General features: G+C 36.2%; 2 protein-coding genes and 1 pseudogene across 9 annotated transcripts; 2 read left to right on the forward strand and 1 right to left on the reverse strand.

Annotated features, from left to right (window-relative positions):
• The first annotated feature begins 94,136 nt into the window (after nt 1–94,136).
• Nucleotides 94,137–94,448, forward strand: LOC130852574 (ATP synthase subunit g, mitochondrial-like). The gene has a single exon (XM_057733688.1). It carries the CDS (start codon nt 94,137–94,139, stop codon nt 94,446–94,448), a length of 312 nt encoding a protein of 103 aa, XP_057589671.1.
• A 32,387-nt stretch (nt 94,449–126,835) lies between these two features.
• Nucleotides 126,836–214,298, reverse strand: ETV1 (ETS variant transcription factor 1). Of its 8 annotated transcripts, XM_057731650.1 has the most exons (14): nt 214,189–214,298; nt 213,894–214,090; nt 213,634–213,765; nt 212,696–212,783; nt 211,261–211,308; nt 201,902–201,955; nt 168,110–168,239; nt 164,805–164,993; nt 160,078–160,325; nt 142,348–142,416; nt 140,686–140,754; nt 137,469–137,638; nt 132,219–132,320; nt 126,836–127,286 (listed from the first exon to the last, which is right to left on the reverse strand). In XM_057731650.1, the coding sequence occupies exons 3-14, from the start codon at nt 213,676–213,678 to the stop codon at nt 127,065–127,067; spliced, it is 1,434 nt and encodes a 477-aa protein (XP_057587633.1). In that variant the 5' UTR covers nt 213,679–213,765; nt 213,894–214,090; nt 214,189–214,298; the 3' UTR covers nt 126,836–127,064. The 8 variants fall into 8 exon arrangements, with proteins under 8 accessions (XP_057587633.1, XP_057587634.1, XP_057587635.1 ...); XM_057731651.1 differs by lacking the exon at nt 213,894–214,090; XM_057731652.1 differs by lacking the exon at nt 211,261–211,308.
• LOC130851403 (60S ribosomal protein L5-like) lies at nt 147,566–148,484 on the forward strand (annotated as a pseudogene).
• Nucleotides 214,299–288,358: the final 74,060 nt, after the last annotated feature.

Consider the following 288,358-nt stretch of genomic DNA (forward strand, 5'->3'; position numbering starts at 1 on the left):
AGTTTTCTCTTATACACCACATAACGTGGCCAGCTGTGTCACCAAAGTTTGCTATTGATCATAAGCGGGATCAGATATGAGGCCAACTGGCCTCAAACGTAAGTTAAAATATATGACCTTCAGTTATGAGCCATTACACATGAAAGCAAACCTGATAACACATCTACAGAAACCCTAATAAAGTCATCAGTTATGAGACAGTCTTTTAAATATGTACCTATTAATTTCCTTTATATGCTTACATAAATAAATCACATTAGCCTTTATAGCAAATAAAAAATAATAATTTTAAAACAAAACACCCTTAAAACTAGCAAGCAGATGCTTAGTTTGGAGTATGTTTTTTTGCTCTTGCTATATAGCTTTGCCTCCCTAAGAATAAAGAATCCTCTTATAAGAAAACCCCATGGTTTATAAACAGGCAACCAGAAATTTAAACTGAGCCATGTTGTAATAAGGAAGACTGACTGCTAGAAAATGTACAAATGTTCTTCAGAATAGCATTCACATGAAATGGGTTTTGATTGTTGCTTTGGTCATAGGGTTAGAAGTGATGAAGGAGGAAATCTTATCCACTACATAAGCTGAGTGTGGAAACCTGCATTAAGCAATCTGAGAAGCCTAAATACAGAACATTAAGACTCTAGAAATGCCTTACACATACAACCGAAATGGCAGAAAACAGAAATCTTTGGCCTTGCATAAATATATTTCCACTTTTCAATTTATGAGAGCATTTACTGTAGGGAAGGATATTTCATGGGGATTAATGACCACCTGAAGGTAATGATTCCTGCCCTCGTGTTAGGCCATCAACTCCCTTCAGAGATGAAACCTAATCAATCCGTCATTATTGAGCTGATGTTATATAGGTACTTTAAAAAAAAAAAAAAACTATCTCATTTGATGCCAATAAACTCCTGAAGATTAAGGAACACAGCCCTCTTTAGCAAGATCATCCTGACTGACTTGGTACCAAAAAGCTGCAGAGAAATGTAAGTCTTATTATAAAGTTAAAATACTTGCCTACAGCCACATTCACAGTAAGTCACTGATTTAACTTAAGAAGCCACAACTTGTCTGTGGCTGTGAGAGTCATCTGTAACATGGATAACAACAGCTTTCATCCACTCAATAAACATTATTTTGGGAGACAATTAAGCAGCAGGCACTGTCATAGCTGCTAGAAATACAACTATGACTAGGGCATAGATAGTTCCTACCCTCAAGGGATTTTTAGTCCACTGGGCAAGAAAGTCAAGTGATAAAGGAATTTCAAAACAGACTGCAAAACTCTATGGCTGGTGTCTGGTACTGGAAGCACATAATTCAGTTCTCCATGGGAGGTGACTGGAAAAGTTTATCCATAAGAAATGACCTTGAAATAGCAAATAATTGGGCTAAAATGTGGATCTCCCAAGTAGAGGTTATAAAACATGCAAATACCTGGAGATGATTAAAGAAAAACAGCACATTCAAGCTCCTGTAAGTTGTCACTGTTTGGTCCAATAATTCAAGGCTGGGTGATGAGAAATGAGACCACAGAACTAAGGGGAGACAAGAGCTTAATAGTCCCTCATAAACAACATTAGTAAGGCTTACGCTGAACGAAATGGCAAAGTCATTTGAGTTTAGAGTGAAGAGCTAATGTGGTCAGATTTTAAAGTTAACTCTGTCCAGAGGGAAGGGTGGATCAGGGTGGAGCTCAGCCTTAGCACTGTTGGCTGGAAAACCAGTCGTGCAATGCAGTCAAGAGATGATAGTGGCTGGAGAGAAAGAGAGACGTTGACATTACCAAAAAATTAATGAGGAAGTAGGAGGTGACATTCCCTAAGAGAAGGTGAAAAGGAAAAATTCAAAGGGGGTACATAAGGGGTTACTTTGGGACCACTGAAGTTTTAGGGGACATCCAAGTAGAAATGTCTATTAAATATGTGGATGCAAAGGCCTCATCCTGAGAAGAAAAAGCTGGGATAGAAATAAAGACTTAGTAAGTATCTGAACACATTTGCTGGTTAAAGTATTCAAAGGGGATCCAATTGGGGTATAGTGAGAAGAGACAAGAAGAGATTTGAACTGAGAAGTCAGCTAAGTATTTGAAACCATATGAGTGATGAGAAGTGACAGAAGGTACATGAAGGCACAATGAAGTATGCAGATGAGATGGGAAAACATTAGAAGAGTGTGTTGTCATAAAGGCAGTGGAATTTGTATATTTTTATTCCCAGCATCCACTCTTCTTATGGGAACTGATTTGGGTAAATTCTTCATTCCATTCTCAGGCATCTTCTTCAAATGAAATAGACTTCCCCCCTAGGATCCAGGAATTGAATAAGTGCAATAAGCAAAACCAGTCAGCCTCTTCCCTTCCTATCTCCAATGACTGGTTCAAGAAGAGGGCAGGGCACACACCTCAAATCAAGTCAATCAGTGTCAATATGATCCAATGACAGCATTCAGAGTTACTTGGGAAACAGACTGTTCTACTGAATGGGTGTTGTGATTCTGTGAGGTTGAATCATATAACTTTTCTCCATAGAGTCTGAGAAGGGAGCCAACCCAAAGGTAAGCAAGGAAGATGGATCCTACTAACATCACAGGAGCTCTTAATCAGAGGTAGGTTACAATTTGAAGTTCATTTTCCCATCTTCCTACCAAGAGTGTCTGTCCCATAGTCCCATGGTTCCTCACTCAAATCTTCCTAGAAACTGCTGCCATATTAACCTTCTCATTTTTGTTATTTTAAACTTTCTCCTGATTATAAAAGAAATATGAAATCATGGGAAAATTGAATACTGAAGAAATCACAACGAAGAGCATAAAAATTAGCGCTAATCACACTACTCAAGGATACCAATGGTTTAAATTCCAACATAAAAGAGGGATTGTATATGATATAGTTAAAGAAACCCTTCTGTCAAAAAGAGAAATAGACCATAAGGAAATGTGTTAAAAATATCAATTTAGGCTATTTTGAATGGCAAGAATGACGATGAACAACTTCTCCCTATCAGAGTTAACATGGCATCTCTACATATTCTCTTCATGTGAAGGAATTTCAGAGATTTTTTTTTTTCCTTCTTCCGAATTTACCATAGCCGGCTCTCCCTACCATGGACTAAGGGATCCAGAAAATCATACAGGCAGCATCTATAATTCTCCCTTTGTCCCTGAAGAGGTAAAAATTCTGTGGTTGAAATTACGAGGACTTCAAGAAGAGGTTGATGTCATAAAAATAACACAAGTACACTATATAGAAAGTAAATGCGCAACTGAACAATTACATGTCATTATCAGCTAGGTGTGTGGGATTTGGAAGTTTAAATGGTAACATACAGAATTACCCGTGTAATCTTGACAAAATTATCCTGGGACAGGAGTTTGCAGCTCTGGGTTTAATCAGGAATCTAACACCAACCAACTTGGGCAAGTCATTTTGTCCACCTTTATGAACTAAGTTTACTTTTCCTGTTGTCAAAAGCAAGGAAAAATTTTTTTTACAAAGCTTAAAATCAGTTTATTCTGTTTCAAGCACTCAATATTTCCAGTGAAAGGAATTTTTTTTATAAATCATATACTATAAAAACAATTTTAAAATTCATAAAAAATTACATTTAAAAAAAGCCCCAGTTCCCTTTCGAGTAAGAAGTTGAACTGCTAAGCAGTGGCATCTTAATTTACATACAACTCTCCACTTGGTTGTCTGGAAGTTAATAATGAAATAACATTTGAGCAATAAATAATATATCAAATGTTTTCTCTTCTGATAGGCCATACTTTAATATAGATTCAATGTGTGCTACCTCTGAAAGTCCAAGTGAGATTTAAGATGACTCCTAGATATTTTAATTCCATGATATAAATTAATGGCTTCAGCAAATATTCTAATGTTACATTTCTCCTTATAAGAGTTCTTTTAACAGTTGATGAGTCCTAACCAGAGCTGATATTAAAATCACGCTCTGGAGAAACATAATTTTAACCTGTCAAGTGGTTCAGACACTTTCCAAGGTAGAACAAGGATTAATTTTATTTAAGGCAATAAAATTTACTGCGTAAACCAAAACTTTGTAGAAATTACACAAGATTCACTCTCTCTCAGGTCAGAGATGCCCTTAGCATAAAGGATCAGTGTACCCTTCCTTTTCCGTCTACTCCAGTCCCTACCCACAATCTAAGGATGGGCTTTCTACTAATTAGATGTCAATATTTTCTCTCCATAATGTGTAATGTGTGTGTTTGCCTCAACAAACGAAGCATTTGTTTTGCATTTTTATGAACAAATGACTAATAATTATTAACTATTATTCAGCATGTATATTGTGATTTCAAAACTCCCCAGTAAAGAATTCACACTGTGTCTTATGCTGCTGTGGATTAGGTCATTTCCAAAAGACGTGCCTCCACTGCTGTAGATATTATTGGGTGAAGTATTGCCTGTGCACTGGTGGAGATTTTTTTGTTTTGTTTTGTTTCGGAAGGGGAGTTGGGGTGGGTGGAGGCAATGAGGGATCCTAGGAAGATGGCTGAGATTTCTTATTTTTATCCTACCTCTTTAAAGCCTCTGGCTATTTCAGTCACATCAGGATTCAAATCATGGTGGGAGGGGGGTGGGGAACAGAGAGGCAAGGGGGATGCATGTGTGTTCCTTTTGCCTTATCAGAGTTATCCCATAACTCTCTCCGGAATTTGATTCCTGTTTGAACTTAGGGAGCAACTAAAATGCAGTCATGCCCAACTCTCAGCCCTAGCCAAATGCTTTACACTTTTCTATTAAAGGAATGTTTGTCTCTGAAGCCAAGATTCCAGTCTCTGTTTGTCCGTAGGCTGGAAAGACTCTTCATTTACCCAGTTGTTTAGATTAAGCAGCGATAGGAGACTGGAGGCCTGACCTCTCACTCACCCTACACAGGAGCCCCTAAAGCACCTCTCTGAAACTTGGGGGCTACATGAAGCACAGAGTGGAAACCACTAGTGTAGAATGCTCTTTCAGAGTCCTTCCAGGTCCCAAATCCTTGGATTCTATATAACCCAAGACAGTTTCTTTGGGTAACATATGTCCTTCCTTATTTAGGATTTTAATATGGTCCCTTATATTCAAGTACATAAGCAGTTACATTAGGGACCAAATTTCCCACACATTCACCACGGTTTGGGCACACAGCTGTGGAGCAGATAGTGACACTGGATCTCTAACCTATCAAAAATGCCAAGATTTTGGTTATCTCCCAAGGGATGGAGTAAAATACTATGATAATAAATGAATATGGGTTAATAACAAAACAGGAACTTTAAAGGCATTGTTGAATACGACAGAATGATAGAAAATTTGTCTGTTGAATATGATAGAAAATGTACATGTTCTTTTTACATCAAGACCAAAATGACCCCCACTGATACCGAGGTCTAGGGTGGAATACTTAACTTTAATCGTGTAACTAGACTCAACATATTTGTCTGGAGCTGATACTGCCCTCTGGCTGCCAATTTGAATTAAATCCTTACAGAAATAGATCTACAGTTCTTCATGAAGACACACCTTCAGTTGAGGAACTGAAATTTTTTGACAGTATTCTCTGAGAGTCCCTCACCTGGGTCACGAAGTCAATACTCTCTTCATACTCTCCTAACAGTACAGCACTTCTAAAGGGCTTCATCGCAGTTCTCTGTTTCAAGTATTTGATATTCCCAAGGAGAGGGAATTTTTTCAAAAAATCACATTCCATAAAAATAAAAATAAACAAACTTCACAGAAAATCACAATGAGACAAATTCTCTAACCAGCATCTCTGGCTTTCACATGTTTTTGCATAATGAAAGGGCTAATATAACATAACAAATCCTAAACTGTTTTCACAAGGAGTGGAAAAAAGATGTGTAAAAGTATGCTCTGTCTTGCTTCCTTCTGTTCACAATGTATCTAAATAAAACAAATGGTGTTCTTGCTCTTTCTGTCTGTTTCCCAATCTGTTTGGATAGTAGCCACCATTCCGCAGCCAACCATAATATCTGACACTTCCTGACATCATGAAAGCCACCATCTGTCTATCACCAAAACCCTGTACTTTTTAAAGACTACTTGGCTTGATCCTTAATGAAGCTTCACGTTGAATGCACAGATCAGTTTAGAAGGGATACAGGGAATAATTGACACAAGGAACCTGTATAAAATCACATTTTCATTAGATTCCGTCTGAAAACACAAAATGAAATATTAAGGCCCCTTTGCAGGCAGAAAAGGGTTGGTTTAGTTTCAATTGTGTTTCATTTCCGATTTGCCTGTGAAAGTTTAGACAGGGTTGGACACCAAGAATAAACCTCAACTAAAACCTAAGCTTTAAATCCAATATTTTCAGTCTTGTAAAATTAAACAGTTAGACATGACTTTGCAGTGTGTATATTTGAGCTATGGAAAAAAGAAGAAGAAAATCCATCAATTACTTTTCCACGGCTTGAGAAAATCATGCCATTTAAACTTGAATCAACTTCTTCTTTAACACCTGAGTGATTATCCAGGAAACAAAAGAAGGCTCTGTATGTCTTCACTTGTAAATGTCACAGGTGAACACAAACAACGGAGTGCTGGCAATCTCAAGTCACTCTTTGTTTTATTAAACTATTGTACCTGTATGTGTGCAAAAAGGGACTCCATTAACAAGGGAGACTGAGGAAGAATATTTTCCTAGGTGATATTTTCTTGCAGAAAAAGTAAAGCTTTCCAGGAAGAAGACAGAATAACAAGTTCCATATACAAATTTCATTACTGCACTCCACTGAGGAGTTGATTTTCCACTAATTCTTTTCTTCCTCTCTTCACCCCAATATTATCCCCATGGTTCCTTTAACAATCTCATAAATTCAAGTTGTGTGAAGTCACAGAATTTCCTCTAGCAATCGATAAAAGGATGTATTATAAAATACACACACAGACTATACTTATATGTATGCATAAGCCTGTAGGGTCTATGTATATAAATATATACAGAGAGCAAGACAGACAAAAAGAGAAAGATATTACATATTTTTATAGTCTTGAGCAGTGCAGTGTAAGTCTGAATCTTAAACTAGGGGAAAGCTACTTATGAAGTGCATATTAAGAGTCCTTGTGGGAGGTGAAGTTTCATTTTTCCAGAAAATACCTTGGTAAAATAAGATTTATTAAGTACTTATTCTACGCCAGCTATAAGCTCAAGCACTTCATACTCGTTATTGTGTTTGACTCTTTGTTGGGCACTGTTATTACCCCATTTTGTTGAAGAGGAAATTGAGGTTTAGAGAAGGTAACTAACATGCCCAAGAGCCCACAGCTAATAAGTGTTGGATCCCAAGTTCAAATCATGAGCTTCTGATTCAAAGACTATGCTCTCTCCCACCACGATCCTACATTATCTCTTGGTTAGACTGTATACCCTGATACATTCTAGCTATGACATTACAAAACTTGGAGCAGCGGTGGGGGGAGGGTAGAAAAATGGACATCAGAATATTTTCATCCACGTGAGTGACAGCCTTCAAAATCAGCACCATGAAAGTCTAAACACTTATTCCTGCAAGGATGCTAATGCTCCGGAAGGGCAAATGACTCCCCACTGGTGCATCCGCCTTAAAAGAAAGGATCTTACTGCATTTTGCCCCACCTTGTATATACAGAAAGAGTCCTGAGTTCATTAAAAATCAGTCTCATTTCTATTCTTTGCCTGTCCAACTCTACATCAGTGTTTTCAAATGGAAAGTGAAGAATGAATTATCCACTTGAAATAATAGTGAGGGAGGCAGAATGATTCACTTGAGTAGCTAGTCTGTCATAACATTAGACTCTTACTCCACTCTAACAGAGACTGAAAACCAACAGATGCTCTGGGAGCTACATTCAACACGTTATCCCAGGTCCTTCCTATACTGTCATGGAAATAGCTATAAAACTTTTTCTGAACAAATTCAGCATAAAGCACATATCTTCACATCACTGAGTCTTCTACTTTTTGCTTGTCACCATACCTATCGGAAAAAAGTTGAAAAGTAAACATATAAAGCCTTGAGCTGAAACATACGCAGAACCAGCAGTTAGTTCTTTGTGTGTGTCCTGAAGAGCAGTCATGTTGGGACTCTTGATGGATATTTAATTTTACCCTTCAGTTTAATAACATTTAATTCCTTCTCATCTGTAACATACAAACACATTTATTTCACGTCACAATTCCCTCTACCAGGGGAATCAGGTTCATCTTTCTCAACCTGGAGATGGGGCACTGTAGTTTTTAGAATAGAAACAATACATGAGAAAAAAAAAGAAATCAGATTGTTTAAATAAAAAAGTGAATAAATTATTCAGACCAGCTGTTTGGATTTGGAAAGAACTTTTCCGTGTTGATTAAAACCTCTTAATTTGTTTTGCGCTACTGTGAAAGAGCAGCATGTAAATAGATCTATGCCTACCACTACTGTGTTTGCTTTTATTCTTAAATCTTATTATAAATATAATTGTGATAAAATGACTTTTTCTTACCAATAAGTCTCTAAGCATAACTATCTTTTCCATGGAACTCTATTAAATATCCCTTGTTAGTTTACCCCCAATAATTCAATAACCTTTTAAGACTACAAAATAAATTACAGAATGTAGTTATGATAGTGGTGATTTTTATGGAATATGATCTGATAATTATAGACTATTATTTAAAACTTCTATTATACCTTAGTTCTTTGGAATTTAATATAGGAACCAGCACACAGTTAAAAAATGATGAAGAATTTAACTCAAATATGGGCAAAGATTGAAATTCATAAATATGTACATGAACATATACAAAGTATCTGAAATTGATTTTTTGCAAATCGTCCATTAAGTAGACTATCAGTGATTTTCAATACATGTATATGCAACAGGTGCTTTGTGTTTTCAATATGTAGCCAGTATTCTTAAAAAGATAAGATTTTTTTACAGTGCTAGAACTCAAAATGCTGAATCTTGCAAAATATACACCAAAACTGTGTCTATAATGTTTTATATTATTTGATTTCATCTTCTTAAACAGTGAAGCATGAGGAGGAACTTCCTCTCCAGATTTTATACCTCCCAGGTTTTTTTCTTCCTCTAATACTGCTTCATTTTACAAAACAAAACAATTGCAATGTGGACATCTGCATGGAGACACCCTCATTTGCAAGAAACTACATTTACAAAAACAAAACACCAGGAAATGTGAGAGGGAAAAGAGCTGCCACCCAGAGTCCTGTAGCTAAGCAACAACAGGATGTCTTCTCTTCGGTAACCAAATTATTCAATGGCCCCCTGGGGGCTGCAGGGCTGTCTAGGATTTCCATCATCTGACTTCAGCTTAAGCCATTTCTGGACTTTTTCACTTCAGGCAATCAACACTATCCTGTCAAGTTTATGGGGTATGGATTTCCATCTCAAAACTCATCACAACAGTCCTCTTAGATGTTCCGTTTTTTAACACACCACCTTATGGAATACTTGGTAGAACTGATAAAAATAACATGAATCACAAATATAGATATCCATGAAAAAGAGCAGCTGCAACAAATGAGGACTGTTTATACAGAAGATGAGGTAATACCTGCTCTAAGTCTCAATTAGATTTTTTCCAATATGTAAATTTCTCAATATCAAACATAAGGATATTTACACCTAAAATTATATAGTTATATATTAGTGATAGAATTGCCTATAGAGGCCCACCAATGAAACTATTCTCTAGGAGAAAACACCCTAAGCTAAGCTCTTCATTTTTTTTTTTTTTAATTCTGGAAAATACCTTTAGAAATGTATACATATGCCAGACACCTAGGACTTTGGAACCTGGCAAACCAATTTTTTTTTTTAGGACCAATGCCATCTTAACAGATGGGTGATAGTGTAGGCATGCCAGGGAATCAAAATGTACATCACATTCCACTACAAGGGGGCACAATCTCATCCAGAAATGCCCGTCTGTGCCACTGGCTAAAGGAATATTCCGTTTCAGCCCCACCTCGGAGCCAGATCACCTAAAACAATAACTTCTAAAGCCACAAAACAGTTTTGGGTTGTGTGTATGTTTTAGGTTTTGGGGTTTTTTGTTTTGTTTTGTTTTTTGGCTTTTGAGTGTAAGAATTCACATTCCACTGGGAAAAGTAGGAGGAGCGACTGTAATAAAATTTTAAGCAGCAAAAATGTTATTATGGCCTATTTCATTTTTTGACTGAATGGCTCACCTCAACAGGTAAACCATTTTGTGGAAGCCAGCATATATTTTTGTTAAATAGAACCCTAGAGATCTTTCTGACTTAATTATTTGGAAGTATTTTTTTCCCCTCCTTGGAACCTACAGAAACCCATCTTCAATTGGGAATGAAGAGTTTCACTAGAGCTGCCCTGCTGAGCAGAGTTGTAGCGACAGCCATAACTGAACATGCTGCGCAGAACTCATCCTTCGTTCAAGGGTGTTCACCAACTGTAGTATTAAGCAGGCTCTTCACAGATTCTCTGGCCTTGACTAGAATGTAAGAGAGATCTTCCCTGAAAGAATGGAAATTTTGAGCCTTTGTTTTCTAGGTTCCTTATATCCCTTAAGTTTATGGCTTCGTAAGGCCTACCAAAGAATTTGTTCACTGATATCAGTAAATCATTCATGTGTAGTGACTTTTAATTCTCATTGTGTGCTGCTGAAACTAAATGTTTTGGTCTTGGGTGTTAATGGAAGATTGGAGCCGATATCCATTGCAGACAGACATTTTCTAAAATTAGGCCTGAAAACAATTTTATTTGAAAGTTTGCACTTCTCATATCTATATCTGCTCCCTCTACTAGCCAAATTATGCCAGCTACTAATATATAAAATGTGACTAGGTATGAAAAGTAACTATTTTCAATAAATTATTTTAAGAGGCCATTAATTAATATATTTCCTAATAATTGTTATTAAGATAAATACAAACCTTTATTTTTATTTAAGCATTTATAGTAAAATGTAAATTAAAACCTTTTAGAAATATGGGATTATAGAATATCAAGGAATACTCTATACCAATTATCACAAGTCATGTAACCTTAAATGTGACTCCTTGCATTTGTGATTTTTTAATTAAACTTCTATAGGATTTTTTATTGTTATTGTTCTTAATGAGAAATAATGTTCCTCATTAAAAATACAGCAACAGAGTTTAGATAAAACGCTTATTAGATGCAGTAATACAGTTCCTTAACTAATGAAAGTTATTAGCAAATACACTTGCTATATGTTATAAAACTACATTTATAAGTTCAAGAGAAAATGAAAGCTAATATTAAGATACATAGAGATTCTCTGATTTTTAAATTAAGAGCAAATCAATGATTGTTGCTGAAACTCACAAAACTAATACCCCCACCAATCAATCTAATTAGTAATTGTATATACTACAGAACTTTGAGAAGTGACATTTAATTAAGTTGTATGAACTATATAAAGGCATAACTCTACTTTTAAATAAAAACATCTCAACTAAATATTTCACAACATGAACCATAAAAATCATCTGGGGGTTAACAGTTGTAAAACAGGACATAATTTTTTCATCATTTCCCAAACTGGTAAACCACTGTGGAGAAAAAAAAAAGGGGGGTGGCTCTCTCAAACACAAAGTTATCATCCATTGGCCAAGAGAATTCTCTAAATGTTACTTTCTTTCATTTGCTCTTCTCATCTGCAAATGTGCCAAGCTGACTAGCCTTTCTATTAAAATAAAGACTACCTTAGCCAAAGAAGAAATTGGACAGATTCTCAGCTTTGTCTGCAAACATGAAGAGGAAAAATACACTAATGGAAGCAGCATGATTCTTCATTATGGACCCCTCCAGGTCTTGAAAATCATCCAAGGAGCTATCTCATCAACAGTTGAACATCTTCCAAGGATCCCTTCACACACACCCTTTTTAAGTGGTGAGTTCCTATCAAAGATTTTCTCCATTCAAAGAGCTGATTGGGGCTTCTGGAATGATTTCCATTTTCTGAATCTTGTCCAAGTTCTATTCAAGCAGTGATAAAGAATTCAATACACCTCATTCAATTTTTAAGGATGGAATACCTCTAAGGGAGAAAGAACCTATCGCCATGATTTCCAAGGACATGTCTTGCCTATCATTTGGTGGTGGAAACTGTCCAGTTGATTCTGCCTTTGCTTTTAAATATATATCTTCCTTCACCCCCAAGGGATGAAAGTATTCCAAGGTCTCTTTTAGTTAAGAATCTTCTCATACTTACACATATATTACAGACATATCCCCTTTTTACTACTGAGAGATTTTCAACTAGAAGCCTTAAAGTTGTGAAAAAGTTTTAACTGAAAACTAATTCCCAATCATATTATTTTCATTTTGAAATAACATTTATGTTTCAAATACTCTAAAGCATTTTAAAATACAGGATTAAAAAATCACATAGCATTTATCCATATATAGCAGAACATCAGTAACAATCCATTGTAATCTCAATATTTTATGTTTGTCTCTAACAGCTTTTACATATTTCTTCCTATTCTAAATAAAATTAATCAAGAAATATACATGTTTCCCCCGATATTCAAAAGCAGAGCATTCCTATGAAACCTTTTCTAAGCTAAAAGGGTGTAAAGCAAAGCAACAATTATCTTAGGATACATCTTGCTAATGGATGCACAAAATAAATTGAGATGAAGCACAGATGCTCACAGAGAGAGTTCAAAGCTATGGGGGCTTGATGCTGAGATGCTGAGTGTAGTTCCCAGGGAAAGAGCTTGGCGGTGCCACTCTCCCTGCTCAGGAAGCACATTGCCTCTATAAGAGCTTGCTTCAAAACAAATGCTGACCACTATTTTCCCTTTTTGCCTATTTTCGTAAAACTGAAAATCCTCTTCAGATTTCTTTCCGTTAGTGAAAACAGATACTAATGTAGGTATTTTGTAAAAGTGAAGTGGCATACAGCAAACTTCAAAAGTGGGGGATACCTCTACCCCCAGAGCAAGAAGTTGAACTTGGGATGGAATCTCTGGATGCAAGAAGTGGAAATTTACAAAGGTCCTGAGCGTGTGGAGCTAGAAGTCAGACTTCAGATAGACCCCGAAGTGTGACTGTTAATAATACTAGAATGAGAAGACTCAAGAAGAGAGCAAAGCCAAGGCTGCTCCCTCAAGGTCACTTCCAGAACCACAGTGTGCTTTCTGATTTGATTGCCCTTTGTTGGCAGCAATATGCACTTTGGGTTCTTAAGCTACAGTGGCACTTTGCATTTGCACAGGTTACTTCTGGGTCCACCTCTTCCTGTGTGAATGTAACCAGGTAATAAATTTTGAAGAGGGCTTTCACAGTATTCAGCTGTGTACAGGTAAAATTAGTCCATTTTGTATGAGGTGAATTTGGAAGCTGAGAATATTTGTAACTGAAACAAATTCAGGACTCAACACTAAAGAATAAGTTACATCCTTAAGATAAAACAATTGCTAAAACTTTTTTAATTGAGATATAAATGAATGTATATTATACTAGTTTCAGGTATGCAATAGTGATTATACATATAGCAAAATGATCACCACATTAACCATACTGTGGTTAACATCATTACCACACAGTTACACTGTTTTTTCTAGAAATGAGAACTTTTAGGATGTACTGTCTTATTTAGTAAGTTTCAAATATATAATACAGTATTGTTAACTATAGTCACCATGCTATAGTTACCATGCTGTACAGTACATCTTCAGCATTTATTTTATATTTGGAAATTTCTACCTTCTGACTACCTTCACCTATTTTGACCACTTCCCCAAACCAAATTTTTTAAAATTGTTTGACAAAAACCTTTTTTTTCATTAGAATTGGGGAAGTCATAGTTAAAAGTACTGCTTCCTTTAACATGGCTTAATTCACATCCCTGGTGGGTAAATTCAGTTATTTAGAGCTGCTCTTTTACCTTCAATGATTATTCAGAGTAAATCTATACAAATTTAGAAAACTGTGACAAAAAGAAAAAGAATGAGTCAGAATCTCATTGTCCCAGGATGATAATTTTGCTGTGTCTGCTTTCATTAACATAATTTTTATTACTGTAATAAGACTGCACAAGTAGTGTTCTTGACTTTTTTTCTACTTAATATCAAAGGCATTTTATATTTAGGTCATTTTTTACAATGAAACTTTTTATTTTTATTTTATTTATTTATTTTTTTTTAATTTTTTTTGGCACACGGGCTTAGTTGCTCCGTGGCGTGTGGGATCTTCCTGGAGCTGGGATCAAACCCGTGACCTCTGCATTGGCAGGCGGATTCTTAACCACTGAGCCACCTAGGAAGCCCACAATGAAACTTTTTAATGACTGCATTATATGCCATTAAGTGAACATGCCACTGAAAATTTAATAATCATTTTCTCTTATTTTTAAACATTTAGCTTGTTTCCAGTTATTAACTTTTAAGGCTATCAGAAGACCAAAAATGGTCTATCAGGTTCATCTATTAGTTTTTGTGTTGTTTAACATGAAGTCAGTTACCACCATTAATTTTTAAGGCCAGTAGCTTTCTGCTCTAAAATCTAATAGTAAAAAGAAACAGACAATATTAATTAAACATTAACAGTACAGATATGTTCCTGTTCAAACTAGAATATCTAAAATGTTACTAAAGAGAATATATTCTAACGATGTGTATATACATTTTAGTGTATGTTTGTGCAGATAGCCAATCTTTCTTGAACTCTAAATATGTGCTCAACTCTCTCCCACATGCTGCAAAAGGAAATATATCCCTAAAAAAGTTGACACTCCTTTCAGAAGCTTAAGAATCCAAAAATCAAGTAAACAATAGTAAATTCATAAAGTGGATATGTAAACATTGTGGCAATGGAGAGCACAGAAAGGACCACACGTTTTCCTGACTCATAATTCTGAGAGGCATTGAAAAGAAAAACTACAGACTAACAAAGTTGTAGGCAAAGTGTCTTGTAGAAAACAAGAAGATTTTTACAGAATTTCTGGCACTGTCTTTGGAGTTACAGCAAGCTACTAATGATCGCCAGTGCTACTGAGGCATTATTATGTGCCAAGAACTGCTGGACAAGTCATTCATTCTCCAAACAAATGGAAGCACACAGCTCCACAAAAACAGCTAATTCAGACTCCCTCTCCAATTACATGAATTGTAGGTCTCAATACAAACCTCTGGATCAGAATGAAACATTGTTTTTGGTGGGCCTCACAAACGTGTTGAACAAAACAACATAATAATAACTAACAGTTACTGAGCATTTAATGCTATTGGAGGCACACTTTTATACACTGTACGTGGATTTACTCACATAACCCTGACAACAACTCTGTGAAGCAAGATCTAGTGTTAGCTCCATGTGAAGCTGAAGAAACTGAGCCCCAGAAAGTCATATCGCTTGTGAAGGGTTGTTAAAGTAGGACGTAGAGAAGCGTGTATTCAAATCCAGGCTGCCTGATACTGCCCCCTGCCCACAAGAGAGGATGAACTGGGAGGCAGGGGGTTCTAGTGGGGAAGCCATAAAGAGAAAGGATTTCAAGTGTTAATCTTTCCTTTTGTTTTTAATGTGTCTTCTAGGCCACTTTAAAAACACTCATGGTTTCAAACTCTGTCCATTTGGTCATAATCAAATTAGTTGCCCCACCCCACCCCCAACACACACACACACACACACACCCCCTGCAGGGCATGTCTCACCACGCAATTTTTCAGTGCCTAGTACAGTGCTAGACACTGCGATGGATCCACAAGGCAGGTAGTTAAAAGCATGATATTATCGCTAGCCCACGATCAGCATAATTCTCCCCAACCTAGAGCAATTATCAGCTTGGCAAATTCTCTCATGATCCAGAAACAAGAGAAGCTTTCATACGAGGCTCTGTTAACAAGGCACTCAGTTCCTGCTCCTGCTCCTCCTCCTCTTCTTCCTCCCCATTGCCCCCATTATGCTAATTTCTTGTGATTTAAATTATGTTTAGTGTATTTCCTACTGAGTATGATTAAGAAATTAAATACATTTTTATAATAACCACTGTTCAAATTTGGCCCAATTTTTATTCTCCTGGCTCCACACTGTTTAGAAAAGTAGAACACATCATGCTTCATGCTATGTAGTCATCATCAGCATTATTAAAGTTCATTGAGAAGGTAAGAGATGTTTTACAGATACTAATATAATCCTCACAATAACCCTTTAGGTAACTAGTATTATTCCATTCTACAGATTGGGTCATAAACTGAGGCACTGAAGCAGAATAAATTGCCCAAGATTACATATCTATTATGAATGTATTGTGGTACCAGGAGTCATCGCAGACACTGTGACTCCAGATTTAAACACATGGAGTTAAACACATCATTATGATTTTACTCAATGTATAATAGAAGCATGTTCCCTACTAATTATATTGATCGTTGAAGCAATTTACAGAAATATAATATGCAAACAAAAAATTATGCACATATTCAAAGTGAAAGAGAACAAATTTTAAAAATAGCGGATGTTGAAATTAGTTTTGATTCAGAACCAATTTTATATTTTTTCAACTACCCCATTGTGTGTGATCATCTAGCATCCCTGTAAAGCAACTACCACAGGTATCGCTGTGAAAGATGTTATTCAAATACTTGAGTGGGTACATAATGTTCTCAGTGTTTACTTAAGTATTTGATTCCATAATTACAATCTCCCCTGTTAATATTTCACCTTTAGTGTTCTTTATAGGGGCACATTTATTGCTTGAGTACTTCTAACGCTAGTTAGAAAAAATATATACTGCACGTAACAAAGTGACTTCCAATGTGCATATTGCTTCAGAAGCATTAAATGCCCGTATATGCTGGTGGGAAACATACCTGGCATTTATTGACAGTTTCATTATGTTCAGGTAACTGCAGTCCTATGTGTGGTGCTTTTGTTGTTGATATACTTTAAGGCTAAAATAAAATCTGTTTACTATTTACAACATGGTTGAATGAATGAATATGATTTGTTGTATTTTCTGAAAGAATCAACCAAGCCATGACAAACTAAAAAAAGACAACAATTGTTTCCAATGTTTGCAATCAGGTTATAAAATACACCACTATTATGAAATAAAGTACAAAGAGAATATAGTTTTATCTCCCATACCTTTGTTGGCTACACCATGACCAAACTAAAATTTCTGAAGAGTTCCAATCTACGTTTAAGAGGTGTTTGCTCTTGGCTTTTTCTTTGCTGTGTTTTGTTTCCAAGTTTCCTAGTAATCTAGAAACAGGCAATACATAGGTGACAGTAAAAGATTTAATAGTGAAAGATAATTACCAGAGCTGAACTACCTAGAATACAGGAGTTGGGTTGATTCCCATACCAGGTCTCTGGAGTCAGGATTGCCACAGAATACATTATCTAAAATAAAAGTCTCTAGAGCACTCTTGATAGTGATAGTTTAACAACGACTTTGATAAACCTTTGAAATTTTTTTTTATTTTGAAAATACACAGGTCTAACAAATTGGGCAAGTTGTCTAATTTGTTAAATTCTCAGGCTTTAAAAAATTGTTTCGTTTTCTCATGTATACAATGGTAGTAAAATTGAAGGGCAGGTATAAGAATTAACTGAGATCATACATGTTAAATACCTAGCACATATCTTAGAAATTGGGAGGTGGGGTATTGCAGTGAAAACCTCAAGCCTTGGCTTTCACCATTTGAGCCCAAATTCTTGCTTCATTCTTCACTAGCTGTGTGACCTGAGGGCTATACAGCACTTACATCGCTCAGCCGACACTCAGCTTCATGACTTCTCCACGTTCTACTCATGATCAACAATTTTATTCCCCTTCTTCTATTCTCTTTTCCCTACCATCTCCCCAACTCTTCCCTTGCTCTCCCTTTCCAGAAAAATAACAAAAATATACAAGCTGATACCTGGGTATTGCCTTATTCCCCTTGAAACAGACCAACCCTGGCAGTTGTGCCTCATCAACAGAAGTTGTGCAATTTTAATGTCTTCCAATTAGTTCTCCTCTAAATAGCCAGATGTTTTATTTGGCGTCACCACTGGACAGATCAACTGAAAACAAAAAATTCAATCCAAATTCAAGGCCTAGGGAACATCATGTGGCTTTCAATTAGGAAACTAGTGCTAACTTATAAAGAAATGGCCAACTGAATACTATTTGACAATCCATTTTTAAAAACAAATCCTTCTAAATCTATCCATTTTAGCTTCAGATTTTATTGCCAAAGACAATATTCTTACAGATAACCTTGAAAAAGAAAAAACTAGCTCTGGTATCTATTTACTCAGAGAAGTGAAATGGTGCATGTAACACCTCTTTACACAGGACCCAACAGTGACTGACGTTAGCCTCTAAATTACATCTGTCGTTCACTCTGACTGCAAAGTGACCTATACTAATTTATGTTAGTTTATATCAGATAACACCCTTCAGTTTTCAGCTAATGCCAAAAAATAAACACATTCTGGCTAAATAAGGAAAACCCAAATTTTCCAAACGTCAAAGCAAGTGTTAGTACACAAACATCCAGCATTACATGAGTTTACAGAGAACAAGACACCAAATGGTAACCTCTAGGTTTCTCCATTACGTGGGCTCCCTTCCCTCATAATTAACAGAAAAAGTATAAGCTTTGATTCAGTTCGTATAAGTACAAATCTCAGCTCTCTTACTTAATATTTGCTTAGTCTTTGGCAAAACAGTAAATCTCTTTGTACCTCAGAGTTCTTCATCTATAAAATGAAAATGGCAATTACAGCCATTTAAGAGAGGATTAAATAAGATGACACGTAACACTCTTTAAAGAATGATTGGGATATAGTAAGTGCTCAAGAGATGTTAGTTATTAATACCCTCAATAATAATAATAGTACTTTAAAAACTTCATGCACTCTACTCACCACAGAAACATCCCCAACGGATAGGAATGAGAGTAATTTATTAAACCACTAGTGTATATCAACAACTTTATTATTAGTATTACTTAACCAAGAGCCAGGTTTTATGTTTATATCCTAAAGTTGCAACAGAGAATCAAGAATTAAATGTGTGGCTCAGAAAGATCCCTCTGGCAATATTTGAACACCAAACTGAAATAAATCCAGATATGGGATTATGCCAAGAGTCAAAAGTTAAAGGTGTTGAAGACCTAAATACAGGCAGTGGCAGCTATTACATAAAGAATGGGAGAGACGTGAGATATATGAGAAAGATGGACGCTATACAAATAGATCACTGATGTAATATGGGTGGTACCAAATAAATTAAGCTCTATCAAGTTTTCTTTTAAAACTTCATAGAGCAGGGATCCATCTTAATTTTCTCCAGTACATACCTCATACAACAAGCATTATTAAGCCAAAATTTATCTCAACTCGTATTTTTTTTAAATAATCATGTCTCATTGTAGAAGAGAGAAAGAATGCTTACAGCTGGTAAAATATGATTAGCTTCATTAATATGTCAGACTAAACTATCCATATGTTAATCAATATATTTACATTAATTGCTAATTTTCATGTCTCGCAACAAAGGTGCAAATTGTGGCATCATCTGACCTTCAAAGAACACATGATACCAGGGATTTTTTTTTTCTTACTAAGTTGTGCAACTGCTAAAATTAATTGCACCCCAGGGCTATTATATTATGCATGAATTGTCACCCAAATGAATGACAATGTTTGAGAGGGAGTGAAAGAATAGGGATTTAGATGTGTTCTCAGTGAACGCTGCCAGCTACATGACAACTGACATGATATCCAATTACAAGATCACTAATTAAGGCTATGAAACAAGCCCGTGCATTTTTGTCCATCACTACGATATTCGATCTCATCCTTTGAATTTTCTATCAGTAAATGGGGAAAAAAACCTCTTCAGGGTAGTTTTTTCTGGCTTTCTGAAACTAAGATTTACCATTTGATATGTCATAAAATCTGGTAATTTTGCGGTGCCCAGTTGTAACATGTAACCAAATAGCAACAATATGGGTTGATGTTATTTTTCTTACCTCAGGACTCAAAAACAGCTCATAAAGTCACGTCTAGGGTTCTCTTCCTAAGACTAAGTAAGGACAGTGAAATCTTAAAAGTTTCATTTCATGGGGAATGCAGGACATGTCATGGAGAAGAGAGCCTTAAAAATATAAAACTCATTATTTTCTTTATTGGAAAGGAATTTAGCCAGTTAAAAGCATAGCTTATATCACTTCTTATATCACTTATTCCTTTATTCAGAAATAAGATGAACATGATGGCTCAAATTTCTCCGTATGTGAAATAGAGCCAACTTTCATTCCACAAGGTAATCAATGAAAGTCTTGATCCTTTCAATGAAATTCTTAGAAATGTGTGTATATGTAGACATATATGATATTGTATTCATTTTATTATGTTATTTATTTTATTATGTATTATTTAATACATATGCTAAAAATGTATGCAGATATATGCATATTGTTTTGTATATATTTAGTGTTTACATGTGTGTCTGTTCAAGGTTTAACCAAAGGGACATAAAAATTTGTTAAATATTACCTTGCATAATAAAAGTTAGCAACAGGCATACTTAATACACGAAGGTGCACACATACTCACACATAGCACCTATTTAACATTTAGAGAGCGATGTCAGCATCATGGGAGCATAAGACATCCCTCCTTTTCTGTCTCCATTTTTTAACAACTAATTTGGCATCCATTCATGAACAAGAGAAGCTCTGTGTGAGTTGTGGGATCCAGTACCATACACCAAGGAAATCAGGAAGAGTCTCAATCACCAATGCAATGAGTAATAGGCAGACAGACACTGGTATTGCTATGGAACCAGCAGGAGCTTGCAAACTGATCACAGCCCCTCTCAACTTCAGTCAGGGAAAACCAAGAGAGTGCTGATTGGGGTAGACACCCACAGATGAGAGAGACTATGTAGAAGTCCAGCCTTCTTAAGGAGAGATTCCAGTACTCCACTTGAGGGAAAAAAAAAAAGAATACATTGGACACACTGGAGAGGGTGAGAGGAACTTTGCCACCACCACACTTTCCCTGAAGCAGCATAGCCCTGGACTGAACAAGCTCGTGGGGAACACACCTGCAGGAAAAAGAGACCAGTGAATGAGTACCTGGCTACCCAAGTTTTGTAGGAAACTGCTGAGGAAGCCCATTTTTACCTGCAGCACCCAAAGTACTAAGGCAGGACCTCCAGGACTGAGGGGAGAGAGATCAAAAAGGAGGCAGATACAAACATCAAAGGGCATTAGAAGCAGACAGTTCCTGCTGACTGCTTTCATGACTCCAGCAGAAATCTCATCCATGAGCCACTAGAAGAACCTCACTGAAGGAACCCCACCCCCACCTGCCACACAGGTACCCCCAATGCTCCAAGTACCAAACTCACACCTCCCCACACTCTGCACCTGGCTCTTGGTGTTCAATTTTGAGCATATCTGCAAGAGCAAGGAGCTTCCAAAAAGTCCCTTCAAAAAGAAGTCCCTTCAAAAAAAAAGGCTGGGAATTATGGGTAAGGGATAAACTACAACCTTTAGCTATAGAACCACTTTCTAGGGGGAAAAAAAAGAGGTTTCCAGTAGAAAGACTGATGAGTTTAAGAAGCAGAGAAGATATAGAAGATAAAGAATTCTGACACAAAAAGGAGTAAAAAGTGTAGAGCAGGTGTATTCACAAGGTTGGAGAAAGTGCTAGATTTAAGCAGAACCAAAGAAGATTATCTCCCACCAGAAATCAACAAGTAAAGATTTGAGGAGGTATCTGCTGCTTCATGTGTAAAAACAGAGATGCAAAGCTTCAAGGAACATGAAGAATCAAGAAAACATGTCACTACCAAAAGATAAAAATAATCCTCCATAAATGAATTCAAAAGCACCCAATTTTGCAATATAGCTAATAAAGAACCCAAAATAGCTCTTTTGAAGAAACTCAATGAGCTACAAGAAAACACAGAAACATAGTTCAATAAAATCAGGAAACTTCATGAACAAATGAGAGATTTAACAAAGAAATAAAAATCTTAAAAAAGAACCAACAGGAATTCTGATCTGAAAGATTCTGTAAAAAAAATGAAAAATGCAGTAGAGTGCAGCTACAACAGAATAGATCAAACAGAAGATAGAATCAATGAGCACAGAATAAATAGGTACTTTGAAAAAACTCAGAGGTGAACGAAAAAAAAGAAAAAGAGCAAAGCCTATGTGATCTAGGGGACATCATCAAATGTGTATCAGCAAATTGGGATTCAAAAAAGAGAAGCAGGGGAAAGGCAGAAAGTTTAAAAAATAATAGCTAAGAATGTATCAAACCTGGGGAAGAGACTAGGACATCTATGTTCACAAAGCGAACTGATCACCCTATCATCTCAACGAAAAAGACCTTCTTCAAGACACTTTAAAATGAAATTATTAAAAATCAAAGACAAATAGATAATCCTAAAAGCAGCAAAATAAAAAAATGTGGTAACCTACAAAGGAACCCTCATTAGTTTATAAGCAAATTTCTCAGCAGAAACTCCACAGGCCAGAAAAGAGTAGAATACACATTCAAATTGTTGAAAAACACTGCCAGTCAAGAATACTCTGACAAAATTATCCTTCAGTTATAAAGGAGAAAGAAAGACCTTCCCAGACAAACAAAAGCTGGATGAGTTTATCACCACTAAACCTGAATTGCAAGAAAACCTGAAAGTAGTTCCTCAAGTAAAAATGATAAGATACTAATTAGTATCATGAAAATATACAAAAAAATACACAAACTGTAAAAGTAAATATACAGTCAGATTTAGAAAACTAATTCTGTAATATAAGGATGAATTAACCAGGTAACTATTTGTTGGTGGAAAAGAGTATTAAAAATAAGTATAGCCACAATAATTTGTTGATGAATACACAATATAAAGAGGTAAACTCTGACAGCAAATACATTAAAGGGATAAAGTAAAAGGGTAGAGCTTTTGTATACAACCAAAGTTAAGTTGCTATCATCACAAAATGGACTACTTTATGTATAAGGTGTTTTATGTAAGTTATGGTAACCACAAAACAAAAACCTATAGCAGATTTCCAAAAGATAAAACAGGGCATATCATCATGAAAAATCACCCACTTACAAAGGTAGGAAAAAAGAGAGGATGGAAGAAACAGGGAAAATGCAAAACAGCCAGAAAGCAATTATACAATGGCATTAGTAATTCCTTATGTATCAATAATTACTCTCAATATAAATGGATCAGATTCACCAATCAAAACATACAGAGTGGCTACACAAACAAAAAACCAAAACCCAACTATATGCTGCCTACAACAGACTCACTTCAGTTTTAAGGGCATACATAGGCTCAAAGTGAAGGGATGGAAAAGATATTCCATGCAAGTGTAAATCATAAAAGCAAGGCTAGCTATGCTTAGACAAAATAAACTTTAAGCCCCAAATAGTAGAGACAAAGAAGGTTATTACACAATGACTAAAGGGTCAATTCATCAAGAAGATACAGCAATCATTAATATACATGTACCCATCATCAAAGAAGTTGAATATATTAAGCAAATACTAACCAATCTCAAGGGAGAAATAAACCATAATACGATAATAGTAGGGGACCTCAATTATCTCACTTTCAACAATGGATAGATAATCCAGACTGCAAATCAATAAGAAAATACTGGACTTAAATTACAATTAGACCAGATGTACTTAACAGAAATTCACAGAAAATTACATCTAAGAGCAGCAGAATACACATTCTTCTCAAGTATACATGAAACATTCTCCAGGAAAGATCATATGTTAGGTCACAAAACACGTCTTGGCAAACTCAAGAAGATTGAAATCACGGCAAATATCATTTCTGACCAAAACGGTAAAAAACTAGAAGTCAACAAGAGGAAGATGGAAAATTTACAAGCATGTAGAAACTAAACAACACATTCCTGAACAACCAATAAGTCAAAGAAGAAATCAAAAGGGAAATCTAAAAATCTCAAAATAAAAATGGAAACATGCAAAAATCTATAGGATGCTGAAAAGCAGTTCTGAGAAGGAAGTTCACAGCAGTAAATACATAAATTAGGAAACAAGAAAGATCTCAAATAAACAACTCAACTCAAAGAACTAGGAAAAGAATGACAAACTAAGCCTAAAGTAAGCAGAAGGAAGGAGATAGCAAATATCAGAATGGAAATAAATAAATCTGAGACCATAAAAACTGTAAGACAAAAACTTAAGAGCTAGTTTTTTGAAAAGATAGACAAAACTGGCAAAGCTTTAGCTAGACTGAGAAAAAAAAAAAAACAACAGAACCAAATAAATCAGAAATGAAAGAGCAGACATTATAACTCATACCACAGAAATACAGAGGGTCATAAGAGACTACTATGAATAATCATATGTCAACAAATGAAACAACCTAAAAGATGCAGATAAATGCCTAGAAACATAAACCACCAAGACTGAATCATTAAGAAACAGGAAATCAGAACAAACCAATGAGTAAAGAAACTTATTCAGCAATACAAACCTACCAATAAAGCAAAGCCCAGTTCCAAATGGGCTTTCACTAGTGAATTCCACCAAACTTTTAAAGATTAATGCCAATCCTTCTCAAACTCTTTCAGAAAACTGAAGAGGAGGGAATACTCCCAAATTCATTTTACAAGGCCAATACTACACTGATACCAAAGCAGGATAATGAATATTACAAGAAAACGACAGACCAATATCCCTGATGAATACAGATGCAAAATTTCAACAAAATGATAACAAACCAAACTCAGCAGCATATTAAAAGGATTACTTACCATAATCAAGTGAAATTTATCCCTGAGATGTAAGGGTGGTTAACATATGCAAATCAATAAATGTGATACATCTCATTCACAGAATGAAAGATAAAAATCATGGGATCATCTCAACAGATGCAGAAAAATAATCTGACAAAATACAACATCCTTTCATGATAAAAATCCTCAACAAATTGGGTACAGAATGAATATAACTCATTATAATAAAGACAATACACAACAAACCCACAACTAATATCATACTCAATATCAACAGTGAAATGTCTAAATATTGTCCTCTAAGATCCAGGAGAATACAAGGGTACCCACTCTCAGCACTCTTATGCAGTACAGTACTGGAAGTCCTAACTAGAGCAATTAGGCAAGCAAAGGAAATAAAATGCATCCAAGTTGTAAAAGAAGAAGTAAAACTGTCATTCATACATACATTCATACAAAGTTCAATATACAAAAGTCAGCTGTGTTTCTATACACTGACAATGAGATATCTAAAAAAGAAAAAAGGGACTATCTCATTCATAACTATCACAATCAGTAAGATACTTAAGAATAAATTTAACCAAGGAAGTGAGAGAGATATTACAATGCAAACTACAACTCTTTGATGAAACAAATTAAGGAAGATACAAATGGAAAGATGTCTCATGTTCATGGATTAGAAGGATTAATATTATTAAAACGGCCATACTACCTAAAGCCATCTATAGATTCAATGTAATCCCTGTCAAGATTCCAATGATGTTTTTCACAGGACTAGAAAGCAAAATCCTAACACTTCTAGAGAACCACAAAAGACTCTAAAGAGCCAAAACAATCCTAAGAACAAAGCCAGAGGCATCACACGTCCCAATTTCAAATTATATTCCAAAGCTATAGTACTTAAAACAGTTTAGTATTAGCATAAAGACAAACTCATAGACCAATGAAACCGACTCCAGAAATAAATGCCTGCATATACAGTCAACTAGTTTTTGAAAAGGGAACCAAGAATATACAATAAGAAGAGTCTCTTCAATAAATAGTTAGGAAAACTGGATAACCACATGCAGAAAAGTAAAATTGGACCCTTATCTTACACCACTCACAAAAATTAACTCAAAATGGACTTAAATGTAAGATCAGCTACTATAAAACTCCTAGAAAAAAACATAGGGAAAAAGCTCTTTGATATAGCACTAATTTTTTAGGTATGATTCCAAAAGCACAAGCAACAAAAGCAAAATCAACAAGTGGGACAACATGAAACTAAAAGCTTCTGCACAGCAAAACAATCACAAAAAAGAAAAAAAGAAAAGGCAACCTATGGAAGAAAATATTTGCAAACCCTGTATCAGATAAGCAGTTAATATCCAAAATTTAGAAAGAACTCATTCAACTCAATTACCAAAAACCCAAAACAATCCAATTAAAAAATGGACAAAGGATCTGAATTGACATTTTCCAAAGACATACAAATGGCTAACAAGTATATGAAAAGATGCTCAACATCACTAATCATCAGGGAAATTCATATCAAAACAGAGTTATCACCACACACCTGTTAGAATGGCTAGTATCAAGAAGACGAGATAACAACTGCTGGTAAAAGTGTGGAGAAAAGGGAACCTTTATACAGTCTCCGTGGAAATCTAAATTAGCCACTATGGAAAAGAGTATGGAGGTTTCTTAAGACATTAAAAATAGAACTACTGTATGATCCAGCAGTCCTATTCCTGGATCTACATCCAAAAGAAATGAAGACAGTATATTGAAAAGATATCTGCATATCCTTGTTTATTGCAGCATTATTCAAAATAGCCAAGATACGGAAACAACCTAAGTGTAAAGAAGATGGAGAATATATGTATATATAAAATAAGGCCATGAGAAAGGACAACCTGTTATTTCCAACAACATGGATGGAACTTGAGGGCTTTATGCTAAGGGAGATAAGTTTGAAAAAGACAAGTACTGTAGTGTTATCACTTATATGTGGAATTTTAAAATGTCAAACAGAAAACAGGGTAGAACAGCTGTTACCAAAGGCTGGGGGATGCTAGAATTGGGGAGGTGGTGTTTAAGGTTACAAACTTGAAACTAGTAGATAAGTTCTGGAGATGCACAGTATAGTAAGTAGAGTCAACAATGCCATATTATAAACTTCAAAGTTGCTAAGAGACTAGATCTTAACTTTTCTTATCACAAAAAAGAAACAATAATTATGTGACGGGATAGAGATCTTAACTAACACTACAGTGGTAATTATATCACAATAAATAACTGTACCAAATCAACACATTGCACACAATGTATTCCTTAAACTTACACAATATTACATGTAACGTATATCTCAAAAATAATTATATTGTTATATATAGCATTTTCTAAATTTCATTAGAAAATGATAATCATATTTACTTCTAGGATTAGATCTCATGGTCAAATCAGACTTGAACTTTCTCTAATTTAAAAATTATTTCCGTTTTTCTTGCTTTAATTCCACTCACCTTAAGCAAGAGCCCAGTGATTATTCAAAACTATGTAACTGATATCTTTTAGTGGAGGGCTAGGTCATTTCTTGTCCAAACTCCTTAAAATATGATGAAAGGAGGAGGAAAGTGGGTATGGAGACAGGCAGAAGTTGAAAGGTGTAGAAAGGAGATGGACAGCTAGGGAAGCCCTGAACGCCTGGATTACAACACAGGATGGATTAACGGTTGTCTACCAATGACTTGCAAGCAATGCTGCTGGTTGGACTCTTGCCTCATCCTCCACATAGATGACCCTGTTTTTGACGCTGGCACCCAGCTCACGACAGAAATCAGCTACATTGCTCCAACCAGACTAACTGCCTAGCTGACTCATGGAATCATGAGGAATAACAAATATCTATTATAAGCCACTGAGTCTGGGGGTGGGTGGATAAGCAGCAGGTGAGAGCTGACACGTTACATTAATTCTCTGAGCTGATTCAATAACTAAGTTTTCTTTTGTTGACAAATTTGGCCAGCAGCACAACTGACTCAGCAGAGTGTCACACCCCATGGTTGAGAATTACCAGCCTAGGTAACAGGTGACCAAATCCTATAACTTGAAAGTGCTGTTGGTAGATTTTAATTTCAGTGGTTTAAAAACTGTTTTGTGGATGCCCTGGTTTTCAGGAAAAGTTTCAAAGGCTGTCTTGAAAGAAAGATCAGTATTTTGCTCTGGTTCTAGTGGACCACATGTGTTAAATATACAACTTTCATTTCAGAAAAGTTTTTATTTCATAAAAAGGCCCACTTGAAAATAAACTTTCATAAAAATATGAACGTCACTAACTTGTCCAACTCCGTTAGTATTATTAAGCGAACACCCAGAGAAGTAAGGTGATCTGTTCAAGTTCAGGCAGGGTGAGAGAGAAGGAATCCAAACTCCATTCTCTATCCACCTGACTCAGGTTTTTGTCTCCTACAACATCCTGAGACTTTTAATTTGGAGGACAAGGCCTACTGCAACCCCAGAGGGTTAGCAGCCTATAGGCCAAGAAACGTCTTAGCATCTGTGATTTAATTTATTTTTTATTCAGTCAAATAATACTGAACAACAGTCACTGTCACCTACAGGTAAGTCCTACCTTAGGCATGTTTCCCTTTGAAGGAGGAGGCCAACCTAGAGTCATAATATAGCAGGACTAGGGTAGAATTTTTACAAAACTCTAAGTCTCATTAGCTACTGTGTATTTAAAACGCGATTCTCCCTCCCTGTTTTTCTTTTATTTCCAAAAAAAAAAAATCAATCCTTTAGGTCTTATATTCTATATATACACAGCTTTTAATATTGAGTGTTTGCTTTTATGTAATCCAATAGAAAGATTAGGAACTTTAGCCCCAATTTAAACCATCATTATATTGGATTGCCCACACACTAATAAGACAGTTTGAGTATTGTAAATGAGCTCCATTCATTTTGCAAACCAAGAACAAGTCAACAGTGTTTGCTTACAAGGTCAGGACTAACAAGCGCACTGTATTTCTCTTTCTTCCACTCTGCAGCAAGTAGTGAGCTCTCAGAATATGTTCGAGGAAATAAATCTTTAGTATATAGTAAAATCACATATATAAATAAATAACCCTTATTTTTGCTTAAGGACACTTCTGTCTCATGGTAAATTCCTCATCTGGTTTACCCAAGGTACATCTTTATCAAGCAGTCTTTACTAAAAGTTACCATGCCCATTTCCCTAAGCAGGATAAATGAATATGCTTATGAATAGCAACTATTTACAAACAAGTTACCACATTTACCAAGTCAAAAGAAGCATAATAAAAAGCTTGCCAGAAACCATCATAGACAGAACTGGGCCAACTTTTAAGAGTCATACAATAAGTCCCTTGGCTATATCAGAATTGTTAATAAAGAGCTCACTATATTTTAGATACATTTTGGTCAGTATGCTCCCCTCTGGTACCAGTGGGGACCTCATTTCATACTTAATAAAACTGATGTGAAATTACACCATAACTAAAAATAATCACATTCCTGTCTTGGAGGAGGAAACTGTAAAAAGAAGAAGATTATTCTTTTGATTCAGGTTCAACTACCACTGTGGGGACCACGTGCCAGACACTTTCACTACATTTAATCCTCTGAGTAGCCTGACAAGGCAAACATTATCATCACCTCCTTTCTACAGAAAAGGAAGCTAAGAGTCAAAAATATACTTGAAAAAATAGTAACTCTGCAGTAGATACTTGTAGGTAACAATCTATGATTAGCAGACTAACGACCTCCCCACCCCCAAAAGATACCTACTCCTAACCATTAGAAGCTGTGAATATGCAGTATTACATGGCAAAGGGGAATTAAGGTTACGAATCAACTGACCTTAAAAATACGTAGATTATCCTAAATTAACCAATGGGGCTGATATAATCACAAGGGTCCATTAAAAGAGGAAGGGACAATAAAAGAAGATGTCAGTCTGAGGGAGAGCTGAAGATGCTGAGATGATGGCTTTGAAGATGGAGGAAGACAAACCAAGGAGTGCAGCAGCCTCTAGAAACTAGAAAAGTAGCACAGAAGCAGACTCTTTTCTAAAGCCTCCAGAAAGAAAGGCAGCCCTGTCAAGAGCTTGATTTTAGCCCAATGATACCTGTGTTGTACTTCTAACCTATAGAACTGTCAGAAAATGTTTGTATTGTTTTAAGGTTTTAAGACACTAAGTTTGTGCTAATTTGTTACAGCAGAAATAGGAAACTAACACACCACCATGACCAAATGACAAGTTTCATGTCACCAGTGATGTCATGCTGATGTCACCTGCCCTTGATACAACATGATGAGGACATCTCATCACTGTGATATCCTTCCCCCAAACGCATCACCCCTGTGAAATCATGAAAAGACATCAAATAAATCCAAATGGATGGACATTCTAGAAAATACTTAACGTGTACTCTTCAAAATGTTCAAGGTCATGAAAAACAAGTAAGGACTGAGAAGCTTCAACAGACTTGAGGAGCGTAAGAAGACGAGATGACTAAAGGCAACACTGCATCCTTGACTGGATCTTGGAGCAGAGAAAGGACATTTGTGGAAAAGCCAGTGAAATGTGAATAAAGTCTCTCGTTTAGTTAACAGTATTGTGGCAAAGTTAATTTCTTAGTTTTGACAGCCTACCATGGTTAGGTTACCATTAGGAAAGGCAGGGTGAAAAGGAGATGGGAACTCTGTACCTTGTAACATTCTGTAAACCACGAATTATTCCAAACTAAAGTTGATTAGAAATATATATAGTTATATTTTACACATATATTATAGATATTTATATATTATTTATATATAGACAATATTACATATAACGTGTATAATATAAATAATATATACACACCAAAGACACAAGCCTTACAGAATCAACTTCAGAATCACTATCTTCTAAATTCTATTTCCTCATTTCTCCTCAGTATCCTGTCGCCTTCAGTCTCATAACCCACTCAGAGCACACGTGCCTGACCTATCTATACCATTAATTCGATTAAAGTCAAAATTATCTGGAATAAAGAACAAGGTTCAATTACTTTCTTAAAATTAGGAAATGAACAGTTAAAAAAATCCTAAAAGTCTGTGGATTAAGGAACGTCTCTAAAACTAACTTTTTCTCACCTTCTCACTTCTTTTCTCCTTAGTTACAACTGTTTTTGAATAATCTGTCTACGGTATTTTCTGGTATTGATGTTGGCTTGGAACTCTAGGTGTGCTGAAGCAAGTGCTGTGATAAAGACATCTTATCACATCATTGGGATTAAGTGGGGAATGATGAGCACATGAGTTATAACCATAACAATAGTCAGCATTCATTGCGCTTACTATGATCCTGCCCTTTAAGTGTATTTATCTCATTTAATCCACAGAACCTTATGATGTGGGGTTATCTTTGCTCGTTTCCAAATGAAGAAACTGAGACATGACCAACTAAGCAACCTGCTACACGGCCAATAAGTGGTGGAGGCAGATTTCAAACCTCACCGCTCTGATTCCAGGATCTGACGGCAAGGGGATCTGACGGCAAGGGTACAAATGTGGGGGTTAAGAGTATGGTTTAGTACATCCTTATTTTAAATGATGATATTAAGAGCTAACATTTATTAAAACATTACCTCATTTAAACCTCACAACCAAGCCTATGAGGGTGGTATATGCTATCACTGTCACAGATCAGGTTCCTTGGGAAGTAGACTCAGAGAGAGATTAGAATGCAGGAAGTGTGGCATCTGTAGGGGAAGGGAAGAAAATGAGATTCGGCAGAGAAGGAGCTGGGCTGTGGTGCAGCCACAACAAAGTTTTCAGCCATTTCCCCGGAGGGAGCTCTGGAGCTGAGATGGCCCTGCAGAGTAGTACAAGCTGGGGCAAAGGGACCAGGTGTTTAAACCCCCTCCGTGACGAGTCACTGGATGTGGGCTGCCCCTAGGAAGTGTTGAGGCCTTGGGTGACAGCAGAGGGCAGGTTCCAGAAGGGTGCTCAGCTGTGAGTCACCAGGTCCAACACCCCCAGCAGCTAGAAAAGAAGCGCTTCAGTCCTGGAGTATAGGTGGAGTGCCAGATATTTACAGATGAAAAGACTGAGGAATGGAGAATAAATTACTTGCCTGAGGTCAAATAAATAGAAAGCGACATAGGTGCGGCATGACTCTGCTGGACTCCAGCACTAGCCCTAACCAATGTCCTATGCTGCCTAAATGTACGCAAGAACGACTGAGAACCAAAGAAAGGGTTAGCTGGAGTGTGGCAGGAACACACACTTCAAGTCAATACAACTATAACAGAAGCCACCTAATTCAGTCCAGGATATCAGAGGCCAAGGTCAAATGCTCCCTGAGAAGTGACTAAATCAAGCAAGAATGAATTCAGTGTACATTTTTTTAGTTATAGTAATTGTTAGCCATCTTTTTAAAATGATGACACCAAATTTCTTTCTTAAAATACACAAAGAAATAAAATTTTTTTAAAAGTTCACACGCAAAAAATATGAAAGACTAAAAATGGAACTTCAGATGCATTAGAAGTATAAGACTAGAACTCCCACATCTGCAACCTCCAACTTTCTGGGAGATTAGGCTTTCTTCAACTAGAACTCACATATGTGTAATTAACTCTGCTCGTAGAAGGCAAGGAAATAGAATTCTGTGTTCAAACGTATTTGTGAAAATTGATATGATGACACATTTTAATATATTTACTCTAGTTCAAATTATTTAATGGTTAACTGTCATGAATAACCCTCAGAAATGTTCCACTTTTTTGGCTAACTGAATAGTAACTGAATGAGCCGTTCGATTAAACTTTTTTCAGAAGTACAGACCTTGCCTTATAAGGCCTTTGAAAGGCTCTAACTTCCAAAGTATCAGAGAGAGAATCTTATTCTTCCCGTTCCATATTTAACAAATGTGAGTAAACTGAGAAGATCTGAAGAGAAGTAACTCCAAACAGGATTGCATGGCAGTTTAACTAGAAGAATTAGAAGGAGCAAAATGAGGGGATGAAGGAGGAAGTGGACAAGGAAGAGGCAGAGATGAAGGAGCTTGTGTAAGGTATGACTGTGAAAACAGTAAATAACCAAGAGGTCATTAGAAATGGGAAAGATTTTAGAAACTTTTGAGTTCAGTGCTCTCTCTGATTCTTTTACCTCCACAAAACTGCCAGTGAGTCCCACTCTTCTCATAACTCTACTTTCATCCTGTCTTTAAACATGAAGATGAGAAACTGTCAAATGCCTTTCCTTTCCAAAATCACGCTATAATATGTCTATAAGAGCATTCCTCCAGATTTTCTCATCCAATAAACACTGCCTAAAAAGGAAATGACTCTGGTCTGGCATTAGTTCCTAAAAAAATGTATTCTATGATCACCGCATTCTTTTCTAAGGATTCACGAAATGACTGTTTATTAATCCATTTGAGAACTTGACCGGGGGTGACGTCAAGCTCACACATCAAATCTATGCTTCAGAATCATCCTGCTCTTTGATATTTGCAAGATTTCTGTCTTTGGCACCAGGTTGTCAGTGGTTTCCTGTGGTAAACAGTCCCAAGCATAAACAATTCATAAGAACTATTTCTGAATGAATTTTTCACTGTATTGTAATCTGAAGATTATTCTCTCTAGTTGAAAAAAAGATATTTGCAAAATAGCAAAACTTCCGTGCAGAGACGTGTTCAAGCAAACACTGGACAACTACTTTCTTTCTCTTGCCTGTGGCTTCTACAGTCCTTCCAATGTGATGGTACATCCACCACACAAATGTAATGCATTCCTTCATTCAACAAATGGTTGCTAGGAAAAATGATTTGATTATTATGTACTAAATACTGAGCTAAACAGTGAGGGGATAAAGAAAAATTAGGAAAAATCTGAGCCCACAAAGTTTATATCCTATCACCAAAACTCATTTAATTGGAAGACTCACTAAATAAAAATGTTTTTTAAAAAAATATATTTTTAAATTAAATGAATAGTATAGAACCAGAGAATGATGTTTAGTATCATCATCAACACCAAGAACCATACATTCTACTACAGAACTTCTCAGCACCTTAAATATGCTAACATGCAATGAGAATTTGCAGGAGAAGAATAGAATATATAGTGTTTGCCACACTTCTATGACCAGGGATCCCCATTTTCCCTTGAGACCTCTTCAGAGAGTAGGGTTTAGCGGAAAAAAACATTGTTCCCAACCAGGATGGGAAATAATGGACCCGAGAATTCTGTCCTCAGCACCGCACTGCCTGTTCCCATTCTGTCAACATCACAGAGCAATCCAATGGCAATTTCAAGACAACCAATGAATAAATGTGTGACTGAGCAATGCAGACCATATGCATGAGGGAACTGACATTACATAAAGATCTTGTAGGAGAAACAGAAATCTATTTTTTATTCTAAGTGAGTAGTTTCAGAACGTATTCTGTACATACGTACATTGAGTCCCAAATTTATACAGTGCCTATGTACAAACTGAACGGAGACTGTTTGCATCTACATGGCCTAACTTTTCCATCACTCAGATGTGTACTTTTCTTTAGGAAATCCTTTTGAACTCTTCAAATAAAGCTCAATGCTACCCCCTAAAACAGTGATTCTTCAGCTTTAGCAAGCACCTCCATCAAAACTCTTGGGATGTTCAGTAAAAAAAATTGTAAATTTGTTAACCTTAACAACAACAACAAAAAAGTCATAATCTTTGGTAGTGGTATCCAAAAATATGCATATTTTTAAAAATTCTAGTGGTATTCATGTACACCAAAACGGAGAGGCACTGAAATAGAGTCCAATCTCTTCCTGCTCCTGTTTCCTAATTTTAAGAAGAATCTCCTTATAGTGCATCATTTTTAACCTCCAGGGCAATGGGATCAAGGGTCACTATAGGTAACAGGAATCCACAAGTGTATCAGAAGTGTCAAGTGTGGTAACCTTATTAAAACCCAAACCTTTTAATGGGGAGAAAAAAATAAAGATGCCTAGTTTGAGATTAACTTCCACCTCATTATTGCAAATTGGAAAAGCTGAGAAGTCAGATAATGAGCTTGAAGACAATGAGATAATATATTTCTAAGCATCTATCATACATATTTATTTCTTAAGAACTTAAAATAAGTATCTGGAATAGAAAGAAGATACTGGGAAAATGGCTGCCTGAGCTTACATTCCTGGCCCCCTTGTCTTTCCCTCAGCTCCCTGTCAAAGAGGCTTAACAAATAAATCAACATTGATGATAAAAACTCCAGAGAAAAGCACAGTTAGTTAATTCATTGTTGGTAATGCCTGCGACATAATCAACGGACCAACAGAGCTTAAGGTTAAGGCTACTGAACCAGGGTTTGGTATCAGACACTGGTAGACTCTGGATTTGGGTAGGGAAGGGGGTTTCTGCTATTTACTTTGTTCTAAAGGTGGCCTGTTTATCTAGCTAAAGAAATCTGGAGAAAAGTATACTCATAAGCTGAATCATCTGTGATTCACTGGTCAAGAGATGCCATTTCTCTTTCGCTTGGTCCTCAAAAGGCCAAAACTGAGAAGCCCTTCTCCTTATACCCCGGTAGAATACTCACAGTTTTTCCTGCCTGATTATTCCTGCAGAGGTTCTCCAGGATTGCCACAGACTTAGGTCCCAAAATCTGTCTGTTCTGTACTGAAGTTTCTTACACCTATGGGCTGGCAAAAAAAAAAAATAACACACCATCAATGTAGACACCATAAAGATATTCACTGGGAGAAAATATTTTTATTCCATGCATAACAAAGGTTCTATAAATATTTACATAAATAAATAAATTCCATACATTTATTCCATAAATAACAAAGGCCTAGCATCTAAAATATATACAAAGTATTACAAATCATAAGGAAAAAGTTAAATGACCCAACAGAAAACATGGTTAAAGAATATTAAAAAGCACTACAGAAATACTCACCCTGGAAAAACTCTTGCACATATACACAAAAAGTGATGTACAACCATACAGATTTCAAAATTGCAGAAAAGTGGGAAAAACAGTCTTTAATTCTTATTTATTCGTGTAGTTGAACACTAAAGTAAAATGAATTAAATGGAAACACATGAATCAATATGGATAAATCCCCAAAACCAAATACATGAGGAAAAGCAAACACATGGCTAAAAATACAAGATACTATATACATATATTTTATAAACCATAAAAATGTGTGTGTGTGTGTAGAGGTGGGGAGAGACAGATATTTCAAAATCTGCACAGGAATAAAACCCAGCAAATTGAGGATTATGATTACTTCTGAAAAAGGAGAGAAGAGAACTTAGTGAATTCAGATATTTGCTTCCAAATCTCTAATGTTTCATTTGTAAAATAAACAAAAAAAAAAGCAAAAATTATTATTTCAGTCATGTATTCACAGATGATTATACTTTTTTTCTATTGTTTTATATGCTGAAAAATATGTTATTTAATGCAAGAAGGATATAAAAGACCTTGGCTTAGATGAGTAAGAACTCAACTTTTCAATTTGGAAGAAAAATCACCAAATCCCTGTATGATAAGTAAAAGAGACACATAGATAAAACTGATGAAATAACTAAACTCTAAGAAGACAAAATTTTATGTTTTCAAACAAAGAACAGATAAAAAAAAAGAGAGTCACACTAGAAACAGATTTCTAATCTTCAACTCTAGGTGGCAAAATATATATATTTATAACCTGTTGTGAGGAAAGAACTGTGATTTATATGAAAAGAAAAGAACTTCCGGTTTCCTGTTCCACAAATAAGAAGTTGTAAGACTTCAATCCATCCCAACAAGTAAAAAGCTGAAGGGACTTAAAAAATCAACAGCTCTTCTTGGATCCAGAGAAGAGAAGAGGTCACAGGGCAAACCACTGGCCCCAAGACTGGGGGGAGGGACAAGGAGATACAGGGAGTCCAGGCCCACTGGGCAGAGACTCACCAGTGGAAACCACGCCAGGAACCAGCGCCGGGAAGGTACACCTGAACTCTGTGAAATGCTGCCGGTTCAGTGCAGACAACTCTTGAGAGTTAAAAATTCCAGGGATACCCAGTTTTAAGAGGCCCTACAAAATTGTGAGAATTTACCTCCAGGAGCTCAATAAGCTTCCCACAGTAACTAGAGGAGAAAACTCCCGTCCTGCATTGGGCAGGGGGAGGGGGAAAAGAACTACTTTTACGTCAGAACACGTTGTTCTTAACAAAGCCTGCACTCAGCAGAAACTAGTTAACCACAGCCCAAGCTGCTGGGGTTTAATCAGAGCCTAACTGACCCGGGAGAAGGGACTATCCAACACCATCTCCCCTTAGCCTTCAGGGGGAAGAAGGGAAATACCCACTCTACCTATTCTCCTAGCCATCTGGTCCCACCTAAGGAGACAAAAAGACACGGAGAAGCACTGGTGAAGTTCGCAGCTGAAAGGCACGGGCTCACTACAAGAGTGCCACCTGATCATAGGATTAGAGCACACTTTCCCTCACCCCACACCTCACCGCCACATCACGAACAGCCTGTTTACGGCAGTGCCTTTTACCCAATATATCAGCTGCAGCTGTCATGAAAGCAAAAAGACATTTTCTGGCATGCAGCAAATAATGCATATATCTTCTATAATCATCCATATACTTTTGAGGAAAATACTAGATATGATCCTACCAAATGACAATTTAATGAGGACACCATCAACAAAATAAAGGAAAACAAAATTCAGTGAGTGGCAAGTAATGATTTTTAAATATATATATATATTCACACACACATACATATAAATACTGAAACGTGACGAGGTATTATAATTAAAGTATTAAGTAATGATTTTTAAAACATAGATACTACTATACTTCATAAATAAAAATTCCAAAGTACTTAAATCCAGGAGTTGGACAAGTAAATGCATTCCAAACATTTTCCTCAGAGATTTGGGGAAACCAGTCATGTGAAATGTTCTGTGCAGGTTTATAAATTATTTAATTTACTCTGATGTAGATATATCTTTACATAGATGGTTGCAACAGGAATGTAAGCAATAATAGAATAAATGCAATAGTACTGTATTTCCAATTTAAAGTAGGGAGTAAAAGAGGAACAGAAAGAAATTTAATCAAGTCAGCATAGGAAAAACAAGTTGGAAATGAGGGGAAAGGAAACAAATGTACTCAATAATTAACATAAAATACGGCAAAAATATTTTAAAATCTCATTAATCACAATAAATATGAAGGACTGAATTAATTTTTCAAAGGCAAATATTATCAGGTTGAATGAAAAAAGGAACTCCAGTGACACGCCATTTACAAATGATACAAGTAAAACAAAATATTGAAGACAAAGTGAAAACAAAGGAATGAACAAACCATAGAATTACAAAAAAAAAAGGAAAGTAGCATGGCTATATTAACATTGGATAAGGGGCAATTCAAGGTCAAAGACAGGAAAAAAGACTAATAGAAACTAATGGTTACTGCACACTTGCTATTCAGATTAAAGCACAAAAAACCTGTCATTTTTAGGTCACAAGTAGTCAAATATTGGCAATTTCACAAAAGTGTCAACATATAACTATTAAAAGTCTTTAAAAAGTAAACCAAATACTTCATTCTATTATAATTCTAGTAAAGCAAAGATTATTCAACATTGGGAAATGTTTAACATTGCTAAAAAGAAAAAAAGAAAACTCATAAGATCAATTAATGAATGCCAAAACATACTCTAAAGTTCATCAACCATTTCTAACAAAGTTTCTAAGAAAAACAGGACTAGAAAAAAAAAACACTAAGGTACAATACTTAAAAAATTATTATCAAATATTTATTAAACAATGAAATGATACAGTCCAAAAAGTCAGAACTACATGAGGATGACCACTATCATAATATGTATTCAACTTGCTTTTAATTATAAAGGGAAAACCGTTTTTTTAAGTAGTATATGAAATTGAGAGAATGATATTTTTATTTTCTTATTATATGATTGGTTTTAGAAAAAAAAATCCAAACAATTCTTCCGATAAAGTTTATATTTAATAAGAGATTTGCACTGTAGCTGAATGAATTTGCAAACTCAGTGGTATTTCTTTGTAATTTCACTGGGCAGTTAAAGACAGAAATAAAGAGGAAAATCACAATAATAACTGTTGACCACCAATTCCCTGAAAGTACCAGCAAAATAATCTTTTTATCAAGCACAGCCAAATTAATTGTTCTGTATTAAGGGAGAACACCACCTTCATGACTCTTAGTAGAATCTTGGGAAGAGAAAGTCAAAGGAGGGATTTTTAAAGTTTGGGGGATTTGACTTAAGGTGGAACTTCCTACTCAGGGTGGAGATCTTGACTGCGATGTAACAAAGTTCATGATATAAGAGTTTAGGATTGATGGACATAGGGAAATGAGAATTTTGAAGCAAGCCTTAAAAAGTACAGCCCAAATGACCAAACTAATTTTTCAAAGAAGGGAGCTGTTGATCCTGATGAAAGCAAGTTGAAAATGTTTTCTTTGAATAAATGGAATGTCTGAAAATTCCTGAAACAATGTAATTATGTCAAATGTTATCATCCTGAACAAAAATTTCCTGGAATAATAACGTTCTATTAATGCAGATAATCAAATAGTAGTCACCTTGATGTAAAGGTTTATACTTAATCCTATTAATCTGTGACTATTAATGGTTTTGCATCTCGTGACAAAAACTGTAAAACGCTGAGGACTAAATTTAATAACACAGGTACAGTACATATAGAAACATAAAGTACAATATAATAGAGACTTGGGTGGGAACACTTAACATAATTAAACTGTGTTCTTTTCTAATTATTACATAAATTTAACGTACTTCTAATCAAATTTTTAGAGAACTTGCTGGGGAGGAAGGATCCTAAAAATTGATTTTAAGTTTCTTATAAAGAGGTATTTTGTAAAAACAGCTTTAAAAGTTTTGGGAGAAAAATGAAAACTCTAGAAAAACTCTAGAGTATGGTAAAGTTTATTACACCTCTTTATTCAAAACTGTATGAAACTGACCCCAAAGCAAACAGCTAGATTAGTAAACAAACTAGAGAGCTGAGAAACAGATTTCAGTGTATTGGGGAGGTTAATATATTATAAATATGACATTTTAATTGAATAAGAAAAAGATCTTTAATTTGCTATACAGTTCTTGCACAGTAGCTATTCACCCCAAAATAAACCATATAGATCACTTCCTCACACTATACATTAACACTCTAGATGAAATAAAGTTCTAAGTGTTCAAGAAAAAAGTTAATTTAAAAGTAAAGAAAAATTTGGAAAATATTTCTGTAACCTTTAGGTGATAAACTTTCACCACAAATGAAACTCAAAACCAAAAAAGAAAAAGTTATGTATTTGACTACTTTTTAAAAAATTATATGTAAAAAGACACAATTATTTAAAGTCAAAAGACAAGACTGGAAGAAAATTGTTCTGCAATACATATGAAAAAAATTAATATTCATAATAAGATGAGGAAAAGCCAAACTACCCAAAAGAAAATAAACACAGGCTATGAGCAGACATTTCACAAAAGAAGAGTGGCAAATAGCCAATAAACATGAAAGGATACTTACTATAACTAGTCGTCAGGAAAATACAGAGATACCATTGTGCACACATCAAATCTGCAGAGACAGAAAGAAAATACTCAGTAGGTTACATGTGGAAACAGGCCCTCATATACCGTGGGTAAGATGATAAATCTCCACTTTTTGAAAGTCTACTAAGTTAAAAAAAGATGCACTTAGAGCAAGCAAATCTCCTTTCAAGTATTTATCACACAGATAGAATATACCAGTTTGTAGATGATTTTTAGTTGTAGCTCAGTAATATCATACATTTACTTATTCCATTTTCCTTACCACTTTAATATAGTAGAGAAACAAAAAGGACAGTCATCAAACAATGAAGAGTTGACCACATTCTGGTACAATCATTCTACAGAATATCAGAAAACTATCATAGGAGAGGAAACATTCTCCTCCACCCTCTTTGAGTGTCTGGCTGGGCCTGAGGATTAAACTGATTTAAGATAGATTAACAGGAAAAAAAAGCATACAAATTTTATTAACTTTTTACATGTACCTGGGAGCCTTCCCAAGAGAATGAAAACCCAGAGCAGGAAGCTTTTATACATTTTAAACAAAGAAACAATAAAACTGTGAAGAATTGACAAGACAAAGGCGTTGGAGCTATGGGTAGCAAACGGTGAGGAAGTAGGTAGAAAGACAGACTCTTACAGAACAGCTATATCATCCAAGAGAATGAGTGCCCCAGAAGCCCCGATGCCAAAGTGAACCCTCAGCCCATCAGAGGAAAAACCTCGCCAAAAAGAGATAGAATAGTGAAAAAAATAAGTCAATACATGTCCTGATTTTAACACTTTCTGTAATACAGTTTGTTCTCATCAAGATGGAAATGAAAAATAAAGGTAATATTTAGAAAGCTATTCATAATTAGTTTATCTGGCGATTATCTACAAGCATTTTTTTCACCTTGTCAAATGTCATTCTTTCCCTAAATGACATAATTTCTAAACTATGAAAGTATTACGATAAATTAGCACACATTTGACAAAAAAGAGGACATGGATATTCCTTTTTCAACCTTCAATTCCATATATTCAACGTCTAACATTACCTTCTCACTAAAGTGTCTCCACTCCAGCAACTCCATTTCAGTGAATCTTCCTAACCAAAAATCTGGCAAATCATCTCTAGTTCTTCACTTTCTTTACATGCTATGCTGTCTCTGAGCCCCATTACTTTTTCATTTGAAGAATGTCTTGCATTTATTGCCTGCATTTCACTCTCATAGTCATTACTGTTATCAAGGTATTTATCATCTTACACCTAAATTATTTACATAGTTGATACCCAGTCTCATGATAGCTATTCTCTGTCTTAGCACCTCCTCTCCTCAAGTTCTTCTTCAAACCACACAACTACTGTCCTTTCCAAGTACCTACCCTCGTCTCTTAACATAACAAATCCCAACAACTCATTCCACCTGGTTCTTGAGTTCAACAGTATACACCCACTCTCCCTTATTAGGTTTGGTCTTTTACAATAGCAGCCTTCCAGAAACAGAGACACAGACGTAGAGAACAAGCATATGGACACCAAGTGGGGAAAACGGGGTGGCCGGGGGGGGGGGGTGAATTGGGATATTGGGATTGCCATATATACATTACTAATAAGAAAAAAATAACAAATTGTACACTTTAAATATATGCATTTTACTGTATGTCAATTGTATCTCAATAAAAGTTCTTAAAGGAAAAAAACAAAAACAAAACAAAAAAAAAACCAATAGCAGCCTTCCACTTCCATCCAGAATAACATCAAAAGTACAACATGGGCAGGGATATTGTGGTTGTCCCAGTCATGCTAGCAATTCAGGAATCTTCTGAAATAATAGATTTTCACTCTCATTTAGAGCAGAGCCAAGTACAGTTTGAGAGACGGCAGGAAAAAGATACTTCTATTGTCACAAGCAACTTTGCTGTTACCAAATTTATAATATCACACCCCCACAAACAAGCCCTGATGCTTGCCACATCTTTCCTCCACAGAAGTAAATTTAACAATCAGCCATATAAACTCCAGTCCTTATTAGAGTATTCTTCCAAGAATATAGAGTATCCATTCTCTCCGAGAGAAATTTTAGGAAACATAATTTTCTCCACCATGTTATATTTCAATGATGTTTTTCCTCCTCAATGTTTTTTCAGTTCCATTTAGAGATTAGGTACAAGGATGACTGACTGTCTACAACTTAATCTACCTTCATGCACAATTCTCTTTCTCTCCATTGTCCTGCTCTTCCACACATGGAATGCTTCCCTCTTTCTGTCCACCTATGAAAATACAATTTACTCGCAATGGCTGACTCGAATTTCACTCTGCTTAAAGCCTTTTCTGATTAATGAGAATATATTTTCCCCCCTCTGGCAATTGTTGTTCTGTTACTGTCTCAGCTATGTTAGTTTTATCTTCTGGGGGAGACTACAAGTTATCAGTGATCAAGCACCCTGTTTTCTTTCTTTCTTTTGTGTCTCTCTAATCAAATAGTACATCCTCAGTGATCAATAGGTATATGTTAATCAATTAAAAACTATAAACCATAATGGCTTATTGGACAGATCAATGTAAAAACAAATATATAACCAAAATTAAACTTAATTAGTAAACAATCATTTTTTATCTTCAGTAATCTGTTACAATATCACAAAAAGCCCTCACCAACTAATGTATAAATCAAGACATGATAGACTATTCATTATTTACTCAATATATTTGACAATATCAAAGTGGAATATTATGTATTGGGTCTTCTGCCACAGAAATATTAATTCAAAATGTCTAAAATCCAAAATTTTTCAAGACAACAACTCTTCCTTTGTACCTAAAGACACCCAACAAACAGTCATTGTGTTTCAGTTAAAATAAAATAATACAGCATAGGGAAATGCAGGAGTCTGAGAAATGCCCTATAAGAGAGGAAACATGGGAAAGTTTCCATTTAGATACTCTACTGGAAATGTTTCTCACATTTTGATACTCCTAGGAGTGCTGGAAGAGAGGAATTAGCCATCAGCGATGTTCATGAACACGAGGACCTGGGGAATTCATATCAGAGCACACTGACATGCATGTTACATAACTGTTCTGAAAATCCTTCCAGATCTATTCATGTATTTGAGAACAGATGTTCCTTCTTCATGGTTTTCTTTCCCCTTCAACATTGAAAAACTGACTTTGAAGTCTGGGATCAATTTATAGATTTCCCATCATGTTAAGTCATTTTCTATAATGTTCTATTTGGAGTAAAAATAATGTTTATTTTTATAGCAATGAAAAAATCTCCCTTTGGAATATAAAATGGGACAGTCAGTATGATTAGGAAGTCAGTTAAATAATATATTTTGTTTGGAGACAATCTGTTTTGTTTTGAATTCTTAGAGAAAAAAAGAAAAAAGTCAATTAGTAAAAATATCTGTTAAAGTAGCACTAATATAAAATTAATTTGGGTCCTTATTCAAAAAATTATTTTAAATGTTTCCATCAATTTCCCACAACTCTTCTAATTTAGCTATGCTTCAGTTATTTTTAGAATTATGTTTCATGAGTGTACCTCAAAACTTCAGGTTTAATGGTTCAAAAATGGTGAATGTTGAGTCTACTAGTTTACAAAAATAATGAAATCAAAATATTTTATAACAGACAGGATACAAAAAAGAGGAAATGAAGGTAGACAAGTAATGCAAATGAAATTTTAGCACAAAGTGGAAAGAGGCCCACATCGAATTACAAAACATGAATAGGACAGGTCCACAGTTTTACTGGCTCCCAGTGAAGAGTTTATATATTTACCAACACAAGTCAGCATTTTATTAATGATTTTCCTAATAGAGCTCCTCCTTCTTCCCTAACATTGTGTTAATTAAAACTTAAGTTTGACATCTTTTGCAGCTTATTTTTAGATATAAAATGTTTTGACTATATATTCACTATACTTTCCTCCCAGTAAGTGAAATCAGTTTTGTTGATTACTCCTCATTTTGTGTGCAACAAATACCTATTATAGCCAGCAACCACTTGGGATTTTTTTTTTAAGATTTTGTTCATTTAATGACCACTCAACCACATTTTAGCTAAGAACTGCCAAAGTTGAAGCTGAATCAAAGTGGAGCTTTTAGATTTTTTAATGTCATTAATTTTCCTTAATATTTTTATTTATTTTTTTCTTTTAACAACATATATTTAATTTTGCAAAAAGTAGTTAGTTCTAAAGAATACCAGGAAGGTGGAAATTTATGCCAGTGCTAACCAACTTTTAATAATTAAAATCCAGGAATTCGTGAGAGTTTTGGTGAAATTAAGCAACAGCTTCTACCTCTGGCTGCTAAGTGATCGCAACATGAGCGAGGGCAGAGTAAAGATCAATGATCACACAGTGGCACCCATAACATAAGGATAACTGCAATTAGGAGCCTTAAAAAAAACAAAAAAAAAAAACACCCCAGATTCAGTCCGTGTGTTTCGTCTCTCTTTTCAATGACTGAGAATGAAATCTTTCTTCTCAAACAATGTATAATTACTGTCAAAAAGTGACTTAAGTGAGGTGAGGCATTGTTTGAGTTTAACACATTTGCTTCAGAATCTAAAATTTGCTTCATTTTATTGCTAAATTCTCTGGTCCTTTGGAAACTTTACTTCCCTTTCAATCATATAATCATATAATCAAACCCATATCCAACCTTGAAGGCAGATTTAAGAGAAGATATTTCTCATATAAATTTTACAAACATTTTCTCACATTAATTTTTCTCACTATGTACCAGATTGTGACTCTGATAACTCTTCCCTTGATCAAAGCTCAATAATTCCTTGTCAGTAATTATACTGTTAAAAAACAAACAAACTTTACCAGGTAAAGTATAAAGGATGACACAGGAACTCTAATTTACCATCCCCCCCCCCAAATCCATAATAATCTTCTCACAGTTCTTATTATTTCAGAAAAAGTACTTTCTGAAAGAAATTTGTTTATATTAACCAAGGGCTAATTTAGTGTTCTCATCTTTACATATAGAGAAACATAGAAAATTAATTATAATTCAAAGAATATGATTTAAGGGAAACATAAAATTTTATTTTCAAATGCTGTGTCAAATCTGAGAAACTATTATAATCAGTTTTACAGAAAGAGTAATCTTGAGTAGCAATTATTTAGTAATTTTATGGAAAGTTTAATAGAAAGATATGCTAACATTATTTTTTTTTAATTTGAAAGAGTAACAGCTGAAATAGAAAAATTGGAAAAAAATTAGAAAAAACCCAAGCAAGATACATTTTTCATAGAAATAAACATGTTTCTGGTGATATAAATTTAGGCATGTTAAATGTTCTATACAACTTCCACATCTGGAGAACATGTTTGGGTTACGGATTGACAATGAAAATGAGCAAATGCCTTGAGCTTAGCTAAGACACAGGAATTGGGCATATATAAAAATATAGTTAGGCAAGAAGTAGTTAGCCAAGATAGGAGAAAACTATATGATTCAGTATGTCCCTGCAGGTAAAGAGTAAACCTGTGAACTCCGATTCTATTTCCCTTCTTGGAGTGGGCATTCCTGTGCCTAAAAGGAATTGGCCAGAAACCTATAGTTCAACCCTGCCCCTCAGTGAAGCAGGATAATGATACTTAGATTCATTTAACATTCGTTCAACAATTATTTATTGAATGTCCATCAACTATATTTCTGGTACTGCTGTGTAAACAATGGAGGGCAAAACATACATGATCCCTGCCCTAAAGAGCTAGTGGCAAAGATAAACAATAATAATCAAAGACACACATACACAAATAAAGGCTTGAAGAGTGTAGTAGAGGAAAAATATAGTGTTCTCCCTTATGTCAGTTTCCTAGAAACAGAGCCTGAGATCAAGATTCATGTCAAGTGACCTATTAACGGAGTATTCTCAGGAAGGCTGGAGTAAGGGAAGCACGATAAACAGGAAAGAAATTTAAGAAAGAATGTGGACTCAGCTGGAGACTAGTTTGAGCTTGACCCATGAATTGCACCGAGTTGGTCTCACATTGAGGCATGGAGGCGCACTTTTTGTAATCCTGGTCAGTCCTTGGGTGACGCCTATCAGGTAGAGTAGGGGTGGTGGGAAGGGCATATTTCTTTTGTAAGATATCCAAGTTGAGATCAGAAGGTTGTATAGTGTTTACCTCAGAAAATAAAGGGACCTAGAATACAGAAAGTAGTGATGGAGGTCAGTAATAACCTGGTATCACAAGAAGATGATACCAGTACAGTGCAGAGAGGAGGACACACGATAGATTATGAAGAATCGTATAGAACGGGTTAAAAATGCTGGGTTTTATTCTAAGAGCAATGGACACCCTCCAAGGGTTACAAGCAGGCAAGACACTTAATCAGATATGTGTTTTTGAAAGATTTTTGGAGAGAAAGAATCAGAGATGGTCAAGTGTAGATCTTGGAATGTCAGTCAGGTGATAATTGTAGGAATCTAGAAGAAAATAATGATGGTTTGAACTACAATAGTCATAGTGCACATGGATGCGTATAATTGGATTAAAGGGTTAATTACCATGTTAAACTGACAGGACATGTTTATGAATGGGTACCAAAAAGACTGCAATGAGGTATAACAATACCATACCAGGCCTCTATCTTGTATTATTCTTTTTTAGCTATGCTGTACTGCCCAGGTACTAGCACAGATAAAGAGGTCACTAAAGTTTAACCAGATTTGATTATTTGCCTGGATATAATGAAAAGGCAAAGGGGTAAGACAGGTTAGGTCATGGGTGAGAGAGTTACCAAAAGAGTGGATCACAGAATTCAAACCAGACCAAGAGAGAGAACGAAGAAACGATGGGGTTACTAGTATGGAGAGATGAGGCATGAACAAGCTGGAGCTATGGACTGGGTAGCATAGAGATTTGTCCTGCTTACAACATAGAGTTAGTTCAGTTGTTCTAATTGCGAAATTATCCAAATTAAATAAATTAAATTCAATAGCAATAAGCCCCTGGAAGAATGCATAAAGGAAATCAAAGAAAATTTTACCAGGAGAAACAATTCTGTTTATACATTACCAGTGTAGAGATGATTCAACAATGTAATTCAATGGTACTCAAAGCAAAGTACTTCAAAGATGGACTTCGTAACAGTGTCGACAGTTTGGTACCAGTTAGACAATATGTTCATCGTGGTACTTATTAAGACTGTACAGTGAATTCTTCACTGCAACACTAAAGCAGATTAAGAGAAATTTGGAGAAACCAGTGGAACCAATACAAAAAGCAAAGTAAAAACAATCTCAAGATGGGCCAACGGATAAATTCTAAGGTCACAGTGATCTTAGTGTTTGATCTGCTTAGATAATTTCTTCAGTTCTTTATTTTTTAATCTATACACACAACCTTTGTGAGTTTTGTGTAGATTTTGGAGTCCTTGAATTCCACTGCTGTCAAGTAGATGGAAACAGGAGTGAAATCCGAAAGAGAAATCTGCAGTGTGTTCTCTGGAATGGTTTGGAACTGCCTGACAGGCTGCCCCAATTGGCAGTGTGGATCTTGGATCCATGAAAAACACAGCTGTGTAGGCCAGGGTGTAGATCAAAGGTTAGGATGCCTATTTTTATTTTAATGTTGTGAAGAATTCCCTGGTCCAAGAACCACATAGATTTTGACATAAAGGCTGCATAGAGAGAAGTCAAAGGCCTTCAGTTCAGAAGTCCCTTGGAAGGATCATATATTAGTGAATACGTGGAAATGAAAATGCTCAGATTAAAAAAAAATCACGTAAAATTCCAGCATGAATTTTGGAAGTCTAAAAATACCCTAATTGCAAGCAGAATGGATTTTAAAAGCTTCTATACTAAACCTTTACTTCTGAAAATAAACAACATGCTGTTTATAGCAACAGTGAGCTGTTGTTCTGAGTTTCTTAAAGGTGATTATAAATGTGTCAAGATGACATTTGGGGTTCCAGAAGCAGGGCTGATCTCATTATCAGAAACCTTTTTGGCTGGGCTGGGACTGCCTCTCTCTTATTTCTAGTAGAAAAATATGGTAAAGCTCTGATCTGTGCTATTAAAAAAAATCTTTTTTTTAAGGTAGCAGGATGGAATTAACTGTTCTGTGTCCCTTTTCCGTAATTTGGCATCACATCTCCTTTCCACACTGTCTCAAACAATCCAGTATTTCCCTCAAAATATATCTTCTTAAAGCCAAAAAAATCTGCAAAACTGTTCCTGATAACCAGACACCTATTTATCTATATCCAAATCAGAGTCCACCCAATCATTATCTCCTGCAATTGGATAAGCCCCAACTGCCCAACACCCTTTCAAAAGCTGTTGAGTTTTGTATTAAACTGTGATATCAGATATGCCCTGGTCAACACTGGAAGGAAGAACCTCCAACAACCGAATACAACAGAACTTTCTACTCCACGAGGGGTTCCCCAAGATGTGAGGGAGAGGACCAGCAGTTCACAAAATTTACCTGGGTAGCTTTCTGTCTCATCTATGTTTATAGGCTCCTCTCTTTTAGGAGGATTTTTTTTTTTTTTTTTTTAGATTCCTAATAAATGCCAGTTCTCAAAAATATCATAAAAACTAAAAAAAGTACAGGAAGATCAACAAACTCTTTAAAATAGTTTCTAAAAATATCCTGGGTTTTTTTTGTTTGTTTGTTTGTTTTTTACCCCTCTTGTAATCTATGTGATATTTAGGGAAGTCATTATAGCATTTTGACAGCATCTGTGACCTTAACGGGGGTGGACCTTTAATGCATTACAGACATATGTCTTAGCAACGTTAGTATTGCCATGCCTTTAAACTGATGGGTGTATTATAAAAGCAATTGGCTTTTAATCTGAATACATTACTACCAGAGCAATGTATAGTTAAAAGAGTTCTATCTATAGTTAATTATTTAGCTCAGAGATTTAAAGCTGCGTGGTAAATAGGTTTCTCATTTTCTTAACAGAAGGTTAGATCAGGCTTTTAAATGCTATCACCAGTTGGCAGCCAGGAGATCTCTGGTTGGCCTCTATTCTTTCAATTTGTTAGATGCTACCTGCTATCAGCTTCAATATCCAGGTTTGCCAGCTGCGCTCATGTGTTCTGGGTAGCATCACGCAATGAAGCTATTATGTACAATTACACAACCGTTCCCAACCACTTAAATCTAACATTACCCTAGAACAGCAAAGGCAAACAGGTCCAAACCTATTCCATTCCGTGAGTGTACTAATGTATCAAATGATTTTAATAAAGGTTTTATGTCAAATCTATTAGGGGACTGTGAGGAAAATAAAACTTCATCCTGCCTAAAATCAGAATTGTCTGCCTCTCTCTCACTGTGGGAATATGAATATTCTGCTGAAAACTAGGGTAGCTGTTGCTTTCTGTTGCTCTCTGTTACTCCTGTTTTCCAGGCCTGGGAACAGATGGTGCGCCACCTGACTCAGAATAGTCTAATGTAAGATTCATTGTGCTTCACGGGAAATCAAAGATCAAGCAACATTACAGAAGGTGACGCAGCACCTCGGCAACCAGGAACCCAGTATGATAACAGTGGAGTGGCGAAGGGAGCGGGGAGGAGAGGAAGAGATTCAACGCAGAAACTGGAAAAGACAAAGAGAGAAGGTGAAATCAGTCAACCTACTTGGAAAATAAAACCCTCAGTCCCTGAAGGCTAGTATTTGAAAATACTTTGAAACTCCAGCCCAAATGTTTAGCCCCAAACTGTAATAACTCTCCCTCCCAAGAACTTTAGTTATCTCATCGTTGTCAACATTCTGATACCATGTCTTCCAAGATATGTCTTAAATTCAAATCACCTCTAAGGCACAACAGTGGAGGTTGACAGTGACAAGTGGAAATTTGTAACTTCATCAAAACTATGGAGAAGGGGCCTCAAACAGAATAACTTGAATTACATGAGCCAAGGTGTCCTCAGAGCTATTTTAAAAGGTTATCAAGGGCAGTGCTGCAAGCATCTGCAGAGCCCTCCTCCACCTAACCTAGAAAAGGCATTAACAAACTATGGCTTGTGCAACAAATGTGGCCCGCTACCTGTGTTTTTAAATAAAGTTTTATGGGAATACAGCCACATCCATTCATTTGTTTATCGTCTATGGCTGCCTGCACATTAACAGAAATTAGTAGTTATGGCAGAGAATGTATGGCTCACAAAGCCTGAAATATTTACTGTCTGACCCTGTACAGAGAAAGCTTGCCAAGCTCTGGTCTAGAACCTATTTCCCTCTAATAATCTACACATGAACATGAACTTTCACCCAATCCAAGAAATCCATGAAAACACCTATAATAAGAGTATCCTATATATTTGTCTTACTTCCTTTCTCTTTTAGAAAGAAACTGGTTCTTATGGATATAAATCCCCAGTTACTCAGAGGCAATGCTGTTTCTCTGGCTCCCCCACCCAGCAACACCAGGAGTTCAAATCCGCATTAGCAGAAAAGATATTAAGATGGCCTCTTCATGCCTGAATGTCAGCTTCTGACTTCCTTATAAAAAGAACCTTTGTATATAATGCCTTTGGGCAACTGTATGCTAATCTGTAGCCTTCCTACCCTTATGCTGCTAAATCTTGTTGAATCACTTGTTCCTGTCAGGCTGTCACAACACAAAAAAGTTTCAGGCCCTAGACAAATGCCATGTGAGGATGTATTCCAAACTTCGTTATCTCTGTTACTGGTTGTAACACAGACTCACCCCCAGAGACAGAGTGGCATTAAAGTGCAGTCAAGACATTTACAAATAAATTACTGCCTGAAAAAATCATAATAAGTGAAACAGCATTTCATCCACAAAGAGCACACTTGAAAATCCGTCATCAAAGTCAATTTGCTATTTCCACCCTACATTAGCCTAACATGATGCACACGAGGCACAGTCGGTGGTGTTCCAGCACAGGCTCTCCGAAAAATAAGCCTTTAAGGATTTCAAAATATCTGAGAAACTGCATTACTGGTCAAGATAATGGCATTTTTTATAACAAATGAAAAATAGCAGCTGAAATGTACAAGGGCATGAGATTGGGCATGAACAATCTGGTTCCAGTACAATCCCACCATCTGCCACTTCATGCATCATTCTGAAGCAGGTCAGCACTTTACCTATATTATGATTTAAATCAGTATCAGCCAGAGGGACAACTAGGAGACACCTTTTCTTACTGGCCTTCTCCAGTATTACATTGATAATGAGAACACCACCTTTTGTGCTGATAACCAATCTCCCTCCACCCCAACCCAGAGACACTTTTCTCCCAAAAGAGTGAGCCCATGATAGACAGATGGGTGACTAGTTGGAAATACTAAGCACAATTTCATCCTACAGAAAAAAAAAAAAAAAAAGGTTTACACAGGAGGACAAAGAAAAAGTTAAAAAAAATTAATTGATTCATTTGTAGTACATGTATATTCTGGTGCCAGTTAAGCACTCACTCAGGTTAAGCAACAAGAACATCAAAAATCACTGAAGAAATGGCGAACCTCCTCGTTTCTCTCTGAGCCTTTTCAGCAGATAAAAACAAAACAAAACAAAACAAAAAATAAAGAAACAAAACCTAAGTATGTCACTGTCCTGCCTCCGTAGAATTAGGAGTGCTACTAAAGCTAAAGGGGTTTGGCTGCCAGTGAGAATCACCCTGCCATGGACAGTGGCTTCAATAATATGCTCCATGACTTACATGCATACATTACATGTATTCTTTTGTGCTTCAAATATTTCATAGTAAAAACAGGGAAAAGACAAGTTTTTAAAAACACACTTTGAAAGGCAATGATTTGACTCTCTAAACTCACTGACCTAATTAAAATGGCAGGAACAAATCTGAGAGAATTTTTTTCAGCATCACTGTTCTTGCTGAAATGGGCCTGGTAACTATAAAAATTTTTGCTTTTCTTCTGGGAAGAATGATTAGTCCATAAACTTTTCAGTCTATATGACCCAAGACCTTCAAGAGAATACTTCAAAGAGCAAAATTTTAAATAAGGTAAAGCATAACTCAAATGCCCCATTAATATTGTCTTCTATAGTAAGAAAATAAACTGATGAACCTATCAATGTAATTGGGGATAAATCAAAAGCGTTATCAATGTCTCCATGACTTTATGTCACTATCTCAATTTATATGTTATAATTTCATCTCAAGATTGAGCATACTAAAAATGCTACTAACTTCCCTAGCAAAACTAAGTAAAGACAATTTAAAATTATAGCTTTCAGCAATTTAATCTTTGATTCTCCAAATTTAAACAAACATATATATGTAATTTGTACTTTTATACAAATATTTTCTATTTACTCAAATAATAGCATATGAAGCCAACTTATGATGCTATAAAGAGGAACTAATTACACAAAGTTTGGGGAAACAATTATTCCAAGAGGAGAAAAGAGCTCAGTTTCACGTTCATAGCCCCACATGGAATAAATCAGTGCAAGAATATTAATTTCACATTGACCTGAAAATTAGTATTAGTAGTTCTAATATTATGTTGACATGTTTTGAGATGGTCCACCACTTAAGTCAACAAAACGAAGCAGAGTAATTCATTCAACAAACATTTACTGAATACTTGCTCTACCCTGTAGGGAACGGGAGATAGTTAGCAATGAAAGACTTCTGGAAGAAAATGAAACCTAAGTGATTTCTTAGGAATTAGCTAGGTCAAGGATGGAAAAAGGAGAGAGTCTTCCCAATGGTGAGAGCAAAGACACAGGGCAGAGGAACTAAGTGGTGTCAGACAAAAATGCAAGCAGTTTGGCTTTGCAAAGGAAAAAGTGGAAGACAATGGACAGCCAGAGGTACGACTGGAAATTAGGCAAGGACTAGATGAGAGAGCTTTTGCCCTGAATTATGAAGCTTGGGAGGTATCTTCTAAATCATGAGAAGAAACTGAGAGGCTTTAAGCAGAGAGTGTTGTATGTTTAAATCTGCATTTCTGAAGGATCATTCTAGCAGCTGGGTTGAAAACGGATTTGACTGGTCCCAGAATGGAGAAAGGAGACCAATGAAGACACTAATCAAGAGAAAGCAGCCAGATGCAAGATAATGAGGACTTGAACCAAGGGGATGATCATAGGGATGGATTAGAAAGGATGGATTGGGATTTAAAAATCAGCAGTAATCAAGGAATTCCCTAGCGGTCCAGTGGTTAGGACTTCTCACTTTCACTGACAAGGGTGCGGGTTCAATCCCTGGTCGGGGAACTAAGATCCCACAAGCTGTGTGGCGCAGCCAAAAAAAGAAGAAAAAAAAAATCACCAGTAATCTATAATGAATTATATATGGATGGTGGATAAGAGGGAGGAGCAAATTACTTACAAATTTCTATGCACGTCTCCTGGCCATGATGCCATTCATGGAGCTAGGGAGTATGGGATGAGGAGAGACATTTGGTAGGGAAAGACGAATTTGCTTTTTGACATATTACAGGTAAGTTTCCTATGAATCATGTGATGGTAACCCAGTAGGCTGGTGGGATATATAAGTCTAGGGAGAGGTTTGAACCATACATTTAGGTTTGGAAAATGAAACTACGGGTAGATGAGATACTGGTGTGAATGCGCATGAGAAGCTGACGTGGAAGAGGAGGTGACTGGGCGACAAAGCAGCAGCAGCATCAACACAAAAGACCCAGGACAGTGCGCGATCACAAGAGCCCGAGCAACAGGCAACAGATGGATCAACAGCGGCAGATACAGCAGATAAAGCCAGAAAGTAAACAGTAGGAAAGGCCTCAGTTACCAATTAGGAACAATTAGAAGCCATATTTGAGTGGATTCAGGACTAAATGGGAGGTGAATGTGGAGTATTATTATGACCAGGCAAAATTATTGGGCAGATTCTCAAATATCAGTGAAAAGAAAACAAAACCATCATTTCTAGTTATTTTTGTCAGGGACCAGGTACTATGTTATATTTTTTTTCAAACCTCTGAATCTGTGCTTAATGCACATTTGATTATAAGAAAATGAATTTTGAAAAACAGAGAGATACCAACTTTAGGAGTCAGATCACACTGCTACTTAACAGAAATGACACCTAGGAATAACGGCAGTGAAAAGGAAAAATAAACAAGGTAAAATTGGAGCTTGGAGGGTGGCTAATGTCCACATTATATTCTCACAAAGGACCGATTTCTATCCATCCTTCACTGTAGCAGGGAGTTCTTCGTGTTTATACAATAACTGAAGGCCAGCACACTGCTTGCTTTAGGGACACATAACATTCTGAATGAAAACGGTGATAGTTATCAAGTCACATTACATTCTAAGCAAATGTGTCCTCTAAAATGTGACCATGAGTTATGCATCACAACATTTTCTCCCCAATTCTTATTTATTTATTTATTTATTTATTTAGCTGCGAGGATCTTTTAGTTGCTGCATGTGGGCTCTTAGCTGTGGCATGAGGGGTCTAGTTCTCCAACCAGGGGTCAAACCTGGGTCCCCTGCATTGGCAGCTCGGAGTCTTGACCACTGGACCATCAGGGTAGTCCCCCCAATTCTATTTTTTATTGAACAGTAATACAAGACAATAGAAGTTTAAAATCTGATTTGTAGGCAAAAACTGCTTCCTTAGAAAAGTGCCAGTTTCACAGAATCACTGATGAAGTTCAGATGATTCAATCACGAACCTCAACTTTAAAGTGAAACTCATACTTTTCCCCTATTTTGGCCAGAATATATTACTGCTGCAAAGCAATTTGCACTTTGCAACTTTAAAGAGAGCGGAAAGGACTAGACTTGCCAGAAGGGACTTGGGCAATTGTCACAGGCAGATTGTTTATTCTACCTAGAGGTTTATTATTATTTTCATAATATTCTGCAAAGATCAAGCAAAAGTGCTAACAGACTCTGGTGCCTTTTTTAAAGGTGGCGTTTAAAGTATTATAAAGCAATAAACCATCAAGTTGCTTGACAGGTTATACACGTAAGTTGTTCATATAACTACATTAGCAGGGAATATATTAGACTTTATTTCCATTAATTCTGGAACTGCGTGGCCTAGCCAAAAGAACAATCTGAAAGAATTTTTAAAATTCTTTTCCAAATTTTTAGCATAGCTCTGCAAGTGATTCAGTGCTAGACTGTAGTAAACCTCTACTGTCTGAAACAGGAATCAATATTGGCACCAGAAATCATGATTCTGTCCATTTCCAACTTCAAATACAAGTGATAAGAATAGTAAAAGTTCAATAATGAAAGCAGCAGTCTCAGAACTTATGAGGGAGGCAGAGAAGAAAGAAGCTTCCTTTGTGATGACACATAATGGGAAGAAATTAAGTTCATATCATGTTTCTTACTATAAAATAAAATTGGTCAAGCTGGGAACCTAAGAAGCAGCTATATTCGATTCTTGGGCCCTCTGGAACAAAATACCACCAACTGGGTTGTTTAAGCCACTCTGAAATTTATTCTCCTACAGTACTGGAGCCTAAAAGTCCAAGATCAAAGTGCTGGCAGGGTTGGCTCTACTGAGGGCTGTGAGGGACAATCTATTCCATGCCTCTCTGCTAGCTTCAGGTGGCTTGCTGCCAATCTTTGGTGATCCCTGGCTTGCAGACACATCACCACAACATCTGCCTTCACATTCACATGGTGTTCTCCTTGTATGCATGTATCTAAATTTCTCCTTCATATAAGGACACCAATCATATTGCATTAGATACCCACCCTACTCCAGTATGACCCCTTTCTAACTAATTACATCCCATAACCCTATTTGTAAATAAGATCACATTCTGAGGTACTGCAGGTTAGGATTTCAACGTGTTAATTTGAGGGTGGGCAGAGGGACACAATTCAACTCATAAGAACCTCCTAGACGTCTCTATCTTTCCACACACTGTTGTCCCAAAGGCCAGCTCATCCATCTTCACTCTTCCCTTGTGTTTACCCCTTTCTCTCCAGCTCCAGCATTATATTTCATCACCACTGAACTGTGCTTCCACAAAGGCAGGGCCCATGACCACTTTGTTCCTCAATGTATGCCCACTGACTAGTTTCATGCTGGCTTGCTCTTAATGTAATATCTGTTTAATGAGTTTCAAGTGAAAGACTCCTCATTGATTATTAAAATTTATTTCTAATTAGACTTCCTGTTTTTAAACCTAATCTCCACTTCAAAATATTCCTTTCACAGTTAACAGAAAACTCTTTGAAATATTTTTACCATGCTCAAAAATTTCAGTGGCTTATCACAATTTACAAGATAAAACTCTCAACTCCTTAGCTAGCATATAAAGAACTTCATGGGCTTCCTAGGTGGCGCAGTGGTTGAGAATCCGCCTGCCAATGCAGGGGACACGGGTTCGAGCCCTGCTCTAGGAAGATCCCACATGCCGCGGAGCAACTAAGCCCATGCAACACAACTGCTGAGCCTGTGCTTAAGAGCCCATGAGCCACAACTACTGAGCCCATGTGCTGCAACTACTGAAGCCCATGCGTCTAGAGCCTGTGCTCCGCAACAAGAGAAGCCACAGCAATGAGGAGCCCACGCACCACAACAAAGAGTAGCCCCCACTCACCGCAACTAAAAAGAAAGCCCGCGCACAGCAAAAAAGATCCAACATAGCCAATAAGATAAATAAATTAATTAATTAAAAAAAAAAAGAAAAGGACTTCATCCTTGCTTCGGCTCACCCTGTCAAGCAGTTGAGGAGATTAGACTGACAGGGCGAGCTGAAGCAAGGATGAAGTTCTTCATATGCTAGCTAAGGAGTTGAGAGTTTTATCTCGTAAATCGTGATAAGCCACTGAAATTTTTGAGCATGGTAAAAATATTTCAAAGAATTTTCTATTAGCAGTGAAAGGAATGTTTTGTCTCCTCAACTTCCTCTCCTATCCCTTATCCAATAAAAGCGGTAATTGGAGTTCCTTGAAAAATCTCATGATCTCCCATGCCTCCATGTCTTTGTAAATCTTCATTTTGCCTTTTCTTTATGTTTCTCATCCCACTGACTCAAACACATTCTCCTGTGTGAAGCCTTCACCAACCCCTCCAGTCCACCTTATACATACATCTGTTAGAATAGCATGTATAGTGTTTGTTTAAACACTTGTTTTTATGGCTCACTTTCCACAAGACTCTGAACTTCCTCTGCTTCTTGAGGACCAGATGCAAAACATTTTTTCATCTTTGTATTCTCAGCACATAATATGGGGCGTGGGCAGGCACTGAATATACATTTGTGGAGTAAACAAATGCATGGGAGAAAAACTATATGGTCCAACGTACATTTTCAGAGCTTACTTGGGGCACATTTTGTGGGAACCGTGACTTTAAAGTGTTTGTAGCTCTTCCAAATCAGAAGCCAGAGTCAACAGAACACATACTTCAATAATAACCTCTATGTCACCATTCCACCTGTCAAATCCAGGCAAGCCAGCAAGGACAGAGACGCTTAGAAGCTCCCTTTGTTCATAGTACTTTTCAAATATTTCCTGAGACTGAGGCAGGGAAGAAAGCTCAATATAATTTGGCTTATAATCTAGTGATGACTGCCTAGTAAAGGCCATGATTCTAACAAATAATACAGACATGTGGGACAATATTTGCTCTTTCTTTCTTAAGCCATGTTAACTGAGCAGGCAGTTACTGACTCTTGGAAAATCAAACCAAATCTAAAATTAACAATGCAAGGAAAAGTTTTTATTTGCGTGTTTGTGTGTGTGTGTGTGTGTGTCTGTAAAGTAGCTACCCTATGTAGTGTGATCATGGCCCATAGAAATCGTTCTGTTTAGTGTCAATCTTCAGATGCAGACATTTGCATTTATTAAGTGCTTTCTTACTTTAGCAAAAGGCAGCAGTGACATTAGCAAAAACTCTCTAAGGAGATGTTTGATCCTTGACAGGATGTAGCTATGAGGCACAGGCATTGCTACCTTGGACATTTACTCTTCTATTTCTAGCTTTTGTTATTCAGGCATCAGTTAATTATGGGAGCTGGCAGGTGAATTTTCCATGCCTCTGGGTATACACAGTGCATGGTATATACAAGATGATACTGCAGGCACTGGAAATGAAAAGATGGCTTCTCTCCTCAAGAAGGTCAGAACCTACTGAGGGAGGCACATCTTCAAGCCTTCCTCATTTCTGCACTGTATCACTGGCAACGTTTCCCAATGCTGAAGAGGCAGGATGGGCAGAGGAAACAGGTGTGTTTCTGTCTGAGCTGGGTGAAGGCGAAGTGCTAGCGGAAAACTGGAGGGTAGAAGGAATATAGAAGCTCAGTTATCTCTGTGCTTCTTTCACTGCCTTGGGCAGCATCTTCAGCAGTGACTAAGTGTCCTACATAGCCCCACACAGGCCAAGCAGTCCTGCCACGTTTCCTGAATTCCACATCCCTGATCCTCCATTTCAGGGATGGCAGTAGACTCCTGCCAGTACTAATCTCTGTGTTTTCTACCGTCCTCTGTTTGGCTTCCTAGCTCTGCCATCAATTGTGTTAACCCAGTCTGTATATGTAATTCCCTCTGTTTGTGATGTCTGCTTTTCTGTTGGACTTTGATGCACATAATACAAAACAAATCAAACTAAGAATGGAAAACGTGAACTTCCCTCTCCAAATCTGGGATCTTCTATGTGCGAAGAATTGAGTCGTTAGATACATGACTAATAATTGTCTCAGTTCTTATTTCACTCTTTTATACTTTAAGATCAGCTTTGGAGTCCAAATTGCTAACATATTTTTGAAAAATCACTGCCAGAAATTCTGAGATTTTTTTTTAATATGGAATGGAACAAGTTAGTCAAATAATTAAGATTCAAAGGCTATGTGCAAAACCTAGCACGGTACCACAGCAGAAAATAAACAATATTCTAATCTTCACAAATAGACAGTGCTAGTAATTTTCCTTTTAATTTCAAATTTTGCTAATATTTTGATATTATAATAATCTAATTACCCTAAGGAGAGGAAACAAATTTTATTATCCTGATTTAATAGAAATAATATAAAATAAAAATTCAATGTTAATATCAATAAGGATAAATGATTAAAAATATTAATGCCAATAACAATGATATAAAACATTTATCTATGAGTTGTTTTTAGATGTGTATCTAACTACCTTTAAACATTTGGCAAAGACATCAACTCTTTGGGCTTCAGTTTTTTCCAGGGGAAACTGAGGAGTCTGGATTAGAATAGTTTTTCCCAACCATTGATTCACAGGTCTAAAAGTACCCAGAATTCAATATAATATTGATCTCTACTGAAATTTCCATTCCTTGAATAAAAAATAAAGTCATTATTTAAGTAATGCTTCCTTTAAAAAGGAACAGCTTCAGACCCTCCACATGTCCTCAAGTGAGCATTTTTGATGTTTGGAGGAGGTCAGATGAGCTGGCTCATGACTCAGTCTCTTAATTTCTGACTCAGTTGATAAACTCTACTAGTACATTAGTTTTAAACAGCACTTAGCTTTTTTAAAAAATTCTCAGTCAAATATTGTTTCATTTATATCCATAATTAACCATTCGTTAAAGGCAGGAAGCGCAAGGCACACTGATGTTGAAATGCAATAAGGAAACTAGGAGCATAATGATATAATTCTGCAAATTTTGTTCAATTTTCCCTTCATCAGATCAAAATTCTTGTGTATGTTCAGTACTTCAAAAATCAATTTGAAAAGCATAAGCTAATGTAGTGAGTATTAAATATGGCTTAGCATCATGGGAAACAAAAAATTACACTGCACACAATATGTTATTTGCAGACTTTTCAAATAACGACTTAAATCTCATTTCTTATCTATTCAGTGAGAAACAAAATGTAAAAATTATAAAAATACATCAGTTAATTTTTAAAGTAAAGGGCTAGAACTCTACATATCTGGTCACAATGGCACTTTTTTCTCATAAAACGCATTAAAAATATTTTATAGATATTTACTCACAAAACCAAATATGATGTACCTTTAGGTTGTTAATTTACTTTTCTATAAATTATGACCTTTAAATGAAATTAAAATAAAAAGCTTTTACTTTTAATGGAAAAGTTTGCAGTTTATATTTTTATGTATTATTTCTCTTCTTAAAAACAGCATTAAAATATTTCATATTTTTGGATAATGTATTAATCCCAAGCTATATATATATATTTCTAACTTAAAATATATTTATTACTTGCCATTTAAAAGTTATTTTAAAAATGAAAGCCCTACAAACTGTGTGGAATTACACATCCCACTGAAGAGTTTTTTCAAGTCAAAAGGATTTTGAAAATGCTTACTTTGGCTAAACTCGGGTATTTCTAGTTAAGTCTTCATGAATCCAGTGGTTTGGATGATACAAAGTGGATTATTTTCAAGGGAATCCTAATGTTCTTATTTAGGTCTATAAATGCCAAACTCAAAGATAAAACTGAAAGGAAAGAAAAGAATTATCTGTAAAAGAACCATCCATTAAAAATCTCTGTCTTTCGGATCCAAACTATTAGACAGAGAAGGGATAAACAACAAGGTCCTATTGTACAGCACTGGGAACTATACTGAATATCCTGTAGTAAACCATAATGGAAAAGACAAATAATTTTTTTAAAAAGTCTGTCTTTCACTTTCTTCTCCCTCTGTCACTGTGTCCTCCTTCTGGGCTATGGGATCCAGTTTTACACAGGCTGACACAAAATCAGGCCTTATAAAAACAATCATGTTATCTGAAATTTTTTTATAGAAAGCTACTTTTTATCACATTTGATAGTTAAGGATTTCTGTTTGAGACATGTGAGAATCTGATGCCTGGAATTTAGGGTGTCTATTTGCTCTCTTCTGCTTTCATTTCTAACTTTGTAAGACACATAGACCAAAAGAAACTGAGTACTAATCCTTAGTTATAATGGGACTGAAGTAGATAGAGGATGGTCTACACATAGATGTGAAGTGTTCTTGATTTGAATGTTTATATGGAATCCACGAGGTAAATGAAGAGTTAAAAGGAGAGAATTCTCAGAGGCATTATGTTCATTCTTTGGATTCCAGCCACTGTGTTTACATTATAGAAGAAATACCTATGAATATATACTTGACAAATTTTCTGGTTTCCAACACCATTCACCTACTCTTCCTGAAAAAAATTCAAATGAAAATATCTAATATTGTGCCTCTAGTGCTGTCAGCCCTTATGCCATGAGATCACAGTTTAAATCATGACTCACATGTAAAATTGTCGCTCTTGGGGTCAAGTGAAGACTTGCTCTCACCTTCTGGGGAACAGTGAAGAAAAGCAGCTCAGAATCAGAAATACTGCCCATGTAGTTGAGACAGTAGTTTGGCTTAACAGCAGGTGTTGTGTATTTGGTAATTACTACCACCATCTAATCTGACACCTATCTTTTTTACTGAATAGAACTTAGAGTAAAAATTCAAGAAACTGCTGGGAATAGAGTTAAGGTAATTTTATGGACTGAATGTCCCCCAAAATTTATATAATGAAGCCCTACTATCCGGTGTGATGGTATTTGGAGATGGGATCATTGGGAAGTAACTAGGTTGAGGTGAAGTCATTGGGGGATAGCCCCCATGATGGACTCTGTGGCCTTGAAGAAGAGGAAGAGACCAGAGCTTTCTCTTTCCGTCAAGAGGGAGAAGGTATGCAGCAGAAGTTAGAAAAAGGGCTCTCACCAGAACCTGACCATGCTGGAACCCTGATCTCAGACGTCCCAGCCTCCAGAACTATAAGAAATAAATATCTGTTCTTTAAGTTACCCACTCTATGGTATTTTGTTACAGCAACCCAAGCTAAGACAGGCAGCATGGAGATAAATTACTCTTTTAGGATGGACCTCTTCATAGAATGTAGTAACACTCTTTCGATGAGCCTTATTAGTAAAATTTCAAGATGTATAAAAACACAGACACTATACAAGGAGATAGGGTTTTCTTGTTATACAAATACCATATTTATAAGGGCATGTATTCCATTAATGGTGAAATAACATCAAAGTATCTTGATGAAATAAAATGCATTTAACACTAACAATGTGTTGAACAACTTCTAAAACTTGCAGGTCCCAGAGTCATCATGAGCGTAACACCACTCTACTGATGTACAAATTTTATTGCACTGTTTATTTGTCACGAAGAGAATATTTTTGTAGTGACTCTCTGATTAGTTCAGTACTGAGTGATCTAAACATAGGTATAGTTGGAGATTAATAGATGAGTCAAATCCTACAATATAGGCAATAGTTTTGTAGAGATATAATTCTTTGGCTACTTGAAATCCCTACTTTCTTTCCATCTTTATATTTTAGCTTTACCTAACATTTAATGTATATCTACTGTAAACTAGACAAAGCCATGGATTGATGTTTACATAAACATCACTTAATCTTCATGACACTCTTCTAGGGTGGAAACCATAACCTTTGTTTCTCCAGAAACTTTAATATTTAGAATTTTAAAAAACCTCTCAAAATTTTAGCACCATATTGTCCTTATTGCTGGCAATTTCATAGGAATGAACATGTTTTATTTAGCAAGTGTTCCCTCTGGTTTTCCAGAGATGACTCTAAGCACCTTGCTTGGTATTAACATCCTTCCGTGAACCAACTGCTCTGTCAGAGGATGGCACACTCTCCCTGGACAAGCCTAGGTCTTTTGCTGATGCTTAGGCTGGAGGGTTCGAGTGTAGATAGCCAGTCTACATAAATCATGTGGACTAAGGAAAGAAAAGGGGTTTTTCCCACAGACATTCTGAACAGCAGACCTAAACTGAAATATGTTTTTATAATGTTCTATTCCTTGATTGTCAGCATCTATACATGTGACTCTCCCAAAATAAATACTCAAAACTGCCTGGCCTCATATGATACCACTATCCCATATACGACCCAAAAAGGTCTCACTCCATCCCACCAGGAGACAAATCAAAACTGTCCAATTATTACATCCTGATATCCAGTAAACCATGAAACATGATTCATTTAACCTCTTCAACATAATCAATATGTCATGGTGGAGGGTAAACAGGATATCTTTGATAATGTCTGGAAAGCAGACACAGGAAAATCATAACAAAAATCTAAGCATAGGCTTTGTCCTGAGAATGAGAAGAGCCCTTGCTCTCTCCCCTGGCAATAAGTCGCTCAGTCCATTAACTGGGTTTCTCAAAATTCTTTTCCCTGATAGAATCTCCCTTGATCTTTGCTTTTCTTGACCAAATATGAGTTGTACATTGGAAGATTTTCTTTCTGGGAGTTGGAGCCCTTCAAGCAGCCCAGATCCTGTTGAGATGGGTCATGAATTTTGTTTTAAATGCAGAGCAACAAAGTGCTTTGTGTGTCAGTTTGGGAATTTGTCTCAAGATATACTTTCTTTAATTTCTTAACTCTTTAACTGTTTATTTTCCAATTTCTTATAGATGCTATTTATTTGGGCTTATCAATGACTGTCTTTAATTTGCTTATATTAGTTTTTCAACTAAGGGTGACAGAGATATAAACATTTTAAGAGTTAAAATCTCCAAGTCTCAAATCCTTGCATGTAAGAATTTACGGAGAAAATAGGGGAAAATTTAGTAATCACAGTCAGGATAGAGATCAAAAGGTATAATATGATAAAAGTGACAATGCACTGTTGTTCTTGTTTTTTCTTTTAATTTCAAGCCTTTGATTACAAGTCAGGGAACAAGTAAATAGTTTTTTTGTAAATTATCTAAGCTCTCTGATTCTCAGTCTCAGTATTCTTAGGATAATAAAGATTGTGGTGATCATCTGAACTTTCCAAATATAGTCTGACTTTCTTCTAAACACACAGTAAGATTGTAATTCCCTGCCTCTTTTAAGTTAGGTGTGGCCACGTTTAGCCACTGAAATGCGTCACGACTGAATGGATAACTGAAGAGTCAGTGGAGAGTGGCATCAGCGAGATGGTGGAGTAGACCCCAGCCTCCCTCCCGCCCAAAAGATCAACAATGAGACAGCTATCCATGAACAAAAACAGCTCTAGGAGAGCTCAGAAGTTCACTTAAGAAACTTCAGCAACCTTGGTGGCACAGTGGTTAAGAATCCACCTACCAATACAGGGCACATGGGTTGGACCCCTGGTCCAGGAAGATCTCAGATGCCACTGAGCAACTAAGCCCATGTGCCACAACTACTGAGCCTGCACTCTAGAGCCTACGAGCAACTACTGAGCCCATGTGCCTTAACTACTGAAGGCCATGCACCTAGAGCCTGTGCTCCGCAACAAGAGAAGCCACGGCAATGAGGAGCCCGCGCACCACAATGAAGAGTAGCCCCCTGCTCACTGCAACTAGAGAAAGCCCGTGGGCAGCAACGAAGACCCAATGCAGCTAATAAATTAATTAATTAATTTTTTTTAAAAAGGAAACAAATTATTTAAAAAAAGAAAGAAACTTCAGCAACCCAGTAGGACAAAAATCCTGAGAATAATCACACAAAAAGGGAAGGAAGAGGAGCCTCATTTTGCCTGCATCATCCCATCCTCCCACCCGGCACTGCTGAGCACCAACAGGGAATTCCCAGCTACAAAGAGTTCCCCTGGATCAGAAAAGTAGAGTGAGGTGAGCGACGTGTTTCACCAGTCTTTCAAAACAGAACCCACTTCAGTTTCACTCCACCTAGAGACTGGCAAAGCTGAGACATACCGAGAAAGCCAGAAGTCAGGATGCATGGCAGGGACTACCAATATCAGCCACAGGAGTGACCACAGTTCCCAATGATCTGCTCTGCATGAGACCTCAGCCCCTACTGCCGCTGAAGCAGCCTATGGCCGGCAGGGCTGCCATGGAGCCACGGCAGATTTCACTGGATTTCACCCTACAGGTTACTGCATTTACAGATGCCAGTCACCTGAGTCTCTCGCCATTTCCTCCCCCCACTACCAGGGCCTAGGACCCCCCAACGGCTCTTTGGCTGCACCAGGGTAAGACACCAGTCTAGACCCCCATGGGTGAAGTCAACCACCATATCAGCCTGAGGTCAGCCCCCCCAGTTACGCATCTGCATGCCCCCGGCCTAACTTGAAGCGCTGGCCTCCACTGCCTGGCTTGCCCCTGTGGCAAGACTGCAGCAACAGGAGTGCACAACAGGAGTGTGCACTGACAGCGAGGGCACCCACAGCTGCTGCTGCACAGGCAGCCCAGCTCAGCCCTTGCTGCCGATCCTGTCCCCTCACCACCACGTGTATGTCTGCATTTGGCCCCTGTCACTACATAGACGCCTACAGCTGGCCTCCACAGCCAAGTATGTCACACGGCCAGCCCACTCCCTGCCCGGGTCCCGAGCTGCTGGACTTGAGGGGCACTTCTGAGGACACCAACAGCCTCTGTAGGAACTCAAGTGGACCCCCAGAGAACTCACCAAGGACCACATAGTTGTGGACCCGCATGGCCTACGCTATGGAGACACTACACACTCTTGAACTTGACACCCTGCACCACTGTGGCCACGGCATGCTCCAGCATGCCCCCAGCAACAGGTGAAGCACTTTCCTTGCTGCAGTTAGTTCATGAAGTCTAAAAGAGATGACTGCTTCTACAAATGTGCAGACACCTGTGCATGGTTGCTGGGATTGCGAAGAATCAAAGAAACAGGACACCATCAAAGGAACACAAAAAAACTTCCAGGAACTGACCCTGAAGAAATGGAATACATGAATTTCCTGACAAAGAATTCAAAATAATTGTTCTAAAGATGCTCAGAGAACTACAAGAGAACCCAGATAAACAATTTATGAAATCAGAAAAACAATATAGAAACAAAATGAGAAGTTCAAAGAGACAGAAGACGTAAAAAAGAACCAAATGGAAATGTTGAAGTGAAAAATACAAGGACTGAACTGAAGAATTCAACAGTGAGCTTCCACAGCAAAACGGCCAAAGTTAGCAGAAGGAAGACGACAACAAAGATCTGACAAGAAATAAATGAAATAAATAATAGCAAAATAATACAAAAAAATCAAAGACACTAAGCGTTGATTTTTTGAGAAGATAAAATTGACAAACCTTTAGCTAGATGACTAACGAAAAAAGGAGAGAAGATTTAAATAAATAAAACTATAAATGAAAGAGGAGACAAAACACCTGATACCACAGAAATGCAAAGAATCATAAGAGACTTCTGTGAATAATTATATACCAACAAATTGGACAACCTTGAAGAAATGTATAAATTATTAAAAAATACACAAACTCCCAACACTGAATCAAGAAGAAATAGAAAATCTGAACAGACCGGTTACCAGTAAGGAGACTGAGTCAGTAATCAAAAACCTCCCAACAAAGAAAATCCCAGGATCAGATGACTTCAGAGGTGAATTCTATCAACATTTTAAAAAGAATTAACACCAATTCTTCTCAGACTATTCCAGATATTTGAAGAGGAGGAAACACTCCCTAACACATTTTATAGTACCAGCATTACTGTGACACCAAAGCCAGAAAAGAACACTGTAAGAAAAGAAAACTACAGACTAATATTCCTCATGAAACTATATGTAAAATTTCTCAACAAAATACTAAAAAATGCAATTCAACAGCACATTAAAAGGATTATATGCAATGGTCAAGTGGGATTTATCACTGAGATGCAAGGATGGTTTATTATATGCAAATCAATCAATGTGATGCATCACACTAAAAGAATGAAAGACAAAAGTCATATTATCTCAATAGATGCAGAGAAATCATATGATAGAAGTCAACATTCCTTTGTAATAATAAGTCTTCAACATGCTAAGTGAAAGTCAGATAAAGACAAATACTACATGACTTCACTTATATGTGGAATCTAACAAAGTTGAACTCCAAAAATGGAGTAATGGTTACCAGGAGCTGGAGTGCTGGGGAAATCAGGAGAGATTGGTCAAAGGGCATAAGCTATCAGTTATAAGATGAATAAGTTCCAGTTATCTAATGCACAGCATGGTGACTATAGTTAACAATACCATACGGTATACTTGAAAGTTGCTATGAAAGAACACCTTAAATGTTCTCACCATGAAGAGCAACAAAAAATGAAATTATGTGAGATGAAGATGTTAACTAACCTTATTTTGGTAAACATTCTGTAATATATATAAGTATCAAATCATCATATTGTACACATTAAACTTAGAGGAGTTATATGTCAGTTATATATCAATAAGCCTGAGGGGATAAAAAGAGCGAGGAGAAAATTGCTTCTATTCTCTGTCCCTGTTTTGGAGATTGCCAAAGCTCCTGTAAAGCCCCTCCAGCAGTATGGGTCCCTGAGTAGATGCAAAGCATCCCTATCGACCCATGTCAAATATGCAGTGCAAATAAGAAACATCTATTAGGTTAAGCCACTGTGTTCCAGAAGTTGTTTGCTACAAGGATCAAATAACACAGCATGTTTAGTTTTCATAGTGCATAACACATAATAGAAGCACATAAATATGTGTTTCCTTTATTCTGGTCACAAATAATTAATCTCATTCAAATTCTGTCTCAGTTTATCCCATGCATAACGTTGAAATAATAATTTCAGTTCAATATTAATTCAATTCATATGTGTACTATGAAGATCAATTAGCTGATTATTTCCATCAATTAAATTGTTTTTATTTTCATACTTATTCCTCTCCAGTCTAGCTCTTCCAGGGCCAGATACTGTCACTGAAAAAAATGTTTTCTTCAGTATGTTTTAGAAAAAAGTATCCTTTTTGAGTTACTAAAAATTACTGATTATTTTTAAAGAAATAATTCACTAAATTTGAATTTGCATCTTCTCAGTAACTAGAAGGTAGCTCCAAGGTCCCTGAAAGATGGCATATGCATCATCAAAATTAGCTTCTAGAATGAGCCTGTTGAAGACAACGATGAGATACATAACGTCTGAGAATAAGAATTCATCCAGAGAGAACAGGTTCTTTAAAAGTAAGAATGAAAAAGATAAAAATAAAATAGACAAAGGAATCTCATCCTTAGAAGGATAACTGACGTCTTTTCTACTTAAAGGTAGGCTACATTCCTGAAGGGTTTAGTTTGTACTTCTAAACTCTATTTTGTTTTCTCCTGGCCTTTGTTTTTTTTCACTGTTTCTGTGCATATCCTGGATTTATAAACACTCAGGAATGAGCTTCTAAAACTCCTTTTCTGGCATATACATAGAGAGTTCTCTTCTATACCTGAAACTGCTGCCATTGTGAGAGAATGTGGAGAGGGAGAGCCCAGCATAGAAACAGACAGAACAATCACCTGAAAGCTGGCCAGAGACCGTGGTTCCCCAAGAGCCACGACGGTGTATCGTCAGATAGGAGACACGCCTGTGGTTTTCCCAACAGCACAATGTGATGTGCAATATGTTTTCAAGTTAATCTGTGTATCTCATGTAAGGTTTTTCACGTATTAGGCAATGAAACATCCACTGTATGATCGTATGGCCCCTCTTAAGCTTCTATTCTGCACTAGTTGCTCTGGCTTTTCTCACTGAAATTCCCTGTTTACAGGGACACAAAGAGCTGTTTTCAATAGGAAGCCAACATTTGGGTGCCAGACAGCATGCTGGTGCCACATCGCACTCATTCCATAGTGAAACTGCAAACCAAGACCTTTCTGTGCTAAATGCCACCGTATCTCCTCTTCTCCTTCATTGGAGAAGATTCCCTCCATGATGCCAGCTGCTTCTCTGGCACCAGACATGAAGACGCAGGCTGCATGATCCTCGCTCAAACCATCGCTGGTGTCACTGTGCCAGACGCACCGCTCGGACCTCTTCCACCAGACTATGTTGGAAGGCACATCTCCGCTGGGCCCGTTTTAGGTTTTTTCTAGTTTTCCCTGGATCTTGTGCCTTTGCACCATTTCTGTGGGCACTGTGTCAGATAAACGAGCGGATTGCTGTTACTCACGAATGAATTTCACAGCTCTTCATGCAGAGGCCTGCTGCCTTCCCTTCATGACATTCCCTCTAATGAGAACGATATACCTCAAAAATCACAAAGAAATCGGAATTAATAGTTTCTATTCAAGGTGAGGCAAACGTCGTCGTGTTGTAGGGAATCTGTCTCTTTACCAAAGCGTAACTCCGTGAATGATTTTCAAACAGTCCTCGGTGTCAATTATTGGTATGTGGGGGTTACCTGTATTATGTATTTCCAGAAGTAGAAGTATTTCATCATGTCCACTTCTTTTTTTACATTTCAGCTTTACTGACATAAAATTGATGAATAATAGCAATGTTCACTTTTTTCTTCCAGTTTAAAAACATAATCCCCTTCACTGCTCTACAATGTTAGGCTAACGGCAGAGAGCAAGACTCACCCTCCTTCACCAAAGCTGAGCCACAGAAAAGAGTATTTGGGCACAGGTTCAATGACTGCAAAGCAATCTGCGCTCATCTGAGTCTAAAAAAGGGGGAAAGAGACCATACTGTGTACGGAAACCAGTCCTCACCTCACAAAGAATTCTATATTTTAAGAAACAGAAAAAAAAAATCAAACTGACTTAAGCAAAAAGATAATCCATTAGTGTATATATGTGGATGATGCAGAGGTAGATAGGGCTTCAGATTTGGGGTTGACTCAGCAGCTCAAGGAGTATCATTAAGACACTTCCTCTTCCCCACTTCTGCATCGACTTCCTAGCGTCAGCTTCGTTCTGAGACTGTCTCAATCCATACCCACAAACTACACCACAGAGAAAGACAAGCTACGGCTGCAGCCAGCTCTCCTAGAAAGGTGAGGAGCTCTCTCTCTCTGGTCGCTCCACATCCATCCACGCTTCCTGGGCCCAGCTCACCCATTCCTAAACTAACTTAACTGACACAGGAATAGCATGGGAAGCTTGGCTTAAAGCAGAGTTCTCTGAAGCAGGAGGGAGATCTTCATAACGGGATCAATCAGGGCACACCTGTCGGTGGCGTGGGGTCAGGGTAACTTCCACCCCCCCCAATCTTTGCTCCTACAAGGGGATGATGAGGGGAGTATAAGACAATCAATCACAAGGTTCATATTCCTAGCAATTACTAAAGGTTTCATCTTGCTCCCAAAAAGCTTTGCCCAGGGCTATTTTAGGGGAATTTGCTTGACCTAAACACTATCCATGCCCCAGCCTTTATCAGTGAGCTTTCTCAGAGCTGAAGGAGCTAAACTTCTGTTCCACATTCAGTGTACTTTTGAAATGAAATCACAAATTGCCCTAAAATATTTTACAACCTTTAACGTACAAGATCCCCTGAACAAGCTGACAAGCACAAAATTCTCTGTTTGAGGAACTATCTTGAGCAACTGATTTGATGAAAATTCAGACAGAAAATAAAAGATAGTATTGGGGCTTCCCTGGTGGCACAGTGGTTAAGAATCCGCCTGCCAATGCAGGGGACACAGGTTCAATTCCTGGTCCAGGAAGATCCCACATGCTGCGGAGCAGCTAAGTCCGTGCACCATAACTACTAAGCCTGCGCTCTAGAGCCTGCGTGCCACAGCTACTGAGCCCACACGCCACAAATACTGAAGCCTGCGCACCTAGAGCCTGTGCTCCACAACAAGAGAAGCCACCAAACTGAAAAGCCCACACACTGCAATGAAGAGTAGCCCCTGCTCACCACAATTAGAGAAAGTCCACGCACAGCAACGAACATCCAACACAGCCTAAATAAATAAATAATAAATCTTAAAAAAAAAAAGAGATAACATCCCTAAGATAAAAGAGTTAGCTATGATCCTGTGTTTTTAAAAAAAGTTGTTACCCAAGGAATGTATAAAGATAAACACATATACACATCTATATATATATATATGGACCCACACATACATATATACGTACATAATCTCCTACCCACATATATATGCAGATATGATATACACAGATATGAATATGTTTATGCATATGTGTGAGTTCATATATATCTGTGTATATAGATAGATATATACATGTACACACATACATTTTAATCACCAAATAAATTTTGTCTTCATTTACAAAGAAACAGAAGGGAAATCTTAAAAGTCTGCTTTAACCACGTGATTCTCAATAGACTCTTGTTTCAGTGTAAGAGTATCCATCAGGATTATAAACTGAATGTGGCCCACAGATACATCCTGTTGGAAGCCTAGACAAGTCATCCTCTCTCCTCTTTGACCAAAGGCCACAACTTCCTGTCTTACACCAGGTCCAATTCATAAATTACTGTTAATCCAGCCTCTAAAGATGTTAGAATACCCCTCTCAGAGATGTGACCAAGATGTGGTCACAGCCTGTCTTAACATAGGTATAAAAGCTAAATTAATAACCAGGCAACTCTTTGGTAAGCAAGAAAAAAGAAACAGGATGGTACATTCAGGCCAAGATGAGGACATTCAAAAACCACCAGAGATTTTGCTGAGCTTTTTTAAGTTTTCTTATAACAACCTACTTTTTTTTTTTTTTTTTTTTACAGATAGGGTCAAACAAAATTGTGTATGTGACAGCTTTAGCCATGCTAAGGCAGCCACTCAGTAACTTAGTCATGAAATTTGTTGCTAGTCGTTTCTAGACTCTTTAGTCACAGATTATTACTTTAGTCCAGTTATTTCTGTAGCTGACTGATCTCAGTTGTTTCCTGATGATTGTGTCTAATTTCGTTCTCAGAGGGAAACCTTAATTCTAAGAGCTCAGGTTACCTAGCATTACCTCCTAGGTACTAACTACAATTTTCACTATGGGTGTTAAAGTCAAGATATAAAAATATTGGTCCAGTATCACAACATGATATTAAATTGATATTGAATTCTTTTCGCTCTTTTAAACATTTTCCTAGTTTTCTCTCTCTGTAGGGTTATGTTTTCTCTTCAGTTGAAGTATGATAACACATTTTTAATGCATTGAATTTCCTTACGTCATACTCTGCCTGACAATCTTGGCACTCAACAATCAGTGTTGGGTACATACAGCATTTGAAACTGGCAGGTCATCCCTCACTTGCTAGGCTACATAAAGGGTTCTGATAAACTGCAAAAACCTACACACCTTTACAAGTTAAGTGATGGTATAAAAATTTTGTGGACCAAAAAGGATGGAGCTACGTTTCTTTAGGACATTGTCTTCTTCAGTATTTTCTTCCTAGAACCTAGAACAATGCCCGGCACATATAAAGGGTTTGATATATATTTTTGAATGAAGTAATTAACCACAGAAGTTAGAAAACAAGCTCAAAGAAAACATATTCCCCTGCTAATTTAGACTACAGGGAGCTTTCTTATAGAGAATCTCACCCAAGGTGAAAATACAGATACCAGCCAAACAATGAAGTAACAACCGATTTCTCCATTTGAACAACTATCACTTCTGAATTCTATTTATGATCAGTACAACTTTTCAAAATTCACAGGTAGAAATGCTTGTTTTCTATGATTTGTTTTAAATAAAATCAGATACTTTTCTTTAAGGAGGACACATTGTTCGGAAAAATTTTTTTGTAAACTCAGCTAGTAAGATAATATTTTACTTCCTAAAGAGACCCTTCTTAAGAGGGACCAGCAATGAAAGTAAAACATACTTCTCAAAGTAGATACGGATGTTGGGGTGTTACAAAGGTTATTTGTAGAGTTATTTTGATTTCTTTAGCTGTGGCATATATGTCAGGACAGTACACTTTACCTATTTTAAATAAAATTAAAATCAAGGCTAATACTATTAGCTATGGCATGTTTAGATTATTTAGAAGTTTGGATCATAGACACGCTTCAATTCAAAATAATTATTAAAAGCAGTAAATCTTTTTCTGGGTGATGAAAGTTAGGTGAACAATAATTAGATTAGAGCAACAGGAAAACATAGATGACAGACCATCACCAATACCACCTGTAACTTTCCCTGGTCTAAGCAATTCAGAATACAACTTTATTTTACTTATAATTCCAGCTTAAATCAAAGCATCTTCTACCCCAAGCATCAATGCTCTTCAATATCTAATTTCACAGTTTTCTTAACACGTATCTCATGTTATTTATTATAGTCAGAGGCATCCCAACACCTTTGTCTATCCTTGCTACCTTTTAAATGATTTATCTGGTAAACCATCAATCACAAATCATGAAACATATTTTAGCCCAAGTAAGATCAGTTAAGAAAGAAAACAAGGCTTGTGTGCCCTAATTGGAAACATTACTCACATCAATAAGTGATAAATGCTTGTTCTGGGAAAGAAGATTTTTCCCTCAGATCTGTCTGTAATGTATAATATGGACAAGATTAAAATCTCCAATCACCATCTAACTTGAGGCCATAATGATATTGATAAAAACCACCCAAAGTTTTGTGAAAAGTTTCAAAAACTCAATTTAAGATGCAGAAGATTGCTCTTATTAGCAAACAAGCAACAACACGTACTTTATTTATGACTTACTCTCTGGTTAAAACCAGAGCTGACAAATGACTTGGAAGAAAAATGCCCAATCAACATATTCAAATATTTTGGTGTGTTACAAAAGCCTTGATGAATTTGCTTACTTGGCTTTATTCTGAAGGATATGTGCTGGAAGTTTCCAATAATCTCTTATTTGATATTTGAACTATTCAAATAACTTGTATTGATAATATTATAAAATGTGTAATTCAGAATTTATTAACATTATATATAGTATTTTCTATGTCTTACAGAGGATAACTTAAATATATCCTAGTAAACATATTCGCAAAATAGGAAAAGACCTAATCTTTCTTTCATACAGTTTTAATTTAAAGGACATAGATGTGCTCACTTATTCCATGAGGTCAATTTCACTACCACCACCACTTTACCCAGGTAATGCTCATTTCATGTTACAGGTAATTTATTATAACTTCAGCACTGTCACAGGGATGGTTCACACAAATAATTTAACCTAGGTAAACACCATTTTCCAGTAATGATAGGAGAAAACAAACTTTAGGAGCATTTATGAACAGTAACGTCTTATTCTCAGTACACATTTGCCAACCCATCTCTGTTGTTTGCAAATGAATTAACGATGGCTTGAAAAATCATTAGAGCCATCTGCTTTGATGGTGAGGAAGAACTGCCGTGATCATTTTATTATAGGAGCAGAGACTAGGTACTATTGTAGCATATTTTTAGCATCATTTACCTTAAATTTCCCATGCTATCTCAAAAGTTACCAGTAGTATCCATTCTCATTGAGGTTCCTTGTAAATCCATTTACTTAGAAACCACTTTGCATAGGTAACTGTGCAGTTTTTTAGAGATGTTGAACATGGGAAAGGTCTATTTTTTTCCTCCAGTAAAACTGATCATTATGGCTTTTCTCAGTAGGTTTTAATCCCTCAAGTAAAAACCGACTAAAGAAATTAAAATGAGCTTAACAAATTAGTTCCTTTGATTGTTTTGAGACAGTGGATATAAATGTACATTTGTTCAATATGTTTCCATTTAAGCAATGTATGTGAATGTTATTTTCAATACTACCAACATTTGAATAGTTGCTTAAAAAGTATCTATTTTTACTTTCCTATCAATTTTTGATTCAGGAACATGTTTGTAATGTAACTGTTAGTATTTCCTCGTATTTGGCAGGTGTAAAAAGGGAGGAAGAGGGGAAAGAAAGTTCGCTAATGTTTATCTCTGATGGAAAAATTCCAATAATCATAGAGCTTAAATAATATTTGATACACAATATTAAGATGCCTGCTTTACCATAAAAATATCATTTTTCTTCTCTTAGGATGGTGGTGGTACACAGATGACTGTAAAGGAGGACCTGTTCATTTTTAAGTGCATTGAATTCAGTTGAATTTCAAGAACAAAGTATATGTTGAACATATATGTAAGAATGGATGGACAGATGGATGGATAGATGGATAGATGGAAGCACAGAAAGATACACTTAACTGTATTCTTTCTAAAGCTAAGTTAAAAGCCTATGTACTAAAAAGCAGTCCTCTTTAAACTTAGAAGAGCATCTTTTCTTATCTGGCTTTGCAGCTAACAAGGAAACATACAGTTTTAAGCCATCAGATTAGCTGATTCAAAGTTCTGAATCTGTGGGGTGAAAAATATGCTAAATACAGCTTCACTATCAACTGCATTTAGAATTGTCTTTATCAATAGGATATAAAAAGGTAAGCAGGTAGATTTCACAAAAGTTTCTCATAATTCTAAATATAAGTAGCCAAAGAGCAGATATATCTAAGACAGTGAATATAAATGCATATATACTTTAAAACCTAGGTTTGTATATTCAAAATAAAATTTCACAATCTGGTAACTTATTTTTTTTATATTATGGAGAAAAACAGCATTATACTCTGGTGGAGGTTTAAGTCAGTGAAGCCAAGGGCTGGCCACAGGCTGCTAGTAAATACTGGCCTCTTCCTCTGGCTGGGCAAGCAATCTGACAGAGAACAAGACAGAGAACAACACTGTTTTTCTACCACTTAATCTTTAAAGTAACACCTCATCACTTCTGTGATATTTTTTAGAAGCAAGTCACTAGGTTCCTGTCCCCAATCAAAGGAAGAGAATTGCAGAAGGGAGTAACTATCAGGAAACAGGGATCACTGCCTGTTACAGCTCCTTAAATCACGTTAGCCCCTTCTCCACGGGTTTCTTCCAAGGTATTGGTCTTCTCTGAATTTCAATAATTTATTTTAAATTCAAACCTGATATCAACTAGCTTATCCATAGGTAAGCCATGCTTTCCTTCCTCCCATACATCTTAGAAAAAGATCTGGTCTCCTACCTACCCTATAGGGTCACTGAAAATGTTAACTCTGAAAAGGAATATCTAACACCTTCTAGAGCACCTATGATACACAGTAGCCCTTATGGGCCCACCTTTATCAGCAACATTGTTGCTCAGCATCTGCTCTGGATCCCACTTCTACAAGTTCTTGCATGATGACTCTTCTGCCTACTTCAACACCAGTAATAGACAATTTCAAGTCCCTACCATTTTATTTACGTATTTACATTGCAAATATTCCTTTCCCTATCCATCATCTTTAGCAGCAACTTCCCTACCTTCAAAGTCGAGTTTCGTAAAGAACAACAGGAACTGCTGAATGTGCTATCTGACTGCCTTGCACTCTAGTCCCCCATGCCAGCTGTGCTTCTCTGCTGAAGCCTGACAGCGATCATCCAACTGCCTAATCCAGTGGTTCTCAAAATGTAGTCCCTGGGTCGAGAGCATCCGTGCCAACTGGGATCTTGTTAGAAATGCACATTTTGGGGCCCTTCTGAAAATCTGGGACTGAGACCCAATAATCTTTGTCTTAATAGGCCCATTAGGCCTGCTAATGTTTGAGAACCACTGGCTTAGACCATCATAAAAGAATCACTGGCCTACACTAATGGACTCTCTTCAGTTTTTATCTTTCTTTCTGCAGCATTTTAAATAGGCTCCTTTAAAGAAGATGTGGTGTATATATACAATGGAATATTACTCAGCCATAAAAAAGAACAAAATAATGCCATTTGCAGTGACATGCATGGGTCTAGAGATTGTCATACTGAGTGAAGCAAGTCAGATACAGAAAGACAAACATCATATGATATCGCTGATGTGTGCAATCTAAAAAAAATGGTACCAATGAACCTATTTATAAAACAGAAATAGAGTTACAGATGTAGAAAACAAACTTATGGTTACCAAGGGGGAAAGGCGTAGGGGAGGGATAAATTGGGAGATTGACATATACACACAACTATATATAAAACAGATAACTAATAAGGACCTACTGCATAGCACAGAAAACTCTGCTCAATACTCTGTAATGAACTATATGGGAATAGAATCTAAAAAAGAGTGGATATATGTACATGTATAACTAATTCACTTTGCTTTACAACAGAAACTAATATAACATTGTAAATCAACTACACTCCAATAAAAATTAATTTTAAAAACAAATTTAAAAAATACTCTGAAAGTCGCATTACAAACATTCATTCATTCTCTTCTCCACACACTGTCCTCTCTTCCACCAAAACATTCTCTTCTCCTAAACATTTTCTCTTTCTTCCTCTAATAATTCATTCCTAGTGTTCTTTTTGCACCTGTCTTTCCCCATCTGTCCCTAGGAGGATCAACCGGTCCTTGGTTTTCTTCTTTTATCATTATATATGTTTTCCCTAGTTAATTCTGTCCATCCCATTCACTTATACATGGAGCTGCTAACACATATCAAACTCATATCCCTTGCTGAGTCAGATCCCTCAGGTACAGACTTATGTTTTCAACATCCTAATCAAGGTCATTAAATGTATGTCCTCCGTAAGTTCCTAATCAACATGTCCAAAACGACAATTAGCATTTCCCCTTCCACAGTTTCCAAATCTGTTCCTCCTCTATTCTTTATCATGATAAAATGCAACATCCTTTTTTAGAGTCATTACATTCAGAAAACTGGCATTCAACCCACTGACCACCCTCTTCCCATACTTTCATACAGTCAGTCAGGACTTCCTCCAGGTTATGTCTCCTTCTCTTTTATGAGAAGCCCTCTCTGGATCTTTACTGCCATTCCTGCAACTACAGGTTTTCTTATTTTATTCTTAAAAAAAAAGTTTCTATTCTTTTATAAACAACATTTTTTATGAAATATAACTATATTTTCCAGGACAAACAAACAGGAAAAAAACAGTGAGAACAGTGCTGTTGTTTTAAAAGTTTGTGAATCTCTTTAATGTCTGGCTTAATAAAAGATAACTGGATTCTCATATCTGCCCCTGCATTCAACCTGATATAATATGTTGTATTGATTGAAGTAAATGAAGAAAACCCTGCTTCATAGTATATAACTGAAAAGATGGAGAAGTATTTTAATAACTTTTGCATATAACTGTGAATATTCCTCTGAAATCATAGTAAACTCTGCAAGCAGCAGTTCTTTTTTTTTTGGCACACGGGCTTAGTTGCTCCGTGGCATGTGGGATCTTCCTGGAGCTGGGATTGAACCCGTGACCTCTGCATTGTCAGGCAGATTCTTAACCACTGCGCCACCTAGGAAGCCCTAGCAGCAGTAGTTCTTTAAAGAATACTTGCATGCATTTTGCACTTCGCTACATTAAAAAAAAAAAGAATAGTTGCAATGTGGTATCTGAAATCATATCAATAAACTTTCTGTAATGTGTTACATTAAAATCTATTGGTCTATCATGCATTTTGAAGGTATCTGTTATCACATAACATCATGCATTGGCTGTTTGGAAAATCATAATTTATTGAACTATGCAGATCTTCCAAAACACTGACCCAGTTTATCACCTAATATTTTAAAAACCACATTCATTAATATCACCATTAATCTTAGAAAAATCCCTAAGTACTAGAAAGTAGTGGATATAAGTTTCCCAGAATTCTAATTATCTCTTGAACACTTAAATTTTTTCACTGATATCAAACATTGTCAGCTGCTTTCCTTGAAGTGATAAGCTCACTTTTTTCATTTTCAAGAAAATGTGTCTACCACCCAAGTCCAAATGGCTATGATTTTGTCTATATGCCATTCTTTCAAGTGCTCCTGAAAAAGATGGCTAGTTCAGCTTGCACCTGAAACAATCACCCAAGTGCTTTTGAAATAACTATCATACCCTAATAGCTAGCGGATGTTCTGAGTACTTCTCATTTCTTCACACAAACTATCAAACAGACATGAACTCAAAGACTGAGATTTAATAAGATTAATACTTCTATGGCTCACCCCCCTCGGTGAATGAATGGTGGTAAGGAACACAATGACTGTTAGTACCATTTGGTGCCAAGGCCTTTAGTTGTGCTAAGACACCAGAAATTTGGTCCACCACTGTTTTTGTACCATGACTGCAATTGTCAACACAATGAAAATAAGTAAATAACTTCCTACTACTATTATTACAAGATTTGGAGGGACTTCCCTGGTGGCACTAGTGGTTGGGAATCCACCTGCCAATGCAGGTGACACGGGATCGAGCCCTGGTCCGGGAGGATCCCACATGCCACAGAGCAACTAAGCCTGTGCACCACAACTACTGAGGCTGCACTCTAGAGCCCTTTGTGCCACAACTACTGACGTCTGTGCGCCTAGAGCCCCTGCTCTGCAACAAGAGAAGTCACTGCAATGAGAAGCCCATGCACCGCAATGAAGAGCAGCCCTCACTCTGCGCAACTAGAGAAAGCCCGCGCGCAACAACCCAACACAGCCAAGACAGAAATGAATGAATGAATGAATGAATGAACGAATTTTTTTAAAAAAAGATTTTGACTTTGCAAACTCCTTAAAAGGATCTTGGGGACCAACCCAATCACTCTAAGGATTTGACAGACAATGCTTTGAGAATAGCTAATCTAAGCATCCTGCCTCCAGAGCCTATGCCCTTAATTATACACACACTAACCACCCACATTTGGAGAGTTATTAGGGTGGAATTCCCAGGTATATGGTCTCTGAGGTTAGAATGCTGAGATTTGAATCTGACTGTGCTATTAGCTGTGTAACTCTAAGCTATACAAGTTACCTATAATTATTATTCCAGATAAAGAAATTACAGCTGAGGAAGCAGGTAAACTAGGATTTAAGTCCAGGTTTGCCAGCTGCTGCCTGCTTTTAAAATCTTACATCCTTTATGTGTCCTTCAGGACTCCCCATGATCAGGTTCTTGTCTCTAGTCTCCCTCTCTGCCTTCCTCTCATCTCACTCTCCTCCCAGATAGCCAAACCCCAGGAGCCCCAGCACTAAACTGCTTGCAGTCTTGACATTTACAAACATATCAGATGTATTTCACATCTATTGACCTATGAATACTCTCTTGGTGGTCCTTCCATCTCTATCACTAATCCCAGTACTGAGGGCCTACATACTTTTATAAAAACATTAGCGCATTTTACTCCATTTAAATGTTTACATAACTGGTTTCTCTTTCTCCTGGGCAGGCATCTTTGTACAGTGGAATGGGAGAAATAATAATTGTTTTTACAACTTTCAAAGACTTCAAAACACAATGTAGGTTTAATTTAGAAGATATAAAAGAAGGGGATTTATTGCAAAGCACTCTCATAAATATGTTGGCTTTCAAAGGAAATTATGAGAAATTTTCTTGCAAAGGGCTGGAAATTTCCTCTTATCTAGAGATCAGTAAGTAAGTAGTATTAAATGAAATCTGGCTTAATTACCGTATCTAAAGCTGGTGAAGAGTAAACTAAATTACCATGTATAAAGGAAAAATGTGCTGATGTAGAAGGGGTGGGGAGGTGGAAGGAGGCCTTAGCTGAAGGACTAAACTTGTCAAGAACCCATGATGGATATCCTGGAACTGGTAGGGGATATACACCAACATGTGAACAGTGCTTTCTTTGGTTGGTGGAATATGCATCTATGATTTTATCCTCATGTTTTTCTTTTTTCCCAAATTTTCTACATTGGAAAGATGACAAATTTATAATTTGAAAAAAATGTTATCTTGAAAAGTATCTGAGAAAAACAATACAGAATTGCCCAATCACAATAGATAAAGGTGAAGTTCAGAAAAGAGAAAAAGGTTCAGAAATGTTACTTGTTTAATCATAGAGCTGCAAAAACTATTTTGTGGAACACGAAAGAGAGGAAGGGGCATTCAATGACATTTAATATTGACTCTTACCAATCTTATACACACACACACACACACACATTTTCAAGCACCTCTAATATTCCTTGGGATATTTGATCAAGGCTTGTAAGTCACAATCACATCTGGTCTCTGTTAATATTTACTGCAAAATGAATCATGAAGTTGAGGGTAGAAAAAGTTAAAACATATTTATACCTGGATTTTCTCATTAATAATGAGAAAGGGTTACTAGTGCATCTATGGTATAAGATTGCTGCAAACGGCATACAAGTTAATACAAAAAAAGCACTTAAAATAGGTTGGAAGTTCCTTGACCAATAAATGGTAGCACTTATTGTTATGACTAAAATTGTTGGTGTCACTGATTTGTTAATTAGACGTAAGTAGAGTTTTACCTGCATTTACAGAATGGGACAACAATGACAACCACAGAAACACACATATCTTGGATGCTCATATTCAAAGAAGTTTACCGATGGGTTTCACAATTGAAATTTTGGAGATCACTGACGTACAGGAAAAAAGACCAAAGAAAATCTCACCTCAACCCAGAGTTTGCCTAAATTCAACCAAAGTGATCTGATCTTTCTATATCTATGTAAAAGGAATTTCTCCTGCCTGGAATTCTCTTCCACCTACTCTTCTCATAAATTTATTTATTTATTTATTTACTGGCTGTGATGGGTCTTTGTTGCTGCACACAGGCTTTCTGTAGTTGTGGCGAGCAGGTGATACTCCTCATTGTGGTGCTCGACTCCTTTCTGTGGTGGCTTCTCTCGTTACGGAGCACGGGCTCTAGGCATGCGGGCTTCAGTAGCTGTGGCACGTGGGCTCAATAGTTGCGGCACCCGGGCTTCCCATATCCCCTACATTGGCAGGCAGATTCTTAGCCACTGCGCCACCTAGGAGGTTCCTCTTCCACCTACTCTTATCAGCTTAGTAAATTCTTCAATACTTAATTTAACTACCTGTGAATCATCCCATTTCTCCTTTACTTCCCACTTCTCTCTTCTCCTTGCAATTTCTCTCTCGCTATATACATATGACTGTTTCATGGCATCTATCTTGTAACTGATTATGAATTTGTTTTTCCTACGTAATTATGAACTCCTTGAGGATAAAAATCATCTCAGTGAACTTCATCTCTCTGGTGACTAACACAAAGCTGGCAGTAAACAACTATCTGTAGAATAAATGTTGAATGGTCTCCCTCTCTATCTTGATGTAGGAATGGGTCAATTTCTTTCCCTCTTGAGTGGTACAGAAGAAACAAAACACACAAGAAAAATCTAAAAAGAGTAAATATTTATATACATTTAATGTGTATTTATATTATTTTATGTATTATATACAAAATATTTATGCATGTATATATTTATTTACTCTTTAGATTTTTTTGCATTTTATTTTGTGATATATATATATTTTACAGATCTCTTTTTCTTGGATTGTAAAAATCTAGTCAGAGATTGATTCTGCAATACATGTCTCCTTGGAGGTGAAGAACTTAGTTTTCCTTCACTTCTGTCTGACTTTGATGTTTGACCAAGATGTTCAAACTGCTAACCTGGAGAAGGTTCCTAGGAAGGCCACACAGCGTGGGGGAAGGGACTCACTTTAGAGCCACAGAAAACCTCAGTTTGCATGTTGACTCTGCCACATGGGAACAGGATAACTTCGAGCAAGGTATGTAAGCTGTTCTCTCTCTCCATTATTTTATCAGTAAGTTAAAATTGTAAGGTTTAACTCATGGCTTGCTTGTCTATAGAAGGTAAAATCCTAGACACTATCTGGCATAGGTGGGTTTCCTTATACATGTAGATGTCACTACTGACACCCATGAAACACAATCACTCTCTCCTTCTAAAATGGGGCTTGTGCTTTAAAATTATTTTCTAGTGTTAGATGATTGCCTCATTTCTTTAATATAGTAAGCTCCTTGATGACAGACTCAATCTCTTCCTCTTCTTTATTACCTCTTCAGTGCTAAGCCTGGGACAGAGTGCTTGCTGAATCAATATTTGTTTCTTGAATTGAAATGGTGGTAAGCTTTCCCTCCAGTTTTGGTTATTTTCAGTGTGTGCTAATGTAATGGATGATCCAAATACACGGTTCATGTGCCCTTGCTCAGTCTGCCAGGCTGTGATCACCAGCCAATTTTCAGCTGCAAGCCCACATTTCCCATAATTCTGGGAAATTATAAGAATAACAATTCTGCCATCACTTTTTAATTCACAAAATGACTTTAGTCTCCTGCTTTCTAATTCCTTTCATTTCTCCTTTATAGGCCTGCCAAAAGCCTTGGCCTTTGCTGGCCTTACATATTTAATCAGAGTTACCAATGCTGATGATTTTTACAAGGAATTAAGTTTGATTTGTTTTGAAACATTTATTTATTCCATATGGCATTTAAAGTGACTGGATTATTTTTGGTTTTGAAACGAGGTTGCATGAACTAGATTTGAATTTTCTAAAAAAGAAAAAGAAAAAAAAATTCAAGAACATAATCAAAAGCCCAGGAGTAATTTTGTTTAAAAAAAATCCTCTGTAAAAGCAATTAACATACAACTGAGAGATCAGAACAGAAGATTTGGCAAAATCACAAAGATAATTGGCTAAAGCTAAGTCTTCAACACCAATCTCCTCAATCTCAGGCCAAGCCTTGGTTCCACACTGTGGTGGACCCTGGATGTCCTCCCCATGCGCACCACGCTAGCGCCATGTTGCAGTACTCTGATTTGGCTGGCATCGGCAGCGACACCCCGTCTTAGCTCTGGGATGAGCAGAGAGGGCTAAGTGGCCTGGTCCAGTCCATGAAGCACCTTCCCTCTTGTCAGGGCAGTCAGGGGTCCAGGTCTAAGCCTTGGCATCGGGCATAGTGAGTGGTGGCTGGGTCATAGGTAGGGATTTGACCTAATTTTGTCCAATTAGTAAAGCCTACTACTTTTTTTCAATAACTGACTAAAGATAAATTATTCCAGATTCTGTGGTTAGAGATATACATCTCAATACTTCTGAAGCCATTTTCCTACCATGACTAAACAAACAAACAAACAAGAAACAACATGAGAAAATTAAAGAAATACAGTCATCAAGAAAGAAATACTATTCACCAAACACTGCCTAAGTCCTAACCTGGATGTGAACCTGGATGTGAACCAAAATATCCAAAATGTTGCCTTTATAGTTTTAGTCAATATGAGTTGCTGTTGTTGTTTTTTGCATTCAACAACAACAACAAAATCCTGATACAAAAGCAAAGATGCTGAAAAGCAACTGTATAATTAGTAAGTCCTTGTGGTAGGGTTCTTCTCCTGGGACAAGTAGAACATGGTATGTATTATTTCTCACATTCCCTTGTGGAAGTAAGATTGCCCTTCTGCCCTTAACCATGCTCAGGAGGAAAGACTGTGTTGGGAAGACCACTGTTTCTAATGTATGTTACAAAGTTAGTGCTAATGTGCATTTTAAACCAGCTAAGTGCATCACTGCTGTTTCCCTTCTCTGGTGGTTAGACGTGAGTCATGCTTCCTGTGAAGCCCAGAGATGGTGCCTCTGTTTGAGGTTTTATTATTTGGTAACAAAATGGAAAGCACAGGGTGCTGTGTCAGTGAGCTGGAAGCAATCAACATTTACTAGGCTTACACACATGAGAAATGCAAATAAGTTTCATTTGCAGGGATATGGGTTGGTGGCTTGACTCAACAGTTCATACCCCCAGGAAAAAGGAAGTTAAACCACAGGCTTAATCCTTGACTAAATCTTGAGTCATTTAGAACCACAAATTAGAAAATTAAAACCAAAATGCATTCTGCCATTCCAAAACCAAAGAGCTAAGCTCTTACTTTAAAGGCTGGTAAATCCCACCACCTTGGCCCATTTCACTTGATTCTTACCCACTGGTTTACTTTTACAGCCTCCTGCCAGCTCTCTAAGGCACAGCTATGGAATTATGACTCTCAGCTATAGAACCAGAGACTGGGCTCCAACTAGGCTTGAGAGGGCACCAGAAGCTTCCAGTGATATTTAATTGCTAAATTTCTGGGGATAACTTTGGACTGTCTGGAAAAATTATTAATCCGAAAACTCTTGGCCTTCACAGTTGGTGTAAAAGCATTAAGTTAAAGGTAGTTTTATTCCAGCGGAGATGATAATGCCAAAAAAGGTAGGGAAGAGGTGCTATCCACGTCATTTAATATACAAGGTTCTCAGCCAACAGTAGTTGACAGTGATGATACATTACTTTACGAAAGCAAGAAAATTAACAGTTCCTTGAATTCATCTTATAAATGCCTAATTTTATTCCACACAGATTTTACCAGGACTCAGGAATTTTTAAGAAAACTGCAACAATCTCTGAGAATTGGTAAATTGAAATTCTTGATATGAAAAACTAATCCAGAGAACAAAGGTTGTTTATGATTCATTTAAAAAATTAACCATTTGCGAGAGCACAGAAATAAACATAAGCATGTACAGTCAACTTCCGTCTGATAAAGGAGCCAAGAAAATCCACTGGAGAAAAGACAGTCTCTTAAATAAACAGTGCTAAGAAAATTGGATATTCATTTGTAAAAGAACGAAACTAGACCCCTATCTTATACCATTCACAAAACTAACTTGAAATGAATTAAAGACCTAATTGTAAGACCTGAAACCATAAAACTTCTAGAAGAAAACATACACAAAAAGCTCTTTGACATGGATATTGGCAATGATTTTTTGGATATGACATCTAAAGCACAAGCAACAAAATCAAAAATAAACAAGTGGGACTACATCAAACTAAAAAGCTTCTGCACAGCAAAAGAAACAATAAACAAAATGAAATGACAATCTATGGAATGGGAAAAATATTTGCAAACCATATGTCTGATAAGGGGTTAATAATATACAGAAGAACTCATATAACTCAAAAGCAAAAAAAAGCAATTAAAAAATTGGTAAAGGACCTGAATAGACATTTTTCCAAAGAAGATATACAGATGGCCAACAGGTACATGAAAAGGTGTTCAACCTCATTAATTGTAGGGAAACGCAAATCAAAACTACAATAAGATATCACTTCATACTTGTTAGAACAGCTGTTGTCAAACAGACAAGAGATAAATGTTGGTAAGGATGCAGATAAAAGGGAATGTTTGTGCACTGTTGGTGGGATTATAAATTTGTACAGCCACTATGGAAAACAGTTTGGAGCTTCCTCAAAAAATTAAAAATAGAACTAAGATATGATCCCAGCAACCCTACTCCTGGGTATATATCCAAAGAATTAAAATCAAGAGATATGTGCACCCCCATGTTCATAGCACTATTATTTACAATAGCCAAGATATGGAAACAACCTAACTGTCCACTGACATATGAATGAATAAAGAAGATGTGGTACATATATACAATGGAATATTACTCAGCCATAAAAAGGAAGAAAATCCTGCCATCTGTAACAATATGGAAGGACCTTGAGGGTATTATGGTAAATGAAATAAGTCAGACAGAGAAAGATAAATATTGTATGATCTCACCCATATGTGGCATCATAAAAAAAAAATAATAATAATAATAAAAGAAATGAGATTTGTGCTTACCAGGACAGGGGGAGGGAGGAGGAAGGGAAATTGAATGAAGGTAGTCAAAAGGTATAAACTTCCAGTTATAAGATAAATAAGTACTAAGGATGTAATGTACAACATGATGACTATAGTTAAGACTGATGTGTAGTAAATTTGAAAACTGTTAAGAAAGTAAATCCTAAAGAGTTCTTATTATAAGAAAAAAGCCCACATTTTTTCTTTTTTTTTTAATATCTATATGAGACGATGAATATTAACTAAACATTGTGGAAATCATTTCACAATATATGTAAGTCAAATCATGCTGTACCCTTTAAATTTATATAGTGCTGTATGTCAAGTATACCTCAATAAAACTGGGAAAAAATGGATGACGTGGAAAAATGGGGTAGAGAAGTACCTAGCTAATTTTGAGAACCTACAACATATAAGTCACTTGACAAACTCTGATACATTTAATTCTCACAATTAAAAAAAAATCAAAAACTGGTACAAGAGTGTAAAGCAATTATATTCCAATAAAGAGCTTAAAAAAAAATCAAAGTTTCTACTAATCAGAATTCCAGAGATGAAGCAACGTTCATCTGTGCTTCTACAGTGATCCTGAGGTATTCTAATAAATGTTGGCAAGAGTTGAAAGCAACATGTATTCATCTTTCATTAATTACTCAGTAACTATTTAATGAATGCTAATATAACTGCAAAATATGTAGAGCTATGGGGCTACAAAAGTGAATAAAATTGAAATTTCTGTCTTCAAAAGGTTATCATCTAGCAAAAGAAGAAAGTCATGGAGCTGTGTACCCCTCTTTAGTATCTGGGATGCAAACTGTATCCAAGTTGTCAAGTCTGGAATTTGATTCTATTCCATTTAAAACTAGTAAATTAACCTATTTTTGCTTCATAGACACTGGCAGAAGACAAGAGACTCCTGCTTTAGAGACCAAGGACTTCACTAATCCTGCATGACACAGCAAGCAGCAGGAAGATCAACAGGATTGTGTCAATTCCTATTGCCCTACACCCACGTCCTGGGGGTGACGCAGAGCGCTCAGATAGATATCTGCACACTCAGTAGACTGTATTATAGCAGAGGAGCACTGAGCTCCTTTCACGGTAAGCAGTAAGCAAGCCTGCTGCTCATCATGAATGGGGACTTTACCTAATCTGTTAAAGCCGCTGGCCGTGAACACAACCCTGAGAAATAGCAGTTGAGGGTCTTGCCTTCTTGGTATACCAACAAGACACACAGGAGTACAAGGACTCTCTCACCACACCAGGCAAGATCCAGAGTTCAATACTGTAAATGCCATGTGTTGGTCGACGCAGGAAGTCCAATCTCTCTCCCTTCAATAAAAAAGCTACTTTCTGCATTCTAAGTATGAAGGGTTTCAACGGAGGAAACCATTGGGAGGACTGGGAGCTAATGTCAGGGAAACTGCTCTCCTTAATCTCAATCTAAAGCACCAAAGCAGATGATTCTCAACCACTGTGCAGGAAGTTGATGCAGGTCTCAAGAATCTCCTGCATGCTTCCAGGCAGTATCTCAACTGCTATGGACTGAACTGTGTCCCCCTCAAATTCATATATTGTAGACTTAACAAACCCAGGGTGATAGTATTCGGAGGTGGGCCTTTGGAAGATAATTAGGTCTAGATGAAGCTGTGATGGTGGGGCCCTCATGAGGGAATTAATGCACTGATAAGAAAGGAAGGGAAACCAGAGCTTACTCTCTACCACGCTGTCCTCCTTAGACCTACCCCCACCAATATCCACTCCCACCCCACCATCACTGCCACACAAGGACACTATAAAAAGGCTGCTATCTGCAAGACAGATCTTTCACCAGAACCCGATCGTGCTGACTTCTAATCTTGGACTTCCCAGTCCCTAGAACTGTGAGAAATAAATTTTTATTGTTTAAGCCACGCTATCTATGGTATTTTGTTCCGGCAGTCCAGCATTCTAAGGCATCAACCCAGAGCCGCAAGATGAATCGTGTCTGTCCACAGGTGCGGCTGCTTCTGCCTAAGAAGAATAATAGCTACTCCTACTATCATTTCAAATCTCATGTTGAGAAACTCTAACCCAGGGACATGCAATGAAGTAAATTCTGGGAAATACAGTTCAAGCCTCTTCTCTGTGATAGAGTAGTTATGATGCTGAGTTTGTAAGAAATAATCCAACCAAATTGGATGATTAAACTAACAAGCCAATTACATAAGTGCCACAAGGATATTATGAACTAAGTAATGAGTTTGATAGTGACATGAGAGATAAATGTACTCCTGATCTATCCCAGAGCTGGGGTAAGCTATGACCTCCTACGGCAGTGGACACAATTCAAACTATGACTGACACCACTCACTAGGTTCTTTTCAGCAGGACAGCTTCTTGGGAAAAACTAGAGACTTTGCTGGAACCACAAAGATGGGAGAATCTTCCAGAGGACTTGCAGAAATATCAAGGGGCCAAAAGAGAGCATGAAAATTTGCAGAAATTGTGGGTCCTTTGTTATCAGGTAGTAGCAAGCATCAAAATAGTCTTTCAAAAAAAAAAAAAATCAAGTTCATTTAATGATAGACAATTAATTGTATTTTCCAAAGAATAACATGAAATGGAGCAAAGATTTTCCTGTGGATAATGGGAATAACGTCAGAACAATGGTTTGGATGAATTTAGAGAGGCCACTGTAGGCTAAGAAAGATGAACTTCGGTCTGTAGGCATGTAGGGAACAAGTGAAGATTTCTGAACAGAGGAATGGCATGAACAAGGCAGTGTGCAAAATGGGTTAAAGAGGAAACAAGCCTGAGGCAGGAAATAAGATAAAAATTAGGCCACTGTATTTATTATTCAAAGTAATGATAATCAACGTCTGACTGCAGTGATAGCCTTGAAAGGAGCAAAGGGGGATTCTTGGTCAACAATGTGAAGAAAGAATCAGAATAATACAATGACTCAGAACCAATCTTTTTTTTAAGACCTTAGAATGTCCTTCATCTAATCTTAGAGACTTGCATTCACTGAAAGCAGTCCAGTGCCTTTTATAGCCACCTCATTGATCTTCAATTTTAAATCCTCTTAACCATGATCTTGGCTTCACTTTTAAGAGGATTCATCTTTAAACACAAGTTGGAAACAGACTAGGCATTTAGTGTTTCTGCCTTCTCACTCATGTTATCTCTGCCTGAGTCCTGAGCCTATTCTTGATCCTTTCTAGATTTGAATAGGATTGGTAAATTCTTTTGCACCTCCCCGAATATTTTTCTCAAAAATTACACTTGTTCATCTATTCATTCTTTAGAAAGTGGCTACTATATGCCAGACATTGTACTAGCTGTTAGGTATATCTTGATAAATATTAATATGGTGTGGCCATGCTCTCAAGGGGCTCACGTTCTACAGCCAAGCACACAGTATGCCAGATGATATAATGAATAATATTTTTAAAGTGTACTGTTAGCACAAAGGAGAGACTAGTCACAGGCTAAGAGATAGGTAGTTTGCAAAGGCTTAACAAAGGAAGTTTTCCTTAAACTGTACCTTAAAGAAGAGCGGGATTGGTCAGGTAGATAAGATCAGAGGAAGGGAAATCTAAGCAGCTACAAGGCAAAGAGAAAAAAAGGGATCACGGTTTGGACGTAAAGCACTTGCACATCTGATACTTCACACGCATCTTGCGTACACCACTCCAATTTTCATAAGTAGACTGACCATCTTCAAATTAACCACAGGTAAAAAAAAAAAAAAAACCACATGTTTTTGAATGGATTTATATTTTTATGAATTGTTGAAAACACCTACATATTAGGATGTGTCTATTATTTGGAACCACATGGAAACACACAGTAATTTGTTTGAGTCTGTTGCAGAGAAGAGGTGCCCTGATGCTGTATTCTAACACTGGGAAAAGTGAGAGTTCAGCAGAGATAAGAGTGGCAACAATGATAGACTATTTCAATAGAGAGCAATTTTAGCTATTTTTTATCAGGCAATTTATGGTTGTAGATCTAACTCTTGCTCTAGTGTATTTTCTCTTTGGATGCCATTTATAGAATGCTACATTTGGATGTCATTTTAACTTTGAGAAGTTTACATTAAATCCAAACTGCACTTATTTAGCTTTGGTCTTTAGTTATACATAAATACCTCCTCCCCAGGTGACCATCACCAAGCTACCAAGTTTAAATCACCTTGTTAATCACAAGTTATCTGTATTGATTTACTCTGGTTTTACATCCCTGCTTTCATTCTTCATGGATGTCCTGTTAAAATCAGAGGTCATCAGAGATCTCACTTTACAACTTTCTTTTTTTGCTTTCTTCCTCCTTAGAAAGTTGTTTTATTTGGAGTTTCTTATCCCTCTTCATTATATTTTGGATTCTCTATGGCATCGTAACATTTTTCCTGAGAGTTTCTCCATTTGTATCACAGCAGTAGTTTGTTAGCGCTGCCATAACAAATTATCACAAACTGGGTGCCTTAAAACAACACAAATTTATTGTCTCACACTTCGGAAGGCCAGAAGTTCAAGATCAAGGTGTTGGCAGGATTGCGTTTCATGTTTTCCTTGAAATCTATAGGGAATAGTTCCTTGCCTTTTCTAGCTTCTCTTCGTTTGCTAGTAATCTTTGGTATTCCCTGGCTTGCAGCTGTATAAATCCAATCTCTGCCTTCTTTGTTACATAGAGTTCTCCTGGTGTGTCTCTCTTTCCACTGCTATCTTCTCATGAGGACACCAGGCATATCGGATCAGGGGCCCACCCAACTCCAGGATGACCTAACTTAATAAATTACATCTGCCACAACCCTAAATCTAAATAAAGTCACACTGGGTGCTTAAGATTTCAACTCATCTGTTTTTATGAGACAATTCAAATCCATAACAATTACTGATATTTAGAAATAATCCAAGGTGACACTCAAGAGTACAGACTTCGCAATGAAAAAGCTCTGGTTTCAAAACCTTGTCCTACCACTAACTATGACCTGAATCAATGTATTTAATCTTCCTAAAAAGACTTAGTTTTCATGTGTAAAGTAGGAATAATGACAATACCTTGGAAGATTCTGAGGATTAGATAAAATACATTAAGGTGATTAACTCAGTACCTGGCTTACAGCAAATGCATATAGTAAATGGCATATAGTAAATACTGCAATTGATATTATATTAAAGTGTATCAACTATTTCTAAATATATTCAGCTATCCCTACTTTGAATACTATAAAGGTTAAAATAGTAAACAAGGGCAAAAGAGTCACCAGTGTGAGCCTAAACTGTGTCATCTGTTGGAGTTCAGATATTCTGCTTATGTCTATAAAAAAGGATGAAGAGGAACTAAGAGGACTATTTGCACGGGGAACTGGGAAGCCTCCAGGACGCAATCTTATTGCAAGGGAAAAGAGAACTTTCAAGGACCGACTTGATTCCCTACAAGATGTTTGTTTTCAGAAGGGAAAAGTGATTCTCATGTCAGGCTGTCACTGGCCCACCACCATGCCTTTCTATCTGAGTCCTCACCAAGAGACAGGACTCCAAGTTAAAAACAAAAGGACAATTTTACTGAAAGATTTAAAACTTTGGAGCACAACGTGTATTATTTTGGCATGTGCCTAACAAATTTTAAAGCAAAATGCTGCCACTCTATTCTAAACTACTACAAATAGCTATGAAACTTTGGAACTTTGAGGACGTTTGTAATACCTGGTGGTCACAAATGTATGTAGTAAAGGGTCAGCACAGGTGACAGAAACTGTAATACTCCCTGGAAGACACCAACAGGGAAGCAACACAGTAGCACAGATGGAGTGAAAATCAGGAGCAGTGGTGCTCGTAATGCTTAACATATTTAGTTGGTCCCAGCAACCACCCTAGTAGAGGATTATTATTACACCCATTTTATACATGAGGAAAACTCAGAGTTGGAGAGTGTCAACATCTAGTCCAAGACTACAGAGTTAGTAGGGAGACAAAAAAGTATTTTAACCCATGCAATCAAATTTCCAGAGCTGAGTATTCTCGAAAATCCATGTTAAGTATGGAGATTTCTCAAAAAACTAAAAATAGAGTTGCCATATGATTCAGCAATCCCACTCCTGGGCCTATATCCAGAGGAAACTCTTAATTCGAAAAGATACATGCACCCCAATGTTCATAGTAGCACTATTTACAATAGCCAAGACACGGAAACAACCTAAATGTCCATCAACAGAGGAATGGATAAAGAAGATGTGGTACATATATACAATGGAATATTACCTAGCCATAAAAAGGAACAAAATAATGCCATTTGCAGCAACATGACTGTAAGCCAGAAAGACAAATACCATATTATATCACTCATACGTGGAATCTAAAATATGACACAAATGAACTTTTATGAAACAGAAACAGACTCACAGATGTAGAGAACAGACATGGTTGACAAGGGTTGGGGGGTGGTGGGAGATGGTTGGACTGGGAGATTAGGACTAGCAGATGCAAACTATTATATACAGAATGGATAAACAACAAGGTCCTAACTGTATAGCACAGGAAACGACATTCGATATTCTGTGATAAACCATAATGGAAAAGAACATTTAGAAAGAATGTATATATAGTATAACTGAATCACTTTACCATACAGCAGAAATTAACCCATTGTAAACCAACTATATTTCAATAAAAAATACGTAGGCAAAAAAAATGCATGTTAAACACCCTTTAGTGCAGAGGTCAGAGATCTTTTTCTGTAAAAGTTTAGACAGTAAATATTTGGGAGCTTAATGGTTTGTTGCAAGTACTTAACTTTACCATCATAGTGAAAAAGCAGCCATAGACAATATATATACAACGGCCATATCTATATCCCAATAAATGTTTATTTTCCAAAAACAGAAGTCAGTCAGATTTGCTTCACAGGTCAGTTTGCTGACCCCTACCTCTTTTTTAACTGCTGTGGCAAATGATTTGTCCAGTCATGAAAACACACATATAAAAACAGCACTTGGGCCTACAACACCTCTTTCTCTTCCTTTACCCTTAACCCCTGTAAAAATGTTCGTGTGAGCAATCAGCACTGATTAGTTTCACTTAGTGAGAATAGTCCCCTTTGGTAACAGAGCTACACAGACCTTTCATGTGAATTTTCCATAATAAATCATTAATCTTTGCACCTCTTTTGCTGCACCTGTTCATCACCTACATGCTGTTTGCTTACATTTACCCTCCTCTTTTTCTACACCTGCACTAGCCCATCTCCTCTTTCCTTTTATTTCTAAGCAACCTTTTACTTATATTTCTGAAATTTCACTTGGTTTCTGAACTTTTCATTTTTTCCTTTAAATCTCTGACTTTTTTCGATTTGCTGTCCTTACTTTCCTTAAACAGCTGTGAGTGCAACACATTTACTTATACTTATAGCATCTGTGTCTCTGGACACTGTGTAAATTCTATGAACACTTCAAATGATTAGAGGATTAGCAGTGGGTGGGCAAACTCTTAAAGTTCAAGGTTATTCAAAGGTTTAATTGTGTTAATACAGCCTAAAAACACTAAGAAAGAGATACGAGATGAAACAAAAACCACCTAAAGTGAAAGTAAACCCACCACATTCCTTAAGGAGAGTGTTTATTAAAGTTGAAAGCAGAGTCAGGGCGACGGACTTTCCGTCCTACAGCCATGGCCCAGTTTGTCCGTAACCTCGCGGAGAAGGCCCTGGCGCTGGTGAACGCTGCTGTGACTTACTCGAAGCCCCGATTGGCGACATTTTGGCACTATGCCAAGGTTGAGCTGGTTCCTCCAACCCCTGCTAAGATCCCTACAGCTATTCAGAACTTGAAAAAAATTATCAATAGTGCTCAAACCGGTAGCTTCCAACAGCTTACAGTTAAGGAAGCTCTTCTGAATGGTTTGGTGGCCACTGAGGTGTGGATGTGGTTTTATGTTGCCGAGATGATAGGCAAGCATGGCATCATTGGCTATGATGTTTGAAGACCAATCTTTAACATGTATTATATTTGCTTTATTATGTGGGTGTCCTTGGACCATGTGTGAGCAGACGGCTGTTTGAATAAAATAAGACAATGTGTCAAAATCTGTGTTTTCTCTGTCAAACACTAGATGGAAGGTCACAGTTTCTCTTGATATTAAGTTGGGTTGTCTTCTGCTTTAATACATTAATACAGCTCTAAATGCATATCTTTGCTTAACCTGTAATTGGAAAAGATATATATGAATATATCAACCTGGTACATGTATATATGAGGATAACATTTTATTTTGAAGGCTTGAAATAAATGTTTAAGCTTTATTTCTAGAGAAGTTGGGGGAGAGGCTTTGAGAAAACGAGAACTTGCTCCAGTAGGAGAAATAATAGTACCATGTGCCAAACATGATGTAGTTAAATCACGTAGTATAAAGAATACAATTTGGACTTCTTTTCTTGGCTAGAATCAGAGAAAGACCCCTTTGACAACACCTGTGCCTGTAAATCTAGGGGTACTTTTTGTCAACTTGAATATAGCCTCCCCAAAAGAGAACAGCAAGGTGATATTCTCCGTATCTTTGTAACATCTTTAACACTGAGACAGAGTGAATGAGAGCAGTGACCCATATTTTTAATCTAATTTTGATGTGTTATATTATTAATCTGTCCAGTTTTTTTGTTTTTGTTTTTGTTTGTTTTTTTAAGGACCTACCTTTGCAAAAATAAAATACCCTAGAGATATTTAACAAGGTTATAATTTAGTATCGTCCATGAGTCTAAATAGTACATTATGTCCTGAAATAAATATAAGTGATTGGTGTAAAAAAAAAAAAAAAAAAAAAGTTGAAAGCAACATAACTACCAATACATCCAACACTTTCTTTCAAAAAAAAAAAAAAAAAGAAAAAACTTGAAATCAAGAAATTAGGAGGAATTTACCACTCTGGTTATACAGTTCACTCCAGAGCTGACTCAAATTCAAGTTTGCTGGTTGACCAGCGACAGGTGTTTCTACCCACATAAGACCCAAACAGGTGGAAACGGAAAGAACATTTCTAAAATGTTTTGCCTTCTATTCATCTAACCTATTGCATCATTATTTCTGGTTCTAATCCTTCAGGCAAAATGACGGGGGTATCTTCCCTCAACTACGAATATAAGGGCCAGAGTTGCTTACATCTTCAAAGAAAGTTCAGTTTTAAATAACCTCACATTAAGCAACCTTCTCTTCATTCTTGTTGACTTTCACCTGCAAAACCTTTCAGGGCCAGCTAAACCTGTCTTTGTCAGTCTTTCTACCTATGATGTGAGATGAATTTTCCTAAAGCACAATTCTGCGAGCGCTACTCTGCCGCTCGCTCCAGAAACATGCAGAGGCTTCTCAATGTTTCCTCAAACGACAAGCATTTCCTCATCTTCAAATTTTGCTATTTTTTTCCCCTTTGGCTACTACCAAAACAAAACAAAAAAATCTCTCTCTCTCTACCATTATTCTGGTCAAAACCCTGCGTTAGTTTGCCAGGGCTGCCATAACAAAGTGCCGCAGACTGGGGGACTTCAACAACTAAAAAGTATCGTCTCACAGTTCTGGAGGCTGAAAGTCCGAAATCAAGCTTAGCAAATTTCTAAGAGTCTGTTTGAAAGGGCTGGTTTCTCCTGAGGGCTGGGAGGGAGAATCTGTTCTACTCTCTTTACCAGCTCCTGTGGGCTCGCTGACAACCTTTAGCCTTCCTTGGCAGCATAAATCCAATCTTCACATGGTTCTCCCCGTGTCTCTGTGTCCAAATCTTCCCTTTTTATAAGGACAGGAACCAGATTAGGACCCACCCTTATGACCTCATCTTAACTTGGCTACATCTGCAAAAACCCTGTTTCCAAATAACATCACATTGTGAAGTACTGGAAGGAAGGACTTCAAGATATGACTTGTTGGGGGGAGGGGGCATGTCACACACTCCGAACAACCCAGCCTTTCCAGGCCTGTACAGAAGCAGTATCTTTCATTAAACATTCCCCTGACTCCAGGCTCAGGGGGTATTTTCCCCCTCTGAGTCCCTCAGTGACAATTCCCTCCTCCTACGTCATGACAAGTTTCTTGAAATCAGAGATTGTATTTTTCTTACTTCGCTACTTTATCCCCAAAGTCTATCATGCTGTGTAACATGTAGTAGACCTCCCCCAAATGTCTGCTTAATTGAAGAGACGGTTTCTCCCCCTTAAGAGGGGCAGGGACTTTTCTGTGGCTGGGAGCCGGGCAAGGGCTCTCCATCTTCCTGTCACATTTACACCGTGATACTGAGAGAGAGCATAATATTGTGGTTAAGAAGTTGGACTAGGCTCAAATACCGCTTCTGTCACTTACGTATGTAACTGAACAATCTTTCTTAATCTCTCACAAATTGCTCTCAAATGTCCTCCTTTATAAAGCATGACCTATAATCCATACCTTGAAGAATCTGACTGAAAGTTAACATAATAGGTGCAACATTCTAAACAATGGTAGCTAATAATACTATTGTATGGGCCAGCTGCAAACTTAAAGTGTTGACACGACTTTGCAAGACTTGCTAGAAGTTTTTAAAGAATTTAGCATGACTATAGATCACAGAGAGGCCTCTAAACCCACACAGAAAAACCTTTTGAGCCAGATTCATGAAGGGGTAAAAAAAGGCGGGGGGATACTTTGTATGACATTAAGGAAACAGTGGTCCCTACTAGTCAAGGAGAACAGACAGCGATTGTACAGAAGCAAGCGCCAGAGCCTACCTTTGACTTTCTAGTCCCGCCACACAATTAGCCAGAAGAGCTGTTTTCAAATATCAAGGGCAATACAAATAGAGTTATTATCATCACTCACTCTTCAAAGCAGTGACCTTTACTTTGGGCTAATTTCTTTGGCAAGGAAGTTTGGCATGAAGCAACTAAAGCAACATTAAACAGCAAAAATCTGTTCTTGCAACTCTGCTCTCTTAATGGCAATTTAACGAAACACCTAACTTCAGGCTCTGAGGTAAAACTGCTTAAGATGACCCACCTGAGACTCCCAGGCAGCATATTTATCAAAACAAGTTAAAGTCACCTTCTGAGTAATTGCTGTGGAGGTGTTTCAGCACAGCAGACAGGCACATTTTCCGTGGGTTGAGCGATTGATCACTAAGTTCTAGTAACAGGTGCATCTTGCTTCTGGGGCCTTGAAACATGACAGCCTGTAGAAAGACTATTAAAATCACTTTGCTAACAAAGAAAAATCAATTGTTCTCCACAAGGAGGTGCCCTCAGGCACAATCAATATACAATAGCACAAAGCTGGGCTGTAAAGCCTAGGAACAGATTGAAGCTTTTGATTAGGTAAAAGGTATAATGGGTAGCTGTTTTTCATCTCTCTGATGGACTAAGAGAGATAAAGGTGCATTTTGCTGCAAGTTGCATTTGGTTTTCCTTCAGCAGATCAACTTGGTAAAGGACAGTTTTTTCTTTTGAGTATAACCCTTCTAAAGTATCACTTTACCTGTTTTCAGTTCAAAGTATGTGGGAGAGAGCCAGAGCTGATAAGAGACCTACTTAGGAGACTAGTTGAAGAATCAAAATGGAAAGACACATGGGAGCCATGACACCATCAATTGTTAAGAGCTCTGTTTGAAAACTATATAATATTTGTGATTTTTCTGCTAAATGTAAGAGATATATGAGTGGAGATGTGGATGAGGTCTTGGTGCTTTATGTGCATTGTTCTACCAACAAATCAATAATCATCTGTCATGTACAGACATATATTTCAAGAGTAGAAAAGTGGTATTTTCATGGCATTCACAACCTCCATGTATTTTCATAAAGCTTTACCTGTGTGCCACTAATCTTTGAAGCAGGAAGAAAATTCAAAATAAAACTCAGTTCAGGCTGCTCAGATGGGTAAAAGGCACACTCTCAGTAACAAAGAACTCTATGCTGAAAACATGAAGTGCTTTTTTACTCAAAGGAATGTTACAGTTGAATAGTGCAGACAAAACCCATTGAATAATCGTCAGTAACTTTTCATACTTAGCTAGAATGTGTATACATTAACAGATATGAAATTGAATGTCAAAAAATATTAAACGGTCTTAATTTTATATAATCAGCATACATAATTCAGTATTCTCATGGAAAATAAATTATATGAATTGATTGAGGATAAAACAAAAAGATATTTTGTAATTTACATGGTGTTGGGAAGTACACATAATTTAGGGGGTAATTTTTGTTCAATGTAGATCAGCTACTAAGCATTATTCAGTAAAACTTCCAGCCTCATGAGTTTGAGTTTAACCAGATTAATCTCTGGTTAATCTTGTCCCTGAGAGAATGTTTTGTCCATAGAGAAGTCAGGTAGATTGCCTGACAGAAAGCAGTCTATGTATCCAAAATAAAGATCTGCAACTTTGACAGTTAGTGTTAGGAACTAAGGCCAAAATTCTAAGACAGAAGTGTGTGGCAGAGTCAAAAACCAGGAGAGGTCTATGAGATTGCTTACTCTTAATAGTCAACTACATACTACTGCCAACTTTTCAACTGAAAATGAGACATAGCTTTGTTATCCCTGATCTGCATCCCCAGAAAAGGGCTATGTTCATCTCTGATCAGACACCCTCATTGTTCATATGTTCTGCTCAATAAATTCTAAAGGGAGTTTTTCAGGCAGATGAAAGTGATAAAAGAGGGAAGCATAAAAGTGAAGAAAAAGTATTTGAAAGAGCAATGTATTTGGAAGCCATTAGCAAACCCAAACAGTTATTGACAGTATAAAAGAAATACAATGTTTTAGGTTTTAAATATATATATAGATATAGTATTTTAAGGTCATTGTATTGTCTGGAAAATAGTAAAGGTATTAATTCATATTGACTTTAACCAGTCAAAAAGTGTGTTGTAGTCTCTAGGGTGGATGTTGATATGTCAAGGAATGTTGTAAAAGTAAAAACAGTGCAAGAATGTGTAACTAACAAGCTAATGGGTATGGAATTTAATAATTAAATACAAAGGAAGACTTAGAAAGAGAAAATAAGATACAAAGGACAGACAGAAGAAATAAAAAACAAATAACAAGATGGTAGATTTAAACACCAATATATAAGTAAAAACATTAAATGTAAATGAACTAAAATTACAATTAAAAGATGAAGATTTAAATACTTTAAAACAACTAAACTCAAATGCTGCTTATAAGAGATATAGTTTCAATATTAAAATTCATTAAAGTTGCAAATAAAAGAATGGTAAAAGAATTACTGAGCAACATAAAAGGAAGCTTTTGAAACTACACTAATATTAGACAAAGCAGACTCTAAGGAAAGATACATTAAGCATCAAAGATACATTTCCCAATGATAAAAGAGTAAAAACAAAACAAAACTAGAATACTTCTAAATATGTACATACATATTAGCACAGCCTCAAAATAAATAGAGAAAAATTTCACAGTTCTACAAGAAGAAATAGTCCATTTCACATTATACTGAAAGACTTTAAAACAACTCTCTCAGTAACTGATAGGACAAGCAGATAAATCCATAAGGATAAAAGACTTGAACAACAAAATTAACCAATTTGACATAATTGACAAATATAGAATATCCAAACCAACAATTACATAATTTAAACTAATTTAAGCAAAGGGAATCTGCTGGTTTATTAGACTTTATTATAACTTGGAAGCCTGTGTTTGGATCTGCAGGTTTCAGACATCGTTAGACCAGGGATTGAAAATACATTATGGATGATTTTGTATTTTTTTTCCCTAGCTCAGTTCTGCTTAATTTTATGTGTTTGATCTCATTATTTCCTACTGAAAATAAGCTGTCTCTTTCAGACCTAGTAATATTGACCCAAGCAATTCTAAATTTATATTAGTCTAGCATTGAAATTCCAAAGGCAAAACTTACTAAAAAATGTGGGGAGTACTCTGATTGATCTGGATTTGGTCTCATGCTAATCCCTGAACTAAACATTGAGGGCTGTAAGATGGGTAAAGTAGCTAACTCTGTAGCAGCCCCATTAAAATCCCATGGTGTACAAGAGGAGTTTGCCAATTAAACATGTTTCACAGGACAGCATAAGAAGTTCTAAACTTCCATTTTCCAGTAATGCAACCCCAAAGGTCCTGAATCATAATAGAAAAGTTATAAGAAAAGTTATGATTGGTCCATTTGGGGTTACAAATTCATCCTTGAATAACTAAAGCCATCCTTTAATAACTTTAGGAAATACAGAATACTCTTATTTTTCTCCTCTTTCAACTTTTTATTGGGAAATAACTTCAAATTTTCATAAAGGTTACAGTAACATTATAACTAACTCCTTCATTTCCTTCACCCAAATTTACTAACTGTTAACATTTGGTCACATTTTAAAATTCATCATAATGTTCATAATGTGTGTATGTGTATGCTTCTGCTTCTAAGCCATCTCAAAGTATGTTGCAAACATCATGGCCTTTACCCTTCTCAGCACTCATTTTCTAAGTACAAGGACATTCTTTTATACAATATAGCATAATCATCAAACTCAGGAAATTGAATGTGATAAAATGCTATTATATAATATAAAGTCCATATTCAAATTTGATCAATTACCTCAATATATTTAACCAGTTTTCCAATGTTGGATATTTAGGTTCATCTTTTCTATCCAAACTCATTTTGATCCTATACTTTCTGAACCTCGGTGTACCATGGTAGATTATCTACCTTCTATGTCTCTTGTTGCCATCTGCTATTTTCTTCTCTCATTCCTTCTCTGTGTTGTGTCTATGAGATCCAAATATATAGTTGGTGTTTCCTCCTTTCTCTTGCTATATATCGCTACACCACTGTGTTTATTCCCTTTTGATGCCAACAGTTACACCTAGGTCTGCATGTACTTTGGGATTCTATGATTCTATGGCCATAAGATATTATTCAGTATAAGAAAAAAATTTTTTTTCTTAAGAAAAAGACAATTTTCCTAGGTCTTTACCAATGTTCCTCCTAAACCCAGAGTATATTTACATCTCCCTGTAGCTAGTCAATTACTCTAACATGTAATAACCTACCCTGAACTTCCAGTCACTTACCTTAACTGAAAAAATTTCATTGATTTGTTTTTGCATGGTTATGTTTTATTCAAGAATATGACTTTGTTATTTTCTCAAAAATGACCTTGACATGAATTTCCTGCCAGTTGATTAAACTTCAGCAAAAGTTAAAATAATGCTACAACAGCATATCCTGTGACCTAGCCCTTTCATAAGAATTTAACAACAACAAAACTATAAGATAAAAATACAAAGATAAATCTAGCTAAAATTTATAACAGTTTTACAAAAAACCCCTAGAAGCATCTAAGTGGCCAAATTTGAAAACTGGTTAAATAAATCATAGAACACTTATACAATTAAGCATTACGTAACTTTAAAAAGTCATAATGTGAAAAAAGATGGCGGTGAAGTAAAAGGACGTGGAATGCATCCCTCTCCACAGATGCATCAGCAATACACCAAAAGATGCAATAATTCCCACAGAGAAGCAGCTGAACACCAGCAAACGACCTCAGACAGCAGAAAGGACTGCAAAGATCCCAACATAACTGGGTAGGATGGGGGGGAGAAAATAGGAAAAAGAGGAGGAGAAGAAAAGAAAGGGACGGGTCCTACACCCTGGGGTGGGGGGGGATCTGAAACAGAGGGGAGATTGCCGAATTCAGGGAAACATCCCTTATCTGACAGGGAAACCCCTTCTCCAATGGGGAATTTCCCTGGGTCAGAAGGGAGGCATTTGGGACTGTTCAAAGAGGGTGAAGTGGCTGAGCTGTGGCAGCCGAGAAAGAGTGAGAAACACACCATGGCTCAGCATGTCCAGACTGAGACATCAGTTCATAGCTGAACAGGGGGTCTGGGAGCTGGAATGCGGGAACCTGAGAACTGGTCGAGGGTGAGAAACATTGTTGGCAGTGGGGAGATAGACTGAGAGGACAAGAGGGAAGAAATCTGCAATGGAGAGTGCCTACCACAGAAAGCTAGGCGGCCATGGAGGCAGCTCAATACTGCTGACTTACAAGCAGGGGAGAGGAGCTGCGGGTGTAGCCTCTCTCTCGGAGTCTGTGATGGACAAAGGAAGGACCCCTCTGGGCCTGGCTAATGCACTCAGGGATAACAAAGGCCCCCAGCTGGGGCTGGCCTAGAGTGCCTGCAGCCGAGAGCCAAAAGTCCACAGAGTGGCCCAGCGCTGGAGACATTCTGTTTACACCTGAGCCACCGGCATCCCTCTGCAACAGGCACCGCCACGGCCGACTGAGCCGCCGCGACTCAGGCAGGGCACCTCAGTGGAGTCGTAGCGGTGGGGAGGAGCCACAGTCAGAGTTTTTCTCTCAGCCTGAGCCGCCTGAGCCGCCCAAGCCACTGGGACCCAGGCAGGGCGCCACTGCTCACTCACTCCCAGAGGAAGGAGTCACTATTGTACCCTCTCTCTCCCCACACACCAGCGCTTACAGACGAACAATAAAGGAAGCTCTACTGGTCGCAGAATAATACAAAAAACCCCAGGGCAGGTAGAAGGGCACTTACAGCTGAGACCCCAAGGAAACAGAAATATTAGTATTAATTCTATTGATCTGGTCCATTCTGGGGTCAGTTCCAGTCTGTTTTTGTTTTTGTTTTTTTTTATTAATTACAATCTTAGTCCTAAGGCATCTACACATTTTATAACTTTTTTTATTTTTTTCTTCTATTTTTTCTATTTTTATTTTTAGACTTTTTACATATTTCTATTTATATCTAAATTTTTTGTAGTGCTAACTTATCTCTTCTACCCTCTTTCCTTCTCTATCTTTTATACATTTCTATTTTTTTCTCTCTATTTCTTTTCATATTTCCAGTCACACTATGCTCTTCTGTTGCCCTATCATTTTTTAGTTTATTTTGTGTTAATATACTTATAAGCAATATTATCAGTCTGCTCTGTTTCCTTGCTTTATTCTCCAGATGACACACTGCTTTGGTTTTTATTATTAGGTTCTGTCTTTATCTTAGTTCTAACTATAATTGTCTGATTTCGTTCTCAGAATCTTCAGTCTGTCTGGTGGTACTCTCGCTCTTTATTATATTTGATCCTAGCTTTCAAAATCTCCCTGGATTTGTGTTTCTGTGGTGGTTTTGTTTGTTTGTTTGTTTGTTTTTGTTTTGAATTTCTGTTGGTTTTCCTTTGATTGTCTGATGGCATACTGGGGTTCTTCTGTCAGGTCTTTCTAGTGCCTTATGTTCTATTGGATTCAGTATTTGTGTGTCTTATACATGTATGAGTTTCCCTGACTTAGTATTTGTTTGACTCAACACTCTGCCATTAGTTTGGGGATAAGATAGTCTTCTTTAAACCCCTTTATTGCCGGGACAAGCAACCTCTGAAGTCTGGACTACTCCATCAGAAGTCAAGTAGGAGGCTCTGGGGAGAGAGCACTGAATCCAGGATGCTAGACTACTAGGGAGTCCTCAGACACAGGGAAGATTAACTGCAGAGAACTCTCACAGAGCCCTGTATCACAGTTTAAGACTTGGCTTCATCCGACTGTCTGCATCTGCCAGTGCTGGACACCTCACACCAAACTACAAACAAGACAGGAACATAAACCCAACCATCAGCACACAGACTACTGAAAGCCATATTAACCTCACAGATACCCTAAAACACACCACCTGACACGGCCCTGCTCATCAGAGAAAAAACACAGAGCCACACACTGGAAAGCAGACACCAGACCCCCCCCACCAGGAAGCCTACTCAAGACACCGGACAAACCCCACCACAGGGGACAGAGGGCAAAAACAAGAGGAATTACTACTAGGCAGCATAGGGAAAGGAGACAAAATGAGAGAAAAAAAAACACCATGCAGGCAAAGGAGCAGGAAAAAAACCCACAAAACCAAATACGTGAAGAGGAAATAGGAAAACTGCCTGAAAAAGAATTCAGAGTAATGACAGTAAAGATGACCCAAAATCTTGATAACAAAATACAGAAAATATAAGAAACAGTTAATAAGGACTCAGAAGAACTAAAGAGCAAACAAAAGTAATGGACAACAAAATAACCTAACTTAAAAATACTATACATGGTACAAACAGCAGAATAACTGAGGCAGAAGAATGAATAAGTGAGTTGGAAGATGGAATGGGGGAAATAACTGCCACAGAGCAGGAAAGAGAAAAAAATAAAAAGAATGAAAGACACTCTCAGAGACCTTGGTGACAACATTAAGCACACCAACATTCACATCATAGGCATCCCAGAAGAAGAAGAAAAAAAGAAAGGGTCTGAGAAAATATTTGAAGAGGTTATACTGGGAAACTTCCCCAACATGGGAAAGGAAACAATCAAGTCCAAGAAGCACAGAGAGTCTCATACAGAATAAACCCAAGGAGAAATACACCAAGGCACATATTAATCAAACTAACGACCATTAAACACAAAGAAAAAATATTAAAAGCAGCAAGAGAAAAGCAACAAATAACATATAAGGGAAAACCCATAACAGCTGATCTTTCTGCAGAAACTCTGCAGGCCAGAAAGGAATGGCAGGATATACTGAAAGGCCCGAAAGAGAAAAACCTACAGCCAAAGATACTCTACTCAGCAAGAATCTCATTCAGATTTGAGGGAGAAATCAAAAGCTTTACAGAGAAGCAAAAGTTAAGGGAATTCAACACCACCAAAGCAGCCTTAGAACAGTTGCTTAAGGAACTTTTCTAAGTAGGAAACACAAGAGAAGGAAAAGACCTACAAAAAAAAAAAAAACCCAAAACAATTAAGAAAATGGTAATTGGAACACACATGTCAATAATCACCTTAAATGTGAATGGATTAAATGCTCCAACCAAAAGATACAGACTGGCTGAATGGATACAAAAACAAGACCCTTCTATATGCTGCCTACAAGAAACCCTCTTCAGCCCAAGGGACACACATAGACTGAAAGTAAAGGGATGGAAAAAGATATTCCATGCAAATGGAAGTCAAAAGGAAGCTGGAGGAGCAATACTCATATCAGACAAATTAGGCCTTAAAGTAAAGACTATTACAAGCGACAAGGAAGGACACTACATAATGACCAAGGGATCCATCCAGGAAGAACATATAACAATTGTAAATATCTATGCACCCAACACAGGAGCACCTCAATACATAAGGCAAATGCTAACAGCCATAAAAGGGGACATCAACAGTAACACAATACTAGGAGACTTTAACACCCCACTTACATCAATGGACAGATTATCCAAATAGAAAATAAATAAGAACACACAAGCTTTAAATGACACATTAGACCATCTCAACTTGATTGATATTTATAGGACATTCCATCCAAAAACGACAGAATACACTTTCTTCTCAAGTGCACATGGAACATTTTCCAAGATAGATCACATCTTGGGTCACAAATCAAGCCTCAGTAACTTCAGGAAAATGGAAATCATATCAAGCATCTTCTCTGACCACAACGCCATGACACTAGATATCAATTACAGGAAAAAAACTGCAAAAAAAAAAAAAACACATGGAGGCTAAACAATACACTATTAAACAACCAAGAAATCACTAAAGAAATCAAAGAGGAAATCAAAAAAATCTAGAAAAAAATGACAATCAAAACACAACCACCCAAAACCTATGGGACGCAGCAAAAACAGTTCTAAGAGGGAACTTTATAGCAATACAGTCCTACCTTAAGAAACAAAAATATCGAATAAACAACCTAACCTTACACCTCAAACAATTAGAAAAAGAAGAACAAAGGAACCCCAAAGGGAGCAGAAAGAAAGAAATCATAAAGATCAGAGCAGAAATAAATGAAAAAGAAGTGAAGGAAACAATAGCAAAGATCAATGAAACTAAAAGCTGGTTATTTGAGAAGATAAACAAAATTGATAAACCATCAGCCAGACTCATCAGGAAAAAAAGAGAGAAGACGCAAATCAACAGAATTAGAAATGAAAAAGGAGAAGTAACAACTGACACTGCAGAAATGCAGAAGATCATGAGCGACTACCACAAGCAACTATATGCCAATAAATTGGATAACCTGGAAGAAATGGATAAATTCTTAGAAAAGTACAATCCTCCAAGACTGAACCAGGAAGAGATAGAAAATATGAACAGACCAATCATAAGTACAGAAATTGAGACTGTGATTAAAAATCTCCCAAGAAACAAAAGCCCAGGGTCAGATGGCTTCACAGGTGAATTCTATCAAACATTTAGAGATGAGCTAAGACCTATCCTTCTCAAACTCTTCCAAATATAGCAGAAGGAGGAACACTCCCAAACTCATTCTACAAGGCCACCATCACCCTGATACCAAAACCAGGCAAAGATGGCACAAAAAAAGAAAATTACAGACCAGTATCACTGATGAACATAGATGCAAAAATCCTCAACAAAATACTAGCCAACAGAATCCAACAGCACATTAAAAAGATCATACACCATGGTCAACTGGGGCTTATCCCTGGAATGCAAGGATTCTTCAATATATGCAAATCAATCAATGTGATACATCATATCAACAAATTGAAGGATAAAAACCATATGATCAGCTCAACAGATGCGGAAAAAGCTCTTGACAAAATTCAACATCCATTTATGATAAAAACTCTCCAGAAAATGGGCACAGAAGGAAATTACCTCAACACAATAAAAGCCATATATGACAAACCAAAAGCCAACATCATTCTCAATGGGGAAAAACTAAAAGAATTTCCTCTAAGAACAGGAATAAAACAAGGATGCCCACTCTCACCATTATTATTCGACGTAATTTTGGAAGTTTTAGCCACAGCAATCAGAGAAGAAAAAGAAATAAAAGGAATTCAAATTGGAAAAGAAGTAAAACTGTCACTCTTTGCAGATGACATGATATTATATATAGAAAACCCTGAAGATTCTACCAGAAAATGGCAAGCACTAATCAATGAATTTAGTAAAGTAGCAGGAAACATAATCAATGCACAGAAATCTCTTGCATTCCTATACACTAACAACTGAAGAGCAGAAAGAGAAATTAAGGAAACTCTCCCATTCACCATTGCAACAAAAAGAATAAAATACCTAGGAATAAACCTGCTTAAGGAGACAAAAGACCTGAATGCAGAAAACTATAAGATACTGATGAAAGAAATCAAAGACGACACAAACAGATGGAGGGACATACCATGTTCTTGGATGGGAAGAATCAACATTGTCAAAATGACTATCCTACCCAAAGCAATTTACACATTCAACACAATCCCTATCAAATTACCAATGGCATTTTTCACAGAACTAGAACAAGAAATCTTATGATTTGTATGGAAACGCAAAATAGCCAATAGACCCCGAATAGCCAAAGCAATATTGAGAAGGAAAGATGGAGTTGGTGGAATTAGGCTTCCTGACTTCAAACTATACTACAAGGCCACAGTGATCAAGACAGTGTGGTACTGGCACAAAAAGAGAAAGGAAGATCAATGGAACACAATAGAGAACTCAGAGGTAAATCCAAGCACATATGGGCACCTTATCTTTGACAAAGGAGGCAAGAACATACAATGGAAAAAAGCCTCTTCAATAAGTGGTGCTGGGAAAAGTGGACAGCAACATGTAAAAGAATGAAATTAGAACACTTCCTAATGCCATACACAAAAAGAAACTCAAAATGGATTAAATACCTAAATGTAAGTAAGGCCAGACACTATAAAACTCCTAGAGGAAAACATAGGCAGAACACTCTATGACATACATCAAAGCAAGATCCTTTTTGACCCACCTCCTAGAATCATGGAAATAAAATCAAGAAGAAACAAATGGGACCTAATGAAACTTAAAAGCTTTGGCACAGCAAAAGAAACCATAAACAAGACAAGAAGACAACCCTCAGAATGGGAGAAAATACTTGCCAACAAAGCAACGGACAAAGGATTAATCTCCAAAATATACAAGCAGCTCATGCAGCTTAATACCAAAAAAGCAAATAACCCAATCCACAAATGGGCAGAAGACCTAAATAGACATTTCTCCAAAGAAGACATACAGATGGTCAACAAACACATGAAAAGATGCTCAACATCACTAATCATCAGAGAAATGCAAGTCAAAGCCACAATGAGGTATCACCTCACACCAGTCAGAATGGCCATCATCAAAAAGTCTAGAAACAACAAATGTTGGAGAGGGTGTGGAGAAAGGGAACTCTCCTGCACTGTTCGTGGGAATGTAAGTGGGTACAGCCACTATGGAAAACAGTTTGGAGGTTCCTTAAAAAACTAAAAATAGAACTACCATATGATCCAGTAATCCCACTACTGGGCATATACCCAGAGAAAACCATAATCCCAAAAGAAACATGTACCATAATGTTCACTGCAGCACTATTTAAAATAGCCAGGACATGGAAGCAACCTCAATGCCCATCAACAGATGAATGGATAAAGAAGATGTGGCATATATATACAATGGACTATTAGCCATAAAAAGGAATGAAATGGAGCTATATGTAATGAGGTGGATAGACCTAGAGTCTGTCATATAGAGTGAAGTAAGCCAGAAAGAGAAAAACAAATACTGTATGCTAACTCATATATACGGAATCCAAAAAAAAAAAAAAAAAAAATGGTACTGATGAACCCAGTGACATGGCAAGAATAAGGATGCAGATGCAGCAAATGAACTGGAGGACACGGGGGTTGAGGTAGAGGCGAAGGGGAAGCTGGGATGAAGTGAGAGAGTAGCATAGACATATATACACTATCAACTGTAAAACAGATAGCTAGTGGGAAGTTGCTGTATAACAAAGGGAGATCAACTCGATGATGGGTGATGCCTTAGAGGGCCAGGACAGGGAGAGCGGGAGCGAGTCATGGGAGGGAGGGGATATGGGGATATATGTATAAATACAGCTGATTCACTCTGGTGTACCTCAAAAGCTGGCATGAGTGTAAAGCGATGATTTTCCAATAAAGAGCTTAAAAAAAAAGTCATAATGTGCAGTTATACTCAAGAACACAGAAAGTCATTCAGTCAATAAACCAGGTTATGAACTGATTATTTTAGAATTATTCCCCGATTTGGTAGCAAAAGTTGAGATTAGATAGAATTCTTACTCTGGAGACAAAGGAAAACAGAGCCTAAAGCAAAAACTAAAAATGTTCTTGAGGGAAACTGCAGACAAGATACATGAAATTCGAGAGTTTTCTGGGCCAAAATCAGTCCTGATACAGTGTCTTCCATATGTATTAATATCCGTCAATAACACTGTACATTTATAAGACTAGCTCCCTCAAGACCACCTGACTGTCAGATTCAGAGCATCCCCATATTCAGCTTCTGTGCCTGTCATGGAAGGACTCAATCCAGGACCTTACAGAGCTCAGCGGGAGGGCCAGACTCTCTCTGCATTGTGTACAGTTTGTATTCCATTCTCTTAAGTACTTTAGCCCTCCAGCCTAAGTATAACAGCGAAACAAAAAATATCAATATAACACAATTCTTCCTTTCCCTTCTTCCAACCCTTAGGCAAGGTGCGAATATATCTGATGTCAGAACCAGAAATCACTGGGTTCTCTTGAAGCAGGAAACAGTGGACACATTATAGGCTCTGCAAGTCAGGCCTGACACACCCAGTCAACACAGTCCAGGATGATTTTCACATGATCTTTATGGATTTTATCTTCTGCTTCTAGAGGACAAAGAGGGAGCATATTGCCCTACTGGGCCACACGCAGGGGTAAAGATTGGCTCTATACTGCCCAGCTCATTAACATCCCTGGTCATCTTCATGTCTGTGCACATAAGACATTTGGGTCCACTGCCCCATTGTCCTTGCTGTGTTTATCAAACTAGCAATAGGACACAATTATTCAATGTTTGCATAATATTCTATTCAATAAGTGTCACACAAATTTAAACAACTTATTTCAATTAGTTATGAGACACTGATATAAAATATAGATAGAATAAGCAAGGAGATACAGTTGGAGGGTGAGTTTTAGAAGATTTTTCAGAGTAAATGCTTATAGGGTGAAGTGGGAGACTAGTGCAGGGAAACAAAGGGCCTGTGAGAGGATAATTGTTGGATTCGGTTTGGGACACAATACATTTGAGAGTCCTGCGGAATATCCAGGTTGAGATGTTCAGCAGTAAATCTGAAATTAGGATTTGGCGCTGGGTTAAGAATTAGATTTTTAGAACACATCAGAACAAGTGGTGATAGGGACCATAGGCTTCAAAGAGATAATCCAGGGAGAATCCATAACGTGAAACTAGAAAAAGGCCAAGGATGGCCAGTAGAGCAAGAAGAACACACACAGAGGACTGACAGGAGTGACCAAAAAGGCAGGACAAAGCAATACCCGGAAGCCTCTTAAAGATAAGGAAAGTGGCCAAGTATTACTAAAAGGTTTTGTCTCTAAGCCCCCACAAGTCAACCTAAAACTCAAATTTCTGTAAATACTAGAAGTATTTTCATTATAACATGCCCTCTCCATACATAGGAGAAACTGCCCCTTCTGATCAGAAACATCTAGTGCATAGTAAGAAGGTTCCTTACAGTTTTCCTTGGTGTAGTCTACCTATGCGTGTTGACCCTGGCTGTACTCAACCCTTAGGTCCTGTTAAGATCCTTCCTGTTGCACTGGCTTATGCTCACCTTCATGATGGGCCTTGGCCAGCTACTCCTTCTGTTTTGTTCCATTCCTTGTCCAGGACCCACCCACTCCTATTCATGCTGTGATGCTACCTTCCAAAGTCTACCTCTTATAGGCTTTCTATTGGCATCAAAAGTTTTCAGCTACCCTGTTTCTCAGGGCCAATTATTCTAATAGGCCCTAAATGACGGATGCCTGAGCTCTACGTAAGTATTTTCGCTCTTTTACCTTTCTGTTTTCCATCTTTTGCTCTTTAAGACCTATAACTGGAAGCATCAGTAATAGCCAGGTTGATTCATTAGCCTAAATACACACAAACACACACACACACAACATTCAAAGACACTCTACCCAATAATGCATAAAAGGCCATCTTCTTCAAGCCAGAAGCCCCAAAACCTCAACCCTGGAATTTTTTTTATTAGGATGAGTTGATGGATCATGATAGGTAGGTAAAGAATAAAGACATATGTCCAATCTTCAAGCTCACACAGTATTCTACAATGAATGACAACACTAAATAATTGTTCAAACAGACCTGTTTCTGTAGTCTCTTCTGTCATTTACAAATGAGCCAGAATGCTACTATTGGGTTGCAATTTGGGGCAGAATTTAAAAGACCCTCCAACCAACTCGTTTCAGATGTGGGTATGATGTTGACCTCCCCAGCATCATTGGCAATGTATTTAAAACCAGTCTCTCCACACTGGGGTACCACTGTTGTTATCCAGACCAAGCCTGCACTCAGAACCTTCCCACACACCTTTTATTTCTTGGTTTATTTCTTTTCATCATTTAGAATGTCAGACTTTAAGCTTCTTGAGAACAGATGTGAAGATGATAGCTTTGTATTCTGGAAAGCAAACACTACTACTTGGTAGGGGAAAGGGAGGAGCATAAACCCAGGGCCCTTCTCTCAGGCTCTTCACAGAGGAACTCACAGTTTCTAGAAAATGAGGCTCCAGGGTCTAATTACGACCCTCATTCATCTCTTGCCTCAACTGATTGCATTCTAATTGATGAGCTTGTCTCTACTCCATAGCCCCCAATATATCCTGCACACATCTACAAAAGAACTTTTTTTAAAACAAAAATATCACTCTTCATACTTATGCTGAATAGACTTTGGTGGCTCACCTTGGCCAAAAGCTGAGTTTCTAAAACTTGCTTTATATTAAGAGTCACTTGAGCCATTTTATTTTATGAATTAAATTAACATACAGTAAAACTGAATTTATTCTACTGGTTTGCAATTCTATGAATTTTATGCAGTCTGCATGTTGTGGTAAGCAGAATAGTGGACCCCTGTATTCACAGTCTGCATGAACCCCTTATCTTTCCACAGAAGAACTTCAAGCTCTAGTTTCAGCCTCTCCCAATAACCTCAACCCCAGGCATACTTCCTCATATTTTCCCTCCCACATAAGTGAGGTTGGTGGATCACTTATAGTAGAATCACATGGAATTAGGATTCCTGGGGTCTATCCCAGACCTACTGAATCTGAAACTCAGGAAATCTTTATTTTAAAACAAAACCCCAAGTGATTCCAATGTTCAAGAACCCAGATGGGTGGGTTGTTGATCTACTGGAGAGTAGATTAAAGCATGGAGTGGTGGTGGTGGTGATGTTTTCGTATGGGTTGTGCGTGCATTTGAATCATTTTGGAAGTTTTATCAAAATGAGCATGCCTCCTGCTTTCTTCTGTTGTGTCACTGGGAGTTGGGGGATGTGAATGCATAGCTTAAGAAAGATTCCCGGAAGATTCTGACAATCCTAGACTCTTTCTCCCTCTTCTCACTTGCCAGTCTCTGTTATCTACCTGAAATTGTCCACCAAATTTATATGCTTGGGCCAGACATCATTTCCTTTATAAAGATGTCTCCATATCCTTATTCAAGCAAGATAAACTGCTCTCATAACTGTACTCAGATACTTATTAGATATTTATAACACAAAATTTCACTCACTGAATTACAGTCAGTGATCTCTGTGTCTTTCTTGCCTCCAACACTGAGTTCCTAAAGAGAAGGGAAATTTTCTGATGAATTCCAACGTTATTTTCCTTGAAATTCAAAAAGAATACTAAGAGCAAAAGACAATTTGTTTGCTCATATTAAATGCCCCTCCCAGCAGAAAATTTGTATATCCCTACTCTGGAACTCAAGCATGGGCAAGTGACACTCTTTGGCCAATGAGTATGAACAGAAGTGCTAGTGTAAGTTCAGGGCAGAAGCTCCAAGAGCCAAGAGGTAGTTATCATGCTCTTTCCCCTATGTCGTAACAACCATCAGTGCTCTGCCTTAAGACTGCACCATCAAAACAAAGTCTGAGACAGGACTGCAGCTGATCCATGGTGGATATGTGGATGGAAAAATAAACTTTGTTTTTGTAAGCCACTTAGCATGAGCTAATATATCTTGACTGATATAAGGTTCTTGTGACACCAGACCCTTAAATTTCCCAAGCAGGTATGACAATAAACCAAAATATGGAAACATTAATTCTTGAGCTTGTTATGGTAAGCGTGTTTAAAAAGTTTTGAACTTTTCTGGAGTAGAGGGTGACGTTAAGGGCACTTATAAATGTATGTGAGTGTAAGGGTTTGACTATTGTCATTACTGGAGGACCTACTGGCATGTAGTGTCTGGGGGTGGCAGATGCCACACATCCTATAATGCACAAGAGTCTTGCTTAGAATTGTCTGGCCCAAATGCCCACTGTTCTGGTAGAGAAACAGTGGACCACACAAACCATTTAAAAACATGCCAGTTAATCATATTTGGAAGGAAGGAAGGGGGGGGGGAGGGAGGGGAGAGGAGGAAAGGGAGGGAGGGAGATGCAGATCCAATAGTTATGGTCATAATGGGACCATATAAAATGTGTGTTGGGATTTGAATTTTTATTCAAGTAAGTTATTGAATCTATCAGTTTGTTAAGAATATTCTTAAGTACTTGGCAAAACCCTTGTTCAGAAAGCCATTACATTTCTCTACAGTAATCAAAACAGCATGGTATTGGCACAAAAACAGACATACGGATCAATGGAACAGAATAGAGAGCCCAGAAATAAACCCACACTCCTCCGATCAATTAATCTTCAAGAAAAGAGACAAAAATATACAATGGAGAAAAAACAATGTCTTTAGCAAGTGGTGTTGAGAAAGTTGGGCAGCTGCATGTAAATCAGACAAGATCGGGCGTGTTCAGGGTGGTATGGCCCTAGACCATGTAAATCAATGAAGTTAGAAGACACCCTCTCATCATACACAAAAATTAACTCAAAATGGCTTAAAGACTTAAATATAAGTTATGACATCATAAAACTCCTAGAAAATAACATAGGCAAAACACACTTTGACATAGATGGTACCAATGTTTTCTTAGGTCAGTCTTCTAAGGCAATAAAGACCAAAATCAATAAATGGGACCTAATCAAACTTACAAGCTTTTACATAGCAAAGGAAACCATACACAAAACGAAAAGACAACCTACAGAATGGGAAAAATATTTGCAAATGATGCGACCAACAAAGGCTTAATTTCCAATATATACAAACAGCTCATACAACTCAACAACAGGAAAAAACAAACAATCCAATCAAAAAACAGGCAGAAGATCTAAATAGACATTTCTCCAAAGAAGAAATACAAATGGACAACAGGCACATGAAAAGATGCTCAACATTACTAATTATTAGAGAAATGCAAATCAAAACTACAATGAGATACCACCTCACACTGGTCAGAATGGCTGTCATTAAACAGTCTACAAATAACAAATGCTGGAGAGGGTGTGGAGAAAAGGGAATCCTCCTACACTGTTGGTGGGAATGTAAGTTGGTGCAGCCACTACAGAAAACAGTATGGAGGTTCCTTAGAAAACTAAAAATAGAATCATCACATGATCCAGCAATCAACTTCTGGGAGTATACCCAGACAAAAGTGTAATCCAAAAAGATACATGCATCCCTATGTCCATAGCAGCACTATTCACAATAGCCAAGACATGGAAACAACCTAAGTGTCCACTGACAGATGAATGGATAAAGAAGATGTGGTACATATACACAATGGAATACTACTCAGCTATAAGAAAGAAGGAAATAAAGCCATTTGTAGCAACATGGATGCAACTAGAGATTATCATACTAAACGAAGTAAGTCAGAAAGACAAATACAATATTGTATCACTTACATGTGGAATCTAAAATATGACACAAATGAACCTATCTAGGAAACATGAATACAATCATGGACATAAAGAACAGACTTGTGATTGCCAAAGGGGCGGGTGCTGGGGGAGGGATGGAGTGGGAGGTTGGGGCTAGCAGATGTAAACTATTATGTACGGAATGGATAAACAATGAGGTCCTACTGTAGAGCACAGAGAGCTATATTCAGTATCCTATGATAAACTATAAAGGAAAAGAATATGAAAAAAAGAATATATATATATTTATATCTGTATAACTGAATCACTTTCCTGTACAGCAGAAGTTAACACAACATTGTAAATCAACCATATTTCAATTAAAAAAAAATTCATAACAAAAAAGAAAGCCATTGCATATCTTTTTGGCATATTCTCAAGTCAATAATTTGACCAAAGGGTGAAATTCGAAGACTTTCTCAGACATATAGTGTCTCTCCTTCTCAGGATTTTAATTTTTTATTAATGTGGTTATAAATTTATTAATTCTCAGTTTTTCCCATTGAGTGTTGTTCCTGCTCTTTAGAAAATACTGATTCTCTTTTGCTACTCACCTTAACAGATGTTCTACATCTGTAGATTAACTCTATAATTCCTTTCCCTTTTAACAATACTATACATATTTTGATCTTTCATGGTGAGACTATCCTGCGACTTCATAATCATTTTTTGTTGCTATTCTCTGATTTCCCTCTGTACCTTTCTGTTACTCTGGGAAAGGATGTTTCCAAAGGGAATAAACTCTGTCTTCCAGAAGAGACTTTAGCATTATATTAGAAACTGATTAATCTTTTTCAAACTCATCTAATAGATCAAACATTCTGTTACATCTCTTGGGTGATATTTGACCTTGTAAACTCACATGCAAGTTGCTGTTTCCTGTCGCCTCGTTGCATTCTCTGGTATTACTGCTGAATGTTTTTCTCCTTTCCAAGCAACTCTTGGGCTTTGCATTTGACATACACATTTCTCAGCTGTGCCAGAGCACCAGCTGTAATTTTACTGGTCTCACTGCTTTCAGCAGCACCTCCCAATTTAGTATCAACTGTGAATTTCATTGGAATGCTTCTACTCCTTCCTATTTATTTAATTAGGTATCCTTTTAACTTGCACCTTGAGGGCAGTATCTAATGTGAAGTCCACACAAGGTGGTGGGATTTAAGTCTCCCGAGTACTAAAGAGTCGGGCAACCGAGAGAGCCTGTTATCTTCTTCATTGATCTCTAGTACAAGACCAGGCAGACTTATACTAAAATATAGTATGACTTACCCTATGTAAGAATATGGATGATGTAAAAAACTTGGCTTGTCATGAGACACGGAAAAGAGATCAAATAACAGCATCATGACAAAATCTTAGAGCATTAAGTAAATTAAATGATCCAGTGATATATGTAACTATTTTTTAAGACATCAAAAATGTTTGAGGCCAAGTCTATTTTCTCCTTCCCCTAAATCTGGACTGATAAATACAGCCTGAAATCATGGGGTACATTCTGAATCTGTTACTCCATTTCTTTTTATCAAGGCTGAGAGAGCTGTGTGAATGTTAATATGGACTGAATAAATCCTGTGATCACTGTAGCACCTTATAATGATGTGTTCCCAGGCTGCCATATCATGGTTGATTATGACTTCTTTTTCTTTGCAATCTTTCATTTAATTTCCATTCCTTACCTCAGTGTTAATATTCCTGACTCTTTGAATTCATTTTAGAGTTCATGAAACACTGTATCAAATGTTTTGCTAAAATCCAAATGTATTACATCTCCCACATTGCATTCATCCACTAATCTTGAAATTCAATAAAAAAAGCAATCAGGTTTGTTTGGCATGATTTGTTCTGTGTAAACCCAGGCTGCTTATTGCTCAATGGTGCTTAAATGATAAGTAGTGCTCAACGCAAATTTCCTCATCTAACTTCTCATTTTAGCTCAGAAAAGTCTATAGTGTTTTTGTTCATAGATTTTTTTTCCTAGCATATAGAAAGTTTCTATATGCTTGAAACTTGCTAAAAACCTAAGAGAACAGAAACAACATACTAATTTTATTACGATACTACTTTTTCTTCTTTTGATTTTATATTACTTATTTTTCCCATTTAGCATCCCCACAATTTTTTGGGGGGGCCGCACCTCGAGGCATGTGAGATCTTAGTTCTCCGACCAGGGATGGAAACTGCACCCCTGGCACTGGAGGCACGGAGTCTTAACCACTGGATTGCCAGGGAAGTCCCCCTACAATTTCTTATTGGATTTTCATTTTCTTATGTGAGTAATCCCATTACTTCTATTTTCCTATAACATCTTTCTAGGAAAAGTATTCATTGGTAGAGGGATAAGAGGACTATGAGAATAAAATTTATTTTAAACACCCTCATTGAGAATAAAGGGCAATGCCTTGGTTATATTTATGTGGTATCTTTATCCATATTAGTTGTGTAATATAAGAAAGATACAGTTGTAATTCCTCTCAAGCCTAAATCTCACATGTAATGGATAACAATCGTTTTAATGGAGTCTTTCGCTTTCGCTTGATCACAGTTTAAGTACCTGCTATGGGTTGAACTGTGTCCTCCCCCCAAAAGATACATGAAGTCCTAGCCGCAATAGCTCAGAAAGTGACCTTATTTGGAGATGAGGTTGCTATCGAGCCAGGCTGTCTTACCTGTCAAGTCAAAGCGCTGAGACACACAGGCTTGCAGCGAATAGCTGGTTTACTCGCAGTGCCGCGAAGAGACAGGAGAGGGAATCTCAAATCCACCTTCCCGGAAGGTACGGAGATCAGGCTACTGTTGAGGGCCAGGGAGCATGGGGAAAGGTGATTGGAGGAAGGCGTGTGGTTCTGCGCAGGCGTACCTAAGCTACAGGCCTTTGCACGTTCAGGTCACAAACAGGCCGCTTGCGCATGCCCAGTTGGAGCGTCCGGGGTGCCTAACCAGTCTTTTGCTGACTCAGCTTGGTCTAGAGGCAGCTGACTCCAGGTTCTCAGTAAAACAACTCAGGCAAACATCTTCTCATTTAGGCTGCCTGTGGCTTGGAGGACAGGCAAATGTTAAAATCACCTTGATTAGTGAAGGCAGGTGAAATGGATTTAATCATGGTTTTCAGGGTCTTTACAGAGGTAAGTTAAAGTGAGGTCATTAGAGTGAGACCTAACCCAAAATGACCAGTATCCTTCTGAAAAGGAGAAAGTGAACACAGAGGCAGATGCAGAGGAAAGACAATATGAAGAGAAATGGGAAAAAAAGAAGAACAGCTACAAGCCAAGGAGAGGGGCCTGGAACAGGTCCAGCCCATAGAAGATACCAACCCTGCCAAAGGCTTGATTTTGGATGTCTAGCCCCAGAACATGAGATAACACATTTCTGCTGTGCAAACCACCCTGTTGGTGCTACTTTGTTAGGGCAGCCCTGGTGAACTAATATAGTACCTATCCTATATGCATAGTGTTTTGTTCTCATTACTGTTCCTCTTATACTCTTCTAGAACTTGGTAAATATGTCCATTTCTTGCTCATCACTGCTTTTATGCACATTATCCTGTCAGCAGGCTTTAAGGACCTATAGGAACCAAAATACTCTTGAAGGAAATGGAAGAACAAAAAGGACACTATATTCAGCAGTTTTCCCATGCTGAAGATGGATGATAATATTTTTAGGGACCTTGAGAAAGACTGGACACCCGGCAGGCAATTCCACTTCTTAAGTTGCCAGTTACTTGAGGGAATTACTGCTCATCCAGCATGCAAGGGCTTGATGGAACTGTAAGATCCCATGCCCTTTAACAGGCAAAGAGCAAGGACGCAAACCAAGGGCAAACCCTTGGATTCTGTCTCCTGGGCTCTGAATCTTGAGTAAAGTAATGTAAGAATGGAACGATAGTTGGTAATCATTGATTTCAGTAATGGTGACCTGAATAGACTGATGATTATTTCTTGCTACTATGATGAACACGTACACAGCAAGTGGGCATTTGATAAATGCTTTTAATCAAGATTCTCAGGGTCAAGGCAGTCTGGAAGTTAATGAGTCAGTTGTCTGCCTTGCCTTGATTTTTAGTTAAATGGTCAGCATCCTTTGCCATGATGGGCCATGTAGACTTGCACATAGTGATTAATTGAATGCTTCATTCTATAGCAACAGGCATAATTGACCTGAAACACTCATTATATTTGAATAAAAGTATCCCTGCTTCCCACTGTCACTAGTATTCTTAAGACCGCTTGTTTACCATACTCCTTTTCCGTAGACTCTGCACTCATTAGTGGATTATTTCAGCCTAATTGATATATCATATGTAGTTCTCTAAGAGTGGATTAGATTCATGTGGGTAAGTCTTATGTCGTTTGAGGGCAGGGATCACTTTTATAAATCTGTGTCTTCCATAGACTCTACCTGTGGGGTGGGGTACTTAATTTGGATGCAATATGTATACAACTGATTGTATAGTAATGTTTAATACCAGTTTGTAGAAGATTCATTATTGGGGATGTGGGGGGGGGGGGTTAAATCAATGGATTTCCCAACAAAGAACAAATTGAAGTGAATAATCCAAAGTCACTTCTAATATGAGTGAATTAATATTCACTCAATGAATAAATCAGTGTGCAATGTATTTCTCCTTTGAGATCTAAATTATCCAAATATTTATTTTCATATTTCTTCTTGTTTTGGTTTTGGAAACACTGCCTCAGGGATTCTACATGATGACAAATTTTAATGAAAATAACTAAGCAGTAAATTCTAGGGAAGAATTCTTTTTTCAGTTGATTCTATTTCATAATTTTCTTGATAGTGAATTTCAGAGGTTCACATGTGAAATAATTAAAATGGCAATTTTAGGCTTGTTACACCTACAAAGCAAGCTCCTCATGAAACAAAATCAACAAATTTGGAATGTTATCACATTTGGGCCTGGTATTATGTATCTCAGAAAAAAATAATAGAATCTTCTCTCTTCAGATGCTGTCCTTTCAATAATAAACCAAAATTTACTCCATAAGTGAATGATTCTAAGTCAGTCACCTTGTGATTAAGTACCATATTTCAAGGGACAGATTTTGAAAGGAATCTATGAAATTTGAAAAATAGAAAAATACTCAATTTCTGTTTTAATTTAGAAAGTTCTTAGTGTTTGATGAGGGGGTGGTGGCGTGATGCCCAATGTATCTTGTTAATCTGATTTCACATTAATTAAATACTTTTATTAAATCTAGCATGTTTCTGTTTGGGAAATTTTTCCTAAAAATGTTATCTGAAATTATCACTGTATGAAAGAGTTTCAGCATAGCTTCAATATGTTTGTGTCTTTATGATATGTTAATCAAATCTGTCCACTCAAACTAAAGAAATATGACTGTAAAAGATCAGTTCTCTGTTTGATGTGGCTTGTTTTAAGGTTCTGGGCTGCATTTATTTGTTAACATAGATGTAAATAACTGAGTTATTTTCAAAACATCCAGTAAACTCATTATCTAAATGAACCCCCCCCACCCCGCCCCGCAATCACTGGGACTTTGTAGAAATAGTGTTTATACATAAAGTTTTTTCTTTTCTTTAATAACACTATTAAACTACAGTATGAAATCAAGGCCAGCCTATTAATAAAGGAGCAAGTAATGTGAATTACTAGAAAACATAAGGTTGCTTTTTTTATGTTTCTAATTCTAATGTAACAAAGTATCTCCTATAGTAGTTTTCAAAAATATTTTAAGAATAAAATAATCTAAATGGATTGGAAATACTAATGGTAATGGTTGCACAACATTGTGAATGTAATTAATGCCACTGAAGTGGACACTTAAAAATGGTTAAAATGGCATTTTATGTTACATATATTTTATAACATTTTTAAATAGAAAAAGTTTAAAGAATTTAGTATTTTAAAATATAAAGTAAAATATTTCTTGAGTATTAAAAGTAGGATCGCATTTTGCAGTTTAAAAGGTAATGTAGCTTGCATTACCTTATTTCCTTGGTTTTTTCATGTGTGCCATGTTTTTCTTCTGTCAATTAAATTCAGATTAAATTTTCTACAGGACAAATAATTTTACTGGCTATTCAGAAAATTAAATTTACCTAAGATGTCTTAGTCCCCTCTGAAACAATGTGATAGTTTTTAAAAATTAAGATGTCTTTGGAAAATAGTTGCCGTGATTTCAGTTCTACTTTCTACTTTAAAAATTCATTTGTTGCTTCTTTTGAATCACGTAATTTCAAATCTACTATGCTTTAAAAGTTTTCTGGAAAATCTGTGACTTTCAGAAGTTATATCTAATAGCGTAAGTCATGCAGGCAGTGTTTACAACATTCTGAAGAAGTTGATCTCTTTTGGAATCATTAAGCTGTATCCTTCTCCAGGAGAAAAACCAAAGTAGTACTTCAATCATTTTGATTTCTAAATGCTTAAAGATTCAAAAAAAAATTTAATGTTTTGATATTGCTGTTGTTTAAGTAGTACTTGATTTCTTTTTCACATTTTTCTATAAAGACTAATCAGAAATATTTAAAGAAATACATTTTAAATAAGAATGTTTCAGTAAAATGTGTCATTATATACATTTTTAAGTCATTTAAAATTTAAATAAAGTAGCTAGGTCAGGTTACAGAAAAAAAATAGGGTTTATGAATTTACCTGTGATCACATGAATCTTGAACACAATGACATTCTGGTTTTGTCTTTAGCCTCAGCTTCTCCTCAGAGAAAACCAATCAGTGATGGAAGCAGTGACATCTGTCAAGCGTATATACATGCTGGCTGGCACATGGGCGTCACTGAAAACATTTAGGTAGTTCCTTTCCTAAAATGTCTTCCTGATATAGTTGCTGAACAGATTAAGTGAAAAAATGTATTTAAAGAGATTAGAACACAGCACTAGAAAAAGATTTATCAGGTGTCCTGGGACCTAAATTACCAAAAAAAGAATAACACGTGGGAAGTGAGAGGAGGGCAAAACCCCTACAAGAGCATTGCTCATAAATAATTAAGAAGATTCAGAAGCAAGTTAAAAATTTAGATACTTATCAGCTTCACATGGGCCATCTTCAAGAGTGATCACAATAGTGCAATATTTTCAGTTTCTGGGCTTTTATTTTAATTTAAATTTTGAGCATATTTATTTGCTATAATCACATAAATTTCATAGAATGTTTTCTCAAACCGTAAGTATAATTTTAATAACATCCAAGTGAATTAGAAATTTCTTCTCCATAGAAACATAATTTTAGAATGGATCTAAATAAGAATACTGGAGTCTATATGCAAAAAGAAAAAACAACCTTAACTTACACAAGTTTATAAACCACCGCTATTCTACATATACTTTTAATGAAACATTCTAAAATCGTCAATATTTCTTTCTTTAAAGGTATCCACTACTTGATCAAATTCTCCTCTTCTTAAACTATATTTTTCCATAGTGTTTCTTTTATTAAATTAATCTTTCTAAAGGAGTGTCACATTTAAAAAAAAAAAAAGCTAAGTCCTAAAAATACTAGTTGAGTTCTAAGTAAATTGAGCCAAATTCTTCAGCATCACGTCCAACATTGATATCTTACGGAAACTTGGCTTTTATGCAATTCTTATCACAATTGCTCAATATGCTCATTTGCCTTCTTTAACTTCCTTCTGTTATTTTTACCCATCTTTATTTTTTTCTTACAATTCTATTTTTCCCCTTCCTCATATCAAACTGCAACTGGAAAATAGCTCACTCATTTATTTTCAAATTTTAGTTTTTCTCTTTTAAAATACCAAGTAAGAAACATTCAAATGGTCTTCCCCTCTGTAATGTTTTGTCATTATAGGCTCTGAAAATGATGCCTAATAGAACATTCATTTTAGAAACACCTGTGATCTGGCCAAATGCAATCACATCAGGTAATAATTTCTTTCCTTGTTATATAAACGTAAGTTGACTCATATTTTAGAATTGCTCTTTTGAGTAACAGACATTCTATATATTATTTCTTAAACGCTAATAACTTGTGGATGTTAAGATTGCATAGTAACAACTCATACTAGCACCAAAAGAAGTTTACATTAAAAAAACATAATCTGACTTGAATAACATAATTAACTATGATACGACTCTGTAATTATCACACAAATTTTTTTCCCTCATTACATAATTTTTACATGTGGGAGAATTAAATAATCTAAAAGCTTTATGGGATTATCAGATGCTTTAGTGGAGTAGGTAACCTTAACATAGAATACTTTTGTTACCTTTTATGTAAAGTGAGACTCTCTCAATGGTAAACAGAAATGTTCTTCAGTAGTTTCTAACCCTAGATCATCAAGAGAATATTTTTTGTCCATATGTAAGTCAGTCAGTACTTTTAATACAGTTTTTACATCTGTGTGGTAAGCTGAATAACAGCTACCCCTTCTCCCCCATGCCCATTATCCATGTCCTGATCCCTGTGAATGATAACTTACCTGGCAAAAGGGACTTCAAAGATGTGATTAAGTTAAAGATCTTGAGGTGGGGAGATTATCCTGCGTTATCTGGGTGGACCCTGAATGTAATCACAGGTGTCCTTATAAGAGATGGGCCAAGGGAGATTTGACTACAGTAGAGGAGAAAGAGGTGTGACCACAAAAGCAGAGATTGGAGTGAGGAAGCCAGGAGCCAGAAATCACAATAGCTTCTAAAAGTAGACACGAAGACGGGATTCTCCTGTGGATCCTCCCGAAGGAAGAAGTCCTACGGACACCTTGATTTCGGCCCTTTAGAATCATTTTGGACTTCTGATTTCTAGAACTATAAGAGGATAAATTTGTGTTGCTTTAAGTTATTAAATTTGTGGTAATTTGTTACAGTATCTACATGAAACTGATAAAATCTGTAAAAAGGAGTTTCAATTAAATGACCCCCAAGATCTATAATTTGAGAAAACTGCTCTGCACTGTCAGGTGTGTGAATTTTTAATTTTAAGCATTTTTATAGGCATAATTTAAGAAACATCATTTTTCATTAGTTATTTGAGAGGTAACATTCTTTGCTATAATTAGTCTGTTGGGCATTAGCATCGAGAGGCAGCAAACATGAGGGGAGATATTTCTTTTAGTTTCTTTTACCAAGTTGAAGGAAAATGTTATATTATTGATTTCTATGTTTGAAAAGCCAATTCAATTAGAAATTCAAAACACAAGAATCTTGCAGAAATCAGCTGCCAGATTTATTAATCTATCTGAAAATAAAAATACAACCAAACAAAAAGCAGAATAAGAACAGAAAAAAAACTTTAGATACATTTCCCAAAAGAGTTTATAATGCAATGTTTTGAACCCTTCAGTATTGGAAATATACTTAATGTTGGCCAATTACCAATCTCATTCAGTGAGTTACTACTGTAAACGGCAAAATATAGTGTTTGTCCTTAAATATTATATAATCAATACCAATTCTTCTTTGATTCCTTAAAATAATTCATAGCCCAATTCTTTCTCACTGTAAACTAGAACTATTGAATAAAATTTTTAAAAGAATAAAAGAGAAAAAATGAAAAAGAATCCTCAATATAATTTTCATTTAGATCATATTCTAAAGACCCATTTTCAATTTCTTCTTCAGTTTCTCCAAATGTGTCAATTCTATTTCCAATAAGACTTTAGCTGAATATTTTAAAATCTGTTTTTATTCTAAGTGCTGTAAATGGCCATATGAGCATAGTGGGGGGGGAAAAGTTCAGATTTTTAAGGCATATTTATTAGCCCATAATGGGCCTAATGATATATAACGTAAATGTAGAACAACCACTGAAATCACAGGTTACATAGATATGTTGAAATTAGAATATGTGGGTTTTTTGTAGGATTAAATGTGAGTAGTATTGATTATGGTATGTGGGTTTCCCAATAACTTTTCAATTTAGAGACATGAGTTGTAATCCATGTCACGTTGGAAAATGGGTAGCCAGGAGATCACCTTTCAACAATTTTTCCTGTGTTCATCATGAAAAGCTTTCATAGGTTGATTTTGGCTATGTGTTTAGGACTTTTTTTTTTTTTTTCTTTAACATTTTGCTATGGACCCTTTAAAAAATTTTATTTCTCTAGGATATTGATGGATTGAACACAATTCATGTTTCTTGCTTGAATCATTTTAGCAAGCTATTCAGAGATATTGTAACACCATTTACTTATGGTTTTGTCAAGGTAAATAGAACAACATACCCTGCTTTCAATATTTTCTCCAAATGCAAAACAAAACCAAAACAGAAACCTTTGAAACTTTAAATCTTTAAGTCTTCTTTCAAACAATCCAATCACATTTACACGAGTGTCCAAAACAAGATGATGGATAATATCAGTGCCAGCACTATGTCATACAGCAACTTCCTCATATTCTTTGACGGTTTGTAAATAATTTTCCATTTCACCAAAAGTTACAAAAGTTTCCACAGTTTCCCTTAGCAAGCGGAAGCTTACTCTTCATTTTGTCAATGTGCGTAAAAGCTGCTTATAGCATAGCATGGCGCAAGCTATTTTTTAAGCAATAAATGGTTCGAGTCATCTATTTTGTCCTGAAATGCTATCTGTAGTTAACTGCATTGCTTATAAATGGTCATAGTAAATTCAGCATGAAAGAGAATATTACAGAAAAGACAGCAGCAGAAGCATTAGCATTATCTAATATTTATATATGTTATCAACATAACACAGCAGTAAAAGGTTTAAATGCATATCAATGGGTACCATGTCTAAAAATTACTATAGTACCTATTTACTGTATTGGATATTTTTCTTAAGGAGTGCTTGCTGTATCTAGAACAGCATATCACGTGATTTAGTACAGTTAATTCTTATCGATTAAATAATGTTTGTATGTACTGAAGGAAGTGAAAGGAGACAGATATTTTTTGCTTCACTGTGATCCCAGATTTAACATTGAAATGAAGATCTCAAAGGACCATGAAAAATATTATTTAACTGAAATGGGCTTCAAAATACTTAAACGACAGTATGATTTGTAGATAAACAGCAAGGTGGCACCAGATACATATACTGCTACTGGCCTGTGACTCAGTTTCGAGCCAGAGTCCAAAATTGTGCCCCTCATTTACAGTCATGGTGATTACTCAACTTCGGAGAGAATCACCCATTTTATGGTTATCCTCTGTGAGTCAGATATAAAGCAAAACAAAACAAAAAACAGCAAATGCAATCTCTAAATATCTTTTTACAAGAGGTGCAAAAACAGTCATTTCGAACAATTAAACTGCCTTTTACAGTAGTTTTTTTTTTTTTTTTCTTGTACACCTTGCAGAGACTCAGAAATGATAGGGGGAAATGCCCAAGGCAAATAGTCGCCAAGTGGATATTTACACAATGTGAATTAACTGTACCATAGACACCCAGAGGAAATGAACATTTTCTAGGTTGTTATGAAATCAAATCAACATGATATAGCTTCATCATACTTAAAACCTGTAGGACCCAATCCCAAGCCTAAGTAAAAAGTAATCCCCCAACCCACCCACCCTCCCATTCACCCATTATCTTCCTGTTACACAGAATAAATGTTTAGATTACTCCCACCCACCCTGAAATAAAGTGCGCAGTCCATGGCAGACCATAGAATAATGCAACAGGAAAAGCCCCTTTTTGTGTATCATTATTTAAAAATAAAATACAAACGACAAAAATCAAAGATTGAAGAGAATTCAGAGATTCTCCGTATCCTGCAAAAGAGAAGCGTGTGGAGGCCCTTAACTGTCACTTGTGTTAATACACGTAGCCTTCGTTATAGGGGTGAGGGTTGCAGCAGCCCCCTTCCGGCATGTAGGCCATGCTCTCGTCAAAGTGGGACAGAGGCACTGTGTCCTCTTCGTTGATATGACGCTCCACATCTGTCTTCAGCAGTGGGCGCTGATTATCTGGAAAGGCCATGGAGAAGAGGGCTTCTGGATCACACACAAATTTGTAGACGTATCTCTCTCCAGCCACCTGAGGCAAACATGGAAGAGAAAGCCCATCCTTATTTGTGGTGACAGATGGTAACCAGACTTAGTGTGGTGCGCATTTTGCAAGAGAGACAAATATCCAATCATTACCTTGTACACCTGAAACTAATACAAGGTGGTATGTCAATTATACCTCGGTTTAAAAAAAACAAAACAACCACATCTTCACCATCCCCAGATGGGGAAGGGCAGAGAAGAAAGAAACGAAAACATGATTTAATACTCCAGAAAGGATGAATAACAAAAGAAAAAGCAATGGAGTATTAACAGATACAGATAGGAAAAAAATCCTCACTTTGTGGGATAAACTACAGTTCAATCAAGGGCAATGCAAAATGTTGATCTTGAGTAGTAATTATATTCATTCCAGATATAGCTAGAAAGCTTAGCAGTTTGCTTCTTTTAATGTAAATGTAAACCTACATTGCTTTTTGGGGGGGAAAAAATCAATGATTTCATGCAGGCATCTCACATTGAAATTTTTCCCTCTCTTTTTGAAAAGGTAATGTCTATAGTACTTATGAAATAACCAGGCCTTTAAAGTGTAGTGTCTCCCTCTTAACGTTTTATTTCTGAAACTGTAGAAAAACTAAACTTGCAAACCTTAAAAGAAAAATGTATTGTGTTCCTAATAACACTAGACCAGTGATTCACTGATTCGCAGTGTGGATTGTTCTTTTTCTTTTCTTTTTTCTTTTGCACTGTATATTCTCATTTGAAAAAAAGAAAAAAAAAGATACATAGCCTTATTTAAATGACAGATGGATCAAGAGGGCAGCATTATCCTGGGTACATCACTTTTAAAAATGAAAGAAAGATGCTTCAGACAGAAGTTAAGGATGTATATAAAGTGTCAAATTGAAGTAAGAGGTGTAAAAAAGTGAAAGGAATTTAAAATACACAATGCATACGGAGGAAATGAGAAAAAGAAATGTGACAGCTGCCTGAAATAATGAAGTAGCGTCATTTGTAGGAAATGGCACGTCCCAAACTAAAATTTTGAAGAGTAATGCTTCTCTAGGAAATTATAAACAATTGAGTGAAACAAACACAGCCCCGCCCCAGCTGCCATTAATAGACAATGCTGAGCTTCTCAGAAAGGCAGGAGTTTTGGCGGGGGTGGGGAGGGGGGCAGACGTGGATGAATACAGTCTTTGTATTAAGTTTGATAGTAACTTTTTGTGTGTATGTAGAATTCAGTAATTTTAGAAAGGTGAAAATTACTCATCTCCTCTGCTAATTGCTGTGTGATGGCGGGGGGTGGGGGGGGTGAGTTCATGTTCATGGTTTATAAACTATTTGTGTATGTTTAGGGGAAAAAAAATTACCAGAGAGCACCGCTGTTCTGGACTCAGATTTAGAATGGTTTTTGCCCTGGATTTTTCTGTTTTGTTTTGTTTTGACCCCGTAAGAGGAACCAGTTTAGAGAATTCAAATACTCTGAATATCCTTAGGCTTGAAAACAGCCAATACTTAGTTTTTATGAATTTGGACATGTTTCTTAAACTGTTCCCAGTTCCCTTTTCTTGTGAAATGGAGGCAGGAACGGCTTTTTGCAAAGCCTGTTGCAAGACGGAGATGGAAGTCTCTAGCAGAGGGCACAGCAGACAGAGGAGTCTGGCATAAATTTATTCACTTCAGTCCTTTATGAAAAGGAAATTAAGTCCGTAAAGGTGAAATGGTGAAACTGCCATAAAAGTAAAAACAGGCCATATCAGAAACAAACCTTAATGATACCAAATCCTCGTTTCCCTTTTTTTCTTTGTTCAAAGCATTTTGAGGAAAAAGTGCAATAAATGGCCTGCATAGCTCAGAGCATTTAATAATCTGCTTTGTTTTGTTTGCGGCTGCTGAGAAGGAGGCATTTGCTTTAGGCTACTGGAACTTTTTTGTACAACCTGTCGCTATGGATTATAATTAGAAATGATTTGATAAATCACTGTGGGGAATCAAAATGTATAATATGCCATCAATATTTTAAAATCTCTTAAGGACTCTGCCTTGACTCACTGTTTTACTTTTTCTTTCAATGAACACATTTAGGGCTACTACTATATTTACTGAACTATGGTAAATGCCACAGAGTTTAGAACAAGAGCTGATTACCAACCAAGGGACATATCTTCTGTTATTAGTAATACAATTACCATATGGAAAATGCTGTACATTCAGTGTACACAAATTATAATGCTTAGATAGATAAAACATGAATTTTGCAGGAAAGATGAATCAGAATTAAACAAGGAGGTATCTTTTGAACTGTGCTTTGAAAGACTAGCTATTTCAATGATGTGTTAACTTTTAAAATTTCAGAATACAGGGATATTGGAAGAAAATTTAAAATTACAGACTAAGCCAAAAGAAATAATAATCTGATTATATCATCCAGAAATAACCAATGCTTAAATGATTGTATATATTTTTCTAGGCATTTCTAAATTTTGAAATAGAAGTACATACATGTACTGTCTATAAGGTACAATAATCACTATTTTGCCATTTCTTATTTCTTTCATAACTACTGAAATAATAAGGGTTTCTTTCATGTTTAGATCCACTTGGGTTTTATTTTCTAATCTTTCATTTAATTTTCTTTTACATACACCACATACACACATAGTTTTGAGTTCATAAACAAGTGTGGTCAGATAAACATTTTCCCCTTTACACTAAAATATTTAATTCTACATTATAGTTGTTTTTTTTTTAAGGACTGAATAATTTTTCTCTGAATGACTATGTTAGAACTTACTTAACCATTATGTTATCAGGTAAAGATAAGAAGGCAGGACATTCCAGAAAGAGGAAACAGTATGAGTGAAGCAATCAGAGAGTCATGGGTAGGTCAGAGAGTAGCAAGTAGACTGGCTCAACATGTGTAAGGAAGAGTTAGTATGTGTGTCTATAAAAATTGTCAAAGCCTTGATTGTTGTGCTAGTTATAAATAGACCACCACTTTTGCATTGTTCACCTTTAAATGACCTATTCTTCTTTATATTATATGCAATACCCTAAGAGGTCTGTGATGTACAACATTTTGCTATCCTATATTAGCAGATAAATAAATAGTTGCTCATAGTTTCCTTTGGCAATGACAGCCTAAGAGGGAAATATGAAGAGCCACAACATTTTTCTCTGTACTTCAACGTCTATGCTGTCATTTGATTATTTGATGGCATCTTGCCTTATTAATTAATTAAAATAAGAGGTAAACAAATGGGATAAGTGATAGCTGGATAAATAAACAGGAACATGGAAGTGGTGATATCAGTAATAGGTATATGTTTGAACACCTTTCACAATATTTAAGACCAGACATGACATCTTGGAGCCAACCCCTCAAACACTGTGTCTAAAAGCCGAGGTATGATTAGATATTTTAAGATACTTTTTTAGCTCTCTGTGACTGCTCCATTTAATAAGGGACTTACTGGTCAAGACACACAAGCTACATATGCCTTGGCTTCAGGGTGTGAGAGGCATTCACAGCCACCATCTGTTGAAGACTTATTGTGCCAGGTACAATGCAAGCGTCTCAAGTACATTATTTCATTTAATAATCACCAAAGCTTCGCAAGGTAAGAATACCACTGCTTAGCAGCAGAAGAATGATTCAAAAAAGGTGTTCTAATTAGAACCTAGCGTGCAGACCCACGTCATGACTGCATTTTGTTACTGCTGTGTGACACTGCCCAGGGGACCTGCAGAGCACCTACTATGCCAGTCCACTTGATGTGCCCAATTAGGAAGACGGTGATGAAAATGAAAAGCATGGGATGTATTTGAAAGCAGCTGAAATGGGGGTGGTGGATGAGAGAAAGGGAGGAATTAAAAACAAAAAACTCTATAATTGAAATGGAGAAGATAGAAGGAGCAGGTAGTAACTGGTTTTATATTTTGAAGGTGAGATTCAGGGAAACAGGAAGCAATTAAGAAGCTAATTCAACTTTATCTTTTAAGGATCTTGGAAGTTCTAACTTCCTGGCTGGGCAAATCCAGAGCACTGATTCCCTTTGGTCTGGGAAACTCAATGATGCTCTTTCTCTCTGTTCTAGTAAGTTTCATGGACCAACTGGTCTAGTTTTTCTTGGCATAACTATGGCGACATAAAACTATGCCACGATCTGTAATATGTGATTATGTCCATGTCCCCCAAATGAACAAAGAACACATGATAAAACTATAATGTAATGTCCACGATGGATAAATCCTAAATATCATTCACAGTCAAGACTATTAGATTGAATACGCATGCAAGGCTGAAGGATGTAACAGTAACACCCAAATGTTTTATTTATTCATGTATTCATTATCTTCTTCAAAAATTTTATGTTTTATACTAAATGTAATTCATTTGTTTTATCCCACACTTTTTAAAAAGCTACCTTGAAATATTAAGACACTCATTTGAAATAAAATATATTTCACTTCATTATAACAACAAAGTAAGATCAAATAATTTAACCAAGTAATGAAATCAGCCAAGAAAAAAATGTTTTTCAGAATGAAAACAAGAAATGTTCTGAATGTTTTAAGAATCAGAACAAGACGGAAAAGGTAACAATCCAGTTCATATTCAAAATTATATAATCGTGGAGAATGTAGCAAAATATCAACAACTTCTGGGCATATATGCTTGTCATATTAGTACTAAAACAACATTCTTTACCAAACACAGCAAAGTGGGGACTTCCAGAAAGTCTACTGCTCTGTGTATGGTATTATTACACATTTGTTTAAAATGCCCATGAATTTATAAACAGAAAGGCTTGTAATAGAAAAACCAACAGCTAAGCATATGGTAAAGTGAGCGAAAACCTTGCTTCAGCAGTGTAATGATATGTGGCTTTAAAGTATGACATGCAGATGAATGTGCAACATTTCTATGAATTTTAATGCTGTATTAGCTGCTCACCTTTTGCATGATTCCTTTCTCATAATAATAGCGGAGTGAACGGCTAAGTTTATCATAGTTCATAGCTGGCCTGTTTTTCTGAATGCCCCAACGCCGGGCCACCTGCCACCGAAACAGAATTACATTATAGTGTTGAGTATAAACTTATCAACATATTTCATAATAATCAGTTAATTGATTAATTACTTCCAAACCCTCCAAAACACATCCAAATCAAACACATAAGTAAAGAGGCAAAAGCTATCATGCTCTGTATTTCCTGTGTCCTGGTTTGCTTTTTAAACCAGGCGTTCAGTGATCATTCTGAAACATCACAATAGAATTCTTTGTCACTATTGTTTTGGATACAAAATTAAATGGAAATAAGGGAATGTGTTTACAACGGGAATGAACAGGCTGCAATTCACCAAAATGAGGCACATTTCCCATTCTGAGGTACCCTGTCTGTTTTTTCCCTTATTTTTTCTTTTCAGATAAAAACTATAGATCAAGAGCAGCTGAGTGATCTCTTTGTAAAGGTGTTTTTGAGGTTATGATAAGTCAAAGGAACAAAGATATCCTGCTTGACACTGAATAAAAGAGTGAACAAGTGGCGTAGTGTGTACAGCTGAGGAAACAGTATACAAATCAGTAAGCTGAACTGCAAATAATTTTTATTGCCTGAAGCAGCATCAGAATGAAATTGTAGCCAACACTAAACTGGGGAATTAAGCATTCATTTAAAGAACAGTAATCAGATGCTAAAAATAAGAAGGAAGTGAAAAAGGTCACCATGTGTATGAGTCCACAAACAAAAATCTTTAAAGCAGAATATCCACTCTGTTGTTTAGTGAACAATCTCTGAGCTTTTTATAATGTGGCTTTGGAAGAGCAACTTTAATGGCAAAGAGAGAGAGTTCTTGAATAGAGCTTTAGCAAAAGCTCCCTCCTCAAGGTATCTGTATCCCCTACCTCACCACTACCCTGGGCTACCTACAGCATCATCCAGAACAAGGTGGCCTGCTTTTGTGACCCCAGCTAAAGTCACATTGTCATTAATTTCCACTTTTGCTTCATCTGAGCAGAAACTGCAGCTGCCACGCATACCTAGGCAAACCTGAGAAAGCATTTTCTAATAGGGTTAGAATTTTCTTTCATGTTCACAGAATTCCAAGTTGTTGCTGTGCGTCATATACTAAAACAGAATGCTTTGCAAAGAGATCATTCTGTCTCTCTCTACATTATTAGCAAAACCCTTCTCCAGGTTTTTTGTGTTTTTTTTAAACACTGATCCTTGCTATTTTCTCTCTCACTAATTTCTACTTCCTGAATAGAGATACAATGTAATTTAGTCACATGCATCAGTATACTTTTTTAGGAGATGAGAGACATGCCATCACAGGGATGCGACTATACATCAAAACAGAGTCACAGTGACAGGTACATCTTAATGTTCCAAAGATAAGCTTCATTTTAATGTAAATGTTCTAAGCAATAGTGAAATGGGCAGATGGCAATAAGTGAAAGCACTACTTTCTAAATAAAATGTCTTTTAAAAAGCTAACAATGGACATCAGTGAATCTTTAATAGACATGACAACTGAACAGCCTGTGAACCTGGAGGGGCTGTGAAAATAAATTATTAGGATCTCCTTAAAGTGAACAATTTCTGAACACTTATGCATTTATAAACAATTTTTTTCTAGAAGCTCACCAGGATGCACCAAGTAAGTAAAATACCTGCAACAAACTTTAAGACAACACAGTGGAAGTCTTTGGGGAGAGAAAGATGCTTTTTTAATACCCTAAGCAAAGTTTGACTTTTATGATGCCAGTTAATTCTCAGCACCAGGGGTATCAGTAGACATTTTAAAACAATCCAATTTATTCTTAGAACTGTTTCAATATCACATTCATTATATATATAAAGTGGAGGGAAATGGGACATACCCATATGCCTAGGAGATGCAAACAAGTTACTCAAGATGAAAGAATAAGATACAGAAATCTGTTGTACAACACTGTGCCTATAGTTAACAATACTGGATTAAACATTTAAAATTTTGATAAAAGATAGATCCCACGTTGTTTTCCTATCATGATAAAAAATTTTTTGAAAGACTGAAACTTAAAATTAACAGATAACATAAATAATTTCCAGGATAGCTTAGACCCCCCCAACAACTAAGAAAGTCCATTCAGCCCCCACATATGACCTGTCAATCACCACTATATCTAGCGCCACTAAAAGCCAAGGTACTATTTTCAACATGGAGTGGGTACTATGGTGGCAATACTTCCAGTAACTTCTTTATAACATTCTTTCAAATGAAAACTTCAGCTGTTAATGAGGAGAGTGAAAAGATCTCTATAGCACTATAGCATTCACCCTTATTAGCAAATGAATTATGGAGGAAAATGTAATCATTCAATTATTATTTATTTTTTAAAATCATGCTTGAGTATGTAACAGTAAACCTAGAAACCACGATCATGGCCTGGCTACCAGACTTCTTGATAACTCTTCCAGCTCAACAAGCTTGAATGTTATCAGAAGATTTCTACTCTGCGTCCTACAGATGCTTTGCTATGTCAATAATTGTTTCCCTGGAACAATTCCCCAGAACCCATGATTAATTCAAAAATAACATCTCATCTCAAATATCTCAAAAAAAGAGATGTTAAAGACTATGTGCTTGCTAAAATTATCCATACACACTGAGCAGAAAATCAGCGGAAGACCGCAATCTCACTCAGTATCATTTTAAACTGCAAGATGAAATATAAAGAAGCGGAACTCACGAGACATTCAGCAAGGATGGCTTCAGAACCACCTTTCATGAGCTGTGCTGTCACAGACCCTCAAAGAACTGCTGTGTAGTTGAAAGAAGAGGGTGACTGTGGGCCACAGAGACTAAAGAAATTTCACACACACTTTCCAAAGAAGAAATTTAAACATAAACAGCACAGTCATTGCCTCATGGAAGCAATTGCAGCAGTGAGCAATGCAGCAATCAGAAACGGAATGCTTCATTTTGAACAAAGGGCCTTAGGAGACATGGAGTGCTTACTGCACAATGGCCAGGGAGTTAGTTACTATTTGGAAATGGTCGGCTGACTCTGAATTCTCCAGTTCTTTTTTACTTTCTGAGTCTGCCACAGAAAAGGTGTCTAAATGTTGGTTTGTTGTATGGAACAGATGTAATTATATTTCTTCCCAGCATTTAAAAAAAAATCATAGAAATTCACAAGTTGATGTAACTTAATGGTCCCCTGGTCAAGTCTCCTATTCTGCTTGTCCTAACATGATCAGCTTAAACATCAACAATTGCTATATAAAGAACTTAAACACTTGCCTAAGAATTTTTACACTAATGAGTGGATCAATAATCACTGACATAATTCAGTCATTTCCCGTATCTTAAATAAACAGATGGCAAAAATAAAAAATTCTCTTTCTGCTCACTTTATTTTAATCACGGATGGATGGAAGTCACTGATATAAACCCCTGTTGAATGTCCTCAGTGCTAGCATGAACCAACTCTTGCAGAGATTATTAACATCGTTCATGAGGTGAAGAGCACACACTCCCATCATGTTAAAGGGCCTTCAAATCACTTTACGTGAAGTGTTTCTAGTCTCAATTTCTAGTGCTTCACATTTCTGTGGCTCTTTCACTTACATCACTTAAGTACACCTACATAAAAATGAATTTCTTTTGACAGCCAAATTAAGTTTTAGGTGCAGTACAAAATTCAAACACCCAAACATTTAGCCCATACTCGGTAACTGATATACTGAATTTCTGATTTGCCTTGTGCCCTCTGTGTGTGTGCTGGTGAGCATATGCACACTTGGTATGGGGTTAAGGGAGATGCAAAGATAACCCTCTCATGCTACCAGAGTATGGATATAATCCGGAGTAGACTTAATTGTGCTAACCAGCTCCTGTGATTTCATACTCTATTTAATACATATTCGAATCGGATAATCTCTTAAATCTTGATAAGTAATGTCACCTTATCTTCTGGATATCAAATTAGGAGACATGTTATCTGATTATGATTGACTACATGGTCTCATAGAGCAGAAAATGTAAGATGTATAGGCCCATCAGCCTAGGTTGTAGATGTCTAGTCTACATGAAACTAATCACTTTGAGTTAAAAAATAGCTGGATACCTCTCTGAATTTTTTGACTTTTCTGAGATGTTTAGATCCTATGGCCAATATGATCAGTCACAGGCATATTAGCTAAAACTCTTCCACTGTTTTCTCAGCTAATGTAAATTGAAGTCAGTTTTAATAGTAGCAGAGAAAGCATCTTTAATAAGACACAAACATTTCCTATAAAAGTCACCTTTCTTTTGAGGTCCGAAATGCTATTTGGTAGGTTATGCTGTAATAATAATAGTAGGCTTAAGCCTAAAGTTAGTCCTGGGAAGAATAAAAATTGAACTGAGAACTTTTTCATGAAAATACTCCATTTGTACGTGCATGGGGGGCGGGTTGGAAGGGGCAGGACAGAATGAAAAGTGTTCCATTTACCCGTGTTATCTCTATCCAGAGTCCTCTCATTTTGGTAATTTCTTAGGTATTATGGTGACATTTTGAACTTTATTTCTACCTTCCCATGGAGTGTACACAGCCCAGCTGATTTGAAACAGATATCACCAATAATCAAAGGAAAACAATGTTCATACAGGTCTATGTCTCCTGAGAAACACATAAGAAGTGAGAATTTCCGACTGTGGCCCTTGTGTGCCTTTATCCCACACAGCTGTGTCTCCCCTATGCCCTCTTACAGATGACTTTGTTCTCTAAATGTTCTTCTCTAAACCTCTTGACAAAAATCAAGATTGTCCAAATAATACCTGCCAATTCTCAAGAACAATTCTTCCATACCCAAAACTAGCTGAAATTTGATGGACATCTCCTCTCTTCCTCAAAGATCAGCAAACGTGCCCAATACAGATGCACTTTTAGAGACTTCCAGAGCCCTGATCTCTTGAATAAAGGATTATGCTAATAATCTGGTTGATTTCCTTCAATTCTATAGGATGGTATTCAACTGGATAAAGCCTGAAACATATTCATGTCTATTCATGTCTTATTTTAAATGTATTCTTGCCTTTTTTTTTCGCCCACCTTTTAATGCAAAATGTTTCCCTGAAGTTTTAAAATTAAAAAATGCTTTTTGGACATATTAAACAATATGTTTCTTTATTTACAACATATCTGATTTTCCTAACTAGAATCTACTAAACTCACCTCTTCAGGCTCAATCAGTTTAAACTCCATGCCTCTCCCAGTCCAGGCAATGAAATGGGAATTTGAAGGGTCGTCCAGAAGAGCCACCAAAAACTGCCAGAGCTGAAGGGATCCCCGCCGCTGGTACGTAGGTCCCTCCCGATACATTCCTGGCTCTTGTTTTATGTCTCCTAAATTAAGAACATTTCGAGTTTCTATGATTAGCAATATTATGATGTTTACATAAGTTTTCTATTAAATCTATCACTAAAATGGTTAAACCACAACCAATTTAAGGGTTTCTGTGAAATATACTGTTAACCATTAAATAGGGATTTAAACTAGTAAAAGGCTGAATATAAACCAGGAATCTACAAACTTCCAGACAACTAAATATAAAGGTCACTATAAATGTACACACGGCAGAACAAATCCACGGATGTCATTTACTTATAAAAATGCTGTATAACGTTTCTTTCTTTAGATATTACTTTAAAAACTATAGTATCCAATCATACCTCTTTCCTTCATTGCTAATGCCATTAGTTACTGCTCTAAGCAACAATGCAGAGGGAGCACTCAATTTTAAGCTCTGGGCATTTTATTTGTACAAATTAAATTTTGCAAACTACAATTTGCAAATACCTCATTGACCTTCACATGACAAACTACTGAAAATTTTAATGCAAGTATTTCAAAGCAAAGTTAATAACATCTTAAACTCTGTGAGTGAAGTAAAAATGAGGACAATGTCACGGGTAGTTCAGGGCATACTGAATTACCAGCAGACCATCTTTCTTCTACACCTTCACACTGGCACCATGCTTTCTCAAGTGGCAGCAAATAAAAATTCTCTCATTGTTCCTTATCTCTTGTTTGTACTGCACTTCTTTGAGTTTAGCTTGCTATTCTTTTTCTAAAAGTTCAATTTAAAAATGTATATACACACATAAAAATGAATACACCAGAGTTTTCTGTCAATCTATAATTTTAAACAAGAAAGGTTTGTTTGTGCTACATTTGTTATTCATACAAAGTATAAAAATCTATTAGATTACAGCAATAAAGGTGTTAGTTTCCAATTCTTTGGAATATCTTGCCAGATATTTTGATTTTACCAAAAAACAAACAAAGCAAAAAACCACAACTTAGTTTCATGACTACTGATTATTTACTTCTGTCTCCAGCAAACTGTCTCAAAAATATCTGGAATTAGTCACATTGGGGGTTGACTGTCTAGGGTCCTACAAGCATATCACTTATTAATGCATGAATTTCTTTCCTTCACTAAAGAAACAATTCAGACAGAATATATTCAAGCCGATCTACTGACATTAAGTGTGAATTATAAACCAGACCAAATCACACGCTTTTTAAAACTTTCCTTGGTCAGGAGACAGAAATATACCCCTTAAAATAATTACAGAAAAAAACAGTATAAAAACCTATACCAAAATAAAATTATTCACTCAACAGCTGCTAAAAATCATTCTGTTGTTTTGGTCTAAGCTATAGAATACAGAAGTGTCTCTTCATATTGATTTCAATGACAGTTTTATTTATCTCAGTTTTTCCTTCTGAGATTTAGAAATTTTCATGGGGGTAACTGAGTAATTATGCAGATAGAGTGAAACACTGTCAAATTTTCTAAGCTTTAGATTGCTTCTGCCTATAAATGTGACTGATCATACTGGTCTTGTACAATGAAAAAATAACCTTTTGGTTTTCTTTCTTCTTGTTCTTTAATCCTTATAAAATATAAGCCCAGTACTATCTTCCCAAAAATATTTTCTTAGTACAAAATTGAGGAGTATTTAAAAGCCAAAGGGAAAAAATAATCAAGACAGTTAGCTTCCCCAAACATGTATGTGACTTTGACTTTGCCCTGTTAGATTATAGCATAATCCTGTCTACAATTTTGAGCTATTTTTCTTCCTTACATGCCCACACTAATTATCACAATTTCTTAAAATGTTAAGCTCACTAAGAATGAAAGGAACTGATGAAGGTCATTCCAGAAAGTAGACTTTATGCTTTATCTCAAGAGAAAAAGCTGGATTTTAAGAATTTTGATGCTTTGCGAATGGTGCTCAATAAAATAACACAGATCGCACCTCTGAAACTCAAAGGTTAAAACTAACACCTATTATAGAATAAGGCTGAAAAAGTGATCCATATTGGAGTTTAACCCTGTGACCTGGGCATGAGTTTAGCAATTTAAAAGGAGGCCAAGGAAACAGATCTCCCCAAGACTTATCATCCCTTCTGAAAAGTCTGAGTAGCGAAAGCCTCGGGAACACAGTAGACTTCAAGCAACTAATTAGAGATTGAGGAGCAATCTGTGCATGCACTTTGCTATTTAAATAATGACAATTAAAAACTCTGAGAGCTACCAAATCCTTACAGCCATGTTTGTGCAACCCCAAAGTTTGTGCAATCAGCTAATCAGAGGGCCCCTGCTCATTTCCTGTTAAACAATCAAAGCAGGAAATATGAAGACCACTCTGAAAAACCACTAAGTCAATCAACTATTCACTTTTTACCCAAGCCCCTTGTAGATGCCAATGGCTGCCACCTTTGTCAAGAAAAGAAGATTCTTTCTAACTTGACACCCCTTTCTAACATATGGGAGTGATATTTTCATTTTCATTGCCACAGCAAGTGATATTAAAAAGGTAATGCTTTCCTAACTCCATTTGAAGCAATTACCAAGTAATGTCACATTAGTAATGAACATCTTTCCAGGGGAAAAACAAAAAAGGAGGACTCACAATCAAACTAAATGGGCAGCTATGTTGTTCCTGTGTTCCATAATGCATCTCTTCATGAACAATAAAAGGCAAGAGGCTGCATTAGTCATCTGTGCATCCACAGTAGCATGCTTTTGGCTCTGCTTTGTTAATTACGGGATCAGCTTTCAATAAATCTCGAACAACACGCTGCGTGTACTCAGCCAGGCAATGGAAAGGGCCCTCTTATTCTACACAAAGCTCAGCAAGAATGATACTCTGTCTATCTCTAAAAATGGTATCTCTCATAGGACAAAAGAAAAAAGCTTCTTAATGGGCAAAGGAAAGGGAATTTATAAGAGGTGAAGTTTAGCAAGACTTGAGTGCACCATAAGTGATGCGCATAAAAATCTTTAAGTAGCGATGTTGACAGCTATCAGGCAAGGGGAGGGTGATCTTTCCACGCCCTCTTACAGAAATCAAAACTCGATACACAATGAAAAACCTACCATCAAATTTCTCTGGGACGACACAGGTGTCATCATAAAACTGCCGGGGGCCCTTTTCAAACATGCAGCCTGTGGGGGGAAATGGAATACATTTATTCATGACAGAAATAAAGCTCACAAACAAATCAAAATATAACCATTAACGGAAAAATAAAGGTAGAAAAGGACTCTTCTACTTTTCCACTCCATGACCTTGGACACATTATTTAACCTCTGTTGCCTCAGTTTCCTCATCTATAAAATGGGAATGATAATAAACCATCTATCTTATAGGGCTGCTGTGAGGATTAACTGATTTAATATATGCAACTTTAGAACATTGCCTAGCACATGGTAATACATAAGAGTTAGCTATTTATATTATTACTAACCCAGGCATAGAGCTCACATAAACACTGGCAAACCTGGGATGTATAACATATCATCTCCTTTTCCATCTTCTTCCAAGTTTTGTTATTCAATCAGACGAGAGGGAAATCAGAGTGAATTATTGACATTTACTTTGCATTATGACCCTATGAACAGAAACAAATATGGTTTACCCCCTCAATTCTTCAGAGAAATATTTAGCTAGGTTAACCTTCTCATGTTTTCATCTTGCATAGTCAAGGCAGTTAAAAGAAAAAAAAAACCTCCCTTTTTTGCTGTAACATAACTAAGTCTACAGAAAAAAATGCAAAATAAATTGACAGCTTTTAATAATCACTTTCTCCCCCAAATATCCTTGACTGTGGGACCTTCATTTAATTGCTGTTATCTTTAATCACCAGGAAGAAATTTCACATAGTTTAGTCACAGTTTTATTTCTCAGAAGTATTGGTCTCTGTGGTAGGTACATAATATTAAAAATAGCAACAATAATTATATTGCATTTGTGTAAAATTTTTGGTCTCATATTTTCTGGATTTACCTTCTTATTATACTATCCTTTAAAGGTGGGGCTTTACTTCTATTAATGTCATCTATACAAAACAACTAATATTAGACTCAACCTAGAAGGATGGATCTAAGTTATTTCGCTGAAGATAATAGTGTTGACATCAAAGACCATGCACATAATTCCGGAAATACTTTAAAGGGGAGTCTATCCAAAAAAAATCATTTTCATTCATTACAGGTATCATGCCCATTAGAACAAAACTTTCCCATCACGGTTACCATAATACATCCACGACAGAAACTCCTTTTCTAAGTCTTTTACGTGAAAGTCCATTCTTAGCAATTACTTGTCCCAAAATGTAAAATCCAGGATATTTAAAGGTGAATGTATTTAAATCAACTGTGTTTTATTTCAAAACAATGACTTAGGTTTCTAAAGCAAAACTGAAAATTCCTCGACGATACATTTCAGTAGAGAACAGTGAGGTAGGTGATCTATAAAGCACATGTTCTATTTTAAAAGGATGTGGTTGTTGGCAAAAAAGAACAGAGAAATCCACTTTTCAGCTGTTTACATGCACATGACTCATGTTAACAACCAAATACAAGAGATCATGACCTAAAAAAATCTTCCTTTTACTTTAAAAAGAAAAGTTTTAAAATAATGGTTTAGTGGACCTAAGTGATTTTTCCCATATAACATAATGATAATGTGACAGGATCCTTAGGATGTCTGATTATGTTGACAGGTATTTACAAGAACTGCAGTAATGGAAAACTTAACTTCTGTTCTGCTGGGATGAGCCAGGAAGCCTTCTTGCCTCATATAAATGGAGTGGCAGCTAGGCACTTCTGCAAGAGGAAACAACATCGGTCAAAGACAAGTCTGGAGCTGAAAATGTGCTGTTATCAGTGGACAGAGTGCAGATAGGAAAGTAACAGAAACTGACACGAGTCTCTTGAGGGGAACTTGTCAACACATAGTTAACATTTCAGGCAGGGCCCACACAAGAAACGTAAGGATGAGAAGCATATCATGGTGGATACTGCTTCTCCTGCATAGGCATATGAATTCCAAGTGTTACCCACACCAACCTTACTAAAGTAAAGGGTGGCTCTACCAGCAGCCCTGCATAAATGTGATCATGTCTTCAAACGGTGTCATGAGTTCAAAGATATTTCAGGACATGTATGGAATAAATTTGTATACTCAATGTCATCCAAAGCAAAGATCCATAAAAGACGCATTGATAGTTTATTTTATGAACACTGGCTAAAAATTATGATGAAAAGACAAAATTGTTATATCTTTTAAAATTACTCCAGCCTATTAAGGTGACTGCTATTTTTTCTTCAGATAAAAACATGACTGGCTTTTCATTTTGTTAAGCCTACAGGTCATATCCGAAACCAGTGAGGCTATAAAAAAGAAATCCAACAACTTCATAGCAAACACACCATTGTTACCCTAAGAGTGAGGCCTTGCTCTGTAACCAAGTTTACTCATCCCTGAGAAAATAAACTTGGTTAATGGTTAAACTTGTCACAGTGATGGCTGTGTAGCTAATGTGTTTAGTAGCTTAGATATGGGGAAATGGAAAGATATATAGGTTAAGAGACAAAAGATTAAAATTCAAGTCCTTTATTTACTATTAATCAAGCTACACGACTTCAGATAAGTCATTTTGTGTCTAAGTTTATGTAAAATAAAGGGTTGGGTGAGATGTTATCTGAGTCTATTATCATCACAGGTTATTTAACTCTGAATATAAGAAGTTCACTCCCATAACCAGAGGTCTAGCCACGGTGAAGACAGTGAAGTTTCAACCTCAAGACCCTCCACTTGCAAGAGTCCTACTGAAACCCTATGTTACTTTTGTATATGTCCCTTAATTTTCTTTTTCTTTCAGAAGGCTCTCCAAATTTTATAAGTCTTAGGTACCAAAAACCTGGGCCCAACCCTGTATATAACATATATAGGTTCCACAGCAATACATAAACATGTGATTAAGTTGATTCTATCTTCTGTATGTATCACTAAAGTCTTTAAAACAACAAAAATAAATGTATAAATATACATGACAAGTGTGCTATTTAATAGAAGAATACATCCTCCTTTCCACCACGTGTAGTAAGCACGTAACTTCTGAACAAGTAATGACATTTAAATGAATCGGAATCGAAAGGCCCTTATCTCTCTGTCACTACCATTATAGACTTGCAGGCTGTGATAGACGATGAGCCCTGTTTAGCCCAGATGTCATTCTTTCTTGGTCTGGAATCTTCCATTTTTAAAGTCTATCCGATGTTCTAAAAATTTTCCTAGTGATAAATATCAACCAAAATATGAGATATTATTTCACAGAAAAGAAAGCTTATCTTATGTGGTTTTAGTCAAAAATATCTTAACGGCGATCCCTAATAGCAATAACATTGAAAAGTATGTAGCAATCAATAGCTTGCAAGCTGAAGGTAGTGAAACTCATTTTCAAACATTTTAGTACACTGTGCTTTCTTTACATAAAGTATTATGTAGTATATAATTCTGACCCTACAAAAGGCAGGGTTAAACCTGTTTTCTGGTATCAGTGCTTACCATAGGGTTGCAGTGGAGGGGATCTTCTGGGTTACCAAATGGTTAGCAATCCATTTCATCCCAACTTTTTAACCAATGGTACTTCACATTAATTTTTAACGTTATTTTGATTTCTTGCCAAGGCATAAGGTCCCTCATGCAGCTGGGCTGGAAGGGAGAGTGTAAATGACTCTGCCCTCAGCTCCACAGCTGCTTTGGAGGCAAGCATTTTGCTGTACCGATGTTGACACGCTGCCACAAAATACTTTTACTGACTGCTGCCCAGCTGGAGTGTGGCTGTAAAAACAGCTGGCTGGCTCTGGAGGCAGCTAGGAAACATACAGGTTAAACTCCATTATATGTAAGTGTGACTAAATGTAGTCTTTCCTCCCTAGAGGGAAAGAAAAAGAGGAAGAAAGGAAATGCAAGCATTTCAGAGAAACCTACTACTCATAGTTGAAGGGACGGCTTATGAAAGTGCTCTAACATCATATAAAATAAGCATAATCCTGGAAAACTAGTCTTTTGACATCCAAGATAGGATTCAATGGATAATTTCACTACTCATGTGTCTACTGATCTGGCTGATTTATTGTTTTTTTATTGTACTTACTCTGTAATATTCTTCATAAATTCTACTTATTAATCTATGATATTTAAAGTATACTGATTTAAAATTCATAATAAATTAATGACATACAATATGGCTAATGCCAGAACCTCCATTACATTTCCTAAGGTTCAACTTGTGGTCTAAGTTTTAAAATAAAGCACTGAACAGCAATTTAGCAAAAAATGCATATATGAGAATATATTTGTGATTATGCCAGTTCTCAATACTATTTATTACACCGCAGAGTAAATAAAATTAACATCTAGCTGTTGACATTGAGACACTTAGCCAGCATTGTTTAAGTCCAGTCTATCTTTAAAATTGGTCCAGAGAAGCTTGAAAAAAATACGGCTAAGAGGAGTTTATTCCCCTCAAGTAACTAAAGTCATGTTATCCTAAAGTGATATCAGTTAATTTATGGCCATCAGAGTGGGTCAGACTCTAATCAAATTGTAGAAACATTTCCAAAGTGATTATTCAATCAAATGACTAACATGGTTAATTAGGAGCCATAAACATTGCTCTGAAGTTCATCAAAGTAATGACTTGCCCAGAAAAATTACTGCTAATTAAATTGCCTGCTGCTTTCATTTCTACCTTATCTAATAAAAAATCCAACCAATGAAGTTTGGCATTACATTTTAACTTTTGCTAAATGCTCAACTCTGATCCAAACTAGCTAAGTGGCGGCTTCAAAGGCAAATGTTTTGTAGCAGGGAATGGACGCATTTCATATGTATTCATTTATGTTTATTCATGAAATAAAAGTTACATAAGTCAGCGACAATAATAAGCTACGGTTTATCCTATGCACAAATGTTAAGATGACAGCATATTTACACTGTCTTAATATGCACCCATAATCACGATGTTAGGATCATTAGTACAGCAGTGATTACAAACACGCATCTTGTCATCTGAGAGACCTGGTTTTGAATCTCAGTTCTGATATTCTGCAGGAGTATAACACTTTGTTAGTTATTTAACACCGCTAACTCTCAACCTCCACACCTGTAAAATGGGAATAACAGTGATTGCCTTCAAAGGGTTGTTGGAAGACCATATGGAGTAAGCCCTGGGCAATATTATGCCCATTTTCTGTGAACACTGATTCAATATAAGGTACTTATTATTAACAGAATCTATTTTTAAGTGAACCTCACAAGTGTTTAACTTGTGTGAATCACAGTACTTAAAACTAGAAATAATTATGTACCAAAATTATTTTTGTATCTTATTGCTGTTCTTAAATCATGTATCTATTGAGATGGTTGACATTGCTTATTTGTGTACTTATTCAGTAATATTCTTCATAAATCCATCTATTAACCTATGGTATTTAAAATATACTGATTTTAAATTCATTATAAATTTATGATTTATAAGGTTTAAGTGAGCAGCTCTGTTATATTTTCAAAATACTTGGAGGTACCTCTTTTGAGCTTTTTACCATACTATTCCCTGATACTTGGTGCTAAATGACTTTAATTTTAAAAGTTTTAAATTCAACCTGTAAATAAATTACATATATTCAATTTAGGATAAAAGATTTTTTTTTATTATTTTGAAACTTATGGATCAAAGAGCTCTTCAGCACGACATTAGGACAGGGCCAATTCAGCTTGCAGAAACTAAACTGCCTATAATTTGTCACAGATGAGTTCATGGTGGTGAAAGCTGATCTAATATGCTGCAAAAATTCAAAGCAGCAAAGCAGTGTTGTCATTTTACTGCACTAGTCATTGTGGGGGAAGTCAGGAAGAGTAAACTAACACCTTAAACTCCTTGATTTGATTAGTCTTCACCTTTAGTAACACAGTTAAAATTTCCTTTAAATTAACCAGGTATGAAACTAAAAAGTTGGTTTCTCTGTGTCTTGACTTGCATTTTAAAGCTGTACTGGGAAACATATGGATTTGGGAAGCTGTACCAAAGGCCTGCCCACAAAGTGCAGTTTTGCATTTGCTAGGCACTTTTCTGATTTGCATATGTGCTGCCCTGTAGTACAGAAGGAAGGTTCCTCTTCAGGGTATGGTTTGCCTAAGGTTTCTAGGAGCTTTCACAGGCCTGATCAGAGATAAACTATTTGCCACAGTTGTATGATACATCCCTACAATTTGTTGAAATTGTTTGTTATCAAATAGTGTACAAACCTGAAAACACTTCACATTGTAAACTCTAAATAAGGGGGGAAAAGCATCTTGCTTTCATTTGATACTTCTAGTTTAATTCCTGGAGAAATAATCAGTGTGATAACAATGAAACATTCAGATCTCTGAGAGTAAATGAGAAATCCCAGTAAAACAGGAGTAAGTTCCATGTGGAATTTTAATGTGATTTTGCTTTCATGTAAGTGTGCAATGCAGAGACGGGTTGATTACACACTTAACTAACTCCCTGAGGAGGTGATGTGACAAAATCAAGTCCACCTAAACTTGTTTATTGTATAATGATGATGGTGGAAAACCTGGCACATTAAAACTCCAGGGCCAAAATGTGTGTGGACATACATCTGAAATTAACAGGTACTTGGTGAGAAATGGTTTGTGTGTGTATTTCAATGTAAACATAGGAGTTTAAACAAGTTTTTCAAAGACATTTATCATCTAAAGAAATATTGAGCTGTACCAAGAACTAATGGCAGCAATCTCATTCAAGAAAGATGAGCATTATGACAGATCTTGCCTAAGTTCAGATCTCTTCTGTCTTAAACTTAATTGTTTTTCCTTCTCATTTCCTGGCAAATGCACAGCTTAATGTTTAAAATCCAAAGGTTTGCTTCCCTCCTCCCAAGCCGTGCTGGTTCTGCAGCTCAGTGGCAGCTAAGTCCTCTGTTCAACAGGATGGGGTTTGTCAAAGCTGTCAAGAATAAGGCCTACTTCAAGAGATACCAAGTGAAATTTAGAAGACGGCGAGAGGGCAGAACTGACTACTATGCTCAGAAACGATTGGTAATCCAAGATAAAAATAAGTACAACACACCCAAAAAAAGAATGATAGTTCAGGTAACGACAGAGATACCATTTGCCAGACTGCCTGTGCCCGTATAGGAGGAGATATGATAGTGTGCGCAGCTTATGCTCACGAACTCCCAAAGTATGGTGTGAAGGCTGGCTTGACAAACTCTGCTGCAGCGTATTGTACTGGCCTGCTGCTGGCCCGCAGGCTTCTTCATAGGTTTGGTATGGACACAATTTATGAAGGCCAAGTCGAGGTGACTGGAGATGAATACAAAGTGGAAGGCACTGATGGTCAACCTGGTGCCTTCACCTGTTACTTGGATGCAGGGCTTGCCAGGACTACTGCTGGGAATAAAGTTCTGGGGGCCCTGAAGGGAGCTGTCGATGGAGGCTTGTCTGTCCCTCACAGTACCAGATGGTTCCCTGGCAATGATTCAGAAAGCAAAGCATTCAATGCTAAGGTACACCGAAAGCACATCATGGGGCAGAACGCTGCAGAAGATCTGCATCACCTGATTGAAGAAGATGAAGATGCTTACAAAACACAATTCTCTCAATACATAAAGAACAACGTAACTCCAGACATGATGGAGGAGATTTATAAGAAAGCTCATGCCGCAATACGAGAGAATCCAGTGTATGAGAAGAAGCCTAAGAAAGAAGTTAAAAAGAAGAGGTGGAACCGTCCCAAAATGTCACTTGCCCAGAAGATCGGATAGCTCAGAAGAAGGCAAGCTTCCTTAGAGCTCAGGAACGGGCTACTGAGAGTTAATAAACCAAACCACAATTTCTAGGAAGATTTTTCAGATAAAGAAAATAATAAACTTATTAACTAAGAAAAAAAAAAAACCAAAGGTTTTCCAGAGTGCATAAATAAATGAGCTTCATAAAGATGTATTTAAATGCACAAGTGTTCACATATATATTAGTTGTAGCATCCTTGTACTGTGCATTTCCATCTGCCACATGAATAGATCTCATGTAGCTAATCAAGAAAATACATTTTATAAAGTTTTCTAAAAAGGATGCTAATGTGTAAGGGATACACCCATACAATCCTTCTATTTATAGAACAAACCTGAAAGTAATTAACTCTAAAAATAAGGCCCAGTATTAATATGTCTGAATTCAAGTGTGGAGAAAGCAAGTGTGAAGGCAAAAAAGTCATTTTATAAGACCTATCTGTTGTCAGTCACAAAAGCTCTATGTGAATATAACAACTTAGTCAATGAAACTCATGTGAAGAAGGCAGAAAGTTGGAGGTGGCTGAAATCTTAAGAAGAGAGTGATGCATTTGGCATTACTTCCTTCACATTCAGATGGGAGCTTTGTCATTAGGATTTTTAGTAAACTGTGAATATAAATAATGTAAAATCTGCAGAGATATTTCTTTTGCCACAGCTCAGATGTACTGAATCTACTGTTGACAGACTTTGAGGACAGAAAGAGAACTATGTTAGTCTTTGTATGCCTAGAATAGTGTTTGCAAAACCTTAAAAAAGAAAAAAAAAAAAGTCATGCAGTTATCTGCATTCAGATGTTTTTAAAATTTGAAGGCTACACAACCTAAAATAACAGTATTGAATTTTACCTAGGAAACCACAAGCTTCTCTTGTAAACATCTGTTTTGGGTTTTGTTTTTTACTGGGGGGGGATAGTATCCTATGCAAATCACCACCACATTCAAGCAGGATTAGCTTATTATGAGCTAGCTGGTTCACAGTTTTACAAGCCTATGGAGTTTCCTTAAGTTAGAGTTGAAAACAAAGTTGAAATGATAGGAAACACAATTGCACCAAATAAGCACAATTTTAACTTTGACTATTTATCAGATATTATTGTACTCCGACAACAGACGTTTAAAAACATATATGAGAAAAGATGCCATTAGTTGCCAAAACAGGCCACGAAAAGAAATTCTGAAGCAGGGGAGTTTTTCATGATGAGTTTCAATACTGAATTGTTCCTTTTCTGGAACCAACATAATTGGAAACAAATACATCACACATTGCTTTGTCCTCTCACTTTCATTTCTCCTGGGATCACCACAGGATTCAGACGATGTAGTCTACTTGCTTTGGACATGAATAACACTAGTCGTAAGTTCAGTATGACTGTTTCACTACATCAGAAATAGCATAAGAGTACAGTGTCTTGTTGGCCATGTACAATATGATTGTTTTACTATAATAATATCTCTCTTACTTTATCTTATCCTTTAGCACCAAAGTGTATTTGTAAATGTTAGAAATAATACTGGCATCTCATTCAAGAACTAGCAACAGTCTTTGAGGAAACCTCTAGAAGTTAAGATAAAATCATACCAACAGAAATCCTTATTGTAATTGCCTGGACCCCTAATACTATATTAGCAATTTTACAAACTAGTCCTATTTAACCCTTACAAAAACACAAAAGGCACAGGAAATATTTTCCCCTTTCTACGAATGAGGAAACTGAGGACAAAGAGGTAACAAAACATGCTCAAAATGACATTGGTAGTAAACAGATAACAGGTCCAGGATTCAGTATGTTTCCAGTGTCATACAAAGTGGGTGGTTTTATTTTTTAATGCTAAGAATAACAAAAACATGTGGATGAAAACAGTGAACTGTGAGGGCCCACACACTGAAAAGGGTCAGCAGAATGGAACCTTCAAAGATACTTTTCTAAACTTGAGAGGATACTAAACTAAATCACAATGACACATGCATGTCATTCTTTCCGTTTTGCTTTGCTTTGCTTTGTTTTTCACGTGTCTTTGAATAGCTATCTTTGTAAAACTTTTGAGACTGTAGTAGAAGCAATTAAGTAGAAAATTTACCCACATGCACACACGATAGAAACAATAATCATCTATTTAATCTGACAAAAATTCCTTGAAAAGATTTCAACTGTTATGCATGTTAGGTAAAAATATTTTATGAAATAAGTCTCCCTTTCCTCTAAACTATTAAAGTCCCTTAAGTATAGAGATCCTTTAAGTGTAAAGAATTTTATAACAATATTCTAAACCTAAAAATATATACTCAGATAGGTACTTGTAAAAAATAACACTTATCTTCCCTGTCTTGTTCACATTTATGAAACACACACACACAGAGGGAGAGATCCAAATGTACATCCTTAAACGGTCTCATTTAATTGCAAATGTTAGTTGCATATATGAAAACAGTTGTGTGTTCACTGCACCCACTCACAATAAGCAGTTCTGGGCCTAAGCATCCTGGTTGTTTTCTTTCAAAAGAAACTAAAAATCCCACGCTAAAAAAGCACACTCCCCTCCCCATCCTAATTCCCTTTTTTCATGCTAGTATAACTCGCAAGCAGATTATCCCTCCCTTCCCCCTTTCCTGCCTGTAAAACCCAAGTTAGACAAACACTGTGTGGCTGAAATGACATATCTGAATGGAATTCAGACCCACCAGTTCCTGTTTATGTTTCTGATTTGAGAACGTTGTCTTCTCATTCACTATACATTAGGAACACTGCAAGGCCATAAATAGTGTCAGGTTACATGCAGGCAGGACCAATGAGCATTAATCATTACTTCCAGTCAACTGGCAAAAGCAGCAGCTGATGGAACACTACACCCTTCGGCTCTGTATAAATGGACATTCCAGAGACGAAGAGTGTGTGTGCGTGTGTGCATGTGTTTCCTTTCAGTCTCCATTTTATGAATGAAACTCCAGGCTCTATAGAGTCCATTCATGTAAGAGAAATGCTTACAGGGCTCTGCCCCTAGGGATCAATCAGTCATGGGTAAAACTGATATGATTGGTTTAAGACAGCCTTCAGCCTTCCATTACTGACTTAAAATGCGGTCCCTGTCCATTTGACCTGTGTTAATGCATAAAGAGTAAATCCAGACCTAGTCTCAATTCTCAAATCAAATCACTAGCCAATGCCACTTACTGTAACTGCAGATTTAGAGCATACTGAAGTATTTCTTAGAAAAACTGACATAGTGGACCAAAGAACTGTTTGGGGAGATTTGCTATTTTAACCCAGAACTGAATGAGGAAAACTCATATGAGATCTGCTTAGCAATAAAAAGCCACATCAAATTGTGAGGCCAGTCCATGACCTCCATTGTAATAACAAAAGCAATTAGAAAGGCAGCACCGTCACTTTTCACAATTTAAGCACCTAAAAATCACAGATTAAGTGATCTACTAGTCCACATATCACTCTCTGAGTAAAAGAAAATTGTTTGGATGCCAGAGAAACAGGTAAGATGTTAATATTTTCTGAAGGATCAATAGCTTGTTTCTTTAAATTCCCAAGTGATTCTCCACTTGAAATTCTTGGAGCAATGGTTTTAAAGTTAGGAGGGGAAAAAAATCAGCTGCCATGTTTCAGGAGAAAATGTGGCCATAAGCAAATGATGCTTAGTAATGGAGTAGGGCCAAGGCTTGGCCTTGGGGAGTGTTAAATATCAGGTACAAAAAGCCAGAGTTCGTGGAACCATAATCATCGCTGCACTGGAAATTACTAAAGATGGTAATGCTTAAAAATATCTAGTGTTTTTAGGAGGGAACAAAAGTATTCATGAGCAATTATGGGAATGATTTGTAAAGAGTCAGTCCAATACCAAACACTGTTAAATCATATAGTGGGTTTTATCAGCCATCTGTAACTTGGTCCTTGACTCCAGAGGGAAGAAAATACTTCTCTCTTCCAGTGACCTGAAGCCATATTGAGAAATGGTTGCAGTCAATAGTCCCTGAATATATCTCTAACTGATTTCTCATAGGATCTTCCCCATGCCTATAGAAGAAGGAATGAAAAATGTATGAAAAATGCATGGTCTTTGATTTTAAATGTATACAAGATTTTCTACTATTGTGTTAAGATATTAATATTTATCTTCCAATTTCTAATATCTGGCAAATAAAATGATAGAGAATAAATCAAGTTACCACCATATTTGACTTTGAACTAAAATTAAAATACTTGACGTAGCCAGGAGGGGAGATGATAAGGAATCCTATAACCTATCATCCAGAGAAAATATGGAACAGAGCAAGACCACCGAAGAGTCAATGTACACTCAATTATTAATTCTTAAATAACATTCTTTTCTTCAAGGCTTTAAAAAAAATTCAGTATTCTTTAAGAATTAGTTTTTAAGGTGGTTCAGAGATATGTAAGTAAATGTGATGAAGTAAAGCTGAATATTTCTAAATGTTTTTATTTCATATTTTAAAAAATTAAAGTAATTATCAATCATGGGGCCTTCTATTTTGGAAAAGAAGAAGCTAGTTTATGGCAGGCCTGGAAGTTCAAAATAAATACCAGTAGCCTTTACTTCTATTCTCTCTGTTCCATCTAACTTTAATGAGCATTTTTCAACAGTTCCTCTTGTCATCACTGCCTTCCTTGTATTTCTTGAACAATATTTTTGGTTGTTTACTTACGTAGAACTCAATTGTTCAAAAAGCATATGAGAATATTTATTATAAATAGGAGGTCAATTTCCCTAAAATAGCTACCTCTTAGAAAGTAAATAAGAAATCATTAAAAAATAATACATCTTGATGACAGAATTTCTGAGCTATTACTACAGTAGCAGTAGTAACAATCATAATAGTAATAGTTTAGAAATACACTACTGAGTACACTTAGCCTTCTGATTTTCAGTGGCTTTTTGTTTGTGTTCTTGTTGTTTTTAAATTTTGTGCAAGTTGAATCAGTTGATTGAGGCCCTGAATAATCATCTCCAAATACATAAAGCCCTATTTACGCATATTTCTATGTGGCTGCAGAAAATAATTATGTTTTTCCTGCTCTATTATCTACTGATTTCATCCTATAACTTTAACCTTGAAACTATATTCTAAATTCTGCAAGGGGAATGCCAAGCAATGCTCACTAAGAGCAGCCTTAGGAATTACTCCACTATTTTCTCCGCTATCTAAGATGAGTACCCATCAACACAGCAAAACACAGAATCGCATTTACAACACAAAAATCATCTCTCGCCATTTCAAAAACCCTAGAGTATTTCACTCTTAGGACCACAGAGCCAGCTTGGGCCTATGTGACTACCAGATATATTTGTCAGCTCTCACAGATGAAAGTTAAACATATTCCTAGTTTTAACATATTTAACACGAGCTGAGTATTCTGCATTTATTCTATCATTTCTCTGCCTACATATAATTTTTCTACATGCTAAATACAGATGATTACTCTCCAAATTTGAAAGTTTGTTTATTGGCTTTCATCAAAGTCCTAAGGTGATGAAGTATATGGAGAACTTGGAAGGCGCTGCTTGGATTTAAAAATGAAAGTTAGAAAAGGTCCGTCTTATTTTCCAAATGTAAGCTTTCTTAATATCTGTTTTTTTGGTTTTGTTTTTTAATTTTTTGGCCACGCCATACACTCTGCAGTGGAAGCGCAGAGTCCCAACCACTGGACCACCAGGGAAGTCCCATATCTGTTTCATATACTGCAGTCCTTCATAAGCTTTCTGCTGAAAGAAAGAGTCAGCTGACAAAAGTTTGAAAATGACACTTCTAGATAAATTTTAAGCCATCAAGCTATCAAGTGTTTTAACAAAGAGTGAAGTCCAATAAGAAAGAAGGCTCAGACAAACTCAAAGTTTATATAATCAAAGAATTTTAGTGCTGGCTAGGACATTGATTTGCTACTTTTCCTTCTAATTATCAATCAGCCTTTTCCAGAACTATTAGGAAAGTCACTTCTCTGACAATCTCAACTTTTGATGATGTTTTTGGTGTATTTTTAAAAAGGAAAAAGAATGCATTTTAATCTGAAATATCATTTGAAGTTTTATATTTTCCTATCTTACAACAACAGTGAGCACCTAACAATTAGAATAAAATTTGGGGACTGTCTAATGTGAAATGAATACCCCCAAATTGGGAAAAGGACACCTTAAGTTTAATGCAAATACTTTCACTGCCCTGGATCACGCAGAGCTTTTAAAAAGCATAGGCAAATACTCATTCTAAAAAAGTAGAGAAAAGGATAAATAATATATCTAACAAATTGTGGATTAAAGTACTTTATTTTGCACAATTATACAGAAAGACAGGCCATAGACTGTACAATAAACTAAGAATAAGAAACCTTAGTTCTGGTCTTGGCTATTTCACAAAATACCTGTATAACTGATGGTAAGTTAACTTGAATGAGCCTTGGATATTTTATCTGTACAATGGGGCACAAAGAAGGAATTTGAATTAGGCGATCCTCAAGAGTTATCATGAGTTTAAAGATTTATGATTCTATGAAACAGCTATTTGTGTCAATATCCCAATTGAAAATAATGCTAACATCTGCCACCACATAAATGTGACATGCCTCCAAATTGAAAGAAGGCCTCATCTGTACCAGGAGGCAGGGTCCTAAAACACACATTTAAAAAATACAGAAACACGTTCTTAGAAAACATGATGTCAGCTTTATCCCTACCCCTCTACAACTACTTCCTCCTCTCCTGAAGCTCCAAGCACAGCGCTTTCCCCCATTTTCTTATCTCAGAAAAACCTTCTTCATGTCCTTCAAAGTTCTCTTTCCCCTTTTCATTCCTAGCTCCTAGCTTCAACTGCTCCACTACAGGGCTGGGGGGCATCCTTTAAACTAATTACAGTAATACAATAGGCCCTGAGTGTTAAAAACACCTTATTAATATATCACCCCTTCCAATCACCTCCTAGGTTAAGATTTTTAATACACCCCAAAATGCAAAGGAACATAATAGCATTAAACCATGCAAGCACAGCGCAGGGATGAACCTGAAACCCACAAAGTAGCACATTCATTCTCCTTCCTCTCTAAGGCAGTCCTGGAAACTAACAGAAAGTCAGGTTTGCAACAAATGAGTCTATGTCATCCTTTATTTAGCATTCTTCTCACTTACAGAACTGATCTGGTTACTTTGGACACTCTCCTTCTTTCACTCTAAATTGTTTGATCTTTATACTACTTACTTTATCTGATTAGGAAAGCAGTACATAAGCACTATTAAAAGACAAAGCACTTTACAGACAAAATAGATATTGCCTATAATAGCACCATGCATATATAACCACAGTATGTCTGTCCTGGGTCTTATTTTACATGAGTCATGCTTTACATACATTTTTTTTTTTTTACCTCAATAGTCTCCTTTCATTAAATATTTTTTAAAAACATGACTTCTAATGGCTGCATAATATTTCTGTTATTGATAGCCATAGCGTATATTACAATTCAATTACTCTATAATATTCCTCCCCCTAGTAAACATTCATCGTGCGTCTACCCTTCCTTAAGATAACTCTCCACGAGTGCAAGTAGCTGATCAAAGCATATGAACAGTGTGTCCTGATATTTTCTTGAGTCGAACTTTAGTTTCATGTACCCACCACCCTCCTAAAAATACTTCCCTAAGCAACCAAAACCAAAACCAAACCAAACCAGAAGACCAATCAATGAACACATACAACTCTAATAAAATATGTCGTATCTAAAATATTTACCTCATTGGGGATTCTGAATCTGCAAAACCTCTCACGTGAGCATGAAAGTGGGAAAACAGCCACAATTTCATGAAAATGGAGCACTGCATCTGTATGAAGCACACAATGTGTATTCAATTCCTTTAACGTAGCTACTGGGCCATATGGGCAAAAGAGAGGAATCAGGTTGGATTCAAGAAAAACCAACCAACCAGCAAGATACCTGTGTCCTGCTTTCCCGCAGCACTATTAAGCTAGAGAAACAGAGGAGGAAGACAACAATAATAGATGTAACTGGGCTGTCGAGAACTTAATAACATAATATAATCATGATCACACTGCACTGGTTCACCAAATTGGCCGTAAATATCAATTTTTTTAATCTCCTCACTGTCTCCTGATCCAAGTTTTTTCCCTTTCCCAGAATAAAAATTCCTACTCTAACATATTATTTTGCAATTTTTAGCTTAAATACTCAGCAGTTGAAATTGCATTCCTGTAATTATAATTATAACTAACAGACCTTCCATTTCCCATGTCATAATTAATGTCAGACTTTATTAGAGCATAATCATGCTGCCTTTTCACTTACAAAGCTTCTTTTATTTTCACAACATATATGTTATATTGAATAAAGCAATAAAGAATTCTAGAGGCCTTCTTAAAGGACAACCTTTGGATCACAGATGCTGAGTAAACGGACTGTGAAAGATTTTTTGCATTGTCTTTAAATCACATAAAGTATTTTCTAATGTGCTATTTGTTCAACTTCAGTAAGTGAACCAAGAACTTAATGATTCAGTGATAAATACATTAGATTTCCTAAAGAGGTTATTTAATATAGTGTCAGTAAGGATGAAAGAACTAATGACGACAAAACATCTGGAGATCATACTTGTTGATGGCAATATATGACGTATACAGATGTGTCAACTTATTGCAGCAATGTGGTGGCCAGTCCTACAGGTTAATTTTTTATCAGCCCTGGTTATACAGTAACTATAGCTCTTTAGACCACATCCATCCAGAAGATACAACTTTACTATTTAACTATTCAAGCAAAACTGAACTGTATCTTGTTGGCAATACTGAAATCAGAATTCAAAGGTGTTGTCCAACTGTAGCAATTTGAAATATAATTTAGAGGGGAGAAAGTAACATAAATTAACAGCTTCTCAAATATTAACCAAATATTCCACAAGCCATTTGCAAGGTTTATGGTAACTAACAGAAGAGATGCCCTATGTAAAATAGGATACTGGACTATTACGGACTGAGTGATCATGTCCCCCCAAATTCATTGTGAAGCCCTAATGCCAAAAGTGATGGTATTTGGAGGGGGGTGGGGGCTTTGAGAGGTAATTAGAATAAGACTAGGTCATGAGGGTGGGGCCCCCATGGTGGAATTAGTGTGCTTATAAAAGAAGAGGAAGAAAGACCAGGGCTCTCTCTCTGCCACATGACACAGTAAGTAAGTACCCATCTGCAAGCCAGGAAGAGAAGCTTCACCAGGAAATGAATGCTCTGGCACCTTGATCTTGGACTTCCCAGCCTGCAGAACTGTGAGTTAAATGTCTGTTGTTTAAGCTTTCCAAATGATGGTATTTTATTACAGCAGATTGAGCTAAGGCATGGATTACCCTTCTTTAGGTTATAAGTGATTGAATCTGTGTTTTTGAGGGTCAGACAGTGGCTGACTCTGAATTCATAGTATATGTGGCCCACAAATCATGCAATTAAACCTCACAGCACCAGTTCCTATTTTTTGCCCTCACTGGATTATTTAAATCTTTTTTTTGTTTGGTTCACATCTTCTTAAGAAAAGTTACACATCCTCAACACCATGTTACATATAATTTTATATATAATATAAATATAAGGAGAATATATATATATATGGCAAACCACAGAATCAAGAAAATGATTTCAATGATAATCTTTCTGAGATTACACATATTAAAACATTTCTGAAAAACACAAAAAAATGCTATGCCCTGCAAGTCCTTTTGAACCAATTATTTGGGCTATTTTAAATGATTCCCATGTAAAGTTTCTTGAAATCATGATGAATTCAAAAAACTGTGCAGCAAATTAAAATGTGGTTTGGAGAATAAGGATAACATCAGTTAACAGGATTAGAAATTTACAGAGAAAAAAATAAATCTTATCTATAATAAAGCCCATTGTACTGCACCGTTCTTAATTATGCACGTAAATCATGGACAAACATAAAATGTTCTAAACTGTGACCGCTATGGTACATTTTAGGATGGTCTCCAAATTACAGGGCCTGGGACAAGTATTCAAATACAGTCCCTCACACCATATGTTTACATTTTAAAAACTATAAACCAGCCAAACAAACTGATAAATAAACACGTTCTCTCTTCCTATACTTGAAAACATAACAGCTTGAAAGGCCAGGTCAAACCTAGAATTTGGGGACATCTCTAGGATTAGGGCTGAAAACGGATGATACAGAGCCCAGCTTTCAGTCTTCAGACCCCAGTCCACCCCCGTTCCTGCGCCTCTTCCTACCCCTCAACCCCACAGTGTTGCACACCACAGGGGCCTTGCACACCAAATATCTGGGCACAACCAAGCTCCATCCTCATCCTCCCACAAACAGCCATCCCTTGGCCACCTCCTTGGACCTAGAGACACACACAAGAGCAGTGTACTCTGCCTTCAGAAAACTAGGCCTGGGGTGAACTTGCTCAGGTCCTGGAGGTGCACTCAGGGCTGGCTAGGCAAGGAATGCATGGGTCCTGGGTAGCTGGTGTACCTTCTAGAAGTAGAGGCATAGCCTCTCAGTGGGCAATGCCTCTTAGTCCTTTGAACTTTTTGTCCAATGAGGAAGGGTGGCCAGAGAGAGGTTCTCAGAGGTAGGGCTCCTTCTTGCTGAGCTTTAAGACCAGTTTACAATAAAATAGGTAACTTTATGCAAGTTGGAAACTTAAGACCAGGAGACAATTTTTCTTTCAAGCAGAGCCAACAGAAAAACTCAGCAGAGTTATGCCTAGAGAAGCGACAGGTCCTTCATAAAGAACATCCATAACTTTGAATCCAGATGAAAGGAAGTCACACTGTTTTCAAATATTTTTAAGTCCACAACCATATATTGACCATGCTTACAATAATGTTACTAATATTATGCCTGGTGCCCTTCTTTGAAGCATTAGCTTTTATTTCATACTTTCCCCCCAAATTCCTGAGCTTTCTGAAAGGAGGTAATTTTGAGCTTATAACAAGATAAAACGAGCATAAATTAGTTAAGTAATTTTTTTGAGTACTCGAGGTCGAATATTGGCAAAGTTGGGGATAACATTAACAATAGACATAAGTGCTCTTTACTTTCAGGAAACCCCAATTCTCCATCTTGACATACTACTTAGTGGGGCCTTTCTGGCTCAATGAGACTAGAGCTAAGCTCTATTATTGCTATTTTTGTTACTATTCTCCCAATATGGAAGAATCCTTACTTCTGGACCCTTGGAATCTTGCCACACCAATAAAGAAACAAACAGTTATGAGCAATAAGTTACTACAGAAGAATATGAGTTTCTGTAAGTATTGTTATTAAATAGTGCTGCAGGAGCAAATGGAAAGAAAGCCCAGAACTAAGAAAAGAACGATCATGTTACTCTCTCGGGCTGAGAGGGTACATAATCTTACAAATTGTACTTTTCTTAGGACAGATTTCATTTCTAGGCACTATTTCAACCACTGGCTCATACCAAAATGGTTTGATAGTCCAACCCTCCACATAAAGAGAAAGATTCAAAGAAGGAATGAGTCAGAAAAATTCTGCACCACCCAATCTGAGGCCAACACTAATGAAACTGACCAGCAAGTGATAGGGTATCTTCAATGTAACTTACAGCACAGGCCTACCTGAATCATATGCAAAATCTCTGGGCTCCTGTTTGATCATCAGAGGAGGGGGGAAGCTTTGGCTGGCCGCACCGCCAACCATGGTGTTGTGTTCATACACTGGGTCATGGTACTCCTGCTTAAAGCCTTGAGGTGGGAAGGGGATGTTTGGCTCAGACATCTGCCGTTGGTACATGGGACGTCCTTCCCTTGGCATTGTTGGCAAAGGAGGAAAGGAATTACAGGGTTCAGAAAGTTGGCGGCGAAATCTGGGAAATAAGAGAGCATGTTTCAAATAAAATAGTAACAAGGAATACCCTCTAAAAATACTGGCACGATTTTTAACCGCTTAGTCAATGAACATGACACCAGCTGACCTGAAGTGTAAATCTTTAAGAAAGACTAGATATCTCCTTCCTGGGTCAGTAGCACTGTGCTTTCTAATCATAATACACCTTGTGTCCCCCTTCTAATTAGTTCCACTCAGCACCATTTCAGTACGTTACAGAAAGTTAAAGATGTGCTTCGAGTAAGGCTAGGAGAGCAGTGTAGTATTTGCAAGAAATACATACTCTTAACAGTTAAAACGCCCAATTCGAAATCACCTGGATCATTTACCAAATTTCCTTATTAAGAGGGTCTCACATAATTATAGACAAGAAAAAACAAAATGAAACAAGCTAACCGGAAGGAATCTGATTTCAAACTGCATCCTCTATCTTTTCATTCTTTTATCAAACTAATCAACAAACAAACAAACAAAAAACCAACCAAGGTAAAACCTCCTTATTGGTTTTCCCTTACCATCAGTAACTGAGGGAGCAAGAAAGGAATGACTTTCTTCTCAAAATGGCAGGACTCTTACATCTGTAACAATGTCCTAAATAGCACTGTATTCTAGTGAGAAATTAAACTGGGAAATACTATAGAGATTGAAATCCAAGCTAGTTTTAAAAGACTACTCCTTTACTGTCAAACGGCAACCCAGAACACACTGGCTTCCAAGAGCATCAAACAAAATATTAGGCTGACGGTTTGCAAGGCAGAAATAGAGACACAGTTGTAAAGAACAAACACATGGACACCAAGTGGGGGGGGGGGGGGCGGGCAGTTGTGGGGGTATGAATGGATGAATTGGGAGATTGGGATTGCCATATATACATTACGAACAAGAAAAAAATATCAAATTGTACACAAAAAAAAATCAGGTTGATAAAAATAAGCATAAAATATTACAGCAGAGCTCCGAAGATGGAAGGAACATGCATGCATCACGTAGCTTTGGGACAGGTCATGCCGTTAGGCCATGAGGAAGTTCTGAGGCCTTGGCAGAAGCCTGAGAGTGAGTCTCAACACTCCTCCCTTGGTTATCCTGTGTACCGAGTGGGTAATCACATCATCGTGCAGTTCTGTGTTTCTCATCCTAATATCATTGACCCACTGCAAAGATGTGGATTAATTAAAGATTTAAAAGTGCTCTAAAAATGCCCAGGAGTGTTTAAAAATAACCTATCCGACATTTCTATGAGCAAATGTAAGCCTATTAATTCCCCTGCACACCCCTAAAAGCATTCCTGAGACTTTAATTTGGAAAGTTAACATTTAATTTTGGTAACGTTAAATGAAAACAAGGTAAAAGCAAAAGAATGGCAAAGCAAATTGCTTTAGCACTTCTAAGAACACTCCACCCTATGATTTAACTCTAGCCTCACTGGCTGCCCTGGAAAGCGCTGAAATTCGACCTACACCTGCAGAAAATAAACTGAGAAACTCGGATATTGCAAAGCAGTTAGGCTGACTGGCACTGCATTCATTTCCCTTCTCTTGCTTATTTCATTAGCCAAAAAAAGAAACAGAAATTATCATTAAGAACTGTCAAGGAGTGAATCAGAAAATTGTAACTTGAAGTTAAAATAAGAAACCAGCTCACTTGGGAAGCCTTAAAAGGAAGTTAATAATACTTCTACTAAAAGCTTTGTTAAAAAATCAAGCCATTTGTTTTCAGGAGTCGACGTGATTCCAGTTGGTACTCACTGAGGACCGAGAACATATCCAACACACGTGCTTCCTAAGAAACGACAACTTTGTGGTGTCATTCTTATGCCCACTTTTAAAGAGAAAGCGACTCCAGAAGCTTCTGGAGGGGAGCTCATGGGTAAGGAGAGCATGCGGATGAACTCTTGGGTAAAGAAAAACGGTGTCTACGTGGTGGGAAACGCTGAGAAAAACAGACAGGGCTCCTGCACCGTGGCTCAGGAAATCGCGCCAAAGGGCTGGCCCGAGGCGCAGAAGGAGGCTGAAGAAAGGAAGCGGGGTGCAGCCCAGCTGGCCATGAAGCCCTCCCAGAGTGAGGTGGGGTGCCTGGGCTGGAGGGGGCTATGTGGGGAAAGGATCTGTTCCCAGAGCAAATGTGCCATTTATAACTGAGGGGCTGTCATTTGTTGGCTAGAGCTCTCCAAGAAATCCTCCTCAGAAACATACGGCTTCAGAGATTTTCCTGGGATGGGCCAGCTGGTACTGTCCTCCACACTCGGTGGGGGGCAGTGGGAAAAGACCCTGAGCTTCCCTCTTCTAGTTCCGGGCCGGCTGTTCTCAGTCTCAAATATTTGACTTCAAGTAGAGAAACTAAAATGGATTTGGCTACAGCATTTCAAGTTAGGTCACCTAAAAACAGCCATACTGCTTGCTCAGCGGTCACCTTCCATGAGAAAGAACTATTCTGCACAGAGCACCAGCTATGCAATCTCTAACTCTGGCCCTCACTTGAGGTGTGAGAGACGAGGTATCAAGAACTCTCGGAAGTCACCAGGAGTAGACAAAACAGAACTTGCTTTTTTTTCTCATCCTCTTTTTTTCCCTTTCAGTGCTGCACAATGTGCATCTGTTTAATGGCCCACCCGGCAATAAGATGTCTTTCATCTGTATTTACAAAACTGTTTACACAGATGCACATACCATTACACTCTGACAAAGTCTCAAGTCCACCGGGTGAGAAGGGAAAGAAAGATAATGGGAAGCATTTCATAACCCAAGCACAAGAGGACTCAGCGATGGAAACCAAGGTAGAAAAGTTAATACTTGGTCTCACAAAGGAAAGAATGCTTTCATCTTACCCTTTCATACCAAAAGAGTTACTGAATTTGAGACTGAGTCCCATTAAATAACCCATAAAAAGCAGATCTGAGTATTGCGTTATTTTCAGAAAGTTGCCAGTGGCACATCTTCTGGTTTCCTCTGCTAATCGGGGGGATTCCTTAGGCTGAGTTAGTTGTATAATGGTGTGTCAAGGACCATTTGCACGGGCTTATTGGCAAATTTTCAGGAGTTCTGTGAGCCAACTCTCAAATACAGCCACTGTTAAGAATTAAATTATGTAAATTTATAATTAAAAAAAATTATATTAAAAGCAAAGGCAAAAAACACTCAAAACTCATCCCTTCCTAATTCTTTCACTACATTTTGCTGCTAATTATACTAATTATGCTCTCAAGGTTACATCCACTGTATCTGTTTGGTAGAAATACTGTTTCATGGCATGGTACCACACACCTCTTTCCAACTCCACATTCAGGGTTGTTGCAGTGATAGCCTGGAGTCTGCCGTGGGGGCAATATTTACATCACAGGCTCATCAAATGCTATAGATCAAGGTCCTTGGGTTTTCTTCCATAGAGCTCATTGTTAACCATTTACCGGCACACCACTCGCTCTATATAAGTACAAGGTAGAAGGGGAAGAAAGGATGCTGATGCTATATATAATTGACTTATGTTTTAAGTTGTATTATTAAGGCCTCTAAAGAAAGGTCCTCCAATATTTTACTTCAGTACGAATGTTTTCATCTCTAGGAGTCGAGAATTACCCACCATAGCATTCTCTCTAGCTCTATGTTGTGTCTTGCCTTGTTCCTTTCTAAGTAATACGAATTCAGTCTCTCTCTCTACATTCTCAGTGTTCAGGGTCATGCACCTCCTGACATGAAATAGTCATCACTTGGAAAGGAGGAAAGATAGTTCTATCAAATAAGTTTTCTTCTGCAAAACTATGTACAGCTAACCCACTCTGTCTAAGGTAAAGAACCTAATTCCATAAGCCACCTACTAAAATTAGTCTCCTAACTTTATAGAACAAGTACACACATATGCTCATAAAAATGGGATGATCTGATTTAAAGTTTAAGTGAAGCAATTTAATTCAAGCAAAGTGAAAGGGAAATGTTCAAATGTCAGTATATAGATTAATTTTCCATTTTAGCAACCAATTTAAATGTTTATAAAGGAATGTTTATAAATGACCTTCTCCACAAATTATTTATAGCTAATGATAGAGCAAGCTCTTCCCAAAAATATTTTGCACAGATGTGTAAAATTAATACACTTGCCTTGTATTTACTACAAGTCTTAGGAATTGGTAACAGGAATATCTTCCAAAAATGCTAAGAACAGTTTTGTTTTTTTAAATGGTACTTGCAGTTACCGGGGGTAAAGGAGGGGTATAAACTGGGAGATTGGGAATGACATACAAACACTACTATATATAAAATAGATAACTAATAAGGACCTACTGCATAGCACAGGGAACTCTACTCAGTACTCTGTAATGGCCTGTATGAGAAAAGAACCTAAAAAAGAGTGGAGATATGTATACATATATAACTGAATCACTTTGCTGTACACCTGAAACTAACACACATTGTAAATCAACTATACTCCAATAAAAATTTTTTTTAAAAATGTACTTGCAGTTTACCTGTGGTCCATGGGGTAGCTGCTGTCTTGGATGGGCTGCGATGGAGGGAGGTGAGCTGGGAAGGCGCGGTCAGGTTTCGAAGTGTGAGCTGAGTTGGGAGACGCATGGTGCAGAGGGGACACTGGAGTGCTGGATGGTGTTGGGGGGTTGGAGGGCCTCATTCCCACTTGTGGCTTCTGATCATAGGCACTACCCAAGGAATGAAAGAAAAGAGAACATGTGTTTCTTAGGAGCAATTAAAACTTTCTTCTAGCCCAAGGCAAGAAAAAATATTTTAGGCTTAAGTCCTAAGGAAGTTAGAATTGTATGATTTTTGGTTTCTGCAATTCTAGAACATGTAATCTTCAAAACTGCCACACACAAACAGAAAATAGGATAATTAACGTATCACTTGGTAACAGCATAAATATAAAACATCTACGTGTAATACATATACAAACAACACGGTATAAGGAAAATCTCTGTCAATGAAAGCAGTGGCATTATTTCCATCTATTCTTGATATGTCTCCTTAAGCAAGTTTCACAGATCTTTTCTAGATCATTAAATATTCTGATACTATAATCCTTCTATATTATATAAGATTTTAGAATAAGAACTCACATCAGTCTAATGAGCTGCAGATCATACCTGGCTCACCTTTATTTGTGGTAGAATTCTAAGGCCATACTTTTGCCTTATTTTCATGTTTTTAATGTAAAATAAATGATTCCTGGCATTAACTTCCTCTCATGGGATAATAAAGATTTATAAGGCAAATTAAAATGTCTCTGATATATTTAAACTTTCTTGGAGTATAAGAATAGATACAAAATAATGTTTTTAAGAATAAAATCCTATTATCACTGTCTAACTTCTAAACACAATGAAAAAAGAATAAAATGAGTAAGCTTGTTTTTATATACATTATGAATTTAAGTTGCTTTCTTTAGCGTAGCTCTCAGGAATATGACAACTAATTTTTGTAATCTAACAAATACTTTATTGAAAACAAATTTTACTTAAATTTCTGAACAAAAAAGATGTTCTACGTTAAAATATTTTATTTCCTTCTAAAATAAAAAGCATGTATTAAAAATTTATTTTTCTTTATAAAGGAAACTTTTAAAACATTGACTTATGCAATAATTTATCCTGTTGCCCCATCTATACAAAAGAATTATATCCAAGTGCAAAAATACTTTATAGAAGTGAATGAATATGTGCCACATAAGTCTTTCTTGCTTTAAAGCAAAGTCAATACAACTCATATTATGTTTGGTTCTATCTATTGCCTTTACCAATATTTCTGAATGAGAATCCACTTCTTTTATAAAATAGTTCACCTGTCTCATTCTCACATAAAAAGAAAAAATGATACATCTTCTGTCCTAGGATATTACTTTTTTCCCTTATGAAATGCTATATTGAGTTATGTTGTTTGTATAGAAATGGAAATAACAGAATTTAATCCATATATCACTGTGGGAATTATTGGTCCCCAAGAAGAGCCTCAAAATATTCAGGTAATTCTTCTACCATTAATTTATGAAAGTCAGATATCTTTCTTTTTTACATGTCTATGTCAGAGTCACACTTCTGATCAATGCTAAAATGCAATGACAATTCTATACCTATTTGGTTTATTAATTAAAAATTCTTCAATATGCTAATAATACTCTATGAATACTAGAACTTGAGAAAATGCAAAAATTAAAGACAATAAAATAAAACTCAGATTGATCAATACTGTTTTATCTGAACTCAGCATGCCTTAATAGTTGGCTTCTACAAGAGATCTGTTTCATAAAAGCTTTGCAGTTCAATTGAACTGGCTCATCATTTCAGGCTCTGATGAACTGCCTAGAGAAGCAAATACAAAAGACAAGTTTGCCAGAACAAATAGTAATAGAATGTCCAAGCACTTGTCAGGCACTGTGAGACTGCACAAATCAATATTTCTTAAATCTTAAATACCTTGGACAACAAGCTAGTGAATAGAACAAAAAGGAAGCCGACTCACAGATATAAAGAACAAACAAGTGGTTACCAGTGGGAAGAGTGAAGTTGAGAGGGGCAACACAGGGATAGGGGATTAAGAGGTACAAACTACTAGACATAACATAAGCTACAAGGACATACTGTACAGCAGAGAGAATATAGCCAATATTTTATAATAAGTATAGATGGAGTATAAACTGTAAATATTGTGAAGTACGATATTGTACACCTCTAACATATATTATACATCAACTGTACTTCAATTTTAAAAAATGGAAAAAAAATTATTCCATGAAAAGAAAAAAAAGAGTATACATAAAAAACATCTGAGGAAATAGAAGACTCCTTTGGATCATAATGTATTATGAACTTGAATCAACATAATTTATAAGACCACAAATATCTGTAATTATTTTGTTAGTTTCTAAACTAACTCCTTTAAAGAACTAAGTTTCTACTATAATTGAAAGTAACAACATACAATACACAGAGCCAACTTTTTTCTTAAGCAATTAGAGGCTGATATGAAAAGTAGCAGAATGCAATTTACTACGAAGGGTTTTTAATGAACATATATGTTATCAAATTTTCCAACAAATGAACAATGTACTTCTACTGCTCCACCCTTTATTATCGTTAGAAGAAACAACTGGCTTTTTAATAGATAATAGCCTCTGCTAAGTCTTATAAAATTCTAACATTATTGCAACTGTCCGTGAATGCATCTTATAGATCATCTGCAAAGCCTGTGAGATAACTAATGTACTGCTTAGACCTGCCAAACGGTTCATTTTTTTCCTACAAACTCTATCTAAAGTGCATAATGCATTCTTTCTAATGAGAACATTTGGTAGCTGCTCATGCCAAGTAAGACCCTCTCTCTCTTTCTTTTTTTTTAAGTGAAGATAGACACGGGATGCACCTTTCTCTTTTACTTGTTTGTTTGTTTATTTGAACACACCACACGGTATGTGGAATCTTAGCTCTCCAACCAGGAGAACCAGTGTCCCCTGCAGTGGAAGTGCGGATTCTTAACTACTGGACCACCAGGGAAGTCCCAAGACCCTCTTTTCAATCCTAGAATGCATCACTACAGTAGAAAAGCAACTCATGATTTGGATAAAAATTACTGCTTTAAAATGATTCTGAAAGTATGTAATCAGACAGTAAATAGTCCTTCCAAGTTCTGCTAAACACATAACCCAATTAGCTTGTTATATGCTGAGGATGTAACTCTTAAAAATATGGCTTGAGATTTTACATTATATCGGAATTGTGTTTCAATAAGAATCATCAGGCGTTCTCTATACACCTGATTGCTTTACCTGACATTGTACAGGCACTTTTCTCCATAGCTGAATTTAAAGGGCTGTTCTTGGCTGCAGGCAGAGCCGAGTTCTGAACATGGACTGTGGGGTTCCTTCTTGATTTTCAGTGGGAGGCCATGAAAAGCCACTAGAAAACAAAACAAAAATACCCACAAAAATGAAATATAGTTAGGAATTAAATACACTAATCTGTTCTACTCCTCTTGGTTAAAATGTCAACAACATTTCATATTAACTTACATACATAAGGAAAATCATACTGGATGAATTTCATGTAAGAAAAGATTCTGGAGAATCTCCATATACTCACTGTTTGTTTTTATTGCATAACAAAATGCATGCTTGAACTCTCACTCATTACTTAAAGTCAAATGAACTACTTGTAATTGGCTTAGCTGATATTAACAATACTAGAAGCTCAGTTTTCAGGAAGCAAACTTTGAAAACATTTCAGAAAAATTTCCAATGACTGAAGCAGAAAAAATATAACTGATTACCCAAGAATTAACTGAAGATGTGAACTTAATTTTAAGTATCATTGAAAGGAAAATATCTCAAATGTATCAATATTAATGGTTTAATGGAATAACAACTGGACTATGAGAAAGAAAATCCAGGTGCAGTTCTAAGGGTAACTAATGATACTCCGGACAAAAGGACAAAAAACTTAACATCTTCGAGGCCAGTGCTCTATATAAAAATACAGATAAAAGTACTTGCCTAACTACTTAGCAGAAGTGTGAAGATACATTGAGATGAATATATTAAAGTTATTTGCCATATATAATCAACCTTAAAACAATTATTCTATATCAAATGATGTTTTCTCCTTTTCCATATGACAATGTCATATGTCATTACTGTTCAATACCCATAAAGACAATATCATAAAATATGAAGAAATACGTATATTTGGGGTGGAATCATAGTCTTCAAATCAATAAATAATAAGATTATGTATTTTTATTCTTCTATATGAAGTTGAAAAAAATAATATTAAAGATCCTTTCAGAATAATTGAAGTTTTGGTATAAATGAAAAATAAATAACTAGATAAGGGAAAAACAGACACGAGAATTAATTTTGTTTTCATACAATATGCACAGGTATGAATAATCAGGGGTAAACATAAGAAGGGCACACTATGCATAGTTATTCCAACTCCTATAAAACCTGGAAGCAAAACAAAATATTCAGGGTATATCCTATAAAGAAAGATACAACAAGAGAAACTTTGTGGTTTATGATGCTATTCAGTCTTGATTATGACATTTCAGCATTATAAACTTGCACTAGCTTGAATGTCATATGTAATTCTAGTATCAGAAGTTGGTATCAAGAACTACCAAGCTCCAGGAAAATAAATGCTATTTGTTTATATAAGCATATAATTGTGACAGAAATGTTCAGTGGTACTCAAGAGGTACCACTCAAGTGGTACATCTGAAACACTGTAGAAAACAAATTTGCCACAGAAGTAAACAAATTTCACCTAAATTAGTTGTCTAAGGAAAACTTAATAAATAAATATACAATTATTTCACTGAATGGTCGATTTCAAAGTATTTTTTCTAATTTAATGTGTGTTTAATACACCTATTTAAAGTAGAGAGCTAGAGGAATAGAAACAAAGAGGAAATTACAAGTGTCTTCATATGCAAAGGGTACATAAGTTCATTAACTTTACCAAGTCAGAAAGTTACAATTTATAAAATGTTAAGGTAGAAGAGGCCTAAGAACCTCAAGAATCAACTGTAACATGAGGACTTGTTTGGATTCTGACTTGAACAAACCAACTAAAAGATACAACTTTCCAACAAATAAGTCATTTCAACACGGACTAGGTATTAGTCATTTAAGAAATTATTGTTGATTTTGCTGGATGTGATGATAAAATGGCACTTGTACCAAAAACAAAAACAAAAAAGGTTTAAAGCTAAAACTTCATAAAATATTTACAGGTAAAAAGTAAGCTCTGGGATTGTCTTTAAAATACTGCAGAGAAAAACCTATGAGGGAAGAATCAAATAGAAAAATGCTGATAAATGTTAAAAGCTGACTGATGGATAGGTGGGAGTTCATTACATTACTCTCTTTACTTTTACCTAAATCCTAAATTTGCAAGATGAAATGTTTTAAAAGTGTGGAAGAAAAAAAGTCATGAAGGATTTAAAGTAGTAGTCTATAAGAAAATTCTCTCCCTCTGCGTGCGTGCGTACACTACTTCTTAGAATGACAAACATCGCATGATGCAATCTTGTGATATATTAACCATGCATTCATTGCTTTCTTAACAAATAGTTTTCCACTGTTTACTACTTATTTGAATATATACAACAAAATATGTATACCTTGGTTCAGCACTTTAGATTAAGTATTGGGTTTTATGTTTTCCTAAGAAAAAGCAGTAGCAGCATCAAAGGAACTCACGTTGCCATTCAACTACATAACAAATCATTATACCTGAGAGATCAGAGCTAATTTATACGAATAAAAATAGATAAGACCTTAAAAGCTAATAAATTGGCAGTGTGATTCAAAGTTTATCATATTCATCAAAAATGTAAACATATGAGAGACTACTCTATTCAACATTAAATATTTTTTAAGTGTTTGGGACCATAAAGTAGGAAAAGATTAGTAAACAGGATGCAAAAGGCATTAACCATAAAAAAAAAACAATCTACAAATTAGGCTTCATTGAAATTAAGAAACTGTCTTCATCAGGACACTAAGCTACAGACACCAAGAAGATACTTGCTATGGAAAGATCTGACAACGAAATTGTATTCAACATAAGAGTTGCTCCAAGTTGATAAGAAAAAACAAAAGACCCAATTAAAAATGGGCAAAAGATTCAAAGAGGCAGTTCATAAAAGAAGATACCAAATGGCAAAACAAACAAATGAGCAACAAAACAAGTGTATATGAAAAAGTATTCAACATCTTTACTCATCAGGAAACTGCAAATAAAAATCACATGAGGTTTTCACTATACACCCACTAGAATGGCTAAAGGGCAAAAGACTGGCATTACCAAGATATGAAGAAGACCTAAAGTAATAAGAACTTTTAAATACACTGCTGAGAATATAAAGCGACAAAAAAAACACTTTGGAAAACTTTTTGGCAGTATCTACCAAGTCTCCATATAAATCTCCCCTATGAGCCAGTAACTACACTCTTAGGTAGATATCAAAGAGAAAGGACTGAATATGCTGAATATGTTTACCAAAGGACATGTTCATAGCAGCTTTTTTCAGAATACCAAAAACTGGAAAAGTTCCAATATTCATTAGCAGAAAAATGGATAAGTAAATTGTGGCTTATTCGTACAATGGAATACTCTACAAGAATAACAAGGAACACATTTATGACACAGGCAGAAACATGGATGGTCTCACAGATGGTAAGATGATAAGCACAAAAGAGTATGTAATATGTGAATTTCAGCTACAGACCAAACTAATTGATAGTGAAAGAATCTCCTTCTGTTGGTGGATGGGAGTGTTAATGACTGAGAAAGGGCACCAGTAACCTATTACAGAGCTGTGAATATTTTATATCTTGCTCTGGGCAGTGGATATATGAGTATATACATATGTAAAATTCATCAAGTTATACACTTAAGATTTTTGCATTGTAATGAACGTGTATCTCCATAAAAAGGTTTAAAAATGTGAGAAGCATCAAGCCATGCTATACAAGTTAAGATGTTTGAAAATCTCTGGCCTCCTCTTCCAGCAGAGACATCTGATAATGTGCTTCAACTTCACATGATAAACAATTCCAGATGAGTCATGCGAGGAATGACAAGTTTGGGCTACCATCGGGAATGGTTGCTAGCAGACAGTAGCCTCCTATCAAAATGTCCATTAATATCAACCTAGAAGCAAAAAGCATGACCCATTCTCGTGGACACACCATCTGGAGTTCTAGTGCTTTCAGATTGGCCCTGTGAGCTTCCTGGAGTGACTTTAGAAGAAAAAATGTAAGAGTTCCCAAAGTGCTACCAGAGGTAAGTAGATCCCTAAACAGGAGATCCCCAAATCTGGCCAATCATCAGATTACCCAGGGAAATTTTGAAAATAACAGGGAATCCCATATTTCATATGTTATAGGTTTAATTGTGTCCCCTCCAAATTTTATCTTGAAGTCTTAACCTCACCTCAGAATGTGACCTTATTTGGAAAATTAGTTAAGATCGGGTCATTAGGGTGAGATCTAATCTAGTATTACTGGTGTCCTTATACAAAAGGAGAATTAAGATACAGAGACACCCAGAAAGCCCTGAGAAGATGAAGGTAGAGATTAGAGTAATGCTTCTACAAGCCAAGAATCACCAAAAATTGTCTGCGAACCACCACAATCTAGGGGAGAGGCACAGAAGAGATTCTCTCTCACCACCCTCAGAACCCCACCAGCACTTTCATCTCAGACTTTTAGCCTCCAGAGCTGTGAGACGATAAATTTCCATTTTTTTAAGCCACCCAGTTTGTGGTACTTTTTTATGGCAGCCCTAGCAATCTCATACACCATTCCCAGAAACTGATTCTGTATCGTAGATACAAATTTCAAATCCACTGTGATGCTTGGCAACACCTGGATCCAGTGTGCTGCACTGAAACAGGTCCAGTACTTAAGACTTTTAAAAAAAAAAATCTAACAATGTCTTCCTTTTTGTTAGATGCCAACACTCAAGGATTCTCACAGGTTCTCCAAGAAGTTTAGGGCTCCCCTACTCTCTCCATGTGTGCGCCTCTTAATCACTGTGGACCCTTGGAATCATGACTTTTTTCTAAAAAACCAAATGCTAGGATTTTTTTTTGAATTGCTGTGTTGAGGGGAAAAAGAAGCCAACCTAAGATCCTCAACCTTTTGCACAAGAACCAAAGCTACTTTATTTTCCTCATTTTCCCTTTTCTGCTTCCTGGAGACTTTAGATCACAAAAATGACTTCTTATTTATTCTTCAGTAAGGGTAGTCCAGAGACTGCCACCAGAGAGGGCTGAACTGAGATCATGGTGGGTATTTCATCGCAGGGCTGAGAGTCTGGGCGTCTGAGAACAGGCAGTTTTCCAGCTCACTGGCACAGGCACAAATGAAAGCAGCACATTCATTCTGTGCAATTTGCTTTACCTTCCCACGTGGAGTTGGTGCATGTAAAAGGCTGTTAAGTACTAAGTTATTCCTTATCAAATCACCATCATCTGGAGTCATGATCAACACTAATTAAATTACTTTCGCTGAACACGGCTCCAGCCTGCTGCTGAGGCTGCTTAGGTACATTTCATCTCACTTACTGTACTGTCCTGGCTGGGTCTGGAACCGAGGGCTACAGGCATCAGCTTTGTTTGTAGTTTTAATTAAAGAGAATCTTTCCTTCTTCAAGTGTATCAAATCAAGTGAGTTAACTCCTTCATTTCATTTACAAAGCAGCCATGGTTCCCAGTGATATTTTATTATATCCTTATCCCTGACTTTAGACAATTCAGATCATTTATCTTTGAAATCTGCCGTCTTCCTCAAACACATTTCCATGCAAACTTTTGTAACCTGCAACTCCTCTGGACAATCAGATTTTTAGGAGGAGAAGCCAAGAGAACTCTCAAGAGATATATCTTGCATTTCTTCTTTGATGGAGGCTTGACCTTTAAAACCACATCTTAAGGCTGACTTACAATGACTGAGTTCCTCTAATGGTTAAATGTAAGAGCTCCAAAATACCAGGACTTTCAAAAATGCACTTCCAAAATAAACCTAACCACTTCTTAATTCACAATATTTACTTGGGGTTATGGTATTCAAAGTAAAGTATTTGTTAGATTAGCAACTGTGTTCATTTTAGAACTAAGCACGGTGAGGCATCATCTTGGCTTCCATTTTTTTCTGCCCACATTTTAGACCAGAGGCACACTCTTATCATCATTCTCCTGGAGCACAGAAATGCCCAGGGCTTTAAAAAATACAACCGTGCTGGTATACAACCAAGTCTCTGGTTCAGGGTAAATGTAAAATAAGTCATATGTGAAACCTACAGTACAGATGGAGAGGATGAATTTAAAATTTTGCTCACAGGAGAATAATTTCCTAAACAATCACACCCTGGAGGACTTTTTGGTACCACTAAATTGAAAACAGACCATGTTATGACTGACTGGTCCATGTTAGTCCAGAGAATAAACAATGAAACCTATGAATTGAGTTTCTGTTTATATTTCTATAGTGAACATGATATAAATTTAAGAAAGATAATATGCTTAACTGTAGGTGTTAACACATTGAACTCTGGTTGAGTTTGGAATAGTGACAGAAAACACTAGCTATAATGCTTCAAAAAAACCCTCAAATTTACACAGTATTATAAAGTTTTCAAAGAATCTTCACCAACTCTGGAATCTCATCATTCAAGATAAGAAGGACATTAGCACTCCTATTTTGCAAAAAAAAAATTTTAAGGGCATAAAGAGGCTAAGCTTCACGTCTAACTAAAGACCGAGGACTAACATAACAGGCTAGGAATTAAAGCCTTGGGCTTTGGGCAGCAACGCTTGAACCCTTGAGCATACGATTCAAATTTATTTTGAATAAGCACACTTAAGATTTCCTTCATGCATAAGCACCACTATAACATTATATCACGTTTCTTTATCCATTTATTTCTTCACTAATTCATTCATTTACTACAGCCTAGACATTATGCCAGTTGCTAAGGGGCAAGGAAGGTGGAACTATAGAAGAAGCTGAACAGTACCACCAAGAGCTCACAGACGTGCAATTAGAGCTTTATTCAGTTCGTTGTTTTTTTTTTTAAGAAACGTTTTAATAAATATATTAGCCAGTCTTCTTTAATTAATTCATGTGTACGCAATGCATATTTCTGTATACATGACCTTAATAATATATTCTTGGCACTTGTATCTAAATGAAAACACTTCTCACAGCTTTCATGCTTACTTTTAGGCATTCTGCCTTCTTTCGATTTACTGCTGTGACCAAAGGCATTTAAAAATTCACACCACTCATATGCCACTGAAGGAAAAACGTTGCTATTCAACATCTGAAGCTTCCCCTCAACTCCGATAACCAAAATGTCACAAGCGATGGGTCCCCTTCTCTATGTGGACAGTGAGTGTAAATACAGCGATAAGTTGTCTTAGCTCTGACCTTTCACTCTGCTTTGCTCCCACTCTTATCATAAGAGTGAAATAGAGCAGTAACTTCTCTGAGTACAAAACAATTACACTGGGAAGAGAAGCACATCACATTTTTAACTACTTCTTCTCTAACAAAACTATACCTCTGAATCACATCTGTAGTTTCGGAATCAATATTAGCTGGGAGTTTAGAGCCTTGATAGACAGTCTCCTGATTTTGATGTTGAGATTTCTCGGCTGCTCAAAAAGTCTGATTTAGAATAGTCTACTGTACAATATTCTAGAACAGGGTTGGCAAATTACAGCCCATGGGTCAAATCCAGCTTCCCACCTGTCCCGGTAAATAAAGTTTTATTGGAACATCATTCCACCCATTCATTTAGGCAGAGTCTAGGACTACTTTGAGTACTTTGAGTAACAATAGGGTATATGTGACAGAAGCTCTTTGACCCACAAAGCTTAAAATATTTACTATCTGACCCTTTACAGAAAATAAAGTTTGCTGATCCCTATTCTAGATAATGGTACGTAATGAAAGTGAGGAAGAAAATAGAAAAGTGGATGGATGGCACAGTGACACCCGCTAGTGATAGGGGAGAGCTACATTAGTTTAAAAAGGACATTTAATTTTGCTTTATTAACACTGTGTTTACTCTCACTCTCAAAGTCAAGTGTGCAGTCTTGTGTAGCCAATTTACAGGGATATATACACAAAAAAAGATATGAAAAAAATGACATGATATCGAGGCTCTAAAACACTAGAAATTTATGTGCTTTGAGGAATTTCAAGGCATTTACTTAGACCATGGTTATGTATAATGTGGAGAATTTTTTACACTTGCCTACAAACTACAACTGAGAAAGTCAAAACAAATCATTCTGTGGACACTAAAGTGCTTGTAAAAAAATTTCACTTGGCTATAGCAGCGAATCAAAAAAAAAAAAAAAAACCTCTGTTAAAAGGGGAAAAAGTAAATGGTATACATAAATTACAGATACAAGTATGGCATGAAAAATGCATGTAGCCTTTTATACAAATATATGTAGTTGGGAATACACTCACTAGATGAAAAGCATTCACTTTAAGTTAATATCACTTCAATTTCAGGTGATAAATGGATGGCAATGACCTCAATTAGTACCGGGTTAAATTCCAGAAGCAAAGGGGAAGGCTTGGGTACAAATAAAGACAATAGTGTCACATGCTCCGTAAATCCATCTTCCAAGACTTACAGAAAATCGGCAGGCGCTTCTGCTGCATCTGAGCCTCTCAAAGATTCTTTTCCAGTACATTTCCCTCTCCGGAGCCCGCCCCACCCCCACTGTGTACACATACCAGTCACACATACACACACCGACATCCATTACTAAAGGGCCTAATCTCAGCTATCAGCAGAGTGCCTTTATGGGCCCATTAAACCATTTCTCTTGTTTACAGTGCCCGAAGAAAGATGTGAATTATGTCTGTGACAAAACAAGCGATAACATTTCTAAACTGCTATCAAAATGCAAACCGAAACACATTTAAGGACAGAGACCCTGATTCCAGTTTTCATGATTTTCCATTATCTGCAGCATCTGGAAATAGATTCACCTATAATATTTCTGAGACAAAAATTTGGACCATAGCACAGCAAGTTGATATGTATTTTTTCTGAAAGAATATTCTTTAAGTAGAGTGGTTATCAAAAAGATGATATGATGTCTTTTAAAGGAATGTTATCAGTGGAGATAGATCCCATACCTAGTTGGTCCTTTGATGTTATTTGGCAACACACAGAATACTGTTCCGTAGTAATCATAGAGGTAAAGCAAGGGAGACTCTCACCACTTGTGATCAATCTCAGAGTTTTCAAATGGAAAACATTAGATATGATCAAGTCTTAGGGATTGTGCTGCTGTTTGTATTCAGAAACCTCTGTGCTAAGGGACTCATAAGCGAACGCCCTATGGGTAAAAAGATAAACAAGAGGAGCTACTTTAATTGGAGGAAGGCAAACAGTCAGCAACCTGCCCCTACATTGCTCCTGGAAGTAAACACTCACCACATGCAAGGAACTTCCTGGGCAGTTTGGAAACCAGAACTGAGTCTCAAGAGAAGCTGCGCATTTTACAGAAGGGTACATCAAACTTTTTTTCCTAATACCAAACTCCTATTAGTAACAGGGACTGCACACTCCATCGCAGGGATTCCTGAACAGTCCTGCCAGGGGTGTAGGTACCCGAACAAAAGAGGGGATGGAGCTTCAAAAAGTCCCGGAGGTCATCCTTCACTTCACAGCCCCATTCAGAATCGGGTGTGGTGTCTACAGATGTGGAAACCAGTGCTGAGGACAGAGCCAAAATCAGAAGCCAGGAATCCTCCCAGTCTACAGAGTAAAGCCTCACACAAGACAGTTATTTCTTAAAAGTACACTATATAATCAACTTTCTCTACATTGCCGACTGCCATTATGCCATTTAACAGACACGAGAGAATGGACAAGCATTCTGGATCTGGGTCCTCCCCGCATTAGTGATGATACTGAGACGCAACCAGCTCTCACTCATCTGAAGGTCACTTACCTACCAGTCCTGATGGTCTAAACCAGAGGTTACCAATGTTTCTGTCTGATTCACATAGTGGCTTCAAATAATATCAATTAGTTGTGATCCTTTAAAAATTAGCTTAAAAATCTTTTTTCTGGTTTAAAATCCAAAATTCTGGCTTCTCTAGGCAAGAAAAGAAACACACTATCCTGCAACACCAAATCCGCTTTCCAGCCTGAAAAGTAGGAAAGTAGGACAGCAGTTGACTGAGCCCTATATCAGCTTCCCCTTTGGCCACAACCTGTGTTTTCCTGCTTGCCACTGTCCCCACCATCACTACTACTCCACGTCCGATTCTCTCTTACACTAAATCCACTTCCCTCATTTCTCTGCTTGGCATGAGCGTTTTCTACACCTCATCAAACACACAGCTAAGAAATCAATAGTGAGTGTTTGCACATGTGGATGTGCGTGTGCCAGGACACACACATTACCTCTAGTCAACAAAAATAAATATCACAAAACTCACATCATGCTCTGGCTTAGGTGCTCACGTACTCATTCTCAGGCAATAAGGCACCGCAGCAAAGGTAGCAGGTACTCAAATCTGCCTGGTTTCAAATTTGCCACCATCACTTACCAGTTGTAAGACTGGGCAAGCCTCTCTGTGCTTCAGTTTCCTTCTATAAAATGGGCGTGATAATAGCACCTGCCTCGTGGAGTTGCTGGTAAGATTAAATGGGCCACTACGTGTAAAGTATGTAAGTGCTCAATAATATTAGCTATTGGTGTTGTCACTATTCAGACCCAGAATATTTAGGCATAACAGGTAAAAGAGAACGTGTAGATCATGCAGAAACAAACAGCAGTGGCTAAGAGCATGGAGATGAATCTTGACTTTGCTACTTACTAGTTTAAGGACTTCTGGTTGACTCGGTAGCTGCTACGGGATTCAGTTTCTCCCTATGTAATATGAGGCTTATCACAAACCTTCCTCATGGGGTTTGTGGGAGAATTAAATGAGATAATGCACAGGAGAACTTCAAATAGTACTTGGCACATGGTAAACACTCAGGAAATGTGAGTTATTACCATTATTCCAACCACTTCCTTTAACAGAAGATAAACTGAAACTCAAGGAAGTAAAGTGACTGATGACAGGAACAGAACTTTAGCCACCAGAGTGTTACTACACTACTTTTTCTATTTCATCTTGTTTCCAATTTCACATTCTCCCAAGTCAACTACTCACTAAGAACAAAAAAACATACACATGGAGAAGAATTTATAAGGAAGGTACCTTGCCAAAGGAAAAAGCAAAGAGTGTGGCCTGGCAGAATGAGCACTGAATAAGGAGTCAAGTAATCTGTAGCTAGTTCCTATCCCACTGGTAACTAGCTGCGTGACCCCAGGCATACTGTGCAACCTCTCTGGGCTTCTGTTCCTAATCTCCAAAATGAAAGCATCAGGCTAAGCAATCTTGAAGTTCGAAGATGTAACTGTGGGTATAAGCACCCACTCACTGATGTCGAAGAAAAATGTAAACACCTGAGGCGAGAATTCAGCGTGCCACACATTCTGAGGCCATACAGCTTTAAGCACCTCAGTAATAACTGAGGGCATTACTGCATGTTAGCAAATAGTGGTCACTGAAATTTATAATGAGTCTTTATCGCCATGAAAAAGCAAAATTGGGTGTAGTCTCCCATATTTAAGAAGGAAGGTGCACAATGCACATTAGGAAGGCATACATACAGTTAACATTTTAAAATACTTGATGCTTTAAAAGGCGTTTCATGGGCCACCTACTTTCCAGCTGATGATGAAAAGCAATGTTATTATGTTGATAAAACAAAAAGCAGAATCAAAAGACAAAAAGTTTTCTTCCTTACTTAAAAGCATCACAGGCACCATTAATTGAAAAATGAAGAGACGTCGGACAAACAGTGTTGACTCATTCCTCGAAATTTTAAAGCCTAATCCTCCTATAATAGTACTTCAGTAGTAGTGGTGCTAAATGACCCTCATCTTCACAGTCTAATTGCCAGGAGAAAGTGCCCTCAGAGGAAACTGGTTCTTTCCATCTGGAAAAGGGTAAGAACAGGGAAAAGGAGGCCTAATGTAAGAACAATCCAAATCTAATCAGTTTTGCATTCTGCACTGGCTTCGAATCAGATCTTCCTACCCCTACTGGTCCAGTAGATGGAAAGCAGCACGACACTATTTTTTTGGAAAGAGATTCTGTACAGTGAGCCCAAACAGAGAGTACTTCATATCCAGCTGGCAGGAATCAAACCTGAACAGGCTGCAGCTCTTTGAGAAACAGATCTAATAAACTGAAATGAAGTTCTGAATCAAGATGCCCACCCTAACCCACACCCGTCAAAAACTGCCCTACTTCATCAATTACCTAGTTATGACCTTTATAAATATGGAAGACACCTCTTTTGCAGAAATTGCTCCACTGTGCTTTGATACAGACACTTGTGAAGCCCTACTTGTTAAGCCCTACAAAGTTACAAAAACAAATATTATCTCTCTACCTTGTGATTCTGTAATTTCTTTCAAATAATGGACAACACTATTTTGGAAAAGGCTGACCAGTATCTATTATTATTCCTAGCTGACTTGGAAGATGCCAACACTACCTGGTGTTTCTCAGTCTAGCATGAAGAAGTTCTGAGGAAGGCCACGACAGATGGGCTCTGCAGAATACCCAGACAAGGATGCTCTGTCCTCACTACTGTGTGACCATGAAGACAGGTCCTTCCCATAGGAAGGACATGTAAAAGGTGGGCTTCATCTATCCTGCACCGCCTGCCTCCTCCAGCTCTCCAGAACAAACCTCAGAGTGCCACCCTCTGCAAACTATCTGTATAGATCTCTAACAAGTGGTTCAAAAAAAGGTAGTAAATATAGTCTTTGAAATATATTGATTAAAAAAAAAAAAGACAATACACAGTAGAGAAGAACCAAGGCAGATAGCAGCATCTAAGGATATTCTGACTTAGAAGTAGCAAACAATAAATGTAATCTTTAATTTTCCTTTTTTATTAAATCACAAACACAGAAGCTCCAACCTAAAATTTTATATTAATTACTCTATAGACCACAGTAACATAAAAAACAAAATTAAGATGATATTTCATTGCCAAAGAAGACTGCCAACTACTAATATGCCTGTCATCACTTTGGAATAATAATTACTAAAAAGACCAGCAGTTTTCTATGATTTGTAAGTCTTACTCACTAAGAACAAGTAGTCAAATAAATAAGTTTTTATGAAATAAAGTATAACCACTTTCTCCAGTATTATTTTCAAAGCAATGAAATAAGTAATTAGTGATGCAAAGACTTGCTTAACTGAATTTATTAGTGTGGTCTTCAGAACTAGAGCAGCATAATTCTAAATTTAGAATTCATCTCACAGGTAATGGCATGAACTAGAAAAGTCTTCAAATAAGCCCAGAGGTAAGAGAAATGGTACATGGCCTATGCAGTGAATACCACCACCAAGACAAATGCAATTCCAAATGTATATATCACATTCACAAGTCTAACAAAATTCTATTATAGCACCATTTCTTCAAATGTTTGGGCTTTAGTTCTTTGAATACTCACCTCCTGAAAAGAATCTTTCAATTTTGAATTTGGTGACCCTGTACTGCTTGAAAGATTCTATTTTCTTTCAAGTTAGTGAATCCTCACTTTTGATTCATAATTTCAACATACTTTTCCTCCAGGCTGTATGTGAAAAGAGCCTGTAATTTGCATGGTCTTAAATTGACCACTTTAGTACCAAAATGATACACCGGATAAGTAGGAGGCAACATTTAAATGGCTGAAGTACACCTGCAGTATTCTGATGTCACTCTCCTGAAGACATGATTGAGAATAATTCCGACATTATTAGCTACTTGGCTCCTTGTTCAAAAAGACCCCATCGGTAGACAAAGTTGAAAATATGTTCTGAATACCAAAGCTAGAAAAGTTTGCCCAAAAAAGAATGCCAGCTGGCTAGAGCCAAAAAAAGTACCTTTCAGTAAATGCCAATAAAACTTCACAGGCTGCCAAAATAACAAAGATAGAGTAATTACAAAGGAAACTTTGCAATTTTCCTGACAATAAACACCTTAAAAAGAAATTCTGTCACTTGGCCTCAATTGTTACAACTGTTAATACTAATGAGGATAAATCCCACAAACACATTTTACTTAAACCAACTACTAATTTGGCACAAAATTTTTATAATGTCTTCCCCAAAATAAAGTTGGGGATTTTCTTTAAACATGCCCTATAATATTTAATTCAATGTATACTAGAGCATTTTCCATGAGAAATTACCATTCTTACAGAAAAGCTTTTACCCTATTTTGCCCATCTTGAAAAATGTTCATTTAACTGTACCAGATTAAGAACTCTTCCCCAAGAAGAGAGATGCATGAGCTATAAAAGTGAACAGTATGCTTTGTGAGCCACATTTTTAACCCCAAAAATAGCCTTTATGAAGAAAAAAGTTTCATTATTATGTAGAAACATTTAGAAAAGCGCACAATATTTTTCATACAGCAGATAATATTGTTGACTAAACTTCCTTATGAAAATCCATAAGATTTTCTTAAAAAAAAAAAAACTCATAGCTAAGTAGAGTGTTTGCTTCCTAAACTGTGACAATACCATCAGCACCTCCAGATGCCAGTCAATCCCTGTTGTCATTTCTTAACAATATTAACTTAAAAAATCCATAGTAAGCCAGAAAGAGAAAAACAAATACTGTATGCTAACTCATATATATGGGATCTAAAAAAAAAAAACAAAAAAAAAAACGGTACTGATGAACCTAGTGACAGGGCAAGAATAAGGATGCAGATGCAGAGAATGGACTGGAGGACACGGGGTTGGGGGGGTGGGGGGCGAAGGGGAAGCTGGGACGAAGTGAGAGAGCAGCACAGACATATACACACTACCAACTGTAAAACAGATAGCTAATGGAAATTTGCTGTATTAAAAAAGGGAGATCAACTCGATGATGGGTGATGCCTTAGAGGGCCAGCACAGGGAGAATGGGAGGGAGTCGATATGGGGATATATGTATAAATACAGCTGATACACTTTGGTGTACCTCAAAAGCTGGTACAAGAGTGTAAAGCAATGATATTCCAATAAAAAGCTTAAAAGAAAAAAGCTATAGCACGAGTGATATCAGAATAATAACTAGAAAAAGTCGCTACTGACACAGGCTCAGCCTTCACCAATAAAATAAGCAAACAAGCCGAAGGCTGATAAAGAAAACCAACCAAGAGAGCTTTGGAATAGGCTTAACCATGGCCATGAAATAAACAGTCAAGAGATACCACTTTAAGATACAGTATATAAGGAGCTGATTTTACTTTGCAAATGTTGCAAAAAGCAAATGCAAACAATCAGTGTATACACAGATCGCATTTCCATAGGTAAAGGATATAATCCCAAGGAAATTATCAGAATGGTTTCAGAATTATATTAGCATTTTGTAGGTGATTTCTTAACATACTTATTTTTAATTGATTGCTTCCTTTGAATGTAAGCTTTTTTTAAAAAAATGTATTATATGAGAGATTAAAATTAATCTTTTGCTACAGGAACACATCTCTAATTTTTAATTGGCATAACAGGTGGAAGTTATGAATCACAAATGAACCAAGTCATCTTACGGTATTACGTTTAAGAGATTACTCTTGTCCACTTTCACAATCTTCACAGTGAACAGTTATTGAGAAGGACTTTAACCATGGATATACAACTTGTTAAATCTGATTTTTATACCCTGCAGCCCAATTTATCTCAAGACACATTTATACAAATTTACAATTATGTGACTTAGTTGCTGTGATACAGGGATATACAATTGTTAGAATAGCTGAAAATATGAAATCAAGTATTATGCAACTATACACACTTACAACCTAAGAAATTTCCTTAATTTTCACCCTATTCACAGTATTCCAGAAGGGCTTCTTAAATGTGTAGAAAATTATCCCCAAATTTTTATTACGCTTCATAGAGTTGTTGATGTAACTTCCCAGCTGCTAGTTCAAAGGATATCTGTTCCTTTTTTTTCCTATTCTAGAGCCTTCCTATGGCATGATCATACAAGTGCATCCTTGAGGCTACAGTACAGGGGAAAATGCCATGCAATAAGATCATTCTGGTTGTTCCTTCAGGAACCAGCTCTGTCTGATAGGAACCAAGACTTCTCACCAGTTACTAAATTTGGCTCCATAGCAATAATGTCATGGCAACTTTCCATGGATATTTTTTACTTTGACTTGCTGACTGCAAATAAGGGGAAATTAGATTACCACATTAAACATTAAATGTAGAGCATAAGTAGGTAGCAGTATTGTACAGGTGTTATTAGAAATAGAAAACCACAGCAAGGACACAATAATATTTGGATATTACAAATCTTATTACTTCTATTTTGGGCAAAGCATTTTGTAGTAACATCAAAATGCATATCAAATCATACTAATCCTTGCAGGTGCAAGTCTTTGTTATTCATAATATATAGATGCACTAACCAGGAAATGAATTCTGCATTGAATTGAATTTTCATATAAATTTCACTTAAATGGATACTCGTTACTAATCCTTGTGGATTTTAAAAATTAAACATGTAAGGTCTATATAATGGATCTCCATGCTTAAATGAGGTGGTATAGCCAAGCAATCAATGTATTCTAATGTTTAACTGCTTTCTTTTAAAGCAGTCAAAACTATACTTACTGCTATGGCAACCTTTTGAGACACTTAAATGTTAAGAGCAAGCCTGTGTTAATAAACAGATATTATAATGCCTGCTGTAGATCACAAATTATACAGGAATCATCATTTTTCTACAACTTAGTGATGAAAGAAGAGGACAGACAGTGACAACACAGCATTTTTTCAAGCCCCTCAATGGTTTGCCAACATAACACAGTGTAGGAAACTCACAAGTAGAATGGACTTTTTTATATTTCCCTTTTATGTTGTATTCTGAAATATAACCTCATTCTCTAGAACACAGAGCTCTGCCAATGCATCTGCTAAAACTGCAGGTATAAAGTGACTATTAGGTGTGTCAAATACTGTCACCAGCTGATACGTTTGGCAGCTTATGTTAGCACTTAAACACACAAAGAAGATTTACACAGCCTTCCTTCGTAATTGATAGTTCCAAGAAACTAGACAAATATGAAGATGAAAGAGGACTTGGTTCTCTTTCCATGTGTGCAAATAGAAAAGATGAGCTTTGGAGAAACACATGGATGCCACCTGCAAAACAAGTATATGATCACAAATGTAACAAGCCTGGTCTGCCTCTCTACCTCATCCCTTTGAAGTTAACAGGAGCTTTGTAAATTGAGGGTGTGCACAGGGATAAATACTAAGTCAGATAAAGCTTGATTCCCCTCTTCACTTAAAATGCACACAGATAAATTCTTAGCCACTGCACATTTCTTCGATCTACCACATTAGATTCCACGGGCATAACCATAATATTTCTGATATAGGTGCATTATTTAGTATGTATTTGTTTTAAATATGGTTAACTACAGTGTGTCTATATGCTGAAACATATGTACAAAAAGTGTGTATTATCCGCCTTTGGTTTTTTCTACTTTCTCTTCCTCAATAACATGACATCTAACTTCATGCTTAGAAATTTCTAGGCTGGCCTGCTTGTCCTTAGGAATAAATCTCTAATAGACCTGATTGACTTTTGCTCATTAACAAATGTGGACTTACTTTGACCTATCAAACTTCATCTCCCTCATTACCCAATGCACACCTAATCCTCAAACACCGCTGCCTTTCTCCCAAAGGCACAGAAAACGCTCAGGCCCACTTCAGAGAAATTAACACCTGGCCTTCGTCTCACGGAACCGGCCCTCCCATCATGACTAAGGAAATCATATAAGTTATGAAGAGCCAACTGAGGTGTCGGATGCACCAAAATATTGAAAATTAAGCACTAAGGAGGATTAAGTGCCTAACTATCAACACTGGGCCACTAACTACCAGTCACCTTGGGCAAATCATTTTGTCCAACAACCTTAGCTTTGGCACAAAGCTCTATCTGGAACACTGTAGGATAGTGGTTACGGGTGTAAATTCTAGATTCAGATCTGCAACTTGGTCACTGTGTAATCAGAAACAATCCACTTAATTACTCTGCGCCTCAATCTTCCCACCTGAGAAAGAGGAGGTACTAGATTGGGACTGTCATATATACATTACTAATAAGAAAAAACAATCAAATTGTACACTTTAAATACATGCAGTTTATTTTATGTCAATTATATCAATAAAATTTCTTAAAAAAGAGGAAAAAAAAAGGAGGTAATAGTTTGAAGTACGGAAGGTTGTTGTAAAGACTGGATGATGCATGAAGATATATATAAAGTGCTTAGGAAAGTACCCAGCACACAGGGAGCACTAGGCAAGTATTCACTACTACTGCCCATGAAGGGTAGATAATCTCTAGGTTCATTGCATTTCATTCCATGAATCTGGGTTTCTAGTTCCAGGTCATGTTTCATTTTTTTCATGAAGGCATTCTCAACTATTTCAATTTACATTAATCTCTTACTTTTAAAAAAGTTATAGAATTTATGTAACATTCATTTCTTAGTCAGAGGATTTTTATTAATTTTACAATAGTAATGGTGTTAATAATTATGAATGCCCTTATTAGTGTTACACTTATTCCGCATCTATAGCATCTGTACCACTGAGAGCCTTTGTGTAAGCTGAGGAAATGGAAGTATTGGGAAATTAAGTGACTTACCAAGGTCACCCAGCTAGAAAGTAGTAGACCAAGGTCACCCAGCTAGAAAGTAGTAGATAGGGGCATTGAGCCTAACTAGTAGGACTCCAAAACCTGCACTCTTAGCTGCTATGTTAACTTCTCACTCTTAACTATCCCAGACATACTTCCTCCTCTTCTTCCAGACTTCCCAGTATGTTTTTTTTAATTCAAGGCTCATGGTTTTGGATTGTTTTTTTTTTTTAACATGTTTTTATGCATAGGAACTGTATTCCATGTAAATAAAGACAAATATTTTTCTCTCTTCATCTCGGCACTATATCAATGTAAATAATTCACACAATTTCTAAAATGGAATGACTTTTAATCATGGTTGAAGAATGGTTGGGTTTGTCAAACCACCTTTTTTTTCCAATCGTGAGTCATGAATACAGTGTTTATCTTTCTTATAGAAAAAACTTCAAGCACTGGGCACACACAGCCTACCACACAAACTAGAGAAAGAGCAGGACCTTCCACAAGTTTGTAATGTATATGCTGCTACATCTGCAGTGTTTCCTCCTTTGCGGTTGGTCACGGAGCACAAAAGAAAGGAGGCTGAGGTTTACTAAAAAGTAAACAAGAAGAATCTATTCATTATCTCTATCGAGGGTAGGTATACTACCAGCAGGTGGTAAGTAGCAGGAATGACAACACAAACCAAACTTCTTCACCGTGAGGCCAATTAAATGCCGTCATTTTCAATTCTTTTCCACTGTCTTACCAGCATTACTAGTCTTATCACTGTAGCTTATGAAATCCTCTGGCCTCAAAAGAGTATAGACATTGATAATGTCTTACTTCTATAGAGTTACTGTGTTTTCAAATACTAACCTGCATGCCAAAATCTTGACATAAAATTTCTCATTTAATCATTACATCAATCCATTTGCTTTCCCCTTTTACTTACAAGGCTTAAAGAAGTTAAGTAATTATTAGCCCAAGATCACAAATATGGTAAACTGTGGAACTTAAGAATTGAACCTAGACATTTGGGCTCCAAGGTCAATGTGTTGCCTTGTGAGATTATAGCCAGTTTAAGATCTACTTTGCTGCTGAACAATCATCCAACACAATTCCAGTTTTCTTACAGCTAGAATCTCTTCTCTTAAATTTAGCACGCAGAGTCCAATTGTTACATCAAACACAATTGGTCTGGTAGAAGCCCAGCCCTGCCTAATTAATTCATCCTATTTGATAAGGATGGTTTTAGGTCATTTACAACTTTAGCAACAATTATTTTTAAATGGGCTTCCAGAGGCCATATCTAAAGCTGAATACCATTTCATTGCAAGTAGTGTTACAGCAAAGGTCCTGGAGATTAATTTTTATTATTTAAATAAGAGATGATCATAAAATTAGCACTCTTCTAATATAGTTCTCATCTTGATTATTGCTATTTAACTGGTGAAATTTTTTCTTCAGGCTGAGTGAACACTATAATTATTATTGCTTTGCATTGTAAAGGTTGCATCTTAATTGAAAAATCAACACTTTTTTCCCTTTCAATGAATACATCAACTTCAAAATCAACAAAAACATTGAAGATGCAGGCAATTTTGCTAGACCCACAAATTAGGGTATCCTTGATCAACCAGAATGCATAACCCATAATCTTAAACGTAAGATGTTAACTGATCCTATAACCAGGCCTGTTTTTCAAGTACCGAATGTTTCCAGCTCAACCTTCTGTTTGTAAATCCTTATGGTCAAATGACAGTAGGTTTGAACAAACAACACTTCTGAGTATCTTCTGACAGTATCACTGTGGATATGTACTTAACTGCTTAGTGTGACCAATAGTAAAAGGTAAAGTTGTTCTTATACTATTTTACAGTATGTGTAGATAAGCCTGTCTTGGGAGGTGTAGATATAATTTCTGAATATGGCAAAAGCAAACAAATAGACAAAATCAACACAGAAAAGTAAGTTGATTGAAATAAATGCATTTGTGAAATATTATAATATGAATTATGTATTTTGTAAATTTCATATATATTTCTGTATAATATAGAATAAAAGCTTATATGGTGCTTTCTATGTGCCAGACATACACAGTCATTGTCTAGGTATCCTCAGGATGTTAGTTCTAGAACCCCCTCCCACATGGATACCAAAATCCGAATGCTCAAGTGCATATGTAAAATGGCTTAGTAGTTTATTACTCACTGTTTATTACTTGCATATTTTATATAAACATACACAGGTCACCCCAAAACTCCAGTTACCCTAAGGGATGGGAACATTATTATTCAGGTTTTAAACAGGAGGAAACTGAGGCACAATGATCTTAAGTTGCTTATACAAAGCCACACACCTAGTAAATAGAGATTTCAACTCAAGCATACTAGGTCACTACAGTACACTGCACTTGGTCCCCTGAAAGGATCCCATGTTTATATTACATGGTTTTAGTGTCTACAGCATTAATACTATAAAATTAGCATGATGACATAAAAAAGTTATACCAGACAAAATCTAATGTTCACTTCATTTCAGCACAATACTGGGAACTGCTTCAGGCCAAATTATAAAATGTCCAAGTAGAAATAGTGCTCCAAACCAAAATTTAAAAATTCTCTTTTGAGAGCTTCATTATTTTGTTAATCAAACATTCAGGATTCCTGAAGCTGAAGGCTTATATATACACAGAAGTTGACCATAGCTCTACAATTCAAAGCAGGAGGATAATTTTCATAAGGTAATAGGGAACTTAAAGGGCTGTCTACTCCACCCTTGCTTTCCATATGTTATTTTGTACATTGTTATAAATTAGAAGGAATCTATAAATAGTAAGAAACTTTTGGATGTTTTCCAGTTTTCCTTCAATTTGTTGTATTATACAAACATTAATTTATGTATGTATACATGCATGTAGCAAAAATACTTATATTTTTTATTTACTTGAATAGTCAGCATTTCAGTGAATGATGGGTTAGTACATTTTGCTTGGATGCATATAAGAGAAAATGCTACAAGATGAGTCTTGGTTCTGCCATTCACTATCTATGAGACTTTGGGAATCCCACTAAACCGGTATGAGGTTGTCTGCTCCGCCTACATCCCAGGGCCATTGCAAGATACAAATGCGATACAAGTGGGTGTGGAAATGATCTATGAATTTTAAATTGCTAAACAAATATAGAGATTGGTACTATCACTAATACTGTTTTTAAATTTCATTCTGCAGCACCTAGCATAATGGCTGGCACTAGGAATATTTGTTGGCAGAACTTATTTTTCATTATGGAAGAAAAAAAGCAATGGTAGGAACTCAACCAAAAGAACAAGCTACGTTTTACCAAAATAAAGAAGTGAAATCTTAAGATTCTTAAACTATTATCTATTTAACTATGTAATTAATATGAAATATGAATGAGTATTATTTTTCTGATTTTACAATCACAGAATTTGAACCTTTTTTTTTTTACTATGTGTGCAATTATCAAAAATTCACCTTAAGGGCTTAGAAGACATCTTAATACCAGTCCTAACAAAAATTGGTTTTATATATTTAGAGAGAAAGAGAGAGAGAGAGTTTTACAGATTAGAATTTGAAAAAAATTTAAGAAAAGTGAGAGCAATATTTTAAATAAAATACAGATAGAGACTTTTTTTAATGTGGATCTGCTTCTGTGTACATCACACACAAACTCATATGACTACCTCTCAATATACATAACAGGGCTGGGCTACACATTCCATAAGCACATTCTCCAAACTTTCAGAAACTGCCATTTAAAGGCTAAGGGCCTAAATTTCCACTTTGATCAATGAAACAGTTTTATCACAAGATGGGATGACTGAAGTTTATTGATTAGCTGATAACCTTCTAAGGCACCAGCCTTTAATCTGCAATAAAACAGTGAATGAAAGTAGAGCTTTCAGAAAGGAAAGTAAGGTTTGACTACCCTAGAAGAAAATAAGAATGTGGAGAGACTGAGGAAGGCAAAAACATTCAGAAAAAGGGAGCAATGACATCCAGTTACTTGGCTTTCCTTGCAGCCCTGTGAGTTCAGACAGCTAAGTCACCTGACGTTCTAGCCCCAGTGCCAAGGACTAGAGAATCAAATCAAATCAACATAATAAGGCTGTTGTGTCCATGAGGAGGGAGAGAAACAACCTCAAACAGCAGTAAAAGTTCACTTCACAGCATGATCACCATTTCAAAGGAAAAGCTAACACTATTGAAGGGTTTACTTCAATATTACCCATACATCTTGATAGGAAAGAGCCACTTTTAACCGAGTCCAGTGGCCTTGAGAGTATCTGACAGAACTTTTGCTGGCAGCTCTGTGGCTGGAAGACAATCTAAGAAGAGGATATTATGGTTTAGGATTAAATGTCGGTGCTGCAAAGTTCACAGGGAAAAACGGACAAAGCGGGGTATATATTTCTTTCTGATCAAAATGTATCCAGAATTTTGTAGCGGTTTATAGATTTTGATCATACTTAATGTGAAAAACCTAACAATAGTAAGTAAACTAAGAATTACATACAGACACACTAAAATTGGTAAAGCAGATAAACAAAAGACTACCATAAAGAGGTCTTGAATTATATTCATTCCTTTATCCGACAAATATCTATTTGTGCTAATACAGTTGCAGAGATTAAAAGTACCTTCTGTAATAAGAAAATGGCTGAGAAAAATATTTTTTATTCTAGTGTTACAAACAGAATTTGGTAAAGAGCAGGTCACAAATAAATGAAAGTGTCTAGGTTCATACAATTTTTATTTGCTATTTCCCCAAGTGAGAAAATGAGAGCATATACTTTATTTTTTTAAAATCAGAGGCAGCCCGATAATATTTTTGGATTCTGTTTTTGATCTTTAAAATAAGGCTGTTGATATCACTAATCTACGATGTCTCTTCAAGATGCATCTTTAGGATTTTCATGAATATTTACTGCTATTTTGGCAACTCCATGACCACTACTACTGTGACTAGTACTACCACTAATTCTGCTGCTGCTAACACTACTATGGTCTTAATTACCGAAACCATTCTTTTCCCTTTTCCCCGGTGAGGAGAATATGCCAGGTCTGAAACAATTCTGTAGTCAAAACCTGCACATAAACATGAAGATATATGTGTAGTCATAAATCTCTCAAATGTTGGATAAGTAAGATAAAATATTTGAGGAAGAGGAAAAAAAGCACTGCAGCCTAGATGAGAACTGGCATAGTTCCCAAATACCAAGTCCTCCCACCTTGCTTTCCTGCAGGTATTAGCTTACATCAATTCACAGAACATCTTTCTTGGGACAAATGCCTGGTTCTCTTGGTCTCTGTCAATTTATCACACCTTGCTAAGAAGAATTTTCAAACAATATTGATGCCCATTATGAAGAATATTCTTTGTTAGCAATGCAGGGTTTTTTTCTCAAGGGTAGTGGCAGCTTTGAAATCTTTACAAGTGGGCTAAGGAAGGGCTCTCAGGGAAGGGAGATTTCCACAGAGAAAGCAAGTATGAGCTGGGGTCTGACCTGTGTAATTTCAGCCATCACATGCCTTAGCTGTTGGATTCTTTTACATCCTAGGTTTCTCTCTGTATAAAACTGGAACAATATCAAGTTATTTCAGAGTATTCATGCTAAATAGAGATTACTGACAAATGTATTGTGAGATATGAGTCTTAAATAATATTTATCAAGGAGCCCTAATCAGATAACTGAGACTTAGCTCTAAAGTTACACAAATGCCAACATCTTCCCATTATCCCTCAAAGAAAAATGAAACATGAGAAAATAAAAGATATTTGCATTAGATTTGAAATAACTTAAGCCACCTGTGCATGAATATATTTTTAAAAAGAGTCTAAGCACCCAAGTAGCTATTCATTCAATTCAATATTCACTGAATACCCACACCATGTGAATCATACAAGGATGAGTAGGATATGATCCATCCTCTACAAGCCAGCTGAAATAGTGTTTAAATTGAGATGTATGTAAAGCATTTATGGGCAACACAGAAGTCATTAATTCTAAGATAATTAAGGAATAAAGGACACATGAACTGAATCTTAAAGAACAAGTATGATCTCAAAAAGTAGAGGTTAATACATTGTATATAGTAATAAACAATGTATATTATTAGGTTGGCCAAAAAGTTCGTTTGGGTTTTTCCGTAACATCTTACAGAAAAATCTGAATGAACTTTTTGGCTAGCCCAATATTAACATGAGAGTACATAATTTTTAAAAGGCTGTAAAACATTCTCCTTAGCCAGCCACCACAGGAATTTAGGCTTAGGCTACAGAGGTGTGAACACAGACAGTCATCCAGTGGGAAATCCAGTGGCCACACCTTTAAGCAGTGTGCTTTTTGTGGAAATAAACATAAAATTAAAAAAAAAAAAAACCTAAGCACATTTTCTTCAGAACATAATAGACCAGAGTCTGAACACACAATGATTATGCGTATGCACTGACCCCGATACAACTTCACATCCCTCAACACAGGATACATAAGACTTTATGGGGTATATGCAATAAGAACAAAAGCTTCTTGAGAACAGACGTATTTTTCTGGTTTGCCCACCACTGTATCACCAATGCCTAGAACATACTATCACATATAATAGGCTCAAAACACATTTATTGAATGAATAAGCTTTTAGTGTCTTATAAACCTACGTGGCATTCTTAATATACAACTGTATAGACGTATGTATCAGTAAACAAGTTAAATTAAAATCTCCTATGTAAAATAAAAATGTTTATACTAAGATTTATTATTCATATTTTAAATTATAAAAGTGAAGATAATGGATATGGCTCACATTTGTAAGAATATATAAGCACTCCAATTTTGCAAACAGAGATGTGAATATAATATATCCCTATAAGACATAAAGGAACAATCACAATTCAAACCTCTTTCACGGAACAATTCAAACCTCTTTCACGGGACCTGAAAAAATCACTCTTGAAAGGACTGTAAATTCAACAACTGGGAGTAATTATGAAACAAACCTGAATGGTTTAACAACGTAGCATCTATGGCAAAATGAACTTCTTTGCTAACCTTAGATTTAAATAAGATTTAAAGATGGCATACAAAACCATTAGTACACAAAAGTAGTTTTTCTTAAAGTTTAATCGGACGTCACATAAGTAGGATTTTTAACCTCGCTATTCCTGATAAATTGTCAATAACTACGTTCTTGGGTTAACAAAAGCCTCGGCTAATGCCAAATCAAAGTAGTGCTTGTTGGGGCACAATTCATTAGATTTAAAAAATCAACCACATCAAACCAACCATTTTTACTTAGTGAGACACAGCACAAACTCTCATCAGGAGAAAATTCAACAACAGACAGAAGCAAATGTGTACTATGCATATTAAGTAGACGTTTAATGTTGTAAAAGGAAAAAAAAAGAATGATATAAAAAAACCCCATAAGAACACTAAACATACAATTATGACATAAAGATTCACATGTACTAGTTTAGCTCAGATTATCTCTTCATCTCTCCTTTATAGCTGATTTCATGAAATTTACAATTTACATGTGCTATGTAAATTTGGTGGCCCTAAAATGTACTTATTTTCATGACTGCTTTGGCTTTATTTGCAAATGCTAATAAATGTTGTCTCTGCTTTTTTATTCATCCTATATATACATATCTGTGTATACATTAAAAATACTAGAACAAAGAATACAGTTTTAGTTCTGCAAATACTTTTCCACCTTCATCCCTTACCTAAATTTTCCAACGAATACTGTTTGGCTTTTAGACTAATAAATCCAGCTACTGCATAACAAATTATTTAATATTGAGTAAAGTTCAACCAAAGAAGGCACAGATCAAATTATTTCTCAAAATAATTTGTTACTAATTATAGGCAGGGTAAGTGGAAAGTATTTGTTGACACACTCCCTTTGAGCATGTATCTGAAGTTAGTTTCTAGGATAATTTGTTATACTAAAGGCAAAATTAAAGAGGAATAAATAGGAAGTAAAAAGCTAAAATCCTGGGTTGAGAAACATAATTTTAGCTTTCAGTTTCAATGAAACAACAAGCCCCAGCTTTTTTTGGAGGGGGGTTACTTTGCTTTGTCTTTTGTTTTTCACTTTGGCATTGAGTCTGAACTACCTACCTTAGGAAGAATAAACTGGTAAAACCAAAAACTGTGAAAAGGATCAATCTTCTAGAGCAGATTTTAATAAAACTGATCCAACTTTTTACTTATAAGTACACTGTAATTTCTATTTATACATTTCCTCATTAATTATGTTCTTCCTAAAGTCCACTTTCAAATTCAAGCATCTATCATATTTAGATGTTACCCTTTCTTTTTTCCCTTGAGTGTGGAAAAAGAGTCACAATCACAATGTGGCCTGGTCCTGAGATTATTTCTCTATCATTTTATGGATAAGTAAATAAAGATTAAGAAACAGGCCCAAGGTGTATAATTTAGATTTTATTTCTTCTCTAAAACTTCATGGATTCCTGGGAGGTTATCTAAAATAAAAATTATTGCAAGATGCAGCTTATTTTCCATTGGGTTTCTATTTTGATTTGAAAAATACATTCCCTGTGAAACAATCAAGCACCAAACTAAAATTTTTTTTGCTGAAAATATGGCTGCTGGACTCAAAACTGGCATAGATAGGCAGAAGTGCACTACCAATGGAAGAGTAGACTATCTGATAACAAGAATCCCTAATGAATGTACTTGGAACAGGACGGGGCCCCAGATGTTTGGTTCTCTCCAACCAGATTGGGAAAATTCACAATTTACTAGGTAGCCTTCTAAAGTAGAATTGATTCAAGGATGACAGGGATCTACAATCAGCAATGATTTTCTTATAGCTAAAAGTAAGAGAAAATAAGTAGAAAATAGTCTTTGGAATTAGAAAACACAAATAAGCAAAAATGATAAAAATGAAGAAACCACTTCAACAATATAATTTTTATAGAGATTTAACTCCCTAGTATATTCTGATAATAAAATAACAATATATTACTTATAAACATTTTCAGAATCTACTACATAATGAATCTACTACATGATGAATAGTGTATGAATAGCAGTTCATCTCACAACCTAATTGCAAAAAACTGATGCTGCCATCTTTACAAATAAGTAAGTAACAGGATAGTAAAATCTCTAACCTTGTGTTCCAAGGAAGGCCCGCGTCAGAATCACCTAACAGCTCGTTAGAAATTCCGGGGCCCACTTCCAGACCTAAAAGGTCAAACTCTCACAGGATGGGGACCATAAAGCTGCATTAGAATAAGCTTCCCAAATAATTCATATTCATACTCAAGTATGAATAAGATTACTGGACTCATGTAAAATTACATAACGGATGACTCTCAGGAAAATAATTAAAACTTGCCCCAAATGATTATCTATCTGAACAGGGCAACAGAAAAAAATCTAAAATTGATAAATCAATAAGTTGCAGTATAATTACACTATTTAGTACGTGAGCCAACTATAAAGGAAAAAAAAAGTATTTCCTCTAGAGGACTGTGAAAAATGGGGAATGATCTTACTTGTGCTTTTTTTCCTACTCTATCAATATATTGCTTTGATAAAATATTTAAACTGTAAAAAAAAAAAAAGCTAAAGACAAAAAAAGCAACAAACAGATCAAGAACAAGCAAAACCCCAACAAAAACCATGCACAAAGGAATCAACCTTCATGGGCTGGCAGTTGCTGAGATTTAAGGCATACGTGCCTAAAATGAGAAAAGCAGGATACACTTCATCCTTGAAACGGATAGTTTAAGTCTGATGACAAGCAACATGCTTAAATTTACCTCAAAAAATATTTAAAAGGACAAGACACAGTAACAAACTCATGTCCTCAAATCTCAAAAATGGAATCCTTCTGTGAGAATGTGTGCTCACCTTCTGGTAAAAGCAGTGAGAGAAATGAAAGACAAAATCTTCCTGACCAGTCACATCCAAAAAATGAATCAGGTAAGAAAGGTTTCAAAATTAGTAACAAAAAGTAAACTTTATAAAGTATTCACTGTCTGTGTAGAAAGGAACAGAACGCAGGAAGATGGCCTATTAGAAAGGAAGAAAATTAAGAAACATAAACCTTAAGTGGAACTTTCCAATCCAGGACAAATGCATGTTAATATAAAAGGATTATTCAGCCAGGGTCTGCATAGGCCTAACTTCAGCTTTTTTTCAGAAGCATATTTGTAATATAAATCTGTTAAGGTATTTTTTTTTCTCCACTTCACTGCAAAAAGCACCCAAAGTACTATTCTTTAAAAAAAAAAAAAAAATCCTAAGAAAATGAAGTGCAGCTATGACTTTCATTTACATAAGCAAAGTATCACCCGCGTAATAACAGCTTTAAACAGTTGAGTCCCCACACACTGGTTTGTCTTGATTATTTTCAGAATGGGTGGCTAATATTGTGTTACAAATTTCAGTTAAAGTACAGAAATGTACAAACGTTTTATATTTACTTTCATAAATATATCAGAGAAGAGTCAAGGTTATTATTCCTTTAATGACATCATTCTAATTGACTTACATTCCAGTGTTCTTTCTCTGGTGTGAAAGAAAGGAATACAGTTACAAGGATCTGTCCTACTGGGAATTTTGCATAACCCTGGCTAAACCCCTGGGAATGTTCTGGGAGAACGTAAAATGTAAATGTGAATATTATCAATCACGTGAATCACTGTAGAGGAAACACAGAAAGGAACTAACATAATCAAAAGGAAACAAACTAGTTAGAAAAAGAACACACAACCTTGTAAATGAAGAAAATGAGAGGTGGTAGATTTTAAAAGATTAGTGATAACTAAATTTAAAGTATATGATTTAAAATATAAGAATATTGATGTACTGAATTTAAAAAACATGATTTACAAAAATTCAGTTTATACACAAATTTGTATCTGTTTTGGAAAGATAAGGTTTGTCTATATTCTAAATACTCTTTAAATTCTCTTTTCTGAAGAGAGATAATTTTACTTCCTCTGGACTTAAGCATACCCTAAAGTTATTTTATTTTTTTAGCAGTATCTGAATTCTGAAAAGATTCATTTCTAAGAAACAATTTGTTTTAGCCATGTAGGACATTTTTATTTGTTTTCATTTGTTTTTAATGTCTATATGTGCTTCAAAAGTCAGCATCTTTCAAAGGTTACCAAACTACAGCATAAATAACATCATTAAGATTCCAGGTTTCTGACTGAAATACTTTATAAATAAAAATAAGGAATGTCCAGGAAAATTTTTAGAAAATACCCAAGTGTCACGTCCATTTTTCAGATTTTCTGAATGCTCTGTTTACTACTTTTCTACGTATGTTTATATATGTTACAGTCAAATGTATGTCCTAGAATACACTGTTGGGCAGAAATTTGCCATTCATTCTCCTAACCTACATTTACCAAAGGGCTAAAGCAATAAAAGCAAAAACAGAAGCATTTTATTTGATTGAGGTATGTAAGGAAATCCGATTATTCACATTGGAAAAAAAAAATAGCCCAACAGAATTTACAGCCGGGCCACACAGAGGGGATGGAGTTTCTTTCTATTCCTAGAGATAGGATCCCTCTGCCCCACTAAGCTTTTCCAGACAAACAAGTATCAAACATTTGTAAAGGGCATTTAGGAGACAATATAGCCTTTCACTTCCAATATTTGATAACTTTTTTCACCCAGAAATCCTCTTTAGAATCTAATCCATATGTCTTATTCATCTTTTTAAATTATTTCCCTCGTGTTCCATCCTCAGTGAAGACTGAAATTAGCTGGTCACCATCAACTGAACAATAGTCCTTTAAGTCAGTGAAACATAAAATAAATCCACACCTCCACTTTCTTCTTATTAGACTATTTCAGATTTATTTTTACTTGTGTTTATCGGTTTCCCTTTATAATTAGGTATTTTATTCACAAGTCCCAGAACCATATTTGTTAAACTGTAAATATTCACTAATTGAAGTAAAATAAAATTTCAGCATTCTGAAAATGCTTGGCTAAACATCCATGGTTTCAGCATGTTTTTCCAGAAGGAGACTATATATATTGCTTTAAGGCATGATCATATGTTTCTACCTTAAGAAGGGAATTAGGACTTTGAAAATACTTAGGAGAAAATAAGTACTAAGAAGCTGATCATGGTTATGACAACAGTTTTACTTATTGTGCTTCTAAAACATGGCAGGCATACTGAATATCACATGCTCCTAATCCTCAAGAAGTCTTACTGACATGTATCTAAAATATTATAATATGATAAAGAGAAGATACAAGATGCTATAGAGTCTAACTTTGCAGGGTAAGGATGCAAAGAAAGGTCAATAAAGACCTCAGTGTGGTAAAGTCTCAGCTGAGTCTGGACTTAGAGGTGTACCAGACTTCAAAGCAAAATTTTAAAAAAATTTTAAAGCAAAATGAACACAAAGGTAAACAGGCATAAAAGAGCTCACTGTTTGGGGAACTGAAAAATTAGAAAGGCTCAAGTTTAGAGAATGGGGAGGGACAGGGTGATGTGCTGGGATGGCAAGAGTTAAACTAAAAAGGTAGCCAAGGCCCAGGTTATAGAACAATGTTCTGCACAGCTAAAGATTAGGACTTTGTCCTGAAAGAAGTTTAAAGAGAAAATTAACAAGGTCAGATGGCTGTGTGTTAATATCATTGCATAGAGCAGACTGGAAGGAAGGAAACCTGAAGGCAAGAACACCAATAGAAAGACTGATTCACAAGTTCAGTGGAAGCAGAACATGGGTGTGAACTAAGGCAGTGAAATATTAGAAATGGAGTCAAAGCCATGACATTAAGATATTTTTGAGAGGTAGAATCAACGAGTTGGTAAGCAAAGGGAGGTTAATGGTAAAGAACTGGGAGGGAATGAAGATAAATTAAAGGTTTTCAGTTTGGACTGGTGATGCCATCAACTTAGAAAGGCCACAGAAGTTGAAAAGAGATGCTGGGCAGAAAAAAAATAAAGATTTCACCCTTACTGAGTGTGCTGCGTAAATGGTGTTTTATGCTGATGCTCAGCTGAGGGCAGAGGGGGAAATCCAGAGGAGCTGCATTTTTCTAATCTGCACAGAGACCCCAGTGGTGGATCAGGGGCACCAGATGCTCCATAGACAGGGGCAGGCTGGACACTCACGCTAGAGAAAACAACGTAGGAGACGTAGCTCGACAGAACTGGGCTGACCACCACAGTAGCGGATAGCCACGTGTTCACATAAATTTAAAGTCATAAAAATTAAATAAATTAAAAATTAATTTCTTCAGTCCCATTAGCCACAGTTCAAGTGCTCAGGGACAAATGTGGTTAGTGGCTACTATACTGAACGGTACAGGTATAGATTATTCCCATCATTACAGAAAGTGCCAAGGGACTGTGCTGGCATGGCACAAGAAAAAGAAGAGGAAAGGTCTGGGGACAGAACCCTGCGAAAGAGAGGGAAGGTAAATGAGTGACTTGAGAAGGAGTAATCAAAGGAATAAAAAAAGAAAGAAAAAATCATATGTTATGAATCAAGTGAAGTAAGTTCAAGGAGACGAATGAATCAAGAACACGAAAAGCCAAAAAGAGAGCAAATAAGAAACGGAGTAAAAAATTACCGTGAGGCATTTGGTAGAGCATTAAAATCATTACCAATTTCTTCAGATGTAAAATAACTCCATGAGACTAACTCTCTCACTGAGATGATAGGTTTCGTTTTTAGAAAGAACCCCAGTGCTTCACAGGAAGGGACATGTGGAAATGTGACCACTCTCTTCCCACATTTTATAGAAGAAAGGAAGCCCTTGCCTAGCTGTCATCCTTAGCCATCATCCTTTTGGGAATTTCTAAGAGTTTCTAATTAAGATCTGTACCTTAGCTGAACAGGTTTCTTGAAATCCTCTGTCTAACAACTACATTCAGACATCAAACAGCACAGAAAATTCTCTTCTCAGATCAAAAATTAAGCTGACAGAACAGCAGTTACCAGGGGATAGCGGCTGGGTAAGTGGGGAGTTACTTCTTAGGAAGTACACAGTTTCAGTAGGGATGATGAGAACGTTTTGGAGATGGGTGGTGTCGATGTCTGCACAACAATGTGACTGCCACGGAACTGCACACTTAAAAACGGTTCAAACGATAAATTTTCTATATATTTGGAATTATTTCTGTAATTTTCATAGATACTTGACCACAGATGAAAAAAATTTTAATGACACTGAACTATGTAACGTGAAAAAATAAGTAAAAATAAAATATGTACCGTGGGATAAAATCTGGAAGAAACATCTTACGACCCTTGACACCTGGGAAATGTAAGATACCAAACATAAAAGTTGAAAACATTGCATACAAACATCTGTTACTCAAAGTAAGTAGGTATTTGTATTAGATTTATGATATTAGGTGTGAAAATATGGGTTTGATAAGTTGTAAAGTATTAAGCATCTGTTGTTGCTGTTGCTATTGCCCCCTATGAAACCGTCAAATGGTCTGGAAAAATTAAACTAGTGCTTTAAATGGTGCTAAAAGAACAAGAGTGTATTAGGTCAGTTCTATAATCAGGAAGGCTTTTATACCCTTTTCTTTACTATTCACACCTCAGGTCAATAGTTGCAGTCTGCTGATAGAGGGAAACCATAAATATCAGAAGTAAACCCCGAGGCAACCACGTTTACACAGGCAAAATGCTCATTCTGCAGTTAGAGGAGGGGAGAACCCCTGAATCATTCCTCTTACATCCTCTGACAGGCCCTGGAGCAAGGTTCAGGGAAAGAAACGGGGAAGGGATCCTAAGAGAAGCCAGTGGCTACTTCCATGTGTGTTACTGCAACCAGGAAGCAGATAATGAGGCTAAAAATTAAATCCAAGCATGCGAAAGTTCATGAATGTAAACTAATACACTAAGCCAAAGGATGTCTGGTCCAAGATTTTTATGTTATACAATAGATCTCATAAGGATTTTAACTACTGACAGTCTCCCACCAGCATCCAGACTTTTCCTGGTGAACACAGTGAAAAGCTGGAAGTAAACACACGCACACTCACGGATCACACCGTGTTTCTATCAACCAAATAGAGAAAAGAACCATCTTTTAATCCCATCAGTTTTCCTAAGCTCTGCTCAGACCATACAGGGATTCTACCCATGTCACAACCTGACAATACAATCACCTCATGACTGTAAACAAAAAAAGGCACAGACGCAATGCAAGAACAGACACTGGAAGTGGAGACCAACCAAAGAGAAAGAATAAAAGAAGGAAATAAAGGCAAAGAAAAATTCAAGACATGAGTCATACTATACTTACAACTTTCAGCCTGATAGTCTGGCACAAACTGCTCATCATTGTCAGGTACCTGAGCTGAAGAAAAAAAAAAAATGAAAAAAAAAATTAAGAGAGAAACTGCCAAGGCATAAAGAATGTCATGCAAGATCTCTCACAGAAGATCTTTTTAGGCTGAGACCAAACCTATGATTATTTGCCAATGAGTCGCTATTTAAAATGGTACTGACAGCAATATTCGGAAGGGGAAACAGAAGGGATCATCAATGTCAACCAGAAAACATAGATGTCAGAAATAAAATGATGGCAGTTGTAGTCCCTCTGAATTTTCACCTGCCACATGGGAATAAAAGAAACATGCAAAATAAAAGAGCCCTCAGGAATTCTATTAGCTACAGGGTTATTTGTGTTTGGTTTTTCTGTTTTGTTGTGTTTTTTTCCAAGAATGGAGTAAGAAGTATTTCAGTTCACCTACTGCCAGTGCTTAAGCAGCCCATTTAAATTAACCACACAATTCTTTCAAATGATGTGTAGTTGTTACACATATCCCTCTGCTTTTTTAGAAATGTCTGTTTTTGATATGTTTGATCTACTGCAAATAAGACTAGTATATTTAAAAATGTTTGTTCTAAATTTGGCCAAAATATACAACAAAGTTTTTTACATGAAAAGATTGTCATTAATTTTGGTCATATACAATAAAATATTATATCTCAATGATTATGGTCACAATAATAAAAATAATAGATAATAAAAATAAATGCCATCTTTTCAAGCAAAATATTTTCCGGGTGACTAATTAGCACTAACAAAAGAATATCACTATTTCATCAGTCTTAATGTCAAATGACTACCCTATTTTTAGTAAAGGAAAAAAAATACTGAATAGCAAGAACTTAATGTATTCGGCAATCAAAACAAGTATATTTTTCACTTCTAGAATATTTTCTCCATAGTTAATTTAGACATCAAAATAACCTATTCCAAATTGACATAGTATTACAAAAATGAGTTTTCATAGGCACACACAAATATGCACACTTACACATATACAAACTACATAAAATAAAAGCTGGGTTACTTTTAATTTGGCAAAAATATAATGAGTCATCATCCTAATTAACTTTAGCTATAATCTGATTAGCTAGTATTACTTTACTTAATATTATCTAATACTGAAACTTTTTATCCAATCAAGTCATATTAAAACAGATGTCAATTAATTTTTTTTAAAGTGCCTATTCTGTATGGGGAATTTTTATTAAAATAATCAGTCTTTTTTGAAGAAATTTTGGGTTGGTAATAGTTAAGGAAAAAATTCATATAAAAAGAAATTCTATATTTTAAAATTTCTATGTAAAAAGGAATACAACATACAGAGAATTGAAATATCTGCCTATTTAATAGGATTAAAAAAAACTATTTGGTTGAATAAAATTTATGTTATATTATTAAGAGCAGAATAAATGAAAATCTTGCCTATTACCAAAATATATATAGTTTGATATTCAACTATTTTCTAACAACTTTCTTCTGTACACCAATACTTAAGTTTATTAAAGACAAATTTCATCCTCTGCCACTAAAGGATACCAAACAAATTAAGACCTTTTTTCCAAATTAGAACTGATACCTACTTGATCAGCCTGTACTGGAGAAAGAGGTGCTTTTTTCTTCAGATTCCACTAATATCTGATACCAAGGTTAACTAAAAGCTAACAACCTTCAAATCACTGTTCCATGCTATGCTGTGTAAACTGTGTAATACTATTTAACCTCTTTGAACTCCATCTTACTCATCATTTTAATACTGATAATACAGGTTTTTCATGAGGATTAAATGAAATAGTCTAAACACAACACCAGACACAATACCAGACACTCAAGAAACATTACTTTTCTTCTTTCTAAACCTCCACCACCCACCCATTTTTTTCAATTCAGTATCTTTACTTCTAATGAATACACTGGAGACAGATAAAAATCACAACTAAAATCTGTACCTTAGCATTCTCTTAGCTATAAACATTTTTTTGACATTGCAGTACGCCTGATTTTTCTCAAAGACTCACAAATTATAAGTGGAGGGGTATCCATTAAAATAAGTCTTTTCACCAAAAAAATTATAAAAATGTTTTTAATATCTATTTAATAAATAACAGCAGGCAGACAGAATCAAATCCTACACATTTTTCCCATCATATCCACATGTTTTGGTTTTCCTAAATTAACACTAAACAGAGATAACTATTGAGATGCAAAATTATCAACCACAGCAATTACTATGCTCTTAAAAAGCCAACATTACAAGAATCTAATAAAAATGTAATATCCCTTTACAGGAATAGTTAAAAATAGCGGCTGAGTAACAAAAATATATTTGTAACAGAATATGCCGGTATGAATGTCCTAAAGGCCAGACTTTTTTTTTCTTACTATCATAAGACAAAGTTGCAATTCAATGATGTACATTACTGCAAGATATATCACTGCAAGAAAGGCATAAAAATCACTGATGTATGTTAGGAGATGGGGGGGCGGGGGAGTGAGGCAAAACTTCAGGAATAGAAGAAACCAGAAGCTATACCTCACAAATATAGAAAATAGCTACATACTAACAATTTTGTAAAAAGAATAAGAATAAGAATTGCTATAAGAATTTGCTATTTCTGTTCTAACTCCTTAACATACTGAATAAATACTTCACACTTATGCCTGAACATATTACAGAATTTTAACAAAAAACATATGACTCACATTTTCACAGAAGCTAATCTTAAGAAACTGAATAGATCAAATGAAGCAGCAGGCTACTTAAATAGACAAAAGCTTAAGTCTACCTCTAATTTCAAGTCAGAGTCAAAGGAAAGCAGTTAACGAAAAACACAAGTTGGATCCGGGCAAGGAAAATGTGACAAAGTATTGCCACACTCGCATCATACATTTCCTTTTTTTCCTCCATTCACGGGAATTCTATGAAGTAGCAAACTACAGCTTCCTGAAATCTTGTGGCAAGCCATACCAGCTCCAAAGTGGAAAATTAACAATAGAGGCCAACCTAAGAAAAAAAGTTTTTTTCACTGCTATCTATTATAGCTATGCTTGGAATATCACCTTTGGGGAATGAAAATGTTTCCCCACACTTTGGGGAATGAAAATGTTTCCCCACACTTTGGGGAATGAAAATGTTTCCCCACACTCCGCAATTAAAGAGAAAGGGGAAGAGTAAGAAAGGAGAAGAGAAAGTATATACCAAAAGACCAATAAAAGGCTTTCAAGAAGATGAAGCATGTGGATTTTATTGGTAATAGCTGGAGCGTTTCTATCAGTTCATTGCACATTAATAGACAAGTTGCCATCAAGTCTCAGGACTTCGGCTTTAAAAGGGTGGTATCTGCACTCTCAGCTATTTACCTAGATTATTATCCAGAGTTTTCTCTCTCTCTCTCTCTCTCTTTTTACTACATCACAATACATATTATGAGGAAGAAGCTCATAAAATATTAATCACAATCTTGATGTCAGAGAATCACTAACCCTTATTTTCAATTTTAATATACTTTCTTAACTAACATTTCCTGGGTGGAGGGGCGGGGGCTGAAGAGTGGACAATTTTTAAACAGAGTTTGTCTTTCTTTTGTGCTTAAACCTTCAAATAAAGTAATCATCATTACTTAAGAAAAAGTGAGTGTTGAAATATTTTCTAAGTTTGGCGGCAAACAAGGAAAAACCCCCTTTTTCTTACAAACTAGGCGCCTGTCGGATTGTCTTTTAAAGCTAGGGAAAAAGTGGAAAAATTACAAATGAAACAAATGTCAAGTTGAAAAGGGGTTAATATTTAATTAAAACCAGTTCTATCCACTGTAACAATGACCTGGAGCCAAACAAGGCGGAAGATGTATGAGTCATTCTTTCTGCCCGTGAATGAGACAGCTGATCTCCTCAGCAATTCCTCCAGACAAGCAGGCAGAACTGGAGTTCTGCCTCCATTCACAAAAACACAGTCCAGCATGAGCCATGTGGCCCAACCGCAATCTTTTCATGTCACACCCTTCCAAAGAGCTAAAGCAAGTCAACTTGAACTTGCAATATAAACACACCAATTTTATTGCTCTATATCAAATACAGCTCAGATCCATTAAGGTACACATTTAAATAAATGACAAAATTAAATCCATATATACATTTACATATATTTAACCCATCCTGCTTTATACGCTAACTTCTCACAGAAACTTGAATGTATAAAACTAAGGAGGAAAGAAAAAAAGAGGGAAAGGTCCATGGATGAATGGATGGATAGATGGATGATGGAATGAAGGAAAGAAAGAAGGAAGGGAAAAAAAGACAAACCATTACAGAAATGCCTTATTTTTCTTGCCTATTATTCAAATCCTCTTTTTATCTTAAGGCTATTATAGTTTACTGCTGAACTTTGTAGCATTTCACTTTCACAGGGTAAGAAATGAGTTTCTCTGAAGAAATTTAAATTTTCTTTTAAATAAGGGTAAAACAACACGAAAATCAACCTTCATACAGTCGTGTATTTTGTTTCATCCTAAAATGAAGCTTCAGGCCATGGAACAAAATAATCATGAGACCACTAAGCCTGGTTTTATACCACATCCGCTTTTAACATTAAAATGATTGTACCAACGTATAAGCATTAATTAATGCATAAGTATAAACATATTTAAACGGGCAAAAAAAAGGGGGGGCTATTTCCCCATGACAGAAGCATCTTTAATATTGATAAAGGCATTCCTTCTGTATGCTCTAAAAGAAAGAAAACAGTAAGTTTTAATTGTCTTTAGTCTCAAATTAACTTCAATTTCCTAACTCTAACCTATATAGAAGCTTGAAAACTTAAGTGAGGCTCAGAGCTGTTGTTATGAGCCAAATCTCTTTTCTAATGTTACTGAGGGCTGACTTCCATTATTAGTGTTATTATTACTATTTTAAATACAATGTTGCACACAGGTCAAACGGAATAAAGTCATACTGTGAAATTCAAGAAATTACACGTTTTCTGTAACTGAACTAGAAAAGCTCAGCAATATTTCATTAACATGTATTAGGACCCTCTGGAAAATCTATATCTAGGCTACACCACATCTAAATTCTATTTTCAACAAATTTTTCAATATTGCAAATAGACCCAAGATGCACATGTATTTATATACTTCCAATAAATGTTGAGAAATAGAATACATTTCCTCCACCTGCTATCCTTTAATCAAGTCCAAATGGGAAGTCTTTGTTTCATCGTTTAGCGTACTTCCTGGTACAAGAATAAGATGGGTGATAGCGCCCCCCTTCCCCCACACAATGACTCTTGCTCAACACTATGAAATAGTATGGACGTCTGTCATTTAATGCCTAAATCTCAATTCCTTTTCTATTTAAACCACACAAAATAATGCCGTTTTTAAAGCCTTTACTCCTTACTGCATCACATTAAAAACAAAGAATTCATGAGTACATATCCAATTTATGTTCATTTTCCAAAAGAAACGGTCTCATTCTTGAAAAATAAAAATGAGTGCATTATCACTACTGCGTATTGCGGGTGACATTACGTATATTGAGTAACAACAGCCCATATTATTTGAGGAAATTCATAATAAATGATTTTGAATATAAACTTAGTATCAGCCACTAAAGTGAACGGAGGAGATAGAATGACATCTCTATTTTTCAGCAAACCTGACTATTAATGGAAGGTCACATAAAACAAAGGGAAAAATAAAAGCTTATCTGCATGAGGGCATGAGGTAATAATAACCTTCAGTGTAGAAAGGTTATTCCTGGAGACACAACTTTGACTCGAGTGTTGTGGCAGCATGAAACTTGACTTCCAACACAACTGAAAAACATTCTACCCTGATGGCAGCAAATCACTGTTGACATTTTGCCTTAATATTACTGATGAAAGGAAACCTCAAGGACATCTAGACCAACATCAAAAATAACATTCAAAAGTTGCTATGTGTTTATATTAGATACATATGAAATGTATTATCCCTCTTTAAGTTGTGTTAAAGATAAGCTTTAACAAGTAACTTTAAAAGAATGTGATCCTCATTCAACTCAATTTTACATCTTTCTATTTCTGTCCCCCACACAAAGGGTTCCGTTTTAACCATGAATTTCTAGGACACCCTTCCTTAAAGCACCACTTAAAACAGGACGTTACCAGGATGTTGATAGAATTGATATTTGAACTCATTATTTCGGTGGGATCAAATAATTGGAATTGCCTTTCTGTCAGTGGCAATCTAATTCAAAAGTCAAAGAATCAATAAAGAATTGTACACAGTAAAATGACAATATAAAGTGGCTATGGCAAAATTTAAAATAAGCACATTCTCCATTTTTTTTTTTTTTGACTGCTGCTGTGGTCACTGAAAACATTACCTTTCAATTTGCTTCACAAAAAGATGTGATTATTTTAAATGGTGGTATATATGTTAAAAAACCTTGAAATTGCAGTGCTAGTACTTCAAAAGTGATCCTAATATAAAGTTATACTCTTCAAAAACATATTTTTGATCCCTGTTTAGAAATTTGGGGGGAAGAATGGAAGTATATTTTTTGGAGAGGACTTTAGTGAATTGAAAATACTGGTTCCAACCCCATCCTCAAATAAGTCCTGCCTTATCTATCCAAATTTGTCCTTTACATAAAACACATTTCATAATCCATAATAATGTACCTATGACGAATTCATGTTACACTGTGGGTCTACCTTATAAAAATTCTTACAGGGAAAAAAAAACAAACCTGAAAGAATATATTATTTCCCAAGTATTTAGGGACTTTGATAATTTTTTAAAAATTCATACAACACATCACAACTAACTTGACTCCCCTGTCTAATAAGAATTTTAGACCTGTTTAACTTCCCAGTGGGATTCTTACTCACGGGAGAAACTTGGTTCATTGCCAATGATCTTTTTAAAGAGGGTCAAGATGCCTTAAAATTCCTTGGTCCCTTTTTTGGCATAAGAAGCATTATGAAAATAAATATGTAAATGGTCATAGTCTGCCAGTTTGGCAATGTTTTAATTTCTGGAAGTCCAGAAGAACACAGATATAGCTACAAATAAACGAGCGTAATTTTGAGATCTCTTCTTAGCTAATATTGTTCAAGATGTGGGATAAGTTACGTTAAAATGCTAATGCAAATAGCATAATAATATAAAACTGCTAAAAATAAAAGTACAGTCCATTAACAAATAATTTAAAAAACCCACCTCTCTTCATACTATTAGATTTTTTTAAATCAAATTAACTTTATGCTTATATCATGATAGGATAAATTAATGTAAAGTATTCTGAAAAAAAAATTCAAATGATTCTAAATGCAATCTTATTCATGGTTTGTAAATAGAAGCCCACCTGGGTATTCAATAAAGCACTCTGAGGATTAATTCCTGAATTTATTTAAGCTTCCAAATTCTTTTCTAAGTAAAAGTCCATGTTCTTTCAAATACATCAATCATTTTCTAGATTTATTTTACATAAAAGCTAAATCTTCAGATCTGATTTACAGGTAAATTCATTATCGTGGGTTAAGAACATTCAGTGCAGAGTTTTAAAATAAACTTCACATCACTTATCTGAGAGACAAAGAAACAAAACAAGGCAAAAGTAAAACACTGCTCTGAAGCTGATTATAAAATGGTAAGATTCTGTCATAGATTCCACATTTTTAAATTCTAGGAACAGAGTTGCTATGCACATTCAAAATCTGCCAGCAAGTGCACTGACTTGGAATCAATGAGACTTAAACATCTTAAGAAACAACAAACCTTCCAGAACAGTTAAAAGAGATATTTGAAGGTATTTTGGATAAGCGAATAAACTCCCTCATAATGATCTCACAACCTTCAACTTTGCAAAACTAACAGATAAAAGTTCATGCAAGAGCCTCTGTGCTGATTTTTCTTGAAAAAGTTACATTTGAATATATGGCTTATGTTGCAATAATAAGTAATCTATTGCAATAAGTTTCATTTACAGAGACAAGCAAAATGACCTTTAAATATAACTAAAACCTTCATTAATACTTACCTTTCATTAACATACAAATACAATCACCCTTTCAAAGGGCTACTGGAAAAGCTATTTAACTTAAAAGCTTTATAAAGACTGCAGAAGCTCTTTGGAAGAACTAGAATATCAGCAAAACAAAGAAACTTATTTTACATGCTAACAGCAACTTGATCAACTACAAGCAAGACCACCCGAAAAAACACAGCAGTCTGCTTCAAAGTAGCAACAGCAATGCTTGGGTTCCACTTAAAGAGACCCTCTCTCTTCCTTGAACCATTTTAAAAATCTGTTCCAAAAACTGCATGTTTCCCATATAATGTAAAGACAGAAATAACACAACTATACTCAATGCTTAAATATCTATAAATTTTCTCTTTGTGTTTCCCACAAAACACATCAGAAGATAAAATTATTATTTCACATTTAATATAACAAATCCAAAAGAAAAAATTCAAATTATAGATGCCAACAAAAGGCCCTCAGCACTAGACATTTCTCAAGTTGTATAAAGCTGCACTGAAGCAGTATCTCCTTGCTCCTATAAAATAAAGTTTCACACAATAAAACATACAATAGATTGCAACACAAAATTTTATCAAAAAGCAATCAAAACTAAAATTAATGCCTTTAAATGTCTCCTTGCTATATTGAATAAATCCTAATAAAAGTGATATAACAGCAAAGGTCAGTTCCAACAAACATCACATCATAGTAACAAACAGAAAACATTTTTAAAATCCTCCAATCCCCCCAAGATTTATTTTAAAGCCATAGATTTCCTTAGCATTGGATACACACCTAACGTTCTGTGTTGTGAACAAGGTGGAAGGAAGACACTTGCACTTAAATCTTGAAGCATCCCGTCCCGATGAACCCAGAGAAACTAATTTCTGCCATCAGAAAAGTCCTCCACCAGAACACCAAATAATGATATGCGCTGCTCTAAAGGAAACAGCAAGCCGGGTTCTGGCTCTAGGAGGTCTCTCGAGGTACAATAATATAAACCTGATCAATTGCAATTAAAATCTGAACAGAGGCTTAGAACTTGAAGTCTTGGTGCATTAGTTCTTGCCCAAAGCAGATGTGATTGTGAGCTGGAAGCAATTTCTCCTGGTAATTTGTGATGACACGGGGTAGTGCAGTCCCAGATTCCCCAAAGACAAACTCATCAGAGGCTCTAATGTATGCATGACACATGAGGTGGCTCTTTTAGAGCTCAATTAATTGGGCCGAACATTAAGACAGCAAGTGCAGGATTTTTTTTTTTTTTTTTTTGCCTTCTAGAGTTGCTTTTCCCCTCCTTTGAAAGCAATTTTTTGCCTTACCTTCTGCAAGCCATGTTTCCTGTAATTGACTTAGATCTTGAAAGAGTTCTAAAAAACAAGTCAAAGACATAAACAAATGATTTGCAAACCTTTAGGCTACATGAAATGGAAATATTTGTCATGAAATTAGTATTATAGATCAATTTAATTTGGGGAGGGATGTCAATATAAAAAGAAATCAAGATTCATAACTTAATTATATCAATAATCTTGCCCATTTTGATGCCTATTAAGCAATACCTCTCAATATCTTTCACCCCCTTTTTAACAATTAGCTTAATAAATAAGCTTAGGGACCTCAAACAACACACATATACCAGAACTCAAAAAGGTAGAGGTGAAGGTGTGTCTAACCACAGAAACCTTCCCTAAATATATTCAACTGTTGCTAAAATAGTAGTGTGGGAAAAATCAGAAAGACTGAAAAACATTTTATTTCCATATTCCGAATCTGAGATAAAAGATGTAACAGTACATTGTATAATTCTCAAAGTACTGTATGTTTTGAGGTTCAGTGCCTCAAAACTATTGGGCAACTTTTAAATGCAAGATTTTAGAAGAAAATTTCTACATTAATAGGTTTACAAAACTCTGAGAGAGATAATTCCCTGGTACCTGTTTATTATCAAGTCCAAAACTGTGTATTCTGTCATAGTAGGAGGCATGTGTAACTTATTCATACTTACATGAAGATCTGAGGAAGTTTCAGAATTCAATATACCTAATCTAAGCGGCAAACTGAACTTTGATAATTAAATCTAAGTATGTTAAGTTTATTATGAATGCCCCCATATGGCTGGAATAATTTATTATATATTGACCTCCTACCAACAGTTCATAAAAAGAATCTGTAACCTAATTTCCCAAATAGGTACTATAATTATTAATTAAGCCTTAATTATGATTCATTGAACATTTTAAGGCCTATAAACAAGATATTATGACCTCACCATGTGGTCACCAAAATCATCAATGAAAAGTTTGATAACAGTATATAGTTTTAGTGTAAGGGGATGGGAAATCAAACCATCATTTATATTGCTCAACTTCTAATAAAGGAGAAAAGAGAAATTAAGCAGTGTTGCACAGCTGCCTAGTTTGTCCCACTGTGTTGGATATTTTAAAATTGTTACCTCAGTGTATGGGATTACTTATATACCATATGGACAAAGGTATTTAAACACAAAAGAATGATTAAAAGAAGGATGTAACTGTTAAGATTTTGTTTCCTTCTTTCATTAGTTTGTGCCAGGGCCATAAAATATCCCCCAACACAAACTGTCACATCACGTTAATTGCTCCAAATAAAAGTCGTGGTTAAATGCAGTAATTTGAAAGTTTATTATTCTTAATGTAAGGCTGAAGTGCTTCTCTTCTTTATAAGGGTGGAAAGTATAGGTAAAGACGGGAGATTCAGCCCAAAATCAAACCTCACCTTCTGAATCATGAGCCAGATCTCTGTTAATGAATTTTCTTTTCCTGACATTTGTTGGTTTCTCGTTACAATTTCTCCCACGCTGATTCTACAAAGGGAAAGATAAAATCCTTTAAAAGAATGTAAACCTCAGATGTCTCACACACACACACACACACACACACACACACACACACACACACACACACACACACACAAGTCTACTGGATCTTCTCCCTAAATAGAAAAATAAAAGTCCATGGTATCAATTCCAATACTCATTTTCTGCCTTCACTTGACAGTGAAAGCTTATGCTGAGAATTCAACAGCCAGGGAGAGTTGCTTCCCTGCACCGATTGTAACACACCATCAGTCATATATTCATGGTATCTCAGCATCAAAACAACATTAAGCAGTTACACTTAAAGTCGTTTTAGGCTGGTTCAAAGCTAGATTAAAACACAGTGAATTTCATTCTCTCTGATACACCCCTAAAAAAAGAACAAAAAAAGAGTGGTGAAATGAAAAATATGAGAGATAATGAGAAAGAAAAAAACAAAAAAGAAAAAAACAAAAACACCCCATGTAAACAAAAAGTGTCAGCATTTGTCTCAACTTCATTCTTTTCAATGTGGCAGACAAACCCAGCCAAAAACTTTGAGTGCAGCAGCTGCTGCTGCCCTCCATCTCCTCTTCCACTCATCTTGAGCACTTTAATCAGAAAAAGGGGTCTTAAAAACAAAACTATGCCTTATCCAAATCACTGAAAGGTAAGCTCATTTTGAAGACTGGGCTTCTACAAGCAGAGTCGCCCTACAGTGGCAACAAAGCAGATAAAGTATCTGCAATCCCAACCCCCTTACCCCCTCCCTTCTCATTCTCTCCCTCCTCCCCCCCCACCCCCCCACCCCCGGTCGGAGTCAAGTTTATAAACAGCAACTTTCGAACTGATCACTCACATTGGTGACCATGTAAGGCACTTGCTGGTCATAAAATCCATCCATTCTGCTGCTCTTCGCAAATCTCAGCTCAGTGTTTTATATTTTGAGCATTTAGCTGGAGATTTCCTCGGGATCTGGACTTCTATCAACCTAGAGGGGAACAAGATGGCTTTTAGGCTTTAAAAAAAATCATGAATGAAGCTCTTGAATTTGCATAGCTAATTACCCTCCGACAGTCCCATTCACAGAAATAACCCTCCCTACACCGCCTCCTTCACCTGGATCCAAAGAGAGCCAAGAGAGTTCACAATTTACATATTTTCGGCAGTAGCAAAAATCCGAATAAGAGGCGATGTATTTATTTACACTCTCGATGTTTCCCTGCGCGGTCGGTGTACCCCGGGCAGCTCTGATTCGCAAACGTGTGCAAAACTAGCAATGGCGATCAACGAGACTTGCTTTGCACCTAACGGGACTAAAGAGACGGAGACACCTCTTTCATAAGGATAGTTTTTGCAATCCACAACCATGCAATTATCTGGAGAGACATAAAAAGTTGTTGGAAAGACCCACCTGAAGGCCACGCTAGGCGAACGGCTGCAAAAAATTCCCTCCAATTTTAATAAAAACATTAATTATTGCCCAGCACTTCCCCCTTGGAAGCCGAAAGCGCCTCTGACAGAGCTCAATTCGGTGGTTTTTCCTCTACTTCTCCTCCAGGGGCCTCCAATCCAAACTGATGGATCGCTGCCTCCCATTGGCTCCGCGTCTCTTTCACAAGATCAGATTTCGGGCTGTCAATCAGGAGGCTTGCTGCCCCTTCCCGTGAATCTCCCGTGCCCCTCTGCCCCAGCCGGTGCTCTGCCGGCTGGCGCGGTGGCCGCAGCCTGGAAACGCCACAGAGCAAATCGACTGCCGTCCTAACCCGCTGCTTATTGTTAAGGTGCCCGGGGACACCGAAGCCATGTGCATCGAGTCGCCAGTCCTTACTGGTGTGTTTTGTCCACTATTAGGCTGATTTCCTCAAGCACATTCGTTCGGGTCAGATATATACCCTGAAGCGCGATCCACCAAGAAGGTGCCTCCTCATTCTCCCATCTCCCCTCCCTCAAGATCTGCAGCCCCTCTACTTTGAACCTGATAAGGAGCCCACCTCGCACTATAACCTCGTTCCCACTAAGTTTTTGGCCCAAGTTCTCTTCCCATTTTTCAACACCCACCATAACCATTATGATGCATCAAGAACATTTTTTTAAACGTCATCCTCAAGTAAATCTTTCATGGGACGGTAAAATCTATAGGGAAAGCACCTGGGAGAAGCAGAGGAATTGCTTCTTAGGAGTGGTTGCGTTGGGAGGGAGAACTACAGAGCGATCGAGGTGAGGAAAAGTATAAAAATAAAATGTGTCCCACGTGTGCACTGGGACAAGGTGTTTCCAATCCTCGGTGGAGGTGGGGAGGAGCAGCAGGCTGGGGTGGCTCGGATATCCTAGGGACCCGCACGTTTCCTGAGCTTTTGTTACGTATCCACGGAGGCGGAGGGTGTCACTTACTGTACTTGACGCTTTCACTTCCTCTCCAGCTTTTAAACAGCCAGAGCCGGGAGTTGGGGGCTAGCGGCGTGGGGAGTCGGGTTTCAAGGACAATGAGTAGGACGTTAAAAAGTGAGGGCTGCAATTCTGAAACCACTTGCCCTGACTCTCCTACGGGGCTTGGAGCTGTAAAGAGTCACTGAAGAAGCCTCGGCCCAACCGGGGATGTGAGGCCTCAGGGATGGGACGGGGGACTCAGTGGTGTTGAAATTCACTTGTGATCCTGGTGGTGACCAGAGCTAAAGACCAAAAGACGTTTCCGGCAGCTGTTCAACCCGTTAGGAAACGTGCTGCAGTTCTCAATTTCTAATTGAAAGTTTCCTTCCTTAAACGGAACGTTATGGAGCCGTATTAAACTGGACTGTGAGCGCACAAGACTCAATTCCGCGCCCATAGAGGTCATGGGTCAAAAAAATTTTAATATTAAAAAAAATCTTATAACTGGGGAAACACTCAGTAACTGTGGACAGCAAGGACACACACCGTGCGTGCCCTGAAAGCAGTAAATCGGAGTTAGCCTGTCCTAAGGCGCGCACCTACAAGCATTTTGAGCGGGAACTGCACACTTATCCCGGTGGGGGAGGGGTTCGGGCTCAGCCTGGCCTCGATGCCGGCGTAGTGAGGCTCTTGGGTACTTTCTGAGGGTGCAATCAGGCGGCAAGGGTGTCCCGCTGCACAGAACTCCCGGGATAACCCAGCCCTGGCAATCAATCTGAGCAACAGTTTCCAAAGACCTTCTCTGCAGCCGGAGCCCGACGGGTAACCAGGGCAACCGGGAGGGGGCGGAGCTTTAGGCTCAGCCCCCGAGAGGTTCTCTCCGCAGCCAATAACGTATCGTCTGTTCCCAGCCCATTGTTGTTTATTGCTGACCCCGCAGCGCTCCGCTAGGCGATTGGCCGCTTTAGGAAAGGAGGCGGAGCCTCCGTTCAGCCACCTTTAGGCTCCATTCACAAAATTCCGGCCTGTCTTGGTCACGTGGTTGGGGGCGTGGAGGGGCAGGGGAAATGACACAACAAAGGCCCAAGTTTTCCAAACCACAAAACTTTTTTCTGCCTCGCTGCCTCCTCTCTGTCCCGTCAACGAACAAATACTAGAAGATGAGGGAAAGGAGGCTTGGGTCTGGGAGCAATAAAGGGGCGGGGGGGAAGGGGGGGCGGTAAATAAATACGAAATTAAAATTAAAGGAAGACACACAGGGGGATAATTCCAGGGTACACTGCATATGAGAAAAGCTGCGAAATAGGAAAGGAAGAGAATTAAGGAGAGTGGGGAGAAAGCCTTAAGGACAAACTAGGAACTTTTGCTTGTTGCTTCAAATCACTGCTTTTATGACTGGCAAAATTAAATGGATTTCACTTTTCTCACAACATTCTGTAATTTTCATTTCTGCCTTAGATTTATCCCATAGTTTGTTAACTTTTTAAAGCTTCTTTTAGGAACACTAGGTTTTCGCTGGGTGACAGTTTTAGTTTCCATTTCCCAAGGCTTCACTCTTTCACAGGCCCCCCAAAAGCACTGCCCCTGCTCCCCACCTACGCTGAACTGACAAACAGAAGCGGAGCCTTAATCCTCGGATCTAACTACGTTTTGCAGAGGCTCCATATTTTCCCTTTGGAGTCTCTAAACGAACTCAGCCTTTAACTATTTGATCTTAACAGTAATTGAATATGATGGTATGTGAATAAGCAGACAAGCCAGTCTCGCTACAGCTGTTTTGTTGAAACAGCACACGGTTTTGAGATAAGTGTTACCCCCTAGCAAGTGGGCTATCGGACCATGCTCCCTTCTCCCTCCCACTTTCTCTTCTGCCCTTTCTCTTTCTGTGCCATGATACTTAGTGAGACACTAGCTTTTAGTTCGGCTGCTGTTTATCTTCTCTGCTTGGCGCTGGGAAAAACCAGTAGATCTAGTGGCTGAAGACATTGGAAGGGCTAAAAATTCGTTTCTCAGAAATTGTTACTATTGTGGAAAATGTCTACAGAGGCAGCTGTTATATTCACAGAGAGGAACATGAAAAGTTGCACAACGTTTCCACTACTTTTGAAAGTGAGTCTTTAAAAAAATCAGCTTAGTGAATGCTGGTCCTTCGTGAATGGAAAATTTCATTTTGGCAGGATTTCAGGCATAGAATGGCAGAACAGAGGCCAAGAGGCTTTGACATTTATTTATTTGTATTTTGAAATTCTATTTGGGTTTTGAAATTAGAGCTCTTCAGAGAAAGCCCGCCTACCACCCCCCCACCCCCAATAAAAATCCATTTCTGAGTTTGGAAAGTTTTTATGTTGCATATAAAGCTATTTAAATCTTTATAGTTCCTTTGCTGTTATTTAATAAAATAAAATTCATTAGTGGCTTTTCTGCAGTTAATTTATTGTAGCATTACACTGAAAATTGATGATATGAAAGCACGTTTCTAAAAGCAACAACAAAAAAACCCCTAAAATGGTACTGATTGTTTGAAATGATTAATATGATTAAAACTAAATGAAATTTGTTCAAATTGGGTTGATTAAGTAAAATGGTAACCTGTATAATTTTTAAAATTCCTTATAAGCAAATTGTTAATGGCCTAATTTGCACAGACCTACATCAAATAGATACAGAAAAGATAGACCATTAAATAGACAGGCGGACATAGGAATGAACAGGTGAATATAATTTTAAAGGAAAACTTAGAAACCTGCCAGAATAGTGAAAGATAATTAGCAGCTATAGTGGGCTCCCCGTGGGAAGAGAAGTGGGGTTTGAGAGGAGGGTGGACCCTAAGAGGAAGGTAAGGGTATGAAAGAAATGGACATTGTTTTTCAAGGTGTTAGCTCCCACTCTGACCCTGCAGTTCTCAGCAGGGGAATATTTCCAATCTTTCCTTGTAGAGGAAATACAAACATGTGATTTAAAAAAAAATTGTTAACTGCATTGGAAGTCATGACATTATTCATTAAAAAAATAAAAAACATCTTTATCCCATCAAGTCAGAAAAAAAAATTCTAATGTCCAGGGATGTTAGTGTTGGGATAAGGGCACTCACATGTACTGTTGGTTGGAATGTGACATTCTGCAACCTTTATAAAGTAAGTTTACAGTATCTACTAAACCCTAAAATGTACAGTATCTATTAGACCTTAATTAGACCCAATAATCCTGGTTTGGGAAATCTATTCTGTAAAAATACAAGCAATGTGCATAAGGACATTTATGAAGTATTATGCATAGAGGGGGGAATTTAGAAGCAACTTCAATACCCACCAATAAGGAAATGGTTTTTAGCACAGTATGCTCATTTCACAGCTTGGAATTCAATTATGGTGGTTATATAGCTATTAAAAAGTATGCTATGTTCTTAGTTCTCAAATTTGAGATTACATGAGAAACTCTTTGTTAAAAATTCAGATTCCTGGATGGATCCATAGAGTTTCTGATTCAGTAGACGTGAACTGGGGCCCAGCAAGCACATCACATGAAAATTCTGTTGGCTTCTGAATCTTTCTGGGGAAACCCTGGGTTGGACCTCTACCAGAAATCCAAAGGGAGACCTGCAACATTTACTAGTTTGGACATGTTTTGCTTGACCCACATAATGTTGACAAGCTTAGAAAAACTCATTGTCAACACATAAAATATGTATTTCCACTATTGCTTGACAAATCAGAGCATGTGATAACACTGAGACCAAATTTCCACATAGCAACCATCAGCTGGAGGTGAATCCCACTACCCCTTGTGAAGGAGCATGGGTTTCAATTTTGCCCTGATCCATACTCTTCCCTAATCCCTGTTTTTTTACTAATGTTACCCACCTGACCCTTGTAAGCATTTGCATGTGTCAATCCTGATTTACATGTGACACAGCATGTTAAGTAATAAAAGCGAGAGACAGAATATAGAGTATCATATATTCTGTTTTTGTTACAAAAAAGTGTGCATAAAGATGCCTATATACACATATATGAGACATATGTGTATATATACCTATACACCAGTGTTTCTCAACATTTTTTCATTATCCCCGCCCCCAAAGAGCCTTTGTGGACATTTTTTATTCCTAACTGCCCCCCTCCCATTAAATTTTAATACCACAGATATACTATGTGTCTGTTTATATCCTGTAATCCTTTGGAAGGTCACAAGTTAGACTATCCCTCCAAGAACCAATTTTCAACACCTAGGGGCAATATCACCCCCATTGAGAATGTATATTATATACCTTTATTTTTCTCTTTCTATAGGTACTATATTTAGCTTAAAATATTGATTTTTATCATCCAAAAGAATACATATAGATCTTTTATTATTAGTTACATGTACCTCTAGTAGGTCTGATTAGAGGTGTGAAGTAAAAGATAACCACATTTTTTTTTTAGCACGTGGAAGGGTTTGTTACAACATGCATGTATCATAGTCATTTTTAATCCATTTAAGGGGTGAACACATTAGTAGTTTAGTTTTGTAAGAACCACAGAATTTTTCATTTATAAAATAACAATATATCTAGATAGTCATGGATCTTAGAGTAATTTGTAAATTTTAGAATAGATAATGAACAAGGAACAAATCTTTTACCTTTCTTTGAAAAGAGGACCACTTGCATTTCCTTTAGATTTGAAGGCATGGCATTGGTAATATTTAAGGGTAAAACATCAGCAGAGTTCACCAATCTCTACTCTTGTAGTTGTTTTCTGGACCACAGTGAGAGATGCAGGTGTGGTGGAGGTGCTTTCCTCATGTAAAAGACAGGTTAGTAACAAAGGGAAAAAATGATTCTAAAAGTCCATTTTAGAAATGGAATTTTATTCTCCTGGGACACAAGTTGATTTAGAACAATCTAAATAATTAATGATAAAGTTGATCTTTTATGTGTATTACACATTGGAAGGACTATTTCCAGGCTGGCTTCCCAGAGTACCTCCTCTAGAGGTGTTCCTCCTGAAAATAGTTTGTTTTCCCCAGTTCTGAATCCTAAGATAGCATTAGGAGAATTCCTTCTTGTGGCCTCTCAGAGCTGGCATTTTTTCATAGCTCTAAATTCCTTGTAAATGTTAATAACTGTCCTTCATTCAATAAACTCCTTAGGACCTGATTATTAGTGTGTTCTTAGCCACTGGCATATAGAGGGTAATTTAATGCTTGTTGTAGGATGAATGAATCAGTGAATGGATAGCATGCTACTGAACTGCCTTACTCTACAAATATAAACACATTTCAAATATTAACTAAGCAATGTTGTAGGCAATGACTGTTCTGAAAACAAATAAAAATTTTCTGAACAACTGAAAACGGCTGATTACCCGAGTACAAATGGATTTTAGATAAAAGTTTGTTCTTGAAATTATTGTTGAAAAGAAAATTAAAAGCTGCACTGAGCTAAATATATTACTCCTATGTATAGGTTTTTCATTTTTTTGACACAGAAAAACATTCTTTGTGATTTCTAAGGATCTAATATTTATGGGACCAACAGCAAACTATCTGAAGTATACAATTCAGTCATAATTTGCACCAATGTGACCTTTCTTTTTTAAATGTATTAAATGAAGTGTTTGTACTAGATGCCCTTAAGATCTCTTATGAAAGAAGTCCCCTGATTTTCTTATTTTTAGTCAATGGCTGAGTTAAAGTCACCCAGAGGAAAAAAAACAGCAGTGTCATGGAAGGAGGATTTGGCATCAGACAGTCATGGATTTGAATGCCAGCTCCAACACAGGCTAAATTACTTCATCTCTCTGAGTCTCAGTTTCCACATCTATATAATGGGTATAAAACCTCTTTTCCAAAATTGCCGTGAGGAAGAAATGAGCTAATGTATTTAAATTGCCTCCTGGAGTTGGTACTCATAGAAGTTGCCTTTCTTGTCCTGTGTGTTAGAGCTTTTCTCTGACATAAGACAAAATATCTCTCCTCTTTGGGTCAGTCTTCCTTGGCTTGATGTCACAGATCTATCCCTATGACCTTCCAGATGACTTTTAGAACTTCCCTTAATACCTGGGAACAGTCAGCCTGACTTCCTGCCCATGTTTAAAAGAATTTTCTAGCTTCCCATCTATGTAGGGGCTGATTCCTGGTCTCCAATACTCATCCTGCTCGGGAGCGGACTGACACATCCGATTCCTCTCGCTGGTCTCTGGTGATCAGCCAAGTGCACACCTGACACCACATGCTAATTATTTTGCAGTTAAGATCTCCTTGCTGCGTTCAAAAACTAGCATAGTAGTTGAAGAAGAGAGAAAATGCTGCTTGACAGCAGCGCACAACAGAGGAATTAGTCTAAAGAAAGTAAAACAGAAAAGTTGTCCAAAACAGAGCAGTTTCTGCAAAAGGGGCAAAGGAACAGCCTCATGTCTGTCACCTCCTTAACACCTGAAAGTCTTCCCTGAATGAGGGTCACCAATGATCCTTAAGTCATCTTCTTGGTATTTGAAGAACAATGTGTCTTTGAACATTGTAATAGTGATTTCACTTCTTTGTGACCTTCCTGAATTCTCTTTTATATTTAAAATGTTCCTTTTGTCCTGAATTTCTTCTCAAGTTTAAAAATAGCCCTTTGACTACAGGCATTTCATGTGAGCACATCAAAGAAAGCTACAAATCTTCTCTATATCTGTATGACACACTCTAAATACAACTTGGGTTTTTGTTCTCGGTTCACTTTTATATTCTAAATTGAAATTACTCCCTGTTTCTCTTGTGTCAAATAATATCAATGCTCATAGGTTTATCAAATACATCTTGAAGCAACATAGTCCACCCAGAAAAATAAGTTGTTTATGATGAGAGTCTTACTTTTGTTAGGAAAGATTTGTTAGCTGACACTCTTGACATCATTTGAGTCCATAAAGGAAGACATTATCAGAAAGGTATTCAGGAAGCAGGTATATATACGGATGAGACCTAAAAATAATTTTGCATGTAGAGTTAAAACAAAGATATTCTTTCCTATACATATACACATTCTCACACCCACTCCTACTGAAATCTCAGAATTCTTAAAATAATAAGTGTTATCAGTTAAAACAGAGGGAAAGGCCATGACATTCATTATAAATAGCTCTTGTTATTTGACTCATTCATGATGTAATGCGAGATATCTGTGCCTGGTTTCTGGATAATTCAATCTTATAGTTCAAAGAGGCATCAGTAACTCATCAAGTTTGTTATCATTGCCCTCAGTACACTTCTTATTTTCCAACACATGTAGCCATACTTATTTAGAGCTTATCAATTCTTACTTAAGCCTTCCATATCTGATCATTGATCAAGAACACTCTAGATCACTCTTTCAAACTATCTTCAGTGAAAGACCTGCGTTAGTTATCCATCACTGAGTTACAAACCTTCCCCAAATCTTTTGTGGTGTTTTCTTTTGGCAGCCTGAGCAAACTAAGACCCAAAGGAAATCAAGAACTTCAAGTTACAACACCATTTAGGGATTTAACACTTCAGGATTGGGATATGCTTAGTAATAGCTAAACTAAATCCCTTATGCTGAAGCGGAAACTTATTTCCCTTTATTAAATTCTCTATTCAACAAATGAAGACGTGCAGCTGCTACCAGCGGGTCTCAGCATGCATCATCACTGCGTACCAGGCACCGTGTTATATGAGGAAGACACAAATAACATAACACCCCCACCAGATGAAAAGCACAGGCTAGAAGTACAGCTAGAACAGCAGAGCAGCCCTTTAGATGGGCTTTCTGTGCCTCGCACTGTTTCCCCTAACTCACTCTCCAGCATATTAATCTGCTTTAGTCATCACAAGATTTAGCTCCTTTAAAATGTTCCCACTTGTTTACATATATGCCCTGGTTTATGTTTGTTTCCTGATTCCTCCTTCCCCACTATACGATGTAAGCTACAGGAAAGTAGGGTGGATCCTGGTGGTCTTGGTCATTATTTTATTTGCAAGCCTGCCTGGATTGGACTTGGCTCAAACTAAGCATTCACCAAATATGCATTGAATGAATACAGTTAACTAGAGGTACACTCAAGGCAAGATGGGCTCTATTATGCTTTTTAATAAATCCTGTGTCAAACTGTCCATGACAAGGCCTAAAATTCTACTTTGTTCATTTACACTTTCACTTAAATTCTGGCCTTTCAACGTTCTGATCATTGTCTTTGCCTCCACTGAGTCCTCTTCTTCCAGCTTTTCAAGCTGTGGAGCCACAATACAAGTACAACATTCCTGTGTCTGTTCAGTGATTCTACTTTATCATTTGTATCACTGAATTTAGTTTGGAACAAAGTGATATCAATGGGAGTTTTGCATGAATAAGGGCTGCAAATGAATCTGTTCAAATTAAATGGAAATTAAAGAGATGTTTTCAAGGACATTTGTTCTAACAATTGATCTGCTTTGTAATCAGTCTCATGTAAAATTATTTTTCAGTAGTTATGGAAATCATCACGTAACCCACTAACCCAAGATGGGTCAAGTACACCATTACCTAGGAATTTATAACACTGGGATGGAAAAGCCTTTTTTTTAATCAGAATTTTTTTGGTTAATATTTAACTGTTTATTTGTGGAAAAAAAATTGAGTTCTGTGTTGTAAGCTGTGCACTGCACATATTGTATACTGCATGATTTCTCTCACTAGATCTTCAGAACGTTCCTGCAACAGCAGTACTTGTGCCCATTTTAGAGTCTAGGAAACTGATTAAAAAGTAAGTAGGAGTCACCCAAAAGTCATAGAACCAGCAAGTGGAGGAGCAGAGCTGCAAATCTCAGCTTATATGACTCCCGCGTAATCTCAAGACCATGAATAATTGGCTGCTGAATAATTGCTCAGGTCTGTTTTCAAGCACTTTCTAACGTGTAGTCTGAACAAATATGGTTACACAATAAACAAAACAAAGTTTCCCAAAGTTTGTCTTGAGGGAAGGACTTGCTCTTGAAATGCTGGTAGGTATCTGGAGAAGAAGAAGTTGCCAGGGTAGGTTTGAAAGTTTGAGAAATGCTGAGGGGAACACAATTATATCGATTTAAAACAAAGAAAAGAAATTTGGCACTTATCAGAAACTTCAATGCACTAATGCTCTGGGTGAATTAAATCTCAGTGGAGGTGCTTTAGATCCTCTTAGAGATGGGGAAGGTGGGACCTGGATTGAGACAGTACACTAAACTTTCCAAAAATATTCGATCATGTAACATTTTTTCTTCTTAAAACATCTTCTAAGACTAAAGCCCTATGGGTTACAGTTTGTAAAATACTTGTGTAAATTATTAGAGGAACAGGGAAGCAGCAATTCTGAAGGGGTTTACAATGAGGGCAGCTAATTATACGGATTCAATATTACCACATGGACACAAAAGATGCCCTTTTTGAACCCTCCTACCCTGTTGGTGGGAATGTAAATTGCCACAGCCACAATGGAAAACAGAATGGAGGTTCCTCAGAAAACCAAAAATAGAGTTGTCAAATGATCCAGCAATCCTACTCCTGGACATATATCTGGACAAAACTGTAACTCAAAAAGGTACATGCACCCCTATGTTCATAGCAGCACTGTTCACAGTATCCAAGACATGGAAACAACCTAAGTGTCCATCCACAGCTGAATGCATCAAGAAGGAAATGTGTATACACATACTACAGAATATTTATTTATACATACATATAAATAATGTATGTATAAATAAATTCTGCAGAGGGTGTGGAGAAAAGGGAATCCTCCTATACCATTGGTGGGAATGTAAATTGGTATAACCACTGTGGAGAGGAGTATGGAGATTCCTTAAAAAACTAAAAATAAAGCTACCATATGATCCAGCAATCCTACTTCTGGGCGTAAATATGGAGAAAAACATGGTTCAAAAGGATACATGCACCCTAACATTCATTGCTGCGTTGTTCACAATAGCCAAGACATGGAGGCAACCTAAATGTCAATTACCAGGAGAATGAATAAGGAAGACGTGGTACATGTATGCAAGGGAATATTACTCAGCCACTAAAACGAATGAAATAATGACATTTGCAGCAAGGTGAGTGGACCTGGAGGTTATCATATTAAGTGAAGTAAGAGGAAGACAAATATCATATGATATCACTTACATGTGGTATCTAAAATTTAAAAAATGATACAAACGAACTTATTTACAAAATAGAAATAGACTCACAGACTTTGAGAATGAACTTGTCTGACTTGAGTCCTAGGTTTTGTGAAACTGACCTCAGCTACCTTTTACTGTGTCTACTTTTCCTTATGATTTTCAGTATGAGGTTTAGAAGTAATAAGTGATATTTGCATGAAAAGGATGATTCTTATTTCTTAATTTGTTTTGGTTGGGAAGAGATAATGGCATGCCATTGCCTGGGGAATATGAAGGATGGTAAATAATAGGCAGATAACTGTTGGGGAAAGTTATTTCCACAACTAAACTTGAGTGTTTGGCTGTGAACCTTATTTTTTAATAAGGCAGCATAGCCCAGTGGTTAAGAACATGGCTAGATTTGACTTCTGTAAATCCTGAAGATCTTTGTTTTCATGGGCTCCTTCCTCCATTAAAAATAAAAATATATAATTATATGGTTATATTTCAAGACTCTGTTGGCATAAGAAATCATTCTATGTTCAGTATTTTATTAGTTATATTTATTACACACGTGATATTACACTTATTATATACTTGATATTATTAAATTCATTTTTTGCTTTTGATTTTAAAAGAAACTCAAATTGAAACGTTTTTGTATAGTCCCCTAAAGTATGGCAGGCCCTTGGTACTGTGTCTGTGTACCTAATGGAGAAGTCATCCCTGCTTAGGAATGGAGGTTCCGGACCCAGATTGCCTTCTTGTAAAACTCAGCTTCTCTATTTAGTAGCTGTGCGAACTTGGGCAAGTTATTTTATTTTTCTGTGCCTTTATTTTTCTGCAAAATTGGGATAATGAAATACCTCCATCACAGAGCTGATAAAAGGATAAAAGGAATTATCTCTTGTCAAGCGCTTAGGTCAATGCTTGGCACATTCACTTTCCAGCAGATTATACCAATTTATTTTGTCATTTTTAAAATAACTGATATTGGAGTTGAAGTTCCTCTGAACTGAAACAGGCTACTCCTTGCCTAGGAAGACAAATAATAATAAAGAAACATGCTGCATTCAGCCGAGAGAGAATGGGAGAGGAGGTGGATGTTGAGAAGGATAAATTCATGGGGCTGCATTGCCTGGTTCCAAACTTGCCTTTGCCCTTTAAGAGCTGGGTGATCCTGGGCAGCTTGCTTAATCTCTCAAGGCCCTGTTTCTACATGTTTGAAATGTAGGTAAAAATTGCCTGCAATTTATAAGGTTTTTGTTAATTTAAATGATCAGTTTATGCTACATTTATAATACCAGCTACATACGATCAACAATTATTTTTATTTCTTAACTTTCTACCAGCCATTTTGCACTTTAGTTCTCCCTTATTATTACCACTTTTCCCAGAGTGTTGGCCTCAACTCTGTGGAGTGACAGCTGTAGCTGTAGTTGGAGAGACCAGAGTGGCCTCCTCTTCCTCCCTTGATCCAAAATGTGTAAGGAACAGTGAAATTAAGGAAAACCTACAGTATAAGCACAAATTTTTTTATCATTAAAAAATTCTTCTCTCCATTTTCTCACTAATCTCCATAAGCACAAATCCTTTCTTAATCTGTATTAACAAGTTAGCCATTACTGAAATACAAAAGTGGTGGAATGTGGAGAATGAGGATGTAGGAGGGAAATGTTAAGTGTAACTTTCAATGACATTTGCTGTATACATCACTGATTCTAAAGAAGAATCTCTGATAAATGATCATTACCAAGAATGGATGATACGATGTTTAAATGCAAGCCAATCAATCTTTTCAGGGCAAAATAATATTTGGGGACAAAAATACAAGTAAAGGTCATACAAACGTGGGGCCTTGTCAAGTGCTGAGTCCCGCCTCATCTAAGGACAGGACAACTTGGATGCTTCATAAGCCTCTCCTATTCCCTTCTATTCTCCCACACTTTTAAGAATCAAAGAGGGTAGGATGCATATGTATATTTGGTAATCATAATCTCTAATGGTTGGCTTATGTTCAACCAAAGTCTGTAATTCAATGAAGTGGCATATCTTTAATGGAAGAATAATAAAGAAGGGTAATTTGCATTTCCTGTTTGGTAAAGTGAATACCATACATAGAATTTAGGAAGTGACTGCTAATATTGTCAGGAAGTAGTTATATACTATTACAAAATATTTGTTTTCCAACAAATATCATATACACAGACACAATTTTTAAGTCTATAAAGGAAAGAGAATTTTAAATCAGGGATTGAAAACATGGGTATTTTAGGGTAAGTGTGTGTATAGATAAATATGTAAATAGAAATACCTTTTTTAAACATGGGGGAAAAAGCATTTATGACATATTTGCCTATTTATACAAGTTTCTACAATTTGACTGCTAAGCTTATTTTCTGTGGGTTAAAGAAACCAAAGATATGATTTCTTTGCTGTTTAGATGTAAAAAATTCATAGACATTTCACAAGACAGACTGCATTCCCTCCACCCCCTGCATTATCTATTTTGTGGTAGTTATTCATATTGTTTTTCTCTAGGGACTGGGCAAAAACTTACCTTATTGGCTAAATATTCTTGTACTTCAGTAAGTATAAAGCATAGCCAGAAAGTTTTACTGAAAGAATTAATCCATCTGATTTTATTTCTTTTCCTCCAATGGAAGATAGATGGCTTAAGATTCTTTTTTTTTTAATGAGAGTATAGTTGCTGTGCAACATTTTTTGTGAATTTTCCGTTGAAATTTTCAGCAGTTCTATTGATGTCACATGTTAACTGAAGCCCACATTGATTGCTTTTGATTTCTAGGAGTCTTTTATTTTGGTCTTGATACGTGTGGCAGCTCCAGAATGTCTTAATGGGAGCATTTTAGACAACAGCCAGACAATGATCTTTGTGACGCAGCTGCACTTGCCTCACAACCTTACTGTACTTACATGAATTTTATTTAGGGCCTCTTGGGACATTGATCTTCAAGTCAAACAGAAAGACAAGAGAAAAAAAAAAAGGCTGTAGTGCATATTAGAGCTATATTAATTTAAACGTCTTTGTTAGTTACATATTTTTCCAAAAAATGACTCAGGTAGCTATTGAGGTACTAGAACTGATATATGTGTACAGGGTCCTTTTGCAATAAAACTGGCTATTGCTTGAAAAAAAATTCTTTATGTTCTATATTTAACATCACTTCCGCCATTACTTTTGGAACTCAATTATTTCTCTGCTTCAGTTTTCCTAACTATACAGCAGAATTACAACCTTTCTCTGCTTTCTTTGCTGCCCTCAAACCGTGTGGACTCATCTGAGTAGTGAGTTCAAATGAATGCCGTTGTTTTAATCTCATTAAAATTGCAAGCAATTCCCATTGATAAAGGCTAATGTGCAAAAAATACGTATGCACATTGAGATTGTGTAGTTATTGAGCTGATTTCCAGCAAACATTCTAGAGCTTTCAATTCACGAGAATGCTGGTGCTTTGATATTTTTGCTCTTTGGTTAGCAGTGGGCACATGCCTAACAGATGCTTCTAGAAAAGATCATTTCTTAAAGAAAATTGTCAATAAGGCAAACATACATTCTGTCTATTTGTGAATTTAATATATAGACTAAAGGATGATGTTTATTTCAAAGACACCATCATCGCCTAAAACACTTTCAGATTTCATCCTTTCAGATTATCATTATAATAGAAAATTCTAGTTGGCTGAAGCTTTGGAGCCTCTCATCACAATTTTTTAACTTACACAGGATTCTTTTGAAAATGAGAAGAGTTTAGCAATTTAACCATGTCCACAGATATAAAGTCAGAAATTGGGACTAGAGTTAGGATACTTGACACACAGTAGAATTTTTTTCCCACCACTGCATCAAGAACGGTGACAAGTTCACTGGGCTGTCTCTCAAAATAACAAAGCTTTGTAGAGGCAAATCTCTTGAATGTGTAGTGATGTACACAGATAAGGGCTAAGGAATGCTGTATTTTTTTAACGTTAGGTTTCACCCTTGGGTCTGTAAAAACAAATTTGAGAGCTTTAAATTTTCTGTGCATTGAAAAGTCCTAGAGAGTTTTTACCTATGATGATGCATTCTTACAAACATAACACTACTTTCCCTCTATAAAAGAACATATATGTCTATTTGATATATACAGTTTGAACTTTGCCTGTTGATGTTTATAGCAGAGGAAAATAATTCTAATTATTCAGAGTTACGTTTATAGTTAATTTTCAAAGAAATTTTTATTGCTCAATACTTGCTGCCATTATAATTTTCAGTTTCTAAACTTATGAGCAAGAAATGTCACGTTATCTTTCTTGTCATTAAATCAAGTTGAATCTGACTCCAAGCGTCTTCTTGTTTGGCTGGTAAGAGATCCAAATTCAATCATTTTGGCAGCATCTATCTGCCTCTCTTGGACCACACAGAAATCCATGAGTTTAATAGGAAGACTGGAAAATGGAAGAAGGCCTTAGTGCTTTAGTCAAGCATGTCTTTAATGATATGCTCAATATCCAAGCCCACTTTTTTTTTTTCTAAAAAATGAATTATATTTTAATTCAATTTTATTACTTAGTCAATTTATTTAAACTAAAAACAAGCAGTCCTTTCCCACCCCTATCCCCAGCTGTGGCAACCACTACTCTGTTCTTTGTACCTATAAACTTAGTTTTATATTTATTTTTTTTACGTCTACACACAGACACACACACACACACACATATATACACACAAATAGTATTTGTCTTTATCTGACTTATTTCACTTAGCATAAGGCCCTTGAATTCTAACCATGTTGTCGCAAATAGCATGATTTCATTGTATTTTATGACCGAGTACTATTCCATGGTGTATATATATATATATATATATATACCACCTCTTCTTTATTTATTCATCCATTGATGGACACTTAGGTTGCTTCCATATCTGAGCTATTGTAAATAATGCTGCAATGACCATGAGGCTACATATATCTTTCTGAAGTAGTGCTTTGTTTTCTTTAAATAAATGCCCAGCAGTAGAATTGCTGGATCATATAGTAGTTCTATTTTTAATTTTTTGAGAAACCTCCATACTGTTTTCCATAGTGGCTGCACCAATTTACATTTCCACCAACAATACACAGTGGGTCCCTTTTTCTCATATCCTTACCAACACTTGTTGCTTCTAGCCTTTTCAATAATATCCATTCTAACAAATATGAAGTTTTATCCCATTGTGGTTTTGATTTGCATTTCCTTGATGATAAATGACTTTGAGCATGTTTTCATGTACCTATTGGCCATCTGTGTGTCTTCTATGGAAAGATGTCTATTCAGATTTTCTGCCATTTAAAAAATTTTTGTTTTGTTTTGTTTTTGCTTGAGTTGTATAAGTTCTTTATATACCTTGGATACTAGTCCCTTATCAGATACAATATTTGTAAATATTTTCTTTCAGTAGGTTGCCTTTTCATTTTGTTGATTATTTCCTTTGCTGTGCAGAGCTTTTTAGTTTGATGTAGTCCCACTTGTTTATTTTTGCTTTTGTTGCTTTTGCTGCTTTCACTTTTGGTGTTAGATTCAAAAATCATCAACAAGATCTATGTCAAGGAGTTTAATGCCTATGTTTTCCTGCAAGGAATTTTATGGTTTCAGGTCTTACATTCAAGTCTTTAATCCATTTTAATTTTTGTATATAGTATAAGATAGTATTCCCATTTCATTCTTTTGCTTGTGACTGTTCAATTTTCCCAATACCACACAATGGGAAAGACTCTTCTTTCCCCATTGTTTATTCTTGGCTCTTTGTTATAAATTAATTGACCATATATGTCATGGGTTTATTTCGGTGTTGCCTATTTTTTCTTTTTACTATCAAATTTCAAGATTTAATATAAAGCCACAGTAACTGAGACAGTGTTTTACTGGTGTCAATATAGACACATAGATCAGTGATTCAGAACAGTGAGTCCCATAATCTATGTGTCTGCTTTTATGTCAATACCATACTGTTTTAATTACTATACCTTTGTAATACTTTGAAATCTGGTAGTATGATGCCTCCAGCCTTGCTTTTTGTTTGTTTGTTTGTTTGTTTTTTAAGATTGCTTTGGCTATTTGGGGTCTTTTATGATTCCACACAAATTTCAAGATTTTTTGTTCCAGTTCTGTGAAAAATGCCATTGGAATTTTGACAGGGATCGCATTGAATTGGTATATTGCTTTGGATAGTATAGAAATTTTAACAATATTAATTCTTCCAATCCATGAGCATGGAATGTCTTTCCATTTATTTGATCTTCTTCAATTTTTTTCACTAACATTTTATAATTTCAATATACAGGTCTTTTACCTCTTTAATTAAATTTATTCCTAGGTATTTTATTCTTTTTGATGCAGTTGTAAATAGCATTGTTTTCTTAATTTTCTCGATTGTTCATTAGTGTATAGACCACAACAGATTTGTGTACTGATTTTATAACTACAACTTTACTAATTTTTTTATTAGTTCTAACAGGTTTTTAATGGAGCCCCTCAAGTTTTTTATATGCACATCGTGTCACCTGCAAATAGTGACACTTTTCCTTCTTTCTTTCCTTGGGTGAGTTATTTTTTCTTGCCTAATTGTTCTGGCTAGTACTTCTAAAACTATGTTGAATAAAAGTGGCAAGAGTGGGCATCTTTGTGTTATTCCTGATCTCAGAGGAAAAGCCTTCAGCTTTTCACCATTGGGTATGATGTTAGCTGTGGGCTTGTCGTATATGGCCTTTATTATGTGGAGGTATGTTCTCTCTCTACTCACTTTGTTAAGAGTTTTGATCACAAATAGACATTGAATCTTGTCAAATGCTTTTTATGCACCTACTGAGATGATCTTATGACTTTTATTCTTCAGTTTCTTTTTTTCTTTTTGGCACATGGGCTTAGTTGCTCTTCAGCATGTGGGATCTTCCTGGAGCAGGGATTGAACTCATGTCCTCTGCATTGGCAGGCAGATTCCCAACCACTGCACCACCTAGGAAGTCCTATTCTTTAGTTTCTTAATGTGGTGTATTACAGTAACTGATTTGTGGATGCTGAATTATTCTTGCATCCCTGGAATAAATCCCATTTGATTGCGGTGGTGTATGATCCTTTTAACGTATTTTTAAATTCAGTTTGCTAATTTTTTGTTGAGGACTTTTGTATCTGTGTTCATCAGGGGTATTGGCCTGTAACTATTTTTCTTGTGGTGTCTTTGTCTGGTTTTGGTATCAGGGTGATGCTGGCCCTGTAAATGAGCTTGGAAGAGTTTCTCCCACTTCACTTTTTTTGGAATAGTTTGGAAGGATTGGTATTAATTCTTTGAATGTTTGTTAAAATTTACCAGTGAAGAAGTCTGTTCCTGATTTTTGTTTGTTGGGAGGTTTTTGATTACAGATTCAATCTCCTTACTATTAACATCTGTTCAAATTTTCTATTTCATTATGATTCAGTGTTGGTAGGTTGTGAGTTTCTAGGAATTTATCCATTTCTTTAGGTTGTCCAACTTTTAAGTAATTATTTGTGGTAGTCTCTTATGATCCTTTGTATTTCTGTGGTATTGGTTATAATATCTCCTCTTTCATTTCGGTTTTTTTGTAGTTTGAGTCTCTTTTTTATTGGTGAGTCTAGCTAAAGTTTTGTCAATTTTGTTTATCTTTTCAAAGAACAAGTTTAGTTTCATTGATCTTTTCGATTTTCTGTTTAATCTCTAATTTCGTTTATTTCTGCTCTGACCTGTTATTTCCTTCTTTCCACTAGCTTTGGACTCTGTTCTTCTTTTTCTAGTTCCTTGAGTTGTAAAGGTAAGTTGTTTGTTTGAGACCTTTCTTGTTTCTTGAGGTAGGCATTTATCTTTATGAACTTCCCTCCTGGAACTGCTTTTGCTGCATCCCATAAATTTTCGTATGATATTTTTCCATTTCCATTTGTCTCAAGGTATTCTTTCATTTCTTCTTTGACCCATTGGTTGTTCAGTAGCATGTTGGTTAATCTCCACATACTTATGAATTTTCCAATTTTGTTTGTGTAATTAATTTCTAGTTTCATACCACTGTGGTCAGAAATGATGCTTAACATTATTTTAACCTTCTTAAACTTACTAAGACTTGTTTTATGGCCTAACATATGATCTTGGAAATTTTTCCACGTGCAGTTGAGAAGAACATATATAACTGACCCTTGACCAACACAGTGGTTAGGGGTGCTGATCAAAAATCCTGTATAATTTTTGACTTTCTAAAATCTTAACTTTTAACCTACTTCCGATAACCTACTGTTGATCAGAAGCCTTACTGAAACATAAATGACTGACCTGTATTGTGTATGTTATATGTATGTATATATTTTGTTCATTCATAACATACCTAACTTTTTCTTAATTTTTTGGATATTTCTAGGCTATGCAGTTCACTTGTGTGTTTTTCAAATTGTTCCAAGTCTCCAAAAGATTTTCCAATACCTTTATTAAAATGAATCTATATATAACATTTATATATAGTGATATAAGTGATCCACATCCAGGCAGTTCAACCCATGTTGTACAAGGATCAACTGTATTCTGTTCGCTTGGTATAGAATGTTCTGTAAGTGTTCATTAGGTCTATCTGTTTAGGTCTATATTGTTTAAGGCTGGTGTTTCTGTATTGATTTTCTGTCTGGATGATCTATCCATTGATGTAAGTTGGATATTACAGTCCCCTACTATTATTGTATTGCTGTCTATTTCTCTGTGTCTGTTAATATTTGCTCTGTATATTTAGGTGCTACTATATTAGATGCATAAATATTTACAAATGTTATATCTTCTTGGTGGATTGACTCCTTTATCATTATGTAATGCCCTTCTTTGTCTCTTATTATAGTATTGGTTTTAAAGTGTATTTTGTTTGATTAAATATGGCTATTCCAGCTCTCTTCTGGTTTCCCATAGTATGGAATAACTTTTTCCATCTCTTCACCTTCAGTGTGTGTGTTTTCTTACATCTAAAGTGAGTCACTTGTAGGCAGCATATAGATGGGTTTTGTTTTTGTTTTGTCTTAAATGCCTTCAGCCACTCTGTGTCTTTTGATTGGAGAATTTAATCTATTTACATTTGAAAACATTATTGATCAATATATGCTTATTGCCATTTTGTTAATTGTTTCTGGCTGTTTTTGAAATTCCTCTCTGTTCCTTTCTTCTCTTGCTTTCTTCCTTTACAGTTTAATGACCAAGCCCACTTCTTCTTGAAGGTAGGTAGTACCAGTCAAAGAAATCTTTGTTAAGTCCTTCAAGAACAACCTCCCTAGAAGTCCCGTGTATTCAACCAAGCTCCTTCAGGTTTCTTCCATACCCTTGGGTTTCTACAAGGACTGAGGCATGGATCCCTAGAAATCATGGGTTTAGTAGTCTTCCATCCCCTTCCTTTGATGCTTCTTCTACCTTGCATCTTCCTTCATTCCTCTCTCTCTCTCTCCCCAATCTAGTATAACCCCTCAATAAACTGAGTCTTTTAAACACAAAAGCTGGGGAGTGAGTTTGTGTTCAAGTAACAAAAGGAACACAGGTTCTGGTCACTTACTGGAGTGAAGATGGGAATGTAATAGAGATGTCAAAGTAAAAATAGCTCTTGTTCTTGCTGATCCTTCCATAACAGTGAAAATGAAACACAAATTAATATTTCCATAAATTATCCTGTCTCATGTTCTGCCATGAACATACTTTGTATTTTGATCATTATGAACACTGATATATGAAAATAATGGCTAAGCACAATTCTTTACTACTCCAGTATCTTATCATCAGAAGGGACCCTGAGGCTGATACAGTACCACTTCCTCATTTTATAGGAAATGAAACTAAGATGCAGAGTGAGACAACCTCATTCTTACTGTCATATACTTTGGTAAAGTTAGTATTAACTCCCAGTCCAGCAACTTCATATTAGAGAAATTCAAACACTTTTCCTAATGAATGATTCCAATGAAAACCAAAGAATTTCTTAAAGCACCAACATTGCCAAACTTAACAATAATTTCAGAATAATTTACACATAGCTCTTGCCTGATACAGATTTAAACTCTAGTTAAAATCAAGCAATAAAACATTGAGTAAATGCATAGAAATAGACAATTTAGTTTCATTACAAATTACTTCAAATTAGAACATTCTTCCTGCCTCTCCACCCCACCTTATAGAGATCGTGGAAAATCAAAATGTTTAGGCATGAATAAATGAATTTTTTGTGTTTTCTCTTTAATGATGTAATGATAGTTTTGGGGCCCCACTTTCTTATGAAATCTCCCTTACCTATTCTCCAACCACCGCAACTAGGGGCAAATAATATACCTGATGGGTTGCCCTCTTCAGAATTCCTAAAAAAGAGAGAGAGAGAGGGAGAGAGAGAACAGCAATTATTAAACTGTATGTGGGGGGAAAAAGTCAGAATTTTTAGGCCCATTTTGACATGAAATTTCTAATAAAACTGGGCCAAGGATTTCTGGGTTGTATAGCCAACCCAAACAAATATAAAATAACTGGGATTTAGAGAGATTTCAGTATTGAAACTTTAAATTTGCTACAGTAACACCATATAAACAACTTTATATCTTCAGTTTTCAGATCCAAGGTCTTCAGTATGAGTGTTGTACAACAGTTACTAGTTGCATATTAATTTCCAAGGAAAAGAACACAGTTAACTAATCCCTAGATTCTCATTATTTTGAGCTTTCTAAAACTGTTCCATCTTGTATATAAGGGGCTTGAAAGGAATTTAAGGGTTTGACCCTCTCAGTATTATTAATGAAAAATATAGCTAAATGCATAGTGATATATCTTACTAAATATCATGGCAAAATGATAGGATTTTTGAAATAAAATTGCATGATATATAGTATTTTGCTTCATATACCATAGTTTGCTTAGACTATAGACAATCACTAGCAATCACTCAGGGAGGCAAAGATTTGGTAAAATTAGTAAATGTTGAATATTTTGTTTAATGATGTTATCTTCACATGGAAGTCAATTTAAATGTGTGAAATATTCTGCAGCATATCTACATAAACATGATTTATGAGATTTCCCTTTTAAAGAAGTGTTGACTGAAACTGATTTTGGGTAACATGTATCAGAATCAACCTGAGAAATTGTTAAAAATTCAGATCTTAAGCAATTTTCTCATGAATTTTATTATTGTAGATGAAAAATTATACCTTTTCATTCCTCTGTTTGATGGAAACAGAAAACAAAACCCAATTCCCTCAATAGTTTAAAACATAGTTTTACTCATTTAAATTGCTAGCATTTAAATGAAATCATTGTAATTTCTCACACTAGTAGAAATATGAGTAATCAAGAATAATCAGTGTAGGCCAGTCATATAAACATTTTGTTAAGTATGAAGACAAAACTGAATATATGTATTTCTTCAGTTTCATAATGGAGATACAGAAACTAAATTTCTGTATTGGTTAATTTTCATTTATTTTCTCACAAGTTGCACTTGTTAGAAGGATTATCTATGATTGTATCTTTAGAAGTAAACCATTTTGACATATATACATATTTCAGATATTAAATATAAATGTAAACAAAAATTCCTTCCTTTGGCTAATAGAAGGTGGGCAGAAATGATAGCGTGACAATTCAGAAAAAAGCAAAACAGCAGGTAGCTTCTGCCCCTTTAGCTTACCCACCAGAAGCAAGACACATGAAGAAAACCTGAATCCAATTGTCAGTCTGTAGCTAAGCCCAGCTGAACTGTAGCCTAGTGCAGAATTCACTGTAGTTCAGCTGAAGAACAGTGGATGTCAGTCTCCTAAACATGAGGATCGATGCTTCTTGTTGTATGCTAGTAGAACTCTGATGATAATACAGCATTGTTGAAGCAATAGCTTATACAGGACACTTATACAAATGTGAACAATAAATATACTAATGTCTAAGTGTAAATATATAATGAAATCAATGTATAAGTCATTTGAACACAGAATTAGTCCCATATACTTCTGGACCCAGTGTCATCTTTAACAGTATGATTTGGGTAAGTCATTGTGTTACTCATATTTCTCAACTGTAATGCTAGTGTTGGATGGGGTAGTTTTTAAGGTTAATATACAGCCAATAAAGCAAGAACTGGGAAGCTGCTGCATAACACAGGGAGATCAACTCGATGACGGGTGATGACTTAGCCGGCTGGGATAAGGAGGGTGGGAAGGAGTTGTGGGAGGGAGGGGATATGGGGATATATGTATAAATACTGCTGATTCACTTTGTTGTACAGCAAAAACTGGCTTAACAGTGTAAAGCAATTATATTCCAATAAAGAGCTTAAAAAAATAAAAACTAAAAATAAGCACAAACACCTTTGCATTCCAAGAGTAATTAAAAGTGCCAAAGATAAATATTTCATAAGTTGAGTGTCTCTAGAAAACTATTATTGCAAGTTACATATTACTATCATTAATTCATTCAGTGGTTCCTTCAAAACAACCATCCTGAGTCCAGAATTTATGCCAAGCACAACAAGAGATGAAGAGAAAGCGATGATGATGTGTTTTTTTGTCTGTAAGAAATGGAAAACCAATAGGGGACCTAATGCAAAAAAGAAAAATCTAAGTATTTCAAGAGTGTTACTAACTAAAGGCTTTAAGAAGGTAATCTCTTGCAGCTGAAGAGATTAGGAAAAGCTCTTGGGAGGAAGTGCCATTCACACTGGATCTTGGTGGACAAGATTTCAATGGGGAGAAATTTCAAGTCATTTGCTGTCTGAAGGAAGAGCATTGAAACAGGGCAGAACTGTTTATTTAAAATGTTGCATTTTTGTTTTTTTTTCTTTTCTTTTAGTAGAGTATACTGTGTCAGGGACAGTGTAGATATATGCCTGAAAATAGAGGTAGGGGCTGTATTTTGAGGATTTTGATTTCTATGTTCAGAAGCTTAGACTTAATTATGTAGAAGATGATTAACAACTAAAAACCTTAAAGAGTGCATAGTGAGTGCTAGAAAGTTCCAAGGGGTTATATGCAGAAAGAAAAGAGATGAGGAAGACTCAAGGGGAGTTGGAAGCAGTTTCCAAAGGGCCTGAGCTAAGGTGAGTGGGGGAGGGGCACTTATTTTTTCCTCCAGTTTTATTGAGATATAATTGACTACAGCTCTGTGTAAGTTTAAGGTATAGGTGGACTTATTGTTTTGTTGACAGTTTCCTTCACTGTGCAAAAGTATTTTAGAATCATGTCCCATTTGTTTTAGTTTATTTAATCCCATTTATGTTTGCTTTTTTTTTCTTGCCTGAGGAGATATATCCAAAAATATATTACTATAACTGATGTCAGAGAGCTTACTACCTATATTTTCTTCTAGAATTTTTATGGTTTCAGGTTTTTACATTTAAGTCTTTATTCTATTTTGAATTTATTTTTGTGCATGGTGTGAGAAAGTAGTCCTGTCTGATTCTTTTGCACATAGCTGTCCAGTTTTCCCAGCACCATTTATTGAAGAGGCCATCTTTTCCCTGTTGTATGTTCTTGCCACTTTGTCCTGGATTAATTGCTCATATAAGTGTGGGTTCATTCTGGCCTCTCTGTTTCATTGATATATGTGTCTGTTTTTGTGCTAGTACAGTACTGTTTTGATTATTGTAGCTTTGTAGTATAGTTTGAAATCAGGGAGCATGATGCCTACAGGTTTTTTGTTCTTTCTCAAGATCATTTTGGCTATTAAGGGAAGGGGGCATTTTAAATACAAACCCCAGCAATGTGTGTTTATTTTCTTTCAGGAAGATAACATGTTGACAAGATAAAATAAAGTTACTAAAGAGTGACTTTAAACTACTGCCAGATGATCAGAAAATAGCATTTAAAAAAAAAGAAATTCAAGTAATGCTGCTTGAACTTTAACAGAAAAAGCAAAACTATCACTGTTTGCAGATGACATGATACTATACATAGAAAATACTAACAACACTATCAGAAAACTGCTAGAGCTCACCAGTGAATTGGGTAAAGTTACAGGATACAAAATTAATACACAGAAATCTGTTGCATTTCTATACACAAACAACAAAAGATCAGAAAATGAAATTAAGGAAACATCACATTTACGGTTGCCTCAACAAGAATAAAATACCAAGGAATGAACCTACCAAAGGGGGCAAAAGAACTGTACCACAAAAAGTCTAAGACACTATGAAAAAAACTGAAGACCACACAAACAGATGGAAAGACATACCATGTTTTTGGATTGAAAAAATCAACATGGTTAAAATGACTAAAATGCCCAAGGCAATCTACTGATTCAATGCAATCCCTATCAAATTACCAATGACATTTTTCACAGAACTAGAGCAAAAAAAACTTTCAAATTTGTATGGAAACACAAAAGACCCCAAATAGCCAAAGCAATGCTGAGAAAGAAAAATGGAGTTGGAGGAATCAAGCTCCCTGACTTCAGACTACACTACAAAGCTATAGCAATCAAAACAGTATGGTACTGGCATAAAAACAGAAATATTGATCAATGGAGAAGGATAGAAATCCCAGAAATAAACCCATGTTCCTATGGTCCATTAATGTATGAAAAAGGAGACAAGAATATACAGTGGAGAAAAGACAGTCTCTTCAATAAGTGACATTGGGAAAACTCGACAGCTACATGTAAAATAATGAAATTAGAACATTCTCTAACACCATACACAAAATAAACTCAGAATGGATTAAAGACCTAAATGTAAAGCCAGACACTATAAAACTCTTAGAGGAAAATACTCTTGACATAGAATACTCTTTGACATAAATCACAGCAGTATCTTTTTAGATCCACCTCCTAGAGTAATGAACACAAAAATAAAAATAAGCAAATGGGGCCTAATGAAACTTACGCAATTTTGCACAGCAAATGATACCATAAACAAAATGAAAAGACGACATACTGACTGGAAGGAAATATTTGCAAATGAAGCAACTGACAAGGGATTAATTTCCAAAATATACAAACAGCTCATGCAGCTCTATATCAAAAAAATGAACCACCCAATCAAAAAATGGGCAGAAGATCTAAATAGACATTCCTCCAAAAAAGACATACAGTTGGCCAAAAAGCACATGAAAAGATGCCCCACATCACTAATTATTAGAGAAATGCAAATCAAAATTATAATGATGTATTGCCTCATGCCAGTCAGAATGGCCACCATCAAAGACTACAAAGAATAAATGCTGGAGGGGGTGTGGAGAAAAGGAAACCCTCCTACACTGTTGGTGGGAATGTAAATTGCTACTAACATTATGGATAACAGTATGGAGTTTCCTTAAAAAACTAAAAATAGAACTGCCATATGATCCAGCAATCCTACTTCTGAACATATATTCAGGGAAAACCATAATTCAAAAGATACATGCACCCCAATGTTCATAGCAACACTATTTAAAATAGACAAGACATAGAAGCTACCTAAATGTCCATCGACAAAGAATTGGATAAAGAAGATGTGGTACATATCTAATACTACTCAGCCATTTGCAGCAACGTGAATGGACCTAGAGATTATCATGCTAAGTGAAGTAAGTCAGAGAGACAAAGATAAACATCGTATATCATTCATATGTGGAATCTAATTAAAAAATAATACAAATGAACTTATTTACAAAGCAGAGACAGACTCACAGATTTTGAAAACAAACTTATGGGTTATGGGTTACCAAAGGGGAAACATGGAGGGGAGGGATAAATAATGAGTTTGGGATTAACATATACACATTACTATATATAAAATAGATAACTAACCAGGACCTACTGTACAGCACAGAAAACACTACTCAATATTCTATAATAACCTATATGGGAAAAGAATCTGAAAAAGAATGAATATATGTATATGTATAAATGAATCACTTTGCTGTATACCTGAAACTAACACAACATTGTAAATGAACTCTACTCCAATAAAAGTTAAATAAAAGATACCTACACCTCAACGTTCATAGCAGCACTATTTACAATAGCCAAGATATAGAAGCAACATAAATGCCCATTGACAGAGGAATGGATAAAGAAGATGTGGTATATATACATAATGGAATATTACTCAGCCATAAAAAAGAATGAAATAACGCCATTTGCAGCAACATGGGTGGACCTAGAGATTATCATACTAAGTAAGCTGGACAGAGAAAGACAGATATATCACTTCTATGTGGACTCCAAAAAGAAAAATTACACAAATTAACTTATTTACAAAACAGAAATAGACTCACAGACATAGAAAAAAACTTATGGTTCCTAAAGAGAAAATGAGGGGAGGGAGGGATAAATTAGGAGGTTGGGATTAACATATACACACTGCTATATATAAAAGAGATAACCAACAAGGACCTACTGTATAGTACAGGAAACTATACTCAATATTTTGTCATAACCTGTAAGGGCAAAAGTCTGAAAGAGAATAGATGTATATATATGTATAACTGAATCACTAGGCTGCAAACCTGAAACTAATATAACATTGTAAATCAAGTATACTTCAATTTAAAAAATCCAAAAAAAAAAAAACCCACACCAACTTATTAACAATGGGAAAAAAAAGTTTTAACGTGCATAAGAATCACCAGGAGTTCTCGTGAAAAATGCAGATTTATGGGCCTCACCCCTAGAGATCTCTAAAGATTGGTGTTGAGAGAGACCCAGCATTTGCAGTTTAAATAAGTACCTCAAATGATAACAATGCAAGTGGTTTGCAAATCATTCTTTGACAGTCTTTGGAATATAGAATAGTAACAATAAAAGGAAACACATTGCTGACTTGGCTAAATGCATGTATATAGTATCTCATTTTATCCTTTTAGTAAGCCTAAAATGTAGCTATTACTATTACATCTCCAATTTACAGAAAACCGAGAATTAGAGAGGTTTTACAGCACTTTGAAAGTCATGGAGCTAATAAGCAATGAATTCAGAATAAGAGTTAAAGACTGTCCAACTTCAGAACTCACTTTGGGCGGTTCATGTTATTAAAGACTGTAGCTTTTGTCTTTCTTCTTATACTTTCTCTTTTCAAAACTTTCAACTGATTGGGAGGAGTGCCATATTTAACAGGATTGTCTGATTAAATTTACTCCAGTAAAAAATTTCATTCCTAAGTAGAGAAAGACCAGCTGGAACATAATCAGTCAGCATAGTGGGATGCCCTAGATATGAAGATGCCCGTCCTACCAAGAATAATACATATGCACATAGCAGTAATTCTGAAATAAATATAGGAAATCTCTACAGCATGTGTTATTGTAACTATTTAAGCAAACACACAAGAACTTTAAAGTAGGACGTTATCATTGCCTTGAACATTTTTCTCTCACTGTCTTAAAACTGACAGCTCAAAATAAATTCACCATCTAGAAGTCGAAGCATTGATTGTTGAAAGGAATGGTCCACAATAAAAGATGCTAAAGGTCAGATTTAACTTTATTCTTCTTAACTATTCTTGACCCAAACCACTATTTTTATTTTTATTTAAGACTGAAGGGCCAGTCATTTATCCTCATTTCCTATGGTAATGGAGGCAGTAGTAGTTCATGGTGCTTGAAGAAAAGGAAATGAGTTAAATATGTTATGTGTCCCTATTCAAAGTCCAGTCAACCCAGAACAGACTTTATAAACACACTTTGAGAAACAGGCCTAAAGAGGGAATCCTTAATCGATTCTTTCCTCCTAAAATTTCAGGAGAAATGAACACAGAAAGTTTCCAAAATTGGAGCAGCTATTGATATCTGTCATCAGTTGTAATTTTCCAGTTGCAAACCCAATAACTGTTCATTGTTATTTGTTCTTGAAGATGGTGACTGAGAAAAAGGTCGGTGGTAGTATGTTGTCACTTTAAACTGAGAACAGAATTTTTATTTGATTTTCTCATCAGTGATATTCTTTCCAGGAGTCCCCTTGCTCCAGAATTGAAGAGGACAGTGTTAGAAAAAGTTCCTTTTAATTTCAAGCTTAGTGATCAAGGTCCATTTACAAAGTTTTCATTGTTTTTACCAGGCCTTGTAGAGGGAGCTTTTATTTAAAGTTTATTCAGAACCAACTACGTGCCAGACACTGTGCTAAACTATATGCAGGGCCCTGGTGGGTACTGATTTCTCTGCTTTCTTTTCCATTTGTATCTAGCTTGCTGTGTATCTTTTTTTTTATCCTCCAGGAACTTATTAATCCTTAAAGCATAAGGGAAAAATTAAAGTCTGCTCAGTGCCATGAACAGAAATTTTGATGTATGATACAGTATGTATATTTGAAAAATCCATCAAATGAGAGTGGCAGAATTTCTTTAATTCCTTTAAAAGAATCATTCATCAGAGGTGCTAGACATTTGGCCCTGACAGAAGATATATCAGATAACCCTTCAAGATCCCATTTTACATATGTCCTGTGATTTATACTTCAGTGTAAACTTTTTGATTGCTTGATAATATGGAGAGAGCCTGGCAGTAGTTCTAGAAATGGAAGACTGACAACAGGTACCACAATTATTTACTTAGGATATGATTTTATTTATTGGGAAACCAAAGAGAATCAACCTAAGTTTGTTTAAAACCAATGTATAAATACAAAAAGCAGTTACAAAATAAATACATCTAAATCAATAAATATTCTTACACTTATCAAAAAAATACATCGATAGTAAAAAGAATATCCCACTCCTAACAAAAAAATACCAATAAACCTAAAAAATTGACAGAACTTATATGAAAAATCTCTAGAAGATTGGTATCTCTTTATATAACATTTGCATCAATGAAGAGATAGCAGATGTGAATACTCAATATTGCAAATATGTTCATCCATTCCAAGTCAATCCTATAAATTTAGCACAACTCCACTCAATATTCCAATTAGATTTCTCTTATAAAAATAAATAAGTGCATTTTCTTTTTCACGGAATGACTTTCTATTTCCAACTTTTCCTATGTTTTCTGGCAACAGCTTATATTCTTTAAATGAATTATCAGCATGCAGTACTCCTATTATTTTTTTTCAGTTTAGAAAAATTTCTCCCAACCTCATGCATTCCTCAAGCTACCCTTTGTTTCCTCTTTCTCTTTATAGCAGTACTCCACCAAAGATTTGTCCGTATTTTTAAAGTTTCCCTCTATCTATTCTTTCTTCAGTTCACCCTAACTCTCCACCAGAATGCTTTTATCAAGGTCGCCAAGCAACATGACATCCATGTCACTATAACTAATTGTCCATTCCCAGTCCTTATTGTACTTGACCTGTCAGCTTCCTTAAACACAGCGAGTTGAAGCACGTTTTCTCTTGACCTCCAGGATACCACTCTCCTGGTCTTCCTGTTTCCTTACAGTCTTCTTCCTCTCGGGCTCCTTCTTATGGATCCTCCTCAGCTTCCTGATCTCTAAATTTTGGAGTGACTCCCAGTTTGGTCCTTACATCTTTTTTCTGTTGATGTATAAGTTCTAGGTGGTCTTACCCAAACTCAAGGCTTTAAATACCACTGCAGGTATTCCAAACATTCCCAAATTCATTTTTGCAATTGGGCCCTTTCCCTTGATTATCTGACTCATGCAATCAATTGATGACTTGACGCTTCACTTGGACATGCATTAGATCAGGCCTCAGGCTCAGCTCCTACATCCATCACCTCCAAACCTGCTTCTCCTGTAGCTTTCCTCCAGCTCTGTAGATGGCAGATACATCTTGCCAGATACTTTGGAGACATTCTTGACATTTTTCTTTTTCACACCTTCCACCTATTCCATCAAAGCCTTTTGGCTTTTTCTTTAAATGTATCAGATTCTGATCACTTCTCCACTGATACCACCCTAGATTAAGCCTCCATCTTCTCACTTGAACTAGGGCAAAAGCCTCTTAATACTTTGCCATGGATTGCAGGTTTGTGTCCTCTCAATTCATATGTTGAAACCTAGTGCCCACTATAATGATATTAGGAGATGAGGTCTTTGAGAGGTGCTTAGGTCACGAGAGTGGAGCCATTGTGAAAGGTATTAGTGCTCTTATAAAAGAGGTCCTGCCCAACTCCATAGCCCCTTCTAGCATGTGAAAATACAACAAGAAGTCAGCAGTCTACAAACTGGAAGAAGAGGGTTCTCACCAGAACCCGACTATGCTGGCACCCTCATCTTGGACCTCCAGAATTGCAAGCAATATATTTCTGCTGTTTATAGGCCACCTAGTTTATGGTATTTTGTCATAGCAGCCTGAAAGTACTGATACTCTTCTTCTTGCTTATGTCATTATTCCCCTAAAATTATTCCCACTGGAGCAGCAAGAGTCATCCTTTCAAAATTTAAGTCATCACTGCTCTGCCCAAAATTTTGCAAGAGGTTTTCATATCACTCAGAGAGATAAAAAGTCACCACAATGGCCTATAGGATCTTAAATGATATATTAGTCATCTATGGCTATATAACAACTTACCCTAAAACTTAGAGACTGAAAACAAGAAACACCTATAAATCACAATTTTTATAGGCCAGGAATCTGGGTGTAATTTAGTTGATTCCCCTGGCTCAGGATCTCTTAGAAAGCTGTAATCAAGGTGTCAGCAGGGGCCGTTGGCTCATAGAAAGGATCTACTGTGGAAGACCCACTTCTAGTCTCACTCACGTGGTCGTTGGCAGGTTTCAGGTCCTTGCTGATAGTTGGATGGAGGTCTCTCCCAGTTCTTGCCACAGGCCTCTCCTTCGGTCAGTTCACAATATGGCAGCTGGCTTCCATCAGATCAAGCTAGCAATAAAGTTAGAGAAGTCAAGCAAATTTGGAATCAGAGTCTTTTAAAACTTAACCTCGGAAGTGATATCCCAGGATTTCTGTTTCATTTTCTTTGTCAGAAACAAGTCACTAGGTCCAGCTCACACTAAATCATTGGGAGCGAAACAACAGCATGAGTACCGAGAAGTGGGTACCACTGGGAGCCAGCTTAGAAGCTGCCCACCACAAATGACTGCCCCTCTTCCATTACACATGACTTTCTCTCTTGCCAGTTTCCTCTTGGTCACTCTGCTTCAATTTCTTTGGCTCCTTGGATATCCCATGTGTGAGCTATATGTTCTCAGGCCATTTGGGCTAGGCACATGGAAGAGATTTTTGATTTTTAAAGGTTGCATCCAAATCCTAAGAAGGTGTCTGGAGCAACAAGGGTGGTAGTGATCTCATTTCAACTTCACAGGAATCCACTGTTGTACTGAAATCAGGAACGTGTTTAGAATCTTGCTGCTGAGAGTGGGCTATGTGAGGTATTACCATGAATTCACAGCATTATGCATGATGGAAACTATTTCAGAAATCATATGAAGCTGGCCTTGTGAACTGCAGGATTCTCTTGACCAGTTATGATTTTATGAGCAGGTAGGAAGTAAATCTCAGTTATCCCAGAGCTTGTTCATTAGTTAAGAATGTCATGGTAGCTGCAATGTTCAGAATGATCAGAAGAGAAATACCATGTAAAAAGTCAAAGTACATATTCAGATGGGAAACAAAATCATAATGCTAAACATGAAAAACAACAACAACAACAACAACAAAGAAAAAAACAAGAGGAAAACAAAACTACTATAAAAGTTAACCAGGTTGAGGTTCACAAGGCTTGAAGCAAAGGCTACAGACAACCTAGAAAGTCCATTAATGAATTGAAAAGTGAATATAATAGGATAGGGGTAAAATATACCAATATTGTAGAAGCAAGGCCAGAGATGTGTACCTAAATTGTAACTGTAAAATAGTACACATCATTAATCTGTTTTGATGGAACAGTGAGAGGATGCAAGAAAGTCTAAAGGACAAAAGTATTTTAAGAAGAACTCTATTTTGATACAATATTTTGCCTTTGTTCCACCAGATCTTTCATTAATAATTCCTTATAAAGTTTGGCTTCATTAGCAGATACTCCTTCTGACAAAGATCAGGCTTTGTGGGTTTCCACGGAACTTTGTTGCTGATTAATAAATATTAAATAATTAATTTCAACTCAGCAAACAATGACAGGATATTCAACAACAGCATTATTTTCCTGTTACATTATCCACAGATAAACAAGTAAAAAAAAAAAGACTTAATAGTATGTTTGTTTAGAGTATATCTTTTTCATTAATTTCCTACTTCCTATAAAACATTTATAGTGTACTTAATATAAGCTCATATTTTCTATTTAAATATCAGATAGAATTTGAGTATAATTACCAGTGTATCAAATGTTAAGAAAGCATATTTAAAAAGAAGTAATTTTACCATAGTATAAAAAGTTCCCAACTTTTTAAAATTCTTTTCCTGTAAAAAGGAAATCACTATAGGTTAGATTACCAAGATGAACATTTCTAATTGCTGTATAGCACCTAAATAGTAAGGTTTTTAAATTATATATTAATGGAAAGAGGTTATGGTTTGGATTAAATGTTTCTAATACAAGCTAATCATATTCTCTTTACCTAACATTGTTTACCTGACATTTAAAGATAGGAAGAAATGCATCTAAATCTATACTACACGTTTGAAATTGATAGTTTATATTTGGTATAAAAGGGATAAAATTTATAGTCCTGAGTGACAATTTTATGTAACAAGGCATGAGAATGTAAAATTCCATTCAAATTCCCGTCTTATCACTATTCATGAAAACAGCATTTCTCAGCTGGGAAAGCTAACAGTGATATTACATGGTGGCATTATTTCAGAAGAGTTGTCTACGATGCAGAATATCTAATTTTTTCACACATGAGTAAGCACTATGTAAAATTTAGCATTCAATTTGCATTCTGTACACAATATTTTAAAGGGCAAGGGTAAGTACTTTTTGAAATAATACAATAACCTAAATTAATTTCAAAACAAAATTTAATATTCATGTACTTCTTTGCTTTCACATCTTTCCAAATAGCTTTTCCAAAAAGAATAGTATATCTTGATATACTAAAGAAACAAACACTATTATTGCTGCTTTAGTAAAAAGGAAACTGGAGCATGGAATTGCATAAATGATTTTTTGAAGGAACCCAAATAAAGTATAGGGGTAGAGGAATCATAATATAGCCACAATATTCCTCATTTTAGTGCTTGATGCTTTACCTTTAAATATTAAAACCCATGGAACAGCCTAATAACACCATGTGCAAGCAAGGAAGATGTTAACTGCACTGTTTTCACAACCAGTTGATGCAAAGCCATGCAATTTAATCCCCTGTATTTATGGACAAGGAGATTTAAACTTTGAGGCATTGTGACTTGCCCAAGGCCATGCAAATAGCACAACCAGAATCAAACTCAGGTGTCCTTTATCCCTTGTATAGTGCTGTGTCCACTATGATTAAAATGAAAGAATTTAATCAGGTTGCCAGAATCTTTGTTCCTTTATGTAATTAGATTAATGGCACACAGAGTTTTGGTTTTGACTTCAGTATGTTTCAAATGTAATCTGCTGTTGAGGCATTTATTTTCACCTGCCTTTTATACTTAAGAGGTAACATAAGTTTAATAATCATTTTTACCTAATTCAGAAACAAAAAGAAAGTATTTGCTGCTCTTCATATCTGATTCTCCACTTTTTTTTTTTTTTTTTTAACAAAATGGCCACTAGCTTTTATATTCATGTAGCATAGCCATCTAAAGCAGGTGTCAGCCATCTTTTTCTGTAAAGAGCCAGGCAGTAAATGTTTTCGTAACTATACAATTCTGGTGTAACTCCCAGGGTTTGTAGCATGAAAGTGTTCATAAACAATATGCAAGTGAATGAAAGTAGCTGTGTTTCAATAAAACTTTATTCACAAAAGCAGGTCATTGGCCAATGGGCTGTAGTAGTTTGTTGGCCCTAATGTAAAGCAGGGTGATTGCAGAATGAAGGACCAAGATGATGATATCCTACAGCATTTCAATTCAGGAGTCTTTCAGTTCTGTAATAAAAGCACCATCAAAGTCTGAGAGTTCCAGTTTTCCTAAGTGATAGCTAGAGGCCTGCTGAGTTGGCATACATTTTATAAAATAAAACATCTTAACTTTTCTCAGATTTTTTAAAAAAGTTATCTTAGTGTTATAATTGGCTTTTTTTTTTTTTTTTTTTTTTGGGCTGTGCTGTGTGGCTTGTGGGATCTTAGTTCCCCGACCAGAGATTGAACCTGCGTCCTTGGCAGTGAAAGCATGGAGTCCTTACCACTGGACCTTCAGGGAATTCCCTACAGAGTTTAAATAACACATTATATGCCATCTTAATTTAAACCTTTCCAAACCTTTGACCCTCACACCCATTTGTCTCATCGCTCATCATTGTCTCTTCAGAATCCCAATGAAATCCCAATAAAAGAATTTAAAACAAACTAGTGAACATAACAGACAAGAAACAGACTCACAGATATAGAGAACTAGTGGTTACCAGTGAAGAGAGGAGATGGGGATGGGGAAGGGGCAATATAGCGGTAGGGAATCAAGAGATTCAAACTATTAGGTACAAAAAAAGCTACAAGGGTATACGAGGGCAAGTCAAAAACTATCTGCACTCTGGCTGTAGAATTTAGTTAACTTCTAGAAAAGACAAATACAACATTTTTTGACATAATCTCCTTGCTTTTCAATACACTTTGTCCATCTGTCAACAAGCTTTCTTATTCCTTCATTAAAAAATGTTTTAGGCTGAGCTGCGAGCCACAAATGCACCACTGTCTTCACTTCTTCATCAGAAGTGAATCTCTGTCCTCGTAGGGCTGCTTTTAGGGGACCAAACAGGTGACAGTCTGATGGAACAAGATCAGGACTATAGGGAGGATGCTCTAACACCTCAAAATGAAGGAATCCATGACAGACTTAAGTTTTGAAAAGTTTGTGTGAGATGGGTAGCGAAACAACTCATGGAAGAGCATAAACAGAAGTGTTTGGATATCTGCAAATAAAATTTGGACAAATACTCTAAGGAAGTTGAAAGTTTCTTAAAGAGAATCATTACTGGTGATGAGATATGGCTTCATCACTATGAGCCTGAGAGTAAACGGCAGCATATGGAATGGAAACATCCTCAATGGCTGACCAAGAAAAAGTTCAAAAGTCAACCATAAGCTGGAAAATTGATGCTTACAGTTTTCTGGGATTCTTGAGGACTAGTATTGGAATATTTTCAGGAAAGAATGTTCAACAACCAACAGTTCTCATTACACTGAGATGCTTACTAAAGAGCTGAAGCTTAAGCTTTGGATTAAACACAGAGGACTGCTGTCCAAGGGCATTGTGGTCTTGCATGACAATGCAGGTCTGCACAGTTCTGCCCACGCTGTTGACACTCTGCAAAAGCTTAGTTTTGAGGTGTTAAAGCATCCTCCCTATAGTCCTGATCTTGCTCCATTGGACTTTCACCTGTTTGGTCCCCTGAAAGCAGCCCTATGAGTACGAAGATTCACTACTGATGAAGAAATGAAGACAGCGGTGCATTCGTGGCTCGTAGCTGAGCCTAAAACATTTTTTAATGAAGGAATAAGAAAGCTTGTTGACAGATGGACAAAGTGTATTGAAAAGCAAGGAGATCATGTTGAAAAAATGATGTATGTGTCTTTTCTAAAAGTTAATTAAAATACATTCTACATTCTATTGGAATGACATGGTGAGAATAAAGCATCAAGCAATGAAAATCTGGGTCCTAGAGCACAGGATAAAACATCATTAGAATAATTGGAAAAGAAGACTGTAATTAATCAATAGTAATCAAACACTTACAATACATCAAGCACTAAGGCAAGCATTTTAAACATATATATACTGATTTACTTCCTAGGTGGTTCAGTGACACCAATGACAACCTTGTGGAATGATTACCGCTATCTTCAATTAATCAATTAGGAAACTGAAACCAAAAAAATACAAACAAGTTGCTACTGTTATAAAAGTAATTTTTATAGGTTGTATATTGGTCCCAACTCCTTTCCAATAGAAGGATTCTATATCCCTCCTCCTTGCTATATGATTTGCTATGCCTCCCTGAGGAAGGAATATACTTCTGCAGATCATGACTATCACACTTCTTTATTGACTTGCTCTAGACATACACATAAGCTGTATTCAATTAGAAACTTCAAGAACAATCACATGAATTTGTTATTGTCCTTTTCCTTTGTCTAGGAGATAGGATTTTCTCCTTCAGCCTGGACCCAGTATAAATAAAGCATGAAGAAACAAAGTAGAATACATATGATATGAAATATAAGCAAGAAAATAAAATTGTGTTGTAAACAAAGTTCTCAAACCTCATTTCCATGTCTTCCCTTTCCAATCTTCCCTCCCAGCCCCACCATAGCTCCTCTCAGCTTTTCAGCATTTTATTATTGTATGTGGTTTTTCAGCTAAAGATCATCAATTATTGCAAGAAAATCTCTGACATAAAAGAAAAACATGCCAATAAAACATTAAAAACAAAAAAGAAAACTCCAAAACAGGAACCCAGAGGAAGCAGATCTAACATAGGAAATAAAAAGAAACATTTAGTAGCATCAGAGAGATAAGAATATTTATTACATCTCCAAAATGGGAACAGAATGCCATTATAAAGGAGCAATGATAGAATAAAAGGAAATCTTTTAAAATTAAAAATATGACAGTGACTATATATCAAAGGTAGAAAGAGAAAAAGAGAAAAATCTCAAATTAGAACAATGAAGCAAAGAAGTGAAAAATAATAAAATCAGAGGATTGATCCCAAGTGACAAACATCCAACAAAGAGTTTTCTGGAAAGATACAAAAGAGAAGGGAGTTAAATTACCAAAGAAGCAACAAAAGAAAAATTTTGAGAAATCATAAATACTTTTAAAGAAATTCATAAAGTGTCTGGAGCATACTTTAATATTTTTTAGTCTACAGTACTTTTATACACAAAGAATGGTTGTGAAAGAGATCAGACAATGTGATACTACACAATTTAGAGCAATTTTAAAACACTGACAAATGGAATGAATTATGTATAGTGTAAGAGAGACTAATTTTGATCTACTTTGCTTTAGTCAGATTGGAAATGGGAATGCTGTATTCTATATCACACTTTCAAGGGATAGATACTTCAAGGATGGAGTAACAGAGTGAGTCACATGCAATGTACTGTATCAGTTATTTATTGGTAGGTAACAAACCACACGAAAACTTTGTGGTTTCAAGTGACAAACATTTCATTTGTTCATGATTCTGTAAATCAGCAATTTGAGCTGGGCTCAGCCAGTCAGTTCTTCTGCTGGTCTTGTCTGGGGTCATTCATGCAACTACAGTTATCCGGTCGCTAGACTAGTACTGGAGACCTCCTTTATGTGGCTAACAATTGGTGGTGGCTGACAGCTGAGCCACTCATCTTTCAGTAGACTAGCGCAAGCTTCTTCACATGGATGTCTCAGATTCCAAGAAAGTGAGATTAGAGGCAATGAGACCTCTTTAGGGTTATGATTCAAACCTCTCATATCTTCACTTCTACCGTGTTTTATTGGTCAAAGCAGGCTGCAAGGCCAACCCGGATTCAAAGCGGTGGAGAGACTATATCCCTCTCTTCTTGTGACAAGCTACAAAGGCATGTGCATACAGGGATGGGAAGAAGCTGTAACCATTATTTTGCAATCTACTATATTTACTTCAAACCATGTCACATGAAGAATGCTTGAAAAAAATTAGGCGTGATTAGCCGGCAGTACAGTATAGGAGCTATGGTCATTATTTTTGACATTTGAAGTGTTGTAGTGTGGAGGGGACATTACACTTATTTATTATGGACCCTACAGATCAAATGAAATGTGTGTACAGAAATTTCAGAGAGTCAATTTCCACCAAATACAAGAAAAAACTTTAAAAATTGTGAAATGCTCTGTCACAGGAAGGATTCAGGTGTATGTTGGAGCACTGTTTCTTTGGGATGTGACAGAAGGGATTTGTTATAGGATGACAGCTATATAGCTTTTAGTGTCTCTTCCAATACTAGACTCTAACCCAGCTTTACAGTTTGTAGAGAGCATAATAGAGTGCTCAGGACTAAATATTGCATTTGGGAGTAGCCTGTGAATTAATGACTTGCTTCAGTAACTTACATTTATAAACAGAGAAAAGAGTCAAAGAGAGGCAGAACAGAACCTTGGGTGGTACTCAAACTCTAGGGGGAGGAAAAAGAAGCAGTGCCAAACAAAAGAGTAGCACAAGAAACTAAAAAAAAAAAAAAAAATCAGCATCCCTGATTTAACATAGTGTGTTACCTCAGCATTTATCTGCGCTTGTAAAATTTTGTACTGTATTCGGAATATCTATTTCACCTCATTCCTCTCTGATACATAAATTTTTTTCATCTGAAATACCTTTTGTGAAGTTATCACTTGGTTTCAGAGTTATTCAGACTCAAACGGCTCCCTCCCCTCAGAGTTTTCCATTTATAACAGCATCCTAACTAGCATATCTTTCCTGGGAGGATAAATTACCACAGCTGTGGGTTTAAAAATCTATGGTTACCTTCCAACCTCCTGCATTTTTAACTGAATTTGTATTCAGGCTCTTCTGAGAGAAATACGACTAAACAACCAGGAGAAGTTTGCATTACCTAATCCAGTTGTACATTAGTGGCAGGATAAAAACAAACTCTAGCCCCAGTAAGCAAGATAGACAATTTCCTGGAGACTCTTGTGTTTCCTACTTCTCTATTTAGCTCTTACCTGGGACTGACTCCAGTATGATAATGGTGAAAAATTATTGATAAAGAGACATCCACATTCTTATGAATCCCTCCCTACTCTTATAGTAACAAGACCTTTGTGAATTTAGTAGCTGAAAGACCACAGAAAGTATAAAACCAAAGTTGTCAATAAAAGATTAATTATAAGAAAGCTTGTCAAACAGAATCATGAAGCCTGCAGGTAAATTGGATCAACGTAAAAGAGATGAACTTAGTATAAGCAGGAGACATTATAAACAGACAAGTTAAGAATGGGGTTCCTTCCACACTCAGATTTAGCACTGATGTCATTTGATGTGGGCATGTCACTTTACTGAGGGGGGTTACGGGAAGAGGAGGGAATTACTGGGCTGGAAGAATCCATGGATTTGTCCAGTGCCTTCCTCCAGCCTTGCGAGAGACCAGACTGTGATCAAGCAATGTGCATGTGTGCTTGCCTGCCCGGGTTTTCCTACCTGGAAATCCCCTGGCTACACAACTGACACTCATTTCCTTGAGGTATTTCTAGCCATGCAGATGTGTGTCCTACTACACCCATCGTTAACATTTTTCTACATTCTCTAAACTGGACTACGTTTAGGAAATTCGTATTCTTCCTTCCAAATTCTTCTGGATTTTACTATGGCAATCTTTTATGACAAGGTAACCCACGTAGTGCCCTTTTCCCCAACTTTCCAAATGAATCTCGAATTTGGACATTTATATTTATATAAATTTTACTTGTATATTATATATAAGAACAATATTTATATATATTATATATTGATTTAGAGACATAAATATATGCCCACATATTTTCATATATATACATAATTATTTCCAATTTCTCTTTCCATATCTTATGAGGTTTTAGGATTCTTTAAAGTAGAGTTTCCTTCCTGACAGCTGTTTGCTTTGGCATCTGTCCTCAGTTACCAACAACCAAAATGCCCAGCATTTTATTTATATTCCCAAAGCAGAAAAAAATATCAGGATTAAAGTAAGATGCTCATTTTTCAATACCTTCAGCTCCTCATAGGTTTTTCTTTCTCCAATAGTTAAGCAATCCATGCTTCAAACACTTACTGCATGTTCCTCAGAATTGGCATGATTGAGAAATCACTAATTATTACTTTTGCTGGTCCATGTTTTTATGTATTATTACTAGTGAACAAGTATTCATATTCACATAAAAAGATCAAGCAAGAGAAGAAAATTTCCTACACCTTTCCTCTAACCCCAAGTCTCAAAGACCATTCCTGTTAATTATTTCATGTCTACCAGAATTTCCAGCCCCCACCACTCTGTTCTTTTATTCCTGTCATTAACTGGCATCATGCCATATGTTTTGATTTTGATAACTTTATATCATTGACATTGTTCCAAATCAACATACGTGGTTCTCTCATTAATTTTAATAGCGTACAGAATATTCCTCTATTTTATCTAACGATTTCTTTATTGACAGACGTAGGATTTTTTTACTCCATTACCATCAATGGTACAATGAACATACACACAGAGGCACAGACTTAGTTTTTTTTGTTTTTGGTTTTTTTTGTTTTTTGTTTTTTTACTATAGAGCATAATTTTGTAAGTGAAATTAGTGAGAAAGAAGAAACAAATTTATCTGCTAAAAAAACTGTATAAAATTAGTACTCGATTCATCAACAGGTTTTGAGAGTATCCATTTTTTTTTTTTAATTTATTTTGGCTGTGCTGAGTGGGTTGCAGGATCTCAGTTCCCTACTAGGGATCAAATCCAGGCCACAGCAGTGACAGCACCAAATACTAACCACTAGGCCACTGAGTAACTCCCGAGAGTATCTTTTATTCAATAATTCATGCCAAAATATCTTTAAATTTTTTAATTACAATGGGTAAAAAATGTTTAACTGGTATTTACTTAATTTTTAGTGGGAATAACCATTGCTATATAGCCTTTGCCCATTTTTTAGTTGGGCCATCTTTTTTTGTATTGATCTAATGAGTTTGCAAATTTTCTATCTCTATTTATAATTATGCCTTAATAGTAGATCTGTTATATTTGTTGCAAATGTTTCTACCTGCCTATTACTTTGTCCATTCATTTTTCTTATGAAAGAGCTCTGTGTCTTGTTTCCCAATCATATCCTCTTACCTGCTCACCTCCATAGAGATAATCATTGTTTTGAAATTTCTTTTCTCATTTCTTGCTATTTATATGGTGCTGAATTTTTCCTGTTTTTGAACTCTAAATACATGAAATTATAATGTTTACATTCTTCTGTATCTTGCTTTTTTCAATGATATATTTCCAAAATTGAATTCACATTGATATTTGTAGCTATAGTTCGTTTCTTTTCAGGTATTACTCTTGTGTTCAAAACCTCCTAAACCCTGGTTTTAATTATAATAGATGGTCTATGTACTTTGTTGTGTTTTGTATGTGGGCAATCATGACATCATTAAGTAATGATTGTTTTATTTCTTCCACCCCAACTGCTACCTCATGTATTTGTTTTTCTTCCTTAACTGATCTTAGCCCTCTACTTGGTAGTATTGTGACAAACCAGCTCCCTCCTACTAAGCTCCACCTTCTACCCTGAAATTTTTGACTTGTAGTATCTGCCAGTTTCGATGATGCAAATAAACCATAGTCATTTTCAAACTACCAACAGTATCTTAGAGGTGGGAAGAGGAAGAAGGCGTAACTAAAGGGCTCTCTTTGAGCCTGTATGAGCAGGGTCTGCAAAACCATCATATTATAGGCACTTTAATCTGGTCCCTAACTTCTTGTTATCATTGAGTCAGATGACTGCTGTAAGTTTTTTGGTTCATGTGTATGTATGTGTGTATGTGTGTGTGTGTGCGCGCGCGCACGCTCATAGATATCTTTCACAGGTTAGAGAGTTCTCTTCTATTTCAAGGTTACTAAGAGTTCTCATCATGTTTTTTAAAAATATTCCAACAAGTTTTCTGCACCTAGTGAGATGATCCTTTTTTTCTTTTTTCCTTCCTCTTTTTTTTTTTGGTTAATGTATAAATGAAATTTTGGAATTTTCTAGCGCTGATACCCTTTATTCCCTGGGTACCCTAACTTGGTGATTATCTATTATCTTCTTTACATAATATTAGATTTAATTTGCTAATATTTTGTTTGGGATGTTGTATGTGTATACAAGTGATAGCTTGACTTTATATAGTATTTGGTAATATAATACCCTTGGTTATTCTTAACAGTTTGTGAAGCTTTTCTTCTTAATCTGGATGAGTCTATACATGTTCTCAATTATCTGTTCCAGAAATATTTGGCAGAATTTTCCTAAAAAAGTTGGTCGATGCTGGTGTCTTCTTTGTGAGAAGATTTTTAATTAATAATTAAATTCAACTAATGAATACAGGAAATCTCAGGAGTTTTTCATGCTTTTTGAGTCACTTTTGGTAAGATTTTTTTCTAGGAATTTTCCTTTTTTGTATATTTGTAATATTAATGAAGTATACATTTCCTTGTGTTTACTACTTTTTATCTTTTATTATATCCCTAATTATGTCCCATTTCCAAATTTTCTTTTTCTTTTGGCTTCGTTAGTCTTATTAGAAGATTGTATACTTCATAGTTTTTTTTCAAAGAACAAACTTTTGTTGTTCTTGGTTGAGCCTCTACTGTAATTTTGTTTTTATTTTATTGTTGTATCTTTCCTATTTCTTCTATGTTATTTAGTTTTTATCTGCTTTGTAATAAAATTTATTCGTGGTGTTTCTTCAACATACCCAAGGTAATAAACTTGGTATCATATACTTTCTTCTAGTACTTTTATCATTTTTTTGCTGTTGTTACTTACATATTAAATTCACTTGGGATTCATTTATTTTTGTTATGGGGTGTGTTATTTTTCTCCCAAACTGATAGTTAACTGTCCCATAAAGGTTTGGTAAATGCTTTCAAAGTTTGATATCTTTTGAAAACCATGTATTAAATTCCCCTCTCTCTGGATTGTTCATTCCATGCTACCTAGCTAGTTATCTATTTGTCTTGTGGTAATATGCTGTTTTAATGATAGTGGCTTTATAGATTATTTTAATGTTTAATAATAAAGCCCCCTGTCATTATTTTTGTCATTTTCCCTAGAATTTTCTAGCTATTTTAATATGCATATTTTTCTTGATGAACTTTATTTCTTTTAGTATTTGGTAATATGTACATGTGTTACAAAATTTACAAAGAGAAATAGAGAGAAAAGCCTCTTTGTACACCTCTCTGCCAGCTCCTCTAACCTCTCATTGGAGATAATTATTAGAGACATTCTATGTAATTAAAAATATACATATTTCCTTTTATTCTCATAAAATTATACTATCTGTGACATACTTTGCCTTTTTTTCACTTACTATCTTGGCCATTTTGTCAACATCAGACATAAGAGGTTATGTCTGATGAACTTCAGAAACAATTTGGCAAATTCTCAACCAAGTCTATCTACTCTCACAAACATATAATCAACTGCCATTTTCAAATGCTATTTCTAGAAACTTAAATCCAAGGAAGTAATATTTTGTTATGTCACATGAGGTAAATTTTCCAATTCAATCAAATAACAAATTATATCAATTTGTGGATAATATTCTTTAAAAGATGAAATATACCAGCTTTTGTGTCATCACATTGTACTGAGGGAGGAAACGCTAACTTAAATGTAAACTTGTAATATATATAGACATATATATACATATTTTTCATAAATTTGGGCAAAGTATTTATTCTCTCTCTGCTTCAGTTTCTTTACCTTTTACAGTAAGTTTGAGTGAAATAACTGAGATCACTTTTAGCTCTAAAACTATACTATTTTATTACATTCTCAAAGCAGTTACTTCCTGTTTACTCAAACACAGCAGACAATGTATTGGAAGGATAATGGAATATATCTTTGCCTTCCTGGAGAAGTGAATGACTGATATTTAAAAAGCTTTGTGATCATAGCAGCATCAGTGGCCTCAGCAGTAGCCAGCCATGGGCTGCTTAGCAAAGTATTGTCATTAATATGATTCAACCTTCTAAACTACCCTTTGCCCTGTCCCTGGGCTCAAAATTGTACATTCTTAGGATGGAGTATCTGGACTGGCTCAACTTGAGTCTCTGGCCACCTCTGGAACAAGAGGCCAAAGGTAGCAAGACATACAGAGTAGTTCTCATTGTTGGAACACTTCACTGTGAATTGAAGCTTTTCTGAAAAGAGGACACCATTGTTATGACCTTGGTAGCTGTATCAAGAGGTGTTTATTCATCCCATGTGAAGGGTACTCAGTATAATTCTATATACTAGGCATATTCTAGTTTTTGTAATACATTAGGGAAAAAGTACTGAACACCATCATTAAGTAAATATCTCAATTTCACAAGGCCAATTCAATTGTAAACACTAAATTTGCAGTGCTTTATTTCTACATATATAAAAATTCTTGAATTTCCTTTTCAGTTTACCTCCTTCTTCTTTGGTTGTAGGATTAGTGCCAACATGTAAGTTTGATTGCTTAAAAAGATACTGGAGTCTAATAGAAAATGGAGTAAGTAGTACTGATTTCAATAAAAGTCAAAGATTATAATTTCTAAGACAATACATTCATGTCTGTTATTACTGTGTCTATAGCTATTTATTTAATGGATATGACAGCAGATTGAAAATCAAGGCATATTACTTTGCTTATCCATGAATGATGGCTAATAATTTGGACCTATGGAAAAAGGAGACTGTGAGGATTATGTATTTAGAGGAGTTTAAGAATAAAGGAAATGGAAAAGGCGACACTGTAAAGGTTTATTCATGATCTAGCTTTTCCTCAATAGTTTTACCAGATGATTGCTAGTTTGTGAGCTCTCTAAGGGCTGGAATCAAATTCTTATCACTTATTATTCCTAGAAATTGTGGCAAATGGTCAATGCCTCTGTATATGATAGAAGGAAAGTGGTCCTAGGGGAAAAGAGAAATGGAATTACAATACAACATATACTTAAAATGAGACTAATAAAGCCATAATTGTAAAGGTGAACTGGCACAGAAACTCAACAGGAATGCACACACAGAGGAAACAGAATCAGGGAAAATGGAGGTCATAGCCCGGCTGGGCCAGACAACAGGCACACACAGGAGGATTTGACCAGCCCTCAGACTCTACTGCCCTAGGTAACTGTTGATCATCTTCTGGTCCTTGTGCCAGCCTGTCACTCTCCTCTGATTCTTTGAAACCATACAGATTCTACAACAGTCCAAGGAGTATTTCTTTTTTATGGCTTTGAATCTTTAAATCATATTCGGTTGATATTTGACATACTCGTTGACAGCCTAAATGGATTTTTTAATAGTGTAGCTTAGATAAATCTTTCTTCTGTTGTAGGGGAGCCAAAAATGTTTTTATGGCTAACTCTAGCTTAATAACTAGCCAGAGCTTTAAAAAAATGCAACCATTTAATTTTTAATATGGATCGGTTCCTTTTGGTAATTAAAAACAAACATTTTGTAAAACTGCCAACATATTAATCAAAACAATATAAGGTTATGTACGTTAGGCACTTAAATATGTTTTAAACCTTTCTGAGGTGGAATCATGAAATAAAAATAAAATAGATGGAAACAAGGCCCTTTATTGCTTATTCCCAGTGTATAAACCAAAGGTCATATATAAAGTTCAGTTAGGGCCATAATAAATTTCAGCAGATTCTAAGGTTTACTTGGAATAATACATACCTAAATGTTGCGTCACTATATGAACATGTATGACCAGGAAATAAAAGAACTATATACCACCTTGGCTATGTAGGCCTGAGTTTTTGCCACTGGTCAAGGTTGATCAATAACAATCCAAATCTCTTACATTTTTCTTATTAGCAGTAGTGCTAATATGCTGCTCTTAGGTCAGGATAACAATGTAGCTACACTTTTTTTTTTTCTTCTTTTTGCCATCTAGGCTATTACATCAGTAAAATAGAAATCAAATCCTAGCTCTCTTACATTTGTAATTCAAGTCAGCACGTTCACGCTTTTATCTTAATATTAACACTATGTGTCTTATTACTCTTTTGCTAGTATCTTACTACATTTCCAACATCAAATCCTGATATATATGTATGTGTATATTATATTACGCCATCCTGGTAGCTTTCTTGGTTTAATCAGATTCTTAGATCATTGGGATATTTTTTTTTTCTAAGTCTAGATGTTTGTTTGTTTTTTCTTTTTTATTGAGGTATAGTTGTTTTACAATGTTGTGTTAGTTTCTACCATACAGCAAAGTGGAATTCCCTGTACTATACAGCAAATTCTTATTAGTTACCTATTTTATGCACAGTAGTGTATATGTGTCAACCCCAGTCTCCCAATTCATCCCCCCAGCCACCGCTTTCTCCCCTCATCAGGATATTAAGAATGATCAGACAGCATATGAAACCACAGAAGACCCTGAATAGCCGAAGTAATCTTGAGAAAGAAGAACAAAGCTGGAAGCACCACAATTTCTGATTTCAAACTATATTACAAACCTATAGTAATCAAAATAGGATGGTATTGCCATAAAAACAGACATGTAGATCAATGGAGCAGAAGAAATAGCCCAGAAATAAACATATGCAATCAATTTTGAATAAAGGATCCAAGAACACACAATGGAGAAAGGATAGTCTTTTTGAGAAATGGTACTGTGAAAACTGATATCCACATGCAAAAGAATGAAATTGCCCCCTCTTACACCATACCAAAAAATCAACTCAAAATGTTTGATTAAAGATTTGAACATAAGATCTAAAACCTTAAAAGTCCTAGAAGTAAACATAGAGGGTAAGCTTTTTGACATTGGTCTTAGCAATGATTTTTTTTGGAATTGAAGCCAAAACTAAAAGCAACAAAAGCAAAAATAAACATATGGGACTACATCAAACTAAAAAAGCTTCTGCCTAGCAAAAGAAACCATCAATGAAAAGGCAACTTATGGAATGGGAGAAAATATTTGCAAACCACACATCTGATAAGAGGTTAACATCCAAAATATACAAGGAAGGCATACAACTCAATAACAAAAAGCCCCAAATAATCCAATTTTAAAAAGGACAGAGAATCTGAATAGACATTTTTCTCAAGGAAGACATACAAATGGCCAACAAGTACATGACAAGGTGCACAACATCACTAATTATCAGGGAAATTCAAATCAAAACCACAATGAGATATCACCTTACACCCACATTCAAAAAGATATTACCAAAATGATAAGAGAGAACAAATGTTGGTGAAGAGGTAGAGAAAAGAAAATCCTGGTACACTGCTGCTGGGAATGTAAACTGGTACAGTCACTGTGGAAAATACTATGGAGGTTCCTCAAGAAATTAAAAACAGAACTACCACATGAGCCAGCAAGCCCACTTCTTGGAGATATAGATATATATGTATATGTGTGTGTGTGTATTTGATATATATATCAAAAAAATGGAATCACTGTCTCAAAGAGATTATCTGTATTCCCATATTCATTGCAATACTATTCACAAAGGTATGGAAACAACCTAACTTTCTGTTGATGGATGAATTGATAAAGAAAATATGATGTATTTATGAATATGATTATGAATATTATTGGTGTGCCATTTGTGACAACATGGATGAAACTGGAGAGCATTATGCTAAGTGAAATAAGCCAGATAGAAAAAAGACAAATATTGCATGGTTTGACTACATGTGGAATCAGAAAAACAGTCAAACTCCTAGAGACAGATTAGAATGATGGTTGCCAGGAGCTGGTGTTGAGGGAAACAGGGAGAGGCTGGTAAAAAGGTACAAACTTTTAGTTATAAGATGGAGTGTGAGGATTTAATGTATAACATGGTGACTATAGTTGACAACATTGTATTGTGTAACTAAAATTTGCTAAGAGATTTGAACTTGAGCTCTCAAAAAAAAAAAAACACAAATATGTGAGTTAGTGCATCATTAATTAACTCGGTGGGAATTGCTTCACAATATACACTATCATTTCATTGGTCAATTACACCTTGATAAAGCTGCCAAAAAAAAAAGTATGATCAGACATATTCTGACTTTGCAAATTCCATTCTTTCAAAAGGTTGAGTTGAGAAGGTCATAAAGTTCTTAATTCTGAAATTAATTTTTCTAAGTAAATCTAGTTTAATAATAAGTGATCATCCATTAAATGATGAACTCAGTGTAGTTCAATACTCTGAATTCAATAGAACATTCCCTGTGCTCAAAGACAATGTGGCATTATTAATTTTCAGAGAACTGATCAGTTCCAAGTGCTAATAATTTGGCCTACGTAACATTTACAAGTTTTAAGCACTTTGAAATAACGTGAAGATGCAGATGGAGTTTGGACTGAAACTTGAACTACCATATAGATCTGTCTGCTTCCTCCTGACTGTTAGTTTTTCCATGTACTTTTGCAGAACTGTGAAGGTGAAGATCACTAGACTCTCATTTTCTTTATGTTGATGGAGCCACTGAAAGCCCCAAACCACCACAAAGTCAGGAAATGCAAAGTGTGGTCACTTTCCACAACCTATTATGAAATAAAATTGCTTAGTCTTCTTGCGTTATGTGAGGTTTCAGATATTGATCTGGAGCATACATCATCAACAAGCAAACGAGTGGATGTGGCCCTCTTCCCCCCTTTATTCTCCATAATAATCAGCCTGATATTACAGCCAGCCATGAACTTCTCTCTGCCCCCCAAAAGATCAGCACAGCTGCACTACAAAAAAATGTGTTTTTTATCGTTGTATATTATTAATGTACAGTTTATTTTCATGCTGAGACTCTAAAAATTATTTTCTTAAAAAAATGATTTCCTGCAGTTCTATGTTTGGGAAATACACTAAGAAAGGCTCCAAATGAAACACAATATACTCAATTTTGGCCTTCAGAATCGAAGGCCATTTTATAGATGCCACTGAACTGAAATGGTCTTTATTCACTGACCAGAAGACAAGACTTAGATTTTGCCAATTAATGCAGCTCTCCAAGTAAAAACATATAGGCTAAGATAAGCTTCCATTTAAAATAAATTTTTGCCACAGCATCATTGACTATGTTCTTTAAACTTTTCATGTTTTCTTAAAAAATAACTTCATCCGTTTCCTCCTGAAATGATCTTCCTCATTTGCAGCTATGAACTAAGATTATTGAGACAATTTGAAAATTCTTAAGAGTTTCTCTAAGGCCCCCACCAAAGTCTGTAAAGCAAAGTATTATAGGATTTAAATGTGGTCTATGTTTAATATCACTCCACACCTTTATAAAAAATAAAACAAATGCAAGCCAAAATCCAAAATAAAAATCCAAAACAAATCCTATATATACATTGTAATTGTTGAGCATGCAGAATGTGGAACCAGGCAAACCTGGGTTTGAATCTCACCTTTTCTGTATTACCTTGGACAGAATATTATTTTTCTAAATTTTAAATTCATATGTAAAATTCTGGGCAATGACAGTGTCAATCTTGTGAGATTTTTGAAAAGATTCCATGATGTAGTCTGTTTAGCAGAGCAGCTGCCACACAGAAGTCGGTGGTTTTAGGCAAGTGCTTGTTGGCTCTTATCAGACTTTATCTGTTGTTATGAGCTGATTTTATTCCCCCCCAAAGCCCTGTGTTGAAGTCCTAACAGTACCTCAGAATGTGACTGTATTTGGAGATAGGGCCTTTAAAGAGGTGATTAAAGTAAAATGAGGTCATATGGGTGGGCCCTAATCCAATATGCCTGATGTCCTCATTAGAAGAGATTTTGATGCAGATGTGTGAGCACATAGAGGAAAGAGAGAAGTCAGCTACAAGCCAAGGAAGGACGCCTCAGAAGAAATCAGCCATGATGTCACCTTGATCTTGCACATCTAACTTGTAGATCTGTGAGAAATTGAATGTCTGTTATTAAAGGCTGTGCTGTTTTGTGATGTCAGTCCTAGAAAAGTAATATACCTACACAAATTTCTCTTGTTTTGAAAGAAGACCTACTGTTTTGGACAAAAGGGTTGAACTTATGACTAGGCTAGGCCGTGACTGTAGCACCTTCTAAGAGCCAAAGTCATTTGTCCAGGCTCCAAACAGGGTCACGCAGAGTCCTTCTGCAGGATTTTTCTACTGAAGGAGGTGGCATGGTTCTCTAATTCTTTAAGATTATGAACCTAGAACCACTGGTAACCATACCTGGCAAGGATAAGCCTGAGCGGATATAGCACGTACCCAGAGAGAAGCAAAGGTGAGAGGCAGAGAGAGTCCCAGAACTGCCCTTTGATTCTGCCCTTTAATTTTGTGAGCGTCCCTCCAATTTTTTTTTTCTTTTTAAGTTGGTTTGCGGTTACTTTTAGCTAAAAGAATACTGATTATTCTTTTAATTGTTGTCATAAAATTAAACATATGGTTCCATGAGGAAAAAAGCATCCTCACATCAACAGAGTTGACATGTTATGGATTACATTGTATATTCTCAGTCCAAAAAATAAGATATGTTGAAGTCCTAGCTCCTAGTACCTCAGAATGTGACTTTATTTGCAAATAGAGATTTTGCAGGTATAACTAGCTAAGGTTGAGTCATATCATAGTAAGATAGGCCCCTAATCCAATATAACTGGTGTTTTTATAAGAAGATAGCAGAGACACACAGGGAGAAAGGTTTTTAAAGGCAGGCAATCATACCACATTTTTTGATAACACCAATGGCCTTCAATACAGTAGGTTTTCAAAAACTACCTATTGAAGCTATTTTCATTTGAGGGTTCAATTCCATGAGCAGTATGTCTTGTTTCAAACCTTGGATCACTACACTACTAGGTATCAGAAGGGTTTCTATCTCTTAAATTGTTGATTCTGAAGTTAGTCTTTACTTTTCCTGCTATTACATTATTTTATTTCACTTTCCTATCTTTTTTTCATGTTGTGTTTTCAGTTTTGACATGCTATAATATTAATTGTATGAAATATCCAAATGAAGGAACACATTTCAGGTCTGTACTGCAACAGGTTTTTCTATCTGGGAATATTGCAGTACTGACAAAAATTACAAACATTTCCATAATTCTCTTAGAAAGAGTCATAGCAGATACATTACATCTAATTAAAGAATGGAATGGTCTCTTACGAAATCCTTTGGCTCCTCATTATAACTTTGTTCTTTATGGAGTAAAGAAGGTCATAATACACTAGGTTTTGATATATAGATGACAAGTAACAATCACTTAGAGAAGAAAGAATATCCATAATTTCACTAAAATGTTTATCGCTGGGGAAATATTTTATAAAATCTTTTACATAGTGGGAACATAAAAGTCCCTGGACTGAATCTCCAAAAATCAGACTGAGGTTTAACTGCATAGTAATTGTGATTTACAACAAAATGACTTAAATTCTTAGCATCTCAGCTTCCTTTCTTGTATGTTATCTTCAAAGCACCTCATCAAGGTAAATAAATAGGAAGCCTCATTTATCTCTTCTTTCACCAAGACCTTATTCATACTTGTGTATTAAGGTTCAGCCCTTTCTTTAAAAGCAAAAATTCATGGCACAACTAGTCCTAAAATGAACAGTTCAGCAGACATGTAACTAGTATGCAGTAGGGAATCCAGGCTGTGGTTTCCTTACCTAAACATTATGTCCTAGTCATGCCATGTCGACTGAAAAACTGAGACATTTTTGCCTCCTTTCAAACTGGCCACTCAACCAGCCTTCAGAGGGCTTTGCATTTGAGTCAAACACATGCTAAAGGGATGGGAAGAAAGAAAAGGACGGAATCAAAAATGCATCCACTATAAAAGGAATCCAAAAGACGAAATGACTTAGTGGAAGGTATTCTAAATTGCAGCTATTACAAGAACAACATTTTAAAATGAAATTTCCACATCAGGGGTTCATAACCTCACATCCACTAACCCCTGGATCCACAAACAGATTTCAAAGGCTGTGTGAACCTGTATAGGGAAAAATTACACCTTTATTTTCATTTTCCTCCAACTGAAATTTACCCTTCCTTCAATTATAAAAGCAGGCAACCATAGTAGCACTAACTATAATTTCATCATCAATAGAAATCAGAGATATTTAAAATCACATTGCAGCTGTTGCTGACATCACCAGCCATTGTTTATGCTCACACTGCATTGACAGTGATTTTACGTATTGCTAAATCTTGTTCTTTAATGTGTTAATAGAGTCACACAATTAAAAAATTTAAGTAGCTGCATTTTAATATAATTGGTTTTGTTTATAATCCTATATGCTTTGTTTTACACATTTCAAAACATCATTCTGAGAACTTAGTCTACATTTGAACACCAGAAGGATCCATGGCACAAAAAAAGGTTAAGAATCTCTGATAGGTTGATACTCTGTATTAAATTAGTATAGCCTGCAAAGATTTGCGTTTTAAACCAATTTCAAGAAGAAAAGAAAAAGAATTGGGGGAACTTTTCCTTAAAATTATAAAAATGGTTTAATAATGTCAGTATTAAAAGAGCAATATTGAAAAGAATATACATTAAACGTATAAGTTTGTATGTATTACCAAATTGTGGGAGGGTAACTATCTTCCAATAAAGAACACTATCACAATCTTAAATGCTGACCCTGTGCCAGAAACGGAAAGCTTTCTTCTCTCTCACAATTTCGATAGTATGAATGTGTCTGCCAGAGAAAAGACAAGACTTTCCATTACTTTGACGATGCCTTTGAAGATACATGTGTGAAAATTTAGATTTTTTGATACGTTTAACATCAGCTTCTGTATTGTTTGCACATTTTTGTTAAGAAATTTTCTAGACACTATTGCCCTTGTGATGGCAATATAAAGAGAAAACAAGCATCTTCTTGTAAATCTAAAACGACAACAAAAGTTTTACATACAACTTTGGATTTGGAGCTCCACGAACAAGATTCGGATCAATCTTTACTTTTAAGTGCATCTCTCCTTCCAGAAAGAGATAACTGAAATTCTTCCATTTTCTTTTTTAATTTCTGAGGACTTATTGAGATGTTGTTTCTTTCCTTCAGTTTTGTTTAAGTGGACATAAAATGTCTTTCATGTTACTATTGCATTTGAAAAAGGTCTGTAGGCAGTGAGAAATCACCAGATTGGTTCTGAAGATGCGAGGAAGCATATTGACAAACAAAAATAAGCCCCAACATCAATAACAAATTGAGTGTTAGGTCAAAGAATTACAAACCTAATTCAAAAAAATATGGGGCTTGAAAGTCGGGTAAATAAATACCATTTATTTTAGAGAAGCCTTACGCTGTTACTAAGTCATCTGCATATTAGTCATGATTTGTACATGAACGTGACCCTAATATCCTCTAATTTCTTTATATTTATCTTTCTTGAACTTGCTGAGGGAAGTGAAGGGGTGCAGAGGAATGATAATGAGATGTTTTAATCTTGCTTGAAAAGTTAATGGTACAGTGGCATGAAAGTGGCATAAAAGTAATGGCATTCCATCTCTTCGAACCGTAATCTATGTACCAAAACAGATATTGTGATCATCCTTAATCTCTCCATAGGAATTTTTCAAAGGTATAAGTTAAACCAGAATATTCCTTTTTTTAAAAATGGGGTAAGTTCATTCAGAAATTATGAAGCTAAAGCCACATGTATTAAATAACCATCTAGTTTATATTTGTTTTTCCACTTTGGTAAACAACATATGAGCCACAAACTGACAATAAATTGTAAGAGTTCAAAAACCAGTGTTACCTTCTATGTACCGTGAAAAAGATGTCACTTTTTGAAGTGTTCATAGTTAACTCTTTCTCACCATAATCTCTTATTACCAAATAGAAAGGACTCTTGAAACTGAAGGCTACCCAGTGTTCCAGAAAACACTGACTCATAAATCTTTTAGAAGTTTATAGTTTGTCCTTCTGTCTATAGGGAAGCATGTTTAAACGGAAAATTACAAAAAGACTAAATTGATCAACTTTTTAGACCTTGTGTGAACAAAAGGTTAAAATCTCATTCCATTTTTATGATCAGAAAGCCTTTCCTCTATCTCACCTAGGGAAATTTAACTTGTTCATTAACTCAGTTATTCTCTGTTTCAGGAAACGTCATAAATTCCAGCGCAAGTAAGGCAGGAATTGTAAATTTTGCTTCTCTTACCTTCTCTAAAACATCTCAAAATAATAATGATCCTTGATGTTTGTATGAATAGATTCTTAACAAATGTAAGCTCTCCCTCATATGTTATTTTATTCAATTCTTCTTAAAACTCAGGAGTAGATACATTGGTGTTCTAGAGCCAGCCTGTCTCACCTTCTGAGAGCCCGTTGCTAAATTTTCAGAAATAGGTTTAATAAAATTAAATATTAAGCTATATAGCTTATAATCACATAAATTATATTTGAAACAAAGGTACTAAATACTCAAGACTCATCATTTCCTAATTACTTTATCACAAATTCTATCAATCAAGGATTTTTTTCCTCTACTAAGTAGCTATTATTAGCCTTACTTTATTAATGGGAAAACTGAACCTTAAAGACTGGAGGAAGAGACTTACTTAACACAATAGGGACTAGAGTGGGGCCTCTAACCCCTATCTTCTCACTCTTGTTTTAATTTTTTTTTGTCAGTTACATAAGCCACAAATATTGAGCACTAATCAGTAAGTGAAAAGCATTATAATTGAAAATTTACAGTGAAAGCCTTACGCCTCCATCCTTATTCTCAGCTGATGACTTTGCTCTCCATTCCATTGAGAACATAGAAAATCTCAGGAGAGGATTACTCAAGCTCCCTCAACCACGGGCGATCTACCGCCTTGCATCTGCCCCTCATCTTAGGTGAGCTGTTAGCATCATTTGATACTGAGGACCACGACTCTTCTCTGAAACACCTCCTTATCTGGGATTCCAGGATATCACTGTGGGCTAGGTTTTCTCCTTACCTTTCTCACTGCAACATCTCACTAACTTTCCTTCTCATCTCACTGGCCTCCAAGTGTTGGGCTGGGAACAGGGAATCTCACCACGTCTCATGATGTTATAGTCTGTCCATCTGTTTATTTATCCGCCTCTCTATCAGATTTATATATCTCCAGTCCAGAAAACTCCCCAGAACTCCAGATGTCTATCTCTCACTGGCCTATTTGACATTTCCACTTAGATCTGACATCTTAAATTGTACATACCTTAAGCTTAAGACTGAGTTCCTGATATACCTGCCTGCTACGTAGTGCTAAATCAGCTCTTCCTACAGTCTTCCCATTTCTGTCCCAAAATCTTGATTCTTTTCTTTCCCTCCCCCTCCTCCCCCTCCACCAAATCTATCTAAAAGCAAATCCTTTCAGTAATATTTTCAAAATAAAAGTAGAATTTGGTTGCTTCACAATACCCCCATTGCCACCACCCTGGTCTAAAGTGACCATTCAGCTCTTACCTTGACTGTAGCAACAGCCTCTTAACACATCTTTCTCTCTTCCCTTAAGCACCTGTCATCTGTCATGAACACAGTAACTAAAGTGATGCTCTTAAAACTTGTCAGAACATGCCACTTTTCTACGAGGAACCTTCCAATGGCAACCCATCTCACCTGGACTAAAAGCCAAAATCTGTCCTGGGACGGAAAAGGCTAATGGACCTGTGGCTCCACATCTCTCTCCCTTCCTATCTCACCTCTCCCTGCCCGTAGCTCTCTGACCTCATCTCCTAATATTCTTCCCCTTGCTTATTCTGGTGGCCTGTGAACACTCCCGGCACTAGGCCTGTGTTTGTTTCTTCCCTCTGTCTGCCTAGGATTTTCCAAGTGTGCTCATAGCAATGCTCTTCTTTTCTTAAAGTCTTTACTCAAAAGTAACTGTCTCCCTGTGGCCTATTCTGACCACTTTATCTAAAATTCAACGCCCCACCTTTCTTCCTTCAGGCTTTCATATCCCCTTCCTTTGTCTTTTTTTCTTAGCCTTATCACTGTCTTATAAGGTATATTTAACTTATTCATCTTCTTTATGGAATATCCCTTTCTGTAACATAATTTTCAGGAGACCAGGGATTTATTTTTGTCTTTTTTTGCTCAACATCTTATCCAAAAACCTAAACAGTGCCTAATACAAACATATTACTAAATAAATATTTGTTGAATAAAAGATTAAATGAGAAGACAAAAAAATATGGAAGTTAGAGCCATGAACTATCCAGTTAGGCTTATATTGATGTAAAGAAGGGAAGTTCAGTCCAGCTTCTCCAGGTTACAAGGAAGTGCTCATGTGCATATATACCAGGAAGTCAGGAATTCTGAGGTTTATTACCAGGTAATTCCAAGTTATTTCAGGGGACATGGGCAGTAAGTTTGTGGATCCTCACTTAAACACTGAACCATTAACTTGATTCTGCAACTCTGGACAGATCTCACCACTTTTTCTCCCATCCTGCTAACCTACTTTCAGACAATGTATTTTTTTTCTTTATTGCATAGTTTTTATTTTCTCATGCCTTTGGCTTGAACATAGCCCATGTCCATCCCCACCCCACTTCTGGCTTTGTATATCAGGAACTTTCAGGTTCACTGCTGTTTACTTTTCTCTCTTACATGTAAATTGTAAAAGATATAATCCTCTAGCAGATATTTTTACAATTTAGGTAACTGGTCAGTCTAAGAATTGGCTGTCTTTGCTTTGTACACACTCCTAGAACACCATCTGGCACAAAGGCAATAAATAAATAACGTCTTATTTTACAAAATGGCTTCCTAAGGACTAACATTTTTAAAAAATGTTTGATGGGACTTCCCTGGTGGCGCAGTGGTTAACAATCCACCTGCCAACACAGGGGACACAGGTTTGATTCCCTGGTCCAGGAAGACCCCACATGCCGCAGAGTAACTAAGCCCATCACCACAACTACTGAGCCTGTGTGCCACAACTACTGAAGCCTGTGTGCCTAGAGCCCATGCTCCGCAACAAGAGAAGCCACCACAATGAGAAGCCTGCACATCACAATGAAGAGTAGGCTGCTAGAGAAAGCCCACATGCAGCAACGAAGACCCAACACAGCCAATAAATAAATTAATTAACTAAATTTATTTTTAAAATGTTTAACTTCAGTTTTAATTGGAGACAAAATAATATTCCATTGACTCAACAAATCACTATTTTGGAATTAATGGCTACTATTAGTAATTTGGATTTAACATTTTCCTCACATCTTTTACAAAATAATGTCAGAAATACTGCTACCTCATCTCATGAATTCCATATAATAATTTTAGGTTAATGCATGTAGCTGAAAATGCTTACCAGTATTTATGCAAGAAAATGGAATATGTGGAAGACCAAAACTGAGTCCTAAGGACTAATTCTTTAGCAGAGGCTATCAACAAGGAATGGTTACTTAGAAAGAGTCATGGGCCAATTATGGCAACAACATGGATGTATTCAGTAAAATGTAATGGCATAAGAAACATCTTATTGTCTTAAAAACAGCACAATTATCACAATGCATGCTAGAATGATCATTCAACAAATATTTATGGAGCAATTTTTATCTCCATACACTGTTCTAGGCACTGTGTCATAGTGGTAAACAAAATCCACAAGGTCCTTGCTTGTATGATACTTAATGCTGGAAAACAAGATGGATGATAAACGAGTAAATAAAAGAATTTCTGATGGCAATGAGTGCTATGAAGAGAATTAAAATAAAGTGCCAAGTGTTATTTTGAGTTGATGGACTGTGCTCATGAGTGGTATTGACCAAATTAGAAAGACTGGAGAGTAAGAAGTTTGGTTGCATCTAAATATTATTTATCGTCTCACAATAATCTCTAGCCTCTTAAATTGTTCTGTTTGCAATGACTGAAAACACGGAATCAACATTACTCCAACTCACTTTTCAACAGGTACTGATTTCAGTTTTGCCGGTGAGGGATTCTTGCGTGTGATTTGGAAGGTGAACAAGGAGGAGGTAGCATTATTCTTTGGTGGGAGTTGTAAGCCGTTGCATGGGCGCTGGCAGTGACAAATACAGAAATTTCCCCAGTGACTCTCAGCCTCCTGGACAGCTGAGACTAGTAACAGTAGTTTCCAAATTTCCTGCTTATTTTAATTTCATCCCTCGTTGGGGCTTCCCCAGACTTGCTAATGGTTGTATAGTTCTCTAGTCTCCTGAATTGTCATTTCCTGTATGAAATGCTTAGAGTGGTTAATATTTTCCTAAACAAATTCTGACTAATATAGGGAGAATGATCAGTAGTCCTGCCTTCTGGATTTCAAGAGAAAAAGATCAGAGCTGAAGATACAAATTTTGGAGTTACTGGTGTTTAGATAATAAACATGGGACAGGACAAGCTTCCTTAGTAGATAAAAGAAATGGGGCAGGAAAGAATCCTGTGGATTTAAACATTTTGGCATCACATGAAACAGAAGTCAGAAAAGAATAACCAAGCAGGAGGGGGTCAGTGAATCAAAAGGATACTCAGATGGGCATGGCATTATAAACGCCAAGGGAAGAAGGTGTTTCAACAAGGAGGGAGGTTATTGAAGTCTAGAAAGGTCAGGGAAGGTTTAGTTGGAAATGAAGTGCCCTTGAAAGGTAAATACGCTTTGAATTAGAAGGAACAACTTTTTAGCTACTTATCGAAGACAGCTAGAAGAGTTTGAGCATGGGAACAGAAATGCTCGTGTATACAGGGTCTTTGTGGATGAAGTAGGATATAAGAAACATGAGAGCCAGTAGGGGTTTTGGAGTTGGTGAAAATTACAGGTGGGGCAGCCTGTTGAAAAAAAATAAGGTGAAATAAACAAGAGGCTTTTCCATGGAAGACATTTAGTAGGTCTTGATGGCATTGATCATTGACACGAAATAGCTTTTTGGCAGTTTTAAGTCGGACTAAGAGTAGGATAACATTATGGACACAAAGGGAAGTTAGGAGAAGGAACTGATTCTGCCTTTTCTGTAAAAGTGGCATTTTTTAACAGAGAATAATTGCCATTCAACAGAATCAGAGTTAGAAGTCATTTAATAAAAATTTTATTTGGACAGAGATTGCTTTTCTCTTTTGCTCTCTTTTTATTATAGAGGTTCCAAACTTATCACAAAGTGGAAAGACTAATCTGACAAATCTTTGTGTTTCTAAAATCCGCTTCAACAATGATCAACACATGACCAGTCTTGTTTCATTAAACTTCCCCTTCAGCCCCCAGATTATAATGAAGCAAATCCCAGTCATGATATCATTTAACCTATAAATATTTCAAGATGTAACTCTAGAAGAGAGCTCGAAAAAAATCATAACCATGCACAACTAAAATAATAACAAAAATTCCTTAATGTCAGTTGATGTTTAGAGTTCAAATTTTCCCAATTTTCTCATATTTCTTTGTTCATTTGTTTGAATTAGTATTCAAATTATGTGGACAATTCTCTTTGAGAAAAACATGATGTGATGTTAATACTCACAAAAGAGTATACATAGAACATAGAAAAGATACAAAGCAGATAATACAACGCTGGGAACCCCAAACCCCAACTCAAGAACTAGAATTTATACTCATTTTCCTCTCCCCTGTTCCCCTGTGCCACTGTATCAAAAATTAGCACTATGTTGGGTTCTATATTTATCATTTTCTTGCTTTACTCCTCTTTAAAAAAATAGTTTTATCACATATGCATGTTTCTTAAACAATATGTTGTTTAGTTTTATGAGTATTTAAGCTGTAGGAAAATATTACATACTGTAGTTTTCTTTCTTTTCATGCAACATAATATTTCTAAGTTTCATCTGTATTGTTTTGTGGCGCTGCAGTTAATTCATTTCCATTGCTGTATAATCCTTCATAGAATGACTCTCATGGTTTATTTATCCATTCTCCTGGTCACAAACATTTTGTTTCTGTCTAGTTTTTTTTCTGTTATTAACAATGTGTCTCCTATAACACATGTAGAAAAGTGTCTACAATATGAACCAAAGGATGGCATTGCTAGATCACAGGTTACCGTCACATTCAACTTGTAAAATAATGGAAAATTGTTTATCGAAGTGATTATACCAAATAATACTCTCACTAGCAGTCTATTAGAATTCCCTTTGTAGCACATCTTTACCAGAGCAAGAATTTTTAGAATTCTTAAACTTTTACTGTGTAGTTAGTAAAACCAAGACTGTCTTGATTTCAATATGTGTTTTCCTGAATGCAAGTATGGTTGAACAGTTTTTTGTATTACTTACTATGAAACTTTTCTGTGAAATAGCAATAGTAGATTATTTTTTGTCCTTTTTTATGGGTTGACTTTTTTAAATTATTAATGTAAAAGTTTAATTTGAATATCTGTAATCCTTTACTATTAACATGATTTGAAACACTTTCTCCTGGTTCGTGGATTCTATTTTCACTTTGTGGTATTTCTTGATGAACAGACATTCCGACTTTAGAATCATTTTAATGTTAGTGATTTTAGAGTTGCATTAAGAAATTTTTCTTACCTCAAACTTATTAAAAATTATTTTCTATATTCTTATAAAATTGTAGTTTTACTTTTCACATTAATATTTTTATTTTTAGCAATCTTTTGTTTGGATAATTTTTCAATAAATCAAAACTACTTTCTTTTCAAGTATTTCATATAAAACTTTACTGATTATAAAATAAGTACTGTGGGCTAAACTCCCTGGGAAAGACTCTTATGATTCCGAGATTTTTTGACAAGAGGTTAATCTGGGGAAGAACAACTGTGAGGGGTGAGAGTAGCTGGACCGGGCAAAGGGAGAGGTTGCACCGTGATGAAATCACAACAGAGGTCTCAGCAACTCCTGAAAGCCAGGCCATACGGAATAGTCTCAGTTGGCGTTAAAGACCAGGGCTTTGTTCTGCCCCATCAGCCAGCCACCAGTGCAGTGGCTACAGGGGCTATAACTTTAAAAAGGCAGCCTCCTTCATCAAAGGCAGTTCCCAGAGAGCAACTGAGGTCTGGGCCTTCAGGGGCGAGAACCCCCAGCAGTTGAGGGAGTGATCACCCTGAGGGGCATCTGAGCAGCACAGAAGAATATAAACACTTTAATGAGTTTACAAAATAATGGTAGAACATTATGTTCCCTGCTGTACCTCCAGTAAAAATACAGTGTTAGAGCGGACACCCAATAAATGTTGAGGGAATGAATGTAACATGAAGTAGACACAATGGAAAAATATTTCTATTCCCCCCAAGTTGCTTTTTATGTATTTGATGTATTAAATAACTGCATATGTCACTCTGAATAGACTTTGTTGAAGCCTACATCCTGAACACTGTCTTAACTGGGAATTGTTGTGTTCAGTAGGACTCTGGTTGCGTACAATGGAAGCTCAACTTGAACTAGATGATTGCCTGCCCTCCATCCTAACATATTCACTTGCATAACCCACCTCTTCCCATGTACCCCCCACTGAATTAACTTGTCACTTTATCATTCTATTAAATAGCTATAAGATTTTGGTTGGAGGCTTTTTCCTTTCTAATGAAAATGAAATGATATGATATTCATTTCTAGTGAAATGATATAATGACCATTAAGATAATTATCAAGGTAATGATTAATTTTGAAATATTTCATTTTCAGTAGTTCCACAGGCAATGAATGCTGGTTTGCTTAAATAGATGTCTCTCAATTAATGTATATGGAACACAATACTTGCCTGAGATGTTTCTTCTTCATTATATGTGAAACTGATATAGCTGGGGGAATTTTTGCCATATCACTTTTTAGTTTTTCAGGTAGCAACTTAGGTTATATCACCTTACAGTCTATATTGAGAAGTCCTGGTAAAGGTTTTTCTACAGTTGCTAATGAATTGTTTTAGAATTTGAGATAAGTTGGACAAATAGGGCTAATAGAACTTTATTCTTATTTTCCAAAGGAAAAAAAAAAGGGACTTACTAAACTAGTGAGCATTACGCATTATGTTACAGAGGAAAGTACTTCTCTGTTAAGAGAACTAGCTGCTTTAAACTCTTGATAAATTTTTCAGTAATCTGAATTATACCTTCATTATAAACCATATAATTTGAGTCTTAGGTATTGTTCAATTTAGCTTGGTTCTTTGCCATCCTCATTTTAAATTATTTTCTATCTAGAGAGCAAAATATCTATACTATTTGGTTAAGCTTGTTGTGTGTTAAGAAATGAGTATATATCTTTTAAAAACAGTCAAGTATTCAAGTTTTATAGTAGGTGAATAGGCTTTACCCAATTACTTTGAACTCAATTTTTTTAATACAACTTAATTCTATTTTTGTGTGGGAGAATATGGTAGAAAAGAAATGATACACTTAGAAGAGTAATTACCAGAGGTTTTTTTTTTTTTTTTTTTTGAGACTATTTTTATCCAAGACAATCAGAATTTTTTGATCAAGTGATAGCATAAGGGGATAAGGACAGATAGGTATGACTCTTTAGCTGTCTGATTTCTCTCCATGAGACTGATAGCCAGTGCTCCCTACTTTTGAAAATTACCTCCTATTCTTATACATATGGTATAAGGGAGGGAGTGGGTGAGCAGCTAGGGATAGTATCTGTCTGCCCCTCTGTCACAGTTTATCCATCCAAAAATGGGCATCTGACTTGAGTCTGGTTCTCCAGATCCCCATCTCAGGATTTTCAGCATTGTCATCCAGAATACTGTTTGTCTCTTTCTAATGACAAACTATAAACTGTGAGCTCTTTTTGGCCGATCTGAAGAAAAGTCAAGAATAAAGCTGACAGAAAAAGAGCAGAGTTGAGAGACGCTGAGAATATCCTGTTGCATTTGCATCCCTGTAACTAGTGGTTCCTCTCACCCAGGCACGTTCTTGTTCTTGAGCTCATGAGACATAGCATCTTATATTAATGACCTTTTTTGCTGGTTATGAGAGGTGAAATATTGTTTATGTCATATGCAACCAAGAGAGTCCAGTCCAGTGTAATTACTATTTCCCCAGCAAGCTCTAGATAGTAGTCAATAGGTTTCATTTAGAATGCCAACCGTGGTCCCTATTGGAACTAGCTGCCTGGGATATTGGGTTGAGAGGAAACTTAAGGTATATATACTTGATTGAGAGAGAGAGAGAGAAAGAGAGAAGAGGGCATGATCATATAGAACAGGGCTTTTCAACCTCACACAACTGACATTTAGAGCTTAAAATTTTTTGTTGTGGGCTGTGGGCTGCTATCCTATGCATTGTAGGATGTTTAGGAGAATCTTTGGCCTCTACTACTAGATGTGGAGAAGCACCTCCCTACCCAGATGTGACAACTAAAAATGTTTCCAAACATTGTTATATATCCCCTAGGAAGCAAAACTGCCCTTGGTTGAGAACCAGTGGTATAGAGATATTTGCAAGGGATGGCAAAGTAGCAGTAACTAAACCAAATGTTTTCTAAACCAATTTAAGTCACATAAAGAATACATCCAACTTATTAAAAGGTAATCCATAATGGATATTTTCTCATTTGTAAATTATCTGCCCTTTCAGTTAAAAAGATAATCACATATTTACATATAATCTAAAGAAATCGACAGAAAGAAAAGATCATGAGCAAAACCAAATTTTGCACTTTATTGCTTTTACACGGGCAACTGACATTTATCCTCCTTGACACTGCTGTCACTCCTGTGGGCAGCAACCACTGCCTGAAACTGCTCCGACACCCTTCTAAAAATGATAGACATCTAAAATATTGAGGGTCCTCATGTAGAGAGAAACTATAGAGAATGAAGGTATCAGACAGGAAAGCTGACCTGAGAAATGGGTAACACCATGAGAGTCTGGAATCCAGCAGGAATGGAAGTCAGCATTTTTTAGATACATGAGATGACAAATCTCCCTTTATGACTTAGACTGATTTTAGTGGTTTCCTTCTTTCGCAACTCTAAAGATCCTGAGCAAAGCAGAAAGATATTCAAAGAAAAATCAGGATGTAATTCTTCCATTACAAATTAAATTTCTTAGATTCATTTTGATGTTGGCATACCACAAAGAGAAGTTATGAAAAAAACTGAAGGTGGTCTAGTGAAAATGTTTTATAAGGTAGAAAAAATAAGTTTTATGAATACGGTTTGTACATATCTAGAGGAAATAAAATATAAAAGTGTTTAGATACATTTGACTGCTTTCTGTGAAAAATTTTGCCATATAAAAATATATACACCAAAAAAAAAAAAAATATATATATATACACCAAATTTAATAGACATCATCCATCACCATGTCTCTCACTCTGTGGCTCCTCCGCTTGCAATCAGTGTGGAACTATTTCTCTGACTCCTGCTGAAGCCTTTCCTAGGAGCCAGGGTTTATACCATGTGACCCAACCGCCAGGTACAGAACCAATCAGACTAGGAATGACCTTAAGGACAGTTATCTATATGCTTAATGACGTCTTGAGCAAAACAATAAACTTTGCTAAACAGATTCTGTCTTTTAAGGACTTGGGACATTAGATCCTGATAGAATACACCTGTTAGAAATGGAAGTTAAAGCTGAAATTTCTCACACAAAAAGCAGTTCGATTATGAAGAACATATACAAGTTATAGTGATAAAGAAGGAACCCAAGAATGAGGAGAGAAGGGTAGATTTAAGAGAGAGACCCTGAGACAAGATTTATATTCTGGAGAAAGAGAAACAGAAAAAAAGGAACAGGTCCCTAAGTGCAGACTTGATTGCTTATGATTTTGTAGTGATGGTTATAGGTTCATTCCATTCGTAATCGAGCCAATTATCACTTGGCTGCCTCTCAGCTCCAGATTCACCCTTCAGTACCTGCTCTGAAATAATGGATTTGACATCAAGCACTTCTCCCTTACAGGAACACATGTTAAACTGTCAGTAGAGGGCAAAGAAGAGACATGGGAGGAAGAAGACGACCTGATTTTGGAGTGCTGCCCTTTATTTTGTATTTTATTTTTGGCTCCTGCTGTATGTTCTGACAGTGGTAGATGTGGATGGATATCCATTGATACTGTCCCAGTTGTACCCCTGGAACCTACAGTCCCTCAGTGACCTGGCAGCCATGGGCCCTTCAGTGGCCATCTAGGTGGCCTTCTCTCCTGGAAGCCCATGTACTTAATGTTCCCTGCTCTGTGAGCTTGTCCACCAGCCTGAGCCCTGCATAGCTTTTCGCACAGCCCAGCCTGTGAACACCAAGCACTCCAGGACCCATGGCAGTCCTCTGACTCCCTCTGTGCACCTACCCTAGCCTCAGCTTGTCTGCACACCTGGAAAAGCTGCTTCCCAGGGCCCTGTCTACCTGGACACCACAGGCTAACATTCTCCAGTGAAAGCCCTGCCCCTACTCTCTCTGTATACCCTCACTTAGGAATCTTGGCTAGCTGTGACCTTACATCCTGCTGGCTCAGCCACTGCGGTGGACAAGCTCTGACCTTAGTAACCTTGCAAAATTTCCTGGTGGCTGCAAACACAACTTCTCCAACAAGATCCAATGCCTACCTTGGAATCCCCCTGTCCAACCTTGGCCTTCATTGCATACTTTTCCTCAGCCCTTAATTAACCCACAGAGTTCTCTGTATATCCTTGTAGTTTCTCCCCACTTTCATTTAATCATGCGTTATACTAAAATTTGTATACAGTCAAATTGCTGTAACTCTTTTCTCCTTACTGGACTCAGAAAGATCCATCCTCTATATAGTAAATTCTATTTCTCTCAGGCTAACTTTAATGAATTTCTATGTCTTGTGATCACAAGAGCTAGATTCAAACAGGCAGGACACACAACCTAATTCTTCTCGCTGAGATCCAGATGCTTCTGCCCTTTTCTTTGACTCCCTCAGAATTTCGTGAACCTGACCTCAAGGCCTAGATCTGACTACACGTGCCAAAATACAGAACACTTAGATCAGTTTTGATGAACACAAGGTTTGACATATTTGTCAATAGTACCAGGAATAGTTTTGCATGCTATAATATTTAACAACCACAGGAGACGGGCAAACCAATATAATTAAGGTTAAGGTAATGTGGAATAACTGACTCAGAGAAGCTTAATGTGTGCCTATTTCTATTTTAACTCTGTTCAGGTTCATGAATCAATGAGCTAGAGCAAAGATATATAAAAAGAGTAAATATTCAAACAGGATTTGCTCGAGTTTCCCCAGATGGATTGTTAGTCATGCAGGTTAATTTATCCTTTGCTCTGGTCAATCCTTTCATTTAAGAAAAAAAGTCACAAAATACCTTCAATAGTCATTCAACGATATATACCCAACAACTTTCTGCAAAGTTAGATTCATAGATGTTGGTCCACTTTGGCACAGAAGACTTTAAAAGATGGAGATTTGGAACAAAGCTCCTATAACATATCAACCCATTCTATTTTTAAATATGCTTAGTCATTAATTACATCAACTAACAGGCTAAAAATTTGCTATACAATTTTTTTAATTAGCATTGATATAAAAATATTGAATGATTTTAGGAAAACAGGTATAACACAATATTTTGGGAGATATTTATATAATAAGTATTTTTAAGTGATGTCTATACTAACAAGAGAGAATCAAAAGTAGTCAGACAATCAATAATTATGCAATACTGGAAAGAGCACAGTGCAGTGATTTTCAGTATAGCTGACTCTTTAATTACAGATAAAACATCTTATAGGATATGAAAAGATGAAGAGCATTTGGCTTAGGAAAGCTGATTAAACATTATAGTGTGCAATCGATATACTGTTTGCAGAACATCAGAAGTTTGTACAGAAATATTAACTATCTCAAAGAAAATTATGGCTAGGTCATGCTATATTAGAGAGTGACATTGAAAGAACTCACTGAAAAGTGTCTTTCTGAATATTTTACCTTTTCATAGTAAAATGTAAGGAAAAAGTTTTTTAAATGCCTTAAGAAATATTCTTGAAATAGCATTCAACTGAGATCAGCACTTCCACTATCTTGAGATACAAAAGAATAAAGGCATAAGCATTTTTGGCAAGAAGAGGAGTACCAACTTGGATTATTACAGAAACTATTCTCCTGAATTAAGCACATGGATATTATTTAACTATATATTTTATGAACACATGCAATAACACATTTCTAATGCAAATATTCTTACTTTAAAGAATATGCAGTATTTTGTGGGGATATTTCTTAAACATATCACTTATAAGTAGAATTACATACTTAGGGTATAAATCTAAGGTGTTCAGAAATTTTAACAAAATTGAAATAAGATTGAAAGAAAACTCCCTGAAGAGTAAGAATTACAGATTGTTAGTAAAAATACTTGAATGCAAAAAGAAAAAAATTATTAGGGGACAATATTAAATGTCTAACTCTGGCTCTAGATAAAAAGAAATTTGTGGAAGGAACAAAATGAAAATATATACAGAAAAGTGAAACCCTTATGCCTTGTTTTTTATAATTGAATTTCTGGAGAATATAGTTCAAGAGCTAAGAGATGACATTTGGAAAAAGAACTCAATTATTCCTTAGAGATACTGAGTAAAAATTTGAAATAAGCTACATATGATTGCAATATTGTCCATTCCTGCTCTTTTGAAAACTCCATTCCTGCTCTTTTGAAAACTCTAAAAGCCCTTTATTTCCACTGTGGAAGGGTAACATCAAATATTGGTTAAGTGTATAGTTCCACTCAGCTCCACACCTTATTACCTGGCTGAACTTGGATAATTTTCTTAGCTTTCTGTACCTTAGTTACCACCTATAAAATGGGAAAACAATACCTACCTTGTAAGATGATGTGAGTATCAAATAAATGCATATAAAGTGGTTAGAATAGTGTATAATTCACAGTAACCACTCAAATAATGTGATTAGAATACAGTGATTTATTTAGTAATCTTTCAACAGCATTGATTTTTTATACACAGGACAGTGATAATTAAAGATCATAATTATCAGTTTAATCAGCCTATTAATTCCTTCCAGAATAGTCTTACTTAATTTTTCATCTATTTCACTGTTCGAGAACTGATAATGCTTCCCTACTGCCTAGACCATCAGAGGTAAGTTCTTTTTTTAAAAATTTTTATTTTGACATACAATTAACTGCATATATTTAAAGAGTGCAATTTGATATTTTTTTTCTTATTAGTAATGTATATATGGTCATCCCAACCTCCCAGTTCATCCCATCCCAACACCCCCCCTGTTGTCCATATGTTTGTTCTCTACATCTGTGTCTATTTCTGTCTTGCAAACAGGTTGATCTGTACCATTTTTCTAGATTCTGCATATATATGTTAATACACCATATTTTTCTCTTTCTGACTTACTTCACTCTATATGACAGTCTCCAGGTCCATCCATGTCTCTACAAATATCCCAATTTCATTCCTTTTTATGGCTGAGTAATATTTCATTGTATATAAATACTACATCTTCTTTATCCATTCCTCTGTTGATGGGCATTTAGGTTACTCAGAGGTAAGTTCTATTTGGATTCTAAAATTTCTGTAATTGAAGCCAGTTTTACTTATTTAATCTCCTTTCCTTTTTACCCCACCTTATATTCTATCTGTTGCACTTGAGATTGCCTATTCTCTCCTACAAGTGATATGCCTTTGTTGATCTGTTCCACTGGCCTAAAACAGCTTTCTCTTTTCCATTCTTTCTGGGACAGTTCCAAAGCATTTCATTGAGTTTTTGTGCTTGGAATCCCCTTCCTCTTCTTTCCTTAATCAAGAATATTTGAATACCTAATCTTTGCAAGGCCCTGCTAGGTATAGGAGGGAGTTAGCCAGCATGGTCCCTGATCTTAGTCACTTTACAGATTTCTGTATGAGACACACGATGAAATAAGAAACCAGACCATAATTGATCTTCCTAGATTGTTCTTGCCCAAGCTTTTGACAAGACCCACTCCTTCTTATCTTTCAAGCCTCAGCTTCAATGGTACTTTCTCTAAGATGGCCTTTTTGACCATCCTGTCTAAAAACAACACCTGTCCTAGCTACAGTCAGTACCTCTCATTTCTATTGAATATTTTTATAGCATTTACATTTTCTTAAAATGTCATTTCCACAAATGGATTTACTTGTCAAGGAGAGAGTTGCATTGTTCCCCCTTCTAAACCCCCAATTGTCCACTAACAATAATGATGTTGTTGCTTGGCACTGATACCCCTCAGCTCCAGTGTGGTCCCTGATTGGCGCAAATTCAACAGAATAATTTCTCCACCCTTGCCAGAGTAAATGGTTCAGGAAAGGTCAGTACCCCAGACCTAAGCTTTGCAGTGCAAGACATCCTCGTGGCCACAGTTGTACTGCTCAGAGTCAAATGGTTGGAAGGGGAAGGGAAGAAAAGATGTCTCTTTTGCTCTGGACAGTATGGTGTACACATATGAAGTCTGGAATTGCTGCAGCCATTTGGTAGCAAATAGGGTAGTTTTATTTTTCCCTTTCCAAACTGTGTGCTTCCCATTTTCTTTCCTTGTCCTACTACAGTAACTGAATCTTCCAGTAATATGTTGAATATGAGTGATGAGCGTGAATATTCTTTCCTTCTTCCTGATCTTAAGAGAAAATGAGCCAGTCTTTCACCATTAAGTACTGTGATGTCGGCTATAGGTTTTTTTTATAGATGCTTGTTAGCAATTCAGGTGATTATTGTTTGTTCTAATTTGCTGAATTTTTTTTTTTATCCTGAATTGGTGTTGGATTTTGTTAAATTCTTCTTCTGGGCCAATTGATAGGATTCATATGATTTCCTTTTCAACCTGTTGATAGGATGGATTACATGGATTGATAGTCAAATATTTCACTAGCCTTATATATCCAGAATAATTACCACTTCGTCATGGTAAAAAGTTCTTTTAAAACTTTGTTGGGTACATTTCACTAATATTTGTATTGAGGATTTTTACATAAAAATTCTTGCGAGATATTGGTCTGTCATTTTTTATACTGTCTGACTTTGGTATCAGAGTAATTCTCTTATTCACAAAGTGAGTTGGGAAGTGTCCCTTCCTTTTCTATTTCTGACATAGATAGTGTAAAATTGGTGTTAATTCTTCTTTAAGTGTTGGTAGAATTTTCTAGCGAAACCAGCTGGAGCTGGCAATTTCCACTCTCCACTTTGGGAGCTTTTAAAATATAAATTCAATTTCTTTAATAGTTATGGGACTATTCAGATGATCTATTTCACCTCAGTTCAGTTTAGGTAGTTTGCAGTTTTCCAGGAATTGATACATTTAAGTTGTCAAATTTATGACCGTAAAGTTGTTTGTTGTATTTCCTTATATTCTTTTAATTGGCTAAAGGATCTGCAGTGACATTCCCTATATCATTCCTGACATTGGTGATTTGTGTCCTTTTGTTTACACTGTTGTTAGTCTTGCTAGAGGTTTGTCAATTTTATTGATTTCTTTTGAAGACCAACTTTTGTTTAATTGATTTTATCTATTGTTCCCTTGTTTTTAATTTACTGATTTCTGTTCTTATCTTTATTTCCTTCCTTCTACTTTCTTTGAGTTCCTTTTGCTCTTTCTTTTTCTAGATTCTTCATATGGGAACCTAGAAGACAGATTTGAGAGCTTTTCTTATTTCTAAAGTAAGCATTTAGTGCTATGTATATTTTTCTCACATGGTTTTTGCTGCATCCCACGTATTTTGCAATTTTTTAATTTTCCTCCAGTTCTATATATTTAAAAAATTTCCTTTGAGTCTTCCTCCTTCATTCATGAATTTTTAAAAGAAGTTTGTTGTTTGATTTCCACATGTTTAGAGATTTTCCTGTTTTCCTTCTGTTATTGATTTCTAGCTAAACATTATAGTCAGACAACACCCTGTGTGGTATCAATTCTTTTAAATTTGTTATGTTTTTTTTTTAATGGACCATCTTGATGAATTTCCCATAGGTATTTGGAAAAAAATGTGCATTGTGCTCTTGTTTGGAATATTCTGCAAACATGAATTGAATCCTCTTGGTTGACTGTGCTGTTCAATTCTTCTATGTCCTTGCTGATTTTCTTTCAAGTCCCTGGCTGTAATTGTGGGTCTATTTCTCCTTTCAGCTTAATTACCATTTTGCTTCATGTATTCTGAGACTCAGTTGTTTAGCACATATACATTAGGATCATACATCTTCCTAGTAGATTGACTTTTAAAAACATCATTAGATCTTATCCTTCTTTGACTCTAGTAATTTTCTTTGTTCTGATGTCCATATTACTGGATATTTACATATCCACTTCTTTTTGTGTTTGCTTGATAAATGTTTGCACAGTATATCTTCCTCCATGCTTTTAGTTTCAACCTACTTATGTCACTGAATTTGAGATGAATTTCTACAAGTAATAAACAGGTTATTTTAAAAATCTTTTCTACCAAACTATCATTTGATTGACATCTAGGGTAATTATATGTTAGGGCTTAAGTCTATCATTTTATTGTTTTCTGATTCTCATTCCTCTATTTTTCTTTTCCTTCCTTTCTATGGATTTCGTGAATATTTTTTAGTGTTTCACCTTATTTATAGTTTTTTTTTTTTATTGTTCTTTTGGCATAGCTTTCATGGTGGTTGTTCTGGGTATTATAATAATATAATGTTATTTTTCACAGTCTACTAGTATAATATTTTACCACTTATAGTGAAGTGTGGGATCCTCACTTCCTCTTAGGTCCCTTTATTTTAAATAGTACTGTCTAGAGTACTGGATGGTATTACAATTTCTGCTTCAATAATCAAATATAATTTATAAAATTCATGAGGAAAGGATAATCTATTTTATGTACCCATTATTTTTTCTTCTATTTTTCTTTCTTCAATCCTAACACTTCAAGATTTTCTCCTTTTTCACTTTATTTCTGTTTGAAAGACTTTCTTTAGACAACCTTAAGGGAGGTATGCTAGTAAAAAATTCCTTTAGGTTTCTTTCTCCTGAGAATATCTTTATTTCCTTTTAATTCCTGAGGATAGTTTTGCTTTATATATAATTCATAGTTGACAGTTCTTTTCTCTCAGCACCTGAAAAATATTGTGTCACTTACTTTTAGCTTTCAGGGATACAGATCTGAAACCACTGAATTGGTGTTCCCCTGAAGGTAACATGTTGCTTCTCTCTGGTTGTTTTTAGAAAAGATTATAATGTACCTTAGTGTGGATTTCTTTGGGTTTATCCTGTTTGAGATTCATTTGATTTCTTAGGTCTGTAGGTTTGTGTCTTTTGCCAAGTTTGGCAATTTTTCAGTCATTATTTCTCTGAATACTCTCATTCTTGGATGATGATATTAATGTTGGATATTTGTTATTGTCACATAGGTCCCTGAAGCTCTGATCAACTTTTTTCAGTCTATTTTTCTGCCTATTATTCAGATTAGGTATATTCTATTGATTGTCCTCATGTTCCCTGATTTTATCCTCTGTCATCTCCAGTCTAGTATTGAACTGATCCAGCAAGTTTTTATTTCTGTTATTGAAATTTCCAGCTCTATATTTTCCATTTTCTTCCACTGGTTCTTTTTTTTTTTTTTTCCAGAACTTTTATTGAGATATAATTGACATACAATAAACTACATAAAGTGTATAATTTGATATTTTTTCCTTATTATTAATGTATATATGACAAGCCCAATCTCCCAATTCATCCCACCCAACCCTCCTGCTTTCCCCCTTTGGTGTCCATAGGTTTGTTCTCTACATCTGTGTCTATTTCTGCCTTGAAAACTGGTTGATCTGTACCACTTTTCTAGATTCTGCATATATGCATTAATATAGGATATTTGTTTTTCTTTTTCTGACTTACTTCACTCAGTATGAAAATCTCTAGGTCCATCCATGTCTCTACAAATGTCCCAATTTCATTCCTTTTTACGGCTGAGTAATATGCCATTGTATATAGGTACCACATCTTCTTTATCCACTCATCTGTTGATGGACATTTAGGTTGCTTCCATGACCTGGCTATTGTAAATAGTGCTGCAAATGAACATTGGGGTGCATGTGTCATTGGTTATTTGTTTTTATAACTTCTATTTCTTTCATGAGTTTTCTATTTTCATTTGTTTCAAGAGAATTTATAATTGATGAAATATTTTTATGAACTGCTTTAAATTGAATGCTGACAATTCCAACATCTAATTTATCTCAGTGTTGACATAAGCTGATTGTCTTTTTTTAACTCTAGTTTTTCTTTTCCTAGTTCTTACTATGGTAAGTAATTTTTGCTTGTATGCTACAAGTTTTTCCATTGTGTTAGGAGGTTCTGGTTCCAATTTAAATATTCTATTTTAGCAAATCAGTCACTCTGTTTAGCATGCAGATTCTAGCCTAATTTTGTGGGCTGTTGTTCCAATGACAGTTTAATTGTGTGGGTTTTTTTGTTTTGTTTTGTTTTTTAGCCTTTGTGGTTTTATTTTGGTCTTCTTGGTTTATCTTATGCTACTGGAGCTCTCACTGCTTCTTGTTGGTATTGCCTGGGGGAATGGATAGGGTAGGGATTTAACCAAAGCAACCTCCCTGGTGTTGCTCAGTAGGAGAGTAAAGTCTCAGGTCCACAGTTTCCTGATTGTGACCCTCCACC

This window comes from Hippopotamus amphibius, chromosome 4 (assembly GCF_030028045.1).
Source record: "Hippopotamus amphibius kiboko isolate mHipAmp2 chromosome 4, mHipAmp2.hap2, whole genome shotgun sequence".
Taxonomy (NCBI): Eukaryota; Metazoa; Chordata; class Mammalia; order Artiodactyla; family Hippopotamidae; genus Hippopotamus; species Hippopotamus amphibius.

Excerpts from the sequence above, each read along its gene's own strand:
- LOC130852574 (XM_057733688.1), top strand. The coding sequence starts at position 94,137 with ATGGCCCAGTTTGTCCGTAACCTCGCGGAGAAGGCCCTGGCGCTGGTG.
- ETV1 (XM_057731651.1), bottom strand. The coding sequence starts at position 213,678 with ATGGATGGATTTTATGACCAGCAAGTGCCTTACATGGTCACCAAT. Across the intron at positions 211,309-212,695 it reads TCTGGCTCATGATTCAGAAG|AACTCTTTCAAGATCTAAGT; the intron begins GTGAGGTTTGAT and ends CTTGTTTTTTAG. Across the intron at positions 140,755-142,347 it reads TCATCCCAGCAGAACAGAAG|GCTGCATGTTTGAAAAGGGC; the intron begins TTAAGTTTTCCA and ends TTCCCCCCACAG.